Source organism: Ochotona curzoniae, unplaced genomic scaffold (genome assembly GCF_017591425.1).
Source record: "Ochotona curzoniae isolate NIBS_2020 unplaced genomic scaffold, NIBS_Ocur_1.0 contig_64, whole genome shotgun sequence".
Taxonomy (NCBI): domain Eukaryota; kingdom Metazoa; phylum Chordata; class Mammalia; order Lagomorpha; family Ochotonidae; genus Ochotona; species Ochotona curzoniae.
The window spans coordinates 50,122,935-50,411,292 of NW_024466502.1; the positions used below are offsets into that span (position 1 = coordinate 50,122,935).

The 288,358-nt window shown below is 37.3% G+C and overlaps 2 protein-coding genes and 1 non-coding gene across 18 annotated transcripts; 2 read left to right on the forward strand and 1 right to left on the reverse strand.

Moving 5' to 3' along the window:
- The first annotated feature begins 15,661 nt into the window (after nucleotides 1–15,661).
- Nucleotides 15,662–182,263, forward strand: TRPC4 (transient receptor potential cation channel subfamily C member 4). 7 transcript variants are annotated; one of them, XM_040991063.1, is made up of 11 exons: nucleotides 15,662–15,861; nucleotides 68,654–69,058; nucleotides 95,443–95,961; nucleotides 136,642–136,978; nucleotides 151,351–151,490; nucleotides 161,220–161,533; nucleotides 165,849–166,044; nucleotides 168,749–168,943; nucleotides 179,216–179,257; nucleotides 179,392–179,481; nucleotides 181,223–182,263. In XM_040991063.1, exons 2-11 carry the CDS (start codon nucleotides 68,681–68,683, stop codon nucleotides 181,928–181,930), a joined length of 2,919 nt encoding a protein of 972 aa, XP_040846997.1. In that variant the 5' UTR covers nucleotides 15,662–15,861; nucleotides 68,654–68,680; the 3' UTR covers nucleotides 181,931–182,263. The 7 variants fall into 7 exon arrangements, with proteins under 7 accessions (XP_040846997.1, XP_040846998.1, XP_040846999.1 ...); XM_040991064.1 differs by lacking the exon at nucleotides 15,662–15,861 and having other exon boundaries at nucleotides 68,681–69,058; nucleotides 168,749–168,958; nucleotides 181,223–181,364; nucleotides 181,602–182,263; XM_040991065.1 differs by lacking the exon at nucleotides 15,662–15,861 and having other exon boundaries at nucleotides 68,681–69,058; nucleotides 181,223–181,364; nucleotides 181,602–182,263.
- On the reverse strand, nucleotides 86,106–86,213 carry LOC121163793. Its single transcript, XR_005884954.1, has one exon. It is a non-coding gene; the product is annotated as a U6 spliceosomal RNA (small nuclear RNA).
- Nucleotides 182,264–204,836: 22,573 nt separating the features above from the next.
- On the forward strand, nucleotides 204,837–237,344 carry POSTN (periostin). Of its 10 annotated transcripts, XM_040991488.1 has the most exons (23): nucleotides 204,837–204,991; nucleotides 206,438–206,536; nucleotides 209,707–209,771; nucleotides 211,202–211,359; nucleotides 212,450–212,614; nucleotides 213,429–213,575; nucleotides 214,072–214,213; nucleotides 215,383–215,595; nucleotides 216,175–216,309; nucleotides 217,304–217,452; nucleotides 218,425–218,561; nucleotides 218,959–219,089; nucleotides 220,337–220,467; nucleotides 220,570–220,672; nucleotides 220,780–220,847; nucleotides 221,595–221,640; nucleotides 226,170–226,250; nucleotides 229,113–229,202; nucleotides 230,505–230,594; nucleotides 231,110–231,187; nucleotides 231,533–231,616; nucleotides 235,559–235,600; nucleotides 236,608–237,344. In XM_040991488.1, the coding sequence occupies exons 1-23, from the start codon at nucleotides 204,858–204,860 to the stop codon at nucleotides 236,643–236,645; spliced, it is 2,526 nt and encodes an 841-aa protein (XP_040847422.1). In that variant the 5' UTR covers nucleotides 204,837–204,857; the 3' UTR covers nucleotides 236,646–237,344. The 10 variants fall into 10 exon arrangements, with proteins under 10 accessions (XP_040847422.1, XP_040847425.1, XP_040847423.1 ...); XM_040991491.1 differs by lacking the exon at nucleotides 231,533–231,616; XM_040991489.1 differs by lacking the exon at nucleotides 226,170–226,250.
- The last annotated feature ends 51,014 nt before the right edge of the window (nucleotides 237,345–288,358 follow it).

Sequence of the window (288,358 nt, forward strand, 5' to 3'; positions counted from 1 at the left end):
CCAGATAATCAGGGCTGGCCAATGATTACATTAACAGTTTTGTTCTTTCTCATTACCCTGTTCATTACATCATTCCTACTGTAGTCTCATGTGTTTCTATCTCCTTTCATTTTTCCTCTGCTTATTATGTATATTTTCCTGATCCTCTTCCTCTCATGGCACCTGAATTTCTCAACAATCCAAGAAGTAGTCCATGGTATTATGGACAACATGATAGAGTTCTGTTGGAATGAAACTCCAAATTCCAAGAGAAAATTTTTAATCATCTGCATTTAATAGGAACAAAATTGTTTGTTGAATAACCTGGAAATGCAAATTACAACATTCATTGTTCCTTAAAAGAATGAAACTGGAAGGGAATGAATTTGGAGAAGAGTTGAAGTTTGAACAGCGCTAGAGTGAATGAAAACAGTGCTTTCTGAAAGTGATTAGAACAGATATTATTCATACAGTTTTGAGATACTTCTATGTGTTTTTTACGAATAAACGCACACTAAAACAAAAATCAACTCACATTTGGCTTAAATGAAAAACAACAGATTATGTCATTAAAACAAATGCAGCTTTATAAATAGAAAAATTAGTTCGCTGAATGGTTTGCAGTTCCTTGTATTACTCTAGAAAGCCATTACATTTTTCTTAAATTGTTCCTAAAAGTCACTTAATGGTGATGAGGAAGGCAGGGAGGGAGGAAACAATTTATGATTATTCATGTGAGATTACTAAGCTCCTATAATTTATCTTATTATTTTTATTTTAAAAGATTTAGTCATTTGAAGGAGAGAGAGAGAGATCTTGCATTTGTTATTCACTCCCCCAAATTAACGCAAAGGCCATGGCTGGGTCAGATGGAAAGTAGGAGTCCAGAACTCCTTCTGGTCTCTTATGTAGGTGTCAGGTGCATAATATCTGGGCCGCTTTCTACTGCCTTCCAGTTGCACTGCAGGGAGTTGGACTGGAAATGTAGAAGCCAGGATTTGAACTCGGTTTTCAATATGAGATGCTGTTATCACAGGTGGTAGCTAACTTCACCATGTCACCGTGCTGGCTGCTCTTTACTTTGTTCCTATTTAAATTCTCATCAATAAGATCGTCAAATCCATGAGAACTATGGAATGGCTCTGCAATTTCCAACTGCATTTTGCATTTTGTTACCTATATTTCTTTTTAAAATTTTTTAAAGATTGATTTATTTTTATTGGAAAGGTAGATTTACAGAGAGAATCTACCAGGTGCTTTTTTTCCCTCCACATTTGCAAGTACGATAAATGAGATACCACGTTGTACATGTTATTAGACAAGTTGTTCTTGATTTCTATCCTGTTGAAACCTGGAGATGGAGTCCAGCGGCTTAGTTTTTCATAGTTGGTTTATTATTTTAATTTCGAAATTTCCACCACTTTTTGTTTTGTACCATACAGGCATGTAATTCTGGAAATAAAGATGTGAATCCACATATTCTCTAAATGACATCCTTCATATTCTGCCATGCGCTGTTTCATTTCCGTGTTAGCTGTAAGTCACATTTATGTGTGTTTGCTATTAACGCGTAATTGAGCACAATCATGGTGACATGAATAGAGCTAAACACGTTGTTTTTTTATTTATTGTATTTATTTGAAAGGTAGAGTTGCAGAGATTTAGGGAAAGACAGAGAGAGATCTTCCATCTGCTGATTCACTTCCCAAATGGTACAAATTAGAAAACTAAGCTCTATTACTCAAGAACTACTCTGAAAATAGGCAGGCATAAAAGAATGTTTATAATCTGAATAGTGTCCACAGAACTTGACAAAAAAAAAAAAAAGACATTGAGTCATAGAATGAAAACCATCTCATAACCAGCTCATTATATATAATTTGCGGCAAATAGCTACTGATCTCTCTTTTCTGAACATTTTAACATTAGCATTTCTCTTGACTTGCTTCAACTTACACAAATGTATTAACCTGCATTATGATTTTTGTATCCACAGTCCATAATATGACTCAGTAACTATTTGTTAATTTTTTTGGCTAATGTAGGTATGCAGATAGTATTCGCAAAAATATATATTATTATATGTGACAATTTAACAGACTGAATATTAAATGTATTTTCATAATTTTAATTTCTCCAGTATTAGCTTCTTTTTAAAAAGTTCAAAGTTGAAAATGTTTAGGTCACACAGCAAGGAGGCACTGAACATTGTTAAACCAGAAAGAGGATGCTAGAATTGGTGCAGGGCACAAGTTACACACCCTGTGCACAGTCATTAATAACTGAGTGATTGCAGGCACAGCTGGTATGCCAGATACTAATGTCACATTTACATATGACTGTTCTAGTTGGAGCAGTTGAGGTATGCTGCTTTTAGTCCTCTAGGCGAGCAATTTACTCTAACCTTTTCTTAACAGCCTTATGAAAACTGATGAAGCACATATGCTTTGCACAGAAGAAATCAGAGGGCTACATGAAGTAGGTATATGCTATCTTACCTTCCTCTCAGAACATCACAGCTTTGATCTTTATATAAACCGTCATTATGGTTAATCACCCATTGTCTTTCTCCATATAAATCATTAGAGATTTTGCTAGAGCTTTGTCTACACTCCAGATCCTTGGGTAGAAAACACAACTCCTTCTTTTCAGTGAGAATAAAATAGTAACTCTATGGAAAGCATCCTATCCAAACAAGTATTTGACATAAACTTTAGCACAACAAAACGCTGACACACTCTAATATTACTTACAATTACTTCAGCTTAAGACAGATACCAAAATAAAGTATCTTAAGAGAGTTTATGGAAATATTTATTGTGAGAAAATAATACATTAAGCTTACCTTTCAACTGCATCTTCTATGAACTTTCTGAAGTTTATTAGGAATAGAAGAAAAGTCAGATAGTTACATAGATACATAGAATATATTTATATACACATATCTACTTGTAAAAGCAATTCACACACATAATCAGATTTTTACAAGATTATTTTATAAGATTTTATCACTTGCAAAATGTATGGATGAGAAAACATGGGTTTAATAAATTTGACAGGCTAAGACTGTCCAATCTCACCATATACGGTATAAGCCAAACATTGTGCCAACTGACTTTATGTAAATAAAGCTTGTTATCTTTATGAATGCATTTGGTAGTTACTTGACCAATAATAAATTTAAAAAAAACTGTTTTTCTGAAATTAAAAAAAAATTTAACAACTAATCATAACATTTTCTGACATGCTATTGGTGAATAGCATTAAATCTTTGTCCTTTGGGGGGGAAAAACAAACAGCTCTTCTGATTATTCACATAAAAGCAGCAAAATGTTTTGCTGTTGATTAGAAGAACAAAATTTATAATTTCTCATAAAAGGAAAAAGATGCTACAAAGGGAAGAAACAAAATACATCAGTGTAACATTTCTCTTGTCAGAGAAGTTAAGATACATTGTTGCTTTCTTCATCAAAAATGTATTGTGCAGCTAATTGGCAGAGTAGATAAGATCCACTTGGGAAATAGACATCCTATATCTGAACGCCTCAGCTCAAGTCATGGTGTAGCTCCCAAGACAGAGCCCTGACAAGGCTGGCAGGTAACGACTACAGTAACAGGGGCCCACTCACCCGCATGACAAACTCAGAAGTAGTTCCTGCCTCCTGCCTTCAGCCTGGCCCAGCCCCTTCTCGTGATCCTTTGGAGAATGAACTAACATATGGGTTCTCTCTGTCTCTCTCACACTCAAATTTAACATTTTAAAAATTTACATCTTGTTAGCAAGTATGTTGTTATTGCAGTTCAACTGTGATAAAACATGGCAGAGACCATCTTGAAAATAGCCTATATGAATTTAACTAAAGAGATCTCTTATCAAAGCCAGACATTATTGGTTTGGGCATCGTAGCATAGCATGGAAAACTACCACATGGGATACTAACATTCCATATCAGCGTTCCTGGGATCAAGTCTCATGTCTACATTAATAAAAAGAAAAACTCTATTTATTTATTTGAAAGCCAGAGTCATAAAGAGATGGCGTGAAACAGAGACAGAATGAGAGAGAAAGTGAGGGAGAATCTTCTATCTGATTTTTACTCTGCAGATGACAGAAGTGGTCAGACCAAAGTTGGGAGCCAGGAGTATCATCCAGATCCCCACATGGGTAGTATTGGCCCAAACACTTGCACCGTCTTCCACTTCGTTAGGAAGGGGGCTCATCTAGAAGTAGAGCAGTCAGAATGCAAGCTTGCAACTAAATGGAATGCTAGAATTTCAAGAAGTGACTTTGTTATGCCATAACACCACACCCCTCTCCATCTCCACTGTCAATCAAGTGTCCCGCTAATGCTCCGGTGAGGAAATAGATGATGGCCAATTATTTGGTTCTTTGCTACTCATACAAGAGACCTGTGTTGAGCTCCTGGCTTCATACTACATCAGTTGTAGACATTTTGAAAGTGAAGCAGCAGATTCTCATTCTCTGTGTGTGTGAGTGTGAGTGTGAGTGTGTGTGTGTGTGTGTGTGTGTGTGTGTGTGTGTGATTCTGTTCTGTTTTCCAAATAAGTAGGTCTTCATGACATCATTGATGTGGATCCACACAAAAGTATCAAAAATCACTAAAGTACATAATTCAATGAAAAATCAGTTTTCCCATGTTTATTTTGTACTGTGAAACCTCACTGAACTAGTTTTCGGTTTCTAACAGCTTTGGGTACAACATTTAGGTTTTCTCATGTATAAAATATTGTCATCTGCAAACACAATTATTTCAACTTCATTCTATTAAGTTTGGATATCCTTTATTTCTTTCTTACTAAGACTTTCAGTATCATATTGAGTAATTGTTTCAGATCTTAGGTGAAACAGTTTCAGTTTTTTTTTCCCATTCTACTTACTGACTGAGAAACTGGAAAATACATGGACTTTATTATCTTAATGTTTGTTCATTTCATAGTCCACATTTGAGAGACACTTCATGAAAAGATGTTGAATATCTGCAAGTGCTTCTACATCTATTTGAAATTATGTTGTGTTTTGTTTCATTTTTTATTATTTATGCTTTATGATACAGTTCATAGGCTCCACAATCACTTCATTTTTATTTTTTTAATTGTTTGGTTTTACTTTTGTTTTTGATGATTTTTACATAGTTGATTAGGGTACAAAGGGACAAGGGCTAGAGGTAAGCAGGTGAGACCATTGCTTCCACTTTGTTATTTTTCCTTCCTGTATCCAGTGGAAGGAGTGAGAAAAAGGAAGAGACCACATCCACCCTCCCAACCATCCTAGGGTCCCCGATGTGGGGCATGCTCTGAGGGTCTTGTTCAAGTGGTTTTGATAGTTCAAAAGTTCTAAATTGCTATCGATCTTGCCACACCAGTCACAATGAAATCTTTCCAGGATCTGACTGATATAGTCTACCTTAGACTCTCTGTTTACCCAGATATTCACCGCCAACACATGGCTGGGGTAGTTGATCAATTTGTTCCATCTTTCATCCTCTGCTATGGTATCAAGTGAACTCTGCAGGCTCCAAAGTGTTGCCATATTCTCCATGTGCATCTGGACATACTGACCACTGCTCCATCTAAGACACTGAGGAGGCCCAGTTCTGCCATATGCACTCCACAGTTAGACCATGGAACCTGCAATTATCTCCATGGTTGGGCTCTGAGTCCAGCAGTTCAGTTGAGGGCATCCTCAAAGAAAACTCATCTGAGGTGAACCCATACCTGATTCTTGTGTGTGTTTGCAATACAGTGTCTGGCACAGTTCATCGCCCAAATCAGCCTAGGCACACACTGGTTGTTGCAATTGCTGGGTCAGTTCTGTCTCCAGCCCTGCCTCCTATACAAATCAGTGGGTGTTGCAGTTCAGCCAGACCCTGTCCACCACATGCTCAGCCTTTCACACCTGTCCACCACACACTCAGCTTGAAACCAGTGGAAGCTGCAGCCTAGTCGGAGTGACCCTCAACAACCCACAACAGGCCTGCACCCGGCCCTGGTTCCCCATGCTTGCCAGTATTTACAGCAGACTGATCCAGTCTGTTCCATATCCCATTCAGCTCCAATACATGTCAATGGCCATTGAAGACTAGTTCAACCCAACAAGCCCCACTATCCAATCCACACTGGTGCTGGCAGTTGCTACCTTCTGTCTAGCCATGCCTGGCCCTAGTCCTGGTTCTTGTGCTGACAAGTCAGAGTGGACAGCAGACCTTATTTATTCTATAGATTTAGTTCCAAGAAAGTAGGCACACAGGAAACCTATTCACCCTACAAATCCAAACATCTCAGGGATAGTACCTTCCGAGAAGTAGATCCCAAGACAGAAAGAGCTCCCACTAAACCCACCTCCCACATATCATAATTGGATCAAGATTCCAGCTTCAGTCCACTAACTTCAATCTACTAACCATGAATAAAAGAACCTGCATGAGCTGGGGAACCAAATGCTGTTCAAATCATGACAAGTTTTTACTATTTTTTTAAATTTATTTTATTTTTATTGGAAAGTCAGATTTACAGAGAAGAGGAGAGATAGAGAGGATGATCTTTCTTCTGCTGATTCACTCCCCAAGTGGCTACAATGGCTAGAGCTGTGCCAATCCAAAGCCAGGAGCAAGGAGCTTCTTTTGGGACTCCCATGCAGATGTAGTGTCCCAACACTTTGGGCCATCCTCGACTGCTTTTCCACACCACAAACAAGGAGCTGGATGGGAAGTGAGGCCACCAGGACATGAACTGGTGCCCACGTGGGATCCCGGTGCAGGTCATTCCTATTTCCTCTTGGTCTCCATTTGCATAAAATATTTTCTCCAAGCCCTCACCTGGCCAATGTGTACTTTTATTGTGAAGTGAATTTCTTTCTTTTTTTAAAAAAAATATTTAATTTTATTGGAAAGTTAGATTTACAGAGAGGAGAGACGGAGAGATCTTTAGCTGCTGTTTCACTCGCTAAATGGCTACAATGTCCAGAACTGAGGTGATCCAAAACCAGCAGCCAGGAGCTTCATTCTGGTCTCCCACACAGAAAAAGGGTCCCAAGGCTCTACCAAGAATTCTTTGTACAGATACACTTGTAGTGACAAATTTCCTTAGATTTTGTTAACCTAGGGAATGGCCTCACTGGGTTGTGTGTGTTGTGGAATATTTTTTTTTCCTTTCAGGTTAAAAATATCATCGCATTCTTTTCTGGCCTACAGAGGATCTGTTGAGAAATCTGCTTTCAGCTTATTGAGATTTTCTTTATATGGAACTAGGGTACAGTTACACTGTATTTACAATTGTCTCCTTGTCTTTGAATTTTGAACTCAATTTGAGTATGAAATAAGAACTGTTTTTTGGGGGAGTGTTGAGTGTTGTTGGGCTTGTTGAGCTTCCTGAAAATAATGTCCAAATCTCTTCCAACACATGGAGAATTTCTACCTATTAATAAATAGATTCTCAGTGCAAGTTTCCTTCCTTCTCCCAGGCATTCCGATAATGCAAGTATTTATTTCCTTGATGATATTCCATATGTCTCATGGGCTTCCATTCTGCGATCTCTTTTTGTCTGACAGTGTAATTTCCAAAGACTTGTTCTCAGGATCAAACATTTTTTCTTCTACTTGGTCTATCCTATTGTTGAGTTTCTGACTCATATTCTTACATGATTTATTGCACTGTACAGCTTGAAGTTTTCTGATTCTTTCCCATTTTTATGTATGTATAATTTTTCATTCATATGATTGTCTTTCCTTATTAACTTGAACTGTTGACCTGTATTCTTTTACAACTCAATGAGCATGCATTGAATTTTGATGTTTTTCCTTAGGAAGTGTACAGATTGCCTTCAAATAAAGGATCTATTTCTGGAAATCTACTATGTTGCTTTGGAAATGGCATGCTTTCCTGTTTCTTCATGTTTTTTCATGGCCCTATATTGATGTCTATTCATCTGTTTCTTTGTGGAGTTACTTTCACTGGTAAGACTTTTTTACTTAAATGGGTAGTACGAATCAGCTGCATAGCTAGTTCAGTTTGAGTCTATGTGATCCTAAAACTATAAGCTCTAAGCATTTTTAACTGAAACCATTGTCAGCAATGTCTGTAAGTGGCACCATTGTCCAATCCTCACTAGTCAATGGAGGTAGTAGCATGGCTTTGTAAAGTACGTGGCATTGCACAAATGTGTGTGCTCAACATCACAAAGTTGAACTCTGGTCACACTGAGGCTTGTGACAGTACTAATTACCTCACTGGTTCTGGAGGACACACGGTCCTTGCTCTGTGATTTGTGGAACCAATGGAGGCAGGCAATCCTGCAAGTTTCTGAAGTGGGTGGACCCTCCCCTGGGCCCCATGGTTGAAACTGGTTGATATCAGGGCTTACAGCACCAACAGCCATAGTCCCCATACTGGAAAACGTGAAGGGAACCTTACCCAGACCCCATGAGGAAGCAACTTTGCTTAGCAAGAATGGGTCTGGAATTGATAATGTTTCTCCCAGGCCCCACAAAGTGGTATTAGACAGTTCCTTTCCTGGAATTGTGAAGTTCTTCCGACCAGGGAACTGGGGTTAAAGTGGCCATGTCCTTTGCTTTTCTCTCTGTTGTCTTCTGAGTCTCTGCTGGTTAGGACTCTTGCCACTTCTTACTGAAGCTATGTATTTGCCAATGTCCTTGAAGCACGGCATGAGCCTTCCTTAGTTGTGCCAGCTCGTCATTGACAAAATTCAATACAAGACACTTGATTGAAACAACTTACATCCTTTCCAGTGATGGAAGAGTTTACATTGATACTTGAGGTGAAGAGTCTGGGTTAAAATAGTTCATAAAATACTAGAGCAGAGCAGACACTTAGCTTAGTAGGGAGAACTCTGTCACATCACAGAACCCAGGTTTTATTCCTATGTGTATCTCCTGACCCTGAACTTCCCAGCAGTGTAGATTTCTGGGAAACAACAATGATGACATAGTAATAGGGATCCTCCCACCAGTGTGTGAGAATAGGATTGAGTTTCTGCATTCCAGTATTGGTCTGTTTCAATGTTCAACACTGTGGGCATTTTGAATGTGAACCAGGAGATGGAAGCTCTCTCTCGTTGCCTGGGAAATGTGAGGGTATAAAACCTCAATATCTGTAACTTTTATTTCAGATTATTTAGAAATGAATTGACAGATAAATTCATAAAATAAACTGTGTAAGTAACTGCTTTGAACTTTTATCTGTATTTTATGTTGTAAATGACAATATTATTCTAATTTATTATGAAAACAAATGAAATTTTCCAGTGTATTTATAGTACTCTACATGTAGTTTTTTATTCATGTAACAGTTTAAGGCACATTTTCTTGCTTAATAAAGCTAGTAAACTGGTAATAAATTCTGCTGTCATATATTGTCAGTTTTTTAAAACTAGAAGGCGTCATATTTAAAAGACTTCAGATTCTCTTGCTACTAGCAGCATTTGAATTCAGATTTACTGTACTCAAAGTCAACTTCACATATTTCATGTTGCCTCCTTGAGAAGATAAAACATACAGAATTGGCAAAGTTTTTTATATAGGGCAAATATAAATTCGTAAGTACATGAATTAATTCATGAATTAATGCAACAAGCTATGTCTAGTACATAGAAATTCAGACACAAAATAAACTATGCTATGTTATTTCATGCTCTCAACAGTAGTTCTTGCTGACTATACCCATTTCGACATTTAAACCTAGTGGGAGAGCAGATGACTAGTCTTCCAGCTGCAATGATTAGTAACTGGGCAACTGAAAGGATAGAAATGAAACACATAAGAAGTTGGTGCTAAATTGTAGTCTTCACAGACCAGAGTAGGTGGTTTAGAAAGAGGCGCTGGAAAAAGAATCTGGTTTAAAACAAAGCCTTGACATCATCAATCTATGTGAAAAGCAAGGATCAACTCATCTTTTCCAGTTATAATAGATATACTAGTTCCTTCTTTTGTTGAAAGAGAGTCACTAAAGGACACACGGTAAATCATTCTCAGTATGTGTTAGAATTATATGCAATAATGATGAGACAAAACCTTAAATATTGCTATATGCTACTCTCTACATATAAAATTGTTTGATCCTTAAATGAAATCTATCCTATTAGAGAAATTATTTTACTCTTCTACAGATAAGGAAACCAGGACCCATACAAGTTAAAGCGTGTTAACTAAGGTCACGCAGCTTAAGGGCTTCCTGATAGCCATTTCAGATTTAACACACACATGAGTCAATTCTCAATCTTCCTGCTAAAAACATTCTAACTTGGATCTTCTCCATCTTAGAAAACCATTTGCTGAGAATCATCTGTGTCATCAAGTCCATCACCAAATAATCACTCTTCTTCACACTCTGCAAAAACACACTGGAATATTTGGATGGATCCATCTTCAATCTTGAATCTGCCTTCACTTCCCTCCAACTCCCTTCCCTGATCACCACATGACCTGGTTTGCTTCAGTGACTTCTTACTTGAGCCCCTGCCTCCCACCTTAGCTTTCATCAGTATCCCCTCACTGCAACAAAATAAACCGTGAAGACTGAAATCAGCTTAGGTTATTCATCTGCCTGGAACACCACCACATGAAAGAAAATGTCAAGAGACAGGTTCAGTAAACCTTTATATCTCCAGGTTAAGTAGCACAACTCTGGCAACTTGTTTAAATTGAAAACCACCACCACTATCTTCCTTGGTCACAGAACTTTCAACTCCTAGCATCATCTGTTTAATCACCCTTTAATGTTGTGTGTCACTTACTCATTTAATATACCTACTGCTTTTGTTTCTCTCCCTATGAATTTAAATTATACCATGGCAATGTCTCAAATATTGACTCACAGATACATACTAAGAACTTAATACAAAGCTTGTTGTTCATTATTGACTACTTAGTATTGGTTGAATGAATGTTGAGCTGGGATTTCAAAAACAGGCAACATGATTCTGAGGTTCATTAAGTTAACAACTAAGCAATTCCATTTAAAATGAACAATAAATAGTAGAAGGAAAAGCTTTAACAACATTAGTGTATTGAAAACAATCATTCAGGAAAATATACTGACTTAACATTGATAAAAATTAGAACATGTTAAAATGAGTGACAGTAGTCATAAATTTAATAATCAATAAAAACTAAAATATCATCCACCAGTTTGAAAGGTACTAATGTTGACATAGCAAATGCCTTTGTATGTCAAATGAGGCAAAAGCGTTAAAAACTTTTAATACCATAAACAAAGTCCTAATATTTCACTGCTAAAGCTTTAAAAATGCATATTAACTCAGAGAAAAAAAAAACCAGAAAAAGAGAAAATGTGAAAGTCATCTTTTCCAATAATCACATTTGTGAAATTAGCATGCCTTTTCTTTATTTAAATAGAACATCAGAAGAATTAAAGAAAGAAAAAAACGGGAAATAATAAATATATTCTGCAAGCTTTAAAATATTCCTGCGCCTTGGCATATGATCCTGCGTGTAATGTTCTAACTAGACAATACAATCAAATGTACAGACAACATTTGCACCTACATTTTCAAGTCTTCCAAGAGGAAATAATAGCTTAGAACATTCCAGAATTTAAACACTTGAAATAAATGCAAATATTTCATAGAGAAATATTTCTTTCCAAGAGGAACTAATAGTTTAAAAAGATTCCAAAACTTCTTGAAATGTACACAAATGTTTTTGAAAAATTACAGTGATCTGTTAAGAAAACCTCTTCACTTCAAAATTACTAACATTTTTATAGAGGCAGGAAAAATTCTAAACCACACATGACTGTAGATTGTGTCAAAACCTAGTTGCAGGAGAGGCAAAAACCTAAAGTGAGGACTCACCAAGAACAGGAAAATACATTCCAAATGCTGCTCCTCAAGCATCTTGGATGAGCCCATGCTCAGAATGAAAGAAAATTGCAGTCACGCAGCAAGACAGGTCACGTGAGCGTCAAAGACAGTGTTTCCTTGATGTCCGTTAATTTCCAAGATCAAACAGGCAACTATATACTGACAACTGCTTTACCAAGTATATTGTCATCACTGAGATGGGTACATGCATAGAATTAAAATGTCCACACATTTGTGTCTGTGACTTTGCCTAGAGGCCTGCAAAGTAGTACTGGAAGAAAATGCTTTGTACGTGCTGCATTTCAGTTCTGAAACGGGAGAATAACTTTTAAAGGAAAATTGATCATTGAGGTTCTGAAACAATTGTGGTGCCAGTTTCAAGATATATTGTAGCTATGAATAGTCACAAAAGAGAATTATATTGCTGTTGCCATTTGTTAGATCACTTGATTTATGCTGATTACAAAATAAGATTGTTCTTTTATTTGCTTGAATAAGATACTAAAATAATCAAATTAGGATATAGTATTTTTTGTAAATGTATTTTACTACAATGAACTGCGTTTTAAATGGGATACAGGTCTATGGAATGATGCTAACTCTGTAATCACACATTTTTAAAGTAAAATAAAGCCCTTTGGGCTTTTCTGGTTTTGTAGTGTATGCAACTCATTGGATCATTTCATTTAATTACAAAAAGTTTTCCTGGAATGGCTAATTAATTTGCACTTGACATAAAATCAGCATTAAATAACCGACCACATGAAACAATTCAAAGGAAAACTGAGAGAGCAAAGACTGAGTTTCACCGGAACACAACCTGTTTAGATGACAGAACTGTACAATATTGTTCTCAATGTTCCTATTTTGTATTTATTGTAGATTAAATTGGTACTTGTCTTATTAGAAAAGTAAAAAAGAAGGGGGAAGCTCATAAAATACTTCTCACTGCCATCATGACAGAGATGGCAGCGGCTGTAAGGGGCATCCCTCAAGAGATGAGGGTATTTAATTTGATGCAGAATTTTAAGTTGTAAAGTTCATCTACTCCAAATGGTGGGCACAGGTTTCACTGATCCACTTTCAGATGTAGTTTAAGATTTTAGTTGATTATTTATTTGAAAAGGTGGGATAGAGGTAGAGAAAAAGACAGACAGGATGAAAAAGAAGGAATAAGGATGAGAAGGAATGTAACAGCCTCTGACTCTCTTCAAAGATCCTCAACAGTGGAGGCAGAACTGGAATCAGGCATGGGCTGAGGTCAAGCTGGGAGCCAGAAACAAAATTCTGGTTTCCTATGTGAGAGGAACCGTGTACCTGACCCATCACAGCTATTTCCCAGCTTCTGTGCTAGCAGCAGGCTGGATTCAGAAGCTAGCAGGACATGGAATCCAAGTGCTGTGAAACAGAAGGGGTCTCAACCTCTGAACTGAGCACTTACTTCCTGCAGGTACTTTGAAAAGATGTACCTTTAAGCAGCACTGCTACAGCATTGGTTGTAGACTGAGCCTCTGCCTGCAGTGCCGGCATCCAACATGGGCATGTACTCACGGCCCATCTGCTCCACTTTGCATTCAACTCCTTGCTCATGGCTGGGAAAGCATCAAAGCATGGCCTGGTGAGTTTGGATTGACTCAGCGCTGGCCATGCAGCCATTTGGGGAGTGAACCAACAGGTGGAGAATCCATCTCTCTTTTTCTGTTTGTGAATCTGCCTTTCAAATAAAAGTAATGTTTTCAGAGGAAAAAAGAGCCACATTCATCACAGTATGCAGAATTGTCTGTACCCAGAATTTCCTTGTAAAGGTGGGCAACATGTGGCATTTTTCTTTTCCCCACCTGGGATAAAATCTAACATTTTTGTTTCCTGGACATTTATTTATCATCAATAAAAAATACATTATTAAATGAAGAATATCCTAAAATACAGTTGACATTGCAAAGAAATGTTTCTATATATGCTTTTGTTGACTTGTTAAGTGCACTTGAATTTATTGCAAAGTTCATTACCACATCTAGACTGATCTTTCCCGTTTTTTAAAAAAGTCATCCTTTAATATAAAGAAAAGTAAAAACTGAAGATGTTAATGTGTTTGTAGGTAGAGATTCCAGGAAGGAAAGACAGCTTCTGGTAGCTCTCTCATTTGTGAGCTTTCCCAAAACAGGCACTGTAGGACCCCACCGGGTGAAAGCTCAATATTTCACAGGGGATAGTATTAGAGGGCGTGCTCCTGGAAATTTAGGAAGGCAATCCAGCTAAGCTGGGGACAAATCCAGGAAAGCAATTAGCAAGGGAGAAAGAGGCATTTTTCAAAAAATAAGAAAGAGTTATGTTAAAAGCAATAGCCTGCCAGCCGCCCCTGCGGGAGGTCTCCAGGGATCGCCTCCCTTCTCCTGTGAATACTCTAAAAACTCTAGGAAGCAGCGGGAGTGAGAAGACACTCTTAATGTTGTGCTTCGGAGCCGGTGGATGCCGCTTTTCCTGCTTACATCTCCGGGCAAGCGTCCACGGTCCGCCTCGCGGCCGGCGCAGCGGCTTCCCAGGAGGCGCAGCCGCGTGGAGCGGTACCCGGAGAGCCGGCAGCTGCTCAGCTGTTGCAGAAGCGCCAAACTGGAGCAGGCACCTGCTGGGATGCCGTGGCCCACCCGCCGCTCATCCCGGGGGTGCTTTCTGAAAATAGAGGAATGCAAGTGGAATGGGTGTCGAGGGAGGTCATCGCTGTCTAGGATTCTTCCGGGAAGTCACTCGCTGCTTTACAAACGGACTTCCCCAGCCTTTGGGTGGTGGGTCGAGTCGAACTAAGCCCATGTAAATGGCCACGCCTCAGGGACGGCAAGTAAGTTACTTTGCCCCACAACACTCTATCCCCCTCCTCCAAATTTGCTTTTATTTCTCCTTATTGTGACCACCTTAAAGGGAAAGGTGGAAGGATGTGGTTTGTCCTGAAATTTCCACCTCACCACCACGCACACAACGACCGTGCACACCGACTCTACAGTCACCCAACCTCGCGCTTGCAGGCTGCCTGCGCCCGGGGTGCTCCGTATTTGGAAACCTGCCGACTTCCTCTGCCTGTTGGAAAGAGCGAGCTGGCGGGGGTGGGCGGAAGGCTGGGGCCGTCATCTGTTCACTGCGACGGTCTCCAGTGCTGACACCGGCGGCGAGCCGCGTCTTCGGGTTCTGATGGGAGAAGTCTGACACCTTGAGGATGGGCGAGGGGGTGCCCGGAGCCGGGAGCGGCGGGATGCAGCCAGTCTAGAGAGTTGCAGGGGGTTACTTTCTTCCTGCTGGGCGATGTACAGCCAGGGTGCTTGTTTGCTAAGGTGGCCTCAGGGCTGTTGCAGGGCGGCTGTCTGCGTGCACCCAAGTTCGACAAGCCCCCAGAGCTAGACCAAGCCGAAGGTGCGTCTGGAGGGAGGCCAGGACCGCGGGGTGGCAGGATGATGGCTGGCTGGGGACAAGCTCCACTGCCCACTGGCTGAGCTCATCGGGCGCAGTCGATTCGGGGGACTGGGGTGTGTGTCTGCGTGGCGGGGTGAGCGCCAGCCCTGGCCGGCGGGCGAGTCTGCTCATCTGCAGCGCAGAGCCGTGCGTGGGTCGCGCATCTTCCCGGGTTATCTCTTGCAAACGCGATCTGTGAGGACCCCGAGGCGTGCAACCGCTGGGTCCCAAGGGCGGGGTGCCTTCCTCCGGGCTCAGCCGTGGGAACTCCAACTTTATCCAGAGGGCCCGGTGGGGGGCAGGGGTGGGCGAGGTTCTCCTTTCCAGGCGCTCACCTCCCCTTCCCGGCCCGCCCCTCCCCCGCCTCCTATGGCTCCACTCGCTGAGCATCCTCACTCCGCCCAGTTCGGTGCCAGCTGCGTGGGCTCCAGCTTCGTGCGTTTTCCGTGGAATGCTCCAAAACTCGGCAGCGGCTAAGGGAATCCCATCGCGCCATTGGCCGGGCGTGCTCTCACACAGCGCGGCATCCGAGCCGCGGTTCTTCTGGATTCTGTCACTTCAGCCATCAGGCTGCAACTTCGCAGGTAAAGGAAGTGTGTCTCCTTCCAGCTCCTTGGGACAGGAGCTGCCCCTAGCCTCCTGTTCTGGGATTTTGGCTAAGTTTCTTAGGCTGCCTGAGAAGCCGCCTCCCTCTCGGGAGGCGGACATCCCAGGGTTTGGGGTGAGGTGGTGATGAGTTCAGAAAAAGGCTGGGGTGGTTTGTTTTCTCTTCAAAGGCTCAGGGAAAAGATGGGTGAAGTAGCTGTCCGTGGTTGACCCGGGCAGAGAAGAGCGGAAAGCGGGAAGCTTCTGAGTGGCCCCGTCCGGCTTCAGAAGCCGGCGGAGCGCGGGGAGTGAGCCCTTGGTGTGACTTATATGGTAAACAAAGCAGTTGCAGCCACGCCGTGGGGCCGAGGGGCTGGAAATGTGGTTGTTTTTAGCATCTTATGCATTTGGGAAAAATGGAGACTGTGGTGGCCTGTGGGCGCGTCTAAGTGAGCCCTTGGCTCTCCGGCGTCTCAGCGGGAGGAACGGAAGGGGGTGATCGATATCCTATCGATGAATTAGACTCTGCGTCATTTTCATTGCCTGTCATGAAGTGGAAACAGTTTGATCCGTGTTGCTGGAGCCAGTCTAGTGATTCCGAGTTCGCCTGACAATCCAGACTGCAGTTGAGCCAATGACCCTTCTTGCTACTTGGTGACATCCCCGAGGTCTCCTTTGCACAACTTGTTGTTCCAGCCCCGAGGAACTGAGCTGTCTTTTGTGACTCTGGAGAGGAGGACAGTGGGGAGGACCCAAGGCTGGGGAGAGCTGAAAAGGGGCAGCAAGGAGCTGTTGCGCCTGCATTCACCCCGGAATACCAACTGTGGTGTGTCCCTGTTCACATGGCGTTTTGTGAGGCCCTTCGCAGCTGAATCTCACACCTATAAAACACAGCAAGTTGTTTCAGGGTTAAGCACCAAGCCACAGTAGTGGAAGGAGGTAGACACAAGCTTTGGTTTCATTAGAAAGAAATTTAGTACAGACTTGTGGAACTGAAAGAAAAAAAAAAAACAAAAACAAGCTCTCAGGCTCAGATAAGCCCCAGCTTGCCTACACAGTAATCAACCGCCCAGAGGGTATTACCAAGTCCTTCCGAAAAAAAGGTTGCTGATTTTGTTTCTCTAGACAGTAAAAGTGGGTAGCTATGTTAAAACCTTGAGCTGTTCATTACTGGGTTATGTTTGCTGCTTGAAATAAGACTTGGAGTATCTCCTACTCAGCTGGACAGTAGGCTGGCCACACCACCTTTTAATAAGTATTTAAAAGGGAAAAAGTTGGAAACAGTAGTTATTATATTAGATACTCGGAAGAATTAAAATCATAATTCAGAACAGCATTGTTATAGAAGTGCTTAAGACTCGGCATGTGAATTAACACAGTTGCTAATGCAAAGCAGTAGAAGCTACATTGATTTTCTCCCAGTAGTTTATGCAATGTATTTGATTAGCAAAGGTAGCTCAGATGGGAAGGAAGCACTGGCGTTTCGTGTCTGTATTAAACACAGTAGCAGAAGGGGCTGCCTTCACAGAGCTGATATTGCGATCCCAACACCCTGTAACACAGGAAGGTCTAAGCAATCGTTAAGTGAAGAAGTGCACACACTAATCGGTGTGCAAGAGTTGAATAAGAGTTCTAAGCGAAAATATACGGACAAATACAGACCAAAGTTTGCCATTGTAGATTTAGAGAAGCTCTTCTTTTCAATGGCAAGTTGAAGGAATATTCATGAGATCATGAAGTGTTTAAACTAGGCTGATACAAGGAGCATACTTCTTTATAAAGCCTGTCTAATGTTGACGATGTTTCTAAAACTCTTTTAAATACATGAGAGAAATTTCAGTCTACTTGCTTACGGATCTTTTTCATGGATGAGAGCTTTGCTATTTTGTAATTTTTATATTGTTCCATTTTTATCATGCTTATTTCCAGAAAGTCAGTATAAAAATAGCTTGAGGAGACTATAACAGAACTAAAATCCTAAATGAATTTTATTGTCATTTGAGTTATTAAAATGGAAACAAGACCAAATAACTTCGGAGACAATGTCATCAACTTGAAATTTACACAAATAGTAAAGAACAGAAGTAACACTGTGATTCTTTTTCCTTTAGGGAAATTTGAATGTCTTGTTCATTTACACATTTTAAACTTTTTCACTTACACTCCATGGAGAGGTACAGTCATGTGAAGGACTAAAAGGTTAACTGGTTAAATAGTCAGTCATGAATCCGAAGCTAAATGAATCTGTAAAGCAATAACAATTTGTGTTTTATAAACAATTACGTCATTTGAACCTAAAAAGAATCTGAAAGTTAGATGAGCAATCTAATGGTTGAATGTTTGAAATGACTGATACCAACTCCATCACTATTTGGAAAAAAAAATTAACTCTTAAAAGCTACTGTTCTTGAGCCATAGCTGAAAGATAGAGACAATGTACAGCATTACTTAAAAAAAGTATGATAGCCAACTGAAAGTAGCCAACACTGGTCATTTCAGCCCAGTGTTATCAATATACTATAATATGTATATGACTCAGTTTCTGTTGAAGAATAATAATTTGTCTTTTATGCACTAAACAAAACAAAAACCCTACTTTCAAGGATAGATAAATGAGAAATATAAACCAGGAGCTAGGAATGTAAAACTGCAGAGTCAATTTTTAAATGAAAATTCAATTTTTATATCTTTGAAATCCAGCTGGGTGAGGAGAAATATAGTAAACATTACTTTTCTTTATTTCAAAATCATTATTGCCAAACATTTTTAAAGGCCAGATTGCAATGCACATCTTGACTTTTCAAACTGTACTTTCTGTGCTTAATTGAAACAAGTGTTATTGACTTCAACACCTGTAGAAAACCCGTCATGAATATTTGCTTCTCTTTAAGAATAGACAACTTAAAATAAAATCTTCAGTGCGAAACTAATTTATTTGCACCCTGCCCCCAAAGAAACAATTCAATTCAAAACAACTTTAATGAATCCTTACTGCTTTGTTAGAGTTGCTGTACTGTACAACTGTTTTTTTTGTATATATATTTTTTAATCTCAAATCCTTTCAGATTCATTGAGACCTTAATATTTTAAGAGTTGAGAGTAGTTTGATCAGAAGCATAATATCACAACTGTGTCTATTTGAAGAGAATTTGAACAAATGTAGCTCTTATCTCAGATTATTAATACTACCAAAAATAACTGTGGTGGAAAAAAATACCATCAGGTAAATGACTCATTTGAAAGACTAAAATTAAAGATATATGCATTGAAAATACACCGCCAGTCTGAGCAACTCTTAAAAAATCCAGATCGATTTCTGAATGTTCAATTTAACTTAAACAGTATAGGATAATCTTGTCAGTACTCAATCTACTAGTATTGCTAAATTGTCACTGCTATCCCATTGATAGAAATTAAAGCTTTGACATTTTTAAAAGTTCAATATCACAGAAGAATGAATTCTTGAGAAAGAACAGATGACACATGGACACAATTTTGAACATGAGATTAGAAAGTTAACTCAAACATTTTTTAAATGCCTTGTAACACAATCGAGCACAATAGTATTTTGTTTTGAGATAAGCACAGTGAAATGAATCAGATATGCATTATGTGCTTCCTGAATTTTGCAATTAGATTTCTAGTTATGTTGATAAAGTTTTCATAAGTAATTTCTTTGGACAAACTCCATTAAAAATGATATTTATTCAAGACAGAAAGCAAGAACCATTGTGAAAAATAAAGGGAAAAAAAGTAAGGGGGCCAGTCAGGTACGGCAGCCTAGTGGCTAAATCTGTGCTTTGCATGCGCCAGGATTCCATATGGGCACTGGTTTGTATCCCAACTGTTCCACGTCCCTTACAGCTCCCTGCTTGTGGGCTGGGACAGCCAAAAGCTTTGGGACCCTGTACCTGCATGAGAGACCTGGAGGAAGCTTGTGGCTCCTACCTTCAGATCAGCTTATTTCTGGCCATTGAGGCCACTTGGGGAGTGAACCAGTGAATGGAAGATCTTTCTCTCTGTCTCTTCTTCTCTCTATATATATTCTTTTAAAAAGTAAGGGGACCAATATCTACAGGTGTGTAATATACAGCAGACCTTATGCTAGAAACATAAGAAATGGAAAAACTTTTATCTTTACTTCTACCTTGAGACAGAAATATTATAATATAGCAACCTGGGAAAGACTAACATTCCCCAAATAAGAAGCCTGCTTGGGATCAGCCAGAATTTGAACTCATGTCCATCTGATTTTAAAGACTACAATCATTTATTTAATTACTTTAGTTTCTAAAATAAGCCTAATTTGCAAGGATATTCATAAATTCAGTGTATTCTAAAGATTTTATTTGATATATATTGACACTTTGGAATTTAAACAACTATTCATCTCATGAATATAGAATATGAAATTTAAAACTTTGCAGTACAGTGGAAATAAACTATTCACTTTAAATAGATTCTTAAAATAATATATGCCCTCTTCTTAAGTAGAAATGCACTACATAGAGAACGGGTACATGTTTTTACCGATAAAATTATTCAAGGTCACAAGTTGTTCTTTAAGAAATAATAATTTCTAATCTGTAGACTATTGATAAAAATGTCTTTTTTTCTTTAAAAAGTAGCCATCTTAACATTAGATTTAAATTATGTCTTATCAAGGTTACATACAATTTCTAGCCAAGTGATTAACTTTTAGCTGAATAATTAATTGCTAATAATAGCAATACTCTTTGGTATTTATTGAGAGGAACTCTCATTCATATATGCCAGAAGACCTGCCTTAGTTGTGGGTAAAATTTCACAAATTTATCACGGTATTTTAAACACACAGACATGCACTTGAACTGATATAATTATGTTCAAAATTATTTATATTGAAGCTAACGTGACAATTTCTTTGAATATACATAATACCATTACAAAAATAGCACAAAAGTAGTATTAATCCAGTAGATACACATTGAATATCAGTAAATGAATAATTGAATAAATAGATGGATGACATGCTGGTCTGCACTTCATTTTTGTTAAATTTTCTGGCAAAGCTCTCTCTGTCTAAAATAGCTTCTTGCTTCCTGTCAAAATGTTCTCTAAGCACTAGAGCCGAGTTAGTGTCTAGCTGAAGCCAATGCGACTGTCTTTGGACGTTTTCTACAGATGTCCCATGTATAAATGCAAGCAAAGCCCTGAATTTATTCTGCCTCACAGTTGGGTAGAGGCCTGTCTCTGGATCTAGACAGTAAATACCTTTAAGAAACACACAGGATGTTCAAAAATTTCTAAAGGGTCTAACATGATTAGATTGCCATCAATATTAGGGTCCATCATTAAGCACAATTTCATAGCTATATCTCGCTTGTCTGATTTTTCATCAAATCTTTTTTTCTAACAAACCAGTTATAATAGTGCTGCACCTATGTGGCATATTGGCAAAATTGTTACTTTCTGTGTTACAAAAATCATGTATCTGACACTATCAAGTAGAAATAACTGTGAGTCAGCCAGCTAGTCAATACACTTATCTTCACAGGATGTATATAACTAAAACTTAAAAGGCTATAAAACTTAAATTACAATGTGTCTGTTTTTTTTAAGGAAGGAGGTCTTTCCTTTGGAGTATTAAACTATGAAAGGAATGGTTCAAGTTGAAAGAGGACAGATACAAATATTTCTCATGAATATCTACTTACCAGAGCTGGAGACATCTTTGATGTGATGGCATTTGGTAAATTAAATTAAGAGTTCATTTCAAAAAGTTAACATTATGTAGTGCCCCATTGTGGGAGTGATGTTTAGAAGTCATTTCATTCGTCTTAGGATAGAATTTTTACAAACCAGTCTTTATGAAAATTGCCTAGATGCTGCATTTCATCACTGAAAGATAACAAAAATAATGCAACTGTACAACTTGGTGCCTTTCCATATAATTTATAGCACACTTTACTGCAATTTTCATTTTCTCTGAATTATTCTAATTGGTGCTCAGAATATGCTTTCTGAATGGATGAGTGGAGTAACTGAATGGGTAGATGATTGAATGACCCATTGTCAAAATCATACTTACTCCCTTTATTTAAATACACTGATCGTTCAGGGGAGAAGTCAAGTAGAAATGCCCAAGGTCAACAGAGGGGCAGGAGCACATTAGGAAGAATGTGTGTTGCTTTGTGTACATCAGCTTCACCTTTTGTGACAGCATAAGCATTTTTGGATACAAGCTTGTCATACCCATAAAGACATTTTAGATGAATGAACTCTGGTAGGATAGTGTACTTTGGGAGCTTTCGATTTCATCCACAGTCCAGCATATATTAGGGAAATTCAAAATATTCACAGAAAATACCATTAAAATGCATTTGCTTTGGTGTGAAATTTATAGGAATTAATGTATGCATACTTTACATACACTTTACTCATAAATTTATGTTTTCATATACTTTTTGAAGACACCTTCATATGCAAAGATTTACAATTGTTTTTGCTTCAGAACAAGTTTAACTTTACATTCTATTTTTCCAAGAAGGCTTTATTAATCTGTATTCACTTATTTTTAGTAGAAAAGCAGAGGTAGCGGGAGGAGAGAGATAGAATAGACTCATCTACTAGTTCAGTCCTCAAATGGCTGCAACAGCTGGAGCTGAGCTGATCCCAAACCAGAAGCCAAGAGCTTCTTCTGGGTCTTCCCAGTGAGTGCAATGGCCTAAAATTTGAGCCATCCTCCACTGCTTTCCCAAGGTACAAGCAGTGGTCTGGATCAGAAGCAGAGCAACCAGGGCATGAACTGGAGCCCATATGAGACACCAATGCCTCTGTGGAAGTTTAGCCTACCAGGCCATGGCACCAGTTCCCCAAGAAATTTTTGAAGTACCTTCGTAAATACATCAACACATATTCATACTAACCTTTTCACACACTTTATTGAAGGTTTATTTAGTACAAAATAAGCACTGTGCTTGATGCTGTCCAGAGAGACAGAGGAATAAGAAATATTTTCCTGGGCTCAGTCCAATAGTGTAGCAGCTAAAGTCCTCACCTTGAACGTGCCAGGATCCCATATAGGTGCAAGTGTTAATTCTGACAGCCCTGCCTCCCATCCAGCTCCCTGCTTGTGGTCTGGGAAAGCAGTTGAGGACATCTCAAAGCCTTGGGATCTTGCACCGGTGTGGGAGACCCCGAAAAAGCCCCTAGCTCCTGGATTGGCTCAGCTCCAGCTTTTGTGGTCACTTTGGACGTGAACCAGTGAATGGAAGATCTTCCTCTCTGTCTCTCCTGCTCTCTGCATATCTGACTTTCCAAAATAAATAAATAACTCTTAAAAAAAAGAAATGTTTTCCTGTTGCAATATTTAAAAAAGGGGTCAAACAATATTATATCCCAGTACTTTAAATTAGGTTTACAAATATTTTATTGTTTCATTTTCTTCTGATCTTTTCTTATGAAAATGGAGAATTCATTAAATAAATAAAATAAAATATATTGAGTCAGTCTATACTTGGGATTCAAAACAAACAAAAGAAATCTAAACAATATTAACTCATGTTTGAAAACTACAGATGCATACTCCGTACATTACTAGTTCTCCTAAATTTCAGATTTAAGTTTTCCATGTGTAAATACATGTTAAATTTAAAGATCATTATTCATGCTATTAAAGACATTGCGTTTCTCAGAGAGGATGTTTAGCCTGGCAGTTAAGATACTAGCAGCATTCCCATCTGAGGAATAAGGCCAGTGAATAGGAGCTCATTTCCTCTGTGTAATTTGTCTCTTCTTCTCTTCCTATTTCTCTTCAATCAATTTAGTATAAATAGTGCTTCCTCAATACTCCATCCCTCTACCCAGAGACCTTAAAGGACAGGAGTCGTTAGCATCCACTTCACAGCCATCGAGAAATTCTCAATATTTTATTGTTCGTCTTTACCACTTCCTCCTCTGCCCGTAACTGGAAATGTAATAATCAAAAAATAGGCCATCTTTATCTTGGTTTTAAATCCTGGGAACACAAAAGAGAATGGGCCAGCTACCCTAGTTTTTTGAAAAATTATTTGTGATCTACATTCTGAGGGCTGCCCAATCTTGGTTAATTTCTTTGTTTGTTTTCTGAAAATCATCATGCAAGATACTCAGAGGGCTTATCAGGAGGCTCTGTTATCCTCTACTATGAGGAACAACATCTATGGATATGAGTGTGTGTGTGTATGTTTGTTCTACAGAAAGAAAATGTTGACAGAGACTAAAGACTTATTCACTTATCTGGTGCATTTTAACCTCACGGCTTAACATTTTGATTTATATGATTCTAGCAACTTGGAGAGATGAATGGCACATTTTCATCTAACACTGTAACATGTTCTTAGAATAAGGTAAACAGGAAATAATTTGGCCCTTTCATGGATAAAAGAGGCTTACTGAAAAAAACCAATCCATTGTAGTACCACTTAATGAGGAATATTTTTCCAGCATATGAAAAGATGAAGAATTTTAACTCAAATAAAAACTGTTTTAAAAGTCAGCATACTTAGCAAAGGAATATTTAGATGAACATTTAAATTCTAACTTGTAAATGTACTTAAGTATTTTCTTTTGTAAAACTGAACTGGTCCCAGTGCCGTATCCTAACAGCTAAGTCTTTGCCTTGCATGCACTGGGTTCCCATATGGGTGCTGGTTCACATCCTAGATGTTCCACTTCCTTTCCAGCTCCCTGGGAAAGTAGTCGAGGATGGCCCCAAACGTTGGGACCCTGAGCCTGTGTGGGAGACCTAGAAGAAGCTCCTGGCTCATGGCTTCAGACTAGATGGAAGATCTTTCTCTCTGTATCTCCTTATCTCGGTAAATCTGACTTTCCAATAAAAATAAAATAAATAATTTTAAAATACTAACTGATTTTTAATTTATGCAAAGTCAGAGAGAGTGACAGATTATCAAAAGAGAAATATTCCATTCACGAGCTCACTCCCCAAATATTCGAACCAGTGGGTACTGGGTCAGGTCGTCACCAGGACTGCAGATATGTTTATTTGCTTTTTGAAAGGTGAGCTACCATGTTGCTGGTCTTAACATCCAAATCAAAATCTTAAATCATCAATGCATAGTTACCAAATATTGAAGGAGAAGGATATATGCTCATAAGGTTTGTTGGAATTCAATTGATTTTAGAAGTGTCCAGAATCCACCAAATTTAATAATCTTAGTTACAATGAAATGGATACTTAAGTATTGAAGAAAGTGCCAGATCACAGAGCTTTCTGAATAATAACATCCATTGCTGATAAAACACTCAGTATCTACTGCTTATGGAGCATCAGTCTCCTGCCTGCAGAGGCAAGTTTAAGTTGTTTAGTTGGTCCTGGCCCAGAAGGACCCATTCTATCAGGAAATGAAGGCTTAGGACTTACAAGAATTCCTTCATAAAATTCACATTCTAAACCACCTCAGTCACCCCAGGATAATTTCAAATGCACCTGGTGAGTATGATGCACATTTAGACATTACGGCAAGATCATGTTCTCATGGTAAGATGTGAGGACAACTGCTATCGCTAATGACAGTGCCTTCTCAGGTGCTTCTGTCTCTTTGAGGCGAGAGATGAGAGTGTTTTTCTAAAACCTTAAAGAGAAAAGATTATATGAGAAAAGACTTAACAGGATTTGAAGGAAAGAGACTTCAGATTATTACATTGTTTTGGATATCCAGGGAAGGTGTCATGAATCTCGAGAACAGTATGTTGTTCCATTTTGACAGCAAAGTCATGATATTGTTGGCACTGGGCCTTCTAGACAACTCAGTGCTATGTGCTAAAATGAGTGTTCACTATAGGCCTAAGGAAAAACAAAATACAAATAATGTTACATGAATATTTTTCAAAGATTTTGTTGGAAATAGCAAATTACTTAACGTATATGATTTATGCTGTTATTCAAAGAGAATATTTCATTTAACATAATTTTAATTCATAAATAAATACCTTCATTTCATTGTTCTGATACACTTACTATTGAGTGGAAACTGTTGAAAATATAACTGTGACACCAATCAGAAAACAAAATTTATCTCCATTTATCATGAGATATTTTTGTGTTTATTTCTAACCATGAGGAAGTTTAAAATAAATTAGCAGGAAGATATATTTGTCTTAAAAAAAAAAGTATTATATACCAATAAACAAGTAGTTGGAAAGAAAAAAAAAAAACAGAAAACCTCATCAGAATAAATACCATTTTTTTTTTTTCTCAAAATTACTGGGGCCTTGTGGCAAAACAGATAAAGTCACTGCCTGTGGTGCTGGCATCCAATATGGGGCTGGTTCATGTTCTAAGTGTTTTACCTCTGATCCAGCGTTCTGCTCATGGTCTGGGACAAGCAGCAGAAACAGGCAAGTCCTTGAACTCTGCCACCTGGATGAAGTTCCATCCAGGCTTTGGCCTGACCTAGCTGAGCCACTGCAGCCATCCCGGGAAGTAAATCCGCTAAAGGAAGCTCTCACTCTCTCTTTGTGATTCCAACTTTCAAACAAATAAATCTTCCAAAAAACAGTATTGTTCTATTTTTTACTTCAGTAGGTTTTTTTTAAAATGATTTTTATAATTTTAGATATGCCATAAGCTGTCTCCAAATGCTCCTAGTGTCACCATGGCTCTGGGTGGGATTTAGAATTAGTGCATGTTTTAGTGAGTTTTCAGATTTAGCAAGGCTGTATGAACTTGTGGTTTTATCCTGATCCTATATTTGAGGAACCATGGACCCTGATTATTTATCCGCTACATAAAAGTGCAGATTCTTGCAGATTCTAGAATGATGAATTTTCATGACCCTCTTCTAATTTTAGTTGCTTTTTATCAGGTGTCTTACTTGTTTTCCCAAGAGTCTTATGATTTTAGCCTTACATGTCTTGGAAGTAGAGAAGAGTTGCGTGTGGTCCTCACTTCCATGTGTCTCATTTCTCATGGGAGCACATGGGCAACTTGCGTTCTGGCAAATAACCTTGGAAAAATTTGGAGAACAAATAGGCCTTGAGGAATCTGAACCCGATACTGCGGGTTTGTTTCTGTTTGCTTGTTTGTTTGTTTTTTTTAATCTGGAATTTGCCTCCTTCCATCTTAGTTCATTTTTGTAGCTACTCTTCAGACAGGAAGTTATTTTTACTCATTATTTTCTTTTTACCCAACTTTTCTAATCTTTCCTAAAGAAAGTTACCTCACATATGTTACTCCATCAGAGTCAGAAGCTTAACCCTTCTTCCTTTGTATTTGATTCTTTTGTATTTAATCTTGAAGCATTCACTATAGAATATTACACCTGTATGATACATATAAGTGAGTGATTATACCCACAGTAATTAATATAGCAACTACAAAAATTCAAAATCTTTAACATGCATCTGTGCTATCTTTACTTGAGAAATAACACTATTGTTGGAAAAATTACCTCATCTTTAACACCATGAACTATACAATATATTTTGGATTATTTTGTTTATATAATAGTAAATTCCAAATACATCAACTGCCATGGTAAAAATATTTGCTTGATTTTCATTTTATTTGAAACACAGAGAAGTGCATAAAGTCAGAGGAATAGAGACGGAGATCTTCCATTTGCTGATTCTCTCCTCAGGTGTTTACAGCAAGCAGAGCTGGGCCAGGTCTGGGCCAAGAGCCCAGAGCTCCGACCAGGTCTCCCATGTAGATGACAGGAACCGAAGCACTAGCCGGAAAACCCTTAGCGATATATGCAATTGCAGGGAGTTTGATCGGAAATGGAGTAGCCAGGTATTGATTTCAGGCACCATGATATTTGGTGTGGACATTCCAAGGTGCAAATTTCCACTGCTTAATTCCAATATTAATCTAGCACAAATCATGTCTTACAAAGTTCCAATTAGTATCTCTCTCTTATTGAGTAGTAAAAACAGCATTAACTAAATACAAAGCAGAGCCCATGGCAGTTTGACCTCTTTGGCAATGAGATAATATTATTCAGGCCTGTGGTTTTTCTGAGTAATTATCATTTCTTCCATTGGGAATCTTTTTAAAAGGATGCAGAAGTGCTACAGCTCACCATTGCTTGCGGTTCAGCTATGACTATTACCGCTCACATTGCCTAAAGCTTGATGGAATATATTTCTTTGAAAATGCTTTGAGATAGGGCCAATGCTATATTAAGCCTACATCATATAATTCAGGATATCATCCAACCTGCCTATGAGACATCCTCTCTGATTTTATTAACATCACCATTGCAGCATGTGGCTAATATACAGGCTGAATGTTTTTGTGTTGTCCAACTCATACCCTCTTGTTCTGTGAGGTGTGGCTTATTTTACAGCATGCACTGTGCTGAAAAGCTGTAGGGATGATCAGGGCACAGACTTCACCAATGGACTTGATGTGGTTACGATTCACTCTGCCTCAGGCCAGCTCCTGCCTCCGGCCAGAGTTAGTTTGTCAGTGCTGTACATCCTAAAATTGAGGAGTCAATATTTATTTTCGTTATCTCCATCCAGTTTACAATCTTTAGAAGCCAAGAGGAGTTCTGTTCTCACTGTGTTAATAAAACTTAAGAAAATAAAAATTAAAAATCTCTGATAAAATTTTCAACAAACACATGGATTGTGTGCCTTTGAAAAATAAATATCAGTTTCAAAGCATAATTCTGCTGCTATACAATTGCAAACATGCAAGGATGAAATCCCCTTTGAGCCATGAAGCAGCTAAGATTTTTAACCCTGTTGAGTTTGGTTTTCTTGAGTACTTTATGAACACCACATGCCCAGTGTAATCTCTTTTCTGTACACCTTTGCTAATCTCACTTTGTGGTGCCACATTGGCACTTAAAAGTCACGTTGCATTCATCCAAGCACACCATCAGCCTAGGAGACAAGTGACTGGAGTTTAATGATTCTGGGTGCCAGCCAACCCGGTGTATGAAAAGTTGAAGAAATTCTAATAGTGAATAGAAGCATACTTTCCAGCTTTCTTCTGCAAACAGTAGCAAAGTAAAAAGATTTACTATTTAATAAATAATAACCTTTGGTGGAACCAATGCTGAACTTGCACTATCATGCATTACTACTCTCCAGACACCTATCAGCATCTTTATTTAATTTACTTTCAAGAAACCTAAAAGTTTAGAATTGCTAAAAAATAGCTTTCCTAGGTCACATAATTAGTATGTACTACAGCCTTGAATAACTAAATCTGAAATTGGAAAACCAAACCTCTTAGTTTTCATGCCATATAATGCAAACCTGAAACAAAGAATTTCACCTGTGCTGCCCATCTGAGCAGCCCATGTTCCCCTTGTTTATTAATCGTACAGATTGAGCACCACACTTCCCTGTTTTTACAGCTTTAAAACTCTTGCTAAAGTTCTAACATTTGAGAGAATTAGCATTTGTCCAATTATGTCATTCCAGGAAAATGAAATATCATTATTTATTTCTTACATTTCTTATCTTTACTTATCAATGTTAGATTTCAGTAAATGTTATAATCTGAATGTACTTGGCACTTCAAAATTTGAGTGTTGACAACAATGCCAACTCCCAAGGTGAAAGTACTAGGAGACAGGGTTTTTGGGAGGTAGTTAGGTCTCAACCTTTATGAATGGGATTAGTGTTCTAAGAGACCCCAGAAAGCTGCCTTGCATTTTCCATACAGCAAAAGGGTCCCATATGTGAATCAGGAAACAGGCCCTCACTAGACACAAAATTTGACCTTCAACTTCCCAGCCTCCCTGTCTGCAAGTAACCCAAACTCAGTAAGGCAGGGAGAACCACCAAGTCTTTTTATTTTTTGGGTCTTTTTCAGATATGATTATTCCAAGGTATGCCTTCTGATTTGCATTTTTTCTCTCTGGGGTGGGCCATTACCTCCTAAAAACCACTCGACTGTTTTCCTGATTTGGCATTTTTTCTCATTTCAAGCATGAAAAATGTGTACCCTTTGGGGTTGATTTCTCTCACTCGACATAAAGCCCTTGAGCTTTATCTAAGTTATGTGTATCAATAATAAGTTATCTTGTTCTGGTGAGTAGGAATGCACGGTGTGGGAGAACTACATGGGTTTGAGCACTCAGTCACTGAATGACTTCTGGATAATCGCTGGGTTTTGTCAATATCAGTGAGGGCTATTGCTTTTTGTACATAGGTTTGTATAAGCACTCTTAGTCTTTATTTTACAGGCATATCTGCTCAGAAAGTAATTGCTGAGGCATGCAGTGGTTTCATTTTTATTTTTTCAAAAATTTCTTTTTAACAAAGTGGCTGTACCGCTTTACGTTTCTAGTAGAAATGCCTGAATGATCTAGTTTCTCCCCATATTTACTGAGCTGTTTACCGTTTTTCATTTTTGCTATTTTTCTAATAATAGTAACTCATTAGGCTGATTATGTGATACCTAATGATGTTAAATGTCTTTCAATTGGTTCATTGCTGCAGGCTTTGTTTCATCTTTAGCTAAATGACCTCTCTGTCCTTGCCATATTCTCTAAATCCTTGCCTTTAGTTTTTGGGGCTTAGTTAAAATTTAAGGTATTAGTCAGATATATGGTTTGCAAATAATACCCACAAGATGATAGTTTGTCATTTTATCTTCTGGATATGATGATTTCAGCAAGCATTTAAGTTTTTATGAAACCCAAGTTAATATTTTTTGGTGCCATCTTTATTTTTAAGAAGAAATAGCAGTCACAGGAAGAAAGATTTTTCTTACTGCTAATGCAAAGACAACCAGATTTTGTCCTGATTATCTTCTGCTATTTGTGGTGTTCTGTAGACAGGTATTTCAATCATCTGCTCTCTCTCAAGTCACCTGTACATTATTACTATTTCTGTTGACACTCAGGTTCAGCATATAATAGTATTTTTGGATATTCTTGATTAAAGTCACATTTATTATGTGATTCCTTATAAATTACCTATAATTATACACAATTAAGCCTGATTTCAAGTACTTTTTGTATTACCAAATATAATTTCAGAAATTTTTACATTGTATCCTCTTAAATCACTGTTTCAGAATATTTGCTTCCACAGTGATTATTATTAGATGAGACTGTCTTTTAAGTCAGGTTCAAAATGAATCAATTACTTAAAATCAAAAAGTGACTAGTACATTTGTCAGTGGACTTTGAAAACTGTTCCCCAAGCCAGTACTTGACTTTGCAGTGAAAAATATTTATTTAGTTATTTCAGTGCAAACGGATTTTAATGATTTCCAATTGTGTAATCAAACTTCCTATAGAAGGATAAAGGTTGAGAATCAAGATGGTGGAATAGGGTAAGGACATGTCTAAATAGACAGAGAAGTCTTAGCTAGTGTGAAGCAGAGAGGACACATTCCAGGAAATAGGAGAGGACAGAACAACAACAGAGGGGTACCTGGAGACTGACAGACACAGAAAAGTAGCACTCAAAATGGTGCGGTGTTGCAGTGACTGATACCCCAGTGGCTTTCAGCAAGCAGAGATCTGAATTGCACCAGCAGCCAGAACTCCACCAGCAACAAGGTGGGAAGGGTTTTTCACCAGGACCTCAAGTGGTGAACCCAGACAAAGGACTGTCTGTCCTGCTGGTCGGTTTGATTTGACCAGGAGCACAGACAGAGCAGCAAGTCTCAGATGGGCAGTGTGGGAACAGGGTGGATTTCATGGCCCAGTCCAGTCCTCTATAGTCAAATTGGGCACCATTTTGTGTAGGAAGGCAAAGGCTATGGGATAGGACTGTGCATGTACTGAGCTGGGAGTGAACTCATTTCTGGCTTAGGACTGCAACTGCATCCTACAGGTTCCACCCAAAGCAGTTCCAGGTAGTCCTCAAACCAGATCACCAGCAGATCAAGAACTCTAGTAGTGGCATATCAGTCACCATTTCTTACAGTGTGGCAAAGAATTTAAGACTGCAGGGACAACAGTGAGCTGTGCATGCACTGAGCTGGAAGCAAACTCACTGAGCTCATTGCATTGCACTGGTCCCACAGAGAAAAATAATACTGGCTTTGGCATCATATGGGTCAAAGTAGGTCTGTGTGGCCCTCAGACATAATGGCCAACAGGTTCCAGCAAGATCAGCACCACTAACAACCTAGTTATTTAGGACTCCTTGTTTTGTCCTAACCCTGTTACCTACTCCAACCGGAAATGGAAGAAAGGTGGTACAAACAATGGTGCAGCCTCAGCACGGTATCACAGAAGGTGGAGAGTGGTGAGCCAGAAGCTAGGGCTATAAAGACCATGGTGGAAATCTATCATAGGAACTCAGACCTGGAACTTGCTGGAGGGAATGGCACAAGTGGCTGAAAACAAAGAATTGTGTACCAACTACAGTAAGTAAAATCAAATTGTAGACCTGTGGGTGACACAGCTTAGAAACCTGTCCCATGGAGAAGAATCTGCTACCCAGAAGTACAATGACCAAAAACAAAAGAAGAGACAAAGACACAGTAAATATTATTGGAAACTCCCCTGCAAAGGAGCAAAAGCCTTTGTTATGAAGCTTCTTATCAATAATGAGAGCATGTAATACCAGAGTTCAAAAAATTCAAAGGAACACATCACACAGTAAATGAACCAAATGAAAGTTGATACATCAGGAATGAAGAATACAGTGAAGCAAGTTATAAGTACAGTGGCAAGTCTCCAAAGTAGAATGAAGGAGGCAGAAGAAAGAATCTCAGAATTGGAAGATACTTCCTATCACCAAGGGGAAACAAACAAAAATCTGGAAGCAGAACTGGGTCAAGCTAAAGAAAGTATTCAGTAATTGAAAAACATTATTATAAGGCCAAATATAAGAGTTATGGGAGTCATAGAAAGTGCAAAAAGAGAATCTGGTTTTAATAAAATATTTGATGAAATGATAATGGAACATTTCCCTAATCTAGAGAAAGACTTGGGAAACAATTTCCAGGAGGGACACAGAACTCCAAATAGGGTTGATCAAAAGTAATCTTCACCATGACATATGATAATCAAGCTCTGTTCAATCAAACATAAGGAAAAGATCCTTAAATGTGCATGTGAAAAAAAATCAACTGCCATAAAAAGGAATGCCAATTAAACTCACAGGAGACATCTCACAGAAAGCTCTACAGGCAAGAAGAGAATTGAGCAACATATTTCAGATTCTAAAAGCAAAAAAAAAATTGTTGGTCCAGGAACAAACCCACAATGCTTTTCTTTGTATTTGAAAATAAAATAAAATTCTTCCACAGTAAAGAAAATTTAAAAGAATATACCTTTTCCAAATCTGCCCTACAAATTATAGTTAAAGAGGTGGCCTTGCACGCCCGGGATCCCATATGGGCACCGGTTCTAATCCCGGCAGCCCCACTTCCCATCCAGCTCCCTGCCTGTGGCCCGGGAAAGCAGTTGAGGACGGTCCAAAGCTTTGGGACCCTGCACCCGCGTGGGAGACCTGGAAGAGGCTCCTGGCTTCGGGTTGGCATAGTATCGGCCGTTGCGCTCACTTGGGGAGAGAATCATCGGACGGAAGATCTTCCTCTCTGTCTCTCCTCTCTGTATATCCGCCTTTCCAATAAAAAATAATAAAAAATAAATCTTTAAATATATATATATATATTTTATCATATAAATATTTTACTGTTTATCATTGCAATGACTGAACTTGATATACCAATAAAATTTCTAATTCTGTTTATATATTTTAAAAATAACTTCTTTTTATAATATCTGCAATAAAGATTTCTTATTTTTTACTGCTCTCTTCATTTGCAACACTTCTAAGACTCATTGATTAAACCGTTTTCTCCTTTTCATACCAAACACCTGACAACAGTAGCAGTGAAGTTTGAGTTAAATTGATCTGCTTTCTTCTGAAATCAGCCACTCTTATATTAAATATGATTTTTTTTTCTCAAAGTTTTACTGACATAGCTTGTCATCACAGTTGCAGATGAAAGTACAGAAAACCAAAGAACATGCCAATGTTTTTCTGTTTCCAGAAGTGTGGTTTTAGGTGTTAATTATTGATGATCTCATTAATGAAAATATCGTATTGCAGGCTTAGATGGGACTGTTTTTTTACAGATCATGGCCCTACAAAGTTGGAATATTACAATTGATGGGATATTATGCTTAACATTTGAGGAATATGATAATATGATTGCACAGTTTCACGACATCTGTAATTTGTATTAAAACATCACTGTTGTTTGGGAGGAAGTGATGAAAAACCTCAGACTTGATGCTACATGAGCTCCAATTAATTTCTCTACCCTTATATAATTATTTTATAACTCTGGTGCTCAGGTTTATAAAGTTATAAACAGAGAACATATTCTCATAACAATGCAGTGGATAAGAGATATATAATCATTTATGTTTGTTAATCAGGTTGATACCTAATGATTTATTACTGAAATACTTACAAAACTGAATTACAGCTTAGAAGATGTAATTCTTCTTCAAGGATTCTAAGTTGAATGTAACTTTTCATTGAAATTATACTTTCTCTTATTATAGATTTAGGTTATACTTTGGATGTATCTTCATTCTAAATTAGAAAACAACAATATCCTTAACATTAAAATTAATATTTAGGTTAATTAAAAAAATACTTATTTTGCTTTTTTGAAAGAGTTCCAGAGAGAGTGAAAGAGGTATAGAGATCTTCCAACCTCAGGTTTACCCCGGCACATGTCCACAATATTTGGAAGTGGGCAAGGCCAAATCCAGGGCACAGGAATTTCTTCTGGGTCTCTCACAAAAGTTCTGGAGCCCAAGCACTGATATTATCTTGCACTGTTTTTTGAGGCGCATTAACAGGGAGGTAGATTGAGCTCAGCGTGATAGCATACCAGTTAAGGTCCTGGGCTTGAACGTGCTGGGATCCCATATTGGGACCGGTTCTAATTCCGGAGACCTCACTTCCCATCCAGCTCCCTGCTTGTGCCTGGGAAAGCAGTTGAGGACGGCCCAAGGCCTTGGGACCCTGTAACACCTCCCCCCCCCCCCCCCCCCCGTGAGAGACTGGGAAGAAGCTCCTGGCCTCAGATTGGCTCAGTTCCAGCCCTTGGGACCGTTTGGGGAATGAACCATGGAACGGAGATCTTCCTCTCTGTTCCTCCTCCCCTCCTCCTCTCTGTATATCTGCCTTTCCAATAAATAAATCTTAAAAAACAACAACAACAACAACAACAAAAACCCAAAAAAACACAAAAAACAAAAAGGCAAAAAAAGGGGAGGTAGATCTAAGTGGAAAAGCTCGTACTCAAACCAGCATTCATATGGGGTGCCCGCATTACTGGTGGTGATTTAATCTGCTATGCTGCAGTATCGGTACAATTATTTAAGTGTTTAAAAATGTAATTAGTTCATTCAACTAACATCTATGTTGATAATGACTAATTACAAGACAGTATTTATCTAAACTTTATAACACAAGATCACTTAATCAGGAAAAAAATCAGATCTTAGGTCTAACATTTTGTCTTGTGTATTTTTGTAATTATGTATTTTTGAATTCTTTTGTAGCACTTGTTATCTAAGACGAAAATAGTGACTTCTAGATGCTAGAAAGGGTGGCGGGTGTTTGGGTCGGGATAGAGATTAGAGAATAGATAATAAAACACAGTAGAGTAAACATGTTGCCTCCATGGTGGTTGAAGCCCTCTTGGCTCTTATTTTTTCAAAAAGGCTAAGGAGTGCAGCATTGCTGCCCAGTGAGGAGCTTGGACACAAGCTGAACACATACTGGAAACAATAACCATGACTGCTCCCAGCCCTTTATTGCCTGGCAGGCGGCCAACATGCACTTGTTTCTATTCTTTGTTCCATTTATTCCTGGCACCACCTTCCTTGTAGCCTCCTGAAAACCCCAGTGCACCCCCTCTTTTTGGAGACATGAGACCTTTAATTCCTCATGTATCCAGAGATTAACCTTTCTCTGTTCTTTATTCTGACACTTTCTTCATTACTTTGATTAGTTACCACTGATGTGACTGCATTTTTTTTTAAGATGTATTTATTTGGAAAGTCAGATATTCAGAGAGGAGAAATAGAGAGGAAGATATTCCATCCGATGATTCCCTCTCCAAATGACCACAATGGCCAGTGATGAGCCAATCCAAAGCCAGGAGCCCAGAGTTTCTTCTGGGTTCCCCATGCTGGTGCTGGGTCCCAAGGCTTTGGGCCGTCTTCAACTGCTTTCCAAGGCCACAAGCATGTAGCTGGAAGGGAAGCAGGGCTGCCAGAATTAGAACAGGAGCCCATATGGGGTCCTGATGTGTATGAGGCTAGGACTTTAACCTTTAGACTACTGCACTGAGCCTGATTTTTTTTTTTTTTTGTAGCAAATCTAAAATTTAATCACTTAATAATAAATTTAAGAAAAGACATTTTATAATTACGGTAAGTAACTATCAGTCTTTGGACTGCATAATAATGCCACAAAGTTTTGGCTCAGTGCATCTGAGGGACATGTCTGTTTGCATTACTAACAAGTTTCCAGTTCCTGGACCATATGGCCATTGAAATGGGTTACTGAATCCCCATCTCAATTTTTCAGCAATCCTGAAAATAATCCATTTATTGCAAATAATCCATTATTAAACTTAAGAAGAGGTTTTGAGGAAAAGATACATTTAGCATTCTGGTATAATTACATTTATCCTTGTAATATCACTCCCAATTCAAAATTCAACGGCATAGTAATTGAACATAGGATTATGCTGTATGGATGAAAGTCATTCATCTTGACTGTTGATTCTGAAAATAACTTTAAGGGAAACTAGGCTATCGAAGCTTTGTTATTTGTTTTTTGGCTCTCCACTTACAGCCTTTTTCTTTCCTTGCCTTTGTCACATCAAATTGAATTCTTCTGTAGTTACTATCTGTATAGATTTTTTCCTTGCTAGTGCTGGCATTATCTTTAATATTACCAAAAGGCAGCAGGAGGCTGCAGAAAGTCGTCACACACTGTATGCCAAGCTAAGGAACCTATGGTGTCTGCCCACTAGCACAAAATACAAGAACAAGAAATATACACATAATAAGATACTGGATCAGAGCACAAGTGAAGCATCTTGCTGTTAGCTCTCACTTCCACTGCAAGGAGGAGCAAGAGTTGTGAATGGAGAACACAGGATACTCTGTTCACATTTTACTCCAGATTAGATTGCATGATTATTTCTTGAGGAATGATCATTTGTTTAGACCTCACACAGTGACAATAATTAACAAGAGCTGCTTAAATGAAGGATCTACAAGGATGATACCAATAAAAAAAAAAAAAACAGAGTGGCATCTGTTCAGGACTCATCCAAATGTACAAGCAAACCAGTAACTTAGTTACTAAAAGTAGTGTCATGGGAAGTATGTGCGCGGAGGAACTCAAGAACGAAACTTCATACAAGAAATGTGACAAGAATATATCCTCATGTCTTAATATTTAATTGGATACTGATGGAGACATCAGTCTATATCCATGTGAAAAGTGTGGTTTAGCTTGGAAAATATAATTTAAATTGGAATCACTGATGTGGTTGTCCATTTTTATACATACAAAAATGTCCTTTGGATAGTTTGGGGGTATTAATATATATGGTCGCAACCTTTCTTGGAAAAAAAAGACACGTGAAATACTCTCCATCTGTTGAAAGTAAATCTGACTGGAAACAATGAAAAACAACAGATAAGCAGTTTTGGGAGGATGAGAGATGCAATCCTGCATGTAGTTTGAGACCCAGGAATGAGATGGCTAAGTAGAACTCAAGGAATAAAGATTTCTATCCTTTGTCACTTTTCCCTGCTTTTTATATAAGTTATTGCTTTCCAAAAAGTTTTCCTGTAACCGTTTTGATATTAGGATAACACTGCCATCATATGGTAAATACATCATTCTCTTTTTGAAAGTGTTTGTAAAATGTTGATGCTAATATGTCCCAAAACATTTGGTACATTTTACCAGTGAAGACATTTTTGGTGCAAATTAAAATTATTAAACATATAGAGTTTAAAGATTTGTTTATTTTGAAAGCCAGAATCCCAGAGAGAAATAAAGAGAGAGAGAGAGAGAGAGGAGAACACTTCCCCTCACTGTTTCACTTGCTAGATGGCTGGAATGGCCAGCATTGGCACCCTGCCCTGTGCCCTCGAGCTGTTTTGCCAGCCTACATTCTTACTTCTCTTCCTAACTCGGTGAGTCCACCAGGCTCTCCCTGGGTTTTGTCCTTTTTCATGAGTGGGTGCTTATGCTTGTTATCTCAGTCTTTGAGTGGAATTCTAGCCAAACAACTCATCAGTTCAGTATGGAACTTCTGTCTTGAGTATCAGTGTCTGTGCTACCATGAGACACGTGATTTGCCCTGAATCTTTGGCCAGCACCTTGGGGTAGGTAGAATTATTGGCAGTGGGACTTTTGGAACACATGAGTGAGTGATTCAATAGAAACTCATCGAATACAACATAATGTAAGACTTTTGGAAATTCTCAAAATAAGATATCTAAAATACTACTGGTAAAAAATTCTTTTTAATTTTTTATGTTTAAGATGGTGGGGAGTGCCGACACAGTGTTGTAGTGGATTAAGCCATCTGTCATGTTAGCATCCCATAGAGTTGCCATCTTGTGCTCCAGCCTCTCCACTTTCCATCATGCTCCCTGCTGATGGGTGGGAAGAGCAGCAGGTCATGACCAAGGTGTTTGGGTCGGTGCAACCCAAGGGGGGAGACCTGAACGCGGCACCCAGCTTTGTTCTGGCTTAGCCCTGACCAGTGCGCTCATTTGGAAAGTGAAGCTCTAAAAGGAATATCTCTCCCTTTCTCTCTAGCCATGACTTTCCAGTAAATAAGTAAATATTTAAAAAACAGAAGTTAAAAAGGAACTAATGTATAAGGATATAAACATTGAAAATACAATTTGGAGAACATTTTCCCCATTAGCTATGTATAAGAATCTAAATGTATTTTGATACTGATTTTGTTCAGTTGAAAGAAATACTTAAGAGAGAGAGAGAGAGATCTTCCATCCACTGATTAATTTCCCAAATGAACACAAAAGTCGGGGCCAGACTGAATCCAAGAACTGGACACACTATTGGGTCTTCTTTGACGTTTCTGGATAGTGGCCTAAGTCCTGGGGTTACCTTCTGCCACTTTCCCAGGTGAATTGAAGGGGATTTGCATTGGAAGCAGGGGATCTGGGAATTTAAACTGGCAGTCTAGTACGATGCCTGTGCTGCAAGTGACAGCTTAACTTGCAGTGCCACAATAACATCCCCTATTACATCCTTCTGATATACTGATATACCTCTCAATCCTCTAAAGATTGAAATATCATCACGTATTGATTTTTCTCTCCAGCCTATACACCGTTCATGTGATTATTTCCAGTCACCATTCAATGTTAAAAGAAAGTTAGGGGGCCGGCGCTGTGGCCTAACTGCTATAGTCCTCGCCTTGAACACGCCAGGATCCCATATGGGCGCCGCTTTTAATCCTGGCTGCTCCACTTCCCATCCAGCTCCCTGCCTGTGGCCTGGGAAAGCAGTCGAGGACGGCCCAGAGCATTGGGACCCTGAACTCGCATGGGAGACCCGGAAGAGGCTCCTGGCTTCGGATGGGCAACGCAGCGGCCGTTGCAGTCACTTGGGGAGTGATTCATTGGACGGAAGCTGTTCCTCTCTGTCTCTCCTTCTCTCTGTATATCTGACTTTGTAATAAAAATAAATAAATCTAAAAAGAAAAGAAAGTTAGGGTTAAAATGGTAAAAATTGTCCCAAAGCTTGTAGTACATATTTATTTAAATTTGGATAACATGACGTCTAGTAAACTCTTAGAAGCCAATCAGGCGCATTGTAAGACATAGGTCAGGATTCTTAGAACAAACAAACGAACAAACCTGAAGATCATTTTGAGAGTCTTATTACTATGATGTCTGGACACAACTCCCCTGGATAACCTCTACAGGCTGACATGGGACACACAATGGGCAGAGGTTAGCATGATGAGAATTAACTAAAAAGTGCCCTGGGAATCTACAGTTGTAGAAGGGAAAGAAAGCAGGCAGGATCGCTGTGCCCAGCAAGTTGAGTTATCATGCTAGTTCCAGAGTAACAGCGCCCTGAGCCCATACAACTCATCGAGTCGATCCTCACTCTTCCAATCTCCCTGCCTCTTGCCACAATGACTGGATGTTGTACTACTGCATCCATCTGCTAATGGAGGCGACACTAACCAACAGAGGCAGTCATGGGAATCGTGCTTTTCCGAAGCTGAAGCATTTCTGAAGGACTTGCAGCTAAACATGTCTCTTAGCCACTATTCCAAGAGTTTTAAAGCTTACCCTGAAGGGAATCTGGGCAACACATGTCGGTTCCCTCAATGTGCTTCCCAAAGCTTTTACCTGCAATTATAGTCAGTACTCCAAAATTTGCCATTATATGATTTTGTAAGTATGGGGATTTTTACCTCCATACCCTCCTCCACCTCTGCCCGTTCTCCCCACTAAAACTATTCTCCTCCGTATTATTACAACAGCATAGTCCTTCAAAAACAGTCACAAGTCCAACGTTCTGCTACTTAAGTGTATCATGGTATTATAGGTACAGGCAACTGCAGAAAATCTAGTAAAAGAAATTGTCAAGGTATATTTAACAGTTTCATTGGTAGTCTTATTTTGGAGTAGAGATGTATATTGCAACATATCTTCAATTCCTGGTACATTAGTCTCCACTCCGGAGTTCATTTATGAGACTATTTGTATCTACATATTTAGCTATACATCTATTCATCTTGTATTTTGCATGAATGTTGCCTTTTATCTGAGAGAACATGCTATTTGTCCTTTTGGGATTGGTTTGTTTCACTGAGCATAATGTTCTCTAGCTAGGACCATTCTGTTGCAGATGGTAGAATTGCATTCTCTTTAATGGTTGGGTAGTATTCCAGTAGATGTATCATGTTTTTTATCCATTCCTCTTTTGAATGGCATCTGGGTTGTTTCCAAGTCTTCACTGTTGTGGTTTCCGCTACTATCTAGATATCATTTCTCCCATTTCTATGTTTAAATAAAATATATAGTAAAGTACTTTTATGAGATATGCCTGCCAATGCTTTTGTTTTCTTTTACTTTAATTAAACACTTTTTTACATGCCCTGGCTTTTTTTGTTAAGCAATAGCACTGGGATTATAATTTGGATGTGTAGTTTAAAGGCACAGAGCATCAAAGTTGCATTCATGTCTTTCTTTGAATTCTGAAAGAAGAGAGCAAATCTAAAAGAAATTTCACTAAGTAAGTCACAGTGAAACAAGGTGGCAGATGTGAAAGGAACATTCCTTTGAGTGCCTGTCAGTCTGAAAGGGGTCTAAACAGTGAATTTCCGACTCTTTCCATGACCGAAAAGATGTCAAAAATCTTCTTTGGAAGAGAAGAGAAACCATACTTTCAAAATCTTTGATCTAAATTTATATCCTTTAATTGAAGATTTTATAACATGACTTTTGAGTCTGTTAAGTCCTTCATTTCTTGCCTTACACCAAGGGGTATTTCTTATACTAAAGTGGTTTGTCTTTTTTTTTTTTCTTAGAATTGACACAAATGAGGGCAATAAGTAGGCATGACTCATTCTGGAAGGATGGAGAGATTTTTAAACCCCCCTATGGCAATGCAATGGACATCCATCAGGCTGGCATAGTTTGACTTATTTCCTGTATATTTTAGATCAGTTCCAGAGTTCAGCCGTTTGTTTGGTGATATGGGGGAGACAATGCAATGTGGAACCCAGGTGTCTTGCTTCTGGGAAGTTTATAATATTTTGTATTTTGACTTCTTTCTTTGAGGAACACAATAAATTTGCAATTGTATTAGTGACTTTGGTGTAACAGATCAGGGCTCTTTATTGTCTGCTAATTAATCAGTGATGCTGTTATTATTATCATTATAAGCATTTTGTTGACAGACTTACAAGTGAGTTTGACACCTTTTAACATCCACATTTTACTTTTTTTAGGAATTTCGAATGTGGATTTTCAAATGAGAATGAGCAATTCTACATTGTCCATGGGCATTGATTGCCATCAAGAAAAGTTTTGAGGCACAGGAAGATTTGTTGTAGCAGAGAATGTATATGTACAAGAAACAGAGGGAGAGGCGGAGAGAGGAGCTAGAAGAGGAAGAGAGGGAGAGGCAGAGAAGGAGGTAGGGTGGGGAGAAAGAGAGGGTGGGGGAGAGAGAGATAGAGAATTGGTTCAATTGTAAGTTCTAATCAAATATTGTGAGGATATATACAGTAATTGTAATGTTTTCATATAGCATCTTTGCTTATAAAAATTCCTGGAAATATTTTTTTTTTAATGTGCTGGTCTAATCAGTTTGATACAGGCTTCATAACAAGTGTTATTGTGTTTGTAGTTATTACCCAGCTCGTAGGGAACAGAGCTTAAAATTGTAGCCCTCTTGGGAGGTAATCACAAGTTGGCAATCCAACTGTCCCAAGGTCTCCTGAGTCTTACAGCGAGTCTCAGATTACCGCGCTGCAGTGGGTGAAGGAAGACATGCAGGGTTTGTGTTTAGACCTGGTACTGTTAGCACATACTTCTTCCTTCCCTCTTCCAGTTATTTGGAAAACATTAATGATTATAACTATTCTGCTGATCTCCCAATTTGCTTTGAAGTCTGTCAGCCTAAATTATTTCTCATTTTACTCCCAAGCACAAAATAATTTATAGATTATGTGCCATGAATCCAGGGCTTTCTAGGTACAGGGAAAGGGAATTTCCAAATATAATAATGTTGATATAGTGCCTACAGAAATTATTACTTGATTTCCAAATGCTCAGCATATGTAACTGTATCTCAGCTTTTCTTGTCTCCATAAAGATTTGGTGAAATTCCACAGGATCTCTGGGGAACAATAGCAATAACGAAACACCCAGATTTCAGCTTACTTTTTCTCTTATCTTTAATTAGACACAGTAATTACCTTGTTCTGTGCAAGCACTACCTTTTGATCTGTGCTAAAACTGAAGTTAATACTTGGAAATCACACTGTGTGAAATTTTCTTTTTATTTCTTTAATTTTTTAAATGTATTTTTTATTTTGAATTTCGAATTATGTGGTACAATTTCGTTTAAGCTGGGATTCCCCCACAAACTGTCACCCCCCCATCAGATTTTTCCCATTTTGTTACAATAGTGTAGTCCATCATAAGAAATCATAATTCTATCAGTCTCTTATTTAAGTGTACCCCGACATTGTTGGTACAGACAGTCCAGCATCCCATCGTCTACGCATGTCCATCAATTTCATTGGGAATCCATCTTTTGTCTGGAAGCAGGGATGCATGTTCCATTATACCCCCACATCTATATATGATAGATCCCAGTACGCCATCATTAGACATATGAAATTTTCCTGTTGACAACAGTTCAATGTATCAAAGATGAAGACAGAGGAACAGATTGCACTGATTGACAATGAAGTATGATTTTTAATTGTTTGATACTTTATTTGCCTTAACATCTTAATCTACATTACATGGCTGACTTATCTGTTACCTTCTTCACAAGCTTTCTGTGTTTGGTATTAGGTCTTTGTCTATGTAAAGGTGTATCAGGTGAAAGTCATCAGACTAACAAAGGCATCCTTCTTTTTCTCTCCCTTTTTTATGAATTTACTCTTTGGCTTTACTTTCACGTATTCTGACCTTGCTTTAGTGACATCTCTGATTTTCCACAAATTCATGCAGTCATCCATTTATTCTTTATCTCAAGAAAAACATGGAGATGAATTCTTGGTAAGACAACGTTTAAACTGGAATTTCTTACAAGAATGGACATCAAGAAGAACCCTACATGTGGTGACTGAGGCATTCCAATCTTAGGACATTTGAATAACATTTAGCCTCTTTACTAATCTGTTGTAATGTTATTTGCTGATAATCTTAATTTGCTAATAATAATAATCTTACTTGTTAATAAGTGATTCTATTTACTAAAAGATAAGTACAGAGTTACTTAAACAAAACTAGATGGCATTATCAATTTTTTTTATCATAAACAAATGTTAAATGTTTTATAAGGTGGATGTGTTTCACCTGATTAGACATTTCTTGGTGTACAAGAATATCAAAACATTCTATGGCACTCATTGTACACAATTGTACAATTTTCATGTTTCTATTAAAAGTATGTTTAGATAAATTACTTCATATTAACAAGTTCACAGACCATGGAATTGAAAAAAAAAACATTTGGAGCAACTTTTTGAAACCCATGTTGGAAGCATTTCTATAATAAGTATCTCTCCATGGACATTCTGAAAACTCTATAAACAGGGATTTCATCAAACTTACTTGTTTTGGAAGTCATTATTCATGTTCATTTTGTTTGAAAAGCAGAGAGTAGACAGAAAACAAAACAACAAAAAAAAAAACAGAGGCAAATCTTCTATCTTCTAAGTTACCTCCTAAATTCCCACAACAGCTGTGAATATGCAAAGCCAAAGTCAGGAGGTCAGAACTTGGTCTTGATCTCCAAGTGAATAACAAGACCTAATTATTTCAACAGTGACCTGATGCCTCCTATGGAATGAATGCCTTGGCAGAAAAATGGACTCAGAAACGGAGGTTGAACTACAGTCCAGAGTTAGACCTGGGTGTCCATGACGTGAAAGACACAAGCACGTTGCTCACCGTTGCCCCCAACGGCCATTATCAAGAAATCCTGAACGTTTCATTCCTTTGCTCCTGAACTTTTTGAAGTTTCCCCATGTAAGGCTCTTGTCAACAAATATTAAATCGTGCTTTTCATGATTTTAATGCACTTATTCATATCCTCAGTACTTTGCTGTGGTTTTGTTATTCACATCACCTGCACAATCTTGCAAAATAATGAGTCTATATCCCATAAAAGAACACATCTCAGAGTCAGTTAATATGGAGAAAGATTCCTTTTCTCTAGGGCCGATACCTTATATCTGCTGGAGGCATTCTGTTCGTACCCATCTGTGTATGGAGTGAAAAAAAAAATCATGAACTTATATTTAAAGGAGTACAGGTTACCAATTGAAGACTTCTTCAGGGAAGGAAGGAAAGAGATGAGACATCCACACAGCAATAGATGCATACATTTCCTTTTAAATACACATATAACTTGTCGTGGTTGTCAGTAGATTGCTCATGGCATGTTGGCATTGTTAGAATTCATCACCATTAAGTTGTACACACATAAAATATTTCTTGCTATCGAGAGATCAAAAATATTGATAGTAGCATTTGTGACCTTAGCTGATAAAAGTAATCATATAAACAACATAAAATAAAAATAAACAAAATCTTTAGTAGGAATTATGTTAAGATGTGGATTCTTTCATGCTAAAAGTGATCTGAAGGGGCCCTGCGTGCTACTGTAGCGATTAAGGTCCCCGCCTTGAAAGTGCCATGATCCCGTATGGGCGCCCGTTCTAATCCCAACAGCTCCACTTCCCAATCAGCTCCCTGCTTGTGGCCTGGGAAAGCAGTTGAGGACGACCCAAAGCTTTGGGACCCTGCACCTGCATGGGAGATCTGGAAGAAGTTCCTGGTTCCTGGCTTTGGATTGGTTCAGCTCCAGCCATTGCAGCCGCTTTGGGAGTGAACCATCGGATGGAAGATCTTCCTCTCTGTCTCTCCTCCTCTCTGTATATCCGGCTTTCAAATAAAAATAAATAAGTGTTTTTTTAAAAAGTAATCTGAAGAAATTGAGGAAGGCATTAATGTGCTACCTCTAGATCTGAAATGTTACTATCTATTTAGGATAGAAGAATATTTGTGATAAAAAAATAAAATATCTCAGACTATCTTTTCCATAACTAAAGACTATGTAAAATTAATACCTCATGTACAGTTTGCCAATATAGTTCTTAGTTGTTACAACAAGCCCTTGTGGAAATATTTTAATTATCTTGAATGTGTCTTTATGTATGCCATCACTTGAATATGTTACTTCAAGGCCAGTAATCTTCCCTATAAAATGGATATACCTCCTTCTGGAATTACTAGAAGAATTCATAATGTGAAAAAGTTCTGAAACAAATGTTGTGGTTCTATTAGGATTATATATTTATTTATCTTCCATGCTGCTATGATAGCTGCTTATAAAATATAACCATATATGCTTTTAAGTACTCAGAGCACTCTGAAATTATTGTGGAATCATAAATTGAAATCTAAAGAAATATTAAAATGTTTTCTAAGTGTAGAATACAATGTGAACCTTGATAGTTAAAAATCTCTTTAAAAGCAGTTTCTTTTTCTAGGTCAGTCAAAATTTATTTATCCCCAAATAACTGAAAGTGGAATTCCATAGTTCTCAGTTCAGATGAAAAGTAAGAAATGTGGTTCAATGAATTGGAGTCTGGAGCTTACTGCCCTGGTTCAAACACCAGCTGCATAACTTTCCAATTGTATGACTTTAAGAAATAGCCTAATGTCTCAGTGTTTCTGCTTCTTTATATATAAAGTACTTAAAATAACACCACCTTCTCTTGGAGTAATGAGAAAATTGCAGATGCAACAAACGTGGCAGAGTGCCTAGAACACACTAAGTATGAGTGAATGTTAGACTTCATTACTGTGTAGTTTTCTAGTAGTTTCTGATCAACTCCCTGTTCCAGTTTAGTTTCTGTTAAAGTATTTCAGTGATCAAGAACCTTACTTTCCGGATTTAACCTTCCAGCGACTGTCACACTGCAGTGTTCAGAGCCTTCACCTCGGTTACCCAGAGGATCTTGAAGTCTCAGTTATAGAAAGAGAGGTAACTTTTTAATTTTATTTTGCTGAACAATAGAGTGAGAGACAGTAAAATTAAGAGATCTTCCATCTGATGTTTCACCCTCCAAACGCCTACAAAAGCCAGGCTGACCAGATATCCCACGTAGGTGGCAGAGACCCAAGTACCTGAGCCAGCCTCTGTTTCTTCCCAGGGGACATGCAGTAGCTGGGACAGGCCCCTGACAATCTCCTATGAACTGGGTTAGCCCAGCTGGGTTTTTGACCACTGTGACAAACGCCTGCACCAACAGGGGATTTATTTTGAAAAACCGTGGAATACCCTTTTGCAAACAGACTCAGATATTTCTCTGAGCTATCCTGTAGAAAGAATCTTCCTCCTGGACCCATCCGGAGGCTTTAAATTTCCACAGTGATCACTTAATATGCAATTCTGAACGAACTAGCATAATACAGATTTATGTTCATTGCTTTTGTATCCTACTTCCTTGCCAAACTCCTATGAGTTTCAATATTCTCTCTATCGAGTCTTTTAGTTTTCCTGTGTATGGAATCATGTTATTTGCAAACAGGGATAATTTGACTTTTTCATTTCCAATTTGAGTTTCTTTAATTTATTTTTCTTGAGTTCCAAAACTACTTTGAATAACTGTAGCAGAAGTGGCCATCCCTGCCTAGTTCCAGATTTTGGTAGGAAAGCTTCTTTTCTTTCTCCATTCAGTGTGATGCTGGCATGAGTTTTTCACGTATTACATTGATTGTGTTGTTGAATTCTCCTTATATGTCTATCTTTCTTAGGTTTTATTATATTTTAGCATAAAGTGGTGTTGTATTTTATCAAATGGCTTCTCTGCATCTGTTAATATGGTCATAAGGTTTTTATTTTTCATTTTCTTAATGTGCTGTACCACATTTATTGATTTGCATATGTTAAAGCATGCCTTAATGCCAGGAATAAAGCTTCCTGGTCAAGGTAAATGATCTTTCTGACATATTGTTGGATTCTATTGGCAAGTTTTTGTTGAGGATTTTGTATCTATGTATCTCAGGGATAATTGGTCCATGTTTCTCTTTCTTTGTTGTACTCTATCTGGTTTTAGTCTTTAGGTGATGTTGGCTCCATAGAAAAAAAATTTTTGGTAGGAGGCATTTAATTACTGGTCCAATCTCCATCCTGGTTGTAAGCCTATTTATATTGTTAATTGCTTCATGATTTAGTGTTGGGAAATTGCACATGTCCAGAAGTTTACCCATTTCTTGTAGGTCTTCTGATTTATTGATATATAAACACTTGTACTATTTGTTGATGTGCCCAACACATCCATTGTTGTATTACTTTTTCATCTCTAACTCTGTTACTTCATATTTTCCCCTCATTTTATTGTTAGTTGGATTAGCAACTTACCTATTTTGTGGATTTTCTCAAAGAACCAGCTCTTTGATTCATTGATCTTATATATTGTTCTTTTTGTTTCTATTTAACCTATTTCCTCACTTATTTTGATTTTTTTAGCCTAACTTGGTATTATTTTGTTATTGTTTTGTGGCTCCTTCAATTGTATAATTAGTTTATTTGTATGGTGTCTTTCTAGCTCCTTGACTTAGGTACTGATTGTAATTAATTTTTCTGTTATCCTAGCTTTGACTGCGTTGCAAAAGTTTTGATACTTATACTCCCACCGCTTTATCAAGTAAGGGTCTGTACTAGGAACTACTTGATTAATTGGTCTGTATTGAATTACAGAACTGATGAATAGTTTTTGATGGCATCAACCTCACATAGCTGTCAATGCAACTTTTTAATTTTTTGCAAGATGAGTTGATAATTTCCATGTTAACATTACAAAAAAAGAAATACATGAACTTATGATGCAATTAATGAGAATATTTCTAGAAATAAAAACCACAAAAACAAAACTGTACACTGATTTTAACATTCCATTGCCTTTATTAGAAGGTTGGGAGATTTGTTTAAAATATTACAAAATATGATATTTCTGGCAACATCCGAATTCAACCTTTTGCAATCTATTATTGTTTCTCCACTTTAGTTGTACATATAATTCTGTGTTGGAATGGTCTTTTCTTTAATAGAGGTATGTAGCATGAATTAGCATAATAGTTAATCTCTGTTTGCTCTTGAAGATAATTTAAGTGCGCAATTTTAATTCTTTCATTTACTTGATAAAATACAGCCCATTAGTACAGGCTAAGTAGTGAGGTTATAAGGATCGACAAAGCAATCTCTGCTTTAAGGGCGACTATATTAAGAACAAGGATATCTGTAATGCAATGAACATTTAAATGCTCATGGAGGTTATTTACTCAGAAAAACGTAAAACTATAGCAACTAGAAGCAGACCATGACCATGACTGAGGCTCAGAGGATTTGCAGATTTGAGTCTTGAGATTCAGATGGAGATGGCCAAATGGACAGGGTTAAATTGAAGATAACCAAGTCAAGAAAATATATTCCAAACAGGGAAATGAGAAAAAAAAATGTGTCTTTATATTCTTAGCTACTGCAGACACATAGACACACAGAGAGAGAGAGACAGAGAGAGAAAGAGAGAGAGAGAGAGAGAGAGAGAGAGAGAGAGAGAGAGAGAGAAGCAAATAGAGACACCAACCTCTTTATTTCTCAAATGGCCAGATGCTGGGAACTCTATTTGGATTCATTTTAAGTGGCAGAGACAAATGCACTTTGCAGGGTCACAGCCTTAGCCAGTGTGCCAAACTCCCATTCCCCAGTGATTTTGGTGAGTGAGAATATTATTTTATCGAATGACGTTTTAATGGCATTTTGTGATCTATCTTAATGGATTTTAGTCATCAGAACAATACATAATATTAACATATTGTGGTTTGGTCTGGGGAATCTTCATCATTATTAACACAATTAAGAGCTCTTAAGCCAGGATTCAGCACAAACTTTATGTCTCTTGCCTCACAGCGTAGTTCAGTAATGTGTAGTTTTGGCTGGATGTGAGCTTTAAAAATTATCCAAATTGGTGGAGGGAATAACACTGAAATTCCACTTCTACCTACATTTTGTAAGGTGGGAGACATGCAAGCATGTGCCATGCATAGAGTCCAAAATCTTATTGCAATGAAAGAAACAAGACTGGATTTGAACTGTAATACTGCAGTAAGGTGGAGCAATCCACCATGGGGGCAGGGAACAGGGAGGAGATGGGGGAATAGCAGAGCCTATGAAACTATGTTATAAAATGAAATGCAGTAAAAAAAAAAAAAGGTGGGAGACATGAAGAACTGTGTGTGCACGAAGTTGGTCAATTTATTTTATGATGATATTGTCTGACAATGCTGCAAACATTTGACATATACAGTGAATTTTACCAGATAAAATAATGTTTCACTTAATGAAAATTTAACTTCTTAGTAAAAGAAAACAAAATTGCACTTGCGAAAGGGGATGGTATAATGAGGCTGTGATGCTAGACTGGTATTTGAAACACCGTAAAAGATTGTGTCTGTGTGCTTGCATTTGTGACACATACAATTGCAGACAAGCTTATGTGTGTGGTTTAACATACTTGTATGTATTCCCAAGCTCTACTGAGGCAAGCTAGTTCAGTAGCACCTCAGTAGCAGTGAGCATACCTAGTGTCCAGATAATGATTTCTAAATACTATCTTAAAAAGACTAGGGTTTCTTTGCAGAATTGATGGTCTAGAACAAGGGCAGGGAAAATACAAGACAATCTTGGAGCATCTTGTAATGTCAGGAAGTAAACATGTGCTCAAACAAAAACAATAAATGCAAAGCATAAGGACATGTGTAATAGACGCAGGTGTCAGCCTGAAAAATCTAACAATGGCCAAAACTGAAATAAACAACATCCACATCACATTACAACTTACAAATCCATAATGATACAAATGCTGACTTGTTAAATAATTTAAGCACAAATGAAAGGGGAAAAGTTTTCCATAAGAATGCAAAGCAACCAATATGGAAGGCATGAGAATATAGAAAATTTCATTTGAATATTGCAATAATAGTTATTGCAAACAAGATCCACTGATGAATGTTGAAATTAGTGGGCAAAATGGAAAGAACAGAAAATGACATTTGAATTTCCTGAAATTATTTCACGAAATATATATTATGTTAAAGTTTATTTTTAAAAAGATTTATTTATCATTTTTATTGGAAAGGCAGATCTATAGAGAGAAGGAGAGACAAAGAAAATTATTTTCCATTCAATGATTCATTCCCCAAATGGCCGCAATGGCCAAAGCTGAGATGATCCAAAGCCAGGAGCCAGGAGCTTCTTCTGGGTCTTCCATGCGGGTGCTGGCTCCCAAGGATATGAGCCGTTCTCCACTGCTTTCCCAGACCACAGACAAGAAAGTGGAAGGAAACTGAGCATCCAGGATATGAACTGGCACTCATATGAGATCCCAGCTCATGCAAGTGAGTACTTTAGCCACTGCGCTACCATGCCAGACCCATATGTTAATATTTCGAATACCTTTCCAAAAACTCATGGATAATCCTTTCTTTTGTAGGTGAAATATAATTCTTTTCATTTTGAATGCGTACTGAAGTTATTGATTTACTTCTACTAAGTAAAACTGTACAGAAAGCTGATAGTTCTCATCTTAAGTGAGGGATCAAGGTTAACAGCACAATTAATAAGTAATATTTTAATTCACTAAGATTTATTTAATTTTATTTGAAAGGGAGATTTTACAAAAAAAATAAATAAAAAGAGAAACAAAGATTATCCATCCACTGAGTCACTCCCCAAATGGATGCAAAGATTCATGCCAGGAGCCAGGAGCTTCTTCCAGGTCTCTGATGCAGGTGCAGGATCCCAAGGTTGTGGGCCATCCGCTAGTACTTTCACAGGCCACAAGCAGGGAGCTTGATGGAAAGCAGAGTAGCCAGGACGTTAACCCACACCCATATGGGATGCCGGGACTTGCAGCTAGAGGATTACCTAGTTGAGACATTGTGAAACCGCAATGTGTCATATTTTCCATGCTACAATGAAATTGTCATGTTGTCTCTTTCCTCTCATCCATAATACCAGTTTTGTCAAAAGAAAGTTCAAATAAAACCTATACTGAGGGCAATTCTATAAAATATATGACTGGTAAGCTGCAAAATAAGTTAACAAAAGAAAAGGGAAATTTAGAAACAGCCATAGACTGGAGAACGTTGGATTCATCATGGTGACATGCAGTGTGGCATCCTCCGATGAATCCTGGAGGAAAAGAACATTAAACTAAGAAGTGAAATATTAATCGGATATGTTGCACTGCCTTTGCAGAAGTTTCAGAACTCTAAAATCACTTCAAAAGAAGCAAGCAGAAATGTGTAAACCTAGTTTCATATGTACTTAGATGCATTGTTTCAATATAATAGAATTTCTGGATTCAGCTGGATGGTTAAGTCTAGGTCAAGGAATGACGGTACCAACAGGGTAAAGTTGATCCAATCAGTGTTTAAGAAGTGGTCCCAGGAGGAGATCTTTAGTACATTGGACGCTCACCCTTGAATGCACATTCTTTCCAAAAACTTACTGATCAAAGTGGAGAGGATGGCGTCTGTGCTCTCTCTGCTAATCAGATCATCCTGAAATCCTTGTTTTGCACATATGGTTCCATGTGCCATCCTCGCTAGGCAGGCTAGTCAGTAGGGCTGCTCACCTTGGTTTGTGCCTCCAGAATCATCAGCGGGAATGGAGCTTATCCCTTCATAAGCAGGTTGTCTTAGATATTTTCTTATAGTCATATAAAGCTACTAACTGCATTAGACATTCAATAAAGGCTTTTAAATGAATTAATTCATTTGTAGAATGAGTTTCTTTGGTATATACGAAATGTCAGAATTTCCATTTGCCCAGAACATTTTCTCTAAGTTATGGATGCATCCGGCTTTCAACATTCCATTTTTAGTTGTTTTTACCTTCCAAAAATTGTTTTCTATTTTTTTCCTTACCTAACACATCCTTTCATCCTTCCAAATTCACCTTAAATACCACCGTCAGTGAGGCTTTCTAATACGTGTAAATCGTTCTAAGCATCTTAAGAATTTTTGATATTATGCTTGCCATTTTATTCACTGTCTGAAAGTTTCAGCTTCAAAAAAGCAAGGTTGCATTTTTATATTCTTGTGTTCATTTCAGTTCTCTAGAACTGTGGACATTCAACAATGTGCCCATAAATCAGAGCATGAGGAAACCAGTGAATAATTATTCTGCTTCACGATTTGACTTAGTTTTATATTTAATATTATATCTGTTAAATTGAAACTCATTCATATTTTGAAGTGAGTTGTTAGCTCAGCTGAACCAACAAAGAAAACTTCCTTTCCTAGATGGAAGGGATTTAAGTGGCTCACTTAATACTACACAATTATGTATCTGAGCTGTGGCTGCTCAAGTGACTTAGAGGTTTGGAGTGATGGATGATTTAGAGAAACATTGACCATGACCCTGAGACTCTGGAACTGCATCATAAAAATAAAAATTTAAAAAATAACAGGACATAAAACTTTCAAGCTTGAAGATAAATGAACATAACATGTACTATTTACTTCCTATATGTTCAGGTGTTGAGTCCTTAATAAGCCAGTTACCATGCCAAAAAAAAAAAAATTTATTTGCTTATTTAGAAGGTAGAGTGACAAAGAAAGACAAGAGGAAATAGAGGCACAGAGTGAGCAAGAGATTTCCACTCACTACTCCAAAAGGGAAAATAGTAAAAAATAAATTTTACAGTTTATATACCACTTAAAAACAATGAAAATTTTTCATATTTAAAATTTCTGTCTAAAATGGCAAGTGGACTTTCTGCATAGCTGGTGAAATACTGGTATTAGTTGAAACATTATGAGATCAATAGCTATTAATATATGGTCTGTTAGCATTTATTATTCTGTTTATAAACATTAAATGTAAAAATAGCTTATAAAAATCAAACCACTAAATTAAGGAAATATTTTTGTGGGAGTTTTCTTGTTTTGTGTGCTGCAATGCTATGCATATTAATTTATATTATAAAGGTTACAGAATCAGGGTTATCATTTTATGATATATGACTGATTCATATTATAGTCATTTTATGTCAGTTTATTGCTAGTTCTATTCATGTATAAGCTGATAGGTAAAAGTGCATATTCATATACATATGAATACATATTAGTGTCTGGGTGTGCAGTTTATATTATTTGCTGTTTTACTTTTCTATATACACAGATATGTGGTGACTAAGGTTCTTGAAAAATGCACATCTTTCCAGTCCATTTTCCCATGATGTTTTAAATTCCCCTGTTGATTACATCTGAAGATTATCCATTATACATTAATATTCCCATTAACTTTTAAAATTATTTATTATTTATATGAAAGGCAATATTTCATAGAGCGAGGTAAAGGCAATGGCTCAGCCCCGCAGTGCTTGCACTGCTCAGGGCTGGTCCACGATAAACCAGTGCTTTGGAACTCCATCTGGAGCTGCCACAGGGCACAGAGGCCTAAGTACTTGCACCATGTTCTGCTTTTCAGGAACGTTAGAGCAGAGCTAGATTCAAGATGGGGCTGCTGGAACAGGAATCAGCATCATTACTGGCTGTCAACCTTGTAGGCATTGTCTTCACAGGTAACACTATAATGTGGACACATTATTTACATTAGTTTTTTTAGTTATGACTTTTCATAAACAATCTACGGAACAAACAGAAGGAGCAATATACAAGAGTCCCTATAAATGCTCATGGAAATATGCATTGTAAAATATATGCATGAATTTCTGAATTTTTGTGCTAAATTTGTATTTTAATTCTATTTTTCACAAACATTTTCATGTATCCTCATATTAAGTGTACAAGGCAATTGTTGCTTATTACAGATTTTGCCCTTTTGAAGGATATGAACCAAGCCGATGGTAGCTCTTAAAAATTCTGAAATCAAGCTTAAAAAGTTGATTTTAGCATTTCTTTAATCAAATGCAGTGAGGAGTTCATCACATGATATATATATCAACTTTTGTTTGTGTTTATTGGAAGGCATATACATTTTTTTATTTGGAAAGTCAGATATACAGAGAAGAGCAGAGATCAAGAGGAAGATCTTCTGTGTGTTGATTCACTCCCCAAGCAGCTCTAGCAGCCAGAGCTGTGGCAACCCGGAGCCAGGAGCCAGGAGCCTCTTCCAGATCTCCCATGTGGGTGCAGGGTCCCCAAGGCTTTGGGCTGTCCTCTACTGCTTTCCCAGGCCACAAGCAGAGAGCTGGATGGGAAGCAGGGCCGCCGGGTTTAGACCTGGCACTCATATGTGATCCTGGCATGTGCAAGGCAAGGACTTTAGCCACTAGGCTACCACACTAGGCCCCGAAGGCATATACAATTTAAATAAAATATATATAGGTGATATTCAGGAGTTTACATCTTGAAATGCAGTAAAATATCCTAAAATGTACATAGTTACTATAGGCTGAATGCCTGCTTATTAGGTGCTTTGTACATTTCGTATCACATTTGCACAGAAGCAACCTGAACAATGATATCATTATCTACAGCGACAGAGGAACTAAGTTTCTGAGGAAATAACTAGCCTGAGCCATGTGGCACAAGGTAGTTTCAAAAACCAGTGGTTTTGATTGCAAAACTTTCACTGTCAATATTAAAATTCCAGAGTAGTAAAGCTGTCGAGTATTATGGCCTTAAAGGTTTATTTATTTTTATTGCAAAGTCAGTAATATAGAGAGGAGGAGAGAAAGAGAGGTAGATCTTCTGTCTGCTGGTTCACTCCCCAAGTGACTGAAACAGCTGGAGCTGAGCCAGTCTGAAGCCAGGAGCCAGGAGCTTCTTCCAGGTCTCCCATGCGGGTGCAGGGTCCCAAGGCTTTGAGCCATCCTCAACTGCTTTCCCAGGCCACAAGCAGGGAGCTGGATGGAAAGCAAAAAATCAGGATTAGAACTGGCACCCATAGGAGATCCTGGCGCGTTCAAGGTGAGGACTTTAGCCACTTGGCCACCGTACCGCATGTCTTCTGTAAATTAGGCTCCCTGGCCCACATAATATGTCTATCTAAATTCCTTCTCACAGGATTCTGAATAGCATAATTTCTGTTTTACATAGGAGGAAATAAAACTGTGAGTTAAGTGATCTTGTCCAGGCTATAGCGGTTTAGGTATCAAAGTTGACATTCAATCTGGTTTTTACTGATGCAAATCTAAAATGCAACATCAAAATGCAAAATGTAGGCATTCAACTGAATTTTCCAAATTTGACCAAAAAAGGGATATCAGAAACTACAGAAAATTAAAATTTTCAACTAAAAAAACTCAAATTGGCTTTGAGGAAATTTTCAAAGGGGGAAAGTTCTCCTTCCACGCACCTTGAGATGCTAACAGTGCAGTAACTAGATATTGATGCCAAAATTTACTTCTATTTGTTAAGATGTTCTTTCTCTACATAACACATAAAAAGGGAAATTAAATTAAAATAAAACTGTTAAATCTGTTGTTTCTTTGTTCTTTTCTGCATAATTGCATATACAAAATATATAATTTTCCTGTGAATGAGCATTTTTCTTCCAAAAACAGTGTTGATTTAGGCAGTAGAAAAATATGTTTACGATAGATCAGCCTTTTGGCTTAAAGAAGGAAAAAAGGGGGAGGGAAGCACTTTATACACTAGAGACAACCTTCGGTGACCAGCACGACATATTTCCATTTCACTCCTCTGTAAATATCTTATCAACGCATAGCAATGGGATCGGATACATTATTAAAATTTGTGGTTCTAATTTTCAATGGAAATTGGAAGACTCACAATTAAAGCTGCAGCTATCAGCCCTTATAAAGAAATAAATAATTTGTTGTCATTTTAATAAATTATCAGTTGTTTACAAATGTAATGACATATTTGGCCTCAGGTCATGTGGGTCTATATGTCTTAGAAACTGAGTAGATTTGAGACAGGGAAGCAGGGGATAAAAGCCTGAACCAGAGAGGGGCAAACTAGAAATAAGCAGCAACAGCATAACATTTGTAATTTCATGGAAATTATTTATGCTACTGGATGATCAATAGGCCATTGAAGAAATTAAGGTATAAATAAAAAATTTTTAAATAAATGAAAACGGAAATACTGCGCATCAAAACCTGTGCGGCACACAGCAAAAGCACTACTAGAGGGACGTTTATAGCATTATGTGCTTACATTAAAAAAGATGAAGGGGCCTGCACAGTGACATAGCAAGCTAATCCTCTCCCTGCAAGTCCTGGCATCCCATGTGGGCAAGCAGGTGCTCCACCTTCATCCAGCTCTCTGCTTATGGACTGGGAAAGCAACAGCTCCGCTGTGTCCATTGTGGCTATTTGCAGGAAGTGAACCAGCTTATGGAAGACCTCTTTCTCTGTATGTCATTCTGTATATGCAAAATCTGCCTTTCAAATAAAAATAAATGGAATGAATATTTTTAACAAGAGAAATATAGCAGATAAATGATTGATTGATGTTTCTAAAACACTTAGAAAAAGAAGATCCCATTTGGGCCCCGCTTCCTGTCCCAGCACCCCCACTTCTCACCCCACTCCCTGCTTGTGTCCCGAGAAGGCGGTAGAGGGTGTCTCAAAGGCTTAGGATCCTGCACTCATGTGGGAGACCTAGAAGAAGCACCACACTGGTAATCAAAATATGTCTGAGAGAAGCCAACAGGTTCCTTTAAACGAAATAAATAAATAAATAAATAAATAAATAAATAAATATCTCAATTTAATGAAAATGAAAAAAAAAAGGTCATATGTCGAGGGTACTGTGATGTGCAGCAAAACCAAAAGACAGTGCTGTAGAAGTGCAGGGCTTTGTACCATCTGCAAACTCCGGTAACCATCGGGGTCTTGAGATGTATCCCCTGTTGATAAGGGGTAAGGAACTACTGTAACTTCTTTTCTGTTGATTTCTCAACAAATGTTACCCAGATCTGCCCTGGAAGATTTCCCATTTTGTGTTTACTATTGGTTTGCAATAACACTTCTTCCTCCTACAGTCAGAGTTTGTAGGTGGTTGTTTCAGTGGTTTTATATAGGTTTAATTTACATGCCAGAAATTCATCACTTAGGATTGTGTTTTATGTGATGTTGTTTTCAAATCAGTTCTGACTCAATACAAAATAAGCCTCAGTAGATTATTTGAACAAAGAAAAGAAACCTATATAAATTTATAAAATAATACACCCTTATATGAAAATCCAGCCTAAATACAACCTAATTGATATGGCTATATTTGGTTCATTATCGAAACAAAAAAGTATTTTAGTGTTAATAACAAAACAAGTATTTTATTCAATGCAGTATGCATCTCTACTTTTAGTCAAAGATGCCCCTGGCTTCTGATTGGCCCAGCTCCAGCTGTTGCAGCCACTTGCGGAGTGAACCAGTGTATGGAAGAGCTCTTTCTTTCTATCTCTCTCTCTCTCTCTAGCTCTCTCCCAAATAATTTTTTAAAGATTTATTTATTTTTATAGCAAAGTCAGATATACAGAGAGGAGCAGAGACAGAGAGGAAGAACTTCTATCCGATGATTCAATCCCCAAGTAGCTGCAACAGTCAGAGCTGAGCCAATGCAAAGCCATAAGCCTGGAGGCTCTTCTGTGTCTCCCACTTGGGCACAGAGTCTCAAGGCTTTGGGCCATTCTCCATTGCTCTCCCAGGCCACAAGAGGGAGCTGGATGGGAAGTGTGGCAGCCAGGATTAGAACTAGCGCCCAAACAGAATCCTGGCAAGTGCAAAAGGAAGACTTTAGGAGCTAGGTTATCACACTGGGCCCAGTTTTGTAGAATAGTAGTGTTCACTTGGTTTATTGGCAGATGTGCTCTAGTGCATAATTCCACACTTGTGCAATGCCTAATCAATAAATAATGCAAGCGACCTTTCAAATTAGAAATCATATTATGTGATTCTCCTACTCAAAGTCCTTCGAGAGACTGATATGGTGAGAGTAAAAGCCAAAGCCCTCTGGAGATCCACCTGCTTCGTCCTTGCCCTTACTCCCCATTCTAGTCTAATGCGCCCCCTGCTGTCTGTTGGGATGCAGCCCGCTCCCTTGGCATCTCAGTTCATTCATTCTCTATTGCGTTATCATAATCTTTTCAATGCTTTTTCAGATGCTGGCATCTTATCATTTCTTGTGTCTCAGACAGGGCAGCAGCACACACTGAGTGTACTCCAGCCTTTCTTCCATGCATCACTGTTTCCAGCACAGTGCTTTCGGCATTTCAACAGCTTTGCCAAAAACCTGCCCATTGTATGTTTTGAGGTGTGTTTAAGGGCAGAGGTGGGGTGTCTCTTCTAGAGAGTCAGATGGTGGCTATCATTCGTGGTGATGTTTTCAATGTTTAATGCACAAATCCTGACATATATCTGTTTGGTAAATATTTCACACATTCATCAAATAGTTATTACATAGCATACTTTCCTGAGTGCCATAGACCTAGACTTGCAAAACACAGAAGTCTCTAGACTTAATTTTAACTGAAACATTTCATCTTTTTCCATACTTTCCTTAAATTGTATAACTTTTCAATGTTCTAATACAGTTTTAAATGAAAAAATTATCTAAGACCATATGCATGAGACTAATTTTGTTCCATCCTATATTTGAATAATTTTAATAAGATGCAAGTTTTATCTTCCAAGTACTAGTTTTTTTTTCCATCTTTATTTTCAAAATGGAACTCCATTATATTGTTTCCTGTAAATTTGACAAGAGGTCTTCCTTTTTTTTTAAGATTTATTTTATTTTTATTGCAAAGTCAGATATACATAGAGAGGAGAGACAGAGAGGAAGATTTTCCATTCGATGATTCACTCCCCAAGTGACTGCAATGGCTGGTACTGTGCTGATCTGAAGCCAGGAGCAAGGAGCTCTTCTGGGTCTCCCATGTGGGTGCAGGGTCCCAAGACTTTGGGCCGTCCTTGACTGCTTTCCCAGGCCACAAGCAGGGAGCTAGATGGGAAGTGGAGCTGCCGGGATTAGAACCAGCGCCCATATGGGATCCCAGCGCATTCAAGGTGAGGACTTTAGCTGCTAGGCCATTGCGCCAGGCTAAAGAAATCTTCTCTTAATCCAATTTTTTGTCCTTTTCTTGTATTAGATTCCGAAAATGTCACATAAATTCTACTAATACGTTAATTTGCATCAACTTGAATTGAGTTTCATGATGTCTCCAGAGGAAACAGTTAGTCTAAGAAATTTCAGGAATTGCTGGTGTGGCATTCATGATACTCAAGTTCTGTCTTTCAACATGGGGAAAATGGATAGGAATTGTCACTGTTTGTAATATGATTTCTTTAAGATTGGTGGATTGATAAGGTGAGGGTTTTGTTTTAGGTAAACAGTTATTTAGTGTTTGCCCAATTGAGAAAAGATCTTGTGTTAGATAAAAAAGCATGTGGAAATTTACCCATGTGACTCCTGAAATATTGAAATCATTGTTGAATTACAACTGGCTTTCTTGAACAAGTAGCCACTGTATATTGATTTAGCCATTCCTATTGAAGCATATGATTGAAATTCTCATAGGGTGTGGTTTATTCCAAACATTGGGATTTTTCTCTGAAAAAAATCACAATTAAGGTACTATGTAACAGTGTGAAATTTTTCAGAATAAGATCTAATATATTCCTCTAAAATGGTTTATTTAATTATGTAAAGGATAAGAGGGAAAGAGAGAGAGAGAAATTTTCCATCCATTAGATCACTCTCAATGACCACAACAGCCAGGCTGGACTAGACCGACCCCAGCAGCCTGGAACTCCATCTCAGCCTCCAACTTGGACGGTCAGGGTCCAAGCACTTGAGTCACTTTCTATTGTTCTCCCAGGTACATTAACAAGGATGTAGAAGAGAAGCAAAGCAGCTGAGATACAAACAAGTACTCATATGGGAGGCAAGGGTTGCAGGCAGCGCCTTGGCATTCCGCAGCACAATTCTGGCTCCTCGTCTTATAACTGTAAAAATGGTTGGCCATTATTACTAAAAAGATTTTGCTTACTATATTATTTGATTTTAGTGCCTGAGATTGTTGTTCTCCTACTCTGTACTCCTATTCTACATTTCTGTTAACTTTTTACATTTTATTTCAAACGAAGAGTTTCATGACTATTGCTCTACCTCCAATTATTTCTTAGAATTTCTTTATTTCTGAAATTAGTTCCCATTTTAGTCTCCAGATATTTATTACATTAACTCTATATCCTCTGATACGTAAATTACTTTTGGGAGAGTGTGTTGTATCTTTTCTCTGTTCTCACATTTACCTGAAGAACTTACAACTGACTAAAGATTTTTTGCCCCCTGAAGATTTTAGGCAAGCAGTGGTCGGTGATGTGTTCCAAAGCTTGAGCCACACAGGTCTTTATTCATACAATACACTTGTAGTTCCTCATGTAGTTGATAAGAGCTCAGTTGCAAAGATGTTCAGAGAAGAGAAATAGGTATAAAATAAAAACATTTTACACAGTTAAATAGTTAAACATTTTAACTATTTCATAGTTAAATGCCCTTTGGATAAAAGAGATAAGCAAATTCTAGACAAGTGGTTAAAGCAATTTGACCCTATTTATTTTGTTCTTGTATCTAAATTCACAGTGGAATAACTCCAAACTTACAGCCTTTCGGTCACTTGTTCATTCATAACACTGGAGCAGTTGTACAAAACTTCGTAAGTCATCATTCCTAAATATAGACACAGTAAGAAATGCTCTAAATCCCTGGGATCCACAAAGTTTATGAAAATTCATAAAAAAATGGCTATGTAATCCCGCTTGACAGAAAGTGAGAAAAATCCTCAAGGCTATGATACTTCAGATAAGCTTTAAAAACTTGAAAGTTCTTGTTAGGGATTCAAAGGAAGGAAAGGTATTCAACATGTAGAGAAAAGTATAGAGGAAGACTGTGATTTTTAGGAGCCAACTAGTTTAGTTGAGTAGATTAAGTGACTCAATCTCACGGAGAGATGATGCTACTCAGTATTTAAAATGTAGCCAATAACAAAGGAAACTGTCCTATCTATCATCTAATTTTGGTTAACTCACACTGTTTACAAATATATGTAAGTAATGGCTACAGTATTGGACACAAGTCCGGAGTTGAGAATTATGATTGGCACCGTTGATTTCTTTTTAAAGATTTGTTTATTTTTTTATTGGAAAGGCAGATATACAGAGAGGAGGAGAGGCAGAAAGGAAGATCTTCCCTTCAATGATTCACTCCCCATGTGACCACAACGGCTGGAGCTGAGCCAATCAGAAGCCAGGAGCTACGCACTCTTCTGGGTCTCCCACGCTGGTGCAGGGTCCCAAGGCTTTGTGTCGTTCTCTGCTTTCCCGGGCCACAAGCAGGGAGCTGGATGGGAAGCAGGGCCGCTGGGATTAGAACCGGCAACCATATGGGATCCTGCAAGGACTTTAACCACTACTCTATCGTGCCAGGCCCGACACCATTGATTTTTATCACATCATTTAAAAATTATCATTATTATTATTTTATATTTTCGATGATGATTACATGATTGATCAGGGTGGGGAGGATGAAAAGTTAGGTAAAAGTTGGTGAAATCTTTGTTTTTGACTTTGGGTTTTTTCTTCTTGTGTCTTGGGGAAGAGGAGAGATACAACAAAAAGCCACACCCAGACTCCCAAATGTCCCAGTACCCAGGGATGGGGAACCAGCACCCACTATCAACCCAGGGTCTCGATGTGGTGCGTCTTTTGAAGTGGTTTGGGAGGGTCTGAAAAGCTGTTGATCTTGCCCATCCAAGGCGGAGGTCCTCCTCCCAAGGTCCATTGGCTGACATAATTGACCTCAAGTCTCCATTCACCGAGATTTTTGCTGTCATCATTTGGCTGGGGTGGTTGTCCATGCTGTTCAGTTCTCCGTCCTCTGCTATGACACCCGTAGCTGCCATGTTCTCCATGTGTTTCAGGATCTACCTCCACGGCTCAGCCTTATTCACTTGTAGGGGAGCCCAAGAATCAGAACCAGACAAACCGAGCCCCACCACATCTCACACCCCCGGGGCTCATGAACCTGGCACCCATTTCATGGGTGGGCCCAAGGACCCGAGCCAGATGCTCCAAACCCCTATAGATGCTCCACCCTTGGAGCTCACAAACTCAGTACCCACCTCGCGGGCCACCCCAGGACCTGAGCCAGGTGATTTGAGCCCTGTTGGCTCCTCTGCCTCTGGGGTTCATGAACTGGGCACCTACCTCGCAGGCAGGCCCCAGGACCCAAGCCCTGTGACCAGAGTCCCGCCAGATCTGCCACCCCTGGGGCTCACGAACCCAGCACTCACTGACCCCTGGTTGACACGGTTTGCCTCACCGCAAGGACCACTACTACTTTGTGCAGCCTGGCTCAGTGCATCCAGCCCCGTTCCATCTCTTGCTAGCGGGTGCTACAGTCTACCCCAGTCCAGCCAGATCCCTGTCTTGGCCCGACCTGGCCTTGCTGCACCTTTTCCTGGTTCTCAGATCTGTCAGTAGATGGTATGAACTCTCTCGGCATGGTCTGTCCCCAGATCTGACCCACATCAAGGCTGGGGGAGGGGGCACTATGACCTGGTGTGGTTTAGGCTGCTCCTTAGGTTTTATCAAATATTTTCAGGAACAGGCAATTATTTAATAAGTAAAGTGAAATACGGAGGAAAGAGACACAAGAGAACTCTAATACCAGCATGTCAACTCCGTATAGCAGCACAAGAGGTCTTATGAACTACTGGGAGCAAGGTGTGTTAAATTGGGAGGGGCAGTGTTGGAGAAGACTACTGTTTCCTTCTTCTTTCGTTCCTTCTTTCTTTTTCTTTCTTTTGTTGAAACTTAGCTAGTTTTTGTTCCTGTGCAATAGCGTAGCAGCTACAATCCTCACCTTGCACCGGGATCTCATATGGACACCAGTTATAATCCTGGCAGCCCCACTTCCCATCCAGCTCCCTGCTTGTGGCCTGGGAAAGCAGTCGGCCCACAGCCTTGGGACCCTGCACTCATGTGGGAGAACCGGAAGAGGCTCCTGGCCTTGGATCGGCTCAGCTCCAGCCGATGTGGCCAATTGGGGAGTGACTCATCAGACGAAAGATCTTACTCTCTCTCCTCTGCTCTGTATATCTGACTTTCTAATTAAAAAATAAATCTTTTTTAAAAAGACTTACTTATTTTTACCTGAGCTATGGAGAAAGGAAGAAACAGATATTCCACCCAATGGTTCACTCCCCAAATGTCTCCAATGGCTAGAGCTGAGTTGCTCTGAAGCTGGGAGTCAGTAGCTTCTGCTGGGTCTCCCACGTGAGTACAAGGGCCTGGAGCCTTCGGCTATCCTCCACTGCTTTCCCAGGCATAAACAGCAGACTGATTCGAAGTAGAACAGCTGGGATTAGAACCGGTGCCCATCAGGGATGTCACACGTGGAGGATTAGCTTGCTCTATCACCAAACCAGCATGATAAGAGTGTTCAAACACAAGTTCAAGTTGGTCTTTAAAGGTTACTGGAAACAAGAATACTGTTAGCTCTGAACAGTGCCAAACTTAACCAGGTCATCACAGAATACAACCGAGAATATATATCCTTGTTCACAATAAGAATAAATATTACATTAGAGAATAAATGAAAAAAAAATTACCTAAAAGTTTACAAAATGTCCAAGGATGGGAGAGAGAAATCATCATAGATATTTAGAAATACAAACTCATGTGATGATTAAGTCCATTTGTGACTGGAAAGGAAGAAGTTGGTTTGCAGATGGAAATTTCAGGCTTTAAAGAAATCGGAGGTAAAGTGTTAGACAAGTGGGAATGAATGACAACTCAGACAGCAGGATTTGGTTGCTAGAGGAAGGGGAGAACATCTTTTCCTTTGAAACTGAAGGGAAAAAAAGAGATCAATGCATACTTTCTAACTTTCAGGCTGCAGATTCCAACTTTGCCAAGTGTACTTTCTGAACATATGTTTTCTAAATCATGTGACATAAATTCCAGCTAATTAAAAGTGTTTGGGGGATCTCAGACCCTATATAATTTTACCATAAAATTCAAAATAAAACATTACTGTCTTTGAAAAAAAAAGTGTTTGCTTTGCATATGTCATTCTCCTCAATGTGTGTTTTAAAATGAAGATTTTTGGGCTAAGTTTTAAATCTGTTGCTTGTTAAATGCTAGGGAGATTTACTTCATAAAAATAATTTGGAAAATAATTTCTTTCTTTAAAATTCTGATATGTCACAGTATTTTGCTAAGTTTTCTTAAATTGTTGCTCTTTTTGTTCAGTAAGATAACCTCATGTTTGAAATATCACTAAAACATTTTAAAGGAATTTAATATATCAGCATCTTCTATATATGAAAGTAAAAGAAAAATGCTTGTGGTTAATATTGATGAGAATAAATCACAAAACATTTCATTCAATATGTAGCATTTTTAGTGTAAGAATTGTGATTGCCAAAATGTAGACACAATTTCCTTCCTAGCAAAGTTAGAAAGGGGTCTGGGATTGAAAGTTAGCAAAAATCAGAACATTCCGCATTTAAATGACATATGTGTTATTTCAATGTGTATTACGGTAATATGCTAAAATGATAGCATGATAAATGAATTAAACTGAGACAAGGTTATTTTCTATCAGATTTCATAGTGAATACAAATTAAAGTTAAAAGTATATGGTAGTAATCTAACAATCACTAGGATTCTTAAGCCCTTTGTCTTATTACACTTGTGAATCCCTGTGTTTTGACACTGAATCAGGAAAGGAAAAGGAAAAAAAAGTATTTGAGAGATATTGAATTTAACATACTAGAGCATGGAGGCTTCTATGTCTTGTTGTTATTGTTGCTGTTGTTATTCTAAAGAACTCAAAATCATCATTCTTTCCATGGTACAGTTAAGCCTTTCATTTGGGGAATATGCCTTTGGAGACACATAAATGCTTAGAACTTTTTTTGCTTTCTTGTATATTTATATCTTGCTTAGGAAACTGCAGTTTTCATATGCAGTGAAAACTAAAAATTCTTCTAAGGATCAATATCAAATATCTCTCCTCGCATTTTTGTTTCTAAATTCTTCAACATGTTGCAGAGAACAGATTTTGGTTATTAAACACACACACACACACACACACACACACACACACACACACACACACTTCAGGATTTGAGATTTGCCCCATCACTCCATATCTCGTCTCCGAGTCTGTGAAGCTTGGCTGATGACACATACATTTCACTCCTGGTGTTATTAAAGGAGACATTGGAAAACAAGGACCTGCTCACTTCTGTCATCTCCATGACTGAACTCGGGCAGCACATTCTGAAAGTGCAAGGCCAGGAGCAGCCTTGGACTTCAACATTTTAGGTGGAAGATTGCTAGACTGACTCCTCCGCTCCTCCACTTCCCTCCAACAGCAATTCCACAGGACTGATAAGAGTGTCAGCTCGGGGCACTCCGAGGGCCTTATCAGCGCTTTCCACTTGCTCTTGCATTCGAGTGGCAGAGTTTTGCAATATTAAACTTGATTTCTTTTTGTCCTTTGTTACTATCCATGCAACTCAAGTATTTGAGAAGGACAAGAATGAAAAATTATAAAATCTTCTTTCCTATTTTCAGAATTTTAGCCAACAGTTACTTTGATTTTTCTTCTATGTGTGCATTATAACATCCCATTGTAAATATTTAAATGCAATTGGATGCATTTACATTTTAAGTATATTTAGAATTTGATAGCATCATTATCAAGTTAAGTGAATGAAATTTTTAAAAATGGCAAATCCTTAGGCTGATTCTTTTTTCAAAAAGAGAATATTTGAAAGGTGGAGTTGCAGGAAGAGAATGCAAGAGACAAACAGTCTATTTGCTGGTTCATTGCTTAAATAGCCCCAGTGGCCAAAGCTGGGCCAGACCAAAGCTAGGAGTCAGAAGATCTCTTGTGGGAGTGAAGGCTCCAGCACTTGGGCCATTTCAACTGTTTTCTCAAGGGGATCAGCAGGGAGTTCAATAAAAGTGAAGCAGCTAGAACTTAGATTAGTGCCCCATGTGATCCTGGAATTTTAGGTAGTGGTTAACCTACTACATCAGGCTGATTTTTTTTTCCCAGTTTTGTTGCTGTTCTTATTGTTTGGAAGTCAGAGTTACAGAGAGAGCAGGAGAGGCAGAATGAGAGCAATCGTCATCTGCTGGTTTACTCCCCAAATAGCTATAATCACTTAAGCTCTGCTAAGAGCCAGGTATCCTAGGTGTCCCGCGTGTGTGCTGGGGCCCAAGCACTTGGGTCGGCCTTTGTTGCTTTCCCAGGTGCGTTAGCTGGTTTGGAAGTAGAGCAGCTGGGTTTCAAGCCGGTGCTGACATGTGATGCCAGTGTAGTAAGTGGCTGATTAACCCACTGTGCTGCAGCATCAAGCCCTGGGCTGATACTTTGCCTTAATAAAACCATAACTCACTGAAGCCTGTGTTTCACATGTGTACATGACTGTCTTTGAATTTGTGAGTGATTGTGGGCAGAGTTTCATTACAGCCCATTTCCTTAAATTTTTGTCTCAGGCAAGAACAACATTGTTTTAAGTAACGTTGCATATGCATAAACATTGCATATGCATATCCAATAAAAATTATCTTTAAAAATGATTTATTTACTTGACAGAATTACAGAGAGAGAGGTCTTCACTCCACAGCTGGCTGCAGCTGCCAGCTTTGGGCCTTGCTGAAGCATGAGCTATATTATGGTCTTCCACATGGGTGGCTGGAGCCCAAACACCTGGGCCAGCCCTTCCTTGATTTTCCCAGACCATTAGCAGGAAACTAAATAGGAAGTGGAGCAGCTGGAACATGAACGGAAACCTTCACCTGTTAGACCACAACATGGGCCTATGACGAAAATGTCATGTTTTCCCATGAGTATTAAATAGGGCCACTGTGAGATCATAGTAGGTGCGGCTACATTATTGCCAGTAATGATCATTTTGCTCAATTTGGACTGTGGTCTTGTTAAAAGTCGAATGTGAAAGTCATATTGTTGACTCAATACTCTTATGTATTCTGGGATAGGACCGGGAGAAGTGGCCCAGAAGGAGTGGGTGGTAGCTCACCTTCCAAGGCAAATATTCGAGTGGTGTCACTGATGCGTCAGTCAGACATTCACAATCACATCACTAAATACAAACAGTAGTAGTTTTTGCTATACTAAAAGAAAGTCAAATTACTCTTGTTACCCTGTGATATAATTGTTACTCATAATATTAATGAATAAACATCTTAAAATACAAAAATTACAATAGCCCTTCAGAAAAATAATTTACATAGCTAAAATTAAGCCATTTTGAACACCTGCTCTTTGCTTATTCTACAAAGACATATTAAGAAAGTACTGACATTGCTCAAAAGTAACAAATTATGAAAGAATAGCATTGTACATTCGGTTCTCCATTTAGATATTTGAGAAATTGTGGATAATTTTATGTCAACAGGTAAATTTAGTTCAGGTGATATGCAAATGCTTTATGACTTTTCAAATTGAACATATCACATTGAACGTGATACACTTGTAACTTCATACATTTTAATCTACAAAATAGTATTCAAATCAAATTAACTTACCCATAGTTATTAAATCTAAAATAATTGGTTAAGGCAAGTATACACATTTAATATACTTGGGATGAAGAAATATGTTAATACTACATTGTAAACATATGTAAAAAATCTATTTTTTAATTAAAATAACAAAATAACTAATTGTAAATGTGAACTAGCTGCAATAAAGAATAGTCAAAATTAGCATTATTTTCTATAAATTTGAGACTACATTTATAGATTCTTGCCAAATACTATTACTGTTCCTCTTAGATTAGGATATTGCACATTTTTTCCAGATGAAGTGTATTTTTTTTTTGTATAAAGAAAGATAAAATTTCACTCTCACTGGTTAATGATAATGCTAGCACTGTTGTCATTGTGAGTTGGAACAGAAATTTGATACACACTAATTGAATATGCATGGCAACACTAATTTGTGTGCTTTTGTTTATAATTTCAGAGACAAAGAAAGAGCATGGCATGAAACATGGCTCAGTTCTACTACAAAAGAAATGTTAACGCCCCGTACAGAGACCGCATCCCTCTGAGGATAGTAAGAGCAGAATCAGAACTTTCCCCATCAGAAAAGGCCTATTTGAATGCAGTGGAAAAAGGAGATTATGCAAGTGTCAAGAAATCACTTGAAGAAGCTGAAATCTATTTCAAAATCAATATTAATTGCATTGATCCTCTTGGAAGAACTGCCCTCCTCATTGCCATTGAAAATGAGAATTTGGAGCTCATTGAGTTGCTCTTAAGCTTCAATGTCTATGTTGGAGATGCGCTGCTACACGCTATCAGAAAAGAAGTTGTCGGCGCTGTGGAGCTGTTACTGAACCACAAAAAGCCGAGTGGAGAGAAACAGGTACATGCGCACATGCAATTTTTAATTCATTCCTCCCATAGAAAGTTCCTTCAGATACTTTGATTCCCTCGTATTTTTTTAAAGAAAATTATTTTAATATTGTTTACATAGTTGAAAGGGAGTTATGCCCATGTGGGCCTTTGATTAAGGTGCAGAGGGTAATGTATGGAGGAAGGTAGGTGGAGCAAACATTTCAGTTCTTTTTGTTCTGGTAAGTTTGGGGTTGTGGCAAGGACCGCTCCTTGCTGTCACACTACGTCAGCACCTGGGAATGGGGGATAGTAATTTATTGATGCCTTGGAGACCCCAGTGTGGGGGAGAATGTTGGGAATGGTTTGGGTAGTCCTGAAACATCTTCAACTTTGTTGCACCAGGACTGAGAAAATCTTTCCAAACTCTATTGGCTGGCAAAGTCCACCTCAGTGTGTCTGCATAGACCAAGACACTTGCTGCAAAGTTTTGCCAGGAAAGTCATGTCTAAACTGTTCTGCTTTCCATCCTCTGACAAGGCACTCAATGCTCTTTGCTGGTCTAGTTGAGCTGGCTGTCATGTCCCCCATTTGCATCTGAGCTTCTCTCTACTGCACTTGCAATTCTAAGTGAGGAGACCCAGTCCTGATAGATGTGCTCCAAGATCAGACCATGCATATTGTGACTTTCCCTGTGCCTGAGACTTAGGCCCAGTGATTTATTTCTGGAGACCCCAAGAAACCTCGCTTGGGATGACTTCAGACTTGACTTTTGTGTATCCCAACTAGTGCAAGTTCAGGTTTGGCCAGTTACCAGCACTTGCCAATGCAAATGCTGGCAGATAGAGCTGCCTAGCTAGTCTGCTACCAGCCTCATCTCAACGCACATGGACAGGTGCTGTGCCCTAACTCAACTCAGCCCACCACGGTCCCCATCTTCACACACACCAGCCGATGTCACAGACTGTTCAGGGCAACTGCCAAGAACCCGCACCACGTCTGCCCCACAGCCCTGGTTTTTGCGTCTGCCAGCATGTACTGGAGCCTAGCCCAGTCCATACTGCATCCCATCTGGCTTTTGTGCATACCCATGGATGCTGCAGTTTAGCATCTTAGCAGCTTAGCCCAACCTGTTCCCAGAACCAGCGCACATGAATGCCAGTGGGTATTGCCACCTAGACTAGCCTGGCCAGTCTGCAGTTTTGTCTCTCATGCTTACCAGCAGGAGATGCAACCCAGCAGGTGGGTGCGCACATTTCCCTTACCAGGCTTGCTTCCTACCCCAGGTCTTGAACATGCCTGCAGGTGCTGCGGCTCAGTCTGAGACAGCTTGATGCTGATTCTCTCATAATTTTGAGACATGCATCCATGAAAATCAGGGCTATTATAAAAATAATACCCTTCATGTCCTGCATTTTACTTCTTGCAGTTTCTGACATGAAAGTCATAGATAATTGTGAGCACCAAAGAAGAACAGAATATGTACAGACTTCTTGAAATTACATACGCTCCTATGAATGGTTCAAATATTAGGTTGTTCGTTTGTCTTGTGACTATACAAAGAGTCTTTAAAAACTTCATGGAAAATATGTACTACTAAGAGACTACCCATGGACTTTAAAATAAACTCATCTTTTAATTCCATTTTGCTTGAACCTTTTAAAAGTACTCCATGTGGTCCTTAACACGTTCTAATGGGCAATTTTAAGTTGGAATTTGGAAAGGAAAACAGAAATGGTGATTACAAAATAATAGTATTCTATAGGTGTACAAATATCAAATTCTTTCATTGCGAGAGTGTAGGTATGCTTAATATCATCAACAGAAAAGATACTACAAATGACACAAATATTATAAGCCTTGTTTCGTCTGATTCCTAAGGATTTGGAGAAATCATAGGCTGAAAGGGCACAGAGCTTTGTTTCTTCAGCTTGTTGAGATCCTTTCCTGGGCTGCTGTCCTGTGCCTGCCGCGTATTGATTCTTTTTTCTTTCACACTGAATTCTTCACTTCTATGCATCCAGGTTAACTATCGATTCCAAAGCATTAGAAGTAAGACAGTGGCTCCAAGTCTGTCTTTTTAAGTAAAAGCTTCAGAAATGTATGTTATTACAGCTCTCGCATTTCTGCCCAATTTGATAATCCACAAATCCCAAACTCTGAAAATTATAGACTATTGTAGGTTATGACTTTTTTTTTTTATGAAGGATTTTTTTTAAAGAGAAAGAGAACTTTCTGATTCAATATCCCCCTGTTTTCTCAGACTGCTTTTTCCGGTATTTTCTTAATATTCTCACATCTATTTACCTATTTTGCTTACCTGCACCAAAATTTTGATAAAAGTATACTCCACAAAACCACACTTTCTGCTTGCCACTTCTTTTTTTTTGTTTGTTTATCTTACACACAGGTGTTTGTGGGTCACCTTATGATGGCAAAATTTTGCTAATAGAAATATCTATAGATTTCATTGTTCCTCATGTTGGTGAGCCTTGACTGGTCTAGAAGTTATTATTTTTACTTGTTTTGCTCTAATTTTTCACAACTGATGGAGTACTGAACACATGCATGGGGTTGAATAATAGTGTTTTTATCTGTGTTGTTTTTTTTTAAGATACTGTGGATATCATCATCTTTTGTGTGCAAATTCTGTCTACAATCATACTGCTAAAAAATTCACATTTCCTAATAGCAACAATATTGTATTACATACTAATTATTATGTGTTTTATATAAACATATATATGTGTATATGTAAATATATATGTAATTTAAAAACAGATAGTGCTGACCACTTTGAAGCATAACAAGCCTATTAAACAAGACTGTCATTAAGTGTGTAGTTAGTACATAACACTGAAATCCTTTTAGTTCCATTTTCTGGAAAACATCAGCCATCCATTTCAGTGTCTCCTTGGTCCATGACATCTGTACCGACTAGAGTAACTTGCTGTCTGCAGAAGATATCTGCTGTTGTGAGAGTGTTTGTTGGAAGATGTTCAACTTCTAAGCTAAACTCTGGTCTCCCAAGTAGGTCCTGGCTCCTTAGAGGCACTTGATCTGGCCCCTGATTATTAATGAAAGGCAGTACAGGTTTGCATCCTGCCAAGTGCCTGAAATATCCCAGGCCGGGTGTTTCTGCAATATTTCTCCTCCATCAGTCTGTCTGCCAAGAATTCCTCTTCTCTTTGTACTTTCTAGAATTCCTCTCTCTTGAAGGCATTGAGGATAAACACAAATCGTGTGTTTTTGTTTGGACTTCACATTTTGAAATCGTAATTCCAATCTACCTCCACCTTCCTGGCATGTTATACAAAGACTAGAATTTAGCAACATAAAATGTACACAATATTACACTCAAAAGTCCTCAGGGCCTGAGCTGTCTAACACCATTATGATGCAACTCTGTGTTTCAATACTGCATCTCCTGAGTAAGGCCAACATCTTCTCAAATGGCCTTTTGCACAAATCACTGTATTTTAGGGAGCGAGTACGCTTTTGACAGGATTTCTTTGACTCATGAGGTATTACTTTTTGGATAAATATTGTAATTATCAAAAGCCATTTTTTTGTATTTTTACAAAAAAATTCAGACTCATTGATATTACTAGACTGTGGAACACATTGTACTGATTTTGCTGAGGTCATAAAAATGAATGATAAGACCTAAAACTATGATACTAAATCACATAAAGTACAATTAACTGCTATTAAAATGAATAAGAAGGACAACCTAATACGAGAGTGCTTCCAAAAACTTAGAAAGTGAAATTATAAGATATTTATTTTGGTGCAAAAACCTGAAATCTCTCTCTCTCTATATATATATATATTTTTTCCTAAGATTTATTTGTTTTTCTGGAAAAGTGGACATACAGAGAGGAGAGACAAAGAGGAAGATCTTCCAAATGATGACTCACTCTCCAAGCAGCTGTAATGGCTGGAGCTGAGCCAGTTCGAAACCAGGAACCTCCTCCAGGTCTCCCATGCGGGTGCAGGGTCCCAAAGCTTTGGGCCATCCTCCACTGCTTTCCCAGGCCACAGGCTGCGAGCTGGATGGGAAGTGGGACCGCCGGGATTAGAACCGGCTCCCAGATGGGTTCCCAGTGTGTTCAAGGCGAGGATCTTAACCGCTACACTATCGAGCCGGGCCTCAAAATCTATATATATTTTTTTTCAAATTATGCATTTCCATTATAAATCCCCTGAGGTATAGTGTATAATGGAAGCATAGCACAAGTAAATATGCCCATAGGTAGAAACAGAGAGAATATATCCCTGTGCATGCTGTACCAAGGATAGACTCAGCAAAGCAGAGATAATCTCCTACACTGATAGGAGACACTTCAATGGCAGTGTGATGGGCTTCTGAGGGTACACGAAAAACACCTGTTGAGACACTGGAGGGGAGAACAATGAGAGGGGAGTGGAAGGGAAGGCGAAATCCAAGCGCTTTTTAAACTGTGTCATCAAATAAAAAATAAAAGAAAAAATATGCATATCTATGAGCATTTTGATAGCCCTTGTGTAGATTAATTTCAGTGACTTGGCAGCAAATGTATTGTATTTGATCCCATTTCCACAAATATTTTGAATATCATCTGCAAAAAATCACCCACAGTTCTTAAGTTACTAAGATTCCAAAAGTGATAGCGGTGCATGTACAATGCATTCTTTTAAATTTTTGACACACAGTAATTAATTTATCTGGGAAAAGGTGCGGTGTTCAATGTCATTCTTGAGTCGGGGTGGCTGCAAGGCTTCAGGAAAGCGTGTGTACTCTCCAGGTGTTTTCCTCACAAAATAATCTTGACAGCTTTGTTCTGCCAGATTCTATGCCTGGGCTGGGGATCGACCATAGTTCAATTCCTTAGGGTCTTACAATAAAGAGAGATAGGGAAAAAGTAATGAGAAAATGAACAAAGATAATCATAGTAAGAAAGATGAAAAATTAAGCCCTCAGGTGATTATAGAGCTAAGTTGACTGGATTTTGTAAATACAAAATAGCACTGGCTGAGCAATCTTGACATAAAAGAATCTGAAGGGAAAAGGTGGAGAGTACGTGATATTTAATATCATTCCTTAAGACTGAGACAATACCATGTCAATTAATGCCATAAGGTTGTAAATGGCTGTTGATGTTATGTCGGGGCCTTTAATTGATTGGGATGATACTTTGCTGGCTTTACCTTCAGACCAGAGTTGGTCTCACCAAGAAATCGTTGAACCACTAGGATAAAAAGACACTGGACTTTATGCTTGGTAAATACTTCCAATGAAAGAACCACAACTGAATTTGAACTGTGGTAATGCAGCAAGGTAGAGACCATGGAGAGAGGGTTCGGGGAGGGGTGGGGGGAATCCCAGTGCCCATAACACTGTGTCACATAATGCAATGCAATTAATAAAATTAATTAATAAAAAAAAAGACTGAGACTATGAAAAAAATCATGGGTCTAAATTAGCCATGATCAGTTTTTGATTTACTGATATTGGTATATAGGAATTAATTAAACATGTGGTTAGAGATCAACATAAATCATTAGATATTTTCTTCTGTATTTAATGTAAAACTTCACATAATAAGGTGCCGAGTTCCTAGTTGTTTTTTTTCCCCACTGTGAAATGTTAAAAGTTATACTTGCTTTGTTTCTTTCATAAAGGATACAGCCCAAAGTCAGTAGTTCTTTGCTCTCAGCATGATGAGAAAACATTATGCAGCCTTCCTGGCAATACCCTCCTGTTGGAATGACACGGATGCCCTGTGATAACTCTACTGCTGCTTGCTTTCACCTTCGTCCAGCTTTAACTGAGGCTGACTTCTTAGACTATTCTTTTTCAGTCAACTGGTTACTTTTAATTATTTCTAGCAGACCTTTCTCTTGGATGTCTTTTTTTTTTTGAGATTTATTTATTTTTCTTTTATTGCAAAGTCAGATATACAGAGAGGAGAAGAGATAGAGTGGAAGATCTTCCGTCCAATGATTCACTGTCCAAGTGAGCAAGACAGCTGGTGCTGCACCGATCTGAAGCCAGGAGCCAGGAACTTCCTCCATGTCTCCCATGCGGGTGCAGGATCCCAAGGCTTTGGGCTATTCTCCACTGCTTTCCCAGGTGACATGCAGGGAGCTGGATGGGAAGTGGAGCTGCCAGGATTAGAACAGGTGCCCATCTGAGATCCCAGCTCGTTCAAGGCAAGGACTTTAGCCACTAGACCACCACACCAGGGCCCTCTTGGATGTCTTTTAATGCTGGATTCAATTCCAGTTTGAGCTGGTTCAGTGAATGTAGGTCACAAGAGCTTGCTTTTCGATTTCTTTTGTAGAACACTCATTTCCTGTGGTTAGCACCATCCGAATCCCTGGAGAACTTCTCAAACTCAGGTTGCTAGACACCACCCACAGGGTTTCTAACAAACCTTGTCTACAAAGAGGCCCTAAAATTTGACCTAACAGTTAACTCAGTTGATGTCAATGCTGCCAGTCTGGGAAACCATTGCCTGAGAGGACATGGAAAGCTATGAAAGTGTTACAATTCGTTAATGTAACTATGTATTATGAACTACACTCTATGCTACTTTTGATTTTCAGGGGATGTCAATTTTCATAAATATTGGCTATGAATTGCCATTTAATGCATGAAAGTTTGCCTTGGCTTTTTCTCCTTTAAGAAGACTTTGTCAGACATTATTCTTCAGTTCAACAGTTCAGATCTGAGAGCTGAAGTCATTTGGGGTTTTAAGTTCTGCTAAACAGAATGTAAGAGTTTTTCATGGAGAAGAATCTTGAAGCTTATATAATCAAATCACTTCATTTTACAAAGAATGAAATCTAAACAGAATCCTCTGGTGTCTTCATTTTGGTTTGGCTTAAAGGAATGCTATATTAATAGCTTACAACCAAACTGCTGCTGATGCTGACAAAGATAATAAAAAGCACAATGAAAATGATTCTACCAGACAATATTTATTTGGGAAATTATTGTGACAATAACTAAAAGAACTTAAATTCTACTCATGTTTTTAGTTCTTAAATTGTCCTATGAGCAGAGGTGTTTCTACCTACACACAGTGAAATGAGTGCCCCGAAAGGCATAAGTGATGTTTCCCACATCATGAAGCCATGCGACAGTGCGACTAGGACTCAACAGTCTCTTATAATAGCATCTTATAATGTTGGTTCTGGATTCACCTATTGAATCAGTTTTAATGTGATTAAATTATTAACTGATTAGCTCAGCATCATCATCTAGGCTACAAGATAGATAAATTTAGAAGTCTTTGACTTAAATATTCAGATTATGTTCAACCCTCAATACAACATGCAATTTGTGATTTAGTTGATCAATAAATGCTAATTGTGGCCTTACACACCCCTTGTCCTAACATTGCATTAGGGGATGGAAAAGCGATTAGAAGCTATGAAATACTGGGAAGAACGAAGAGAAGTGATGGAAATTTTGGCTTCTGTTCCTACTTATCACTTGCAAGTTAGACAAGTCTATGATCATCCTTATGCCTTGGTTTTCTTGGATATTAGTCAGGATCAAAATTTTAATTTTTCTCCATCCATGCCCAGTGATGGTGACAGCTTGAAAGGGCAATGTCCAGCCCCTGTACGATAATACTGGCTTTATTATTGTACAATGCCTTTATCTCAATCTTTCTATCAACAAGCAAATATAGAAAATAACACAACATTCTGAGAACATCTAATATTTTGGCATTAATTCTTCCAATGTGCGAACATGGACTACTTTTCCTTTATTGTCTTGTGCTTTTCTATTTCATTTCTGAATATGTTGTAATTTTCATTTTATTAACCATTGAATTTATCCGAAGGTATTTACAGTTTTCATAGCTGTTGCGAATAGGATTCATTTTATGACTTTTTTCTCAACTCTCTTTGCTTTGTGTGTACAAATTATTCATTTGTATGGGTTAATTTTATATCCTGAAACTTTGCTAAGCTCTTTTGTGAGTTTCAATAACCTCTTTGTAGAGTCTTTTGATTCCCATATGTAGAAGATCATGTCATCTGCAACCAGGTACAAACTGCTTAGGGCTATACCAACTTCTTCTGGCCACAAAATCTATATAAGGATATATATATCTCCATAATTTATGTACCATCAAAATTGAAATATAGAGAGCAGGAAATCTTTATTTTTAATATTTTCTTAACCTGCCAATAACATGTACAATGAAAATCATCTCAACTTTTGATATTTATTATGTGAAGTAGGGAACATAAACAAATGCTTCCAAAGTATAAAATCCTAATTGAGTCTTATTATTCCACAGCAGGGAGTTTAAAAGCTGTGGTAACACAGAGCATAGATTGTGTTTAATCAGATGGAAAATGGCAATCATGAGAAATGTGCATAATTCTGGTCTAAATGGAGAGTTTTTAGAAGACAGATTGTCCTGCACTATTAATGCGATCAAGTGGTTTAACAGAGCTGATTATTCTGCCTCATAAAATAACATACTGTTTAACACATTGAAAATCGTTAGTCACGAAGACATTTCATCTTGTAAAGCAGCAAATCACGTAAGAACAATTCCTCTGAATCATGTTCTTTGCTCCTTCTTCTCAGTGTTTCACTCTTCACATGAAAGTAACAAAACACTAAAGATGGGAACTTAGGCTAGTTTGTAAAACAATGGAATAAAAAGGTAAATTTCCTTCCTTGCAAAATAATTTTGAAATCCATATGCTGTTTTTCCTGTAATATGGATTTTCCACAAACTTTTCAAAGACCACTTTTATGTTGTTAACCAAAAACAAAAGTCTTAGGACTAGTGACATGGAACTGTGGGTTAAGCTACTGCCTGTAACACCATCACCTCAGGCGAGCATTGATTCAAATCCTGATAGCTCCTCCTAAGAGGCAGCTGTCTGCTCATGTACCTGGGAAGGCACAGGAAGATGGCCTGGGATTTGGGGTCCTTGCCACCATGTGGGAAATCTGGATGGAAGGCTCTTGGCTTTGATCTGGCCCAATTGTTAAACAGACTCCTCGTGTTCATTTCCACTTCCTTGACTCATGTTTAAACATCCTTTGACTCTACTAGGCACTGTTTTCATTCTCACCTTCCTAGTCTGGTAGTGGTGTATTGCTGTGTTTCTTCTCAGTAGGCACATTGCCTTTCTTGTTTATACTTTTTAAAATCCTGTATTAGCTTCTACACAGCTGATGTGTTGACTCACCTATTGAAGACTAATTCCTGAATGTGAACATTGGTGTCAGTTTGGTAGGCTGCTGTGGCTTTTCCTCCAGCTGGACCCTGTACTGAAGTCTCTCCATGACCTCTTTTGCTCCAGTTGATGGTAGTAGTATAACAGATCTGATACTTCTGAGGCCTAATGGAGTTTCTGGAATCTTGTTATGCAGCTCCCCAGTGAGCTTCAGAGGAAATGATGGGCTTGAGAACATGCGCATGTTGGAAGCAGCCCTTGCTCTTGGTGTGGGTGCACCTGGCATGCAGTCATCACTAAAGACAGGAACTGAAGCTTGTATAACTCCACTGGTGTTGAGAGTAAACCAAGCTAGCCACAGGAGCAAGCTAGGCTCATATACTCCATACCACCATCCTATTCCAGAGCCACAAGGCCAACACAAGGATGGAGCTGGTGGGTCTTGCAATTGCTGGCTGAGACAGTGGTTACATCTAGAAGAAAGGTCTTGGTCTGTGATGGTAGAACACATACAGTCTGATGTGCTGAATGTGGGAGTAGGCTGGAGTCCTGAACCACATGCTGGGATAGGCAGAGCACAATGACACCCCTGCCCCCATTCCTGGCCAGAGCCCCAGTGGAGCAACACACAGGGCTAGGCAGGGAACAGAAACCCTGGCAATTGTCCAACAGATTAGTCGGACTTCTGCAGTGAGCTGTGTGGTGTGTGCAGAATCTCTGGCAATTTTCCATGGAAGACAGCTTAACATCCTAGCTGCACACTGGGTTCAATCAGAAGCAAAAGCCTTCACCAATTCCCCAGTAAGTATCATGCTGTACAGGACTGGAGGCAAGGAGGTACACAAATCCTAGCAGCTGTCTTTGAAAGGGCATGGGCCTGGAGTGATGCACCAGGAGTTTAGCAGTGCAGAAATTCTGACCACACTCAGTGAAAGTGGCTGGTGTCCCGAGCAGTCTGTAGGGCCTTTGCTGGGCTGATATCAGGATTGATGCTGAAACAGCTTTAAATGTTTGCACTGTTTGGAGCTGTCATATGCTCCTTACCAAACACAACTTTCACTGTGCAGCCAGGAACCCAAATTCGCCTGGAAACCTGAGGCTCCTATGTTTCATACGCAATGGATGATGCCCCAAGTGGTCTAGGCAGAGGAGAAAGCGGAGGGAGATACAACTCCAAGCAAAATCTTTAATTCCAGCAGCTGGATCGCCCCACAACACTACATCCGGTTTGCTGAGGTGTGAGCATTCTGTGGGCTTCAATGCTAAGGCTATCTTGCTTTTGGGGGCCCAGTTGGGCTGGTGAGAATACTCTCTTCCTTGCTGGAGTGCTGGGATATCTATGGGTAATCTCTCTGCATGGAGATATGCAATGACCTGTTTTTTTTCCCCCCTGAAAATAGGCAGCCATGAGTGGCCCAGGTCTCTTTCCTTACAGGGCTTTTGGTTTGTGGTCCCTGGATTGTCCTCTAGTCAAGAGTAACCCCAATGTAATGATCCTGTGGATAGACTTACTGAGGCTCCTCTGCTCTCCTCTCCATCCCCAAGAAGATTACCTAAGGCAAGGAGTACCACATTCTTTGCTGGTGAACCGTGATGCAAGATAGGGCTCGGTGTTTGAAAAGAGAATCTAAGTAAGATGGGTTGTTCAGGCGGGAGGAAGAGAAGAGATTTAGAGAGAAGAATTTGGCCGTATATCCCATCTTGTCATCTCAGGAAAATCACTTACCCTTTTGATCCCTTGATTTTTCTTTGAAATAAGGAGAATTGCAGTTCATGCTTGCAAAATTGATAGAAAGAATAAATAGATAACACACGAGCAAGATAACCCAAAAAAGACATAGTATCTCTCCACCTTGATGCTATTTGGAGACTATAGTACTCTAAAGCCCAAAGTGCTTTTTATTTATTATATTTAATTTAATTTAAATGCACATGCATTAAAAACGTTAATTATTTTATAAAACAAAGGCCCTGTGAAGTGTTACTGTCAATATGAAAATGGATTTACACTTCGGAAGAAAGAGAGGGCCCAGTGAGGTAGCCTAGCAGCTAAAGTCCTTGCCTTGAATGCTTCGGAATCCCATACGGGTGTTGGTTCTAATCCTGACAGCCCTGCTTCCCATCCAGCTCCCTGCTTATGGTCTGGGAAAGCAGTAGAGGGCGGCCCAAAGCCTTGGAACCCTGCACCCACATGGGAGACCCGGAAGAGGCTCCAGGCTCCTGGCTTCGGATTGACTCAGCTCCAGCCATGTGGCCACCTGGGGTATATAGCAATGGACAGAAGACCTTCCTGTCTCTCCTCCTCTCTGTATATCTGACTTTCCAATAAAAATAAAATAAACTTTTAAAAACAAACAAAAGTAAAACAAAAGAGAGAGAAACAAAACAATTTTCCAAAATGTGGGCTTTGGTGAAAAACCTTTATGGGTCCATTTTTATTAGTTCCCTCCAACCCATCATTAATGTAATCAAAAACAAGCATAATAATATTATGTTTCAGTAAATGATTCAAAATTGGAATTCTTCCATCAGAGATAGTAGCGAGTAATTATAATTAATTTAATACCTATAGCAGCATTATAATTGGGAAATGTAAAAAAGCGTCTGATGACTGAGATTCCCTGCTACAGTTTTCAATGTGTCCTTTTCTGCTAATCTGATGCACTTTCCTACTTTCTCTGGTTACGGGCAAAATGTCTAGATCACTGCTCTCACATCAGCATCACAATCAAATGGAGATTTGGGTCCCATGCAATTTTTAAGTAAATTATTTTTTAAAATAAGATTATTGTATTGAAAGAAAGAGAAAGTTAAAGAGGGAGGGAGGAAGAGAGAAAGTGAGAGACAGGGAGATACTAGTTCTTCATCCACTGGTTCACTCTTAAAATTTCCACAATGGTCAAGCCGAAGCCAAACCCTTCCATCTAGGCCCCTCACTTGGGAGACACGGGCTCCCTCAAGTGCTTTGATGAGTTTCTACTGCCTTTCCAGGCTTGTTGACAGAAAGCTGTTTTGCCAGTGAAGTATCCAGAAGTCAAAACTATAATGAGATATGTGAAAGTAACATCACAGGCACTGGCCTATCTGCTGAGCCACAAAGTGGTCTCCACGGGGGTATATAATTTGAAAGTGTAAATCTTTGTTACAATATCGCTTTCTAATTTATAATAAATTACACAATAAGGGGCCAGCTCAGTGGCTCAACAGGGTAAGCTCCTCTTTGCCAGAATCAGCATTCCTTGTGGGCACAGGTTCATGTCTAGACTGGTCCACTTGCAATCCCAGTCTCTGCTAGTGGCCTAGGAAAGCAGCACCACCCCCACATGGGATACCCTGAAGAAGCTCCTGGTTCCTGTCTTCAGCTCAGCTCAGTTTCAGTGGCTGTGGCCATTTGGGGGTGTGAATTACCTGATGGAAGATCTGTTCTTTGTTTCTCCTTCTCTCTGTAGCTCTGCCTTTAAAAATAAATATTTTTTTTAAAAAATTAGAAATTAGAAACAACTGTCCTTTATTTAACCTTTATTCTGATTATTTTCCATTCTCAAATGTAAGGACAACTTCAGTTAGCAACATATTGAATATTTTTTATAAGAAATACAAAATTTCAGAAAACAAGCAGATTGAAGTGATTTTAAGTATGTACAATATTTTATCGTGGTCCTTATAGACCATCAAAAGATGAAATCAAGATTGTTAAAAATCATTGAGCATTACATTGTGTCAAGCAGTTTTTTGTAAGACCATCTTTCATTCTTACCAAAAATTATTTATTGGAAAGTCAAAATGGAGATTAGCATAATGGGAAGTGAAAATACGTTGCAGTATGCCTGTCTACTGTTGAATAAAAGAAGGACTCCTAATGAAATTGTTAAATATACCTTGACAATACTAGATACTAGATTTTCTACCATTGCCTGTCCCTACAATGCCATGATACACTTGAACAGCAGAATGTTGAACTTGTGACTGTTGCTAAAAGACTATACTATTATAATAATGTTGGGGGAAATAGTTGGTGGCTGGGAGAATGGGGAGGGAGGAAGGGAAGTTGGAGGGGGAATTCCTTTACCTACAAAACTGTGTCATGGAAAATAATGAAAAGGAAGAGTTGGAGAGAGGGAGGGATAGACAGAGCTATTAGTCCTTTCCCCGACATAGCTACAACTGCTAGGGCAATTGCAGGCCAAACCCAGAAGATCCATCTGGATCTCCCGTGAGAGTGGCAGGGACCCAAGCACTTAACAACATCTGCGTCTGCTTTTCCCAAGCACGTTAGCAGGAAGCTGGAGCAGAAGTGGAGCAACTGAGGCACAAATTGGCCCCTTTTAGGGATGCTGACCTTGCAGGAGGGGCTTTTCCTACTTTACCTCAACTCCAACTCCAAATCAGTCTACTCAGTTATCTTATTCATTACCGAATGTTATGATAAGGTCATTCATTACTGATATTTAAAAAGCAAAGCAAGATTAACAATCGCCTACTCACTATTAACAGCTAAACACAATCATCCTGTCCGTTGGCATATTGGTCAGAAATTGATTCTTGAACACTGGCTCATAGCCCAATGGATTTCAAAATTAATAGATGCTCAAGTCCTTTATAAGTGATACAATATGCAAGTAACAGACATATTCCTTCCTGTATGCTTTAAATCATACTTAGATTAATTGCACTATTTAATATAGTGTAAGTGCAATTCATGGTTGCTGTATATAATTTAGAAAATTTTTTAAAATGAAAGTTTGTATGAACAGTACAGATTCTGATTTTTTTTTTCACATATTTTCAATCAAGGGTTAATTTAATTTACAGAGAGTGGAATGTATCTGAACTGCCAATTGTCCCAGCAGTATCCAAGAAGATACTATTAACAATTTGCAAAGTTAGTTCTTCTGTAACCTGACAGCAGCCCTGGATTGTTTGTCGAACATTTGTCTAAGTAATTGCTCAAAGCAATGCTGACTAAATCGGTAAGGAATAAACATATATATATATATATATATCAAGGAATACAAGCAATACTATTTATCAATTTTCTGGTATGTGTTTATATGTTTCATTCATTGCAGTCGCAGTAAACTATTATTGAGAAGGAAATTGAGGCTCAGAGAGATTGAACAGCTTCACAAGTGAGTTTTGGAAGCAGTTTGTTTTCATAGCAATTTTTCTTCCCTTCCCAAATTTTCTATGTTCACCGCCAGAGACCTAGCAACCATAGCCCTTCAGAACATATAACAATCTAGAAATAAAACTTTATCCTAGAGCCACACAGAAAGATCTCTTCTTTCCCTTGACTTTGCAAGAGTGTCCTGAAAATCCTTCTGCCATAGGCTCATGAACGATTCCTCACCATCTAAATTACTGATTTGCTCAAACGGATTATCCAATTTCCTCAATTTCTGCTAGATCATTGTAGGAAGAGATTGGCAGTAATAGGAGTGATGCTGCTGGCACATTGCTGGGAGGAGGGAGGTGAGGACAGCACATTAGCAAGAGTGTGGGAGACTAATGTCAAGCTCTGCACGTTTAATGTGATCCTGCAGCGGGGCCCGAGACAGCACAGTGAAGGACTCTGGCAGGAGTTTGATTCAGAAGTAAAACTGACTGTGGGAACTCAGCAGAAACAAATGCAGCCTCTTTGCGAAAGGAGGTTAGTTGTTCAAATACGTGCCCTTTTCTTCATTTATGGAGGGATAAATTATGCGACAATGTTTGAGTTCGTTATGCCTCTTTTTCACTGCACCGTTTCCTGTACACTTCTTTATCTCGTTTTGATGATGCTAAAAAACTTGTAGCCCCTTTCGCCGTTTTGTGAGCTTCACAAACATGTACGCACAGGCAAGTGTGTATGTGTTTTACTAATATATAATACATAATAATAAATATATATATATAGTTATATACATAACTATCCTGACATAGAATAGAAGAGCTGCATGAAATCACATATTTTCTCTCCTTATTTTCTCTTTAGAATTTCCTCTAATTCTTCAGTAATACTTTGTAGTCTGAACTCAAAGTGGTCTGTCTCTCAGTATATCCACACTGTGACGTGTATGTGTGTGTGTGAGCATTTGCACATTTGTGTGTATGTGAATATGTGTGTGTGTGTTACTTGGAAAGAAGAAATAAAGGGACAGGGACATTAGGGGAATTGGTATGAATGTTGAACATGTAGTTACCAACTGCCTCTGGAGCCTTTGGGAAGGTATTGCTTCATTAAATCCCATAGGCTTCCAAGAGAGCAGGGAAATGGTGATCACTTACTTCCCTTTGGGTACAGGGATAGTTCCTATCCAACTTCAGCTGTCTACAAAGAAACGTCCCTGCAGAGTAATGGGAACGCTGGCATCTTATTTATTGTATCTAATAACTGCAGAAATTTCTATTTCTACAGTCTGCTGCCAATCTATAAAAAGGTTGTCACAGCTGCCACAAATATTGTTTTCCTTTCCTTTTACTAAACACTCCCAATGGAATTCAGTGAGTGTTAACTAAGTGGGATAAAATGAGCTAGAGACAACCCCCCAACTTTGCTGCTGTCTAATACTATCTTTTCCATTCCTTCGGTTATAAAATCAACCTTGCCAACCAAAATAGACTCTGTCTTTGCATCTGATTTCTTTCCAAATATTCTCTCCCCCCCCCACACACCCTTTCATAAAAACAGTAGTGAAAATGAAATTGTTTAACTTCCTGAAATTATACCTAGTGTACTGGATTTAGAAGAAATGTTGAAGATCCAGTATACCCACACATGTAGTGTTTCTTTGGATGATAAGCTTTTTGTTTTTAATTAAGATTTCTTATTTACCTATCTATGTATGTACGTGTTTATATGAGAGAGAAGTCTCAACTGCTGGTTCACTTCTGAAATGCATGCGAAAGCAGGAGCTAGGAGTGGCAGAGCTCGAAAGCTACTCAGATATCCTTTAAGGGTGGCAGGGACCCACCCAGTCATGATTTAGGTTAGCAGGAAGGGTCGGGTACTGGATAACATATCTATGGCACTACAATGTGGGATGCAGACACCCTGACCAGCATCTTAGCCACTAGGCTAAACATGAACATTAAGCATTCTTGCAACAGAATTATTCTCTTCTGCCTCTTCGTTACCTCCTTTATAACAGAGCAGCAAAGAGAGCAAATAACAATGAAAAGAAAGGCAGGAAGTGAGGAGAATGGCTTAATCTCCAGAAAAGAAGAAAATCGTCTAAAAAAAAAAAAAGAAAGAAAAAGCAGCTATGTTGGCACACTGGTATAGTTAACACAGAGTTGACATTACCCAGGCCCAGAATGCCAGCCAGCTATGGCCTGCTTTTCTCTCTGCAGTGTAGCATTTGCCCAGGTACCAAACCTAAGCAGTTGCCTACTGCTGAACTACTTAACAATTTATAAAATACACTGTCATTTTTTCATATAAAAAGTCTGCATATGTATTCATACATGCTGAATATGTATCTCTCGTGACTTTTTGGTGAACAGTTTTCTCTTGTTTTTGAACGTTTTTAAAACGTGTTCAGGCAATAAGATAACTTTCATAATATGAAAAATTCATTTCTCTCTGAAGCGTCAATTGATTGTGCATACCATTATATAGAAGGCATGGATGAAAAAGACATTATTAAATGTTTGAGCAATTGAAAAATAAAGTATTTTAATTGGAAATCTATAATTGTAGCATTATAACCATCAATCAAAAGAACATAAAATTTAGGAACCTTAACAGGTGGGTTCTTTAATATTCAAAAGTTACAGCAGTAGTATACCATTTTTAACCATTGGTTTGACAAAGGTATAAAAATTTGACAAAACTATGCGTAGTACTAAAACACACAAGTATTTCTTTGTAGTTTTTTTTCTTTTTTCTTTTTGGCACTAACATGCAAGAGAGAGCATTCAATTCTTGTCTTTCTTGGGCGGGGACCATGCTAATTTTGTCTGTATGGTTCCAATTTTAGTATATATACTGCCAATGCAGGCACACAGTATTCATCTTTCTATGTCTGTTTAAAATGTTGTCCTCCAGTTGCATCCATTGGGATGCACATGGGAGAACTTCATTGTTTCCAAGTAGGTGAAGGATTACATTACACACACACACACACACACACACACACACACATACACACATAATGCATAATAAGTAATCTTTCAGAAAAGCAATTTAACACTCTTTAGTGAAAGAAAAACCAAAGAAAAATTTACTCATATTTACAGTCATGCTGCTATGCATGGAAATGGAGGAGATACTGACGTATAGTCTAGTGATGGACATTTGGCATGGGAGTTATAACACTACTTGTGATGTCCACCTCTTATATTGGAGTGCTTGGGTTGGGCTGTCGCAGATGATGGTTCCAGTAGTTGGGACCTTGCTTGTGATGGGAAACCTAGGCGTTGGCTTCAACCTGGTCCAGTTCCAGGTATTACAGGATTTTGGAAAGTAAATGATGTATGGAAAACCTCTCTCTAAAACTGGAAGTGGCGATTAAGTTAATCACTCTAGAGTTTTATTCAGAATATGACACACTCGTTACAACGACGTTTTAAAAACGTTAGAATGGGTATTTGGTGCAGTGGTTTTAGCCACCTGGGATGCCCACATCCCATGTTAGAGTCCTGTTTCTACATCCAAGGAGGCAGCAAGTGATTGCTCAAGTGGTACAGTTCTTGCCACTCATGTGATACCTGGACTTTAACTTCCCCTTATGTCAGCTACCTACTTCCGTGTCCATACCCAAAATTAACATTATTATTAACGAAACTATCTCTAAGACTATGAACTTCCCTTTTCTCATCTTTTCTACCAACTATTTTCAATTATTTTTAAGTCTCACACCTCATGATGCCACTTCCATGATTAAAGTTCAAGAGGCCATCATCATGAATGCTTATTTACAGATTAATTTTTCTTACATTTTAATTTTTTTACTTTGAATTTTATTGCACAATTCCATTGGGTATGAAATTCTCTCTCCCCCAAATTGCCACCCCCAACTGATTTTCCCCATATTATTACAATAATATAGTCCTTCATTAGCAGTCATGATTCCACCAGTCTGTTATTTAAGTGTGCCCCGATGTTGCTAGTACAGACAATGTCAGACAGTCCAGCGTCCCATTGCCTAGATATGTCCAACAGTTTCACTGGGAATCCATCTTTGATTTGGAAGTAGAGATGCATATTGAATTATATCTTCACATCTGAATATCATAGTCTCTATTATGGCATTACTGTACATTCCCTTAAATGAGAAGCCATGAAACAAAGTCAACAACAGGTACGAAGTTAAAACAATGACAACAAATCATAGCACTATGGAGTTGAAAAGGTGAACCACTGAATAATCAGTGCATGGTTGATTTAGGTCCTTGAATCATTTTGAGCTAATTTTTGTATAATGTGACAGGTGCGGGTCTTGCTTCTTAATTCAACAGCATTTGTTGAAGAGACCAGAGTTTTCCATGGATTGTTTTCATTTTTTTTTGTCAAAGATTAGTTGACTATAAATGTGTAGGCTCCCTTCTAGGGTTTCCATTCTGTTCCATTAGTCTTTTTCTCTGTGTCAGTATCAGTGCCAGACTGTTTTAATGACCACTGCTCTGTAATATGTCTTGAGATCTGGAACTGTGATTCCTCTGGCTTGATTTTTACTCTTCAGGATAGCTTTAGTATTTGTGGCCTCTTGTGTTTCCAGATGAATTTTTGTATCTTCTTTTCTGTTTCTGAGAAGAATGTTGTTGAGATTTTGGTTGGGATTGAGTTGAATCTGCATATTGCTTTTGGTAATATAGTCATTTTGATGATGTTGATCCTGCCGATCCAGGAACAGGGTAAGTTTCTCTATTTTTCAATGTCTTCCTCTGTTTTTTTTAATGTTGTATAGTTTTCATTATAGATGTTTTCCACAAATTTAATTAGTTTAATTCCTAGATATTTAAGATTCCTCTCTGTTATTTTAAATGGGACTATACTTAAAATTACTTTCTCAGCCATGGAATTAGTTATGTACACTAGTGCCATTGATTTGTGTTCATTAATTTTGTAACCTGATACCTGCCAAAGTCTCTTATGAGTTCCAATAGTCCTTTTACTGAATCTTTTGATTCTCCTATGTAGAGAATCGTGTCATCTGCAAATAGAGATAATTTCAGTTTCTTTTTTCCAATTTGAATTCCTTTAGTTTCTTTTTCTTGCCTAATAGCTCTGGCAAGGACTTTTTAAATTTTTTATTTCATATTATAGCTCTTTCTTTATTTAATAGACACAGAATTTATGGCAGAGAGAAGTAGAAAGACTTTACATTGATTTTTTTCACTCCCCAAATGCTCATAGCAACCAGGGTTGTGTTCAAAGCCAGCAGACCCAAATTCCCTTCAGGTGTCCCATGTGGGCAGCAAGTACCTAAGTCCTTGAGCCACCGCCTTCTGTCTGCAGGGTTCCCATTTACAGCTGGGACTCAAGCCATTACTCCTACGTGGATGGGATATATTCATCCATTAGTAGCAACTTAGCTGTGTCTGCCACATCCTCTCTTGTTTTGTAGTATCACCTGGTGAAATTCCGTTTCTGTTTTAGTCTAATCTCTGTGTGTTGTGTGCCTCTGCCCAGGAAACCATGAGAATTAAAGAAAAACATATAACCGCTTTAACTAGCTTGCCTGTAAATGCCTGACCGCTGACTTCAAATACAAAGTTAGGGGGTCCCACATCCTCCCACACTTCCTGTGTATGTATAATTTCCCACTTTTGCTGGCTCCTGCACTTGATTTTCATCATTCCTCAAACGTACAAGTCCACATGTCTTCTTGCTTTTTTCTCAGGTGATGTCCTTTTTTTTTTTTTTTTTTTCTATTTTACTCTAGGTTTTTCTCCCGTTTTTCTGTCTAGTTTCTGAACATCCTTACTGGTTGTTCCTCATTATTTCAACCTCCAAATTTTGAAATGTCAGAAGGTTCAAATTTCTAACTACTATTTCTATCTATACTCACTTCTCACTTGCTTAGTGACATTCAGGCATATGTCTTTAAATACTATTTGTATGTTGATGACTGTCAAGTATATCTCCAGATTTCAAATTTAACATGCAAAAACCATATCCTTATCTTCATTGCATCCTAAAACCTCTCTTCCCAGAGTTCTCAGCAAGTTGCAGCTCCATCTGTTCGGGTTGGGATGTTTAGTCATTTTTGAAGTATCTTTTTAATGTTATATTTCATAACCAATATTAAGACATTAGCACAATCCGTTGGATTTGCTGTTGTAATATACTTATTATTAGGCTCCTTATTAAACTCTCCGTTACGATGTGTCTTAGCCATTGAGAGCTTCTCTTCTTGGTAACTGCAATGCCCATCGGTGTGCTCTGCTTCTGATTTCTGTTTCCTTCAGGACATTGTCCACACAGCAGCCATAGTCATCCTGCTAAAGGTGGGCATTCATTGTCATCCTGATGCTGGAAATATTCCAATGCCATTTTATCACACTAAGAAAAAGAGAGAAATTCATAATGTATGTCAAACACATCTGCAACACTTCACTTGCTACTCCCCCCACCCCATTTCATGCACAAACTACTCCTGTGAAAGTGATCGAGACCCTAGCTACTCTAGTGACTCAGGTTCTCTGCTCTTGCTTTTCACATTCTAGAAACATGGGAACCTTCCACAGAAGCTTAATGTGGTATGTCACATTTCTCAGACTTCTACACAAACAGACCTACAGGAGTAAAAGTATCTTTCTAGTCTCTGAAGGGCAGCAATTACTTCTTGCTTCTAGAGCCCACTATTTGTCTCCCTGATTTCTAGACTTTGTATCCGCTCATTTATGGATTCACTCTTACACATGTTATTTCATATTGGGTGTGTTTCTCCTCTCCCTTCATGAATGAAAATGTAAGTTTTATCATGTGTACATCATTTTATCATCAAACCCTAGCAAATGGTTAACATACAAGTGATACTAAAATGCATTGCTGAATTACCAGAAGAATAAAAATTAGCATATATAGATTATAATTAACACAAGGAAATAAGGAAATAGCCAATATTGTGTGAGGAATGCATGTTTGTACAATGAGAATACTGGGCTTTATTTTGATCCCTTAGAAATATAAGTGTTCAAGAGATAAATGAGAGAGGAACCCTTTCGATTCTGATGTCTCTGTTGGAATTGAAACATTACTTTTCTAGCTCTTCATCCAAAATGAAAATAATATTTATTAGTTACTATTTAAGATATCTTTAGAGCAGTGCATTATAAAGACCCTCATGTCATTTTAGGAGACAAATGTTTTGGATTGTTAGTCACAAAACTACACATCTGACCTTTGACATCTATGGTAGCAACATTGGCCTACCAGTAATTACTTTTCTGCCTTTCAGAGAAGTCGAGCGCTATATTCTGGCCTGTGCTTATAGGAGAGGAGACAAATGATTCTGATGAAATTGAACAAGACGATTGTCTGCTCTGTCTCCTTGTAATCCTACCATTGCCACAGAACACACACATCTCCCTGATGTTTAGTGATTTATGTGCTTTCACATTTAGTCAACATCACAACCAGGGATTACTTTGAAAAGCCACCAAAATACATTTCTGCATCTCTTATTCCATAGTGAGAAATCTCTTGAATAAATGTCTACCTTTGAAAATGCACAAGTAAAATCATAGGGAAATTAACTGGATTTGTCATTTTCATATAACTAAAAGTGTTTGAGGCAGAACTTGCAGATTTTCTCACTCTAGACACCTATTTCCAGGATGCCAAAGCTGCTTTGCCAGAAGGCATTTACTCTACTGATCAGGAATCTAGACTGTGGAATCAGGCTGCATGGGTCTCTGTGTCACTATAAGCAAGAGAATGGTAATCCTCAACCTCCCCAAATGACTGAGAACTAACTCCGCTGAGGTCAAGAGGGCAAGGGTTAGCTGTTGATTCGTCATCACTGGATCCCAGTCCTATACACATTTTTTTTTTTTTTGGTATCAGTTTAGCAGATTTGTCTCAAATGCTTATCATATTTTTCTAAAAGATACGTATGAACCAAGTTCTCATGGAATGGTATTGATTGTGTGCCTCATACATCTTTTCAAATCAATACTGTGCCTCTCTGCTGGTGTTTTTAATTCACAGTGGACTTTGAACAGGCTGTTACACAAAGATGTAGCAAATGCAATATAAAATGAATGTTACCTTCACAAATGTAAAAATAATGATTGCTATTAAGTCTCACATACTTAGCACTGAATGCATGTTTAGTCAAAGGCTGGAAGGATTAAAACTATTTTATAACAGGCGCCCTTAATGCAACAGGAAACCAGATTTTATGCATGTACTCTTGCCCTCACTATTCTCGCTAACATTTTTTAGAAAATGAAGGCTTTCTCTCCATGTGGATCGCAAAGTGATACCTTACCACCCAGACTGCTCTCCATAAAGGCAGCTTAATGGAAATTCAGTTTTATGAAATAAATGGTAGGAAACTATGCTATTTGATCTGGCTTCTGAATTTGGAATTGACTTGGATAAGTGGGAGAGAGGACACAAAAAAATAAGAAAGATATGAATGGAAAGTTTGATGCAAATGATTAGAGCATATAGAACATATGCTGGATCTTAGTGCAAAATGTAATTTCATATGAAGGTATGTTCTGTAGAGGTCTTTTGTTATAGAGACCTTTTGTTAATTAAATAAATAGTTAAGACACAACAAAGTATCGAGCAATTTCTAACATAAAGTAGATTCTGATCCAGTGTTTAAATAATCCAAAGGAAAGAGATGTTCTATAAATAAGCATGTTATAAATCTCTAACATGACAAGATGAAACTTCAGAAGCATCCATTGAAAATGAAATATTCAGTGTTCTTTATTATTCAGATATTCCTTGGCATGATATTGCATCAGTTTAAGATGTGCCAAAATTAGTTCAAAACTTTTTTTTTTTTTTCTGCTGAAAAGCATTAAGGAAGTGGGTTTTTGGTAAAGCAGTGACACCTCCATCTGGGATGCCCATCATTCCATATTAGACTTGCTGTGTCCAAGCTCTGTTCCCAACTCCAGCTTCTTGCCAAGGCACGCTCTGGGGAGCCTCTGTACCTCCGTGGGAAACCAAGATTCAGTTCCCAGGTGCTCCTGTTTTCTTTCATTTTGGCCCAGCTCTAGCTATTTGTTGCAAGCATCTAGGAAGTGAACCAGCACATGAAAGACACATCTTTCCTATACAATTTTGTTTATAACTTACACTACCAATATGAGTTTTTGTGCACAGATTTTTAAAACATTTTAAAAATTATATTTTCCATAGACTTTTTTCTTTTATAAAAAATTATTATTTTATTTTCATTGGAAAGTCAGATATACTGAGAGGAGGAGAGACAGAGAGGAAGATCTTTTGTCCAATGATTCACTCCCCAAACAGCCGCAATGGATGAAACTGTACCAATCTGAAGCCAAGAGCCCAGAGTCTCTTCCAAGTCTCCCATGCAGGTGCAGGAACCCAAGATTTTGGGCCGTCCTCAACTGCTTTCCCAGGTCACAGGCAGGGAGCTGGATGGAAAATGGGGTTCCTGCGATTGGAATCGGTGCCCATATGAGATCCCAGTGTCTGCAAGGCAAGGACTTTAGCTGCTAGGCTACAGTACTGGGCCCATAGTCATTATATTAAGCTTTGTTAATGTTTTTAACTTAGAATTTCTTGGCACTACTAAACATATGACCATGCAAACTGCCAAGCAGAGACGAATTGCTTCATGTCGTCTTTTGTTTAACTCATTGCTATCTAGTTATGATCCTCAATATGTTGTCTGCTCTCCCTCCACCTCTCTCCTCTTAGCCAGTTTCCCCTCTGTACGAACCTGGTGCAGTTCCACAGTGTGTAAGCTTCCTGCTTCTTGGTCTGCTTTATTTCACTTAATGTAATATCTCCAGGTTCAACCATAAGGCTGCAAAGGGCAAATTTTGCTCCTTTATAAGGCTGATGTATCTTAAAATTTTTGCTGCTAATTTACTGTCTAATATGACCTTGGATAAAAATTCCAAAATAATGAAAAATATAAATTGTGAAAATTAGCAGTTCTGTTTTACTCAGTTTTGGTGGAGTTATGACTATATTGTTTGTTCTACTGGTGTTTCTTGATAATTGTTACCAAATTGAGAATAGTAGTGAATATTATGACTTTTTAAAATAAGATTTATTTATTTTTATTGCAAAGTCAGATATACAGAGAGGAGGAGAGACAGAGAGAATGATCTTCCGTCCAATGATTCAGTCCCCAAGTGAGCGCAACGGCCGGTGCTGCGCCAATCTGAAGCCAGGAGCCAGGAACTTCTTCCAGGTCTCCCATGTGGGTGCAGGAACCCAAGATTTTGGGCCATCCTCAACTGCTTTCCCAGGCCATAAGTAGGAAGGTGGATGGGAAGCGGGGCTGCTGGGATTGGAACTGGCGTCCATATGGGATCCTGGCGCACTCAAAGCAAGGACTTTAGCCACTAGGCTACCGCACCAGGCCCATCTTATGTCTTTTCATACATACAATCAACTTATTTCAACCACCGTGCATATGAGATGCTTCCATGTTGTCAGCAGCTTAACACACTGTGCCACAGTGCAGACAATAAATATATTATTACAACCAATATTGTTTGCTTTTCCTTAAATGTCTGGCCAAGTTTGTTTTCAGTTTTGACTAATGGAATTTTTACTTTGAAATGAATATATATAATCACTTTTAAATGAATGTGTTACCTTTAAACTGAAAGAGAATGGCTTAAGTAGTATACATTGACCCTGCTGAAGCTTATGGTATTATCTCAACAGCTAATCTACTCCTGTGCTTACCAACAACATTTTTAAAAACTATCCAATAGTATCTTCACTATAAATTGCTGGCATATATCTTCAAATATCCTCTTAAAGAGATCATTTTATTCTTTGCTATAATGTTTTCTGTAAAATGCATAAGTATATGTATTTTGGGGTGAATTAAAAAGCAAAGCTAAATAATCAGCATATATAAAATTATATTCTTACTTAAAAACTGTGTAATTGGTTGTAGTCTTTCTGTCTTCTTTTTCTGCATGATTCCTCTCCTAATGAGTCTTTTGTGTTGTCATTTACATTTTACCACCAGTATATTTTAACGTGCAAGGAGTCATTTTTCCTGCCACACCTGCCTAACTTGTCTTTATGTAGCATTTATTTTTCACAGATGCTTCTGTGACTTTGTGCAAACAGGGAGGAATATTAAACTACAACTCATAAAGCCAAGCAGAAATAGCACAACATACACATGTGTGGGGTCAGAAAGGCAGATCATGGTTCTAACTGTATGTACTGCTAACCCATGGAGAGACCACATCTGTACAATGTGGCTAGTGAAGGTTGAGGGCTAAGGTACCTAGCAAATGATTACTGAATGGTAGCCATTACTGTTTTCAGACTTGTCATCCCTGGAGTATAAACCAAAGGAAATCATGTCAGGACATACGGGCAAACTGATTCATTGGGAATTCACTCTGGCGACTGGATTCAATGTTTGTTTATTTCTAATAGCACAACAGTGTTAGCAGTAAAACTGTCTTTGTCATGTGGAAAAACTGCCAGAAAAGGACAGATGAAAAGAGAAATCATGAGAGAAGCCTTCTTATTTCCTTGGCCACTTTTAATCACTAGACTGCATGTCAAGAGTGGAGACAATGAAACACACCAACATCAAATAAACACCAAAAGAAGAAATGAGTTAAGGAACTCAAAGACTTTTGCTGCAGAGGAAGAGATTGGGTTTGAAACAGGCTCTTAATATTTTCCAGTGTATTCCTTGGTTATTTAGGGAGTCAACATCTCTGGGAAAGAAAATAAGTAGGGAGCAGGAAAAGTTTTTATCAAGAAAAATATGTTCCACAGCCATCTATTTTAAGATTCCATAAAATGTCACATCTCAGATTAAAGGAAGAAAAGTGTGTCATATATTGGAAAGTTGTGAGTGTGTGCATGTTGGGGGCAGGGGTATCTTCTGATTTTTTTTTCTTTTTTTTTTTTTTCCTCTGCTTTTAGAGGAGAAAAAGTCTCATCTCTCCTGATCAAAGAAAACCTAAAAAGAAGAGAAACCTCACAAAAGACTTATGAACTTTGTTCAACAGAGTCCATTGCATGAAATTTCTGTGCTTGAACAAATGAATGAATATTCATCAATTCTGCTTTCATTTTAGGTGCCTCCCATACTCCTTGATAAGCAATTCTCTGAATTCACACCGGACATTACACCAATTATCTTGGCAGCCCATACAAATAATTATGAGATAATAAAACTCTTGGTTCAGAAAGGAGTCTCGGTACCCCGACCCCATGAGGTTCGCTGTAACTGTGTGGAATGTGTGTCCAGCTCGGACGTGGACAGCCTCCGTCACTCACGCTCCAGGCTCAACATCTACAAGGCCTTGGCCAGTCCCTCTCTCATTGCGCTGTCAAGTGAAGATCCTTTTCTCACAGCCTTCCAGCTGAGTTGGGAGCTCCAAGAACTGAGTAAGGTAGAGAATGAATTCAAATCAGAGTATGAAGAACTGTCACGGCAGTGCAAACAATTTGCTAAGGACCTCCTGGATCAGACAAGAAGTTCCAGGGAACTGGAGATAATTCTTAATTACCGAGATGACAATAGTTTGCTAGAAGAACAAAGTGGAAATGATCTCGCAAGACTAAAATTGGCTATTAAGTACCGTCAGAAAGAGGTAAGTGTTGCCACACTCCATTCATCAAAGTGCCAGAGAATTTAATCACAGTGAAGCAAACTGCTGCTCACAAAATTAGTTTTGGGTTTTAGAGCATTTTCGATTTAACTGCAAGAGGATGATGTTCATTGTTTGCACGATTAGCAATTATGAAGCACACTGAAGAATGGAGAAAAAGAGGTTTGCTAGCTGGTAATGATTTTTGACATCTGCAGTAAAATGTACTCATTGACTTGTGGTACAATGGAAAACTAGGGCGTTTTGAAATTTCCAGGCTGAGAGTTTTGGCTCTTCAATTTGTAAGTCTTATGTTTAAAGGGTCATGTATAGAATTCCTTGAATTTCAATGATCTCATCTACTAATGGATTTAATAGTTGCATAATTTAAAATATGCACATATATGTTAGAAACTTTTCCCTTATACATTCATAGAAAATGTGTAATGTGTGAATCATAAGGTCTTGCAGTCAGTTAAAAGGTATTATAGTAATAAAATACACTGTTCCGAATTATTAGTAAGGAAAAATTCTTGTCCAACAGCAAATGAAAGTGTTCATCTTTAATCTCTAGTTTACTGTCTTGTTCCTAATGAGCAAAAATCTGAAGAAGTTGATGGCAGAGAAGTATTTTCTCAAGAACTTTTCACAGCTTTAAAAAATTTAGTAATAAAACCTCAGACCTTTACACGTATCATGCAGCATGATTGTTTTGTGTTTCCATGGCAATTACTATTTGAATGAGTTCTCTGCTTTCTACTCTTTCTAGAATATGCTGATTGTCTACTCAGTGTTGGGTGACAGTCACTATTTACTGCAGAACCATAGTGGGAGAAATGACGTAAGATTTTAAAGGAATGAGAACAAGAGACTTCTAGATTTGAAAATATCCTCAGTTTCTTTTCAACTTGGACTTAGTAATTTCGTGTTAGCTTTGACTGCTCCATCTACTGCTAGTTATTAAATAATTAAGGTTCAACAAGCTTGAGTTTATTTCCTGTATTCTCCTGGTTGAGCCTAATCAGTTGTCATGGTAGCCTGAAACTAGTTGGAAGGATTTTTTATATTAACAATGAAGGAAAAAGTTCCTGCATGAATTTCCTATGACTCCTAAATGATACGTATGCTGGTTCAGGTCTTTGTCAACAGTATCAACTCATTGTTTAAGTTTCCAATGTTTAGGGCTCAGAGACTTAGGATCACAGAGGAACTAGAATAACTTTAAAGTACAACTGTAAGGTAAATTTAGAACTCTGAGATAATGGAAAAAGCCTCCCATGGTTAAGTATCATTTTTGAAAATATGACATATAAAGATGATATCATTGATTGCATTGGAGTTGATAACATGCGATAAGACAATGATAAAGACTTCAGAATTTGCCCAGTCCTACAGAAAAGTCCACTAGCTTGTTGGGCTGAACTTCACTTAAGTTTCTTTGGCAACAGAAATGTTAGACATTAGCATGATCAGTATGAGTTTCTTGTATTATGTTCCTTTTAAGTTCATTGTTTTATTTTGTGTGTGTGAAATTCTGGTCTTTTTAAACACTTATCTATGTATGAATCTATTTGAAAAACAGAAAGAGTGATAGAGAATTGGAGAGTGAGAGAGAGAGACTCCATTCCCTTGAACACTCCCCATATGCCTGCAACAGCCCTGGCTGAATCAGGCCGGAGCCAGAAGCCAAAATCTCCATCAAACTCTCTTATGTTGGTAGCAGGAGTGTAATTACTAGGATCATTGTTTGATGCCTGCCAGGTGCACATACAGGAAGCTGAATCAGGAGCAGAGGCAGGACTCCATTCAACGTATTAAGGGTGCAGACATCTTAAGAAGCAGTTTAACCCCTTCCACCAAAGACCACCCTTTCTCCCTTTTGTGTATGTTCGGTGTTGATGCTATCATCTTACAAGTGATGAACAAAACAAAATTCCTGGGATGTCAGTCCACAAAATCAAAGATTACTGTGCCAGCCTGCTGTATTTAGCTGGTCAATTCCTCTCTTTGTAGCCATTGGATCAAATCAGATTTATTCTTTGAGAACACTGATTTTGGTCCTGACACCATGCCTCATTTGGTTTTGGTCACGAGAGCATCTGTAAGGGTCAGGAAGCAAAAAGCTCGTGAATTCCTTTAGCATCCGCTCTTGAACACCATCACTGCTATTTGATCATCTGCAACTGCAAAGTTCTTTGCAATTTCTGACAAATTCAGACTTGTCCAAAACACAGAAAAGTTAACATGTCACTTACATTATGTTTCATTTTCCCAGCAAATAATTGTAAAACACTTTATTTATTTATTCATTCTTTAACTCGGCATATCCAAGGGATGTTCACAAAGATTATGAAAACCTAACACCCTAACACCAAGATGAAAGATGACTTACAGACACGTTGTATAGAACAATAAGATACAATAATTAGATACTATATTTGCATTTGCCCCATCCAATAGTGGATATTTTTATGGAGAACAAAATTTTTAAAAATTCTTTAAAATTGTTCTGAGATATCATTCCTTCACTATTAAAGGGCATATTTAATTTATATTCATGATTTTCTTCCAGAAAAGTAAAATTGTAAAACTGGTTGCATTATAAAAGTAATGCATAGGGTGCTATACTGATACATTCTATGAAATCATAACTTGTGCTTGATCAAACCTGTTTCTATATTATAGGTTAGATATTCTTTTTCATACAATAATTCATTTTAGACATGCAAAAAACATTTTTCCTACTATAGTATTTTAAAGCACACAGGTGTATTCAGATAACAAAAGTAGCATTTTGTCACAGTTCAGCACACAGAATTCAAAGCAAGCATGAAACAATGAATATTTATTTGGTTTTTATGCTGTAGAATATTCAGAAATTAATCAGTCCAAAATATTTGATTTAAAAAGTTTCTAGTCGGGAAAGGCAAATGACATTGTGATTATGCCACTGCTCAGAAAACAAACATCCTCTGTCAGAATGCTCCGGTTTGAGTGCTTATAACCAGCTTATAACCCAACCTCATCCTGAGAGGCACCAGGTGAAGGCTCAAGGTACCCCTGCCAGCCAGTGGAAAGCCTGACTGAATTCTTGGCTCCTGAATAAGGCCTGGAGTAGCCATGGCTGTGATGGGCATTTGGGGTGCAAAGCAATTGATGAAAGATGTTCTTCCTCTCTGTCTCTCCTCCTCTAGTATCTGTTAATAAAATAACATACTCAATGTTTTTTGAATTAATAAGAAATAAAGAATATGAAATAATTAAAAATGTAAATAAATATTGTTTTCTAGTAATATTATTTATGCAAGAAATCTTCAATTTAACATGAATAACTTGCAATAACTTTCTAATACACAAGTTTTCCTGGGTTTGGTCCACACAACCCGAGTTTTGTCTCTGGTGCATCTTTAATGCTTTGGAAGGTTTTCAGTTTACTCTTAAGGTTCCCAAGTCCTGTCACATGTTAGAATTCATTGTAACATATTGACATATAGAAAGCTTTCAGTACAAAACAAAAATAAACACAGAGAAGCTACAGAATCTCTTATCCCTGCATATTTCTTTGCCTGATTGAATTGTACTTTTTTAAAAGAAATTATTTTATTTATTTGAAAAGCAGAATTACAGAGTAAGAAGGAGATACAGCGAGAGAGAGAGAGGGAGAGATTGAGGGAGAGAGAGAGGGAATCTTTCATCTGCCATTTTTTTTTCCCCAAAGGGCCACATTGGCCAGGACTAAGCCAATCTAAAGCCAGGACCCAGAAGCTTCTTCCAGGTCTACCACGTGGCTACAGGGGCCCAAGAATTGGGCTGTTTACCTCCATTTTCCAAAGCACATTATCAAGGAGCTGGATTGAAGCGGAAAGAATTATCATTCTAGGATGAGGGATTAGTCTCTTAATGCAAACTGGAAGCCAACACCTATGGAATAAAGTCACTCTTTTTTTTTGATAATATTTTATTATTTATTTTTATGGCAAAGTCACATATACAGCAAGAAGGAGAGACAGAGAGGAAGATCAACCATCCAATGATTCACTCCACAAGTGACCGCAATAGCTCTGATAGAGTTTGCTTTATTTATATAGCACACATTACATTATTGGTACCATTTTGATATAATTTACCTTAGTAGTCATCCTTTTGTCTCATTTTGAAACATTTTCAAATGTCTCCTAAAATAATAGTTTTGTCTTGAAACCATTCTCGTAATCCCTCCCCAAGATTAATTATCGCTCTCAGTTTCCTATGACAGCAACTTAGCTCTACTGACTTTTCGTGTTGACATCTGTTTAGACATTATTTGACTCCAATTGTAGATTCTGTCTCTAGACTCACCTTTTCCTTTGGTATTTTTTTTTTCCGTGTGCTTGTTTGCATACAAAAGAAAATCTGAGGACAACATTTAGGTAATTAGAGCACTGAAAAGTCTCAAGTCCTAGGCAATTTATTATAGTCAAAATCAATAGGACGCCGGGAGTTTTGCATCTAGTACCACAATACCCATCTTCTCTGCACCATTGAGATACCTCAGTGCACTTACATAGATGCCAATAAAATATTTAATTGTATCTTTCCTGTCATCCACCATCACTCTCATAGTTGAGTCTTCAAGAGAACAGAAACACTCATAAAACAACAGAAACAGCAGCAAGCATTTGTGCTCAGCAGTCACACAATGACACAACGACACACAACGACCTCTGTTCTGTCTGTTCAGTAGGAAAACAGGTTTTTCTCTAATAGATTCAGAGTCAGCGGGAAGGTTTATGAGCTACACATTACTGCCTCAGACTGACCCTCAGAATACTGACAACTTCTTTTTCTGCCTTAAATTGTTCAACTGATTATACTGTGCTGTCCTTAAAATTGTAAAGATTTGGTTTGTGAGTTGAAGTTGTAGATTTCCTTGATTTTTGCAAGCAGAGAAGGCGGACCTGCTAAATGTGGTTTATTATCAAAGTCACCTGGGGAGCTTTCAAAAGGAACACATACTCTGGCAGGAAGTTGGCCTAGCAGTTAATCCTGCGATTATCATGCATCTCAATCTCACACATTAAAAAAGAAACTGTCAGTTATTCTTTTCAGATTTATCTGAAAAGGGGAACACAGATTTTTTTTTTCACCCACTAGTTCACATCCCAAACCACAACATCTAGGATTGGGTCAGGACTAAGCCAGAAAACTGAATCTGGCCCTTCTGTACAGGTGGCAGGTTCCCAAACTCTTGGGCCATTATCCGCTGGCTCCTGAAGCGCAGAACTAGGGAACTGCATTGGAAGTGGAGCTGCCAAGCAAGGAACCCACGCTCTGATACAGGAATCTGGCTTCCCAAGTGGCAACTTAACTTGCTGCACTACCCCGGTTCAGTTATATCATTTCCCATTTTGTTATTTGTTATACATAGTCACAAGTGCTTTGTGGATTAAATTGCTGTTTTCCAAGTCAAAAGAAATTTATTATTCTTATAATAGATTAGCATATTAAGGTCTTTGAACCATTAAAGTACACATCCTGTATAATGTATACATTTTATCCCAGCCTTAAGGCTGTCCAAATTCTCTTGTAGTTATAGGTTTTCAAAAGCAAATCACATCCTACACTACACACTTGATTTTGATATGTCCTCACTCTACTGTGTTTGAAGATTTGTTTAATGATTTGTTTGAAAGAGTTAGGGAAAAGAGATTATCCATTCACTGGTTAAACAAATTTTAGATATTGATTTTATGTGTTGCTTGAACCTGACTGCTTCATTTACATCAGGACCTACTGTCACATTGCCACACCTTGAAATACTAAGCATATGATAGGTTTTTAATACATAATACTATAATGAGTGATGGAAATAAGAATAGTACTAGGAAAGGTGATATAAAGCAGCATTCTCTCACTTTTTCTCTCCTGTTTTGTAGTGCACACTCACCAACCAATTCGTTGTAGTTTTAGGTCTTTCTTTTCTCAGAAATGCACACACCTGCTGTTGCTAGGCAAAGGCAACATGGCTCACAGAGTCCTTGATGCTTCAACTCAGTCCCCTCCTAAGAACGAAGTAGTGCAGTGCCTGACACTATAGGATGGGAGAAGCAAATGCCTGTTCGGGATTGTCAGCTGCAGACAGAACTGTGACAGGTCATTAGGCATTTAACACCAGGTTTCTAGAGCTTGGAATTCAATCTGTAGGAGGGGTTTCTTTTTTTTCTAACAGCAAATAAAGTGGAATATCTTAATTCACATCTGAAAGTGTATTTTTTTTAATCTTTCATACTTAAATTTGAAATTGGACAATTGCATACATTTCTCTCTATAAATGGCACTAATTAAAAAGTGACATATGTATGGTTCAGAAAGTGTAATGTCACAGTGAAATATAAAACATAGCTTTCATTTTATGGAAAATTAAATATTAAGATGATTGAGCAACTTATTTTCATCTGATTTTCTATTCACCTGATAAAATGTATACACCATCATTCAGAATGAGTGACTCTGTAAAGATGCTTTCATTTGTCGTGGATATCAAATGAAAATGTTGGTCTGATGCTAATACCTGGAAAATTCCATTGTGTGTTAGATATCTTCCCTCTATCCTCAACTGAGTTGCTTTTCTGTAAGACTGTTCTATCTGCGTAAGATGATTGATTGGCCAGGGATTATTATCGGGTCAGCCAAGGTCTGTTGTTCAGAAATGACCATTTAGTTTCTCAGTGATGAACCATTTTTTTTTTTTTTGTTCCAGAAAAGCTCACAGTTAAACTTGAGAACTATTTTCTTTTAGGCTATTGTATACTGACCCAGATTTTCTCTGGCATCTATCTCTAAAGAAAATTTGAAATTACAGAATTTTGAATTTGTGGAACTATCACTCTATTCCAATCTTTTTTCCCCCCTCTGGAGAAACACAAAAGTTCAATAGATTGCCTCTAAAGAAATTCATGAAGCAAAAAAATTATAGTGCTCACGAAACTTTTGATGACTTTGAATCTTCTTATAAATTATATATGTCATGAACAATGTTTAAACTCTTCCCTCATTTTCATTTTCCTGTGACCATATTAGGTATACTCACAGTTTTTCTAAACAGAGGCTGATTATGTTTGAGTTCTTGGAATCAGAAAGATCCTGTCCAGAAAGATCCTGTCCTGAAGTTTGGCGATTCGTGACTCTAAAGCTGTGTGTTTACAGATGGCTTCTCTGTGGTACAGAACGGGAAAGCCATCACACAGGATTATGTGTTTATTCTTTGTACTGCACGCGGTCCATCTGCAGGTAGCAGGCAACTCGGCGGCCGCAGGAAGAGTGAAGCGAGGTTCTTGCTCCGTGGTTCCCTCTGGGCCTTCCCCCTTGCATGTCTGTGAAAGCCTGCTTTTCCTGTCCCATAGCACGTATTCCATCTTAAATCATATACACATTTCTTTTCCCCTCCATAGTAGTCTTTAAGAGGGGTGATTTTCCTAGGCAGCAATGGAACAAGTATCCCAAGTACCTCTCTCACTCTCCTTCCCCTATTTCATCGCTGGGGTCGAGACAGGAATCTCGTAGGCAGCTGTTAGCAAGTCCAGCAGGAAGCTGGTGGAGGGCATTCGGAGCTTTGGCTGAGAGCTGCCCTATAGACAAAGAGATGCCATCTTTCCCTGGAATTCCACAAATGCCTACAGGGCATCTGCTCTGTGCCAAATATTGAGGACAGCAAAAATGAGAAAATAGCAAGCCCTAAGTCAAGCTTGGCTTTCCTCCAAAAATTTCCTAAATCTGGGATTTTTGTTCCTACAAATGAAATTTCCAAGAACTACTCTCTCAAGGCCTATTAAAACAGATCATAACTTTGCCTGAAACTTTAATGGGAGCCTTCCTGACAAGGAGAGCCCCTTGATTGAGTTTCAGTGGAAATGAGACATCACCTGTGCAAAGAAGTTAGCGAAAGGCATCGTGGGCTAGAATGGCCACTGCCGACACAGAGGGACAGATATGCGCAGGGAGCAGGAGGGCTCCTTGTGTGTGCTTTCTCTCTTGCCACACAACGTTTGCTCTTTTTTTCTCTGCCCAGTGTTATATTAGGCCTCATATCATCTCAATGAAAATCTCCAAAAACTCATTTAATTAATGCTGTGTCCTCTCTTACACTGTTGTACCCAATTATTTCCCTTTAATATTTCAGTTTTATTCTCTCCATGGTCAGCACTCAAATCCTAAGCGGCTTAGTTTCTTATGTTTGGTCGCTTCTAAATGATGTTCGTCTGCTTGTATCAGAGTTATTTTTTATATGAGTATTAGTGTAGTTCCAATGCCTGGATCAGTGCTTGGAGTACATAGTAGATTCTAAACAAATGGTCAGAATTCAGGGTAGGCAGAAGCTAAGACCGGAAAACTGGTAACTAGCTTACTAAAACCTAGGATGGACACTCCTAGGAACTTTGAATTTACAAAGTGTTTTAATGTTTATGACATAAATGCATACACAAGTATATCAAATTTATTATTTTCTCAAACCCCCATGGTTTAAAGATGAACTCACTGTCTATCTCTATGAAGTACGGCAGTTTAAAAACGATCTGTATTAAAATAAAATTGACCCCAGTTATTCATGTTACAAATCTGATAGTTATCCTTTGCTAGTTTATATTAATAGTCTCCAAAAGCTTCATGGGGTAAATGAGAGATTCTAATAACCTGAACACTACTAACGTGTTACCCTTGAATTAGAGCCCGCCTTTGCTCTTTGCCAGACCAATAAGATGCAACAGAAGTGGCTTCTGTGGCTTTCATCAGTAGAAGTCTCTGAGCTCCCTCTCAGCTCTGCAGGAGTCCTGAATTGCCCTGGTAGAAAGCCAGATACAGTGAGGCCTCTATGCTAGAGAGTCGCAGCATAACACTCTTGTTTATACATTAACCCAACAGCGGACATTTGGGTTATGTCTGGTTTTTGTTCATTGTGAATCTAGATTTGCCGGGGACAGCATGGTAGGTTGGTACCGAATCTTCCACCTCCAGTATCAGCATCCCATACAGGTGCTGGTTCAATTCCCGCTTACTCCACTCCAATCCAACTCCTTGCTAATGGCCTGGGGAATCAGCAGAAGAGAGTGCAAGGCTTTGGGTTCCAGAACCATGTAGAAGACCTGGAGGAAGTTCTTAAATTCTGGCTTCAGACTGGCACAGGTTTGGCCATCACAATCATTTGTGGAATGATCCAGACGATGGAAGATCTGTCTCTGTCTCTCCCATCTTTTTAGTAACTTTGACATTCAAGTAAGATAAATAAATCTTTGAAAAAATAATTAAATTTTTAGCCTATCCCTTCCATTCTGTGTCCTATAAAATAATGAACAATTTCCTTAACAGGTTATGTCATATCTGCACATTAGCTTTCTGTCTGTGCGGACCTCTCACAGCTTCAGTGTTACATTCCATACTCAAGAAAAACTGATGTCTTCCCTTGTATGCTGTGCTCTATCTAAGTATGTTGTCACTCCGTATGTTACCACTGCATTGTTAACTTGATCCTAATCAGTCTTCAAGACAAGTTTCCTTCCTCAGCCTGGATTAACTGTTTTCTACCTTTGGAAAATTTGCATTTACCACTTTGTACTCAATTGTTTTGCCTTCTTCCTCTCCAGAAGATGTTAAACTCCTTCAAGGCAAGAAGTATGGCTTTTATTTTTCTATATTCATCAATTACAGCAGTAGTACTCTATGACATAAAAGCAATTACTTTATGTGATACTAATTTTTTATTATTATTGTTACTTGAGACATTTCTTGGTTAGAAAAAAAACTTGTTTATACAATGCCTCTGTGACATTCCCTAGGAATTTTATGGTGTGATCATTTGAGAAAATAACAAAGAATTCTATACAGTTTTTGTTGAGTGCTCTATGGATACATAAGGATGAGAAATCTGTGGTGATGGTATAAAGTGGATAGTTCCAAAGGGATTAGAAGTAAGGAGGTGCCAATCTAAATAATATTTGGGAAAACACATTAAAAGCACAATAACATTGTGTACATTGGCCTTTCAAATAAAGAGTTCAACAAGAGTAACTTGATATGAAGTTAAGCAAACTTTTAGAAATATTGATCTATTTTTTTATATTCTTTCTGAACAAAATCAATTTGACTTTTATTTGATCAAAGGTTGCTGAAACTATTGTTTACAATAGCCTTAATTGACTAATTAATGTCAAGGTGCTGTAAGTAGCAATAGCTATTAAAAGATGTAAATATGTCAAAATACTTTACTTTGATCTTTCCTATCTACTAACTTTCCTTGTGCATCCTGGTTTTATTTCTTTTTACCACATCTATTTTATCATGGACTATTCGTTGCTAATGCAGCCCTGGTGGACCCTCTAGAGACAAAGTTCTCATTTTGCAGTTTGTCTTGTTAAGGAAGAACAGTCAGTATCCCTGGACATACTCATAGAAACAGCATCGACTTTTGAGACTGAAGCCACTAACCTGTTTCTGTGTGCTGATGGTGTAGAGTAAGTATTTTAGGATCTGGGTGCACTACTTCAGGAAAACAATGAGTGAATATGCAAGAAAATCTGCCATCCAGGGATATTGGAAATGAGGAGATCTAAAATTGGTTATGATAATATTCAAAAAACTCAATTTTAAGTGCCAGCATTTTTTCATATATAATGTGATTAGTTGGGATAAAAACCATTTGGTTGAACTAACAAGTTGTTTGATATTTCCTTTTTAGCAAGGTATATAGAACACAATTAGTTCTTTCTTAGTAAATTAGAATTTCAGAATGAACTTCAATTACTCTTGATTCTCAGACCATGAGTTTAAAGTTTTAATCACTCATTAGCTAATTGGCCCCTATGAAATTATGACAGAAATTGTTCCTTTTAATAATTAATGTGAAGTCTCATCTTTCACAATTAGTAACTGTCTTTATTTGCTAGTGACTCATGCTGCTGCCTCTGTACGGTTGCATATAAGGACCAGTTATTGGCCCAGCAACCTGCTAAGCACATCAGATTCAAATGTGAGAAATTAGGGACCTGAGTTGTGGTATAGCCTGTGAAGCTGATTAGCATCCCGTAAAGGCATCTTGTATGGGCATCAGCTCATGTCAGAGTGGCTTTACTTCCAACGAACTGCAAAATAATGGCCTGGAAAGAACAGCAGGAAATGGCACAAGTATTCTGGGTCCTGTTCACCCATTGGGAAAACTGGTTGAAGCTCCTAACACTTGGCCTCAGCTTTGTCCGGTTGTAGCTGTCACAGTCATCTGGGAAATTAAACAATAGATTAAGATCTCTCACTGCCTCTTTCTTTCTGTAATGCTGACTTTCAAAATAAATAAATAAACCTTTAAAGGTGGGAAAATTAAAATAAAACTCTTGCAAAGACCTGAAGACTTATTCATGAATATTGAATGAAGTTTAACAATTGAATACAGTGACTTTTTGTAATATTTTGAAGAAGTTCTGACAAGTTTTAAAATATTTAGACATAAACATAAATGCAAGTTACTTGCATTTAAAACTGAATGTAGACATCAGCATTGTAACCCAGTGGGTTAAGACATCTTCCAGAACTCAGGCACCCACATAAATTCCAATTTGAGTATTGACTGTTCCACTTCCAATCAAACTCCTTACTAATGTGCTTGGGGAAGCAACATAAGATGGCTTAAGTCCTTGAGCTCTTCTAGCCAGCTGGGAAACCCAGTTGGTGTTCCTGGATCCTGGTTTGGCTTTACCTAGTCCTGGTGAACCAGCAACCAGCAAATTGATCTCTCTCTCTCTCATAAATAAATATGCTATAGCAAAACATTTAATAATAGTATGAAAAGCTACCACACATAGAGCTGCTTAAAAAAACATAAAAGCAATACATGTGAGAGTATGCAAATGTGTTAAGACTTTTGAAAATTAAATTATAACTCATCAGGGTGGGTGTTTAAAACAGTGGTTAAGTTGCTACATTCAATGCACACAATACTTGTTGGAGTGTTTTGATTCTGGCCCCATGTACTTTGAGTCTGATCCAGCTTTCTGTTAAAGCCTTGTGGGAAGCAGACGATAGCTCCAATGCTTGGGCTTTTACCACCAAAATGGGAAATCCATACTGAGTTCCACGTTCCTTATTTTAGCTCTACTGCTGTTGTTGGTATATTGGAGTTACCCAATGGACAGAAGAGTCTCTCTCTCTCTCACTCCCCTCTTTCCTTCCTCCTCCCCTCTTCCTTTCCAATAAAATGAAAATAAGTTCATTAAAAGCAAAAGTAAGGGCTCAGTGCAATGACTCAACTGATTAATCCTCCACCTCCAAGTGCTAAGATCCCATATTATGAGTAGCCATCCATGTCCCAGCTGCTCCACTTCCCACCCAGCTCCATGCTTATGACCTTGGAAAGCAGTAGAACCTGGCTCAAACCCTTTGGAAGATGCACCCACATGGAAGGCCTGGAAGAAGTTCCTGGCTCCTAAATTTGGATTGGTTCAGCTCTGACCACGGTGAACATCTGGAGAGTGAATCAGTGAATGGAAGATGTTTTTCTCTGTTAATTCTTTTAGAAAACAAACAATGTAGAATTATTTCTATAGGCCTTATGTAAAGACTAAAGAAATTAAATATGACAATATATAAACCTGTTGGAAATTAACTTGAGACAAAATGGAAGAAATGCCATTAATATTTAAAAAGAAAATTAAAAATCAAAGTATGGCAAGAAATCAATTAAAGCTTTAAGCCCATGTTATTATGAGACATTTTACACCAACAGAAGTAAATGTGTGATGTGTGTGTATAAATTTATATGTTGTATACTTCATAAAGCATGATAAAAGAATCTTTCTCTACTCCAAGCTACCTCCCAAAATAAAAACAGTATGGTGCATTTTAAAGCATGGACCTAAATTTTTGCATGTTTAGGGACCCATTGTGGTTTCTAAACACAAGACCTTTCTCATTTTAGTGCCTTATCTTGAAACCAAAAAGTCTCCATGGAATTCCCAGCTGTCTCCTCATGTTGCAAGCTCTCTAATTGGCCATTTGCTATGTTTTTTAAACATGTTTTAAGTACAGCAGCATAAAGCATTTATGACTATGGTGCCATCACTCTCATCCATCTCCAGAATTCATTTCATCTTGCAAAACTGATATTTGCTACCAATTCAAGAGACCATCCTCCTCCAGGTTGTATGATGTACAGCCTCCATTGTACTTTCAAACAATGTTAACTACTCTAAGTATCTCATCTAGTAAAAACCTAGAGTATGGTGTTATGTAGTTGTTGTTGTTGTTTTAATGGTCTCTGTTGTGTCTGTTGTAATTCCCTCAGGTTTTATCTATGTGGTTGCATTTGCCAATATTTCTTTCCTATTTAAGGCTGAATAATATTACATTGTATGGATATAATATATCTTGCTCATCTATTCTTCTGCTGAAGAAGGCTTGGGTTCAATTTTAGCTATTGTTAGTAACCATGTATGGGGGAGTACAAGTATGTCCTGAATATTCTGGTTTCAGTTACCTATTATGTATCATGTGGCAATCTTATTTGGTTTTAATTTTGGAGGGAGTCCCATATTATTTTCCACAATGATCATAATATTTTACATCATCACCCATAGTGTAGAAGAGTTTTAATTTATCCATATCCATGCCAACACCTGTTATTAATTATTTTTAATTGTAGCCATTTTAATGAATAAGAGATTGTATCTCATAATTTTGATTTGAATTTCCTTAATGATTAGTGACACTGAACATGTTTTATTGTACATTTCTATTGCTTTGGAGGAATCGTCCAAATCTTTTCTCTTTTTGAATCACATGTTTGGGAGTTTTATATTGCTGAAACTTAAGTATTCTCTATTTGAATATTATAGTTGTTAATCCATTGTCAGAAATATGAATTGTAAATGACTTATTCCATCTGTGAATTTTCCATTTATGGCATTGATATTTTTTTAAATATATACACCGATCTTTTATTTTTAATATTTTCAAATTTTGTGGTGTTTTTTGATTTGAAAGAAAAAAGAGAAAAATAAATATCATTACCCAATTATCTTCAGAATCCAGAGCCCTGCTAAATCTAACCCAGGAGACTGGAACTCAATTCAGATGTCCTACATGTGTGGCAGGCACCCAAATGCTTGGGTCATCACCTGCTGTGCTGCCCATGTTATATATTAGCAGGTAACTGGCTTGGAAGCAGAGCAGCCAAGACTCAAACCAGATACTCTCATATGGAATACAGGAGTCCCAGCCTTAACTGTTTTTCAAGTACTTACCCCAACAGTATTTATTAATGTATATTTTATTTTTCATCAAGGAAAATATGAGGGTTTTTTTCTTCTGACATATGTACTTTGGTCTTCTATACAAAAATCAATGTCAAAAACATAATCAGAAGTTTGCCCTATGTTTTCATTTAAAAGTTTTATTTAGGGCTTGTGCTTAAGGCTCAACTTAATTTGGGGAATGCTCTGAGTCCAATCTTAATCTTTTGCATGTGAATATTCAGTTTTCCCAGCATCATTTGTGAATAGTCTTTCCTTTTCTCATTTAATATTCATTATTAATTTGCTAGAAACAATTTGTGTATATACTCAGTGTTCATTTTGGGGCTCTATATTGCATTTTATTTATCAATGTATCTATTATGAGGTCAGTACAAATATGCTTCAAATTCCACAACTTTGTAGCAGATGATCAAGTGTAGAACTTTCATTATTGTTCTGTCATACAGGAAATTTTTTATGAATGTGTAAAATCTGTACACTTTTATAGGACACATTATACAATTTCAACATGTGCACAGAATAAACTGATCAAATACAGTAGTTAGCACTTTCATTTCCTTGCTTTTATGTTTGGAGCCTACCAGCTTCTTTCTTCCAGTTCTTTATATTACATTATTGGAAACTCTAGTCACCCTTCTGCGCTATGGATAACTTGAAATTATTACTGTTATGTAACTGTGTTTACTAATGAGTCTGTCATGAAGCCTTAAGATTTTATATGATTTCTTTTATGGTAAAGTTTCAATTTCTGTGAAAATTGCCATCGGGAAGTTTTATGGGAATTTTATTAAATCTGTAGATTGTTTTGTGTAGTGTTGGCATCTTGGTACTCATGAGCCTCACAACCTGTTTATGTATGTCTCTAATTTCACTTGACAATATTGTGTGGTTTTCATTCCACACATTCTAAAATCCTTGGATGAATTCATTTTTAAGTAAATTGTTACCTTTGATTCTGTGCAATTGAAAGTATTTCTCCTTTGACTTGATTAGCATTGGTGTATAGAAATAAAAGCATTTTTGTGAGTTGACTTTTGTTATTTTAAATGCATTTTGACTGTTGTTTATTATTTTCCATGATTCAGCTTTTTCGGTACAGGGATACGTTTCTCGGCCTCTCCTTCCTCCTTTCCCCCTTTACTCTTGCCAGAAATTCTCCCCATGTTATTACAATTGTAGTGTCCTTCAGCAAAAGTCACAAGCCTATTCTTTTAAGTGTATCACGGCATTTCAGGTATAGATAATGGTAGAAAATCCCGTATAGAATTGTCGAGTTATATTGAACAGGTTCTTTAGGAGTCCTCTTTGGATTTGGGAGGTGCATACTGCAATGTATCTTCACTTCCCAATGTACTAGTTTCCAATATAGAATTCGTCTATAAAAATATATGTATATACTTGGTTACATATATATCTATTTGTTTTGTATTTTATATGAAGGCTGCCCTATATCAGAGACAGCATAGGATATTTAGCCTTTAAGGGCTGGCTATTTTGTGAAGCAAAATGGTTTTTAGTTGGGACCATTTTGTTGCAAATAGTAAAGCTCTGTTCTTCTTAATAGCTGGGTAGTAATCCACGGAGTAGCTATACTGAAGTTTCTTTATCCATTCCTCTTTCGACAGGCATCTGGGTGGTTTTCGTGTCTTCAAAATGTGGATTGTGCTGCTATAAATACAGACTTCATTTCATTTGGATGAATTCTTGGAAATGGTACAGCTGGGTCATATTGTAGATCAATTTTCATTTGTCTGACCACTCTCCATACTGATTTCCATAGTGGCTGTACTAGCCTACATTCCTTCCAGCTGTGAAGAGGAGTACCTTTTTCCCCACATCCACAGTAGCATGCATTGTTTCCAAATATAGGCCAGTGTTATTGGAATTAGGTGGAACCTCAATGTGGTTTTTCTTTGCATTTCCCTAATAGACAGGGAGCCTGAGCATGTTTTATATGTCTATTAGTCATTTCAGTTTGTTCTTTTGAGAAAGGCCTGCTCATTCCCTTCATTCATTTTTACAGGGGTATTTGGCTAATGTTGCGTTTCTGAAACTCTTTGTAAATCTAGGTTATTTCTCCCCTATGTATTGTGTAGTATACAAAGATTTTCTCCAATTCTGTTGATTGCCTTTTTGCTTTGTTGATTATTTCCTTTGCTGTACAGAAGTTTCTTAGTTGCAATACCATTTGTTTATTTTGCTTTAACTGTGTCTTTGGTGACTTATTAAGATTTGGTCTATGCAATATTTTGTAGAGTGCTTCCTGACTTCCTCTAAAGGTTTGAGTCTTTCTTGGTGTAGATTTTGGTCCTTGATGCATTTAGAGCTGATTTTGTATATCAGCTGACAGGCTGGCATCTGATTTCTTACTTCACATATTCAATTGTCCCAATAGCATTTGTTTAAGAAACTAACCTTTTTCCTTGGGTTATTCATTTCTTTTATGGAAGATTAATTGGCTGTACATGCGTGGGCTCACTTCTGTGGTTTCTATTCTGTTCCATTTATCTTTTCTGCGTCTGTACCAGTACCAGACTCTTGATTTCCACTGCCCTGTAGTATGTGTTGAAAACTGAAACTGTGATTCCTCCATCTTTGTTTTAATTCTTCAAGGAAGCTTTGTCTATTCCTGGTCGCTTGTGTATTAAGATGAGTTGGCTTTTTTATCCTGCTGCTTTTTAAACTATTTCTTTGGTTTTAACATGTGTGTATGACATTTTCAGTAGTTCCTACGTATGAGATCCATGTTATCTAACCGTGCTTCCTTATTTACCGTTTTGATGGCTTTAATTTCTTTCTCCTTGCCTGGTTGCTGTGGTTACAAATTCCATTGTCAAATGGAATAAAAAAGGTTGAGGTGGTCTCTTTCCATGACGTTCCCATTTGCTTCAGGAATGTCTAAGTTAATATTTTCATTGAGCTGATATCAGTTTGTACTTGCAAGGGGCTTTTCAGTGGATGCTTGTATTTTTGTTTTTCAATATTTCTTAAAATTATATAAATTGAAATGCTTACTACATATCTGTATGCCATATGCTAATTGTGTTGGATGTATTTATCACATCGCTATCTATGATTTTCAAAATTATTTATTCACTGGAAAGGAAGAGTTCAGAAAGAGGGAAAAAAACAGAAGTTATGTACCTGCTCTTTCATACCCCAAATGGCTGTAAAGGCCAGAGATGGGCCAGGCCACAGCCTGGAGCACAGAACTTCATCTGTATCTCCTACAAGGGTGGTAGGTTTCCAATGATCTTCCCTCCCTTTCTTTGGGCTCATTAGGAGGAAGCTGGATCAGAAGTAGAGCAGCAGAGATTTAAACTGGTGTACATATGGGATGCCTGTCGCAAGGCAAATTCCATTTTCTGTGATAATCCTGGTTCCTTTATTTCTTCTTGTATACTATTATAATGTGAGTGCTGGCCCCCTTCATGTTATCTCACGAGACTTTTAATCACTATTCACTTCCATGAGTCCCATTTCTTCATTTGTATTGATGTTCTTTAACTTTTTGATGCCTATGAAAAGCTACTTTTGAGTCACACCAATGCATTTTTTTAATATTTGTTATTTTCAACTCCAAAACAAGTTTTTGGTTACTTTTTAGGTTTACTATTTATGGACATTATATTTTGCTCATGCACCATATCTTGGCTTTTGCTTTCCTTCTTTGAACCTGTTTTAAAATCATTGCTTAAAGTCTTTTCTGGTTAATTTGCCATCAGATATTTCTCAGGGACATTTTATGTTGCTTACTGCTAACATCTCCATGTATCCAACAGTTCAGCCTTTAGAACAAAAAAAAAAATTGGTTTGTTTTTGTTTTATTTTAAACACAGCAGCTAGATCACTGCCCAAATGCTTACAAAACTCAGGCTTTTAGCTTTTGTCATCCACTCGTCTGGTTAAAATCTAAGTTCTTAAGTCATCACCTGCTACCTCACAGGTTATGCAATAGCAAGAAGCTGGAATACAACAGGGAACTTTGATCTGAACCTGGACAAACTAATACAGGATCAGGGATTCCAAGCAGCATCATAACTGCTATGCTAAACCTCTACCCCATCAATTCAGCCTGCTGGATAGCAATGCAGGAAAAAATTGTTAAATGATTCATATATTCTCAAATTTCATGTGAAAATCTAGACCTTACCAGAAAACCTGTTAAAGGACCCCTGGGGAAAAACAAAATATTACAAAATATTATTTCATCTAACTGTGTTTTTTTACTTGTAATGCATCCAATAATCCTGATCATGAAGGTTCAAGTAAACAAAAAAAACCTCACTTCTATGAGTATGATTTCCAGTATGGCAAAAAATAATGAAATAAAATCTTTTTAAATTACAACCTTTCTACTGCTGTATTATCATTTCATATTATTTTATATATGTGGAAGATAGTCATACATGTTTAAGCATGACTAGTATGATCTTACTTAAAATAACATGCCTAAGGCATGCTATTGACTATATAGCTTGATTCTATCCTTGTTTTATCCACTCCATGTACTGCCATGTACTACCATGGAGTAACTGTCAGGATCTTAGGATATTTCTTGACACTCCATGAAATCTGCGGCTCAGTAACTTTCTGCCCCATAGGAGCTTTCATTTTGATATTGCATGCATATCTTTCTATAAACTTCTAATGTGCCGGGCCTGGCATGGTGACTTAGCAGCTAAAGTCCTCTCCTTGAACACGCTGGGATCCCATATGGGTGCTGGTTCTAATCCCGGAAGCCCTGCTTTCCATCCAGCTCCCTGCTTGTGGACTGGAAAAGCAGTTGAGGACGGCCCAAAGCCTTGGGTCCCTACACCTGCGTGGGAGACCTGGAAGAGCTCCTAACTCCTGGCTTCGGATCGGCACAGTACTAGCCGTTACAGTCCCTTGGGGAGTGAATCATGGGACAGAAGATCTTTCCCTCTCTGTCTCTCCTCCTCTCTGCATATCTGACTGTCCAATAAAAATAAAAAAAATCTTTAAAAACAATTCTAATGTGCAAAACCATTGAAAACATAGATTAAATTAGGAAATAAGTTAGTTTGGAAAATAAACAATGTGATTTTTTTAACCAGTTGAAATGGTAGTATTTGTCAATATATATTTAATTAGGTATACAATGAGGCATACAATTACGTATACAATAGTGTCCTTTTATATCCCTCTGTGACTATGTCACATGAAACCATAAAGTATAAATGCTGAGTCAGCTGATGTGCCTGGCAAAGCAGAGCAGCCGACTAACAGGAAGAACACTAAATAGAGAAAGGCAAACCTGGCTCTCAAACACTTTGCTAGTCATTCCTAAATAACTCTGACAAATTAAAGTTTCCCAACTTCAAGTTTCTCTTCTGTATAGAGAACGCTGTAATACACATCTTGTAAAGCCTTTTGAAGCACAATGTACAAGCAATGTATAAACCAAATGAATATGGCAAGGGCCCAGTAACACAACTTTATTTTAATTTAGAATTGAATTACCATTTTCCATATATGCAGTTAAAAAGGGGAAGATACGGATTATCAATGAGGGAGGTCCCTTTTTTTAAATTAAAGAACGCTATTCATAGTTTGGCCTTTGGAAAGCTTGCTGTTTAGTCTGTGAAGTTAAAAGAGGCAGTCTTTGTCTGGACTGTGTCTCTTAATAGCCTTTGTTCAAATTTTTCTGAGTACTCATAATAAATATTTTGCCAAACAACAGCAAACCTTTTGTAATAGCCCATGTGTCTGCTGCCTAAAGTACTGACTTGGCCATGTGTTTAAAATTTAGACTCCAATGATTATTTAGTTGAATAAATGTCCTGAGTTGTATAAGTTATTAAATATGTATCTGTAAAAATTTGAAAATGAATTAATTTTAGAGTATGCTCAAGTAAAACTCTCATTAACAATACGACAACTATTTTTTTTTCAAATGAAAAATATATAGTAAATCCACTCTCGAGTAAAGCTTACCTAACATTGTAAGTCCAGAACGTTAGTTCTGTCAATACTTAATGTTTGTTTGCTGTTATGTGAGGCACTGTGTAACTGCTATATTATTATTTATAATTACTGAATTTTTCCCTATTTTTAAGCTTATAAACAGTGTACCATAACTACCTTTATATAAAATATTTAATGGAAAAATGAAATACAGTTTAATTTTGAATCAGCTCTTATTAAAAATTCAACACACTAATTTCTGTATATAAAATCTAATCCTGACAGAAAGCAAAAAGCACAAAGCATCGATTCCTAAGCTTCTGATATCCAAAGCAAAAGGCAGGCTCAGGATTCTCACTGCTAGAAATGGCATTGGTCTGATACCTCTTCTGGGACCACAGCGTAAAGCTCTACTTTTTCTGCAATGTGTGTTAATGGTTGCTGCAATGTGTGTTAAGAATTGCAATGTATACCTTTAAATCTTTTCTTGGGATACTGCACAAATGTTCACCCAGTGGGTCAAAACAGCTTGCACCTTCAGTGTGCATGGCACAAGGCTCACTGAGCCAGTGCGAAGTTATGAGGGCTGCATGTCTTCTGCAAGCACAGCACAGAAACAATTCCCTTGCTTTTCCGCCTTCTATGCAAGGTTCCTTTCCCTTATCGGAACATGATCATCCTTCTCCATCTTTGACGCCGGGAACAGCACCTTCCGTCTTTCCAGCAAAGTGTCGCTGGCCTCCTCTTGCACTTCTCTTTTCCAACCTTTATGCTTCCTGTCAGAAACTCCAGATATAATTCCTTATATAATCCAGTATAATTCTCTGACTGTAATGTTAGCAGCTTAGCCGCCTTAATTCCACCTACTACCTTGACTCCCATTCACCATGTAGCATAACCTTCATGTTTTCTCCTTGCTCATGCCCCACATGTGCAGGAGTCGGGAGGATAAGGACGTGGATGAGCCATCACTTGCTGCCTCCCCATCATACGCATTAGCAGGAACCTAGAAGTGAAAGCAAACTGGGACTTAGGACCCAGTGTAGTAGCCCAGTGGCTAAGTTACTCATATTGCACGTGCTGGGCTCCCATATGGGCAACAGTTCATATCCTGGAGACCCCACTTCCCCTCCAGCTCCCTCTTGTGATTTGGGAAAGCATTTGAGGATGGCCCAAAGCCTGCACCTGCATGCAAGACCTTGGAAGAGGATATTGGCTTTGGATCAACTCAGCACTGCCACTGTGGCCACTTGGAGAGTGAATCAGTGGGAGAGTGAATCAGTGGACGGGAGAGCTTCCTCTCTGTCTCTCCTTTCTGTATATCTGTCTTTCAAAAAAAAATATGAATCTTAAAAAATAAAAAAACCTGGGGCTCAAACCAAGGCACTTTGCTAGCCACCTATAGATGTACAGGTGAGAAACTCACTGACCTGTTCCTTTCATCTATGCTTGTGTTGTTTTCCAAATTCTGCCTGTTGTTACTCGTTTTCAGAATTTTAAACTAGCTTTTGTACTATTTTAAGTTTAATTTCTGTGCTGGTCTTCTAGGGGTTCTGTAACAAATACAACAGAAAGGCTTAAACAAGAGGAATCTGCTGTACTTGCTTTAAGGATGCTGGAAGTCTAAGACACAATGTGGACAGGGCTGTTCCATTCTGAGAACTCAGTTTTGTAGCCGATTGTCATCATGCTGTGTTTTCAGTTTTCCTTCTGAACTGCAGTTAAACCTAATTCCTTCTTTAAAGACCATCTATTCATGTTAAATATGAGATTAGGATTTCAACATATGAATCTTGGTAGAAGACAGTTCAGCCCATTACAGTCCATTAGGCAATCTCTCAGCTTTCACACTGATAGGGAAATTGGACAGGGATACTTTTTGTCTTAATTTCAACTTGGTCTCAGGCTCTTAGTTAATGTATCCTAAATCAGTAAATATCAACATCCCAAATATGAGAATGTGCGTTGAGAACTTTATCTCTATTATACCAAATATCTAGTAATCAACTTTCTTTGAATTGGTCTTCATTTAATCTCTTCCATCTGTGACATGAAACATCAATCCAATACCCCCAATACCCACCTAAAAATTTCCAGCTGATCCCAAGTTCACTCTGAAAATAGCCTACATCCTTCTGGAACACTCCTGGTTCATCACACATAGTTGTCACTATTTCATTAACTACATAACAAACTGAAATGTTTTCTGTTTTCCTCAGTTTTGTTTTATTACTTACCTCTCTCCATGAGAATGTAAGCAGCAACATCAAGCCAATATTTTTTTTTTCCTTCTGTATCCATTGTTCAATCCGTAGCGTCTGGAAAATAACTTGGAACCTATTAGATAGCGGTTGGACTACTGAAAATTAGCAGACTTTAGCCTGCTCACTGTCATTCTTTGAAATGATGTTACCGGGAAACAATAAATACCTCAGATCTTATACTAGCAAAACACAGGATATTAACCATTTTTGTAGAATATTAATCCTATGTTTAGAAATTCTTTAAGCATTTATGATCATAAATAGATAACCTTTTTTTGTCAAGGAACATTTGAGTATTTATAACATTCATGGGTCATAAAAAATCATCAACTAAAAAATCAGCCAGTTAAAAATGTATTGAATTTTGAATCCTGCCTCTAGTTATTTTGGCAGGGCCAGACCACATGAAATCATGGGCCTTATATGGTCCTCAGGCAGGATGAGCCCCACCCTTGCTTGATATAATGACACCATATTTTTGAATAATATCTAGAATCTGAACTGTTTTAATTTGTTTTTACGTAAGCTTATAACTCTAACTTTCTTAAGATTGTTTTGAGTTTTTTTTTTTTTATTTTGAATTTTATGGTACCATTCCCTAGGGTCTGGGATTTCCCTACCCTCTCCCCAAATTTTCACCTCTGTCTGATTTTTCCCATTTTAGTACAAAAATATAGTCCTTTATAAGCAGTCATAAGTCCTATAGTCTGTTATTTTCCTGACATTGCTGGCACTAACAATGTCAGACAGTGCAGGTTCCCATTGTCTAGATATGTCCAACAGTTTCACTGGGAATCCATCTTTGATGTAGGAAGAGATGCAAGCTGCATTGTATAATCACATCTGAATATGATATTATAATATGATGTATCACACCATCATTATACATTCCCTTAAATGACAAGCCACAAAACAAAGTCAACAACAGGTATAAAATTAAAACAAAAAATTTACAGTACCATGGAGTCAAAACATGCACCACTGAATAATCAACGCATGGGTGAAGAAATGAGAAAAGAAAACACAAAAGCCTCTTGGTTAAAATGATGTCACTGTGTAATCCATGAACCAGCAGTGAATTCGACAAGAGAAAAGAAACTATTTGGAAGAAATGAAAATATTTTAAGATTTATTTCTTTTTCTTAGAAAGTTCAATCTACACAGAGAAGCAGATACAGAGAGAAAGATTTTACATCTGTTGGTTCACTCCCCAAGTGACTGGTGCTGAGCAGATACGAAGCCAGGAGGCAGGAGCTTCTTCCGTACCGGGTCTCCCATATATGGATACAGAGTTCCAAGGCTTTGGCCCAGCCTCTACTGCTTTCCCAGGCCACGAGGAGGGAAACAAGCCAGCACCCAATTGAAGAACCAGTTCCCCTCCTTTTTTTTTTCTTTCTAAGTTTAGAAAATATTATGACACATAGAGAGGGAGAGCAATGTGAGAAAGAGAATGGCAGAAAGAAAAAAAGAGAATCTAATACCCACTGGCTCACACACCAAATACACACAACAGCCAGGGCTGCTTCAGGACAATCCAGCAGCCACACCTCCCAAGAGGCAGGAATCATTTGGACCATGTCCAACACCCAGGTACACTAGCAGAAAGTTGTATCAAGAGTGTCTGGTAGCTAGAGACCAAATGTGGCACTCACCTGTGGGATGTAGACACCAACGTGGCAGCTATCCCACTGCACCATACATGCCTGTCTGAATGGCTACAGCTTTGTAAATCAGAAATAGTGCTTTACCTGAAGCATTTTTGTGAATGCTTTGTTAAGACTGCAGGTGCCAGTGCTATGACATGGAGCATTAAGCCATTAAGCCTCTTTCTGCAGCACAGGTCTTTCTCGTGGAGTGTGAGTTCTGTCTGTTTTCCTTTCAATTCATCTCCCTGCCAACGTACCTGGGAAAGCAGCAGAGGATAGTACTTGAAACCCCACACACTCGTAGGAGATCCAGAGGAAGCTTCTGGGTTCCTGATTTTGGCCTGGCCTAGAACCTGGCTATTGGGATCTTTTGGGGACTGGATCAATGGGTAGATGGTAGAAAACCTCTTTCTCCCAGGCCCCCTTCCTACCTCTGTAACTCTACTTTTAAATAAAAAGAAATCTTTGACTCAGGTCTGAAGTCATCTCAAGAAGCTCTTGAAAAATTTATCATAAACTCTAAATGAAACCAATTCACTGATGACAGTACTTTGTTCTGAGTTTTGTCATATACTCACCTAGTAAAACTCCTATATAAAGCATATTCTAAAACTTCCGTATAAATAATCCTACATTCCAAATCAAGATAAATCATTGGTGACAGTGAGCTCCAGTGTTAATTTTGCAAAATTATTCTTGAATCTATTTTTTTCCATCTATTTCTCTCTTAGACTCCTATGTAAAATACTGTGAATATAAAATATTTGATGGAAGTAAACTATTGAGTTCTGGGCACCCAAAGTTCTCAATTTTTTGTTGGTTTCCACTCACACATGATATTATACTGTAACTGTAAATCTCAAGATCAGAGTGTATTTGTGGATGTAAATGATGTATTCCGTGTACGATATTGGCCCGTTCTCCACACTAGACCTCTCTTCCGTCTTCTGTTCTCTATAAACTTCAGAAACACTTAGAAAACCTTGATGCTCCCAAAAGGAGCATCTAGGAGGAAAATAAATCCACAAAGGGCAATTTAAAAATAAAAATGTTTTTTTTCCAGCTTCCTAGTTTAAAAATACCATGCTTGTTGAGACTTGAAATGCATAAAAATAGCTCTTAAGTGGAAAGATTGTATTTATTTAAGATCTGTTTATCTGACATTTTCCGTCAAAAATATTTAAGAATGACTATTCATATTTCATCTGTAATGTCCTGTAAGTCTAAAAGTAACCACCCTCCCACAACCACTGCCACCAAATACACGTAATACTAACCACTTCCTGAAGATGCTATGTAGGTTCAGAGTTCAAATTTATTTAGAAAAAGGAAAACTCTACAAATTTTCCTATACAAGCATTTGTTAGGCTCTTTACTAAACTAGTACTGTTTTCATAAGCCATCCTTTGTTGGCAAAAGTATAGTCAAGTAACTTTACTCATAAGAAAATGGCACTAAATATTGTAACTTCCAATGAGTAGTGTTAAGGATAATTCATCTGTAGTCTTATGTTTAGAAACAATTTTAAATGTATTTAGAAATCCCTAAAATTAAAAATAAGGGGCTGCATTTGGAATTTTTAGTAATAAGATTTAAATATGACAATAAAATAGTTTGCTGACTCAAACTTTTTCTAGTTCTTATTCTCTTATATCTAATGCACTTGAACTTTAATTAACTTACCATTTCTGTACATTTTAAAGCATATAAATGAGTAAAGTCAGTTTTAGTTTTACCCAAACTAAGAAATTAGGCAGGAACTCAAAAAAATCACAAAAGCTACACACATATTTGGGGGAAGAAAACCACTATGGTGTATTTCTTTTCTGCCTTTAGCTTGTACTTGAAAGGGAAAAATATAGCTTCTTATTTTACTCAGTCTGTGCAAATACAGCCCCCCACATATACACCCACCACATTTGATTCTAGCAGGCATTTTTCAAATCAAGAGGCTGTTCAGAAAGACATCCAAAAGCATACATATAAAAGCTTACTACAAAACCTCAGGCATGCTTTGATTTCTAGGTACAGTGAAACACTGAGCCATATTCTCTTGCTTTTCTGCTCACTTGGCTGTACTTGCCATGGGTGGGTGTGGATAGTTACCAGCTAGCAAGTAAAACTTCCTTACACAGTGACAGGGAGAGATATGGACAGTTTTGTACATACACCAATTCTGGAAATGACCAACATCACATTTCAACTGGTATATTTCCCATGTGTCCCATCACACAAAATGACCTATGATGTCACGATCCAATTAAAAATAATTTCTGGTTTAAATTTTTGTTTATTAATTTGAAATGCAGAGCAATAGAGAAGAGAAACAGAGAAATCTGCCACTACTGGCTCATTCACCTAAATGGCCACAAGAACAGCGACTAAGACAGACCAAAGTCAGGAACCTGGAAACCTATCGCGATCTCCCCCACAGCTGGAAGAAGTCAAAGCATGCGGAGTGTCCCCAGCTGTTTGTCCAAGGTGTTGCAGGGAGCTGGATAGGAAGTGGAATACCAGGACTGAACCAAGTGCTCCGACATGGGGTACCAGCATTGCAGCCTTGTGGCTAATAATTTCCCGTGATGTTACATGTAGTGCTGGGAGAGAGAAACACAATGACAAAGTTAGTGAATCTATTTATCACATTAGAGTTGCCAGCAAATATGGAAACAATTACAAATTGTTATTAGGTGTGCAATGTCTTCAGTTTTGGTACACGCATTGGCTTGGAAAGGTGCAGATGGGAAGAATTACTGATTCTTTCATTTGCCCCACTACTAGAAAAAAAACACATCATATACCTTATTTCATTTTAATCTTCAAAAGGAAAAAGAAATGCTTTTTATAATCCTCATTTTAAGGACAATGCTTTCTAACCTCTCAGTCAAAACTCTTCTATGATAAATTATTTCCTGTAAAAATTAGATGCACTTATTCATTTGCTGCTATTCCACCTGAGCTAGAATGGACAAGATGCTCATTATTTGACAGCTTTATATATTGGTCTGGGAGATGGGCATGGCCAACCTGCAAGTGTCACACTTTCCCTGGCTTTGGCAGCATCAAGCGGCTCAAGTAGCACTTTCAGGCACATGTAGGTTGAGATGCCAGGTAGGAAGAAGGCAACATCTTTCAGTTATCTTTAAGCCACAAGATGCCTTCGAATTCTCTAAGGCACTAGAAACTATTTTAGGAGGGGAGAAATCCTAATATCATCCTTTCATTCATGTATTCATGTATGTATGTCTATTCACATACGCATTTACTTTTCTTCATTAAATTAAGATGAGGTGTGCACCTAACTGTACCAGACATTGTCAGGTATTTGAATGAGCCATCTCATCATGGGAAAGAACAAAATAAAGATAGTGTTCAAATAAGTGCATTCAGGCAATCATTGAAAAGCATTATGAAAAGGTTATGGAGAACCACATATATAACATGGGCAGAGGTAGTTTTTGGTAGCTTAGGGATTCCACACAGACTCACTGAAGAACGGGGAATAAATGAAGGAAAGAAGCAGTAGGATTATGCTACCACAGCAAACAGTGGGAGCATCATGTGCGGCATCGTGTTGTGTAAAAGCCAGGGCCCAGTGCCTAGAACAGAGCCTGGGGTATGAGCCCTCGCTGACTAGTGCTCGACAGAAGCAGATTGGCACCTGTCTACTTTAAAAAGTTGCAAGAAACTTGTGAAAGGCTTTAATTGGAAAGTGCCATATCTAAATTTGCTCCAAAAAGATCACTTTAGGTTTGGAATGGAGTAAGGAAGATAAATATATGACAAGAAACCATGATAACTTGTACTACAGTCATATGACAGAGTCAGGAATATAAAATGTGGGAAAAGCCATACTTTTGACTATTGCTTGGATATATGGAGTAAGTCAATGATATGCATCTGGGCACTAGCTGTATAGAAGAGACTGCATGAGGAATGTACACACTTCTGTTGAGTGTGGGCTTTCTTGGTCCCTGCATGCATGGCCTCTTTCTCTAGAAACATCTCTCTGTCAGCAGAGAAAACCATTGACCTGTGGGATCACTAAGTGATAACTATGCTGACAACTCGAGAATTTTCCATGCTTCTGGAAATATGAGACAAACTGCAATAGAATACAAAACATAGCACCAAGGGTTACCACTTTTTCTTGATGCAGGAAATGTGTGTTTTCACCAATGAGCACTTTTATGTCCAGACCACTACACCTGGCATTTTCTAAGAATATTCTTCATTCTTAAGCTTCAGAAAGTCTCCTAATTCCTTTCCAAACTGCTAATAATACTTAGAGTATAAAAAATACAAATACTCATTTGTTTTTGGAGAAACACATGCCTTTAATCTTAAGCTATTGAAGTCCCAATCGGAACTGTGTATGGCAGGAAGCTAACTTTGTCTCTGCTGCTGATTTCAAGTTCCTGAAACATTCACCTGACATCAGTGACCCTCAAGTTCCTGCTTATAAAGTGAAAAAAAAATGAGGAAATGAGGCTTTAGGTTTTGAAGTATCACCCACCTCTAAGATTTTTTGTAAGAATGATAAATCTTGGTGGTCTTATGCAAGCATTTCTCGATTTTCCTTATTCAACTGTTTTCAATCATGCACAATTTTCAGTATAGTGTATAAATATCTTATATTTCTTTTTCCTTTGAAGAATAAAAACAATAAGCAAGGAATTTGCAATTTTGAGAGCCTAGGCAACCTGAGTGTTTACTAATATTCAGGTCATATCTTCCTGCTCCTCCAGCGTTTGAGCTTTCATTACTCCTTGATGCACCTCTCCATTCCGAAATCCCCTTTGGCAGTCTCTCTCAGGCCAACCAACGAATGAAGAGTCTTTAAATCAAAGCTGAATAGATTTTCCATGCTATAAAATACAATCTTCGAAAGGAAGATAATAATCTGATTTCCTCTAAAAAAAAATATTACCTCCAGAGATGCCAGTGACTGCGGCTGAACTACTCTAGTGCTATTTGCATTTTAAAGGAGCTTCTGCTCACACTAATGATTGCTTATTAATAATTGGATGACAGTGAGCATTTGTGACTTGCTATCTCCCTCTCTTTGCTCCGAACTATATTGTAAAAACACAAGTCTATGATTGGATAACTCTTCTGTGAAGTGATACAGATGCCCCTTATGATCTGATTTAAATATGATTAAAGACACTGAAGAGAAAAAAACACAAATTCCCTGTTCTGCGCAGCATTGGGGTTAGGATGAAGGCATTTAGGATTACTTAGAGTGAATTGACAATTTGTTGATCCAGCTTTAAAGCCGGCCCACAGATAGCCCACAAAATCATTTGGTCTGGCCCTGCTAAGTTAACCATAGATAGGACTCAAAATTCAACACTTTCATTGCAGGCCAGTGTTGAGGCTAATTTGTATGGCGTGCAGATTCGGTCATAAATACCCAAATGGCCCTTGGAAGAAAAGAGTTAACTTACCTCTCTTTAAAGAGAAGATACCCAGGGAACTAGATATAAATATTCCTTTTGGGGATAAACCCTTGTAAACAAGCATGGAAACAATGAAATATTCCTCATCTGCCTCGTATTTTACTTTTGAGGACTGCACCACCTCAAATTATGTTTCTTTCTTAGATTTATTGTTTCCATCTCACAGCAAGGCCCTTAACTTGAGTGCTATACTAAGTTATGAATGCAGATTTCCAATTTACTGATCTTTGTATCACCCATTTATTCTGGAAGATTGCTCTTCAGTAAAGGGTGCAACTTAGAGAATACCAATGTTAGCAATCTTTCAACTATAGTCAGGGACCTGGGTATTCCATAACCAAGTAACTACTTCATGTTGAATAAAATGATATTATCATAACTGCTTCATTTGTATCACCATCATAGCTATCAATGCGCTCTTGTTACCTACATTATAAACTCTTATAATATGTTGCCAAGAGGAAGTGTTCAAAATAACTGTTGCTAAGATCACCCATTTTATATGATATTAAAATGGATTAGGTAATATATTATCCTTGTGAATTCACATCCTGCTAACAAAAGGACAGTTTCCAACCTGGCAGCAGTAATAGACTCCTAGAATAAAACACACATCCAGTTATTTTATGCAAACAGATCTAGTGTGACCATGAAGAACATTTTGACAATTCATGTTCATAACATAGTTTTGTCATAAAATTATTGTGTGGGTATTTTTAAAAATAAACTTTTGTGTAGAGACTCAAGGTTTGCCTCATATGTAATATATATTACATATCTTATAACATCATAAACCCTGGGCAATTTATTTCTTAATAAAGAATTATCTTGATATAAACTCACAGAGGAAGAAACAAGTGATATCAGATTGGCATGTAAATGCCAAAGGTAAATACGTAAGCAGTTAACTACCATATTGTTTATTGTGATGAATGGTGAGGGGGTTTCAGAATGGCGTTCACAGGCAGAATGTGGAGGAGAGTGTTTATAACAAGTGACTGCCGAGGTTTGGGAAGATAAAAATGATGGTCTCAGGTGTTTGGTTCAATAATTAAGACTTATGTGGATGCCCAAAGCCTGACCTGAGCCCCTAGATTGACTCCCAACTCCACTCTTGAATCCAGTACCCTAAATTGTGCAGTGCTATTGGTTCCCTCTCAGTATTATGGACAATGTGGATTAAAGTCCAGTCTCCCAACTCCAGACTTCCCCAGATCCAGTTGTTGTAGCCATTTGAGGAGTGAGCCAATAAATAGATGGTTTCTATCACCTGTCTACCCATCTATGATCCATTACCGTTCTTTCAAAAAAGAAAGAAAGAATTTTTATAAAGATAATGAATTCATACAACTTCTCAATTTTTAGATGCTGCAGTCTTTTTTTCCATGTTAATTACTACTTATGCTATTGTTAATAATATTATTGTTGTTAATTTAAGTGTTGATTTTATTCTCTTACCAGCACTTTACATTTACTTAGCAGCCTTCCTATACAATTGACCTATCTTAATGATGTTTTGAGTTCTCGTAAACTTGAACAGACATATGAATACTGGCAACAACTCAGCTCTTAGATAATGAAATGTTCCAAATCCTTGACTCAGTGTTTACTCTCCTGCTTTAAACATCTGGCTGCTTTCGAAGGTCAATGCTGTGACAACCCTGGGAGGCAGCGCCTCCACTGTGACTCCTCACACACATGCCCTGTGTTTCTCCACCTCCACACCATCTTGCAGCAAAACATTTTGTCTTTGGTTTAGCTGAAATTAGGGGTGGACATTTGCTTCCCTAGGAAGAATAACTTTTACTGACATGACAGAGGAGTATGGTGATAAAAATTAAATGCTAGAATATGCCAATCTCAATAAAATCTGTCGTAAAGGATCCTCTTCACTACATGAGAAATTGCTCAACCTGCTGAGAAGGTAATTACTCAGATGTTGTTTTCTTGTATATAGAAAGAAAAGTGAATTCTCTTTGTCAATCTTTGGAACTTTAACTTTTTCACTTTGAACAACATACTTTTTCAGAAATTGATATTTATAATTTAAATAAGGTATGTGTTGTAGACCATTATTTGTGGACTTAAAACCCTAGGAGTAGATATGAAAATACTCTTTTAAAAATAATTAGAAGGTAGAATCACAGAGAGAAAGAGATGAAAGGGGGAGGGAAGAATGCCACTCGTCAAATGGCATTCACAGCCTAAATATTGGAAAGAGTAAAATCCACCTGCGTCTCCTATTTGGGGAGCAGGAATCTAAGTATGCAAGCCATTTTCTGCTGTGTTCCCAGGAACATCAGCAAGGACATGGAGCAAAAGCAGATTAGCTGGAACTCAAACCACACGTTGACATGGGGTGACAGAGTAGCCATGCTGTGCCACAATATCTAGCCCAAAAAATAAACTTTATTGTGACTTTTTAACTGCTTTGGTGTAAGAAAATGAGGTACCTACAGAAGTAGTCAAAATAATAACTGAATGTAGTAAAAAGAAGTGAGAGAAAAGAAAAACTGTCTCTAACTTTTAACACTGTTTTGGATGAAGTAAAATTATCCTGAAAGAAATACAAGTAAATATTTTAATAACACCTTCTTTGTATGTGTTATGCACCAAAACTTGCATTATAAATGTTTGTAGGTGGCTAAATAGTTAGTCAGAGAAGGCAATAATATCTATGGATATGAACCAGATGAGTTCTGTTTGCTGTCAAATGGATTTTCCAGTACTAAAGAAGAATTTAACAAGAAATTCTTGAACCTTTGTCAGCCTCTTCATTGCTTTTATTTATTTCCTCTGAAAGTGTTAGTGCAAAAAGGGGGCATTCTGCATAATTGTGATTATATTCAATATAGCTAAGGTTGTAACTCTATTTACCTTCAATTATGGAAGAATTTTGCCTGTTTGGACTAAAAGAGAAAACCCCATTCCTCATTTTAGGACAGACAGTGCCGCTGCTGAAGGTTGAGGCCATGATGACTGGTTATTCTCCTTCCTCTCTCAGTCAGAAAGGTCAGGAAACATCTTTAATTGTCACTGTATTTGAAAGGCCAAGGGACAGATGGAGAGTACGAGAGAAAGAGAGACTGGAGACACACAGAGAGAGAGAAAGAGAGAGAGAAAGGAATGCATGTAATTGCACATTCCCCAAATGCCAACAACGGTCAGGATCAGGCCAGGCCAAATATAGGAGCCTGGAGCTCAATGTAAGGTTCAATGTGAGTTGTCTCCACGGAAGTGCCTGAGTGGTTTTGTGATCATCACAGAAACTAGGGAAGGGATGAGATGGGTAGTAGCACTGGGATAGGAAACTTCAGAGAAATGGAACTCTTTCTATATCCCAGCTTATTATAGGATTTTCCTGGCATGTTGCAATATGATTTGCTATGCATAATTGTCTCTTAACACTCTGTTCATGTCTTGTGATATTTAAAGATATCTACAAAAAATCTTTTAGAAGCAGTTCCAAATTAACAAACAGATTGCATCACAGAAGCTTAAAACCTGATGAAATGCGTTTTGTGGATATATATTCACCTTTCGGCACAATCATAACTATTATTGAGACACCCAAGTCAAAACACAGAGCTTATATTAAACCACTTTAAAGGGGGACTTCAGAAAGCTCATATGAAAATGGAATTAAAAATATTTAGAGACTAAGGGATATAAAAATTTTAGCTGTCCTGTATTCATTTATAATATCAGTGTTTCCTAGTGTAAGAATGCAGTGTTGATGACTTCCAAATATTGGCAAGTAAATACCAATAGTTTCATTTTCAACGAGACAAGTTTCTTAAACTATTTCACATTATGTTAAGAAAGAGCGACACAATTAGTTTTATAACTTCTGGAAAAAGCACAAGAATACCTAGTGCCATTGTTATTGTTGAGGTTAATACCTTCAGACTTTTCTGTGGAACTTCCATGGGTCATTGTTGCCTGAATAAATGGACCTGAAAGCTTTGTGCTTTGGGTCAGCATTTAACTCAACAATTGATTCAAATGAATGGCAAATTATTGACATCCTAAAACTATGTATGGGTGAGACTCTTCTAAATAGATCACTGTAATTCATGACCCAAGATGCAGGAGATATGGGCCATGGGTACAATTGTAAAGGTGTATTGAAGGCACAATTAAATCTGAGTGTAGCCAGGGAAATGTGAGTCTAAGCAGAAGATCAACAGGAATTCATGCTGAGAAAATGGGACACGGATAATTACAGGCAAATCTATCAGCACATTGCAAATTTGTTACAGTAAGAAAGCCCAGGATGGCATCATAACCCTGCAAAACCTTTATGATCTATGTACTAGTGTGTAAGGCTGAAAGAAAGCAGAAGGTTGAAAATGATGTAAGGACATGGTATGACTTATGTCAACCAGGGTTTCTTTCCTGAAGGCTAGGAAAAACCAGAAAGATTTTTAAATGCTAAATAGACACAGTTAAATAATAAGCATTATGTAATGCTCAGAGTCTCCACACTGTGAGAAGCAATTAGGAACTGACAGACATAAACAGAAAACAAAGTAGCATGTTTTGTTTAGGTCAGAAATAATCATCCCTCATGTGATGATATGTCAGGAACAAGACTGAAATGAAGCAATGAGATGAATGTAGCATAAACAGGCCGAGTTGATAAGGTAGCTAGTATACTGAAGATGAGTGGTGCCTGCAAAATACGGACACGCTTTCAAAGTTGTATGAAAGCAAAAATGACATCAAATCAAATAAACAGTACATTTTAAATTTGGATGATCTGCTGCAGTTTCGCACTTTACATGTGTCTGAAATTTTCATAATGAAAACAGAAATGTGAGCATCATGTTTGTACTGGTTTGTAAGCTCTCTCCCACTCTCCACCTCCCCACGTCTACCACTACTCCAGTGATTGTTGGCCTGTTTTCCTTCCCAGTACATTAGTTTGCATTTTCTAGTGTTTCTATAACTGAGATTTTATACTCTATGCTTTCCTTTCCCTCTGAATTGTTTGGTATCATTATTTTTTGAGTTTCTATTATGGTATTTGTATACAGAGTTTACAAAGAGTTCCTTTCTATGTTAGAATAAACAACAACGTTTAGAATGGCTGTTATCATCTATAGCTTGAATTTTTAAAAAAGTATTTCCATACCGTTTTCTACAGTAGATGACCATTTACACTTGAATGAGTGATGTATGTGGATTCCAGATTCTCCAAATTTCCATTGATACATGCTGTGATTCTTTTTTTCAGTTGCAACCATTCTGATACGTGTGCAGCAGGTGTTACAGTGATGTCAAGCTGCAGTTCTGTAACATCTAATGATTCTGATCTTATCTCCCCCATGTGCTCATTTACCATCTCTGTGCATTTTGATAATGACACTTCAAAACTCGGACCCAATTTTATTTTCTTTTTTTAACCATCTGATAATTTTTGTTACTTTGATATTCATACAAAGCTGAAAGGTTTAATATAATCCATATATGCAATTATAAGAATATAATAACATTCCAGTCATTTGCAGATTTGATTATTTTCTTGTAATTTTCATTCAGATCCTTGACTTACAAGGCTAATGCGAAGGTTGAGTCATATGATATAGTTTTTTATTTTATTATTATTATTTTTTTTTTGCAACAGAGACTTTCCAAGTAATAAGTTAGTCAGTAGCAAATGGAGAAGAGTTCATACCTTGTCCAGGTTGTTGTATCAAAATCAACATAATTTATATAGATGGGCAAACAATGTTCTTTATCATAAGGAATAATTTGTGAATTTCTTGAATTTTATTTATCTATATTACTTTCAATTTCCAGCATTGAAAACCTGATAATTCATCTTCAAAAATATTACCAAACCAATTAAAATTACAGAAGTCAGTTTTTCTCATGTTGGAGATTATTGCTTCATGCAACTACTGTGTTTAAGATATCTTTCTCAGATAATCTCTACCCATATATTTCCCCTGCATCCTTGGAGTTCTTCACTAAAGCTCCCCTACTAGACCAGATCAAGCTTACCTGACCTTCGTTTTGCAGGTTCCAAAGTTTTACTCCCTTTTATTCTGTTGTCTGAAAGCCCTGTTAGCACTAGTTGGCAAGGGATTAGTTGCTTAATCCCTTACTTGTCTTAGAAATGTGATATTTAATGCCAGTTAAAATATGCAAGTATCCAGAAAGCCCTGAGGAAGGAGATTTAATTACAGCATCCTACGGATGCAGAAGATGATTTAAACTGTATGACTTGTCCTTGATTTGTGGAAGGCCTATCAGAGAAGGAAGAGTTGTGAGCTACTGATTCTCTGTTGGCTCAAGTATGTGTTGTTTTGTTTAATCGTCCCCTCTAGGACAGTCCTACCTAGGGTGTCTGTTACTCTGTGAGCTCTACTGTTTGCAAATCTCCTAATTTTTCTTTCTTGTACATTAGTTAATTCAACCACAATCTCAATGACTGAACAATTAAAAACACTTTATTTTCTTATCCCAGAATATTTGTTGGCCAGGGTAAGCTACCCATTTGTTGTCAGGGAAACAGAAAGTTTGGATGGAAGGAAAAAAGACTAGATAGTGTAGATGCAAGTGCTTTAGTTTCATGTCTATGATTAGAGTTTAAGAAATTGCCTTGGAACAAAATAGTCCCAACTAGAGACCATTATACTCAATAAAATAAGTCAATCCCAAAAGGACGTAAGGTAACCTGCAAAATACAAAATCTACGTCTGAATAAAAGATGGACTGCCAATGTCTGTTAAATAAATATATCTTGACACTACAACATTGCTGGACTTTATGCCATTCTCTATACATATAATGTCAGGATGTATTTAAACAGAATAACAATGAATGGTGACTGTTGTTGAGAGACTAAACTATATAATACAGGGGGAAACAGTTGGGGGGAGGGCAGTGGGTGGTAGAGGATGGAAAAAGAAATCTCTGGGCCTAAGAACGTGTATCATGAAAAACAAATTTTAAAAATTACCTTGGGAAGAATTATCTTAGGTAAAGCTACCATCTAGGATACAGATACTCCATATGGAGGCACCTCAATCCAGTTCCTTATTGCGCCTGGAAAAGCAGCAGATGTCCCAAGTCTTGGGGGTCTATACTCACACGGGAGATCTAGATGAAGCCTCTGGCTCCTGGATTTATCCTGATCCAGTCCTGAAGGTTGTAGCCGTTTTGGAGTGTGAACCAGCTGATAAAAGATCTCTGTCTGCTCCTCTCTCTCCCTTCCTTTCTGTAATTCTTCCTTCAAAATAAAATAAAATAAAATCATAATTTCTTGATGTATAAATTCATGAATATCCAATATTGCTAACCAATATCTAATACTTATTAATGTGTAATATGACCTAGTAGCTGCCTCATTTTTCACATATTGATTCAGTTAATTTTGTAACTTTGAGATATGTATTATCTCCATTTTACATAACAGGAGAGACATTGATAATTCCATAACATTCACACACTCCTAAAACACCACATCTAGGATTGAAACCCAAAGGATCCATTCTGTGGATTAAGTGTTCTTAATTCTTATAATATTGAAATTCATTATATAAGGCATAGTTTGCCATAACTTTAGGATTATAATGATGGCAGATGGCAATGAATAGGATAATTTTCTGTGAATAATTAGAAATAAGCACTTTCTTATTTTCCTACAAGTTTATCTTTTGCTCTGTCTTCTCATTTTCACTCTGTCCAAATCTGACAATCATTCATGCCGGTTTAGTTCTCTTAGTAACATTCAAAGTTAATTTTAAGTTAATCACCTGTCCTCTTCTGATGCCATTACTTTGTGTTCTGTATTTGCATCTACAGTAAAATTATAATAACTTATTGCAACTTATTCTTTATATTAGTGTATTTATTTCTATGATTACATATTTTCCTAATTATTATCATAGAGTATATCTGTTTAATGTATAACTTCTATGTAATTCCCTTTATAGGCACTTTACTCAACTATATATACCTGTTCCAATCCTCAAGATGAGGAATCATCTTAAATGAGGAAAGCAAAAAAAAATAATAATATCAAAAAAAATTGAAAAACTAGACTAATATCCCACATTACTCACAGTTTTCTGTAAGGTGGTGATTCCTGAAGCTTGGACTCTAAATCAGGACACACCCACTTAGAAACATGGCAGAAATGAGGAGCTTAGGAGCTCAAATTGCATGAGAAACACTTTGTTTTGCTTTTTAAATTAATTAATTAATTTTTAAAAAATAATCTTAGTTGATTAGGGTACAAAGGGTCAGGGGCTACAGGAAAGTGGGTAATACCATTGTTTACACACTATTATTTTTTTTTCTTGTAGCTGGGGTCAGGGGAGAAACAAAGGGAGAAGCCCCACTCAGCCTCCCACCCATCCCCCATCCCTGATTGGAGGCAAGCTCCGAGGGTCCTGCTCAAGTAGTTTTGATAGTTCAACAGGTCTGAATTGCTGCCAGTGTTGCCGTTCTAATCACGATGAAACCTATTCAGAATCCACTGGATGTCATAGTCACTTCACAGTTTGGGTTCTGAGATCAGCACTTTGGATCAAGTCCAGCACTGTGATGTGATGAGTTAAGTAGCCATCTGAGTGACTCCATATGGGGTCCAGTTCAACATCCAACTGCTCCATTTCTAATCCAGCTCCTGGCTAATATGCCTGGAAGAGTGTTGGAGTTTGGCTCAAGTTTCCCAGGTCCCTGGTACCCATGCAGGAGACCTGAAAGAAGCTCAGGCTCTAAGCTGCAGCCTGGCCCAGTTCTGGTCATGTGATCATTTGGGAAACTAGCATACCATGGATTTTTTTCTCTCTTGTTTTCTCTTTCTATAACTATGCCTTTCAAATAATTAAATAAATATTTAAAAGAGGAAATACTGCATGGAGTCAGGCTAAATATATTTTAAGAACTCTTTAAGAGATCTCTTTTCTTGCTCAACCTTGAGAACAACCACTCTCTACTTCTTTTCTTTTACTCAAGCTGCCATACCTTCTAAAGCTGGCCTAACTCTAACACAAACCCCTGCACACCAATACACTTTAGGATACCATACTCATTCCCACAATTTCATACTGAGCAACTTCTTACTAGGTTTTAGTATTAGAATGTATGTTTACATAAGATTAAGCTTTTTTCTTTTAAGGAATATTCATCTGGTCCAATGGAAGTATAAATAGCATCATTAGCTATATTAAAAACTCAAAGCAGGACTCATCAGATTTTAATGCAAATTCTTATTCAGCAGGTTTATATTTGGGTGTTTTACACTGCCTCCCAAACAGTTTCCTTACTGGTGTGAGTGTTGCTGGATTCAGCACACTTTGAAGACCAAAAATCTTAGATCTGGGCATTGCCTCAATGATGAACATTTCCATATCTATCTCAAATATGACCACAACTTCACTTTGTGCTCTACTTACGGTACATCTATCATGAACTCTGGCTTTCTAGCAGAAGAGATGCTCTGCTGAAAATACTTAACTCCATCCCCATGTTTTCAGCAACAGGATTTTCTAAATCTAAACCAAATACAATCATCAATCTATCCATGCCTATTCAAATCCCACGTATTATTTTAGACCTAACTACCAAATACAACTTCCTTTCTTTGTTTGCCACACCATTCCATGTTTGGAATGATACATGATGTCCTTTTTTCTGTGTATCTTTGTAATAAGCCAGTGACACTCTATATTTAGTTGTCCAGTCACATTGCCAGTCCCAATGTGTTTCAAATTTGTTAAAGAAAGATTGTCCAGTTCTTAATGATCTTGACCTTCTCACCACTTACATATGGCTCCCAAGCAATACTAAAGACTGCTGGCTCAATTAAGTTAGGAAGGAACAGGTGAAAATGATGCTCTGAGGAGAGTCTAATTATTCACATGATAATGAGTATGATCAGGGAGAACAGTAGAATTGTTTTAACTATAAATGCAACCAGCCCTATCTTGGAGATGCAGACATCGGTAGCTATGAAGTAAGGGCTGAATTAGAAGAACAAAAAGATTTTTTTTAGCTATGGGTAAAATAATTCCTCGAAGCACCTCTTTCTATGGCTAATACCTAATGTTTGCTATCAACATTGTAAAATGATTTGTTGGAGAACATTTCTAGACTGAGAAATGAAGATTTAAAGGATATGAATTACTTTCGAATTTTCATGGAATAAGCTATAAAACATAGAGGAAACTTGCATGCAAATATTAGGTTCTTTCTGAGCAAAAAACACATTGTCCATATGTAAATCACTATAGCACAATAGCATAAAATGATCAAATGTATAATTAACCAGAAGCCGATTGAAACTCTCATGATTATCACTTATCGTACGTGGACAAAGTGCCAAAATAGTTGTTCAGAGAATATGAATTTTGCTTTTAGGTAGACAATGGCCAAGCTCTGAATTTGAACACACATTTTTAAGCCAGGAAAAAATATGTCTACTAAGAAATAAAAAGGGTGAAGAAAGGAACAAATAAATTGGATCCCTAGTCATTTTAATTGTTAATCTTATATTAAATTTTGGATTATTTAAGCTTATTTTGACGATATCCAACTAATATCTTAAATCCTGTCTAGGTGGTGGTAAGGCTTTTGTTTGGTTGGATTTTTTTTTCACTTATTTACATTTTAGATTTATCTCTTTCTCTTCATATTTTACTTTTTATTTGTTGCACTTATGATTTTGGACTTCAGTAGTTTGGGTAACTGTTTTCAAAGTATTGACACCAGTTTTCACTGCATATGTCATCATATAAATGTGTGTGTATGTGTGTATCTGTGCATGTTTACCTATTTCTGATACTTTTGCTCACATACCAAACCCTCACATATATAATTCTACTTACCAATTCTATTTTAGTGTCCTTGGGTACAGCCATTGTATTTTAAACATCAGTTGTATCTCACCAAGCACAAAACACTGTATCATGGGGATAATAAGTGTTCAATACTTGGCTTTCTTTCTAAAATAGCATCAAGCAGTTTGTTGAAATATGAGATTGTGTGAAATAGAACTTCAAGTTTTAAAAACTCCTCTGTGTTCTTGTTGCAAAACCAAAACAATTTCACATGATGCTAACTTATATTTCCTTTTCTTTTCCTTTCCTTTTAGTTTGTTGCCCAACCCAATTGTCAACAACTCCTGGCATCTCGCTGGTATGATGAATTCCCAGGTTGGAGGAGAAGACATTGGGCGGTGAAGATGGTGACGTGTTTCATAATAGGACTTCTTTTCCCTGTCTTCTCTGTGTGCTACCTGATAGCTCCTAAAAGCCCACTGGGACTGTTCATCAGAAAGCCATTTATCAAGTTTATCTGCCACACAGCCTCCTATTTGACTTTTTTGTTCCTTCTGCTGCTTGCCTCTCAGCACATCGACAGGTCAGACTTGAACAGGCAAGGTCCACCACCAACCATCGTCGAGTGGATGATATTACCATGGGTCCTGGGTAAATGTGTTACTATAGAAAATATAATAACAGCTTGTCACTGCCATGGAATGTTGTTGCTCAGAAACTAGCATTCAGAAGTGTTTGCGGCATAGGAATGGTCCCCAAAGGCTGGGATCACTGTAGCACTGCAGTACAGACCTAATTCAGAAATTCCAATAACTATTTTGCAAGCTGTGGTGGACCTGCTCCCAGATACACACTGGGAAATGCAGTCTTAAGTTTTGAAAATCTAGATTTTTTTTAATGGCTTCATTTTTGTGATTAATCATCTGGGTTCTTTTCTTGTATTGTAAGATGTTTTAGTGTGACTCATTAGCCGTATAATTCCTCTCAATTTCTTTAAATATATGCCTTCCTGAAGATAAATACAAATCACTCTGAAATTAAGTAATCAATATGTGAAATAACCACAATAGTTTTTAAAAATCAAAGCATTATGTTTATTTTTTTAAAATTCTACAGTAAGCCAAAAAAACAGGAAATTAAACTGAAGGGTATTTTCTATCCCTAGGGTTTTCGATAATTGTTTCAGATTTGCAAAAAAGTCATTGTTAGAAACTTTAAAGTATTTGGTAGAAACCTTATTTATTCTTTCATTTTTTTGTGTTTTGCTATAGTATTCAAGGTTAAATTTTCATTTTAATCATTCTTCCTTCTGTCCTAGTGTGGTGCACTGAAAATTCATCTTCTCTCAATTTAACTCATTTTTTTTAAACCTCTAGGTGAATATCACATCATTAGGAAACACATTGCAAAACTAACGCACAATCTCTGATGATCAGTTTGAATTAACTTCATTCAGAAAAACTGCAAAAGAAGTAAAAGAAGTAAAACAGCCTGTCTGATTCAGAAAGAATCCACTTTTCAATGTTAATAATTATAAATATGCTAAGCCATAACAACAAAAGATTCAAAGTGATGATTTTATAATTTTTATATGTGTTAAGTTTTTCAAGTGAACTTTTGGGTAAATTCTAATTAAAGTGGAGTGCCCAAAGTGTTAATGTGTGAAAGCTAGAATGGAAATTTAGATCATCTGTGAATTTCCTTTTGAGTAAAATAATTGTAAATACAGTTAATATCAAAGATAAAATTAATCTGCCAGTCTCCACTTAGTTATCTCGTGTTAGAAATGTAACATGAGAAATATGTGGGTTTTTTTTATGGAATGTTCTTTTCTTTGAAAAGAATTCTGCCTAACATTTAGGAAATTCAGTTTTCCATCATGAGCAACTTAACTGAATGACAAAAGACCTTATAGTCCCAACTGAAACACAGAATATTTCAATTTAAAAGATAATAAAGATGCAATGCAGCACAGATATATTTATACCCTTTCCTTATAGCAGCCACTAAAAATGTATTAAATATTTTCAATTCCTTGAGCACAACACAAAGGCAGAGTGATGTGGAAGTAAAAAATAAAATAAATCCCTTTTCTCCTTATGAAGCTCAAAGTTTACTAGAGGAAATAGATAATGAGCAAGAAAATAGATATACAATACGTCAGAAATTATTAAATAATGTGAAGAAAAACAAGCTCCAAACTTTAAATGACTCATACAATGCAAATGGTTGCTGTCGGCCTCCTATGCCTAAAGCTTCTAATAAAATATTCCTTGATTATTGCCTTAATAATACGAATCACAGCTACAATATTTCATTGCTATGTGATTCAACAATATATGGAATTATAATCCTGCACAAAGAAGTATCAGCTAAGATCAGTATCTTTTCAAGATATTCTGACATAAAGAGTTTATGTATCTGGGAATTTTAGGATGAAGATATTTCTTAGAATGAAAAGAGGTAAAAGTGAACATCTTAAATGAAAGCTGTGAGAAGTCTCCATGTAGTCAATGGATCTTCCTGAACAGTTACATTGTTCACGTGCAGTAAATTCCCGGTGCCTGACATCCAGGACTAAGTTGTCAGTGATGCTGGACTGCCAACAGATTGTGAAATTATGGGTGGTCACAGCCACTCAGCACCAAGTCCCACTATGCCCTAGTATTCTGTCTGCCAAGCAACCAGTATTAACGCAGAAATAATTAGTCTCTTTTAAAGGAATAGGTGAATAGCTAGAGGGCTAAAAATATGAGTTTCAGAATGCTTTCACATTGTGTCAAAAGGGTGACATGGTCTGGTTTCATGACTATATGAATGAATTTGCAATATTTTCTCACCAAGTTCTATTCTCTGATAAATCAGCGAGGCACAAGTTGCTTGATACAACAGCTTATGCACTTTAAAGAGCTAGATTTGAAATACCAATATTAAATTAATAACACAAGGAATGTGGTCTGTAGGTGTGTTCCTATCACACTAAAGTCACAATCATTAAATAACACTATCTTCAAATTTTGAATTGACTTAGATTTTCAACCCATGTCACCTAAGCCAACTTTTTTTCCTCTTTGAGAGATATGCTTTAGAAATTTCCATTACTTTATAGTATATGTTATGTGTCATCTAAACTAATGGTATTAAGTCTGGCAGATTCAAACACCCTGTTATTAAGTATGATGATAGAATATCATTTGTTTAACATGTTAATTGATCTTTGACATCCAAAAGGGTATATACCTTCACTGAATCACACCTAGTAATCCTACAGCTTATGGGTTACAGCGTGACATTTCAAGACATTTATACAGAATGTAATTAGCACATCTAATCACTCACATTTTCTTTAACTACTCTTTATCACCTTTTTTTTTTGGCCAAGATCAATATTTCATTAAGTCTTTACAATGAAACCCATTGAACTTGATATCTTTAGAAAACAGTGGACAAGGTCCCTACATCCCTTTGCAAGGATGTTATCAATAAATTATGTTATCACCCCACACACTTTAAACATTATTTTGTATCAGATATGTTTGTGTTGAAGGCGAAGACTCTTCTTTCTTCCATCAAACAGCAGGAGGATATTTTACAGATTTTTGCTGTCAGTTTAGTTTGCTGAACATTTTAGTTTCTAAATAAAGAACCACGAAGCTTCAAATAGGGAGCAAAATTACAACCTTAGCAATCTTGATATACAGTTCTAATCAATAGAGAAAGTACTCATGCATAATCCTGTTAGCCCTTTTGATAGAAAATATGGGTAATAATGTAATTCTCAGACAATCAAACTATCCGATTGAAGATAAGTAAAATATAAAGCAATTGCCCAGCAATTTTTTTTTTTTGGCCCAACAATTCATATGGGGCTGATAACAGAGCGTGGGGTAAAGAGATCTTCACCCCGATGACTGAAGGAAGAGGTTGCTAACTTATCCAGGGATTGATTTTCAATGTAAAATTCCAAGGATATGAAATGACTAGAGTATTCTTATGTTTATACAAAATGTGCACATGAACTAAATCACATTACGTGCATATTTTATACATCAGGAATTTGTTCATCGTTACAGTGTTATCGCAAATTGGTGTGACTAGTTGGTGCAAATATCAGGAGTCTTCAGAAATGCATGGGAAATGCGGGTGTCAAATATGGTAAGAGCTTTGTGCAGCGATTTCAAAATCTTGGCACCATACATATTTTATCTCTACAAAATTTTGAATCATCTTCATTACATCAACAAAAAGATTATTGAAAGAAAGAAACAATCTTAGAGGCTGGTTTTCAGCTTGGACTTTTCATCAAAATCTGTTATAACAAAAAAGCAGTAACAAAACGTATGTCAAAGTTTTATTTTCCCCTGTGCTAGTATAAAAATTTCCAGATATGGGTTTATGTAATCAGTTTAGTAAAATAAATAAGACTTTGATAACGTTTCTATTAAAGAAGAGCTTTTAATGAAGGCCAACATGAGAAAACCAAATGGCTGCTGGAAATGGCTGGACGTTTTGTGTAGGCCTCAGTGTTTCACAATTCAACAATATGTAAATCTTGTTGTACACTGTGCATGACAATGAGAAGGCTGCACTGGGGGAAGGGTGCAGCATAGGAAGAGATCTAACTAAGCTCTGCTAAGAATAGCTTTCATTGAATCGCTAGGCATAAAGTAAGAATTGCTCATAATATCCAGATTATCTTTGTTGCCTATAACACATACTTATTTAGAATTTTTTTTTCACAAAATTGACTTCCCCTTTGCTTGATTTATTGTATATTTTTATATTTTAAAAGGTTGATATGAACAAGTCTGAACATTTCAAGAAGTGATGCCAAATGGAAGATCTGAAGTGAAAAGCGATGATCACACTGTCATCCACTTATGCAGAGAGAAAAAACCATCTTATATATAGTCTTCCTTTCTTGTGACCATTTTGAATAGTCTTTAGCATCATAGGATTTCAGATACTAATCTTATTTTTTTTTCCCTCAACTCTAAATTGCTTAGCCTCTCAAATATCCCAGAAGATATATACTTACAAGTCTAAGAAACAACCCCAGGGCCCTTCCCCATTCCCTCCCTGTCATGGTGCTCAAATAACCTCCAAAAACAAGCTGCATACATCAACATTCAGATCAAACACACCGACCATTGCATTTAAAAGGGATACTTTAATGTTCAAGGAAACCAGATCGTCATTTCAACATGACATGTGATCTGTTTTTCCCATCTACCAGTGGGGAAATATTTTAAGGTCAGCTATATAAAGTTGTATGCAGTAGTACAATAACATCTCAAAAAATAAATATTAGAGAAATGCAAATTATTGTGCATATACTAATACATGGCAACACATAACATTTTATTTCAGTCAGTAAACACTTTGATCATGGCAATGAAATACAAATTTTTATACATCAGTAGTAAATTCTAGGAACCGTTAGTGATCATTTAAAACGACTCAGGGAAATAGGAAAATAAGCAAGTATCCAAAAGAGGAAGAATCAAAGCAAAAACAAAGAAACAAAACAAAAGGATGCTTGAGTTAGTTTTCAGTCATGCAGGCTGATGACAGTGGTAATAAAGGTTTAACACTGTAATAAGCAGGCACTCTGTTACTAAAATGTTTGCATGAACTTCGCAGAGATTCTACTTAATCATGAACAGTACACTTCTGTCTCACTTCATGCGAAGGAATTGGGCTTCACCAAGTTTGATCTTTTGTCCACGATCAGGGCATTGAGCAGTGGTAGCTCCACAGCCCACACTTTATCCTCTAGGAGACAGTCCCCAGCAGTGAGGCAGGTGAGGGAAAATGATGCAGAAACTGCCCTGGAATCCCGGTTTCTACTGAGATATCTCCCTTGGATTGCCTCCTTACATCTCCAAGTGGTTAGATTGAACACAATGAATGTGTCATTAACCAATAATATACAGCTCTTTTTTGTGATTTTTTTTAGGTTGATACCGTGTAGGTCAACATGCTAAATTTATGATACCACCAATGTCACAACACCTGTTCTGTCATCATTACTTGTCTCCAATCTGAAGCCCATAAAACATGATTCACTTTACTGAAAAAAAAAATTATTTCAAGACTGAAAGAACAAAGATGTTTTGATATGATTTTGGAATGATTTTAATGTGTACAGGTTGAGATCTAAAATTAATTCATTGGTTCTAGGACATAATGGAATATCAATTTATTTATCAGTATGTGTGGTTATGCAGGTATATGTAGGGAGGTGTTCAGAAAATTAAAGGTTCATACGCAGAGATGTACCTGCTTTTGCATGCAATTGTTTTTGACAGTATTAAAATTTTATAATAAATGGGAAATGACAACTTGCCTAGCAAAAATTTAATAACCATTCCATTCAAAACTGTGTATTGATCATGTACTGGTTTATGTTGAAAAGGTAGCTTTTACAAGAAAAGCTCTTTTACAAAGAGCTGGAAGAATATTTAACCATTGCTTTCCCTTCTAGACAGACATTTTATGCCTTAGTTTTCATGTGGATTTTGTAATTAAACTAAAATGCTATAAAAAGAACGCTACCACAATAATAGAAACTTCTCACTTTGATATTTAACTATTTATAATTATGCCATAATATCAGATGATCAGGAATTCTAAATTTCTACATCTTTAATCTAAAGCTAACAGAATTTTTTTCTGTGTCAACTTAGAAAGTATGCATTTCCTTAACTGTATATTACTTTTCCTTCTCCTAGATTTTAAAACAACAGCAGTAAATTATACTGATAAGGAATTTTGTTAAGATTTACTTTATTTTTGTAGGCAAGACAGATTTAGAGAGAAAAGGACAGAGAGAAAAATCTTCTGTCCCCAAGTTCATTCCACAAGTGGTCGCAATAGCCAGAACTAGCCTATCCGAAGCCAGGAGCTTCTTCCAGGTCTCCCAAATTGGTGCAGGGTCCTAAGGCTTTGGACCTTCCTGGACTGCTTTCCCAGGCCACAGCAGAGAACTGGATGAGAAGAGGAGTTGTTGGGGCAGCAACCCATCAGCCATATGGGATCCCAGAGTGTTCAGCATTATTTAACCACTGAACCATCATGCCAGGTCCCTGATAAAAGATTTCAGATGCCTGCAGATGAAGATCACTACACCTTCCAGTCAGCATTTTTTTGAAATAGTATCTGCTGCCTAAAATTACGATCACTGTGATTCTTACGAAAAAAAATCCAATTTTTATTTTATCTGGATCTGCTGTTTTAAAAATTCTCAGCACATTTAAGCATTTTAGATTAAGAAATAATTCTGAAGTCAAATTTCCTGCCAATACCCTCCTCATATATGATTGCATTTGTGAAGTACAACTGTTTACATCCAAACCCCGAATTGGCTTTGCTTCTCTGGGTCTTTCTCATCAGCCACCCTAGGCCAATGATAGTTTCCGGGTCACTTAAAGATATCACTGATAGAGATCAACAAAGATCCTCAACTGAGTTATCAAAACTAGATCCAGTTCAATTTAAACCTGTATGCTTCTAATCCTGTTAAATATCTTTATTACCCCCACAAAGATCTCACTTCGATTTGAGAGATGTGAGGAAATGTACATTTTATCTACTTCTTCAACTCCAGCACTGTAATAGAAAGAGGGGCACAGATTCTGCATCTTCCCTTCCTTTTGACTTGGGAAGAGAATTCACAGATGTCAGACATCTTCATTACTCACCCCAGGCTTTACCCATAGTTCTTTCTTGGTTGTCCCTCAACTCTGCCTGTCCTTGAACAGCCTGTGTGTCAGACACTGATGTTGATCTCCTGACGGTTTGTGATTGTCTTTTAGTGGATGCTGTTGTGTCTCCACTATGCATGGTTCCCTAAATCAGACACTCTGCTCTCCCTGCTATCTTGCTGTCTCAATTTCTGAAACGTGCAGTCAAGTCAGTCCTTAGTGGAGTCCTGGAACCCTGCAAGTGTTCCCCTGGAGTCGCAGCAACAATGACTCACACCCAACACTTTCTTGGATTTTAAACTCCCCGTCCATGAGAGCCACAAGGGACATTCCCGCACCAGGTGAAGTCAGGTTGCCCATGGCTGCGTACTACCAAGCCCCACTTATTTATTTTCCCTGAGAAACTGGATCCAGGAAGAGACAAACAAGCTAGTTAGCAAAGTAAATGTCCCAAAAGGGAATGAGGTAGTTTTTTGTTTTGTTTTCTTGGTGTAGAAATACCCAGACATTATGAAATATTTTCTTGCAGCCCTTCTAGCTTGACCTAGAGGTATGGTAATGTGGCTGAGTAATCAACTCACTCCTAGGGGTATTTGTCTCTTACCAGAGATATTGTGCTGTCTTTATTTTCTGGCTGTCCGGGCCCTGTCTTCCCAGTGTTGGCTCAGTATAGATTAGAGGGTGCAGGTGGTTGATGAGAGATGTGATTCTGATGTTTCTTAGTAAGCCCTAGAAAGAAAAGTTGGCTATGCTTTTCTGCATTCTGTGTTCAGAAAGTGGTCATTGGGGCCCTATTCCCACCATTGTGTGAGTTTTAAATATAATACTGAGACCACAGGAACTGTTCCTTAATTTCAGATGCTTCAGGGATCCAGCTTAAGTTAACCTCTGCTGGGAGAATTTTTCAAACAGAAGCAGCCTTTCACTTGAAACTGCTTTCTTATTCAGTGATTTGAGGAACAAAACATAACAAACCAAAACTCAGACAGAATAATGAGTTTCTCAGTATTCTTCCTGTCTCTGCTGATTGGATGATAGCCCATGGAATCCTGACTTCTGTGAGCAGAGTTCCAAGGTCAAGGTCAAGGTCTTCACCACTTGGGGACTTAAATCACAGGCCATAGGAAGTTGCTTTGGGTGAAAGGGTGACTTACTCTTTGGGGCTGTTTCCTGCTTGTGCAAGCACAGACATCAAGAGAGGGCAGGTGGAGAGCTTTGTTTGCAGAGAGATGGTTTCTCCAAGGCAACAGAGGCTAACTGCTGACCTCGTTCCATCCTCCTCCCAGGGATGGGTATAATCAGACACTTCAGAGTCCTGAGTGAAAACTCTTGTGGGAAAGGTAGGGGGGAAAAGATTGTAAAAATGTTCAAGCATCCATAAATATTTTTTAAACGGAAATTCTCTGACTCATTGGCTCCGCTCTTTCCTTCATCAGTCCCACAGTCTTGACATCAATGCTAGTAATTAGCCCCCCCTCCCAACTCTGAGAAATCATGTCATCTGTTTATAAACAGCAAAGAACAATTTGAAATGTTCCCGTTATGGAAACAGGACAAACATTTTTCTGACAGAAGTTCCCCAAAGCTTTGTTCTAGTCAGGTTTTTGAGTCGTCGTGAATAATTTATTATTTGGATGTCTTTTTTTTTTTTTTTTTTGGCTAGTTAACAGCACCCTCCAGTTTTGTAAAGGCTTGATACCTTCAGCTTGCTGTTAATATTGCCGGGGTAGATGAAACCTGGCATCACACTAACAGAATCAACAGGATCACAACAGATAGGAGTCAATATCTTTCAAAGCAACAGATGTGAGGAGGCTAGGGTTGGAGGAAGTGATGCTCCAATCTGGACCTTTCACATGAAAAACCCAAATCCAGTACCCAATGACTATTGATTGTAAATCTTATTCACAGCTCAAGTTACAAAACAAAAAAATGGCATGAGTTCTCAATTCCATTATGATCTCTGTTTTCCCCAGATAGCTATGTTCCAAGCATCAGAAGTAAGATTTGGACTAGTTTTTTTTTTTTTTTTAAGTTTTGTTTGCTTTAATCTAAGAGGAGAGACACAGAGAAAAACAGAACTCTCATCCACTGATTCATTTTGTTAAATATCAGGAATGATCACAACTGGCCAGTCTGGAACCAGGAGCCAGAAATAGTACATGATGCTTTGTGGGTGGCAGAGACCAGCGGCTTGAGTCATTTGTCCCCACTCTTCTGCGTTACTGTGAAACTGGAGTCAGGTGCTGAGGTCAGGTGTGGAATACACCACTGTGAAATCGGGTGTGTGTTTCCCATTTCCTAGGGAAGTACCCACCGTTAGAGCTTTATGTTTTATCTATTATCTTCTCTTTGAACACCAAATACATACATATGTTTATACACACATACACACACACACGTATATTTAAAAACCTACAGTATATCAGAACTGTGAGTTTTGTTGCTCATCCTGAGAAATCTAAGTCATGCAGACTGTATTTTCAATCAAAATGTCATCCCCTTGAACACAGTAAGAACACAATCCGATTGTTCAAGAAAGCTTCTAAATTAAAATGTTACTTTGTACAGAATTCATGACTGCTTTTTTTAATAACATTTTCAACAACTCTTCTCCTGCCCTTTAAAGCAATTAGCTGAAATACCTTTCTTCCTCTACATAATTCCCCCATGCCATAGTGAAAGCTACATGTTCTGATGGCTTAATCTGATCAGAATTCCCAGCATCAAAGAAGCAGGTGAAGAGATATTCCAAGCTATCAGTAATGAAACATAATGGTCTGATGGGCAGGCTCTTTATATTTTACTTTATAATACAAATAAATTGGAAAGCAATGGAGTCACACATACATCAAGTCAATATTAACTTTGGGCATCACAAAGGTTTCTATGCCTTGTGAAAACTTTGTTTGAGCATAACTGGAAGGCCTTCCAGGCTCTGGACTGGAACCTCTGCCTCAATGGAGTAATCTCTCCTGATTATAGGGCCGTGATGACCACCACAGAATTCTTAGACCAGAGTTGTACTCCTGTATTTTTTTTTAAGTCAAAATCCGATTACTAGCTTTTGGAGCAAATCAGAGCAAGCCTGTATCTTCATTCAGGGCTATTTGAATGCTATATCTTTTTTGTGATACTGCTCTTAGTAACATTTGAATAATCTAAGAACTCATGTCTGACAACTTACACAATGTAGTAAATTAATACTTTAATCATAGAATTCAAATGACTTTCTTTAAATAAAGTACGATAACCGAGACCCAGAGAAATGGACTGCTAGGCAAAGCTACGGAGCTGCTTGGTTCCCTGAGCCTGGCACCTCCAACACCTGACATAGCTGGTCATGTTCACTGTGCCTCGTGTTAAACTTTCAATGCATACACACGTTTTAATGCCTGAGAGTGGGCAATTTTAACCAAGACAAGGCAAATAAATGACATTTAAGTATCAAAAATAAGAGAGTGTGTTTCATCACTTCTTGGGTAAAATGAAATATAGATAATGCGGTTCAAGCACAATGCCTTTAGAAGATTTGTATCCAATCTTGGTTTCTCCAGTAACTGGTATCATATTAGTTACACTGCCTCTTTGGCCTTTAGTTTTCTTGTGCAAGTTATCATTGTCCATGCATTCATTTTTTTTTGAAAGATTTATTTATTTTTGCAAAGTCAGATATACAGAGAGGAGGAGAGACAGAGAGGAAGATCTTCTGTCCAATGATTCACTCCCCAAGTGACTGCAATGGCCAGTGTTGCACCGATCCAAAGCCAGGAGTCAGAAGCTCTTCAGGGTCTCACACACAGGGACAGGGTCCCAAGGCTTTGGACTGTCTTTGACTGCTTTCCCAAGCCACAAGCAGGGAGCTAGATGGGAAGCAGAGCTGCCGTGATTAAAACTGGCACCCATATGGGATCATGGCACATTCAAGGCAAGGACTTCAGCTGCTAGGCCACCATACCAGGCCCAGTCCATGCATTCTAAAAAGCACCCAGGTTAGTAGGAAAAGTTAAAATTTTTAAAGTTTAAAAACTCTCACTGTAGGAAAAGAGGGTTTCCATGTATGCTAAAATCATACATGACCCAACAATTATTAGAAGTATCCTAAAATATTTGAAGATTTTTTTCACATATGTTATTGATGTATTATTTATGCTGCATTCATTAGGTTCGCCTTGCCTGACTTCAATTTGTATCATTGTGTGGAATCTTGTTCTGGAGTCTACAATGTGATGTGTCTGGGTAAATCTTTCATGTACACTTGATGTGTTTTGTCATAGTCAGGTTTTACATAGTGTTGTTAGGTTCTTTTATATCATCATTAAATTGTATAAACCTGTTCTGTTAGGATATCATTTTAGGAGTTAAGTTAGGTTTGGGTTTTGCTGCTGCTATAAGAAATTTCTGTACACTATACATTTCTGCCTGGGTGGAAAAGATGATAATCAGTGTTGTTGCTCTGCCCACAGCTTTGGACCTTCCCAGGTCGCTTATATTTCTGAAAGGGTTTCCACCTGCATTTTGCTTCTTTCTTCAGCAGTTTTCATTGTCTGGTTATTGCTTTGTGTCTCCCTAGTATTGACAGGGCTGGAAGAGTATTTAATACCCTGACCAGAGTCACAACAGCCTTGATTTGGCTGTCAAATCTTGCAAGTTGTTTATAAAAACTGCCTTATCCTTTCCTCGGAGGTATCAGATCTCTACAGATATTGACACATATTTAAGACCAGAAGGAGGAAGATGTGTAGGACTTTATGCCTGATATACAGAAACAAACTATTATCTTCTTCAGGTTTGCACCATAATCTTTGTCTTAAGGTTGCCAGGGTCCATGCAGCAGATCAGACAATTGATGGAAATTCCACTGAAGCTTGTGGCTTCCATGGCCTTTTGTCCCGAGTTTTCTCACATTAGGTCTTTAGAAGCCTATCATAAATATTTTCTTTTTTCTTTTTTTTTTAATTATTTTTTCATTGGAAAGGTGGATATACAGAGAGGAGAGACAGAGAGGAAGATCTTCCGTCCGATGATTCACTCCCCAAGTGAGCGCAACGGCCTATACTATGCCAATCCGAAGCCAGGAGCCTCTTCCGGGTCTCCCACACGGGTGCAGCAGGGTCCCAAAGCCTTGGGCCGTCCTCTGCTGCTTTCCCGGGCCACAGGCAGGGAGCTGGAAGGGAAGCGGGGCTGCCGGGATTAGAACCGGCGCCCATATGGGATCCCGGGCGTGCAAGGCGAGGACCTACACCACTTGCGCCACCGTGCCGGTCCTTATCATAAATATTTTCTGAGCTCTCCTTTCTCTACAGTTTATGACTGGGTCTGTTCCTCTCCACAATGTTACTGTCTGGAAGAAGATTATTTTATCCATAATTGATCTCTTTGATTTCTTACATATGATAAACAAATGCCAAGTTATGATTTTTATAGTTTGACTTTCTTACTTTTACTGTAAAAATAATTCCACAATGTTGTTTATCTATCCTCAGCAGACACTTTTTATGCCTTTTTATATTCTTGATTACCATTATCATACTTACAATTTTTATAATGTTCAGTTCTAGATATTTTCTCTCATCATTAAGCTATAAAAATACTGTCATAAATTTGTAAGCTTATGGAATTGAAGTATTCATCTACACTAATATTTTCTTCTTCTTTTTTTTTAATGTTTAAATAATCTTTCTTAGTTGATTAGGGTACAAAGGGTCAAGGGCTACAGGAATGTGGGTAATACCATTGTTTGCACACTAATTTCATTTTTTTCCCTGTAGTCGAGGTCAATGGAGAAACAAAGGGAAAAGCCCCACCCAGCCTCCCACCCATCCCAGGTCCAGGATGTGTCTTGCTCAAAAAGTTTTGATAGTTCAATAGTTCTGAATTGCTACCAATTTCGCTGTTCCAATCGCGATGAAATCTATTCAGAATACACTGGCTGACACAGTCTCTTCATGGTTGAGGTTCTGAGATCAGCAGTTCAGTTGGCAGGAATCTCCAAAGAAACTTCATCTGAACTGATCCCATACCTGATTGTTGTGTGAGCTTGTCAGTACAGGCTCTGGAACAGTCTGTCGCCCCAAGCAGCTTATAGAAATGCTGGTCGTTACAATTGCTGGATCAGTGTTTCCAGCCCTGTCTTGCACACGAACTGATGGGTGTTGTAGTAGAGCTTGAGCCTACCCGCTTCATACTCTGCCCTCAGGCAAACCAGTGGGAGCTGCAGCCTAGTTGGGGTGACTCTCCATAACCCCCATCAGGCCTGTCCCCTGTCCTGGTTCCCATGCATGTCAGTATATACCGCAGACTTGTTCAGTCTGTCCCACATCCCATTTAGCTCTCTTACATGTCAATGGGCATTGAAGGCTAGTTCAACCCAACCAACCTACTATCCAGTCCACACACATACTGGCAGGTGCCTTTCTGTCTAACCATCCATGCCCCTGTTCTGGTTTTTGTGTTCTCCAGTGGGAGTGGTAACCTAGAGGGAGGTGCCCACTATCTCCCTACTACGCCACTCCAACTTCCAGATTATGCACTCTCCAGGTGGTTCAGGCATTTAACTTAACAGAATTAGCCCCCCAGTGCCAGCCTCTGTCATATGATGATGTGGCAAAGCCCAACCAACCCTTATCCACTCTAATTTTTGCTTGCACCAGTCGGAACAGTCAGCTTAATCTGACATCTACTAAATGCCCTTAGATGTTGAAAATGAAGAACATCATATAAAACCTGTGACCATGATAAAGGAAAAGGAATTGGGACTTCTTGAGATATTGCTTCAAATATATGGCTATATATAAGGTCCTTCAGTAAATTATCATGAATATTGGAGTCATTTTTTCATTAATGAAATGCGGTATTTGAAGGGATTTCTTGCTTCAAGAAGTGTGACAAGGCACCCTGATTAATCATCTAAAATCAGTTGTCTGATTCATATACATCTTTTTTCTTTCATGCGTGTTTGAGTCATTTTGACTTGGGAGAACAACATATCTTACAGACTATTCTTACAAAAGAATGTTGTAACTGTATCTATGAGAATAAATAATGAATTATTTAAAATACACAATGCTGTGAACTTATGCAATGGATCAAAGAGAATGAGGCTTCCATAATGGCATTTACAAAATTAGCTTTAGTATCCTGAAAATCTTAAAAGATGGCCAGGACTCAATTACAACTATCTATTAAAAATAGATGTTGCTTCTAGTGTAATTACAACGTCTCCTGCTGTAAGATCTATGATTATGAAAGTTTATTTTCTGTTTGAGTGATTTTATTGCAGATCACACTTACCATGACTACTTTTTGTAATTGCAGGCTTTATATGGGGAGAAATTAAACAGATGTGGGATGGTGGACTTCAAGATTACATCCATGATTGGTGGAATCTGATGGATTTTGTGATGAATTCTTTATACTTAGCGACCATCTCCTTGAAAATTGTTGCATTTGTAAAGGTAATTATTCTTTAAGTCATTGATAAAACATAAGATCTGAAAATTAGCTATTCCCATGATTGTGATTTTTCTTTAAATGAAATTGTCTAGCGCTTCAACTTATTATATTATAAATCTGTACTGCATATAGATGGACCATGCTCTGTAGCCTCCAAAGATGCTTTCACTAATGTGTAGAAGTAATTACCCAGTTGACTTCCGTCAAGATAGAATGATACCTCAAAAATGTTCACAATTGCTGTTTGTCTAATCCTTTCTATTTCTAATGAAAATCTGTCTCAGACACCATTTCAATTCTGGCAAGGAAAAACCTATTTTTATATTGTAACTATTAGATATAATTTCATAGATCAAAATATTACTTATTCAAAGCACTGAAATGATCATTTCAGTTTACCTAATATAGTTTGATATAATTAGAGCAGAATATAATTTCTTTCTCTTCATCTCATTCAGCGTGACAGTGCTTGAAGTCTCACACACCCATTACTCCCCCAGATTTTGTACAACATCAATCTTATCTAGTGTCACAGAATCGACATAAAACATTTTCTTCCTGCAACAAAAATTAAGATTATTTTGCGCTCTGGAGAATTTTCAAGGATAAACCTACTTCCTCCTTGTGTATTTCAGTTTTTCTTTTTTCTTTTTTCTCTTCTTTTGAAAATTTATTCAAATGATTGCTAAATTGATTAATATCAGAGTATAGAACGGACTGTCCTATGAATACTTGATGCAGTTAAACAATCTAGAAAGATCCAACATAAAAGAGAAAAGTTATTCACCTAGTCAGTGTCTTAAAATGGCAACCTATGTTTGTTTGTGTAAATTCACATGATAGAATCAAAATTGCCCAAAATTAGAAATACTATGCTTTTCAGAATTAGTTAACCTAAGATTTCATTCTCAAGGAAAAAAAAATGGGGAAAATCAATTTCAGTCAATTCCATTAAAACTGAAAGCAAAATTTAGGAATTTGTCTCATATGAATTGATATTGGCAATCATGAAGAATTTATTAAGAGCAGAAGTTAGTAACTTTATCAAATGAGATTATATCTCTATGTAGAAAGTGGAAGTCTATTTTGACTTGCATAGTTGGCCAACACCCTTCTCTGTAATTATCTTCTCTGTACTAGCAAGCTACACACAGACCAATACTCACACACACACTTATGTATATATACATAATTATATATGTATATATATGAAAAGTAGAAAAATACATACATTTGCATTTTAATTAACTCACTGGTAATACAGATACAACTGATCTAAGGAAAAGCATTTTGAAAAACATTGACTTGAATAATCCTGTTGAACTGAATTGCTCAGAGAACTATGGAAGTGAATCTAAAAGGAATGTCTTGCATTTAGTTCTCATAAGCAGTATTGAAACTAGGATTCATAACTACATTTGCTGTACCTAAGTAATGTATATAAGGGATGTATTTACTTTTTTCTGATATGTTGTGGCTACTGGTTCAAACTAATGCAGATTTTTGGATTGTTGTCTGAAAGCTGCCTGACAAAAACATCCTATATGTATGATTTTGCACCAAAATCTCATAACTATTCTTTATAAACTGAGAGGCTTCATGTTAGAATTAAACCCACTCATCCTTAGTCATGAAGGAATAGGAGAGGAATAAATAAATATGGAGTTCTGTACCGTACCACAAATTTCACAAATGATGGTGACGTAAGGAACAGGAAACCTTTAGGAAATATGCATTTTGTTAACTCCCACTGATCATATGAATTCAGCTGTGAATTTATAAATACAAATTCTGCCCTGTTCTTTCTAAATATCTCTGATATAGTCAATTGCATTTAGTCAGTAGCAAAGTTATGCTTCATGGCGTGCACACTACAGTACTGTTTACTAGGCTCAGCTCTTTATTCTATCACTAGCTCAATGACCTTGAATTTGTTTCTTTAACTTTTTGTCTAATTTATAAGATTAGAAAAATAAGTATTTCTCATTTACACTGCTGGCACAAAAAATGAGACTGTTGTAGAGAAAGCACTCATTATTAGAGCTCTTTCTTTTCAAATAGTTGATTATTTGATAGTCAAAGTTCCAGAAATAGATGAAGGGACAGAAAGAAGGAGAGGGAAAGAGAAAGAGATATCTTGTACCCAGTAATTCACTTCCCGGGTGATGGAAACTGTGAGCCCTGGGCCAGGCATAAACCAAGCACCAGAAGCTCCATGTGGTTCTGTCATGTGGGTCACAGGTGCCCAAACCATAGGACCTTAGCTGGGAGCTGGTTCTCATGTCAAGTAGCCAAGGCACAAATTGGTGATCATAGAGGACCCTGGCATGGCCGTTGGTGGTTTCACCTGTATGCCACAATACAAGCCTGTCACCTATTTTACCCTGGTCTTCTCCTTTTTCATATACTGAGTTTATTGTTCTTGCATTTTCTTTTGCCTACACTATAGTTTGTCATTCACTTCATTTTAGTTTAAAAGTAATTTGAGATCTTGCCATTTTTTATGTTGCCATTTTTTATGTTTAATCTGTGTCATTCAAGACAAATTATTTAATAGAAGTTTCACTTGTATTGTCTGAAGAGCCAATACGGGTGTATCATTATTTTTGTTCTAACAAGTTTTTCAGACTAAATTGTAGTAGCCTATGATTCATTTTATTGTCTGGTTCTTGCAAAAATGTTTTATTCAATAAATGAAAGTTATGTGCATCAAGCAGCCTACTTGATCAATCATATTTGTTAGAACATGCCAGGGAAGGGTTAGTACATGTGTTACTGAAGTGAGCACAGAAAATAACTGGTGATCAGGTGACTGTGAATGCAAAAATTGTTGAGATGGAGGCCATCCCATCAAGTAACTGGCAGAGACAGAGAGATACATGTGTATTTATAATATGGCGGATGACAGTTTTATCTATCATATTTGGGCACAATTGAAAAGGGTGATACTGAGCCTCTGCTGGCATTTTGCCAAGACATTCCTTATAGATGAGGATGCACAACTAGAACCAAATCCATTCACATGGTACGCTGAGAGAGAGCATGTGAGTTCATCGCTGCTCCTTTCCTAGGTGCCACCATTATGAGCTAATCTAAACCTAACTACTTCCTGAAAGTACTTTATCTAAATATATTCACATGGGAGTAGGAGAGGTCCAATATATGGACCCTTAAATTCATATAATAATTAAACATCACAATGTATCGGGGTATTAAATCAGTAAGTAGTGCCTATATACAGACACGCAGGCACACACAAATATCCACATGCTATAGTTGTCTTTGATAGTTGTGTATAAATGCAACAACATTATAAAGTGCAAAGAAAAAACAAAACAATGATTTATATGATATCAATGTCTTTCCCTTTGAGTTTTTGTGAGTCTTTTAGAAATACTTTTGATTTATTGACATTTTAAAGATCATGGACTATAGATTTTTTTAAATTGGCTTCTAATACTTCAGAGAGAATTTTTCTAATCATTCCCTCTTTTCACTATGCATGAAGTATTGTTTAATCAGAACTTGATGCCTATAGGCACAATAATAATATTTTAGTCATTAATGCAGCCTCATTCCTAAATATTACCCAGCCCCTTTTGTAGCTGGAGAAGTTGTGTTTTAAATCCTTTGGCAGAAATTACTATATTTTCCTATTCTTATTCAAGAATAGGAAATTGAAATTGTTTTAAATAATCAAAATTATGATAACACAAGATTTATTTCAAAGTCATGACTTTTTAACATGAAATTATCCTTGTAAAAGGTTTTAGCCTTATAGATTTATTGATGACTTCATTTGTCAGATATAAAAGGGATAAATAATTTTTCCATTTTACAAACGATGAAGGATGGAATGTTCTGATATATCCTGTAGTTCTTAAAGCAGAGAGTTGTACTTCTGAAAACACCCATTTAATCAGAACTATCTAATAGAGAAGAAACTCATAAGCTTGCCTAAAAATATTCATTACTCCATTATTGATCAAATTTATAAAAATGAAACAGGAAGGAATTTCAAGTAGTTAGTGGAAAATTGAATTAAATGTTAAGTTTATTTTGGTGTAAAGTCTTGTAATTCATGTACATGTTTTCAATAATACACATTTCCATAAACTTTCTGAAGACTTTATGTTAAAACCCGTGTTGGTCTCTATTAAATCTCACAAGCATTTTCATTTTACATATTTTCTACTCATTTCAATTGCTTATTTTTTATAACCATGCATGACTATACAATACATACAAATGGCTAACATATTTTCATAAATTCAAGAAAATATGATACAACATTATTACTCATTTAATTTCTCTTTACCTATGCTAAAAATGGCATGCTTGGTTCCTACTTCTCTTTAGATCCTTGCATTCTTCCTAAACCCTATGTATTCCAGTTCTTTCAAGCCACATTTTTCGACTATCTTTTAAACACAGCACCTTTGACCCTGTCAAGGATCTTTCTAACTAGAGTGTTTTGTGAGCATTTAAGTAGAAAATACTCTACTGAAAACCCATCACTGAAAAAGTGCATTAGACATAGTTCCCTGCATGAAATATTGACAAGTGATCCAAAGGTACATGTTCTATGTGCCTATGAACCTTTATGTGTTCACAGAAGCAGCAGTTCCTTTAAAAAGGAATTTGAATAGAATGGTAGATGTGGGGCAAAACCTCATAAACATAGGTATAAACAAAAAGCAAATACTTAAGAAAAAGGGGACTTGATGACTACTACATGAAAACTCCAAATATGTGACTAGAACAGCTCTTTATTTCTCATCTAAGGATTTTTCTACAACCTGAAACTACCAGCTTTGGTAAGCACCATGTAATGTTTATTCAAGTTTGGTCAGAGAGAACATCTCAGGGGAAGGACTGGCCCTTTTTTTATATTGTAGTCCCAAGAACTGTAACTTCATGCAACATTTATTTGTAAAGTACAAACAGCTGAAGATTCAAGATAATCAGAACTTAAATTCATTCTAGAGAAAGGAATATTTATTGAAAAGCATTTTGGTAAAAATAAGTGGTTCATTTGGAGAACTACCAAAACTAAAATGTTGAGTGTTAGGAACCAAGCTAAGAGCAAATAGTAGATGAGTCTTTTTTTTTTAAGATTTATTTATTTATTATTTGAAAGTCAGATATACGGAGAGGAGAAAAGGGAGAGGAAGATTTCCATCCACTGATTCACTTGCCAAGAGGCCATAACAGCAGGTGCTGAGCTGATTCAAAGCCAGGAACCAGGAATCAGGAGCTTCTTCCAGGTCTGCCATATGGGTGCAGGGTCCACAGGGTTTGAGCCATCCTCAACTGCTTTTCCAGGCCATAGGCAGGAAGCTGGATGGAAAGCAGAGTGCCAAGATTAGAATCGGTACCCATATGGGATCCTGGGGGTGCAAGGCTAGGACTTTGGCCAATAGGCTACAGCACTGGGCCCCGCAGATGAATCTTAAAAGGAAGTGAAAACACAGATTCTTGAGGCTTAATGCCGCATGTTGGGAAATTGGAATGTTGTCTCACAGACAATGCAATTATTGTAGAATATTAAAAGCCTGTGACATGATGTGACTAGTTCCTGTTTAAAAAATCATTCTAAAGGAAATAGAAAATTGGAATAGTAAAGTTTAAGGTCAACAGAGAAATCAGTAAGCGCTTATAGTAATATCTAAGGAATAGGGGAACTGTTCTGATTCAGTGAGTGCCCTAATCAAGAACAATAAACAATAAAGGGAAGACTCTAGGATAAACTTCAAACATGGATTGAAGTGACTGGTTCCTATTCTCTGAAATCAGAAGGCATCAATGGAGCAGACTGAGGATGAAAAGGTGAAGAGTTCCATTTTCAGGTCATGAGTTTGTGATGCTTCTGATCTATATTACAGTGGAAAAGTCCATAACCCAATATAATATAAAAGAACGACAAGGTGAGAATTTGGGGGTTGAGTGTGTGTATTTGGGATTCATCTTTTAGGTTTAGAGTTACAGGAAATAACCAACGAAAGTGGGTAGCATGAGAAAAGAGACTTGAAAAGGGGATTGGACATTTACGGGGCACAATTGGGTACTTTTAATCTTTACTCAACAAGTATTTTATAATAATTAGATAAGAATGTTTGAAAAGTTCTTAAGACATAGAAGCAAAATATGTGAGGATGTGAAAATGCAAGTTATCCATATTTAATCTCTTCTCATGTGTATAAGTTATTGAATATAAATTGTATTCTTTAAATGTGAAAAACCAAAATATCGCTTACTAGATAGGTAAGATAAAGAGGCCTATAAAGAATGCTAGAAATGGGCAAAAAAAAAAAGTGGGGAGGTCAACATTCAAGGATGGAAATTAATGTGGATGTTGTGAACATTTTTACACAGGAGAGAAAAGAAAACTATCCAAGTTAGTGTTTTGACTTCTGATAATGGATGCAGAAAAAAATGTTTAATGAAGGAAGATTTAGTTATTTTCTTAAATTCTGAAGGATATCATGGATCTTTAAGACTATTCAAAACTACCTGATAAAGTGACTTTAGATAAAAATGCAAATAAATTCTATATGAGTGACTGGAAAATTTCAAAAGGAAAATTTCACAGAATGAACCAAGAGATAATTATTCACTGTTTATGTCTCCGTTTTTCCTTGATAGAAAATAAGGTTGCTGGATCAGCGAACAAATTATTTACTTGTATTGCAGTGTTAGCACCAAATCCCCACGCTCCAATCCGCAGAAGGAGACAAGCCGATAGCCAGACGTGTCCCACACACACCCCGGTTCCACAGGAGAGGCACTCAGAAATTGAGAATCTCCGAATTTATATGGTGCAGCTGAGCCAGCTATCCGTTTTTACCTTGGAAAAAAAAGACCTTCACATCCCAAAGTAAATAAATTCTCTCCTGAGGTTTATTATCCTGAGAATGTAAGCAGATGGCTCCAGGGGAGCTGTTTCTAGGTCTCTTGGGAGGTCTCTGTCTTTGACTTTCAAAGATTGTTTGCTATCCAAACATCCATTAACCCAGATGCCAGCGATGTTGTGCCCAGTAAGCCTTCACTGTGTGGGCTATGAACATGTTCATGTGGCACTGCTTCCAGCAATTAACAAAAGTGCCAGACTCTGATTCCAACTTACTCAATTATACAGGGGCAGAATCTAGCATATTATGATTTGTGAAATGGAAAATCTTCCTCTCATAACTTCTGGAGACCTAGCTGGCAACATTGACTAAGAAAAGCTCTCTGCATGGGAGGTCCAAAGTACATCCGCATTTGGTCACAAAGTGAAGACAGATTCTGCACCCAGCTTCTCTGACCGGGCTGTGACATCTGGAATAAGCCACAGATTCAGATGACTCAGAAAGCTTTGAAAACATGTCATCTCTACCCATTCCTAGCTCCCTAAATCCCAGGAAGTATTTAGTAGCCACTTTGTTTCCTCCATTCCCACCCCAATTGGTGTTAGTGTTTTCGAATTGTTTTTATAATTATTACTATTGCTTGTTCGTTTCTCGGTCAGCTACGACTAGTTGGCAGGAAAAAAAATATATTGCCGAGCACTCATTGTGGACTTGGCATCCTTTCAAACATCATGGCAAGTTCAAGATAATGATCGACAGCAATGCTTACTGTCCTGTAGGTTGTACACTGTGAGATGTAGACTAAGCTATGTTAGATAAGAAAAACGAAATAGAATTATCTATCAACAAAGACAGGGTTGTCCTCTAGTTGAATGCATGTGTCTATCAAAAGAGAAGTGAAGAAAGGAATTAAGTTAACAGATTAAATGTGACCTAAACCTTCGAGAAGCTGGCATCATTAAGAAGGGAAGTGAATGAAGTAGACAGTATCTGGCACTTCAAACACTCCAAAACTCACTACAATCAATAAGGGGAAAAGCCTTGCTTTTGTTTTCTTCTTGCATCTCCAATTGTTAGCTACTTTATGCTGAAACTGTGCGTGGGAATGTTCAAGAACATTTATCAAAATTTAAAAATAGAAATTAATTTTCTTCTTGTTCAAACTTGATTGTTTTAAATTGTCGGTCAAGCATGAGTTTGAATGTTGGATAAGAACATTGTGATTTGTTTTCTGCCAAGGGAAGTATAAGAGAGAAATAAGAAAGCAGAGAGAAATAATTGACAATATTCTTTGTTTTCCCTATGATCATCAGGGAAAAGATTGCGTTGTCTAGACATGTCATTAATAGTATGTATGAATAAAAGTACTCCATAAATTATTGAATTCTAACACAGATTTAATTAGAAGTTTACATGCTACAATACTTCAGCATATATTTGAGTCCTCTTATAACAGAATATAGACCTACCTTGGTAGTTCCAAGGATTCATTTCATTGAGCCCTTCATATGGCTCAATATCCATAACTCTTTCTTATCAAGTGATTTATTTGAAAGCAGAGGCAGAAAGAAAGACACATACACGAGAGAGAGAGAGAGAGAAATAGCTTTTGTTGGCTCCCATCTCGAATGGTTACAACAAAAGCTTGAGCCAAGTTGAACCCGGAGCCAGGAACACGACCCAGGTCTCCCGCATGGTTGACAGCATCTTGAATGCTTCAGCTACCTTCCACTTCCACATTCCCAGCACATCAGCAGGTAGTTGGACAGAAAGTAGAACATCGCTGATTTTTACGGATGCCCTGATATGAGATGTTGGCTTCACAATCAGTGCCTTCACCACGGTACAAAACTCCAGTCCTCGCCTTGCACGCCCGGGATCCCATGTGGGCGTCGGTTCTAGTCCCGGCAGCCCCGCTTCCCTTCCAGCTCCCTGCCTGTGGCCCGGGAAAGCAGTCGAGGACGGCCCAAAGCTTTGGGACCCTGCACCCGCGTGGGAGACCCGGAAGAGGCTCCTGGCTTCGGATCGGCATAGTATCGGCCCGTTGTGCTCACTTGGGGAGTGAATCATCGGACGGAAGATCTTCCTCTCTGTCTCTCCTCTCTGTATATCCGCCTTTCCAATGAAAAAATAATAAAAATAAATCTTTAAAAAAAAACTTCCAGTCAAACATCAGTAATTAAAAGCTATTATTTTAAGTTAGCCTACTTTGTAAATAATAACCAATCAAACTTAAATGCAACAAATAGTTTTGAGCCACATATTTATATGATAATATACTGTTCGGATAATTGCATTTTCTTAAATATTAATGACAAACATTTGCTAATTTGGTGTCCACTACGATGATATCTAAGTCAGGTTGTACAGAGAACTAGAAAAAAACAGAAGGCTGATAAGAGTGATCATTTTTTCTGTTCTACAGCAGCAAATTTCTGCTTCATTAATTTTAAAGTTGTCTATTTTGCATGTATTCCTTTAGAAATGACATGTGAAATTGCATAAGTTTATTAATTTGTTCAAACCATAATGATTTTCCTTTATAACAGTTGTTTTGTTGTCATGATATTGTTCTTCCATCAAAATAAGATTGAACATTACTTCCTCCATGATATTTTCAATTTTTATATGCCATTAAAAATTCTTTAAAATCTGTTAATACTATATTCACAGAATCATAAGTGACAGGGCAAGCCCGAATAAAGCTCATGAATGATAAATTAGTAAGTTTCTGTAGATTTAAGTTCCTGTCACATGCATGAAGGACATCAGCTTTCTGAAAGGAGGCTGTTGTGTTGTCTCTATTTAAAAAGCATTGTGGGTTTGAACTTGATATTTTCATACCTATGTGTAGATGTTACTTTCTGTTTTTCTCTCCAGTACAGTGCGCTAAATCCACGAGAATCTTGGGACATGTGGCATCCCACGCTTGTGGCAGAGGCTTTATTTGCTATTGCAAACATCTTCAGTTCCTTACGTCTGATCTCACTCTTTACTGCAAATTCTCACCTGGGACCTCTGCAAATATCTCTGGGAAGAATGCTCCTGGACATTTTGAAGTTCCTGTTCATATACTGCCTGGTGTTGCTAGCATTTGCAAATGGCCTAAATCAATTGTACTTCTATTATGAAGAAACAAAAGGGTTAAGCTGCAAAGGCATACGATGTGAAAAGCAGAATAATGCATTTTCAACGTAAGTACAGCAGACGTTTCTATAGGCAACACTGAGGAGAATTTGGTATGCCCCACATCATGAATTTGGAGAACTCATGACAAATGGTTGCAAAGGAACTGGAAATTAAAATTATACCTAATGCAGAAAACAGAATTAACATATCTTTTAATAGAAATAAATCCTTTGACATTAAAGAAATACCTGGTACATTTATTTTAAGTTTTAGTAACGTCGTTTTTTTAAATGACCTCATACCATTTAAAAATGTGGGGGAAAATGTACTATTGATAGCTTAGGAGTGCATACATTAAAATCTATAAAATATGTAAAATCAATCATGTTAGAAAACTAAGTTCATTTCAACATGTTCTCATGGTTTCCTGAAGGCTGCAGTCCCATCATATGTCTTTTCTATTCTCTAGTTCCCAGCAAAGGAAATGTAAGTTTCTAAAATTACCCAAAATGGAACCTAAAATTCACGTTCTCATGTTATTCTGTCTAAAAGGCTTTCCTTGCCCCTGTATAAGTAGTAGGAAGATTCATTGTGAAGCATGGTAATTTTCATGATCATGTGTGTTAGTCACACTTACCTATGAGCACCGTGTTCAACACTTGGGCAGTTTCATGGAACACCTCTGTCTTTATCTGTGCTTATTTTCTTCCCATTGTGATAAACTGATGGTCAGTTACCAGATAATCCAAAAAGCTAGGTGATTTTGCTCTACACAGTGAATAAATGTGAGCATGGTGCCATTTGGGGTAATATTTAACCTTATCTATGAAGTGTCAGAGATCTGTGCAATACAAAAGAGCAGAATAATTTTAAGAAGAACAACCATTTCACATAAACTAACCATTTATTGTTAAAATTCTCCTGACTAATTCCACATCCATTTTTTTCCAGATTATTTCTCTGGGTGCTTGACTCAGAGCTTTTTCTCAGCTCCATCTAACACAATTCCCTGATCATTCTGCATTGTCTGTTTGGAACCTACTTGCCAACACTGCCTCATTTGTTTCTCTTGCCATTTCATCTGCTCCCATGCTTTGCTTCGTTTTCCAGAAAGCATTGTGGCATTGCACCTAAAACTGTTTCCTCTAACACCCTCTTTTCTTCAGAGAAAAATCCTGGTTCTAAGACTCTTGTTCAAAGACGCACCAATTCTATCTTTTCACTTGGCAAGATTTTATTGCTTTTTTCCAAATCCTGTTTCCAATATTCACTTTGAAAGTTCCCCTGTCTGCTTGATCTGCAAGTGTGTATGGAGTGTCATCCATGACTTCTGAGTTTCGCTGTGTTCCACCATCTCATAGATGGAAACTTCTCTTTTCACACTTCAGCTTGTTCCTTCATAACATGTGAAGAATTACATGCAACTAAACAATATCAAACATTAATCATTGAAATTTCGCTGCATATAAAGCTAAGTTAACAATGCCCGATAAACGAATCTCCTGTGGAAAGAAGGGCTCTGCTCTGCTGTGTGACCAGTATTGTCTCATTCTTGGAGCTGTATTCCTAATTATTGGAACTGACCAATAACACCATAGTTTACTTGCTCTAATATTGTCTTCTATCTTGTAAACTAAATGTAAAATGTTAAGACAGGCATTGTATTTGTGTTCCTTCCTTATTTTACTCCCATGCGATAGAGGATAAATGCAACTGGGATATACATTACCTTCTTAACTTGCTCAGTTTCTCCAGCTGTGACTATTTAACCACAGGATTAACTCATTCCAAAGCATAGCAGTGGGAATATATTTCCAAACGGCAGCTCGCAAAAATGGTATCCTCAAGATGGCAAAACTTATACCTACTGAAATTATTAGTCTTCAACCCAGGTTTTATGTCATCAAAGTATTGCCTAAGAAGGTGTGGTACATTTTTTTTTTAGGAATACCATCCATAGAACAAAAACAACTTTACCTCATAAAGATATTTTGACATCTAAAATAGTCCAAGATTGCTAACTGTATAGACAATGTTACTCTCCATAGATTTGAGAGTGCGGATGAAATGTTAATAAACTATGTTGCCTGTGTAAGAAACAGCTAAGGAAAGAATGATTCTTGCAATAAACACCTTGACATCAAGATCTGAGTATACCTGAGATATAACTATATTTTAGCTACTCGAAATTACTCTTCAAATATTATAATGAGTCATTCCACAAAAGAAAGTCAAAGAAAGAATAAAATCTACAGATAATCACAGAATATCGTTCACTGAAACCCCTTTTAAAATTTCATGTTAGTCAACAAATGTTTCGCTAAAAGATTTGCAAACATTTTCTTACAATTGTCTCTAATTTATTTAGAAGCATATAAGTCTTGCTCAACTATAGCAAATTATTTAGTCTGCGTCATTACTGTATTTGGGCATTTCAAATAGCAACCGCTATGGGATTTACGTTGATAACATTTTATATAATCTATTTTATAACATATTATTTAACTTGTCATATTTTCTAAACCACTTAATTCCTGCAGAAAAAAAATTGAATCATATTTGTGTATTTACAGTGAAAATACATATTATTCAGAAAGACAGAACATAATTATTTTAAATTTCAAAGGGCAGTATCATTAATTTCAGAAGTTTAAAGTTTTAAGTTTAAAAGTGAAGAACACATGACCATGTCCAAATTTACTTTTCCTGAGAATTCTTCAAAGAATTTTCAGTGACCTTTGTATCAGGCTGGTGTACTAGACTGAACTCTCCAGACTGGGATTTGTTATGTGGCTTGTTCATCAGAAATAATTCATTGCCTTCTTACACAATACACAAGACCCTGAATCTGACAAAATGTGACCACGTCAGTAATAACTGATCTTATTATTTTATGATAATAGTTTCTACCATGTTTCAGGACCTCTAGAAAATTGATGGAAGCTGCATATTATGAAAAAAAAACTATGCATTTAAAAAAATTCTGCTGTAAAATACATTTATCCTTTAATTTTTTCTTACAGCTTTAACTAGCTGTTAAATGCAAACATGAAATTATTTGCTTTTTTTAAAGACAGTAATAAATTGGATAAAATGAAATACTTAGAGTCAATGTAGGCATATTTGATTAGATTCTTCTTGCCAAAAAGATCCAGAAAGACAGCTAGTTTCAATTAAATAGTGTTTTTAACAAAAATCATGCAAAGTCCTTGAAGACTGGGCAAGAGATGTCACTAGCAAGCAGAGATCGCAGGGACTATCACAGCTGCAGAAGAACAGGAGTGAACCGCGTGCTCAGTATCAGCAAGATGTGATTCCACCACCGTCACTGCATTCTCGCTGCTTACTTGTGGCTTGCCTTTCCATCCTCAGTTAGGCACTGCTTGAATTGTAGGTTTCAAATCATTGACTTTTATAGTTTTAACCACCAGAGCTCTATCATAGCACTGTAATCCCAGCCCCTTTGGAAACTACTCACATGAAGTGTCCCTCTTTGAATTGTGTCACCATGATGACCTAAATCATTGAGGTAGTGGGTGAAGAGTTCCAGAGACTTCCAAAAGGAACACTTCTCTACAAATTCCTCCCATGGATCAATATCACTGGCCTGGGAGCTGGCAGAAAATATAAATCAACATGATACCAATTTAAAACTAATCTCCCTAAAGAAAGAAATCCTACTTTCCTAAGTTATCATGATAGATACGAAAAAGTTTTTTTTTTTTTAATTTAACCTTTACCCATGGATGAAGGAATGTTAAAGTTCTACTATCTCTGTATTATGTAATATTAGGGTAACATAATAATCCCACCAAAATAAAAAGATTCTAATTATCGTTCAGATGCCTCATCTTTTTAGAACAAGTTAGGAGAATTTCAGCTTTAATAAAATCAAAAGATTTTCATTCATTGGCTAAAACAAATAAAATGTTTTTTGAAGCAAAAAAAAAAAAAAACCCATAAAATTTGATTATTTAATCATGCTGGGATTCTTTACAATCTTAGAGGATGTGATATATGCAATGTTAATGTATGTGTGGAGTACTACAGGAATTTTTTTAAGTCCTCATATGTCAAAAGAAAAATCAGGTAAAAGAATTCACTTTCTTTAGCTTAATTTTATCATATTAAAGCTTAAATTTACATAATTTTCACACGTCACAAAATATCACCATTCTTTTTTTTTTCCTCAACCATTTGAGAAAGCAAAATTCATTGTTAATTCCAAGCCTTGTAGAAATTGGCTTTGAGCTTTTATTTTTTGCAGTTAAATATGTATTTTTAAATAATTAATATACATAACAGTTTCAAGTTCTAATGCTTTTACTTTGTAACGTTTCTTTTCATATAACTATGAGTGTCATTTTATCTCTATTATAGGTTATTTGAGACACTTCAATCCCTCTTTTGGTCAATATTTGGGCTCATCAATTTGTATGTGACCAATGTCAAAGCACAGCATGAATTCACTGAGTTTGTTGGTGCCACCATGTTCGGGACATATAATGTCATCTCTTTGGTTGTCCTACTCAACATGTTGATAGCTATGATGAATAATTCTTACCAACTTATTGCTGTAAGTTGACTAACTTCATTTTAATTCAGTATTTCACTTAGAATATTTTATTTCTAGTCTATTCCACCTTGTTATTGTGGAAAAGATGGATAGATAGATAGATAGATATAACCATATATATATATATATACATAGTACTTGTTGATGACATCATCAGAATATTGTATACACTATTAATTTAATATTTCAGGGCAATAGTATAGCATAAATAACTATGCACAGTATTAATCTAGTTTTACCATTTCACAGGATTATAGGATAAGCTAAATCTGTCTTTACAGGCTGTCAGTGACTATAACAAGCCATAAGGATGTATGACCCACAGAGGCAGCCCTCAATGCAGTCTTCATCCATTTTGGCATCATCTCTGTCCCTTTAACCTATAATCTCAGTATGAGCAAACTTGTGTCAACTCGACAACATGCAAAAACAAATAGCCAACAGTAGAATTAGATGAGGGGGGAAACACAGAAATTATGGTTTCTCGCCTCTTAAAAAATTCATAGGATAGAAACCTCAAATTCTGTAAAAAGTATAAAGTACACTATATATTGACTTAAAATTTGGAATCTAAAACCCTTAGCTAAATGTATTATTCTTGCACCCAACATTTATTGAGTAAAAATACAGCCACTGACAAAGAAGACAAAGCCTTTAAGCCCTTGAGTTTGTCTATAAACTGACAGATATATATGACCAATAAATATGGCCATAAAGCAAAATTCATGAAATGATGAAATATACTTCTTGACACATCCATAAGTATCTTTTACACAAGTAATATCTGGTATGCCTAGACTCCATTTTTCTGTAAACAACTGCAAATATATTTTATAGTTGAGACTTTACTGGTAATCATTTCATTCGAAGCCCTTTAAAGTTTACTTGAACTGTCTTCATGGAGGCAAATTTTCTTTTAAGGCATCGGTCATTGCTTAAAAAAACTACATAAATATGACGGATTACTTTTACTTAAACTATTTACAAGTTATGGGACTTCCAATCCATAGCAGCTCCTCTGGATATACCTTTCTCAAAAGATTTGAAGGTGACTATCTAGATTTGTGATAAACGGTACTTCATTTGAGCATTTACAAATTGAGTATTTTAGACATTGTTGATGTATATTTATAAGAAAAGTTGAGTTCCTTTAGCCAGTGTATTTCAAAAATGCAATCCACTTTCCAGGACAACAGTAATTAGAAAAAAGTACAAAGCCCATAATTATCAAGCTAGATATAAAAAAGCTGCCAATAATTGGGATTTTATAAAGCAATAAATATCCAAATTTCCTTAAGAAAATTACACTGCAACTGGAAGCTGGGCAATTAAAGATGAGTTTAGTTATCATCAGTTTATGAATTTTCTTCTCCAAATTTTATAATTTTTAGTGATGCTGTCAGAATCCCAACCTGTGAACAAAGGCAGCATCTGTTCAGTAAAAGAATACAATTATCAAGATAGCCCTTAATTTATGAGTCTTGGAGTATCAGACATAGTTCATAGTTCAACATTTTATGAAAGTGACTGTTTCTTCTATTGACTAAAGCTATTTAGAAATATTATCCATGATTGCAACAAACAATATACACTTTTCGCCCCCAATGCAACACAGTTGCAGAAGCTATAAGCCTATCTATAAAGAAAAGGACAGTAGAAAAAGCATAATCAAAGGAAGGAGAGAAGGGGAGAGAAAAAAGGAGAAATAAATGGCTTTCATGTTTCTATAGGACAATCCATAAAATCAAACATTTGTTCTGCATCAATGAAGGCCATGATTTTCCAGCTGTGATGTTTCTTGTTGTAAGTTGCTGTCTAGTATCTAACCCCAACTCAGCATTGTGCAGTGGAGAAGCATCTACAAAACAAATGTATTCATCAGCACACAGCACTTGAGGCACATTAAGATGAAGCAAAGTCTTCTGATTACGCTTACTCCAAGATCCGGGATCCCTTTTGTAAAACTACTCATTGACAAATATAGTTTCTACAACCTCTTACCTTACAGATTTTCTGCTTTAAATCAGATGTACAAGCAATTTAGGATGTTACTGGTTGTACTATATATAATGAAAAGAAATGTTTCTCAGTTTAATAAAATGGATGAGTACAAATGATAGAGAAATATCCTCAGATTGTGGTAAAAAAAAAAAAGTAATTACACTCTATCTGATGACAATTGGTCAAGGTTTTTTCAAGGTTCAGAAGCTGTGTCAGGAAGATCCTGTTCTACATTTGTTGTAGTGATTTATCTCTGAGCTTCTGCCTGTGATCTGAAAGTGGAAAAAAAAATTCTGCACATGAACACAAATTCCAAATAAGGGTTTTCATGTGTCTACATAAGATAAAACCTAAACTCGGGTTTCCGACCAGAATTGTGTGAGCTAACATGAGCACACAGCCCTGGAGATGCAGATTCATGGTAAATTCATAATCGATCTCTGTGATTTCGTTAATGTGTAATTACCGTGAATATCTGTTTCACTGAAGAGAGAATGATGGAAAGTGGCCTAAAGCTTGGTGACAAGGTGGGACACTTCCTGAAGTGTGTGGATAGCCGTCTCCAGGAGTTAAGAGTGCTTTGATAAGCAATTTAATTAATCTTGCAATAGCCACTCGGAGTCAGGCTACAGGCTTTTCGTGAGGTTTATCTCTCCTTGTTAATTAGGAAACCCATCAGTAGCTGTCATGTTCTCCTGTTCAGGACCATGCAGATATAGAGTGGAAATTTGCTCGAACAAAGCTTTGGATGAGCTACTTTGAAGAAGGAGGGACGCTCCCTACTCCCTTCAATGTCATCCCAAGCCCCAAGTCCCTCTGGTACCTGGTCAAGTGGATATGGACTCATCTGTGCAAGAAAAAGATGAGAAGAAAGCCAGAAAGTTTTGGAACCATAGGGGTAAGAATGCGGCATGCTCATATTGTGCTTATTTTTTACAGTGCATTTGGATACTTTTGCATTTTCATTGGACATTTTCAGAGACTAAGGTTTGTTTTTGTTTGTTTTTATGGACTTTGATGAATATTTATTCACACACTAACCATGGCGAAAGAATGGTCTGAGTAAGGAGAGCTCTTTTTTCATGAACCCATTTGCGGATATCCTTCCCTGACTCACAAATAACCAGATCTCTGTCTCTCTATACCTTGACTTCTGGTGCTCTCAGAATTTTAACAGCAGGCAATTTGTGTCATTTCAGACTCACTGTTTCTCTCTCTGGATTATAAGCTTTATGAGCAGAAGACTTCTGTTTTAATCACCTCATATTTCTAGATCCCTGCACAGAGCTTGCTATGCTTGTTAAAAATTGTCAGTTCAATGATCAAATGGATTTTAAATCTTAAATGTTCCCTGTCAACAGGCTACCACAATTTCCAAATATGACCAATACTCAAAATTTTGCTTCTTAACATATTAGATTCCATGATGTCGTATTTTTAAGTTATTGGAAAAGCTTGAAAGCATGCTTATGGCATCCTGGAAGATTAGAATTCTTTGCACTTTTTTTTCTATTGGAAATTAAGAGTTCAAGAACTTGCAGCAGAATGGAAAGTCAAACCATTGACCTGGGACAAGTTGCTCCCTTTGCTGATTTTCAAAGCACCCATGACAATGGTTTAGCAGTTAACACATTTTCATCGGTCATTTTGACATCTCAGAAAAATTGCTTTGGGAATAATTTAAATGCCTTTATATTATGGAAAATTGTCCTAGATACATTTATCAAATTTTAAATGTTAACTTGTTTTTAGCCTTATTTACCATAGCTTCGACTGCTGGATATGCCCTGAGTTATCCTTCACACTCAATTACTTCATCACCAACCAGGCATTGTTAAGAGCACAGAAAAAGGCTTCCTCCTACTGAGAATGCATTGACTTTCCTGTCATCGCAGTAACAATTCTAGCTCTCAAGAGAAAATGACTGGTGAGCCCACGTTGCACACAGGGTATTAGGAGTGTAGTTGCATCTTTTTCTATAAACCTTTACCCATGAACTATGGAGATCACATTTTGGAACATATTTGATTTTATCTACTAGAGGCTTTTCATACTAACTTGTGGACTGGGTCCCAGGTCTTGGAAAACAATGAAAGTTCTTTACTTCAAGTGTTTTATTTGTTTGCCAATGGATATTAAATTCAGATTTTTTTAATGGTTATACATTGAGTGCAATGAATAGAATAAATGTTATTATATTCAATAAGTATTATACGTGTCTCATGTGCCAGGAATTGAGCCAGGAATGTGAGAGTGAGGGGAAAAGTGTGGCCATAGTTTCATTTTGAGGATACTTTCAATGGGGAAACACAGATTGAAACCATGTTGCTATCATGAGTGTTGTACAGTTAATATTGTGATGTAATTATATGAAAACGCTATGAGAAACAATTTATATTCTCTTTTAGGTAAATAGAGATAAGTTCCATGGAAGTAAATTTCCAACTTATCCTTAAATCTATAAGGAATTGTATTATCCACCCTGCAGAAGATACTAATGATTAATACATCCTTAGTATGGTGCCTCTGAGAAGGAATCTTGAATTTCAAAACACACTAAAACTTACAGTCAGATACTTGTATTTTATTTGAGGTTTCTATCTCTACTGCCAATGAAATGAATAAAGAACCCCTCCATGACTTGGGTTCCAAGTCCTCTCATTTTTGTCTGTAGTTAGAAGCATGTGACCATCATTCCTTTTTTTTTTTTTTTTTTTGGCACCAAAGGGCTGTGAATTCAATTATGCTTTCTATTAAAGTAATGAGCATGCTTTCAGAGGGAGATAGTCAATGGCAGAAATTGCAGATCTTTCTGTTTATGTACATTACCTATTACACATATTACTAGCCTTGATAAAATAAATTTTGTCTTATGTTTCAATCTCCAAATTAGAAGTTTTGGTACCAAGTTGATACTTATGATCTTTAAAAATTAATTGTGACAATTCAAGCAATTTTTTTGACATTGTATCTAAATTTTGTTTTAAAAAGGTTTGTATATAAACCTTTGAAAATGGGTATTTTGATGCTGCAATAACGTATGCCATTACATCAGTATCCTAAGTTATGCCTCTCTTCTCCAACTTCTTTCCTTTGTCTGCCTGTGTATTCTTCCCATCCCAACTGGAGCTTTTTAGAAGTAACAGCTTACTCAAGTACATTACCACCTGAGCCTACTCTTTCTCTGTGCTGAATTTCCAGATTGCGAATGACGTATTATTTTGATTTTCATACTCTTAGTTGAATTTTATGCATTTTTATTCGCAGTGCTAAATAATCCATACTGCTTAAAAGTTCTGCTTATGATAAGTCTGTGACAAATGGAGAGTAAGCTAGATCAGTATAACACTAATAACAGAGTTAAATGAGAAAATAATGTCAAAAAATAATTGACTTGCTGTTAAAGTATTTCCATTCAGTTCCTTTTCTTGAAAGTGCATTGAACAGAAAGAGGAAGACAAAGGGACACATTGGATATTCACTAACTCTAAGGTGGTGCTCAAGTTCCAGTGGCAGTCATTTTGCAAAAGCAGAGCCTGGCTTAGAACATAACAGGTTAAGCAATCACAGATCGGCAGGCATCACATATTGGAGTGCCCGCTAGAGTCCTGGCTGCTCCATTTCTACCCCAGCTCCCTGCTTATGTTCTTTAAAAAGTGGCACAAGACGAACCAGGGTCTTGGATCTCACAACTTATGTGTGAGACCTAGTTGGAGCTCCTGGCATCTGGTTTCATCTTGTTGCAGCCAGATTCTTAGGGCAGTGATACCACAAATGAAAGATTCTCTCTGTCTTTCTCATTCTCCTAATGTGCTAGCAAACCGTGGATGGTGGCTCAAGTTCTCAAGTTTCTGCCCCCTATATAACATAGTCAAATGATGTTTCTGGCTCCAGGCTTTCTCACAGCCTAGCCCCCAAGTGCTTTAGCCATTTTAGCGGTGAATGAGTAAATGAAATATCTCTCCATGTCATCTTATCTGTCACATAAATGATCTCTTTTCTAAGGTACCAATATCAATTTCAATTTTTAAAAAGAAAAAGCATTGGTTTGAAAAGCAGAGAGACAGAGAAAGAGCAAGACATGGAGAGAGATCCTCCACCTACTGAATTACTCCTGAAATACCCACATAGCTGGGCCTCTGCCACAACAACCATGAAATCCCTGAGTTCCTTCCAGGGTTTTCACGAGGTGGCAGGGATCCAAGTACTTGGACCATCCTTTACTGTCTTCCCAGGTGTGTTGGTAGAAGCCTGGTTTACAAGCAGAACAACCAGGGCAGGAAGAGGCAGTTTGCTGTAGAATGTTCAGGTCCCAAGGGGTGGCTTAATCCCCTATGCCTCAATATCTACCTTATCTTTGATTTTTGAACCAAAGATCCACTTGCATTTAATTACAAAAAACAATGCAAGCACAATAGTCCTCCAAAGTTTTAGATTGATATGAAACATATAATGCCACAGGGACAGGTTTTTCAAAAGGAAGGTGTAACTCCATATGCCAATCAATATATTTAACCATTAAAAAAACTTTTCATAAAATCACAGAAATACTTTTTCAACTTTATTAGTTTTATTTTTCCACTTTCTAGTTTTCTCACAAGTTCACAATACAGAGCAAACATAGAAACCTACCTTTGTCATTATCCATAAGTATCCCTCAGCTCTGGGATGCACAAGGCATATTCATTACACACCAACTGCCAAGGGTGGTGCCTGGCTAAGTCACTGCAGAGGAAGCAGTAACTGCTACCCATCAGCCAAGAAGGATGAATCCAAGTAGTGTATATCTATGGGAACTCATTTTTAGGGGATTTGTCAAAATGTATAGCGCTTTGATCTTAATGACTGAATGATAAACCTTAATGTTGTAGACTTAACTACAATTCTTGCACACATGACACCCCTGAGAGTCTCTGGTTTCCTAATGGACTGCTGGCAATGCCTTTGGTTATACCTTCTTTCCCCACAAGGTAGGCATGGCTGATAATTAGCTGATATTTGTGGCGCCTCAAAAACTAAGTCCTGAAACTTTGGTTTGCAATCTGAGACTCAGGCATTTTACATGGCTCATAATTCTATGCTCAGAAGCTTTGTGTAATAAAGAACAATACAGAGATGCATGCTGTTATATTGCTAAAATTTTGTTTATAGAGAATAAGATGTAGTTCCATCTGTACTGGAGCCACACCTCAATTTTTGGAGAAAAAAAAATAGATTCCATTCTGCATAAGTCTCTTGACTTTTTACTTTTTAAAAAAGAAGAAGAGAGCAAGCAACACTTCTTAAGGGATGTGCTGAGCTGAGTAAAGACTAAAAGGCATTATTCACGGGCTGAAAATCAGTGATAGACCGAAACCAAAGCTCAAAGGAAAGAAGACAGTGCAGAAAATTGACTGCAGGGAACTTGCTATGAGCAGTAAGCCTGGCATTCCACACAGTGGATCTGGAAAGGACCTGTAGCTGAACACCAGAAAATAACAGGGCCAATTTCCCCAACCTCTTTCCAGCTGCAGATGGTTCCCTGCTCTAAAGTGATGTGACACTCTGCTGAAATTTGAAGTGCCCTTGCTGCAGCAGAAATCGCCTACTGCTTGGTTTTTCCTTTATTATTAGTTCTATGATCCACATTCCATCTCTTGCCCAGACATGCCAGGAAGCAGCTGCAAAATGATTTACACGAATGACATGCACAGGTTTGCCCTCAGTCACATCAATGCAATTTACAAAGAGAACTGCAAAGGGCACTTTTAAAAAAAAGTTTATTTATATGTTTGAATGTCAGAGTGCGCTTGCACAATGGCTGAAATTGCTTGAGCTGGACTGGTCTGAATCCAGTAGCTTCTTCTGCCTCCCACGTCGATGCAGAGGCCCCCAAACCTTGGACTTTTCTGTCCTGCTTTTTCAAGCCATTAAGTGGTAACTGAATTAGAGCTCAAACTGGCACCCATAAAGGATGCCAGGGCTCTAGAGTGTGGCTCTATCCTCTGTGCCTCAATGCTGGCCCCAGGACACTTTTTCCAAGTGTCTTTCCTAGACACCCAGCTAAAGCAGAAAGATATTGGGTAATTGTGGGCCACTTGGCCTGTCTTAAATACAGCTATCAATCAATATAATTCATTTTTAAAAGTGAAAATGCTGATTGAAAGTTGCAAAACTCTACTGATTTCTCAGCAATGTCATGAACATGACCTAAATTTATTCCATATCAGCTCTACCAGGCTATGGTTCTATTGAAGATATTATTTTGTAGTACAATTAAAGATCTGGTCATTGCACATTGCTTTATCAAAGTTTTTAGTGTGAACTGTTTTGAAAATATTCCTTACTCAATTTTATATACTTCAGTGAAATGTCCCCATTTATGGTATTTATTAAAAGTTTGTTTATTTTTTATTGGAAAGGTAGATTTACATAAAGAAGGTGAGACAGAGAGAAAGATCTTCCATCTGCTGGTTCCCTCCCCAGATGACCTCAATGGCCAGAATTGAGCCTATTTGAAGCCAAAAGACAGCAGCTTCTTTCTGGTGTACTACATGGGTTCAGGGCCCCAAGGTTTGGGGCCATCTTCCACTGCTTTTCAAGACCATAACTAGGAGAATGGATGGGATATGGAGCAACCAGTTCAGGACCCAGCACTTATATGGGATCCCAGGGCTTGTAAGATGAGGATTAGCCAACTGGGTCATTGCACCAACTCCTTTCCTTTATGTTGCTTTTATAAACACAAATTAGGCCCTTTTCTTGCACTTATGTTTGTCCTAATAATTAAAGATGCAAAACTTTCTCTTATAGTAATAAAATCCCTTTCACACCCTAGTTATCTTTACCCAACAAAAGATGACAAACATCTCAAACATTTATTGGTAGTAGTTCCTTTATATAAAATTTAACGATGTCAGTGATTTTCAGAAATTACTCTTATATTTATTACAAAAAATACATATGATATTAGGTCGAGTTATGGTTCTCCTAATTTCCAGAAATAAAGAAAGATGGTAAAAATCCTTACCCCTCATGCCATGATAGTAAACTCACAAGAGAAAATGTGCAGAGGGCACAGCAAAATTTTATTGCAAACAGAGATATGCAAAATATTTTAAGCTCCCCTGAAAGGTGACTAGCTACAGAATGCACTCTATGTCTGTCTATACTTGACAGAACTCGCCCTTATGGTATTATTTGTATGAGAATTCCCTATTTCTAAAGTTCTCTAATGCCCAGGAGTAAGATATCCAACACTTTATCGGGAAGATATGCCTTCCACCAACATGAAATGTCATGAAAATTACACAGAAGAGACAATTACAGCTCATTGTGTTCATTTACTTTTTCAAAGGTAATTCTAATATGATTCGGATTCTGCAAGTTTATAATCCAAGAATATTTTAATAGGTATTTTCCACTTTATTTCAAAGACAGAAAGACAAGGAGGGAAAGACAGACACGAGATGTTCTATCAGCTGGTTCACTGCTAAATATCTGAGACAACCAGATAGAAGCTGGGGGCATTTTTTTTAGATCTCCCTCACGAGTAGCAGAGACCCAAATATTTGAACCATCATCTGTTGTCTCCCAGGCTGTGCATTAGCATGAAGCTAGAATCTGGAATGAACAGAGATTCTAACTCAAGAACTCTCAAGTGGTGTCAACATCTATGTCAAATGCCCATCTGTTAGTATAGTTTTCAAAATATGTAATAAGAGACCATCAGTGCGATGTGGTGGGTGAAGCTACCGTTTGCTACAGCAATGTATGAATCCTAGAGTCCCAGATGCCCCAGTTCTGATCTAGCTCCTTGCTAGTGCTCTGAAAAAAAAAAAAAAAACCTGCAGAACATGGTACAAGTTCTTGGTCCCCTACAACCATGTTGTAGTCCCTGATGAAGTCCCTGATTCCAGGCACAAGGATTCCACTTTGTTCACACCAGGCCTTTGCAGTCATCTGGGAAATGAATGAGTAAATGAAATCTCTCTCTCACACACTCTCTTGCTTGCTCACTCTCTCACTCTCTTGCTCTTTTTCTCTGCTTGTCTTTCTTTCTCTGAGATTTTCAAATACACAAATAAAACTGAAAATAACTACGTTATGAGATTGGCATTGGCCTTGCAGTTAAGCCTGCAGTTAGTATGCTGAGCTCCATGTAACTGTCCCTGTCTTCATTATCTGGGCATGGCTCCTTATTCCAGCTTCCTGCTGCTGAAGAGTGAATGAGGAGCAGTGACAGCCCAAGTACCTAGGTTCTTGTCCACGTGATGCCAAATTGTCTTTCTAGTTTCTGGCTTGTACTGGCCCCAGCATAGTAGTCGGGGAATTTGGGTAATATTCTAGTTTCTCCCCGCCTTTCTCAAATATACAATTATTGCTCATCATAATAAAACATGCGCTTTTATTATTAATAGAAAAGGGAAAAAAGTATGAGGAGTAGGGACTAACATTAGCGATAGATGCTTAACTGTTATGTCTTTTATGTCATTTATCCTTAAAAATTACCCAACTACCCATCTTGGAAATTAAAAGGATATGGGAACATGGAAGGCCTCAGAGATAAGTTCCGTATCTTGGCACAGGAGTACGGTCCAAGTCCATGATTTTGACATTTCGTTACAATACCTTCCCAAACAGAAAACTTGGATTAGAATACATAATAATAATTGTCATTAAAACTTGAATGTACTTTGTGATGATAACAGGAGAAGCAGAGAATGAATCAATGAGGGTTACATGCGCTCCATAGCTGAGTGGTCATTGTTTGGCCATAACGCATTTCAAGTATTTTGAGTATGGATATTCAGAAGATGGCTAATTTTATCCACTCTTGCTTGCATAGCCAGCAAGTTGAAATTCAACTTCATAATGTAATCTCCTAAGATTAAACACAGTCTGTAATATTAATGCTGTCAAAGGACAAAATTATAACAAGATCTTAATTAGCTTTAGTTTCAGTTCTAAATTAGACAACATTTCATTTCACAAAAGAAATTTGGTTTGGTACTTGAAACGGGCTGAAGAAATTATCAATAAGAAACAAGCATCAGGTTGGTCATTACAAAGTAATTTGCCTTGCAAACCGAGGATAGGGAGGTAGAACAAAACAAAACAAAACAAAAACAAAAACAAAAAAAATAGCTAATTTGTTAACAAGTTACTTCAAAATACCCTTTTGGTGTTAGGATTAAGGCAGAAGTGACTTAATTCCCCTGTAAACTAAGGTTGTGCTGTTATGGAATTTGGCTCTTTCTTCTCAAAACCGGACTTCTCAGGTCAGAGAAACAGCCCAATTGCACCAAGATGTATTGAAATTTATCATGATACCGAGTTTTGAATTTTAGTCTATTCTGCCTGTGTCTACAGCAGGAGTTTATGCCCTCTTGTAGTTTTTATTTAACAGTGTGATGCAATGGGCAATAAACCCTTGAAAGAAAAAATTTACTGTATCATTAGGGAATGGGAATTGACTAATTTTTGAAAATTATAGTAGCTGTGTTCTCATTGTGTAACAAATTGTTTTGATGTTTTAAATTTTTTGTAAGAAAAGCAGATCTGGAAGTATTATTTGAGTTCTAATCTTTGATCTCTTTATATTTGTAAAATTTTTAACTTTAACGGTAATGAGGACTTACTAAAGGAAGGGCAGTTATTATCCATTTCAATACATAAGTGACTCAAGTACATTTTACTTGTTACTCATCATTCTCTTATTCTGTCATCTTTGGTTCTAACTAGGTCAGGAAAATGTAATGGCTTTCCACTGCTCTTTGTGAAAAATGTCTGATTAGAGGTATGAAAGATTCTGAAAGAAAAATAAAGTACTACAGCACTCTGAAAAAATAAATATTGAATAGAATAAAACCATTTCTAAATTAAGGAAAACTCACAATTAAACCAGGGAAAACAAATCTAAATGACGTTTAACTTGAGAGTGTTAAATACACTGTTTCGCAATTTGCTTTCGTGCTTTTTGTTCACTTCAAGCTTCTGGTTTTTGGTTTTTTGGTGCTTTTTTTTTTTTTTGGAAGGGTTTTTATGTTGAGTTTCAGCAGAGCAGTGTCTCATAGGAGTCAGACACCTCCACCTGGTGGCACAACCATAGAATTTCCACAGCATACTCCTAACAGTATTCTAAATGCTCATTTCAAATCTAGTTTTTACTGTAACGTGCCAATCATACTGAAAATTTATTTCTCAGAAGTGACTAATGCTGAGTGACTTTTCTGAAGCTAAATATTATCTCATCCATCCTTACAAGTCGTTACCAATCATAAACCAGAGATCTGTTCTTGTGCCAGAGGATAAAGCATTTTACATGTGCAAGAAAAGCTTCTTTTAAACTGTTTGATATTTTTTTAAAAAATTATCTTGCAGTTATAGATGCACATTTTCTAAAGTTCTTAAATGATAAAAGCCTTATGTAAATCCAACTTCTGCGAATTCTTTCTCCTGTTTCCAGTTCCTAAACCTTCATTACTGAGCTACTTTTTCATGTTAGGATAGCCAGTTTTCTTTCTTAAGCATCATTACTGTTGTTTACTCAATAGGCATACAATTTGGCACAATTTTCTAACATTTTTAGAAGTTCTGCAAAAGCCTTTATCATGTCAATGTTATCATACTTTATTAAATTTATGCTGAACCTTTCTTCAATCATTAAACGTGCTCTCCATCCTATACTCTATCTATTCATTGCTTGGTGCTATTCTTATCTCTGCTTTTAAAACCCATCCTCTCACATTTGCTTCAAGAAACTATGAGCTAGTGAATGTGATGTTTGAACACTATCTTTATTTATTTATTAGGTTAAACTCAACCTTCGGATTAAACAGCATGTCATTGTAATATTTAGTATTCTCTTTATTTGATATGCCCCATCTCTGTCTCTTGCTATTAAGTGATTTTTGAACATGAATAAGTTATGAGCATATAATTCTCTATCATGCTATATCTAATGATTACATTATTAAGTGTTTTAAATGTCCTGCAGAATATGTTTGTAGTTGATTCATTGACTCATTCACTTTTATTCTTGTGAAACACTCAGTAGCTTTCACTCACTGTCAGGTAGAATTCTCATTTTGCAGAAATGAAAATAGATTCTTGATTCATATATATTATATGTATTTAAAAATCAAAGTATGTCAACCTAACCATAATGGAAACGTCCCTTTTGTTTCAGAGGAGAGCTGCTGACAATTTGAGGAGACATCACCAATATCAAGTAAGTGATTCTTGTGTTCTATCTGGAAATAGGCATTACAATAAAACAATTTGCTCCCACACACTTCAAAACTGATTCAGGAGCAACATCATATTTACTCACTGAATATCAATGTTCTTCTAAAATGCCCCCAGGAAGTTATGAGGAACCTGGTGAAGCGATACGTTGCTGCAATGATTAGAGATGCTAAAACTGAAGAAGGCCTGACTGAAGAGAACTTTAAGGTAACTGTTCTCACCTTCACCCCAGGAGGCAGAGGCTATGTAACATGCAGCCACACACAGCACATTTAGAATCAGAGCTGCAAACACAGCCGTATTTCAGCAAGCCTGTGTGCTTTCTAATTTTTAAATTAGAAAAAGAAAAAAAAGGAGAGGAAAAACACAATTGAATTGTGAAAAACAGCAGGTGGTAAAAGCTCTCCTCAAAATAAATTGTTCTGAAACATACTTAATCCAAAATGTCAAGGAGACTTACCTAGAGGCAGAGAAAATCCCAGTACCTCGTGGCACTAGTTCATTTTCATTCACTGATTGCAGACACCACTCCTGTGCTTGAGTCTGCACTTGTGAAATTTCAGCTGTTTCTAAATTTGAACCATTTAATAACCAAGACACTATCAATAGAAAAATCCTTCAGTGTTCTTTGTCTCACCTTGGTAGCTAGAAATGTTAAGATTTGAGTTTAATTATAACTTACAAACTTAGCTTTCCTTTTCAACATTTAAAAAATAGTTCTACTAGAGTTAATAAGTATACAGTATAACATACATTTGAAAAAGTATGTATGATAATTTTGTCTTTCTCATTGTTAGAGATTTTGCCTGAATGATTCAAGTCAATAAAAGCAGGTAAAACAGAAACCAAAGGATACACTCACACAGACACACACAGACACACACACACAGACACACACAGAGAGACACACACACCCACACACACACAGACACTCAGACACACACACACACACACACAGACACACACACACACAGAGACACACACACCCACACACACACACTCAGACACACACACACATACACACACAGACACACACACGCACAGACACACACAGACACACATACACACACACAGACACACACAGACACACACACACACACACACACACACACACACACACACACACACACACCACCTAAACCGAGAAAGTCAGTTTCACAAACAGAATTAAGATAAGCAGCCATTAATAGCTAAGTGATAATATTGAAAGGACAGTTTGAAGAATTGACAAGGATCCCAAATGCTATTGGCAACCTCAAAAATCAGATTTAAATCAGATTTGTGTTGCACTACGGAATAGCTTGGAGTCAGGAGGCGGCAGGAAGGCCACCATCAGGGTAGGACTGACAGTTTAGCTGTCCGAAAAGATAAGCAACAAAGACAAATCTAAGGAGTGATGTGTGACCCGAGATACTTCCTGAGGGTTAGAAGACAGCTCAGCAGACGGGGTCCAATCACCTCCAGGATAGCAAATAATTGAAAAAACAAAAAAAAACTTCCAATTCTCCCAAGAGTATACGCTATTTTGTTTGGGTTTAGCTATCCCTTTAGAAAGGAAAATGCACCAGACCTAAAACTCTTAGAAAATACATCCTTGTGAGAGCGTGAGATGATTTACAGTAGATGAATCCTTTGGAGGAGAATTATTCAACACTGTGGTCCCAAAGAAACCAATATATGCAACTATACAGCCACGGAAGAGACAATCCTATTCCCTTTCACATCAACCCTAGGAAGTTATTCCTTACAAAAGAAACTCAAGAAGAAGGTCAGTAAACATCAAGAGGATCCCTACGGTCAGTGAGTAACCAGAGATTCAGGAACAGAATCAGAGTACAGTAAATTCTCAGGAGTGAGAATATTTTGGACACATGTATGAAATGAGAATACGATGGTCTCCACATTAGTTTTGTTGTTCCAAGCTAACTGGTCTTTCAATTTCATTTAGGAACTCAAGCAGGACATTTCTAGCTTTCGCTTTGAAGTTCTTGGTTTGCTCAGAGGAAGCAAGCTTTCCACCATCCAATCTGCAAATGCTGCAAAGGAGTCATCCAACCCGGCTGACTCGGAGGAAAAGAGTGATAACGAAGGTAATAGCAAAGACAAGAAAAAGAATCTCAGCCTTTTTGATTTAACCACCCTGATTCATCCAAGATCAGCAGCAATTGCCTCTGAAAGACATAACATAAGCAATGGCTCTGCCCTGGTGGTGCAAGAGCCACCAAGGGAGAAGCAGAGGAGAGTGAATTTTGTGACCGATATCAAAAACTTCGGGTTGTTTCACAGACGGTCAAAGCAAAACACAAACCAAATCTTCTCTGTTTCAGAAGAAGTTGCTCGGCAACAGGCGGCAGGACCACTTGAGGGAACTATCCAACTGGAATCCCGAGGATTAGTTTCACGGGGTGATCTGAACATTCCTGGTCTCAGTGAACAGTGTGTCTTAGTAGACCATAGAGAAAGGAACACGGACACGCTGGGTCTACAGGTAGGCAAGAGAGCGTGTTCATTCGAGTCAGACAAGGTGGTGGTGGAGGACACCGTGCCCATTATACCAAAGGAGAAGCACTCCAAGGAGGAGGACTCTAGCATAGACTATGATTTAAGCCTCACCGACACAGTCACCCATGAAGATTATGTGACAACCAGACTCTGATACCTGAAAGAGACGCGTTTACCATTCCTGCTATACATATTTCCCATAGTGCTCTCGGTGTGTGTGGAGGGGAGGGGGAAATGTTTCAAATTATCCTAGCAAATGCTAACTTAGACTTTACATCGTTTGTCAACCGTGTCATACTAACCTGTACCATGTTTAAATAAGGCAAAGGCAATCAAGGACCCTTCTGTTTTGTAGCCTGCTTTTGCTTTCACAGTTTGTTTTACAATTGTTTTTGTTAATAAAAAAAAATGCACCTTGTATTCTTGTACTGTTGCAATAACCACAGAAAATTTTTAGCTATCTTTTACAATTAAAACAAGTGCAATTTAATCCATGTGGTAGTAGACTCCTATAATAGATATTTTTATATGCCAAAAATCAGAGCACCAACAGTATTAAAGCTTTTCATATCTGAAGGTGTCCTTAGGGGTGAATACACTTTACCCCATGCTAGTTTTATTTTAAAATAAAAATATTGCTGAAGTATTTCTTTAAAATGTGTAAATAATTATAGAACAGCTAAAGCAATCAAGACTTAAGTCTCTCTTAAAAGTCAGGTATGCTTTGTAGAATTTTTTGATTGTCTCGATGTTCATTATCAGTAAGTAAAAGTTTTGTTTTAATAAATTGCGATGACTATTTTGAAGGGGATTTTGTCAGAAAATAAAAGTTGCTTCTCCATTTTAAAAAAAAGTACCTGCTTTATATTCAACTGCTCGTGGATGAAGTGTGGATCTTTATGAATTACTGAATTTTAACAAAGTGGCAAAGTTTCTCAGTGATTGAAAAGAACAAAAATGAAGCATTTCAGCAAATCAAGATGATTTCATATAATAGTACAATGAAAAGTTCACTCTCATGAACTCATCATAAGTGAAGTTGAATTTTGACACTTCTAATCATGTAATGTTGATTTCAACTGAAAGTAGGACGAAGATCCATTTGCTTCCTCTACGTATCCTCAGCAACTGACACATCTTTTTGAAAATTAAACCACACAAAAATCATTAGAATTTTGTCACTAGATATAGATAGGATATATAATTTTCCCTACAATGACAATATCCTTACCCTTGTATTTTATATTATTTGCAAGGTGGTTTATCTTGTCTTACAATCATTCACTAAAATGTAACAAGGAAAGTATGACAAATGTAAAAATGTTGCTGGCAACTGCATTATATTATTAGTTCAGCAACTATTGCATACTTCTCTACCACATATGATCATTATTTCTTAAAAAAAAAAAGTAGGAAAACGTTGGATTATTTTTACTACAAAAATTACCTTCATGAAAAAAAAATAAAGTTGCATCTATGAACTTCAATGAACGGTATATGATTTAGCATTGACCCAAATTTGAAATCTTAGGAAGTCTGATTTCAAAGTACTACACACTCAAAATGCAGCTTAAATAATAATGCAGTTATTACCACGCATGTGTGTATTAGCATCTGTGCATTGCTCATAACGACCTCTGGAACACTGCTGGTTGTTGACCTCATTTTACAGATAGCAGATCTGGAAAAAGCACTCACTTGACTAGGAGGACACAGTGGTGGCATTGTGCTGTGCTGTGTCTCTCAGCGCTGAACCACCAAGCAGTACATTCCACACTCACTGAGAATGAAACCAGAACAAGACGAAGGTTGCTATTGGCACGTCGGAAATCCTGTGCTGTGGGCATGGAATGGGTTTGGTAAGTTCCATTAAGCAGGACAAATGTACAAAATGAAAGATGTGCTGTGTTTAATTTTCTTAAGACTCAGTTGCATCTTAGAAATAAGTAGATCAATACATATTCAGTATGCGATATCAGAATTCAGCATGGAACATCAGATTTAATTTTTAAGAAAGCCAGAGGTACTGTTTATTCGCAAATCAGATTTCTCTTAATGCTTTCACGATCCGACTGGATAAGTTTGGAGACCAAAAACACATACTACACCACTTGCTGCTTGAGATACATCTGCAGCTCAAGCACACCAGGACTCAAAAAACAGGGACTAATCAAATATTCATTTTTTTTTCCAAATTAGACACACAATTGAAGTAGCAGAAGGGTAGATTTAATGTGTGAGATATTTTCCATTGGTTCCTTTTTGCCGTGTGTGTGTGTGTCTGGTTGCAAAGAAAGACACAAAACTAATTTCAAATTGTCTCTGCTACACCACACAGTACTATTGATGGAAGCAACAACAACAAACAACCTGTTCTCAGTAATTTATTTAGGTCCAGGGTTACAGACCATGGTGGAAACAGAGAGATTCAGTTGGAGTGGCAAAACCTCAGCTTGAAGTTTCCTGGAAGGGATTCTGTAAGTCCTCAGTTCAGCTCTCCATAGCACATACATCTATAAGTACAGGAAAGACTATTGGTATTGTTAGTACCAGATGTCCTAAAGTTGAACTTATTTTTTTGAGATTTGTTGTGATGTTATATGTGTAAAGAACAGAATTGCAAGCACATGGAAGATATTTCTTTGAAATGTTTAAATGTTTGATATGCAGTTTCTTTATAACCCTGTTCAAATTTCTATGCACAGAAATTCCAGCACACCAATGAGAACTTTGAAATTACTTTATGTTTGTACAAATAATCTTTCTTGTGTTCACATGAGCTTTTAAACTTAAAACAGTCGTCTTTTTTTTCTGCTTTTTTCTTTAACTTGATTTGGTACAGAAAGCAAGCTCCTGGACTGAACATCTGGTGTATAAGTTAAGACATTGCGTAGAGTGCACATATGGGAGTGCCTTGGTTAGAGTATTAATTTCATTCCTAGTTCCAGATTCCTACTAACGCACATCCTAGGAGGCAACAGGTGACGCTCTGAACAACTGGGTCCCTGTTACTCACATGAGCCTGATTTAGTCACGGCTCTCGTATTTGGAGAGTTGAAATAAGGGTGGAATTTCTTTTTCTTTCTCTTTTTGGTCTTTTCCTTTCAAATACATAAAATAAATACATACATTGAAACCAAAATAAGGAGAAAGAGAAGGAAGCTCCAGAACTTGTTTAACTTGAGTCTACTCTGAAAGAGGAGATCACATTACAGATGCTGACAGAGTTAGATTCCAGAACCTACAGTAGACACTAAATTAAGGAAATATATCCAACTAGGAAGCTCTCCTAGGAAACAGCCAACTGACATACATGTGTGAATTCATAGGTACAGCTACTGTTCAGACACTCACAGATGTTAGTAGTTTTGTAAAACTCATTTACATGTTACACTGCAGACCTGCCTACTTTGCTAAATACACAATAATTAATGATATTACAAATACTGCCTTCACAAGCTCATATCAAATTTTTACATTTATAGGACTAAAATCAATAATTATGCTAATAAAAGTTATGCATACTGTAGTGCTTGATTTTTAATGTGAATTTGTTTATTTGAAAACCATGATTTCACAGCAAAAGGGAGACACACAAGAAAATACACACTCACATGGGGAGAGATGACCATCACCTGATAGTTCATTCCCCATGTGGTTGCAACTGCTGGGACAAGGCCAGAAGCTTCATCTCAGTCTCCCACTAGATGGCAGGGACCCAAACACTCGGGCCACTTTAACTGCTTTCCCAGGATATTAGCATAAAGCTGGATTGAAAGAGGAATAGCCAGGATTAAACCAGCCCTCACATGGGATGCCAGCATCAAAATATCAATCCTTCTGCTTAACTTCAAATATATATATATGTGTGTGTGTGTATATGTATATATATATATGATATATGAAAGGCAGAGAGACAGAATTAGAGAGACCCTCCATCCTCTAATTCACTTGACAAATAGAGAAAAAAGCTGGGCTGAGATACATCATAAACAAGCATCTGGAACTCCATCCTCATCTCTTACATGGTTGACATGAAATCAGGCTATCTTATTCTGCTTCCTGGGCAGAAACTATTAGGGATCTGGATTTAAAGTAATATGGCTATAGCTTCAATTGGCATCCCAATATAGCAGGACATGTGACATCTTATCTCACCATGCCGCAACACCAATCCTCTTGGTTCTTGATTTTAAAGAGTGATTGGGGCCCGGCACGATAGTGTAGCAGTTAAAGTCCTCACCTTGAATGTGCCAGGATTCCGTGTGGGCACTGGTTCTTATCCCGGCAGCTCTACTTCCCATCCAGTTCCCTGCTTGTGGCCTGAGAAAGCAGTCGAGGATGGTCCAAGACCTTGGGACCCTGCACCCAGGTGGGAGACCCAGAACAAGCTCCAGGCTCCTGGCTTCGGATTGGCTCAGCTCCCGCCATTGCGGCCACTTGGGGAGTGAACCATCGGATGGAAGATCTTTTTCTCTGTCTTTCCTGCTCTCTGTGTATCTGCCTTTCTAATAAAATAAATAAATCTTAAAAAAAAAAAAAAAGACTGACTGAAGCATGTGATGGAGGAAGGTGGAGAATGGAAAGTGGGTATGGAATTCTCTGGCTTGAGCAGATAAAAAATTCAAAGCATGAACAAAATGAGAGGAAAAAAAAAAAAAAACAAGTAAACCTCCTGAGCATCCATATCCAGAGAAACCCTGGAAAACCAGGAGATCTAAGAAGAAAAGTATTTTTGTGAGAGAATGGTTTATATTGACAATAGCTTCCTTGTGTCAAAATACACAAAGCTACAACTCCTCTGAATGAAGACCAGAGCATTTAAGAACAAGTTGACATGTGTTAATTGAAACATTCAGCTTCAACAACCCAGCCTTAAGCCCACCAACAGGGCTGTGTTAGGGAATTGGTTTCTTTCAGAGAGCACGGAAACATCAAGTGTGGAAAATTATTGGAAAGTAATTTAAAGTAAGGTATATGAATTCAAAATTAATTTCCTTGCCATGAAAAAAGTACAAAGAAAAAAGATTGTTCCAGATAACAAAAGGAAGGGCTTTAGAAAGCAGTCGTGACAGACTTTGGATAAGTTGGAAAGTGACAGTAATTGATCATTGCAGGACAGGGAAATAAAAGGATGTATCGTGTGTGCTCTGCTTGATTTCCTAAAATGATTGGTTCCCGAAGTTCTTCATGTATTTGTGGTGTGGGTTGAAGCATTGTTTATAGAATTTCCTGTCTGGAAAAAATCAACATCATTCTTGATAGTATTTTTTAAGGTATCCTAGAAGATGCACAGACATAGAAACGGCTAAATCAGAGACAGTGATTGTAACCAGCAGTTCTAATAAAAACAGCTTTATTCAGTTGTTCAGTTCAGAAAGAAAAGGTATAAAAGTTGAATGATTTCCTGAAAGTACAATTTTATTAAGAATTTCACATGGACTAGAGGGGGGGAAAGTCTTTTTCTGAACTCTCACTTTTACTTGATTTTCATGAATATTTTATTCAACAGAATTTATGATTGTTAATAAATCACAGTGTTGTTAGTAAAGGAAAGATCTACTGAGAAAAGCTTAGTATTTTGCTCCATGTCAAATGACATTTCTGTGAAGCAAAACGACTCTTAACATCCACGCCTCAAGTTTAACATGTGGAGGTGGAGGACAGGTGGGGAGATGATAAAGACAGAAGAGCAGGAGAGGGAGAAGCAGAGAAGGAAGACGTAAGAAAGCTGAATTCACCTTGAGATGAATAATTATCACAAGAATCAGACTGCACCACCACTTTCCTCTAAAATGAGGAATGTGATTTTTTTCTTTTTTTTGTGACTTCTACAAGTGACTGATAGCTAACAGGTAGTGGTGCTAGATTTAAACTTGAGCATATTCCATTCCAAAGCTCATGTTCTCTCAGGACCATTGACATCTTCTGGAAATTACTAGACCAAAAAAAAAAAAAAAAAAGACAAGATACCATCACTTTCCTTTAGAAGTCAATCTGACTTTCTCAACAAGGTGGCTGAATTCATAATATATCAAGAAACATAATATTCCTCCTGTTTTAAAAGTACCCTTTCACAGTTATTTGAAGTTACATTTTTGCATTTACATAAGATTTCTGTGCTAAAATTAAATGAGAAAATTATGCACGTTAAACAAGTGTCCCTTAACTGTATATAAATGCAATCGTGGATAATTTTTCACTTGAAAACCTACCAAAGAACCATTTGATAAACACATTTGAAAAGAAATTTTTAATTCGCCTGAAATTAGCCCTAGCAGTGATTTTATCAAAGGTAGTACGTGATATGACATGAAGTGCATTTTTCCTTGAAGATACATTTAAATTATTCCTTTATCATTTTGTAAAGGCAAAACAATGTTAAGATGCTGTGTCTACTTAGCTTTCCAAATCTGCACTCTTGTAAGCCACCATGCTGTGTACCACTGACTCATGTCACCACCAACAAAAACCATGGCAGAGACTGAGAGATTTCTTATTATTTTCTGTAATGCACATAACAACAACAAGTGAAAAAGCAAACACTACAAAAGCCAAAATGAGCTTTGTGTTCAGAACAAATGGAATAAGTCCAGCACCACAGGGCAGATTCCTCTGTCATGACACAATGTTGCACAAATGCTGATTACATAAATATGAAAAGTCATTGAAATTATGGTTTTGTTTTTCTTCTGAGAGTAGCATTTTTTATGATTTTATTATGATATTTTTGAGGCATAGTACTTTGCCTGAATCTAAAAAAAGATGAATACTGTATTCTTACCGCATCATGCATAGGGTGAATTGTAATTGGCTGGTGGAAAGAGAACAAACGGATACATATTTGCCGCTTGTTTCTTTTCGCTGTTGTCCTTCAGGTGTCTACCTACTGGGCTCGCTATGTTTTGGGAGCTGGGATGACTTTTTCAGATCAGAATGCTCCTTGACACATTGATTCCTGTGAAACACAAGTGGTGATTTTCACAATTTTATCTCTTTCCAACTACTTATCCCCTCTTCAAGGGAAAGTGAGATTTATGATGGAATTGTTCTATTGGTGTGAACAGAGTCATTAAATCTGTGATGAGATCACACTGGCATAAGAATACTTGTAAAGTAATGCTGCTCTTTGAAAATATATCTATGCGGACCAGGTATGATAGTGCGGCGGTTAAAGTCCTCACCTTGCACACACCAGGATCCCATTTGGGCACAGGTTCTAATCCCAGAAGCCCCACTTCCCATTCAGCTCCCTGCTTGCAACCTGGGAAAGCAGTGGAGAACAGCTCAAAGCTTTGGGACCCTGCACCCGAATGGGAGATCTGGAAGAAACTCTAGGTTCTGACTGTATTGGCTCAGCTCCAGTTGTTGCAGCCTCTTGGGGAGCAAACCATCTAACAGAAGATCTTCCTCTCTGTCCCTCCTCCTCTCTGTATATCTGCCTTCCAGTAAAAATAATTAAATCTTAAAAAAGAAAATATATTTATGCATGAATTTGCATGCTACTATACATGTGCCTATGTCATTGACAGTAACTAAACTTGATTCCAAATTTAAAGGAAAGTACCAAAGATTGTTTTTCAGTAGGTAATATTTTAGTCAAGGCAACTTTATGGTATAATATATTTTACTCTGTCCCATAGGTTTGTGCTCTCGAAGCATGGTCCTCAATATGCTAGGAGAGAGCAGAATCTTTAAAAATGCCAGGTAATGAGAAGATTTAGGATGTCGTCCTTAATGGGTTCTCGTACTTCTTTTAGGACCCTGTTTAGCTCTAATTTAGGGTGAGTTGGTTTAAAAGAGCAAGTCTGACGCCTCATCGCTGTTACTTCTTCATCCGTCAGCAGTTATTCCAGACTCGCACATCCTGATTCTATCTGCTATGTTGAAGCGGAGCCAAGGTGAGGAGCCCTCACCAAAGGCTCAACAGAAGGAACTACCCAATCTTACATTTCCAGTTTCCAAACGTGTGAGCTAAGCAATTATTTTTAGCTAAATAAATTTCTTCTTCATTAACTATTCAGCTTCAGATTTATTGATACAGGAACAGAAAATGTACTAAGACAAAAACAAACACAACTGTATCAGGACTCAAATTCTTGCACAGGTGGATAGAGCAAGAACACAAGTCAGCCATCTGGTTCTGCAGCCCTAGGTCTCTAACACAGTAAGAAGACACGCACTGCACCCCCAAAGGCCAGTTAGCCCTTGCCTTGTGTTGTTCCCTACCCTACCCTCTGCATTCCTGTCCAATCACCTAGCCCCCAGGGAGCAGAGCCTGCCTACCACGCTTGAAATGTATTCAATCTATTGTCCATAGCTACAATGTCATGATTCACTTAAATAGCAGAATGTTGGACTTGTGACTGTTGCTGAAGGACTATACTCCTGGGATAATATGGGAGAAAACAGTGGTGTCAGGGATGGGAGTTGGAAAGGGAAATCCCTATGCCTATGAAGCTGTATCATGAAAAAATTAAAATTAAAAAAGGAAATAATTCAGAAAGCTACTTCAGTTATTCTGGTTTCCTCTTATCTCCAAACTCCCTGCCACTGTGAAAATCCCAATACCCTTATGCTATGCAATGCCTAGCCTGCTCAAGGGTTGGACCCCTGCCACACATTTGTTCCATCTACACACAGGCCATGGTCTGCCCTCTGTGAGTTTAAAAGTCTTTCATAAATTTGATTTGTCTGTGAATTCCTACCCGACCTCTATCTCTCTCTGTTCTGCATCTGTTTCCTAACACAAGTCATTTCAAGTGAGATTTTATCTCATTTATATCAGCAGTAAACTATAATTACAGAATTTAAAGTGGTTTCGAATACTAGTGTCTCAATTATTATAGCGCAGTTTTTACTATTATTCTGCCATTTTTCGTTTCGATAAGGTGTCTCAGTCTCTTCTATCCATGCCTGCCAGTAGAAATGCAGCATGGGCTGAAGTTGTGGTATAGCATATTAAGCCGTTGCTGGTCACAGACATCTCACTTTAGAGTGCCAGTTTGAGTTCCAGCCATCTACTTCTGATTGGCTTCCTGGTAGCAGGCTTAGGAAGGCAGAAGATTAACCAAGTGGTAGTACTCCTGTTGTCTATATGGGTGACCCAGACAATGTTTCTGGCCCCTGCTGCTACCTGGTCTGACTTGTTTTTGCAGCCTTTGGGAAGATGGAAGATTCACTCTCTCTCTTTCTCGCTCTCGCCTTCTCTCCTTATCACTCATTCTCTTTCTTTTTCTCTATGTCTATCTGCCTTTTCAAATTAATCAACTCTTCTTGAGAAATGAGCAAATGATCCTTCTCCTACAGCTTTGATGCAGGCATCCTTCTGACTCACATGAATGGTTCTAAGATTTTCACTTGATAGCTGCTTTCCTCTTCAATATGAAGATTTAAAAAAAAAAACCTGCGTGACCATTAAATTTATGTTTGTTTTTCCATTATTCTAAAACTATCTGAAGATATACTACCTTCTAAATACCATATAGAGTTAACCTATCATCTGTAGAAATTTTGTCATCTTCTCTGCTTATTTTATTTGTGAATGAGTGATAATTTAACTGGATTTAAAGAACATACATGTTTGCAAACTTTTTAAACAACCTATCATCATTGTTCCTCCATTTTTTGTAAACATGCACAAATCCAGACTAATATTTGAGAATTGTTATCATTTAAATCAATAGTAAAGTATAACTGTACAATTTACAATGGGGATGTATATTAAAACTCATACACTCTAGCATTACAATTTGAAGTGAAGTTTAGTGAAGTGAAATTGTGTTTACAAACTTACATGGCAAGTTAGCAATAAAAACCACCACCAGAATCCAGGCTTCCAACTTCTTAAGTCAACATCAATGAGTCATATCTGCATGACTAGTCATGAGGAATGATCACACTACATGATGTCAAATGTTGAGTAAGTGCCAGATTTCAGAGTTTTCAAAACAGACATATTGTGTGCTATGATGTTTGATTGGAGTTGCCCAGGACATGATGTGATCCAGTGTAGGCAGATATGTCTCAGCTGTGGGTATGCTTAAATGATATGCAATGACTGTGCTGTAGTTTGATAGGCTTGGCATTTATACCGAGTCTAATTTATGACTGCATGATGATAGTTGATACTTTTCCACTTCCCTGTAGAATTTCCATGGGTACTTTTATGAATCAGTAGCCACACCAAAATATCTATCGCATCAGTGTCTACTTGGTTGTTAAAATATTTTCACTAATCTAAGGCAATGCTAAATTTCAAACACTTTTAGTATGACTCCAGAATCCATTTCCTAAGACTTACACTATATTATGTACTAAAATTTCAGTTGCCTTAGCAATGAAATGAAGCTAGGTATTATTTTTTAGTTAACAAATAATGAGAACCAACTGAAATCAAATAATTGAAAGATTTTGAGATACAAAAGCATGTGGTAAGCAAACTTAAGATTTTGACTCTTTGGTTTCAGTTTAATTTATAGATGTCATGGGAGATTATATATAGAACATGGAGTATCATTACCTCCTATGCCCATATTCTATGCAGAAAAAGGAAAGAGAAGCATAAAATATAGAGGAGTAGGAAAACAGGAAGTGCTGCTGGCAGTTAGATTTTGTCTTATCTATCTTCTTCCTGGTTACAGAATACAGAATATCACCCAGTCATACATGAAATCTTCAGCAAATGTGATGAATTCCCAGTAGCCAGCCCAATTATGAATGCAATCTTCAGCAAGAATGGGCTGCTATCTTCATTTATTGATATGTGTATGGGCACACACACACACACACACACACACACACACACACACACTTCCTCTCAGTTCTTTCACCATCTCTTGGATGGTAAAGACATAATTAGAACACTGCACATAGCATTGTTCTTTCTTCTTTTTTGCTTCTTAAAAATTTATAATTGATAGGAAATTTTGCTCGATATTTAGGTGGTACTGTGTGATGATTCAATATACGGATACACTGACTCTATTTTAGATGTTAGCCTGCTAACAGATTCCATGCTCCTCTTACCTCACTCTGAACAGGCCAATAAGAAAGTCCACTAGTCCCCACTCCCTTGTTTCCGGTGAAAAAACGAAGCAAACAAATTCAGACCCTTGTATGAGACAATGCACCTTTGCCCAAAATTCTAATTCCAATAAAAGCTGGTGTGGACCAATAGAGAGTTCCTGTTTCTTACGCCACCTTTGAATATTCCTGGGAGCCTACTTTTATCTCTAGCCAAAACATTATTATTATTGTAAGTGATAACTATATGGTCATTTTCATGCATGTTTGACATCACCAGTTTTGACTGTCAGATTATTTTTTGAGCAGCTGAGTTGATCTTTCCATGTTGAAGTATAACTAAAAATCAAAGACCAAAGTCAGAAACATGCAAGAAATCATTTTTAATTTCATGATCGTTTTGATATTAGTGTAAGGAACCAGTAAACAGCAATAAAGAGTTATTAGAGAAGAGTTATGTAGGAGGCCTATTTGAGGCATCCACATCCCTTATCACAATATCAGGACTCAAGTCCAGATTCTTGCTAACGTCCAGGCCTGAGAGAGCTCTTCCTGCAGGGTAATTACACCATGAGGGAAACTGGGGAACTGGATTAAAGTCCTAACTCTGCACTGCCGCTAATATCTTGCTGCAGGACGAGGGTGGGATGGGTTCAGGCCTTGGGGTTGGAGCAAATGCAGCTCCCTGCAGGGTAGTGGCTGTGGGGGTGCCGCAGCCAGGCTGGACCCAGTGCTGGGGACTCAGGCAAAAGCCACTGCTGAAAGGCAGAGACTGAGTCCTTGGCTTTGGGTGGCCAGTGCACCAAGTGGTGCCAGGATCTGCCTGCTGGCCGCTCAGCAGTGAACACTGGGGTTTACAGGATATGTAATTGCTGCCAAGGGACACTCATGAATAAGGCCAATTTAGTATAGGTGAGAGATGAATTCTGGGTGACTGACATTAACGGGGTCATGAAACTTTCGGGCAAGCATGGGGACTGAGACTTGATGGTTTGGAGGGGAGTATCCATAAGATCTACTTGGGCCAGACTGATTCACCAACCCAATTAGGAATCCTGTGATGGGATGTTAGCATAGACCATCAATGACGGTGACATGCCAGTCCACACCAAAACTGTGGATGGGGGCCTGTCTGGCAGGGCTAGGTACCAGTACCTAACTGGGCGGTGGAATAGTGGACTGGTCACATTTGGCAGGGTCAAGACACTAACCAGCTTGCGAGAGTACTAGGTCCATGGGTTTGCTCTGGGGGGAGTGTGGGTCCAACTCTGTGGAAATACAAGTCATGCAGGTTAGCTCGTGAGCTGGGGTGGCGCTGGGCTGAGCTAGGTGTGATGATGGTACCTGCTATCACTTATGGGTAAAGGAACCAATAGCAGTCTGGGCAGGTCAAGACAGCAGCACTTGATGGTGCATCCTAAAATAGGATGTGGGGTGGGCCCAGCTGCAACTGGAAAGGGGTGGACCTGGCAGGGCCAAGCAAACCTTAGCTCACAAGGAAGAACAAAAATCAGGATAGAGCACATGTCATGCTGAACTAGGCTCTTACACCAACTGGTCTGCATGAGACAGGGATACTAGGCCATAGCACTGAAGGCAAAGACTGAGACAGGTGAGGCGCTAAACCAACTGGGTCAGAGCAACCACTGGCATGCTCGTAATCTAGGGTTGGGAATAGACTCAGTTGGAAAGCTGTGAGAGTACACCCTTGCTGGGTTGGGGATTCCACAGGAGAATGCAGGAGCCAGAGTGGGGTCTGTGTTCTGGCCTGGATATGGCTGCAATCTCCCTTGGCACAATTGTGGACTGGGGCTGGGCACACACTAGATGCCAGCACCATCTGGTGCTCTGGAGAACCTGAGTAGATGTAGGACTAGGCTAGGGCTCTGCCCCTACTGAACCATGTGTGAGCAGTGTCTGGGTATGGACAAGACTTGGCTGGGCTGAAGCATCCAACAGTAAGAACTGGAATGGATTGAAGGCTAGCAAAGAGGACTGGCCCATGGAACCACCAGTATGCACAAGACCTGGCATAGGGAGAGGTTCTGATGGAGGAGCTTGTGAAACTCCTCTGTCAGAACACAGTCCCTACAGTTGAGCACAAAAATCATGATAGGCAGCAACCCAGACCAGGCCAGAGAAAGATATCCACTGGCATACATATGGCATACGGCAGGGACAGACCAGGCTGAACTCATTCACATCACCTGTTGGTGAATCTGAGCACCAGAATAAAGTGTGGGTCGGATCAAGTTCGGTTGCGACACAAATCAGTGCACATTATGGAATGCCAAGTGGGAGTGAGCCGTACCAGATGTGGTGGCAGCACCCAACAAGCACACATGAGGACCGGGGGAAGGGGGCAAAGCTGGCAGGGAGAATGTGGGCTACCCTGCTAGACAACCACCACCACTGAAGAGCATGGGTTGGGATATGGGCAGACCAGAACAGGCAGGACTACAACACCTGTGGGCTTCATGTGAGCTACATCAGGGAAGGGCCAGGTTGGGCTGACTTTTACAACTGGCACAAGCAGTAATTAGAGTGGATAAGGGTTGGTTGTGCTTAGACGCAGCATCAGCTGGCAGAGGCTGGCACTGGGAACTTAATCTGTCAAGCTAAACTTCAAAACCACCTGGAGAGTGCACAATCCAAAAGTGGGAGTGACCTACTAGGGAGATAGCGGGCATCTCCCTCTAGGTTACCACTCCCACTGGACAGCACAAAAACCAGAACAGGGGCATGGATGGCTAGACAGAAAGGCACCTGCCAGGATGTGTGTGGGCTGGATAGTAGGTTGGTTGGGTTGAACTAGCCTTCAATGCCCATTGACATGTAGGAGAGCTAATAGGATGTGGGACAGACTGAACAAGTCTGCGGTATATACTGGGATGCATGGGAAACAGGGCAGGGGACAGGCCTGATGGGGGTTATGGGGAGTCGCCCAACTAGGCTGTAGCTCCCACAGGTTTGCCTGAGGGCAGAGTACAAAGTGGGTAGGGTCAACCTCCTCTATAATACCCATCAGTTCGTGTGCAAGACAGGGCTGGAAACAGAACTGATCCAGCAATTGTAACGACCAGCATGTGCATAAGCTGCTTGGGGCTACGGACTGTTCCAGAGCCTGTACTGACAAGCTCACACAACAATCAGGTATGGGATCAGCTCAGATGAAGTTTCTTTGGAGATTCCTGCCAACTGAACTGCTGATCTCAGAACCCCAACCATGAAGGGACTATGTCAGCCAGTGGATTCTGAATAGATTTCATCACACTTGGAACAGTGAAATTGGCAGCAATTCAGAACTGTTAAACTATCAAAATTTTTTGAGCAAGACCCTTAGAGCGTGCCTCATATTAGGGACCTGGGATGGGTGGGAGGCTGGGTGGGGCTTTTCCCTTTGTTTCTCCATTGACTTCAACTACAGTGAAAAAAGAGTGATGAAATTAGTGTGGAAACAATAGTATTACCCACATTCCTGTAGCCCTTGACCCTTTGTACCTAATCAACGAAGTAAGATTATGAAAGAAAGAAAGGGGGAAAGAAAGAAAAGAAAAAATTATTAAACAATTGCTAACACCTTAAATTGCCAGTCTTGATTCTCTGAGAGTTGTATAGTAATAACTGAAAATTTAAAAGTGACTTATGCACAATTGAACTTTGGACATATGCTAGAAAGCTGAAGAATTTGAAAGGGTAAAAAAATGTTCCTGTGATCTCTGAGAGACTATCCAGTGGAAATTCTATTTCTCTACCGTGTGTTTAAGTCTTTCTTATGCTGTAGAATTGATGGACTACTGTGTCTTAGGCTAAACCCAAACACAATCCCCTTCATTTCCTATCTTTCCACTGTCTGGATTGATGCAGCACCGCATGAATGCAGAATCTAAGAAAAATCTAACTTTGGAAAAAAAAAGGAAAGAAACCAATATCTTGCCTTATAAATATTTTATCTGAGTTATTTCTAAAATTTGTACTTACCATACTTAAAATCTACTGACAATGTTTCTGCCTATCAAGAAAAGCAGTGTGATATTTGTATCCATGTGTGCCGTATGTGATATGAATAGAGGTAATTACCCTCTCCCTCTCTTTGTCATAACTGTACGACTAGAGCCGTGGAGTACCTTTCTTGTGTTTTCTTGGAAAATGTATAGCACTCTGTTGTGAATGACAGTGAGCTCATGGTGCTAGATAACATTGGGGTCCCGTTCATCCACGTATCTAACTGGGATTTGATGTTAATCTTCCACTGTTCCTCCATCCCTAGCCCAAGTCTTCCAAGCCTCCAGATAACCACTGTTTTATGTTCAGAGAGAGTAGTGGGGTTTTGTTTGTTTTTAAGTTTTTACAAATGAGGAAGAATAAGGGAACATGTTATATTGGTCTTTCTGTGTCTCATTTATATCATTCAACATGCTAAGTTAACTGATAGCTGAAAGCCTTTGTACAAGCAAAGAAGAACAATAAAACTCAACAAACACACTTTTTCTCAGAATTAATTATTCTTAACCCTGGCTGCCTGTTACTATTTCCTGCGGGAATGTTTTATGTTTTTGCGTTTCTTATTTTCCCCCTCTTGGATGGTAGCCTGGAAATTTGTATTTAGAAAAGCTCTTCAAATGAAAGAAAGAAAGAAAGAAAGAAAGAAAGAAAGAAAGAAAGAAAGAAAGAAAGAAAGAAAGAAAGAAAGAAAGAAAGAAAGAAAGAAAGAAAGAAAGAAAGGAGAAGGAAGGAAGGAGAGAGGGAGGGAGGGAGGGAGGGAGGGAGAGAGAGAGAGAGAGAGAGAGAGAGAGAAGTTATTTAACAATGTATTCCAGCAGAAAAGGCTGAGTTCAAGTCAGACGCACTTCAAGTTGTGGTTTGCTTCTATAGAACATGCTCACAGGCAGCAGGTTTTATGAGAAGTTGGGTGATTACCACCCATATGGGAATAACTGGACTGAATTTCTGAACCTTGGACTCAAAACTGGGAGTATCCTCATCAGATAAATGTTTACAATAATGTCTAAAATCGTATAGAGAAAAATTAAAAACGATAGTGAGTTTAGAGTTTTGGAATTTTGTAACGATAAAGTTTGTGTCACTTATTTTCATAGTAAAAGGAAAATAATAGGAAAAAAAAAACTATTTGTAGTGACTGATGGTTGACAGATAAAAATTCTCCTGAGCATTTTTGTTTCCGTTTTCAATTTAAATTATCCCCCAAATTATACAGAAGAAAAACATTTATTGTGAACAGATAGGTATGTGTCAAGAACAGAAGAGAATAGCAGTTGCTTTAAATAACCTTAAATCCATGAGCCAGAATAAATTATATCTCATGCTGTTGAAAGGGGCTCAGATGAGATCACTGATTGAATATAATTGATCTATAATGAGCCATGATGAATAAGAGACAGGCTAGGAATAGTAGACGATGCACACAAACACTAAATACAGACTTTTGGGAGAAAATTCAGAAATTCCTCTATGGAGATAGAACCCTAGACCTCGTAATTAAAGTTCATAGTTTGTGACCGCTCAGAAAAGAAAGATGATCATGAAGGTTTAACCTTTCCACTGTGTCATTATCTCAAGATTCAAGTACATTCTCTTTTAAAAGATTTATTTCATTTTTATTGGAAAGGCAGATTTACAGAGGGAAGGAGACACAGAGAAAGCTTCTCCAGTCTCTGGCTCACTCCCCAAGTGGCCGCTACAGCTGAGCCAGCCTGAAGCCAGGTGCCAGGAGCTTCTTTCAGATCTCCCACATGGCTTCAGGGTCCCCAAGTTTTGAGCCATCCCACACTGTCCAAAAGGACAAATGCCACATATTCTGTCTGGTACAAGGCATCCTTCACAAGACCAATAGCCCTTTCAATAATGCTTGTGCTACATCTCATGGGGGTTGATAGTTTTGTTTTTATTTTCATTTATTCAAAAATCTTGAATCATTTTTATTAAATTCTTTACTGACTCATAGATCATGTAGTAGCATTGTTTGCTTAAAGAAGGTTTTTTATTTTCTTTTTCATTTCTTAAGCAATGCATTGATCATTTAATAACATGTTATTTAAATTCATACAAATGGAGAATGGGAAATCCCTGAGCCTATGGAACTATATCATCATGTAATAAATTAAACGAAAAAGAAAATGAAGTTGTAAAAATTGGTTGCAACCACTAGAGGGCAGACATGTATATCTGACCTACGGTTTTCCAATTCTAAAGCCATTTAGCTTAGAATTCAGAAGCCTTATTTTAAAATATTTTCTAATTGTTCTTTTGCTGTAAAAATATGTTTTCCTTTTAATGAGCCTGTCCGCAGTGCGCAGGTGTTTCACAGTTCAAATAACTTAAGGTTCCACATTTCAGTGGGGAAGCCAGTCCAGAAGCAATGGAATGCCACCGGCATGAGAATTTTCCGAAAGAAAATGAAAATCAAGTAACAATCAAATTCACAGTGCTTATCATATTTCAAAGCACTTCCACATACTAGTTGACCTTTCTTATTTATTAACTTTTATAGCGCGTTTTGTTTTGAGGGGGATGATAGAGATATTAGCGATTGAAAGGGAGTGACACAGTGGGTGAGCCGATAGTGATGGAGGACAGAGATAGAGAAGCAGATAAGAGAGAGCGCCAGAGAACTCCCCAACGCTGGTTCATTTCCTAAAGTGTCAGCAACAGCCAGGGTTGCACCGGGTTCAAGCCAGGACTTAGGAACTTCATCCCGATGTCCCACAATAATGGCAGGGATGCCAGTATGCGAAACAACTCCTGCTTCCTCCCAGGTATAGGACAATAGGACGCTGGAGCTGTCAGAATGGAGCCATGGTTCCTTCATATTGTGCGCATCCCAAGGCGCCTACACCAAAGACCTGCCCCACCACCTGGTTATTAATTTGTAAGAATAGGAAGGAAAAATAAGCTGTAGCTAGATCAGCTGTGTCATGAACACACTCGCTTCTAAGTTGGATAATCCCTTTTAAAATTGAGATTCCCGAATAATTTATCATGCTGAGGAATTTTTAAGTGACCGCGTCTCTGGTTTTATGATGTTCGGCTGTTAAAGTAAGGCTTTTACCTTAACATCACTGTCAATAACAAGCAATAATGGTTTTCCTCTCACATTACTGTGCATACGAATGTCAAAGACTGCTAATGTGTATTAAGTCATTATGATTAATATGTTTTGATTATAATAAATGTTCTTTTATTTGAGTTCATTTTTCTTCAAGTGACAAGTGTTTACTTGAGGCAAACGTTGACGACTGTGTGCCTACGTTTCTATGAAGTCAACACAGGCCCAGAGAATCAAAGATTCTTTTGTCACTCAAGGTCAAATCTACTACAGCCGCCATAAGTCTCTCTTTCTCTCTGAAAAAGAACCACAGCATCACTCTGTGTGTCTGCCTGAATGGTTTTTTCCCTTAGCCTCCTCTACGCTGAACTTTCTATAACAGGGTCAACTGATTTTTTGTTTGTTTTATTGTTCATTGTGTGCTAGGAAATCGTGATGCCCAAACAGCAGTGACTGTAACTTTGCCTTTCTCATCATTAAGCGGGCCGTCAGGAATAATATTTAACATATAAAGAATGATGTAAACTTCTTAGCATTGAAACAGTGGATCTTTTCCCCACTCTTTCCCTACCGATTCAGTACTCCAACACTGATGTGCATACAATTATAGCAAATAAAACCTCCTTCGGATGCACACACTTACAGAACTTTTTGGTGGAATGCACACATTTACAGAATTTTTTTTTGTATGTGTGTGTGGAAGCTTGAATGAGAAATCCGGTAACTCTCATGCAATACGTGAAAGAAAAGAAGGCAGAATCCTGAAGTTAGCACTACTGCAGAATTGAAAAATTATCACCTATATCTGGAGAGCCTGAGGAACAGTTTATTTCAGAAGATAGTCAATGTGTTTAAGGACAGAAGTATTATGACTGAGAAATGAAGAATAACTCAAATGTATTTGGCAGTTTTCCTGCGAGTAAGTATAAACAGCTTCTATCTGGAGAGCATCAAGAACAGGCATTAGCAGTCCCAGTAATAGATGAAGCGAAATGCAGCAGGAGTTGATGTGGATAATGAAAGACTAGGAAAGAGTTGGGGCGGAGGCCTAAGCTGGAGTCCTGAGAAAGTATCCATCTCTGAGAGAAATGCTCCAAGAAGAATGATGAAGGGATGATAAGGAAATATAGCGATATTGTAATTCAGACTGTACCAGATGGGATGCTGAAATTTGAGTACTGTCTGAGATGGATGGCTACAGAGCTCTTGTAATTGCAGCGATTATCCACCACTTCGTCTGCACCGAGGAAATAATACAAGTTATTTGTGGGCAGGAAACATGATAACAAATCTTAATTGTCTCTGAAACAGTTATCTGGATCAAAATGAGAGAGAAGCTAAAAGGCTTAATGTCAATGCTATCAAAAGTGCCAACGGTGAAAGATGAAGTATATGGTATGAGAAGGGAGCAATGGATGAAATCTGAGCAAGGAAGTGACTATTTCCAATCGCACATTTGACATAACAAAATTGATAATCATTTCTCATTCACTTGTTGTTGTCCTATGTCAGTGTAGGGGAAAAAAACCCCAGATTTTTTAAAAAAATGATGCAGCTCATTGGTGAGGCACATGATGCAAAAACAAGACTGGACTTTTCTCTAATTCAGACCTGTTCTTGCAGCCATCCTGAATCAGCTCTAGAAGGACTTATGTGATTGTTATTCATCTTCAGATATTATATTGAAATACATATAACCTGTTTACTGTTCTGGATGAATTTCACACTGATTACTATTTTAATCAAAATATTAAAAGGCACCATCTAGATTTCTGGAAATCTTGTGTACTATACTTTCTCCACTAGATGTCTCCAGAGAAATACAAGTAAATAACGCTACCAGAAAATCATGCTTAATAAAAATTCAGGTTTAAAGTTGTAAAGAGTATCCCGCTCAATAGAGTGAAATATTCACACCAATTGGCCATTTAATATGAGAATGCGATCTATCACTGGATAGGCTTTTATAGTCAGAATATAAATTTATACAGGAAAATTGATATACTGCTACATTTGTCTCAGAAAACCTCTTGTTCTTTTAAAGAAGCATCACTTATGTCTACTTTGGGGTGCAGCTGATAATTTCTTTTTCTAACAGTTTGAAATAATGAAATTGTATTACTAAAAGTGAGGCTTATACAAAATCTGGTGTGTCTATTCTGAATCATTGAAAAATAAAGATGTTTTAATGTGAAGTATTTGAGTTAACCAAAATCTGTTGAATTCATGGGTCTTTGTCAATCCTGGACAGCCCAGGGCAAGTATAAGTTTAGTAACAGTGTCATTGGCAGGAGAGAGTGGCCATGGCATTATACTGGTTTCATACTTTCCAACAGACACAGGCTTACTACAAAGATCCACTGTGTAGCATTCTGCTAGTGAATTGGCATCCTGAGAATCACAAACAAATGCCCCTGTCTTATAGACATGTTCTTTTCATTCAACAGCGTAGTAAGCCACTTCTTTCCATCAATGACTTGATTTCTAGGTCAGGTTTTGTGACCTTGGATGTCAGATTTAATTTCTGTGATTTCACTTTTCCTTCCAACTGGTCGACTCAAGGTCAGGATCCTTTCAGGGACTAAAAGAACACAAGATCTGTGTAGAGACAAGCAGAGAGAGAAAGGGAAGGAATGAATGTTTTCCTTGATGGATACTCTGAAAGAGAAGAATTGTGTCACTGCCAATATTTTTCAATGTCTTCTCCATAATTTGGATTACTTTTTCATCCCCTTGTTTAAAAAGACTCTTCTTTTCCCAAAAAGTCAGTTATAGATTTGGGTTCAACTATTCAGAGCTAATAAAGTCACTTGTGTTTTTCTCCCAATATTTAGAATATAATATCACATTTCCAGGTTGGTCTTGAGTTTGCAAGAAATGGTACTATAGTTTTTTTTTTTTTTTTTTCAGATTCAAACTTCTCTTAGGATATTTTCTAATCTCTAAATTTTCAAGTAGTTTATATATACAATCCGGCCACTATTTTCAAGATTCTCCTTGAAATCAGTCCTAATCCTAATAGCAAATATTTGTTAAGTGCTAACATTTGTTGACTTCCATGGGATTTATGCATGTTGTAAACATCATGCTCACAATGGATTAAGACTCATGTTATTTGAAACCCATAAGAGAAATACTTACAAATCCTTTTTTTTAAAAAATTGTCTGAGTGGGGATCATGTATTTTACCAAAAAGGTAAATTTATATCCCCCACAGGAAGGAGAAAATATTATTTTGACATATTAGTATATTTCCATCTTTCTACTCATTTTATGCACAGTCTTTATAGAAACTTTAATTGTAATGGATGAAGCTTTTGATAAGGGAAAATAGTTCCAAACTTGTCCCTTAAAGTATTTTCAACTGATTGCAGGCTTCATAACAAAGCAGGTAAAATGGCATGAGATTTTATTTATATCTTCACGCCTGTACTCATAGTCAGGTCTGTCATCATGTGAATTGTATTTAAAGACTCGCCTTTTTAAACTCTTGATAAATATTCTCTATGTCTGAATCCTATTCTTTTCATATCTTCTTACTTTTCCCTCTAATAAAATCCCATGGGATTGAAGGAAATTTCAACTTCAGGAATTCCTGGAAATAGTTGCTGCTGCATGAAAATCAGATGGTGGCATCAGTAGCAGTGAGCCCTCCAGTGACAACCAAAATGACTATAGTGAGATGCTGTTGGTGGAGGTGCATATTATGTTTCATTTTATCTTCTGTAATTCTAAAATTACATTGTTATGTTTTACAAGCTATCCAGCACATATATAGCATATGGTAAATCTAGTACTGACAACTTTTATACAAGTATGTGGTAAAGTAGTTCACAATATGCCTGTTTATTGGCATTTAGCTAAATCCTTTCATTAACAAAACTTGTACTGTGCTAAACAGGCACCTACCAACTGTCATTTGTGCAGTATAGCAGCGATGGGAAATTATAATATGCAACCAAGCCAGACACATACGAATTGTATTGGAATAATTTCCTTTAGAGAAATGTAAAGCATCAGTGTTCTTTGTCCCAAGAAAGAATATGCAAGGAATGTAGTTTACATTTTATGGTATCTCGCTATCTTCTATTTAGCTCTTTTTTTGAATCATCTGTTTATTTTCTATATTTCAGTATTAAGATTTTCAAACCAAAAAGCAGCCTTTGCATCATGTCTGATTGTTTGTTATTTCATTGGATGCTTTCTTAACTAACAGCAAATTACAAAAGCTATTTTGACACCAGAAACATGTCATGAAAGCTTACACATATCTCTTCTCCTATTCGGAATTCTCTTTGGTGTAACCCAGCCCTCTCCTAAAAGCCCTTCCAATCTGACAACATGCAGAGCCCAAGCAAGACTTTTTAAGCTGTCAGTGAGAAACAAACACTGCTGTTTCATTGCAAGGGAGCACTTTACACAAAACATACCACGATTGTACTTTCCAAGTAGGATGCTATGTAATGATCATCCTACTTAATTACCCTAGTTAGTAATATTTGCCTTCAATACAGACTACTTTGTTCTGTGCCTATGAGTTGCTGTGCTTTCTAGAGCTGCCCAATACTCTATGAAGAAGGTGATTCCAAAACAGGGAACTGCAAAGTGTTATTACCTTCTGTAGACCTGCCTGAAAGTGACTGTTGCTGCTTTTACTTACTCTCTGATATTTTTATAGAAAAATAAATGGGAGCTATCGCCCTGTTTTGAGAGAACTCTGAAGTGTCAAAGAATAAGATTGAAATAGAAATATTCAATTGGATCAGTTTTCCTATGATTAAAAACACAAGAGGAGAGGAGGAATTTCAGAGCACTGAGCAAGCGGAACTAACACATAGAGATTTTTAGCTGGCGACCTAAACTTGCTGATGTTTTTTGGAAGAGAGTTCTGTTCCCAGGTTGATGCGATATTCCCGCCCACAACTCTGACATGCATATAAGCTCTGGCTCTCCAAACTCCACTGCCAGTTCTCTTCGGGAACTAACTGCTATGGAGAGACTAAAGATGATTCCTTTCTTGCCCATATTTGCTGTCCTCCTGCTGTTTGTTGTTAACCCTGCAAACGCCAACGGTTATTATGACAAAGTCTTGGCTCACAGCCGTATCAGGGGTCGGGATCAGGGGTAAGTCAGTGGTTTTATTTTATAAACCTCTTTTCCCCTTTAGCTTACTATATACATATATAAGTGTACAAAAAGTTCCTTAAATGCAACTTGAGTTTTTATTCCCTTCTACTTGTTGCAAGATATTAAGAGCAGGCTAAAATGAATAGAACATTATGTATGTGTGCTTTTAAAAAAACGCTGTCATGCTTTCTATGAAGGGATTTGTTTTTGAAAATTTTAATTTGCAACAAGATTTAACAAGGTATGTATTTCTGATTTATTTCATTTCTGTCTTTATTTACTTCCAATGACCTAGGAATGTGGTTTTCCAAAGTAAAGAATCTATTCTTAGAAGCTATTGTAAACACAGTGAATGGCTGTGAAGGATCTCACATGATGTTAGTACAAATTTTACTTAAATAGTGTATTAAAGTTAATTAATGGTAAGATAACTTGTTCTTAGCTTTTTTTTTGTAGAGTAAGTAACTTTTAAATTATGGATTGTTTAAGATTTGCAAATAAAAATGAATTTCACAGGAAAACTGCCTCTACATCTTAGCATTTTAAATAATTATCAGATTCAATCAATAGTTTAACCAACCATTCTTATTTGTTTCTGGAGTGAATTCTAAAGCCAGAGGGGTTTTCATGACTTCGTAAAGCACCCCTCCCCCATGCCACACATGCTTCTCTTTGGGAGAAAACCATCCAGTATTGTGACAGCGTGTGTTGCAACTTATCCCTCCCATTCAGAGAACTGCGTTTTCTTTAGTGTGATCATTAATTAAAAGTGAATCGCAGCTCTCATTTACTTCCATAATCACTTACAAAATTAAAGTATCTTTGTACATAACATAACTCATCTTCTGCCTTCTGATCTCTCATATCAGAGGAAGTTAAAAACCAATCCATTCCCTCAGATGAGCACATGATTGGTTTGGTAAGAGTCCAAATATTATCCACTGGATGAGCTACCTTTGCATACATCTACAATACAGGAAACAAATTGCAGAAAGTTTAACTTGTAACTGTTATTAAAGGACTAGACTTCTGTGATAATATGAGGAAAATGATGTTCTGAGAAAATGGGGAGGGAGGAAATGCCCATACCTACAAAACTGTATCATGGAAAATATTAATCATGATGATAATAATCACAATATGATGTAATTAAACATGAAAAGGCAGTTACTATACATTTGATTCTGCTTGAAAAAAATGACTAGATAGGCTAGGTTTTTTAAAACACTGACATTCAACTTTTAGAAATGTAATTTCCTCTGTTTTGCCAATGTTTAACTTTACAAGGCAATCTGATTGGATCAAAAGTCAGGCTTGTGCAAGGCTGTGAAAATCAAATGTCTGCTTTTCAAATCCTTTTATTTTAAAAATCGTCTGACCTTTCATCGTAAAATGGTGACTTCAGTAGGACACTAACACTTTTTCCTTCCCTCCATCTTCCAGGCCAAATGTTTGTGCCCTTCAGCAGATTCTAGGCACCAAGAAGAAATATTTCAGCTCTTGTAAGAACTGGTACCAAGGAGCCATTTGTGGGAAGAAAACGTGAGTTCATCTTTTTCATAATGTGCCAGTTTTTGTGATATACATCTTCAGTTGAGTAATCACTATTGTGCTTGAAAATAACTTTGTAAGATTGTGATTGATTTTAAAGGAAGGGTCAGTAACCTTGATAAAGGGATTCTTCTAGCATCTGCACTTGTGCAAATGAGACTGAGAGGAGGCAGATCACATGACTACTTCGTCAAATGATGTGAAATCAGTATGATACCGGATGTCATTTCTATTTCTGGCTTACACTATTATAGGTGATCAGTTAAATTCTGTACCTGTGTCTTCATCTTTAATAATAAGAAGAATAAAAATGAGCCAGAAGAACAAACTGACATGAAAGATGCTGGCTTTCAAGTAAAAATTAATGGTTCCTCAAATAACCTAGAAATTCCTTAGGTACTCCAATTTAACTCAAATTTCTCACCTAAGTTTAAAGTTTGAAAAAACATGAGTTTCAGCGCACTGATTCCTAGGTCAAACTTTAGGTCCCATGTGGTCCATGAACATGATCATGGCAGCTCATTACCATTTCTGAGATTTCAACAGCCCAAAAGGATGGCTCCTTGGCTTGGTTATATATTTCACTACTTGGGTTTTCCTATCAATCTCACTCAAGTTGCAATTAAAGAAATCTTGAGAATCAGTATCTATGAAAAAGAATCTGCTTGTACATCAGAGTTTCTATTCCCCAAATAGAGTGGAAAATTGCTTTAAAACTTATTTCTAACCTAATAATGCTGATACAAATAGTCAATATGAAATTATAATCTTTCATAATCTTGCTTTGATAAATGAGTTAAATACATGTTATAGGATTCCTGACAAGATAAAATGAAATAATGAATCTGAAATTGCTAAAGTAATTATAATTCATAATATTAACTGTTTCTAAAATTAAAACTGTTTTGAATTTAAATACTACTGCATTGGTGGGAAAAGGAATGAGTGTGGGTCTATATTTAAGGCATAAGATTGCCTATATTTCCAAACATAGTTTCTACCAGGACTAAACCTGTACTAAACTGTGTCCCCCACAGAATTAATCACAGAAATTCACTATTTTTTTTTGTCCCTAGACATCTTTCCTACTGGTTTTCAGATATTTTTTATGTCTGAGTCATTCACATAATTGTAAGGCAAGTCAGTGTGGGCACTGTGCCCACTGTACTGCAAGCCAGGATCCAGCTGGAAACACTAACACTCTGGGTTCTTCTATCTTTACTCTTTATTTTCTTGGATATCACAAGGAATATTTGAGCTAAATGCCAAGTAGATATGAAAGGACATGCTCTCTAAAATTATGACATCTCCTTATTGCATCCTTTTGCAAATGTGGAGAACCAGCACTACATTGCTATCTAAATATTACATTAGAATCTAAACGTGATAGTCAAAATCGTGTTTACAAGATGTTTACTTTCTTTTCTCTAAAAGAAAGCTCAGCTATGAAGTTTGGATTTTTACCAGAAATGTATCTTCTTTGTTCAGTTATATTAGCTTATTTTCCCAGAATTAGCTCCATTTCGTCTACATCTGCACACTAAGTTCAAATGATATTTAGAAATAAGTTATAACCAATAATACTAATACAAAGACGTATGGCTTGACAGCTCTTTGTTTCTGCCACATTTAGGACTTCCTCTGTTAGTTGACAAAAGTATTTGTCTCCTGGACAACCAGTTGCTTTAGGAATTTGGGGGCAATAAATTGGGAAGCTCCAGTGAAAAAGCATGAAGCTTCCTAAATTTTATACATTACTAGCAATAAAAGTGTCTTGGTCCAGTGAAAGGATATTTTATATACTCCCCTCAAAGAATATCAGTAACATTTTCCATTGATATTTCATTAAATTTTAGGTACCATTTTTAAATTTTAGATACTAACTTTTCTGTTTTTGATAAATAAATTTTTACTTACTATTTTCTCTCAAAATATGGTGCATCAGAAAAGGCAGTTTGGGAAATATTTTTTTTTTCAATTTATTATTTGCTGCCTTCAGCAATACTATCTATCAATAAGAGTAACACATTGTTAACTATAAATAAGGTTATGTTCTCTTGACTAATTGTTTAAATTATGTTTTGAACTTTACAATTAAAATATTAGATGGTTTAATGTTAAATTTTGCTAATTAATATAATTTGTTGTTATTCATGTTGTTGATGTTGTACTCAACATATTAGTTAACAAAAGAATAAAGAAAACAGTATGATACTTGTCCTTTGGAGTCTGGTTTAGTTAAATAACCATTATGATCTTAGGTTGCACATTCGTCTTGCTGCAAATGATGGAATCTCATTCTGGTTTATGGATGAATAGTATTCTATTCTGTTTATGTCTCATATTTCCTTCATCCAATCATCAACTGACAGACAGATGACAGTCGGACATGTCTGATTTGCTTCTGTTGGAAAGTCCTCATCTACATTCATACAGGACACAGGTCTTTCTACTTTTGCTCGCAGAACTCTCTCTTTAGAGGAGCATTAAGCCAGTGATTAAGGAGAAAATCAAATTAAATTACCAAAAAATTTAAAAACTGGAAAAAATACAACTATATGCTTAGGCACATAGCTAGAAGTACATAAAAGCAGTTCTACAACATTAATAAATAAAAGGGAAAAGTAAAGCATTAGGTTTAGTATAATAAAAGTAATAACTCTAAGCAACATTTAACTGTAAAATTGTATTACTTCTTTTAGTTAGTAATGAGATATCAATTGTTGATTAAATGTATTAACATATTTTCTTCTGGTAGCCTGCATTTAACCAACATTTTAAGCTTCTGGTAATTAACAGAAAGATTTTAATATTTATTTCAGAATCTCAATTATCCATCGAGTAAGTTGTATCCATATTAAACAAATGCAGAGATGAGGACTCAAATTCACTAAATCTATTGTTCAAAATCACGTGGCTCCCTTGTACTGAAACTAAGATCCAGAGTTTTCATCCCTGTGGGTCAGGATCCTGAACCTTTTCTAAGGTACCAGAAGGCTGTAGAAGGAAACCAAACACCCAGATATTGGTGCCAGAGCAGAGAATCCTCCTTCTAGACTGTCACCACATCATGTAAACAAGTGATGTGTATTTGAAAGAGTGTGTTGGAACTTGTGTTTAGACTGTGCTATGCTGATATTTGTTTTCTTCCAATTGTTCAGGACTGTTTTATATGAATGTTGCCCTGGTTATATGAGAATGGAAGGAATGAAAGGCTGCCCAGCAGGTAAAAATGCCCATATTCTAAATTAGATGAGGAAATTGTTTTGTGTGAGGAAAAAGAGTTGGGAAAGCTTATAAAGAAGTGGTGTGTGTGTGTGTGTGTGTGTGTGTGTGAAGTGAGAGCCCTCAGCACCATCATACATTAAAATCTGGCTTCCTATAACTCTGACAATACCCAAGAAAAGTAGTCTATCTAATTCTTCTTTGAAATGAGAGGCATTCGGATATTCAGTGTCAATGAACACTCCTTTCCTTCAGCTACTCCTTCTTTCCAATACAAAGTTCTCTTGTCCAAGGTAATCTCACCAGCTCTTCAATGTGACATATACTGTTTAGCTGCTGTTAACATAGAGTCTGAATTTTGACATTTTCTCTGTAAGTAATCACAGCAACACTGCAAGCACAATCCATGAGACTGAGCATTTAGGGAGACTGAATAATGTCATTGATGACCATGTCAAATGATTACCTCATACAGGATCTGATAGCATGTAATTTAGCTGATTGCAACTTGTAGCTATTTTAGCATGAATGCATGAACACTCTCATGCAATTCTCTCTGCAAGACATTTTTGTTTCCAGTTTGGAATTAGGACTTAAGTGGAATCTTGTTCAATTCAACATTTTTGATTTGACTCTATCACCACATGTAAGTTCTTTTAAAAACCTAGACATGTAATTTAATCTACTAATCATGTCACCTTGTCTTGAGAGATTCTCAAAGGTAGCAATAATATCTCGTTTGATATTATCCAAGTTATACTGTTTTTATGTCAAAAGATATTAGGAAAATTAGTTTACTGCATAATAATGGATGAATCCTTGGCCATTCACAGGAATCTTTCTTCCAACATTAAGGAGGAATATCTTGGCGCGTTCAACCATATGAAGTATATCCTACTGCAACTGTGATTAACAAAAGCATCTGTGTATTCATTTTAGCAATCCAAATCTACAAATAATATAGTATAATATAAATAATATAGTATAGTATAATAATAGTATACTATTTATAATAATAGTATACTACTTAAGGAGTTTCAAACTTATATGATAGAAATGACTACCTTTCTCCATTGCAATGTTAATTGAAAAACACCTTTTCTTTCTTCTTGAATGAACTAGAGATATCTTTTGATCATGGTAATTGAACTCCTGCTGATACAGCAAAATGGGAACTAAATTTTAAAATATTTACAGTATGGTAGTTCAAAATTTGTTCTCTCTCAATACAAAAGATGTATGAAATAACATTTCTGATGGTATTTTATTATTTTGTACTGAACAGATAACTTTCTCCTAAAAGTGATGAGTCACGAGTTTCGATTACTAATATCACCAATTAAATATACTGCAGAATGTAGTGCAAACTTAACGGTTACATTTTTCACAGAAGTATTATCTTAAACACTTATTCTTTTTTTATGATTTCAGTTATGCCTATTGACCACGTTTATGGAACACTGGGCATTGTGGGAGCCACTGAAACACAGCGTTATTCTAATCTCTCAAAACTGAGGGAAGAAATTGAAGGAAAAGGATCATTCACTTACTTTGCACCCAGTAATGAGGCTTGGGCAAACTTGGATACTGTAATTCATGACTTTTATTTAATATACCTATTTTTATGCTATTGTAATTTCCTATCAATTGAATTGTAAACATTGGTATTCATATATACTTTATGTTGTTCTATGGTACATATAAAAGGAGATATAAGAAGATGAATTGTTGAAGGAAGGTTAGTTATATATATTCATAACTGTAATAATGCCCAGGTGTTTTTTTGAAGAAACAAACCATTATGAAGCAAATTGAAAATATGTTACTTCAAAAAACTAATGAGGAGGTAGAAGACAAAGAGCAAAGAGTGGAGGAAAATATTCTATCCTTGTATGTATGAAATTAATTAAATGGTTATCTATGCATTAATAATTCTTAAAATGTAATTTACAGAGGAAAAATAAATTGAATAATGATGAGCAGAGGTTATCCCACCCTTACCAATCTAAACTTTATCTATCCTTACAGTTCTATCTCTAACCTATTTTAACAGTAAATTTAATCTTCCTGATTTGACCTCTGAGGATATTTTTGTTTTTCCTTCTCTTGTAGGTCCTACAACATTTAATTTTGCTATGGCTCTGAGAAAACAAATTTTAAGAGTTAAATCTTTGTTTTGCTTATTATTGTATTTCTTACACCATGGAGTGCAACATAATATAATGTATGGTACTAGATAGATTAAATGATACAAGATGGTTTGGATTCTAAAGTTTGTGAATGAATAACAAAACACTCATGTTAAACTTTGTGTTACAAACAAACCACTTTTTTTTGTTTGTTTGCTATTTACATCATTTAACATATCATATAAAGTCATAATCCCTTGTGTTTAATTCACATCAAGAGTGTCCCCTTGTCAATATTTTCATTTAGAAAATTATTTTGCCTCTGAAAATATTAAAACAAGCTATTGGATTCAGAATCCTAAACTGAGCAACTAAACATATAAGATGCCTTAACCATTTGGAATAATACCTTTTCAAGGTATTTGAGTCAATTTTATGACCACCTGATAATACAATAAGAAAAAAAATGAAAGTTAGAAATGTGATTATCATAGAAATTTCAATAGTGAACCATAACAGAATAAACTTAGCACCATTTCATTTTCCCTAGGATATCCGTAGAGGCCTGGAGAGCAATGTAAATGTGGAGCTGCTGAATGCTTTACACAGCCACATGGTGAATAAGAGAATGTTGACCAAGGACTTAAAGAGCGGCATGGTTATTCCTTCAATGTATAACAATTTGGGGCTTTTCATTAACCATTATCCCAATGGGGTAAGCTTCATTAATTTAAAAAAATGCATGTTTCTTACTAGTATTTTTCTTTGTACCTGTAATAATATTCTCAGGGAATAATAAAATATTGATGAGAATAACTTAAATGCAATTATTCCTCAAATGATGTAAATCTGCATTCCAGCTACTGTTTTCAACCAGAATTATTGCAAAAGATAAATCACATTGGCAATTTGGCTTGGGTGCTCTCAAAAAGGAAATTTCAGTAATTGGTGTGTATTAGGTAATTTTTATACATAGCAAAAAATAATAGGAGAATGAGTGGTTTTATCATTATTCTGCCTATACTGATTGGGGCTCCTGTGCATTTGAGTAAGATTATTTGGAGGAAGATATCAAATGAACATAGGAGTCTATCAGTAGGATACCTAGAGACAAAAGGTCTGGTGACCCAATATTAGTAAGTCACTGTAATAGGCAGATTATATAACTATGTTTTTCTCACTCAGAAATTATTTTAACACCTATTTAACCCCCACCCCTGTGTAATTCATTCACTAACATTAGAAATGGTGTATGACTATATAAAAAAAGACTAGGAATAATAATTCAAGTGAAGGAAAAAACTTTGTTTTGTATTCCCTGGCATGTTACATGTAACTGGACTTACATTCTGTAGTATTTTCTTTTTTCATATATATAGAAATAAATAGGTCTTCATTCACAGCATTTATATTCACCATGTATGGTCTCGTACATAATAGGAAAAATCAAAGACTGGAAATGGATTGGAGTTTTTGGTGGCCTATGGACAGTCCTGATTGCAACACTTGATTTTCCTAAATGCTTACAGGTTGTTACGGTTAACTGTGCTCGAGTCATCCATGGAAATCAGATTGCAACAAATGGTGTTGTACATGTCATTGACCGCGTCCTTACACAAATTGGAACCTCAATTCAAGACTTCATTGAAGCAGAGGATGACCTTTCATCTTTTAGAGTAAGTACAAGAGCAGATTGTCTTGGATCATTGAAATATCTCCTCTTCCCCTGTAAAAATCTAAAAGCAATAAAAATGCCATTAAACAAATCTGGCAGAAATGTAGCAAATGTACTTCCTGACATGAAATTATTCTATTATATGCGTGAGCTATCATCTTCCGCTGTGAACTAATAGACATGATAGATTAAGAATGCTTATTATGTGACTGTGATATATTCCAATCATTTGGAATACATCTTTCTCCTTTACTATATGTATAGCTGGCTGTTGCCAAAGTGATAAAAACATTAACCAATTTAGCCAAGTCTTATCAATTTCAAAGCTGGTGTAAGGAAAGCTGCAATTTGGCTGTGCCAAAAATAATGTTTTAAAGACCTAATTTGAATCACTGTCAAAGTGAATAAATCAACTCCCTCATGCAAACCCAGGCTAAGTTGTCATTTTGCTTCTGATTTGCAAATACAAGACAATGAGAAATTCACTTGGTTTTCAGGCAGCTGCCATCACATCTGATATTCTGGAGACCCTCGGAAGAGATGGCCACTTCACGCTCTTTGCTCCCACCAATGAGGCTTTTGAGAAACTCCCACGAGGTGTACTGGAAAGAATCATGGGGGACAAAGTGGCTTCTGAAGGTAGGAAAATATTTCCTGTCTCAAAAATCTCCCAGAAGTTCAAGATGAAACCAAAAAGAAGAAGAGACCCTCACCAGGAGTAATGGCTTTGATAAGTAAAAGCAAGGAAAGCTTGCATTTGAAGCTATGCTAGAGAAAGTTGTTTAGAAAGTAGGAAGAGCATGATCTTCAAATGATGAAATGATGAAATACAAAGACTGATGTAGGGACATTTGTGTCAAGTGTCACGACGCTCCTAAATTTGGTTTGTGAAATATGTGGAATTTGTTCACTTTGCATATTTTAGATGAGAACGAAATTGAAAAACAATAAAATACATTAAAGATCAAATACTTTGGTGCTATTGTCAATGAAATAAGCGGAAGCATTTAGCAGGATTTGAGGGTATTTAAAAAAATACTGCATTGCAAATTCTAATATTGCAAATATATATTGCAGTACTTATCATTCTAAAGTTATGCTCAAATATACAATGGAGAAAGTCTGCACTTTCCTGAGCCATGACTTATTGATATATACAATGTTGTTTCTTTCAAGACTCATTCTGTTGTCAGATAGACTTTGCCTTTCATGTGCTCAGCCTGTCCTAAAATACATTTAACTCATTTAAAATTAGACATTTTGACAATGTAGGTGTTTACATTTAACATATTTAAGTCACAATTCCTCCCACATCTTCTTCAAGCAATCATTTGTATTTTGTCTGTTTTCATTTATATTTTGTCTTATTGTCTGCCAGCCTCACAGTTTATGTAGAGACATGTCAGGATGAACAGCTAACATGGGACACCTCTGTGCTGTTCTGGAACTCACAAAGAACTCCACAGGATGTCTGAAAAACGGATTCTTGTTTTTACATTGGAAATTACTTTCATAGAATAGCTGAAGCTTAATCTTTCCACATCATCTATTACTACAAAAATCATTTCCTGAGGCTCATCTTTTCGTTTTTTACTTCCTACCAGGCCAACCTCTTTCTATTGTGTACTTGAAAAAAGAACCTTCAATTGGCTACAATTTTATAAATTTTTGGCCAATTCTAATGATTTACAATTATATATTCTGTTTCTTAAGAAGAAATAAGAAAACACCCACACACACACAAATCCACATCTCTGAATGATCACATTATTTCTGTAGTTCTGAAAGCCCAATCCTTTTGATTCCAGCTCTCATGAAGTACCACATTCTAAATACGCTCCAGTGTTCCGAGGCCATTACCGGAGGAGCTGTCTTTGAGACCGCAGAAGGAAACACAATCGAGATAGGCTGTGAGGGAGACAGCATCACAATAAATGGCATCAAAATGGTGAACAAGAAAGATATTGTGACAAATAATGGTGTGATCCACTTGATTGATGAGGTCTTAATTCCTGATTCTGGTGAGTAGTAGCTTCACTTTATTTGTTTTACGTGATGTGTTTGACTCTTGATGGTATCTGCAATGCAAAAAATGTGAAAAAATGCTTATGTAGTCAGTCTAAGAGGGGCATGAGACGCACAGATACGAAATGAAAAGTGAGATTGCTAAGAACGAAATCATGGATGCCCAGGAATGCCCCATGCAGGGAAGTTTGGATTCCCAAGGTTTCTAACATTTAATATTTGTAATAATCTCTCCAAGCCCCAGAGATTTAAGGAAAATAGAACCAGCTGGTCAGCTTTGAATATCTGAGAATACTGTGACACCACAAGATGACAGGGAGATGAAAAGCGAGTAGTAGAGTATTAAAGAAAAGTATAGTAGGAAAATGGAAAGATATTTTCACTCCAAAATTCATTGCGATTACCAGACCCACAAATTGTAAGCTTGAATACACTCACTGAATATTGCTAGGTGTCTTATTACATTGGCATTGCAGCATTTCACGTGTTTAAAACCAGACGAGAACTGATTCGGTAATTTTGTGATGATTGGTGCAGCGGTGACAGTGTTGTGATGGGAATGGTTTCTTTTACAGCCAAACAAGTTTTGGAGCTGGGTGGAAAGCAGCAAACCACTTTTACAGACCTCGTGGCTCAACTAGGCTTGGCATCTTCTTTAAAGCCAGATGGAGAATACACTTTGCTGGCACCTATGAATAATGCATTTTCTGGTAGGTACTGGACACTGTCCTTCCCGTTCTCCCCCAAACACCTTTTGCCTTCATCATTGTCATCCGCAATCTTAAAAAGTGATGTTTTATAAGGTATTCATTAAACCTTACACTGGGTATACATAGAATATCACAGTATATTGTCTTCAACAAAATGTTTTTCATATTAAAGTATTTTTAAAAGGGTTATATTTTACACAGATAGAGAGACTTTATGATAAAGAGTGATAGCACTTCCAGTGCACATTAGGATACATTAAAATACATCTGAATATTTATTTGGCAACCCTTCAATCAAATTTAGGAATAGATATGTGCATTTTTATCTCCAAAATTCAACACTATATATCTAAAATTATAAAGAGAAAAAAGGCTATTTATGCTTTCCCACATTATGATATTATGATATGAAATTTTATATAGTATTTCATCTAGAAGTTATTACAGAGTTGTTTAAGTTAGCCCACTTTTTCCAGAAAAATAATTTCATAAGCAAATATTTACATTAGTAGGTAAAAATTTAAAATTTTAAAAAGTGTCACACAGTTTATAGTTTTCTGAGTATTAAACTGTGATGTAGGGAATCAGTAATCAGAAAAATGTTAATTTCTATAAATATATTTTCCTTTTTATTACAAAAACATCCATATATTTTGACAGTAGCTAATCTTTTAGAGGATATGTGCTTAGATTCTAACAAAGATGAATGTATGAATCAAAAACTGATTCACTGTATGACACTGTATCATGTCACAGTAATCACCACAGGCCCCAAATCCCACGGAATAATTATAATTATTTGGCGCAATATGTAACAGCTTCTAACTGGCGCATTGAATTGTTAGAATTCAGCATTTCTTTGACTCATGCTTTACGAATACAGGGTTCATGGTATTCATAGTACCAGAGATCATCCCTTTACATGATTTTCATCTAGTAAAAGATATTTTGATGTTTTCTACATAAAGATCTTTCTTGATGAATTTATTTACAGATGATACTCTGAGCATGGATCAGCGCCTTCTTAAATTAATTCTGCAGAATCACATATTGAAAGTAAAAGTTGGCCTAAATGAGCTTTACAATGGACAAATACTGGAGACCATAGGAGGCAAAAAGCTCAGAGTCTTCGTATACCGTACTGTAAGTGATTAGAGTCTGATCAGATACACACTGGCCTTAATGTCCGATGGATAGGAATGTCAAAGAATGATGTAACAGCACACTTTTCAGGATTCATAAATGTATTTTTAATAGATAATACTCACAGGAAGTTCAGAGAACTTGGTAGCTTGAGTGAACATAATGTGAAGAAAACAAAACTTCTGTGTAATTGTAATCCAGATGGTTTGCATATCTTACATTATAAATGTGTTCTATTATGTCCTAAAACATTAGTTATTCATTAATTCGAATTGTAAAAAATATGAAAACTTCTCTGGATTAGGATAGTTTTTTAACACAGTTTGAGAATTTTTTCCGCTGTACAAAATGGTTGTAAAGTAATTTTAGAAATTCCGCTTATCAAAAATACTGTACAGCTAGTACTAGTATTGCACTTTTGTGCAAGGGACAAGCATGGTACAGCTGAAAGGGACACAGAAGCTGCTCATCACAATACAGTCTCAAATCATGCACTGAAATTATAAAATAGATTGGCTTTATACATGTACATACATTTGTTACAAAAACTAGAAATTTTACTATACCAATTAGTTGCAATAAAGAAGATATATTGAGTACTTATCGAGACCACAAGAGGGAATGAAGTGAAGGAATATTACAGTTAATATAGCCTAAGGAAGGTGTAAGAAAATAGATCTTAGCATGGATGGAAAAGACAGCAGTGGAATTCCATTTCTTTCTTATTAAGTTTTGGCAAAACTGCCTAATTTATGGATTGACTAGCTTGACTAGTAATAGCAAACTTAGATGCATAAGAAAACTGGCCAGAATGCGCAAGCTATTGACAACAGAAGACAGAAACTCTTTACTGTGGCCCCAGAGGTTGGGAGTCCCTTTTGAAAAGCCAATCCAGAAACAATTCCCCCGGTTAATCTACCCAAGAAGTTCAGCAAAGAAGGCAACATCACGCATCCTTCTTTGCTTTCCTAGGGCGTCTGCATTGAAAATTCATGCATGGTGAGAGGAAGCAAGCAAGGACGAAATGGTGCTATTCACATATTCCGGGAGATCATCAAACCAGCAGAGAAATCTCTCCATGAAAAACTGAGACAGGACAAGCGCTTTAGGTAAGCTCATCATTTGCACCTTCACAAAACAATGGATGAAAATGATTAAATGATTAAATGCAATTAGACTGATCCTATTTTGCTTTAAGAATGTCTAAATTTCTTTGTATTAAGAAATTGAAGGAATGCATTGTGTATTTAAATTACTTTCCTATGATCAAATTTTGTTACAGGGAAACTGCATATGAAATGAAAAAAACATATGAAACATGTTTCCACAATACATGGATTCTCTTCTCTTCTCTCCTGTCCTCCTCTCCCCTACCATTACTCCTTTCTGCCCTCCCCTCCTCCCCCTTCCCTTCCCTTCCCTCCCATCCCCTCTTCTCTCCTCTCCATTGATGGTGAAATATCTAAAGCTGAATCTGACATAATAAATGTATTCCTTTCTGTACAGCATATTCCTCAGCCTACTTGAGGCTGCAGACTTGAAAGATCTTCTGACACAACCTGGAGATTGGACTTTATTTGCCCCAACCAATGATGCCTTTAAGGAACTTACTAATGAAGAAAAAGAAATTCTGATCCGTGAGTAGAACTGTATATTAGACAGTTGGCCCTTCCCTTCAGAAATTGCTCCTCAAGCCTTCCTGCCCAGATGTCTACGAAGTGTCCTCATGGGTGTTTGGCATTGCAAGGGATTCCATGATCTCCTTTCACAGCGCCTGCTTTTTCCTTTGCAACCAGGCTTCCTACTAATGTACATTTTGCAAGGTTGTGGGAAATGACTTGAGCATTGGGTTCTCTGACACTCACATGGTTTCCACATAGCCCAGCCCTACTTATTGCAGTCATGTAAAGAGCCAATCAATGGATTGAAATTTTCTCTTCTTTTCATTTTTCTGCATCCTTCTGTCTCTGTATCTTGCAGAGAAAATTTAAATAAATAAATAATTTTTAAAAGTACCTTTTCAGAGCCAACATCATGGTATAGTACTTCAAACTGGCTGCCTGTAACACTGGAATCCCATATGGAACTACTCTTTGCACAGCTGGCTACTCCACTTAAGATCCAGCTTCCTGTTAACATACCTGAGAAGCAGAAAATGATAACCGATATACTTGAGTCCTCTGTCACTGCTGGAGACCCAAAAAGGTTTTCAGGCTCCTCACATTGACCTGGCCCAGCACTGGCCATTAGAGACATTTGGGGAGTGAACTTCTTTCTCTGTCTCTCCCTCTCTCTGTCACTTATCCATGAAATTAAATAAATCTTTAAAAAATGTCTTTCATATTTATGGATAGCTGGGGCTTCTTTTAATTCTATTTCAAGCATTCAGAGCATCACTCTTTAATATCTTTTTACAGCTTACAGCCAGGTAGTTGAGTATAATGTTTACTTATGCTGCTTGTGTTAGAGATCAAAAATTGTTAATAATGAATGTATCAAAAATTCTCTGATCATTTGAAGCAAAAAATCTCCTGAAACAACCTGGACATTAGATTTCATTTGCTTCAATAATATTATGAGAAAATAAACTATGGGAATATTTATTTGGTGTCAATTCTACTTGATAACAGTAGTGTATTCAGTGGCATAGGAAACATCAGGCTCAATTTCAAAAATAATTGGTTTGCTCCAAGAAAGTTGAGTAATAACTTGGTTGACATGACTTACTGGTATGTTTTGACTGATATCACCTTTAGAGAATAATGAAATAAGAAACTATGGTATGGAAAAATAATGGTGAAAATAGTCGATCCCTTAGTCCTTTACTATGAAAATGTCAGACAATAAAATGTATAATTGAGTGAATATGTATTTTTTCCTGTAGGGGACAAAAATGCTCTGCAGAACATCATCCTGTATCACCTGACTCCAGGAGTTTTCATCGGAAAGGGCTTTGAGCCTGGTGTTACTAATATTCTAAAGACCACACAAGGGAGCAAAATATATCTGAAAGGAGTAAGTGTCTAGAATGAATTCATGGAAATGTTCATCTATTAGTAAGCTATCTTGAAGTCCACTCTTCAATAAAAATCTCGTTGACATCTCCTACTTTGTCAGGTTAATGATACACTTCTGGTGAATGAATTAAAATCCAAAGAATCTGACATCATGACAACAAATGGGGTCATTCATGTTGTGGATAAACTCCTGTACCCAGCAGGTCAGTATTGACTAGAATCATTAATAGGTTATTTTTTTTTCAATGAAACTGACATATATTTATTTCACATTTTCTTACTGATCATCATTTAATGATTCTTTTCACAGACATACCCATTGGAAATGATCGGCTGCTGGAGATACTTAACAAACTGATCAAATACATCCAAATTAAGGTATAAATTGTGATTAGATATTTATAATATGTTGAATAAACATTGCAGGTACAAGAAAAAAGGCAAGAAATAGATATGCATCCATAAATATAAATAAAGTTGGGTTTATTCTATCTTGCTTTTGTACCATTGGCCCACCTGCAAAAAAAAAAATGATAAATGTCTTCATGTTTTTGATCAACAAACACGTCATCAAAACTACTCAAGATCTAATAGTGTTTTGAGTGTTATAGAAAACATTAAGTTAAATTAAAAATGGCTTTTATTCAGTAAGTTTCTGGTCTAGTTGGAAAGATAAGAGCAACATTTAAATAACTAAAACTGTTATATCATCAAATATCTTTTGCTATTAACTGTAATGAAAAAATAAATAATTCAATCATAATTAGTCACTAATTACATCAGAATCAAAGGAATACTTTAATTATTTGTTCTTTTAGAATCAAAGATACAAAAAGCCAGGAATAAATTTAATAGTGTAGGTTAAACTTTGGATTATTTATTGAGCAATTTTTAAATTTCCCCACAGCAAACCCAATGATTTTTACACCGTCTAATCTGATAACAAATAGTTGAAAGATGATGCATGTGAAGACTTCATTTATATAAAGCTTAGTAAGAGCTACACTATTTCAAAAACAAAAAAGAATTACACTATTTCTTCTTTAATAAGTATTGTACTAGTGCTAAGCTTTTGCTAATAAAACAACTACATGTCATGTTACTAATAAAAATATTTACTTTCAGTTTGTTCGTGGTAGCACCTTCAAAGAAATCCCCATGACTGTCTATAGTAAGTACATGTCAAATACTTATCCCATGTAAATGGCAAGATGCAAAAAGTAGAACTAAAGTGATAGCTTTCTTTGTATTTGCAAATTTGATAATCTGGTATTTAGAGTAACAAACCTCATTGTACTCGCAGATGGACTTGATACCTCTGAGACGTGGCCAGATTTCAATGAATGCCTTCCTTATTTATTGGTGGGGAAAAAAAGGGATAATAGTATCAGGATGTAGGGAAGAGTGCCACAGTAGCATGGTGCACAAAGGGAGTCCAAAGGGAAGGAAATGCAAAGAGAAGAGGTACTAAAAGGGTACTTTGGAGTCATTGCAGTTCCAACAGACTTGACACCCTGCTCACAAGGCTTGAGCTATCTCAGGAAAGGGTCTGATGCAAGTGCTCTGGAATTCCAATGTTTGCAAGACAGCAACTCGGAAACTGTTTCCAAAATTGAGCAAAGGATTCAAAATTTTGTCAGCTGGTCAGCCTAAAGTTTCTATGTTACAAGGTTATTTATCCCTAACATTACCAGATTATCAAAATTAAGTTCCTTAAGAATGGTGCAATGTATTTTACTTTCATCAATGTAACACACAGACTACTTTTCTCAAGAATGTTTATACTCTATCTTCCTTCTTTCATTTCTTTCTTTCAAAGCAGAAATTCTTTTCATTTTGTTTTGGCTCTATAACTGAATACCCCCAAATGTATAAGTAGGTGAAATACGACTTCAATCCTCGCATTGATATTGGCTAGAAAATTATTCTATTTTGTATCATGGACATCCAGTTATTTAATTTAAAAAAAAAATTCCTTCTTTTTATAATAGATATGGAAAACCAGTAGAGTCGACATAAGGAGCAAAACAAAATGACTGCTACTTTCATTGATTCAAATTATGTAATAATAAGATACAATTCCAGTATCAGGTCAATTCAACACTCTTTTGAGGAATTAGTTGGTATGTTTATGATTCAATATGGTATCAATGCCAGCCTGAAAGAATAGCATTATATTAAGAATATATGTTATAACAAATTAAAAAAATGCACATGGGCTCTATTCATCAGACATGTTATGTCATTTTTTTCTTTCCAAAACACATATCTGCACAGGATTTCTTTCCCTTTGCTACTTTATCCATGAAATTTCCACCATTTAAAATACAGGGTAGAACAATAGTTTGTTTGCAATGAGACAAGATATTATGGAATTCCCTAGTTTCCTTTACTTGCATTGTACTCTCATTCACAGAACACAAACCATATTTTCTAAAATTATAAAAAATGACTCATCCTTGAAAGACCTGTGATTTTCATGTCTGTGTTTAATTTTTCTTTTATTCCTGCCAGGATGCACATACTGTTATTGAAAAGCATTATCAAAATATAGGTAGAGACCTAATACAACAAATATTTTTGTTTTCATGTCCTTTTGTTCATTTGCCTTTAAAATTACTTAATTGCACAAATAGTGTTGCCCCCAAAATACAATATATTCTAAATTGCATGGGAAGCTATACACTTCAGTTTAAGTTGTCAAATAATACATTTGCAGTAAAAAATATATAGGTATATATATATTTGTGTGTATATAGATAGATAGACCAGTAAAACTTTAGAGCATGACCTGTTGAAACTATATATCCTCAGAAAAGCTAAGCTGAAACAGTACCACAAATCAACCAAACAACCTGGACTCCAAGCTCCCTAAACCTTTTAAGCAAAAATATTAACCCATTAAGATAGATTGGAATTCTCTTGTGTATTTGATGGTCACAGGATGGTTCCTTTGTAGGCAGGATGCCTGTGGAATCAATAAAGCAGAGCTTCATAGTTTGAGATCTCAAGACATAAAATTAAATGTGACTGTAAAACAGACTCCACTCAGGCCCTAACCACAATGACCCACAAAGTTCATTCAGCTCACCTTGGAAATATGAGGTTAGACTGTGACAGGAAACAATGCTGTGCTTATATCTCGCCTGTGATGTATGACAACACCTGTTATGACTGCAGAGTAAGCTTTAATGAAGCCAATTATCTAATGGCATATATTATTTAAAACTTGCAATTACAAACAGCAAAAAATCAGTATTTCTGGCTGTGTAAATCCAGAGGCACATTTTCAACCAAAGCCAACTAGCTATCCTCTGCGAGCATTTAAAGTAAACTCAGCATTATTATCTTACTGGGATAAATGATATACACTTAAAATGCATGCCTTTGGGGTCCACTGTCGTGTGATATCAAGTAAAGCTGCCACCTGTGGCACTGGCATCCCTTATGGGTGCTTTATCAATCCCAGCTGCTCCACTTTCATTCTTGCTCTCTGTTAATGTGCCTGGAAGAGCAGTGGAAATCTGTGCTTAGTCTCCTCCACTCAAATGTCAGACCTAGAGGAAGCTCCTGGTCCCTGTCTTCAAAGGGGCTCAACCTCAGCCTTTGTGGCCATTTGGGAAGGTGACCCAGCTGATGGAAGATTTTTCTCTATATATTTCCCACTCTCTCTCTCTCTGTTACTCTGCCTTTCAAGCAAATAAATCCTTTTCTTTTCTTTGGTTATTAATTTATTTCTTTTAAAATTGGATATATATATATATATATTTTTTTATTAATTACATTGCATTATGTGACACAGTGTTATAGGCACTGGGATTCCCCAAACCCTCCCCTTATGGTGGATTCCTCCACCTTGTTTCATTACCACAGTTCAAATTCAGTTGAGATTCTTTCATTGGAAGTATTTACCAAGCATATAAGCCAGTTCAAACTGCCTGAAAAACAACCAGGTTCAGCAAAATCATGCTTCAACACTATAAACAGCTAAATACTAAAATGAAAATAGACACGAGACAGCTGAATAGGAATCTATAGCCATTTTAAGGTATATAGATCCCGGTTGTATATAAACCAAAATTGAGATGTGTATGAAAAAGTCACAGGATGTGGTTAAGAACCTGCATTTTCCTTTAAACATATTGGTTAATCAATACCATGTCAATTAATACCATAAAGTTGCAAATTGTTGCTGATGTTATGTTGGGGCTTTTAATTGATTGGGATGATACTTTGCCGGCTCCACCTTCAGACAAGAGATGGTCTCTCCAAGAAACCGTAGAATTTACCAGGATTATATAATTTTTAATGGTATTTAAACAGTTGATCAGAATGGGAATAAATAGCAGTTAGGAAAAAATGAATGTAATCATTGTATCCTAATTTTCTGTTTCTTCTTCCTGTATCTGGAAGAGAGAACATAAGGACAGAAGCCATACCCAGCCTCCCAACCAGCCCAGCACCCAGTGATGGGAAATGTTCACCTGATATCAACCCAGAGTCCCCAGTATGGCACATACTTTGAGGGTTCTGCCTAAGTGGTTTTGCTAGTCTTGAAATGCTGTCAGTCTCACCGATCCAAGGGTGAGGAACCCCTTCCGATGTCCATTGTTTGACATAGTTGAACTTAGAGTGTTCACCCAGACACTTGCTGTCATTGTTTGGCTGGGGTAGTTGTCCAGTCTGTTCTTTCCTCCTTCCTCTGCTGTTACCAGATGTCCTCTGCAAGCTCCAATGGGCTGCCACATCATCTGGGTCAGCCATCCACTGCTCCATCATTTCCACTGACGAGGCCTAGCTCTGACACATTAACTTCAGGGTCAGACTTCCAATTCTGAACCTGACACCCCAGATCCTTGCACGCCCCACCTATGCCATCATCAGACTCTGCAAATCCACATACCAGATCTCCACTATAGTGCCCCTGGGAGGCCAGTGAAGTTGCCCCGTTGCCCCAATGCCATTTGCATCCTGAGCCACCCACCCAAAATTCTACAGGGCCCTTCATCCCCAGGACTCATGGACCCAGAACCCACCATGCAGGTGGGCCCAGGGACCTCGGCCAGGTGAAGCAAGCGTCACTGGAAATGCATACCTTGAAATTTTTAAATGATTGTGAATTTTAAAATTAAAAAAAATCTTAATCTATAATTTAAATGCCAAAGCATACCATATTTGTTGCATAGAGCTCATGGCTGGTTGGTTCAAATCTGTTACTTTTAAGAATTCTGAACTATTTTTTCATACTTTCCTTTCTACATTACCATTTTCGGATGCATGGACAACATTTGAGGGGTATTTCTTTTGTTTTCATTGAGAGAATTCAACAATGCAATTTATGATACTATGAATTGCATGAATTTAATATTTGTCTTCTGTTGCTATGCAGCCAATATTTTCAAGAAGTACAAAAGAAGATAAACAGTTTTAGCAGTGCAGTTCAAAATGACAGATTTCTAGGTAGAATGTCTCAGTGACTACATATCTCACAGGAACAAATCCAAGTCATTGGACTTCAGAATTCAACAGCCAACACAAGAAGATGCTAATTATGTACCATGAATAGTTCCTGGATCTGACTGCTTGAACATTTATCATGTTTGATACTTTGCAGCCTTAGAAAGACAAAATAAAAAGGACAACCTTGTATAGGTTATTTTTATGCAAACATCATTCATGTTCCACTTTCTATACTTACAGCAACTAAAATTATAACCAAAGTTGTGGAACCAAAAATTAAAGTGATTCAAGGCAGTCTTCAGCCTATTATCAAAACTGAAGGTAAAACTCAATGTCATGCAAGGCTTCTTTCATTTTGAAAGAAATCCATATAATATACTGGTTTCTATTAGTATATCTACATTCTTTTAAAAAACTAACATGCTAAATATTTCTATCCAATGGCATGCTCATGTAATTGCAGAATGTGGAGTACAAATTACATCGCAAAGTTGATGGTGCATTCCTAATACTTTCAGTACATTTGCTTGTACCTGATTTAATTTTAATCTAATTCATTTTGTGTTAGCACTAATACCCAGATATTGACTAAGCAAGAAAATACTGGGCTCCCCCCGCTCCTTTTTAAAAACAATATCCTGCAGAAAATAGACAACAGTTTCGACTTTATTTCCAAATCCCTGTTATTTGTTTTTCTACCATTACAGAAATTCACGCTAATACGTGTAGGCATTTTTCATTTACCAATGCAAGAGAAGATAGCAGCTGTTCACCTGACAAGATATGTTTTATAACGAGAAAACATGAAATAGAAAAGGAAATATATCACAATGAGAATACCATGAATATTCTGAATATATCCTCCTTTGATAAACACACATTACATGTACATATATATGTGCATGGATTTCATGTGTATCAATATGCATCTATTCTTCTTAGACAGTACAATGTTAAATAAGAAACAAGCTTTCTTTCTAACTTTAATTTATGTGACAGACAAGTTCAAACTTTTTGGAGGAATCTTTATTTCATGTATTGTAAGAGTCTCTGTGGTTAAGCATCTAATGTAAAGTTTCCCATAGAAAAAGACCTAGCAATTTTCTTTAGACGGAAGAAACAATCCTCATAGTAGAAGTAGATCGTCTTTCTTTGAATCTCAAGAACACTATTACTATTATCTTCTATTCAATATTTCTTTTCATTCTGTTGATTGAGTTGTCAATTCATTGAATAGTTAAGTCTGTTCCTCTTAGTCCTAAGTTCAAACTTAAACATTGAAGCAGCGTGGGTCCAGGCTGCTTTCCTCCCTCATTCTTGAGAACAAAATTGAGTTACTATGTAAATTGGTGCTAGCTTTTCTTGTAAAATCTATACTTATAATCATTTGATCATTTTTATGTTTATGAAGACTTTCAGAAGAAATGGAATTTTAGAAAGTATTTTATATAAATGTTTAATGATCATCTGGATGAAAATCAACCAAATAATCCCTGGCAATACAATGAATTTTTAAATCATAGATTTTAGAAATTCACTCCCTAAAGTTCTGCATCATAACCTCTGTAGCTTTTATATCTGAAATCTTTTACTTGTGCTATTTTTCTTATTTTCAAAGGTTTCTTTCTCTTCCAATTTTCTTCATCTTCCCAATCTTTTACAGCAAGGCTCTAGTACTTAAATCTTTCTTCGCTTAGAACCATAGTGAATCCTCATTTCTTAGTTTTTCTTATGAAAAGGACATAGATTAAAGTTGAGAGTGACAATATAACTCTTCAGTTCTAAAATTCCGACTCTGTTCCATGGACCCTAACAAAGACGTCAAATATTTGCTTTGGCAGCCCATCACAGTTTTTTAGTTTCTAAGAGGGCTGCAAACAATGTCTGATTGTTTGAACTTGTATGGATTTATTACATTTAAATGACTTGAAGACACAAATTAAGATGTTTCTTTAAGAAATTCTGAACAAATTTCCATTTAAGGATGAATCAACTGGAAATTAACAGGTAATTATTGAGCACCTCTTGTGTTTTATACCTCCTGGATGTCCTAGAAATTGGAATGAGATGCTTCAAAAATTACTTGTCTTCACACTCTAATTTGTTGAGGATGCTCCTCCATCTTCAATTTGGCTTATGTAATGAGATATTGATTTGCTTTATTATCTTGTTCTTAAATTCCTTAAGCACACTTTCTTTTAAAATCACGTTATATTAAAAACCAGACCCTCTGCTTCACACTGAATATCTCTGGCCATGATAGACCAAACATTATAATGTGAAACATTTGTGATTTGAAAGCATTGCACTCGTGTTTTTATTATTTTACATTGTTTTGTTTAATTCTGGGTAATGGTGAATATTAAAAATTTAACAGACAAATGTTTCTCCTAAAATAAACAAATGTAGTATTACTCAACTATAGAAGCATAACACAGTATGAGTTAAATGTACTGAATCTTATTTTATTTACTCTCATTTTAAATGGTCTTGATTAACTCATATAGCAATCAGCTTTCTAACATTCAAAATGATTTTCTCTATGAGCAAAATCATTTTGCAAGTCAAATGCAACTTATTTAACTTTTGCATTTGAAGGACTAATCATTAATTAGTTAATTTTTGCATCATTCACATATGAAAGGTAAGTACTAATATGCAATTTTCCATGGAGCCATCTTAAAGAGCATCTTAAAGGTAGGTACAAAGTTGAAATTTTTTTAACTTTCCATCCTATGTTTTATTAGATTAATGAATTAAAAGTATCTAGTGATTCAAAACTGAAATGTACCAGTATCATATTAGGAAAGAATAATAGATAATCAGTGCAACAAATAAAAGTATGTACTGATTAACATTAGAGCAACTAAAATTGTAGATAGTATTATTCACAAGACATTGCTGACATAGTATTTGGTCTGATCACACTTAACAACGACTAGTGAGATGAGTTGATATATCACTAAGCCCTAATGTAGATGAAAAATATTGCACTGACACACCAGCAAGCCGAGTCATTTGCTTTTATCCATAAGTACTATGTGAAATGCTTAAAACTGATTTCCTAAAGGCTAAAGCCAGTTGGACATTTAAATAACAGCAATTGTTAAAATATTTTTCTCTTCTGGTATATCTAAAGTACAGGTATAACGCAATAACTTGTCTCCTAACATAATGTCTCAGGACCCAAGATAACCAAAATCAATATTGAGGAGGATCCTGAGTTCAGCCTGACGAAAGAAGGTGAAACTGTAACTGAGGTGATCCATGGAGGTGAGTTCATGTGAAGGCCCTGGTGCCTGGTGAGCATCACCGACTACTTCAAGAGAACCATGGTTTATACATATTGGACATCGGATGCATATTCTCTCTTGGGTTTTATTTTTCATAAGTTGCAGGAATCTTTTTCTCAGCTCTCAGTTCTTACTGGTAGAGATAAAAGGTTGCTTGCCTCTTAGTGGATCCATCTGGAATTAATTTGACCATTTACTCATCAGATATAATGAAAGCTACCATTTCTTCTGCAAATGCACTTGAGGATTGTGAAATATAAGAATAACAGAAATATCAGTGCACAAGGGCACACTAAGTCCAGACACAGAAAAAAAATAGAAGTGGGGTCTGGCATGTTAGCCTAGTACCTAAAGTCCTCATCTTACATGAATTGATATCCCATATGGGTGCCGGATCACATCCTAGCTACTTCACGTCCCATCAAGCCTGAGAAAAGCACTAGATGACAACCCAAAGTCTTGGGATCCTGCACCCATGTGGGAGACCTGGAAGAAACTTTTGACTCCTGGCTTTGGATGGGATCAGTCCTGGCCATTGCAGTCACTTGGGGAATGAACCAATGGATGGAAGATCTTTCCCCTTCTCTCTGTAAATCTGCCTTTCCAATAAATAAATGACTAAATAAATAAATAAATCTTTAAAAAGTCATGCAAGGCTCTGTTAAACAATTGCTAGGATTTGTTACAGGGTTTCCACTCCAATAATGGGGAATTGGTATACCAGCCAACACTCTCCGTAACCTGAGAAAATTGCCTGTTAGTATTCCATTGATATGATTTTATTTAAAGTCTGTTCCATAGTGATGATGATTGAGCTAACTGGCATGTTTTGAGCAATATACTTAATCGTTAATATATGTAGCTAAAGAAAGTTTAGACACCATTTAAGCCATTCCCTAAAAAGACAATTATGTTTTCTCTATTTTGCAGTAATTAATGTACAGTACATAAAGATGATATATCTGCGCAAAATTAGTGTATTGGGATTTAATCAGGGTTGATAACCCTTGCACATACTCTTGTACAAACTCCTGAGAAAATAATTGTTGAATTTGTTGTTTAGTAGAGTATTAAAATTATTGTTATAAAGCAAATTGAAAGTATGTCACCACAAAAATAAAGAAAATAAAAAAGGAAAGAGGAGGGAGAGTGGGAAGCACTATTATGTTCTGAAAACTTTAAAAGAAATATGTTCCCTTTGATGTAAGTAAATAATAATAAAAAATTTAAAAACAACATGAATGAAAAAAATAGATGGATGAAGTGTTTTCTTTCCTTTCAGAACCAATTATTAAAAAATACACCAAGATCATTGATGGAGTGCCTGTGGAGATCACTGAAAAAGAGACCCGGGAGGAACGGATCATTACAGGTAAATAATTCCACTCTAATTCATAGCCAAGCTATGTGTTTGCCCTGTATATAGAAATAGATCTTGCATAATATAGTATGTTTGCTTTACTCTTTATTATTGAGTTATTAAGCTGTAAAGGAGAAATTATTTCTTCCTTTGAGTTTCCATTAGCCATATTCTCTACATCTATACAACAAAACAAATTCAAGTTTGTATAGAACGTTTGATAATTTTGGTAAACCTGTGTTATCAATCCTCCATGTAAGAATTATCTTAATTAGCATTCTAAATTCAGCTATTCTATAAGTATACATTTAAATCGATAGCAAGTATATTTTATGCCGCCTACTCACATGAATAAAGGTTGATTTGGACACATTCATGTCCATTCATTTATGTAACAATTATGATTGCTTTCACTACAACACAGTGTTGAACTGTGACAAGCCAGGCCATAATAATTATTCCCTGGCCTTTCACAGGAGAAACTTGCCACTCCTCCTTTAGATCTCATAAAATTTTCTTTCCTTTAGGGCCTGAGATAAAGTACACTAGGATTTCTACTGGTGGTGGAGAAACAGAGGAGACTCTCAAGAAGTTATTGCAAGAAGGTCAGCCTGCCTAGTGAAATAAAAATATGGCCTTACCTAAGCTGCCTTGTATCAAAATCTGAAACAATCTTCCTGTTTTTTACTCTGTAATTCCTATGTTGAAGTTCCACATCAACAGCAGAAATTTTCCAAAAATATGGAGTTAAGCATCAATGGCAGTCATGTTGGTTGCTTCCTAAGAGGTTATGCGATTCTTTTGTAAAAAAGGAAATCAGCACATTTAAAACATTAAGCTTTAAAAAAAAACAATGTTGGTCTGGAACTCACAACTGGGCAGAAACATATCAAGTCTCCTATCTTTTCATTATGTAAACAAATTTTTGCTATAAACATGTATCCTCTCAGAGGTCACCAAGGTCACCAAATTCATTGAAGGTGGTGATGGTCATTTATTTGAAGATGAAGACATTAAAAGACTGCTTCAGGGAGGTTAGTAAAAGGACTACACTAACCCCCTTAACAGGTTCTGGTAACGGAGTTCAACTTTTTAAAGACTGAGCAGGCAGGTTTTTATTTTGATTGGGTTAAAATAAGACCATAGCAGGCATTGTCTAGATAAATCAATTGGTTTTATAATTTAAGTGATATCTATGAAGAAGTGATTTCTAGTTTTAAAAGTCTTTAAAAAGTTCTATAATCTAAAGCTTGGGGCAATGAATAATTTTTTTTTCATTTTTTAATGGAGATAATTATAAGGGTATTTTAAGTGTTTTAGTAACAGGACATACACTTACTTCAATTGCTACCCAAAATTGATGAGATTTTTATATTTCTTAAAAATTTATTCACTGCCCCCATTACAGCAATGCAGGCATGTTTATGGATTTTGTGAGTGCATAGATACAGCAAAAAAGCAGTGCATTTAGTAACTTTTTCTTCCAAAACTTTATTCTTGGGAATGAAAATATATTTCTTCTAACAATTTGAAGTGACAAAGTATTCTTGCATTTGTAAATTTAAAATTAATCATAAACTTTAAAGTATGGAATGTTTTCGGTTTATGGCATCAAATGAACCTAATTTAAAACAAAAGGATAAAAAAAAAGAATTCAAAATCTTATACAACGCAAGTTATAATTACCCCAATAATTTGAAAGTGGCAATGAAATAGAATAAAATTTCGACATTTGTGACAAAAAAAATTGTTAAGCTAATTTTTTAAAGAAATAAATATTTAAATTATTTATTAATAAAATACATTCTTCAGGAAACACTACAATTTGTGAAGGGCAACTATATCATAGAATTATAAAACAAATGATTTGCTAGTTATAATTTTTAAAATTGTATCTCTATTCCCAAAATGAAATAGTTTCTCTTGAAGCTTTGTGTAACTTCAATTATTGTTTCCTTATTGTAAAATAGAAAACATCCTTAAGTTTACAGACTTGCCAGTGTAATGAAACTTATTTTATTCGACTATTGATTGTATTTGCCATCCATGGAAATAAACATGTCTGTGAAAACACAAAAGAACATTTTTCAGAACATAGAAACCATATAACATATCCAAAGCCACAATGTGACTGTAGATGCTTGTAATACAACATACATAATTCATCTTCTGTCCCCGAGAGCTTAGCTCTCTGCTGGAAAACCATCTAAACATTTGAGAGAAGAGGCAAGTGCATATGAAGATTAACTTGAATTCTTTTTTTTTAGTCCTTGCCATAGTAAGCAGCTTTGTAGAATGACAGTGCTTTTTAGAAAATAATCAATTAGTAGCTGCTTCTCTTTATATTGCTTTATTTCATTTAGGTTTAAACTTCAGGTAAGTATGCTTTCTTCCTCTTTAATAAAACCATGCCAATAAGTCCAGTGATTCCAGTGTAAATATTGCAGTTGAATACCAAGGAATGTTTTCAAACAAGAGACTAACACACTTGCCACAAGTCAAGAAAAAAAATGATATTTTACTTTTAGTTGATGTGATCTTTTCTTAACTCCCATTTCTGCTGATCCTTGTGCTTGAAACCTATAGTTTTGTGAATCTGATCTTTCTATTTAGTATAAGACATCAGTTAACATAATGAATTTCATACTATTTTAATCAAAACATTATTCTATTTCAATCAAAACATTTATATGCTTTCTTCTCTTAGGAAAGATAATGGTTACTTGTATGTGGACATTAATTAGACAAGATAGTTATTTAATCTAGCCATTTAAAGCCATCAGATTACCAGTGAATCGCATGTATGCATTTGCCTAGATTTAAATAGATACAAAATTACACAGAAGCTGATGTAAATAAAGATTAAATCGTGCAAGATCTATTTCTTAACTATGGTTTTCATCTCAAGAATGAGCTCTCTATATGACCTGTTCACATTGTAAACCTGTGGGTTGTTAAACGGAGTGCAGTGCCAAGTAACTTAAGATATGACTAGGAACATGGCTAAGTTGTGCATTAATACTCTGATCTGTCACTGAAATACTTCAGAACCTTAACTGAAAACTTCTTAAAAATGTGTAAAACGGCCACAAGGGTTAGGGCTGGTCCAGGCTGAAATCTTGAGACAGGAATTTCTTTAGGGTCACCCTTGTACATGCATAGGCCCAAGCAGTGAGCCATCTTCGGTTGCTTTCCTGGGCCATTAGCAGGGCAGTTTCAGGTGTGGTTGCTTTACCAGCTATACCACAATATAGCCCCACCACTTTGAATAATTACATTTTGATACTACCATAGCAAAATAGCAATAATGTAGCAAAAACATCACTAATGAAGTGTCATGTATTGTAAAAGAAATGAGTTCACATGGTTAAGTTTGAAGAGTAAGTTTTCAAACTCTCCTAGGATTATTTTTCATTCATGAAATAAACTATTTCAAATTTAATAAATTCATTATAAACATTATATAGACCAGTGGATATTATTCACTAAACAAAGGTTGAATCTAGGTTTTCTTAGTAATATTTTGTAATCACATTATATTTTTACCAAATATATTTGAAGTTTAGGAAAACATTTCAACTTCAGAAAATTTCATAGTTAAAAAGTATCCTATCCTTCACAGAGCTTTCCACATTTTCCAATCTAATAAGAGTTCCTATAGGTCTACTTTTTGCTGTACAATTAGTCCGGTGTGACAAATGACATATCCTTATATTTAAAAGAACAAAAACACATGCTGAAAATGTATTACATAACCATAAGCAGAATTCATGTCTCTGCATATTTATACTTTAAAAATTTTAATGAATACAGGAAAATTGATGATATTGATGATATCCACAAATATTGAAACATGGTGTTTTGTGTTTTGCATAATGCTCACTTCAATACTGACACCACTGAATTTATCTGCTCCTCAATATTGATCAGCTCTCTATGGTGAAAAATTCAAAATGCTTTTAAAAAAAATACAATGGTTGTTTTCTATCATCCTAATATGCAATAATAGAATACCAAATTTATTCCACCTACACAATTATAACTTAGTACACATTAATCAACATTTGCCATCCCTTCCACCCCCTGCTCTGCCAAGCCTGTATTAATCACATGTAGCTACTTACAGTAACTTACAGTAACTACAGGAACTATATTACTTCTTGATGAGTGTAGAAGAAATACTTTTTTAAGTAAAAATTTGGGGGAAAAATCAGGAAAGGCAAGCAGAAACATGAAATCACACTGGGAACCGTATTTACTCTTTGATCCTAAATGTCCAACTCTAAAAATGAGAATTGAAGCTCACCATGCAGTCTTGTAGTGGAGTAAAAGAAAATAAAGAGCATAAATATTTTGCAACCATAGCAACACAGAACTGCACAGTTATAAAACACTCTCAACCCTTAATATGGAATCTAATTAGCAAGTGGTTTTTCTTAGAAAGGCACCAGAGTTGAACGTAGGCAGGGTACAATACCTTTCTCCTGATTTCTTACCCCCTTTCTAGAGCCATCGGGTCAATGCTACTTTGTCATGCTCATGTATAATTCAACACCATAAGCTGATCTACAATGACAGTTTTAGAGACATGCATTTACGCATAAGTATGACTGCAAACAGAGGTGATGTTTGTAGGGAGATACTTGTGTTTAATGCTTTATAAAATATTAAAACATGGAAGGTGAAGATAGGCTTTTTACAGACAGGGTGATAAAAATCATGCAAGTCATTCAGGCTATGTGAAATGGCCCATTGCGTGAGCTCCAAAAGTCATAATCAAATAATGTTACTGAAAATTCACTATGATATATGGGAAATAATTCCTTTTTATTTCTCACAAAACTTATTACTCCAAAAATACTTTCACATTCAAGTGATGCTTATTTAAAATTCTGGATTTTCTCTTTGCCTGCTTTCTCTTACATGAATTCAGCCATTATTTAAAGTTATTTCTAACTTCAACTATTTAATTGTAGACACACCTGTGAGGAAGATACAGGCCAACAAAAGGGTTCAAGGTAAATATATTCACTCTAGTCATGTGGATGAGAGGCAAATTTGGTTATACTATGTAAAATCTTAAAAAGAGCATTTGGATGTATTTGTGGAATTTTCTTATCCATGGAGAAAAAAAAATATGTATTTTAGGTGTAAAGTATTTTGATAACCAGAAACAAAAGATTCTTTTATGTTTTACATTCTACAAAATATAAGAAAAATATTTAATAGCAGGGAATTACAGTCATGTAAACTAATAGAGTGTTGAGCCATTAATATAGACTCAGGTTCATCTAAAACAGAAAAGTCCTGTGGACCAGAACCAATCATACTTGTAGGTTGCAAAGGGACTTTTACCCTTGAAAATATCACTATATGCAATGAGTGACAGTCTGATGCATAAATAAAGCATTACTGCCAGCATTCAGGTAGCTTTGGGTATAACTGCAAATATTTTACATTACTTTGTAGATTATATATGTGTATATTTCGTACACAGAATAATTTTTCTGTGTAACTCTGCTTTTTCCTTTTCTATTCCCTCCATTTGTTTACATAACATTCTGATACAATAAAAGACCAGAGGTTTCCCTCATGGAATCCAGAGTAAATCATATCTTGGAATTATAAGTTTGGAATTTCTGAAAGAGTCAAAATAATTTCCTGAATTTATAAATCTATTGTAACATGACTGAATAGAATGCCTTCCAATATGCAAACTTTTGAAATTAAATGTTCAATTACACATATACTACTTTGTATCTGAAGAATGCACTAGAGAATATCTTGTCAACATCCGAATCTGTCCAAATTGTCTTTTATAATCATTATATTGCAAATTGTTATCTTCAGTTTGATAACAGTATTCTGTTTCTTTGCTATAAACTTCTCATAAGAAAACATAACGTAAATGTTGTTACAATCAGAAATAATGCGCCTTGATAAACTCACAAAGAACCTTATAATAGTAAAGCCTGAGATTTTTATCTCCTTTATAATCTACGCATTCTCTCTTCTTTCTAATCAGGTTCTAGAAGACGATCAAGAGAAGGTCGTTCTCAGTGAAAACCTGAAGACCAGATAACCAAGTTTATACAACCTTGAGTCATTTTAACCTGGTCTTGAAAGAGTATTAACCAAGTTCAGGAACCAGAAAATCAGCACCAAAAAAAATTATCATGCAATTTTTGAACACAATATTTTTCTGAATGAAAAGCACAAGGGAAACTGTGGGACTAGACTTCTGTGGGGTAGGAACTGAAATATGCAGCAATATGTGGTGTTTTAACCTGATATTAAACACTGACACTAATTTTTGAATCCATCAAGGAAAATCATTCTCACCAGATTCATTACAGCTCAGAGCGGAGCTGATATCTCATCAAGAATACTCAGTCTTCAATGTAGAAATTGAAAAATAAAATGCTTGCATGCAGTTACCTCTCCAAAGGAAGCTAGGCTTAAAAAATGGGTGCTCAGAATAAAACAATCTTTTACAAAAAAGGCTTTGCACATTCTAATGCAATGTGGGTTTACTGGTAAATTATGTTATTTTGTACAATTAGTTTTATACTCTTAAAAATTTTGTCATATGCTTCATGCAATACATATTTTTATCTCAAACATTTTTAGGTATAAAGAGAATTACTTCCGATTGGGTAATTCAGAAAACTCAATGTTTAAAAAAAGAGTGGAGTGGACTTGAGAACAGACTTTATACCTCCTTTATTGTAACAAGTACTCATTAAAGGAAATTAAATGAAATGAGTAGTTTTTGTTTTTTCCATTATTTTGTATAAAGAAACACTGAAATAATCATTAAATATTAGCAGAGCACCAAACATAACCTTAAGATTCTGTTAAGCTGTAAAGCTTCAAAAGATGAATCTGACAGTTATGGACCTCAAAAGGGGGCGGGAGAAGTAACCTATTATGCACAAGAGTCCAGGAGCTATTATACAAGAATAACCAGAATTATACCAGCATTCAGGAATCTGGGCATTAAATAAAGGAAGTCACAGTGGTGCCATATAATCAAGATTTAAGGCAGCAGAGGAGTCTTTGCATGACAAAATAGGAACATAAAATACTTATTTTTATTTTGAAAATTTTATTTATGTAAGGTGAGCCCATTTCACAATGCAAATTTAGGAGCGCAGTAATGCTTCCGACCCTGCCCTCATTGGCTGCGAATGGCTGGCATTGACTTCATCTATTCAGCTTTCAACAATTTCCATCTTTAGATTCTCCAAATAAAAGCACTCAAGATACAGAATCCATACTGAAGAAAACTGGGCTGTGATAAAATAACAGAGTTCTGTCTTGGAAGGCACTTACTAGAAAAGTGCACAACTGAGGAAGGCCAAACTGAAGACACCAGACACAGCAAACAAGTGCAGCCTCAACCACATCAAATTAGACTCAGAAATTGAAGAATTTAAGCTTCATGGATAGCTGAAAGATTCTTCATTTGAAGACTGATTGGCTGGGATAAGGAAATGATATACAAATCTGATAGTGCAATTTATTAAAAAAGCATTTGATAGCTTTGATTTTCCAGAACATTTCCTAGACTATGTGAATGACAAGATTTATGTCTTCTATTTAAAGGTACAGCCAGCAAAGAAAATACCTTATCATCTACTTCAGTACCTAGAGGGAATCTTGGCTAGAAAGATGTGTTTTGTGGTCCTTCAAGACAGTTCAAAAGAGGTGGCTATAGATGGTTGTGCTGGTAGAATACACAAAAGGATCAATAGAGAAGGCTTTCTCAAATAGTAACCATATCGCTCAAAGTTCCCCAGAATGTTACTAATTAATTATATCAACTGGACAAAAGATGAAACTATTCATTTAGCACCCTTAAAGGTGCATTTAATGAGTCGCATGTTCCAAAGCTGGGTTTGACCATGACAGTCTGGAACAATAAAATTGATCTTTAAGTTTTTTTAAAAAGACTATTGACTTTCCCCCAGCAGTAGGCAACTGCCTAGGTTGCATTTTATGCAGGCAAGTGTTACACAGCTGGGAGAAAAGCAGCCAATAGCTGGCAGGTGATATGGGTCTCGTTAATGCCAAATTTGTATTAACCATACCAATGCGTCAACATAATTGTCTATTCTTATTTTGTTTTTATGAAGATATGTAGGGGGCAGATGCCAGTAGAAGGGTCTAGGGACCTATGCCCAGGCATTTGTGCAACCTGGACAGGCATGCAAGGCTTCAGGGTAGCACAACATACCACCAGAGGACCAGGCTCGGGGATCTGCATGCCTGGAAGTATTGGGGGCTGTGGATTGCTCAGAAAAAGTGGTCTGGGATGTATGTGAGGGAGGATTGCTCAGAGAGAATGTGACAGGAAATGAGGGGGCTGAAACCGGATGGTTTGGAGGAGGGAAACTAGAGGAACTTTCAGGGCCAGACCAATACACTCCCCCACATTGAAGTCCTAAACTGGACTTGTTGGCATCAATCACCATCTAGTGGCACACGTGAAAGCCATGGTTGGGGTTCTGCCTGTCAGGGCTCAACCACAGTACCCACCAGTTTCACAGCAGGGGTCAGGCTGGGCCATGACACTAACCAGCATGTGAGAGAACTGGGTCTGGGAGCAAATTTTGTGAGAGATTTGTGAGCTCACACCTGTGGGACTGTCACATCAGCTGGTTTTCCTAAGGGCTGGAAGTAGTGACCATGGAACTTATCAACACTCATGATTATTGGAGTTGGCAACAAGGCAGTCAGGTCCAGGCTACAGCACCTGCAGGTGCACCCAAGAATTGAGTGTGGGAAGGGCAAGGCTGAAACATCAACCACTACACACAAAGGCCTATTATGACTAGCAGACTGTGAAAGGTAAAGACCTAATACCAGCTGAAATACAAAGGACCTGGGTCTGGGAGTTGTCTGGGTGGGTGGTGGGGGAGTAGCTGGTGAATTCTCATGGCAGCCAGCTGCTTCCACTGGTGAACATGTGAGTTAGGAATGGGTGTTGGTCAGGCTGGACAGGGCTGTTTCACTTGTCAGCAGGTGTGTGGGTTGGCTTGGGGGAAAGAATGGGCAGTTCAGACTGGGCAGGGCCAGAACAAACCATAGTACACTGGGAAGCAAAGAATCCTGGATGAGATGTGGATGATGCTGAGTTGGGCTGGGCTATCTGGTTTGCTGACCTACTGTTTTGTATGAAAGCCAGGGATGGGGGCAGGCTGGCAGTGTTAGGCTGTAGTCCCCAGCAGTGAAAGTTGGGACAAGGACCTGTTCCAACCAGGTCAGGTTGGAACACTGAAAACAAGTGCCAAGATGGGTGATGGGTTACACTGGGTCTGAGCAAACATCAGCACATGTAAGATCTGTGGCTGGGAGCGGGTCTGGTCAGGGAGATAAAGATTAACCCAGATGGGCTTTGGTTCACACTAGTGAGTGCAACAAGTGGAGTAGAGACAGCAAACTGGACTGGACATGACATGGATGTGGACTGGGTTTGGGGTGTACCGGACTAGACTAGGCTTTAGCACCCTTAATGCTCACAATAGCCAAAGTGGGTGTAGGATGAACTGAAGTAGGTCTCTGTACCCACTGAACCACATTAGAGCTGGGTCTGAGGATGGAGCAAACAGGGCTGAGCTGTAACATGCATCAGCAACAACCAGAATGGGTATGCAGTTGTAGAGCAAGGCCACTGTACCTGCTAGAACAAAAGGTGAGCCAAGTAAGGCTAGGCCAACAATCTAATAGTGCACAAGGTCTATCACTGTGAGGTGACATGATAGAAGAGCTTGGGGAACTCCTCTGTCAAGATGCAATCCTTGAAGGTGAGTGCAAGAACTAAGGCTTGGAGTAGCCCAGACCAAGCCAGATTACAGTGCTGCTGGCATACATGTGAGTGAGGTCTAAGTGTAGGCCAGACTGGGCCAAGTCACAATACCCACTGCAACTCTGAGAACAAGGACATGGTACAGGACAGGTAGATTGGGCCACCACACCAGTCAGTTCACATTAGAGCTGGAACTTGGGGCTGGCTCGACTGCGCTAGGCTGCAGCACCAACCTGCCTGAACTGGAACTGGGAGCACCCTGGGCAAAGCCAGAGTACAGTTCCTGCTGGTGAATGCTGAAGTCAGGTGAGACATGCCACACTGGGCCTCAGCATCCATTAGCATACATAAGACCAATGGGAGTAGTGAGACGTAGGAGTTTTTGCAATGACTTCATTGCTGGGCCACTCAGCCACTGGTGAGCATGAGAGTTGAGACTGGGAGCATACCAGGATGGACAGGGTCAAAAAACCCATTGGACTGCATGTGAGCTGGGTTTGGGAGAGAGCCAGGTTAAGCTAAATGATCACACCCACTGGTGCATATATCAACCAGAGTAAGTGCAGGCTGGTCAGGGTTTGCTGCAGGATCTGCTAGCAGGTGCTGGGATTGTAGGAAAGCCCTGTCAGTCTACAATCTAGAACTACCTGGAAAGTACAAGATCCAGGGCTGGGTGTGGGCTTAGAAGGGAAACTGTGGGCAACCTTCTGATGGTTCGCAGCTCCCACTGTTGAGCATGAGAACCAGGACTGAGGGTATATCTGGCTGGACAGCAGGGGTACCCACTGGCATGAGTGTGAGTTGGATTAAGGTGGGGTTGGTTAGGCTGAACTAGGCTCCAAAGCCCATTAATGTATACAAGAGCCGCCCCATGTGCTGCACATATCATCACCTGAAGGAAACAGGGCTGGGTGTGGGCCTGGTGGGACTTATTGGAGGGTACTCTGACTAGTCTGTGGTTCCACTGCTATGCATGAGGGTCAATGTCCAGTGGGCATAGATGGGCTGAAGTGCAACATCTATTGGCTTGTATATGAGATGGGGCTAGGGACAGAACTAGCCAGGCAAATGCAACCACCAGTGCGTGTGTAGTCTGATGAGGGTGACTAACTTAGCCAGATTCTGCACTGGCTGGCACACACAGGAATCAGTTCTGGGGTCACCTCTTGTGAGGTTTCTTTGGAGAAACCGCCAACTTGATCACTGGACTCAGAACTCCAACCATGGGGAAAATCACAGGATCTGTGGCCTGTGGTATGCATGTCTCAAAACTGGGTCTACTTGGTTATTGAAAATTGTGTAGACCCCAGATGTATATGCACGTCATGACAATCAGTTCATTGAAGCCTGCAGAGGACATCTAGTACCATTGGACAGCTCTCCTGGTCAAGTTTTGACAATGAATACCTGGGCAAACGAAGACTCTAAGGTGGACTATGTCAACCAATGGACCTTGGAAAGATTTCCTCAACTTTGAAGCAATGAAATCAACAGCATCTTTGAACCATCAAAGCCACTTGAGCAGTGTCCTTGAAACATGCTCCACCTCAGGGACCTTGAGATGACATCAAGTGGTTCTCACATTCCCAGATACTGATGCAGTTGAGCTACTGGGAGCGGCCCTCTCCCCTTTTCTCCCCACTTTACCCAGATATAGGAAGCATAAAGAGGACTGGAAACAGTTGTCTCATCTACTTAATCCCATTCCCTGCCCCTCTGCACCCTAATCTGTGGTGTGCATGGGCATGCAGCCTCTTTAACTGTGTAAACATCACCAAAACTGCAGAGTCCAGTGATAATGACTTACACAAGACTCTGAGTATGTTTTCCAAGGTCCAGTGGCCTTTTCAGTGTGGCTGGCACAATCAGGTGCTTTCTAGGCTTTCTCTGAGAGTGAGGGACTGCTCCCTCTCAGATTTTTGTGATTCTTTCTCTGAACTTGACCCTTTCCTCACATACAAAGAAATCAAGTCTGGTAGGCAATCTGCTGAGTACTTACAGAGACCTTCTTTAGAGGTTCCCTGTGCTGGAAATTCTATCTTGTTCTCACTGAGAACCCAGTTCCATTTCATTTTCCAAGCTGTACCTGGATCCTGTCTTCCCACAGTGCAGACTGGAAAGTCCCCAGGACATAAATGAAGACAACTTCACTAGTCCTCCTTCCTCAGGCACTACTGTCCATGTTTTGCTTGATGCTTAATATCTCAAAAACACATCTTTTAATGTTTTTTGGATTATTAAAAGTTGTTTCAGTCGTGAAAGAAAGTCCGGTCCCTGTTATTGCATTTTCCCACAAGCACAAAGTAATCTGCCATATAATTTGATTATGCTAATTTCATTTCATGATCATGAACTACATCTTTAAATAGGAGCAGCTAACTTGAAAATGCTAATCCTCAGAAAAACCAGATGGGGGAATGCTGATGGAATAAACACAGATCTATCCTTAACAACAGCAATAACAACAACAACACCAAACTCAAGATGTGCTCTCCTCAGGAAGCCACCAAAAGACTATTACACAGAATATTGGATTTAAAATTTGTTTTTTTTTTTGAGTTATCATTCCTTTTTCATTGTTTTGTGTTTCCTTCAGACAGTGTTACTTTTTCAACTGTGTAGAGGACAGATTTTATATGTATAATTCTAAGAACATAATCATTTTTTAGTTCTTTTTAAATTTTTTAAATTTTAATTTTTTTTTAATTTTTAAAAATTTTTTCCAAAACCATAATGTCAAACTCTTCATGCACCTTTAACAGCAATACTGAACAATTTAAAATTTGAAAAACCAGAGTTCCACAGGAAAACTAAAGCTAAAAACAATCATCAAATTAGAAAATGTCCAGTTCATTCCTATATATTTTGTTTTCCATATTATTTACCACATATCAGAGAAACCATGTGGTTGCTTTCTTTTTTTTTTTTTAATTATTTTTTATTGGAAAGGCAGATATACAGAGAGGAGAGACAGAGAGGAAGATCTTCTGTCCGATGACTCACTCCCCAAGTGAGCACAACGGCCAGTGCTATGCTGATCCGAAGCCAGGAGCCTCTTCCGGGTCTCCCATGCAGATGCAGGGTCCCAAAGCCTTGGGCCGTCCTCGACCGCTTTCCCAGGCCACAGGCAGGGAGCTGGAAGGGAAGTGGGGCTGCCGGGATAGAACTGGCGCCCATATGGGATCCTGGGCGTGCAAGGCGAGGACCTTAACCACCACGCTGGGCGCTGGGCCCCAGGTTGCTTTCTTTTTGGGGATTGGCTTTCACTAAGTAAAATCCTTTCCAGTTGCATTCATTTTCTTGCTAAAAGCAGGGCCTACCCATTTTTTATTGTTGAGTAGTATTCCACACTGTATACATACTACATTTTCTTTAATCAATCATCAGATGATGAACATATGGGTTGATTGCATATCTTGGTTATTGTGAATTGAGCTGCAATAGCAATGGAATACATATAACTATGTGTATGCTGATTTCATTTATAGGAATATAAGCTAGTCCAGCCATGGTGGGGAACAGTATTGAGATTCCTCAGAAATCTGAAAAACACTTACACCATATGATTTGACCATCCTATTCCTGAAACTATTTCCTTTACATTTTAGCTTCTGAGATGAGACGAGATCGGACACATTCAGAGTGGTATGGCCGTAGATTTCCTTTACATTTTAAACAGAGACATAAGTGTTGCATCTGAATGAGGGATGCCACAAGATGATCAGTTACTTGCATACATTATATAGTGTCCATTCAGGGCAAATAGATACGTATGTTAATAGGATGCTTTACAAATCTCTGTGGTGAACACTACTTCTAGTCTTTACTTGGAGAAATATGCATCACATCATTGTCATGAGTGGTTACTTTTTAAATTCAGAAATATTGGAAATTTTCTTACATTGATAGTGTCATTCACTTTTCTTGAAAATAGAAAACCTGCTTTAACTTCCATGTGGTCTTTCGTAAGACATTCCTTAATGAGATTTCTACAAGATGACGAGAAAATACTGAATTTTCTGGGGAGCCTAGCTTCCAAAAAAGACAAGTGGAAAACCACAGGTGACCATTTGTGAATAAGACTGCTAGACAACTAATTTTTAGCAAAACAGAAATAAACCAATACATTTCATAACTTTGGCAAATTTTTATAAAAATTATGGAACCAGAAAAATATTAAAGAAACTCTATAAAAAATAAATTAAGCAATTCCATTACATATTTTAAGTGGCTGGTGGTAGACTATAAAACCTGAATTATTTAGGTAATTTCCTCAAGCCTGTACAAGGCTCAGGGTTTATAGCTAGGTATTTTCAAAAACTAAAAAAATAACTTAGTTAACCCACTGAATTCCCTTGAATAAAAATTGTGTGGTCCTGGCTGTAATCGTGAGTTGTATTTTTAGTTGTGTGGGTAATTTCTGAAATAATGTTTTTGAAAGTCCCAACCAAAAATAATTCAATTCAATTTCAATGCAGAATAAATTATAGACAAATTGTCCTTACAACCCAAATCAGAACCACTGCCTGTTTTTCTAAGAAGTGATTTATAGGAATATAGAACACATTGATTTTCATGCTTTCCATGACTATATTCATGCTATGAGAGCTGGGCTGAAGGATTATGGCAGAGATTATATGGCCTATGCAGAGGAAAACCCTGAAAATCTAGCTCCAGATGCAAAATCTGTAACAATCCATGGTGGATGGCAAATTGTAGAACATTTCCGTACTTAACAAAGTTTTCACATTAAATTCGTAATTTCACACTTTATCATAAATGTATATACCTAAATATTGTGGAATAATAACATCTTTTTATAAAAGCCTGCCATATTTTAGGGAGATTTACATACAAACTAAAGAGTATATTTTCATTTGTATTAACTATGCATCCCATTATTTGCTGTATGTAAACATTGTCCTTTATTCTGTTATTGAGATAGGAATGAGCATTTAATTCACACATGTGCTCCTAGTGCTTACCAGAAACAATTACAGAGAAGCATAAGTTAGAGGTGCAGAAAGAGAATTCCCCCATCCGCTAGTTCGTTCCCTAAATAGCCGCAATGAGCCAAGAATTTGGTTCCATTTTCCCATGTGGAGAAAGGACCCAATGACATGAGCCATTTTCTGTTGTTCTCCCAAGAGCGTTATCAGGGAGGTAAATAAGATAGAACTAGGACTCAAATGAGTGCTCCAACATGCGACAATCAAGAGTGATGGCTCAACGAAACCCTTTGAGTTTCATTTTTTACTTAATATATACGTTTTCAGAGATCAGAAACTTTATAACAATGTTGATTGTTTCCTGTATACCAATATATATTCATTTCTAGCCTGACTTAATCATTTATATGTATGTACTAATAAATGCATGCTTTATAATAAGCAAATCTTGAAGCATTTAGAAAAGAAAAAGCAATACATTCATAAATTTAACTTAATATCATTTTTAGAAGATTTATTTATGTTTTATTTAAAAGGCAGATTTACAGAAAGAAGAAGAGACAGAAGTCTTTCATCTACTGTTTCACTTCTCAAATGGACAGAATGGCCAGAACTAAGCTGACCCAAGGCTGGGAGGCAGGAGGAAGCACTTGGGCCATCCTCTGCTGCTTTCCCAGGCCAAAAGCAGAGAGCTAGATGGGAAGTGGAGCAGCAGAGACATGAACTATGACACAGGGTGGAGGTTTAGCCTGTTGAAACTTTGCACCAACCTCTAATCTCAGTTTTTGAGTTTTGAGTTTTGAGTTTTGAGTTTTCTCAACTTCTGTGTATAGGAAAACTAAATGTGAATTGCCTCTACAATCGTGAGGAAGTTTATCACAGCAAGTATGTCTGTTTCTTTTTAAATCGTATGAATAGTATTTTAAATGCTCCGATTGCTGATCCTATGTTGTATAGATTTCTCATTAAAAATTTCTAGTTTTATCTTCAGGGTCTTTTTAGAGCATTTACACATACAAAAAGAAATGTTCTAAATCCCATAGACAACCATATTTTAATTTGCTTTATTTTGATTATTAACATTATTTTTGCTATTTTAAAACTACTGCAATCCTAATGTTATCTGTAGCTTTTGGGTGGTTCTATCATCAACCTTGTGTACCTATAAAGGTTTTTATACTGTGCTAAACTGAAACCAGTTTCTCATCTTGTTCTCTTTGCCGAAAATCTGTCTTTGATTTTCGTTGAATCTGGGTGTTGCTTCTGTTACTGTTGCCTTGATATTTATGATGATGCGTTTGAACTATAAGTAACTGTTGTCCAAACTGGTTTTCACACTCCTAGAACTATTTTTTTTACTTCATTTGTAAAAATTCAACTTACAGTTAGCCTTTTTTTATAATAATTTATTTTTTAAATTGTATTATGAGATACAGTTCCATAGGTCCTGGGATTTCCTCCACCCCCTCCTCCCCATGGTGGACTCCTGCACCTTGTTGTGAGACCTCAGTTCAAGATCAGTTGAGACACCTTCATTGTAAGCATATACCAAGCATAGAGTCCAGCCTCTTATTATCCAGATAAGTTCATCTGCTTCTTGGGGAGACCTTCTCTGGTCTGAGGTTATGGCCCAGAGAGCAAGATCCCGATCAATTAAAAGCCCCAGCAGCAACAATATATATCGTTATGGAATCAATTGACATAGTATTGAGTAAACAATATGTTGAAATTGCATGTAAGTTCTTAACAACCTCCTGCGACTATTTCAATGACATCTTAACAATTGAGGTGCATAACAGCTTTGGGGGGGTGGTATGCAGAGAAATCTCTCATACCTTGGTGAGGGGTACCTTTGGCCATGCCACTTCACTGCTTAGATAATGCTGAGCACACTTTCCCTTAGCTGTGAAAGAAAGCCTATAGCTGTGTTCAGGCACAGTAAATGCTCTGCAGACTGATGTTCACCTAGCTCGCTTTACGTCCTCACAGATATCAAAATGCAACAATCTAGGCCATTACGCTTGATTCTCTGGGTTGGCGTGGTGTATGTTGAAGAATTTATTCCTTTTTCATGTTGGAAGTGCAGTTAGAATCTGCCAAGTCACCACTTTGTTGTGCCCAGTCAGCCATTCCTCCGTATTCGGTCAGACCTCACAGTACACTTCCGTGACACTGCTTTTGTCACATAATGTGGCAGATCTTATCTCCTCTGACGTAGTGCGCTCAGAAAACACAGCTCTATGTGTGTGGATGCCATCCCTCCGACATCTTTTTTCTTTTCATCAGTGCATTCCATGGCTCCCAATGAAATGTGTTTCATACACATGATATTTCGTAACTAACCACTGAAAAGCGTTCAAAAGTGTTATCAGATGACTTGTAACTATTTCTATTGAATCAGAATTGTGTGTGTTTTTTTCAGTTTTGACTCAGTCAAGTTTCTCTCCATGTTGAATAGCTGTTTCTAAACAATACAACAGTAAACAACACATTTTCAGGGGAAAGGGCCGCAAAATCTTCTCAAGCTGTGATTCAATTGTACACATGTGTTGCTGGTTATTAGTCACAGGGAAATGTCTAAGAGTTTACACGCTTTATTTAACTTTTTTTCAAAGTTTCTGCATCTTGGCTAAGAATCTTTATGCACTAACTTCCATGAGCCCGTTCCATGTCAAAAATGTTGCCTCCTGTACTGAGTCTTCCTGCTCAACTTTGGTTGATAAAGCAACAAAGAGCGAAATTAATATCATGTTGAACACGGTTCTGGGAACTCTGTACATCTTTTTTTCTTTCCTTCATAAAGACATATTGCATAAAAATATTGCAGTTTTTATGATTTGTTCTTTTGAGAAGTTATTTGGCTCAAAGCAAATTGTTACTTATGAGCCAATTGCATTTCGCAAAAATGTTGGCTCCATTCTGAACCTGATCTTGGTAGCTCAACTACACACACATGCTACTGGTAATTCACAAACATTTTAGTTCTACTTTTCAAATACTGTATTTTTTTTTCACTCTTCAACATAATAAATAATTGCAATTTTGACATTTGAAGTACACAAAATTTGTGGACAAAGAATTCAGAGTACTGCTAAAAATATATTTCATCTCTTTCTTTGTAAGTCATTAAAAAAAAAAAAGAAAAGAAAAAAACCTGTCCTATCAGATTATCTATTTGATTATGGCACTTAATTTTGACTTTTTTTTAAAGATTGAATTTATTTTTTTTTAAAGATTTATTTATTTTTATTGGAAAGGCGGATATACAGAGAGGAGAGACAGAGAGGAAGATCTTCCGTCCGATGATTCACTCCCCAAGTGAGCACAACGGGCCGATACTATGCCGATCCGAAGCCAGGAGCCTCTTCTGGGTCTCCCACGCGGGTGCAGGTTCCCAAAGCCTTGGGCCGTCCTCGACTGCTTTCCCGAATTTATTTGCGCCGAATTTATTTTTATTGATAAGTCAGATATACAAAGAGGAGGTGAGACAGAAAGATCTTCTGTTTGTTGATTCATTCACCAAGCAGCCACAATGGCAGAAGCTGCACCAATCCGAAGCCAGGAGCCAGAAGCTTCTTTCATGTCTCCCACGCGGGTGCAGGGTCCCAAGGCTTTGGATCATCCCAGACTGCTTTCCCAGGCCACAAGCTGGGAACTGGATGGAAAGTGGGGCATGCCTGGATTAGAACCGGTGTCCATATGGGATCCTGGTGCATGAAGATGAAGACTTCAGCTGGAAAGCTATGGTGTCAGGTTGTTGACATTTTTTTTTTTAATTTTATATGTATGAGTTTGCTAGTCCAATTTTATCAGCTTGTAAATAACACAAAAGCAAATCATAGTATGTTTAGCAGTACTATAAAATTGTAAGTTTATATGCCATTAAATATATTGAAATACCTCATCGTTTTAAAGTACTGGAGACTAGGGCCCAGCGCAGTAGTCTAGTAGCTAAAGTCCTTGCCTTGCATGCACCAGGATCTGATACTGGCACTGGTTATAACTCCCTGTTTGCGGTCTGGGACAGGAGCCAAGCACAGCCCGTGGCCTTGGGACCATCACTGTGCGGGATATCCAAAGGAGGGTCCTGTTTTGATCGGCTCAGCTGCGGCCTTTGTAGCCACTTGGGGAGTGAACCAGCAGATGGAAGATCTTTTTCTGCCTTCCCTTCTCTCTGTAAACCTCACTTTCCAATAAAAATAAATAAATATTTTTAAAAAGAGAAGAAAAAAAAAGGCAGGTAATCTCTGTAAAGAACCATAGTTTTTCAATAAAACAGCTAGATTGATTTACAACAAATTGCTACCTGTTGGAAACTTGTGAGGAGGGAAAGAAGATTGTAGTGGTGGGGAGAATAGTCAAGAGACTTTCCACTGTTGAGATAACAGGTTTTAGATGGGTAACATGACAATTTAATGTTGAGATGTTATTTCAATATATAGAATCAGAAGAAACTGAGTTTATAAATACTGAACAGGTTAATAACAGCTCAAAATTCTCATTTAGAAAAGATGAAATATGTCGCAGATTTCTACAGATGACGCCCAAGTTGTTTTGCTAGTATGTGCCCAATTTTTCAAGATAGTAGCAGCCTTTTCACCATAACACCGCTGTGTTTGTCTTCATTGCTTTAAGAAACAACAAACAGGGCCCAGCACGATAGCCTAGCAGCTAAAGTCCTCACCTTGCGTGCTCCCGGATCCCATATGGGCGCCAGTTCATATTCTGTCAGTCCCACTTCTCATCCAGCCTCTGCTTGTGGCCTGGGAAAGCAGTCACGGACAGTTCAAAGTCTTAGGACACTGCACCCGCATGGGGGACCCCAAAGAAGTTCCTGGCTTCTGGCTTCAGATCAGCACAGTTTTGGCTGTCATGCCCACTTGGTGAGTAAACAATCGGAAGGAAGATCTCCTTCTTTGTCACGCCTCCTCGTTGTATATCAGACTTTCTAATAACAATAAAATAAATCTTTACAAAAGGAACTAACAAACAAAAACTACTCTTGTCCATTCAAGTGAATACGAGTCATGAGCACATTTATTCTAATTTCTTACCTTTAAAATCAAAAAATTTATAGCTTACATAACAAAATATTTCTAAAAAAACAAAAGATATATGATGATGTGCATACATTAACTATTAAAACCATTAAGGCAAATAATTTTTCCTTCTGGATATCCTTTTTTTATGCTTGAATGATCTCGAAAACCTCATTATTATCATTATTTTTATCCTTTCAGGTATAAACTAAGTTTAATGAAGTACATCAAGGAGGAAATTTACGATTTGTAATGTAGAAACTACTTGGAATTCATTTTCACTCTCCCCACCAAAGACATGAAATTTAACTTGCCATCCAAAGGCAAATTTCCAAAAAATTACCAAATTATATTAAAATGTAATATGACATACTCCAAAGTTGCTGCCTGCCTAGTATACAATAGCAATAATATTAGCTTTTATGGTTTGAGTGTAATCCTACTCCTCCAAAATCCTGTACTGAGATGTAACTCCCCGATGTGATAATACTAAGAGAAACTAATTTTTTAGGGTGGTGACCTCATATTCAGATCAATGCCCTTATAAACTCCTGGTATCTTTCTGGTCATTCAAGTAGGTACAGAAAAAGAAATTTTTTTGAATGTAGAAATTTTTGAGCTCCACCAGGAGGATTTAAAAGGATGAAAAAAACATACTTTATTCCCATATTATGACGAGAGTGCTTTTTGAACTTGAAAGTGAATATTAGGAGACAAATTCAAGAGAGAAAAGAAAGCATGTGCTTCCTAAAGAATGTTGGAATTGGAGAATAGTAAGTGGGAGAACTAAGAGTGATTGAGACGAAGTAGTAAGAGAGATGGAAAAGAAAGCAAATGCATCGTTTCAAAGAAAGGCAGGTGTTTCAAGAACAGCGTGATCACTTGTGTTATTCAAGAATGAACAGAGAGCGAATATGTTACTCATTTGCTAGAGGACAATGTGAGCATTTGTAAGGATGGTAGTGAGCATAGGAGAGAAAAGCATATAGAGAAAAGTAGAGTTAAAAAGCATAAAATAGTTTTTTTTATAAGTTTGTCTTTAGAAAGAAGACAATGGGCAGTATTTGGAGAGGGATGAGCGGCTGAGGAAGACAATCTCTTTAGGAATATGCATCAGTATGTATATTGGAAGTACTCTGTAAGAAAGAACAAAGTAAATTATAAATATTATCTAAAACAATGTAGTTTACAGTACATTTGTCCTTAAAATTTTTTCATGAAGGCAGACAGCTTGAAAACACCTCTGAAAGTTCATTTTTATATTGATTTCACCTGGTTGAATTGACATATTCTATATTTTAAAAATTATCTCTTATTCATTAACATGCTCATTAAGTTTTCTAACATAATTTCACGCCTGCCTTTTACTCAACTATCAGTAATTTTTCATAATTACCAGTATGATGGTGTTCCCACTGTCAAAAGCATCTCATAATTTGCTAAACGTCATTTTGTTCTTTAGAGTCAGTTCCTACACCCTGAATATTTTCTCCCACTTTATTAATGGCGTGTCATAATGATGCACTCAGTGTAATCTGATTGTTGCCTTCATACTTTTTAGAATTTACATTTTCTCAGAAAGTACTTTGCAATAATTCCAAACTCAAACCAGACTGCTAAGTACATACACCATCACACATAAAATACTCTTTTACTTTACAGTCAGTCCTCAAATAAATGTCATATTCTGTAATATATTTTACTTAGCTTTTCAGTTTGTTCAAATATGGCTTCGTAAAATACATTGTGCTCACATTGGTGTTGATTCATTATCTCATAACATTGATGTTCTTATTAAAAGTATAAGAAATTGGAAGATCCGATTTGTCCAGGCTGATGGTCCATAAACCTTGCAGCCCAGAACATAGCACAATGCCTGACAATTGTTCTTAACATCTGTTATTGTGGGGAGCTGTAGAGAGCCTACAGCCCACACCCTAGACAGACGGGTGCCGAACTGCTGCTTCCTGCTGTGCTAGAAAAAACAAGTCACAGGAAGTCTGCTGTGATTGGCCCAGGGGTGCGTGGATGGCGCGTGGACAGCGCGTGCGTGATCTGTGTGAGGATTGGCCTGCCCGCTGCGTGCACAGGTGACCTTTACGTTGATTGGCCGGGTTACCCAAGATATAAGGGAGCCAGAGAACCGGGGAGTGGGGAGAGAGAGTGCGCCTCGGAGGGAGAGAGAGGGAGAGAACACGTCTTGCCAAGATGTAGCTGCTGCGCACCTCGTGATGCGTGGCGGCTGCGCTGCGGCTGCATGGCGGCCGCCGTGCAGCTGCTGCGCACCGGTTTTGCTGTGTCATCTCTACAATAAAGGTTCCACAAAGACAACGAGTGTCTGGGTTTGACTTGCTGGCCAAGGGACCCCGACATGTTATCAAACAATATTTGAAAGGAAGTTGGAGAAATTAATATTGAAAAATGCAAGGATTTACAATTTGTAGAAGTTTCCCCAAATGAATGTCAATTCTAATATAACAATCTGTTCCAGAACTATTGATTTTAGTGAACACCCATTCCTGGGAAGCAAAAAGAAAAAAAAAAAGATTACTTCATTGTTTTGTTTATGGATCTGAAATCGTATCTAATTAAAAGAACACTTTGTTTTGATTAACACAGCACACACAAAGGACTGCAGATGTCAACTTTTGGCAGACTAGCAACACATGTAGAAACAGTAATTCCAAATTCACTCCTTCAACCTGATAGAAGACTGAAGAACAATATAAAGTAACATTAATGATAACCATATTTTCCCAAAATGAGCTGCATATTTTTTGAAGGAAATTATTATTACATAGTCTTCAGCTAATCCAAGTGAAATGATCCCTGTAGGTTTTCCTATGCTGTGCTTTTTGGTCTTATTGGGGGAAAAAAAAAAACTATAAAGGTTTAATCAAGCCCAGAATACTCAGCAATATAACATCTGCCTAGGTACAAGGCAACGTGGCAGCTGCCTATTCGTATCAATTGTGGTAACCCTGCCCTGTTATAGAACATTGAATGCTATTTCTCCTCTCAAACTGTGCCACTGTAACCCACTCCCATCGTCCTTGTTGCATCTCTCCTCTTCATACATACATCTTCAATAAAGATTTTTTTTAAAGATTTGTTTATTTTACTTGAAATAAAGAGAGGAAGGGAGATACATAGAGGAAAAAACAGACAGAGGCAGAAAGACACCATCCTCTGGTTCACTCTACAAATAGCTGCAACAACCTGTGCTGGGCCTGACCAATGTACAAGCTCCAGAGCTAGGATTCTCTCTGGGTCTCTTACATGGGTGCAGGGGTCTAAAGACTTGGTCTGTCCTCTGCTGCTTGTCCAGGCCATAAGCAAAAACATGGATTTGAAGTGGAGCAGCTTGGACATGAACCAATGCCCATATAGGATACTGATACTGCAGTTAGAGGACTAGCCGGATAAGCTAATACAACAGCACCAGATCTATTTTTTTTTTCAATGAAGCAAATTGATTTTCATTCTTCCTGCCCTTCCACTTAGGACATGTCTTATCCTTGAAGCCACCCCACTTGCATGCCTTGCCTTTGATCATCCTATCTAAGCCTCCTTGCATCTCACCGTCTACTCATATCACATATCTACTTCTTGTTCTGAGCTAGATGAAGAATGAATTGAAGGACATGATGTCTGTCCTTTCCCAAAGAGGTCGTGTCGTATTGGTCACGTTCAAGACAAAGAACTCTCAGTCACTACCAGTTAAATTACATCATTTCATAATTAATAAGTGAAGTTCCCCTGCAGGAATGTAATTTGCATATATGTGGAAAGAATACATATGAGGGAAACATTTTTCCATTGTTCAAAAGGAAAGATAAATTAAAAATTATCAAAATAAATCCATAAAATAATTTTCTTTTAATCACATATACATTTTAAATACTTGTTTCATATATGTGGTATTCCCTTCTTTCTTTTTATAAGCTTAGTATTTCATAATATTATTTTATTCAGGGCCACGGTCATATGAGGATGACAAGATCTTCATTTGGACAAGTTAAATGAACTCCCAAATTTTGAAATTAAGTTTCTAAACAGCCTGATTTTTTTCTGCTAAAAATCATGGAAAATACTTAGCATGATAAAATAAAATGGGCTGTTGGAGTAATTAAACACTCAAAACTGAATTTGCTTTTCTGTGTCTTTAGTATTTAAAGTATAAGAAACAAGAGTAAGCAAAAGTAGAAGAAATGTGACTCACTGCAATGGCAAAATGTAAAATGTTTTCAAATTTTAATTTTTCAATATGCAAGAGCAACGTCTTGACTCTGTTTGATCTCTTTCCCAGTTCTCCGGGGGAAAAAAATTATCAGCCACATTGTTTTGGAATATCCCCAAAGTTTCATGAGCCATCATAAAAAAATACATTTTGAGGTCTTGCCCTAGGCTTAAGATAATCTAAGCATCACTCATTGCCACTTGTACAGGGTTCAACATTAACGCCTCCAACCACAGAGGTCTTAGAGTAACCTGCTCAAGCCAGACCTGAGAACATACGACACAGACGAGAAAAACAAACGATGAAGAATGTGGTAAGCACATCACAAGGGCCAACTGCAGTTAGGGAAATGTCTGACTTGGAAATGAGGTAAATCTGCTAAGAGTTTACAGAATACAGGCACGCCATAAGTTATTTCAGTTTAAAAAAAAAAAAACTGCATCTTTTCCATGTCCAATGTTTGAAGAAAACCAGATATTTTTGTAATCTGCTGAAATGACAAAGCCAACACCATCTTTATGAATAGAAAACAAGTTGATCTATTTTCATAGGATTAAGTGAGGTCGGCGTGGGACAGAATGTCAGAAAATAATAACAAAGGTTTAACGTTATCCCAGGGATAATGGAAAAGGCAGTTGCCAACTTCTCAGTCTTGAAAAGGTCTTCCAACTTGTAAGCTGCATTTTCCCTTTTGCATTATAGTTGTCAAGCAGTTAAATTGTATGTGTAATTTTCATGTAACAGTAATTCTTTTGTACAGCCAATGTCCATTTGTGTTTACAGGGTGTTCATTCTCTGTTGTTCTTTATCCCCAAAAACTCTTCCTGGTTTTTAACTTACTTTTTTTCCATGTGAAAAAAATTCCCCTTTACTATTTTTTCTGACCAGGCTGAATAATTTTATATTCTCTCAGCTTTTGTTTGTCCTGAAACATTTTAATTTTACCCTTATTTTCAAAAGATATCCTGATAGCTTGGAATTCTATTTTGGCAGTTATTCCCTTTCAGCAACTAAATATGTCATTGCATTATTTTCTTATGTACAGTATTTCAGTTCACAACTTAGCATTTTTGTATCTTTGAGGATAAAAATTATCTTTTCTTAGTGTTGCTTTTAAAATGTATGTACAGTGGGGCTCCAGCACTTTGGTAAAGTACACTGAATCTGCACCTACAGCGCTATCATTCCACATCAACACAGGTTCATGTCCTGACTGTTCCACTTCTGATACAGCTCCCTGCTTATGGCCTGGGAAAGCAGCAGGGGGACGGCCAAAGTTTTTAGGCCCTGCACTATGTTAGAGACCTAGAAGAAACGCCATGCTCTGGTTTCAGATCAGCTCAGCTCAGCTCTAATCATTGCAGCCATTTGGGGAATGAACCAACACACGGAAGACCTCCCTCTCTTTTTCTCCTTCTTACTGAAAATCTGTAGTTCCAATTGTACACAGAGACCCACACAATGGGATACTACTGAATGGGATACTTCACAATAGGATATTAATCAAATCCTGGCTTTTACAACAAAGTGGATACAACTGGAGATCTTAATGCTTGCAAAATAAGCCAGTTCCACAAAGACAAAAATCCTGTTATCTCTGACATATGATAGTTAATGTGCAATACAAAAATGTGTGAGAATCTTTTGATTTATTGTTTTCAGCTCTTTTTTACATTCCTGTGCAACAATGCATTTATATTTACTTTATGAACATATTTACTTTACGAACATAATAGCTAGTATTGCATTACACTGCTGATTATAAAGTAAAATGAAGGTATGTTATTATAAAAATCAAATGAAAAAGAAGGGAAGGAGAATTAATGAAAGTAGAGAGGGAAGGGAGTATGGTTATCTTGTTAGAATTGTGTCTATAAAATTAATGAAATCTATTATCCTCATATTGATAAAGTATAAAAATATATACTGTAATAATAAACTGAAATAATGTAATCTAACAAAAAGATTTCTTCTGGTTTTCAGCAAGTCTCTTGTCCCATGTCAAAGGTGATTTTATTTTTATTTAGCCTCCTTTGCATTTTCTGAGCTTTTGAATATGTAGACAGATATCTCTCAGTGGTTTGGAAAATTCTTGAGCATTAACCCGTCAATATTATTCACATTTTGGTGTATTCTTCTTTTTCTGAATTTCAATTAAAGGCCCATCGTAAGATTGACATGTTTAATACTTGTGTTCTGTTGATTTGTCTCTATCTTTTTGTTTGTTTGTTTTGTGCTTCAGTTCAGATGGAATTAGCCCATCTTCTGAGCATTCTATTTTCTGGTGTACTTATCCATGTAAGTTATCATCTTGAACATATTTTCCATTGTAGCATATGTTTGACTTGTTACACAATTCCATCATGCTCTTTTAATACTCTTACTTTGTGAAACTGCTTCCTTAAATGTATTAATCATGTATTTCAAACTCTTCAAATGCTAACTACCACATTGTGATTGTCTGTTCCAGTGAGTTGCTGGGTTTTTCTTTTTTTCTCCATTGGTAGTCGTGTCTTTCCAGTGATCAGCGTGTTTATATGCTTAGCCTAACACCAACAACTGCCTACAGAAGAATCTCGGAGACTCCCGACAATATGGTACCCTTTTCCTCCATGTGGCAGTGATTAGATACTGATTTTATCAACTAGGCCTGGCAATAAACTGGATGCAATGAAAGACTATTTAGATCCAACTCTGAGCCATATTCTTCTAATCACTACCTCATTTGCTTTAGAGAACCTGACGAGTATTTCTCTCAGAATCTTGAAACTGCAGAAGACTGAGTTCTGAGTATCAAAGATTTTCAATCCAGTCTCTCAATTTGTTATCAATCTGGCTTCAGTAAGTGGCAAAAGACTTAAAGTGGAGCTGGACACTAATGTTCAATCTGTCCTCCATTCTGCCCATTGGTACAATTGGTTTTACAATTTATATAAAATTGCTAGATATTTTACTCGACCTTTTTGGAAGGCTACTTCTAATTCCCCTTGACGTCCATGGAGACCAGTAGTCAGCAAATGTCCCGTGGATAAGAGTTTCCATATTGCCATTCTAGCTGCACACAACCAACTATAATTGCTAGTTTTAGCTTCCTCTCTTTCTAATAGAAACTTTTTGTCAAGGCGAAGCCCAGTCATTAGCTTGCCCACAGAATCAGCAAATGATCTGGAGAGCAGGGTTGAGGTGTTGGGGTTGGAAAAACTTGAGTACAGAAAGTTCTCTACTCTCTGGAACATCATTTTCTCTCATGCTAACTTCCCAAACTGTCTGTGGAATATGGTGGATGTAATTGATACAGATTTATTTGTTTTAATGAAAACAGGTCTGCCATTAACCACTACATCTCATTTAGAAATAGAAAATCTTCCCTCCATATTATGTGAATATTGAAACTTTTAATCAAATTATGTTATTTCCAAGAGAGGTCCACCAAATTTGTGATTTTCTAATGGTCTCAATATTTAATTATATTTTATGAAATACATAACATCACAATTTAATATTCTTACATGCCTCTCATGGAAGGACGCCTCCAAATGTGACTGCCTTTAGAGTTCACTTTCCAATTTGGAAATCTTTGTGAGCTATTCAAAATGTTCATGGAAAATTCAAATTATAAAACGTTATGCACACTTTTAGTTCTTTGTATAAAATGAATTTATCTTTTTTAAACAATATATTTATTTTTATTTGGAAAGGAGATTTTACAGAGTGAGAAGGAGAGATAGAAAAAGACCTTCCAACCGCTAGTTCACTCTCCAATGGCCACATCTGCCAAAGCTGATCTGATCTGAAGCTAGGAGCAAAAACTTCTTCTAAGGCTCTCACCTGGGGGCAGGGTCTCAAGGACATGGACCATCCTCTGCTGCTTTTCCATGCCATGAACAGGGAGCTAGACCAGAAGTGGAGCACCTGGGTCAGGAAGTGGAAGCCTTACAGAGTGCCGGCACCACAGGGTGGAGGATTAGCCTACAAGCCACTACACCAGACCTATGACTTTTTAAAATTACACTTACCATGAATCTTTGAAGTTCTTTCATATTAATACTAGAAACTATCCAAAGTTTGGTGATTTTCTCCAACTGCTCATAACAACCAGGAGGAGGGTCAAGAATTTATTGCATAAATCAGATTAACTAAGATAGAAGAAGAAAGAAAATGTGTTGAGCCTGAGAGTTAGTAGCACTATATGAAAAATAAAATTCAAAAAGGTGCTGTGAATTGAAAAAAAGAGAGCTAAGAATGGAATGTGAAATCAGATAAATGTCGAAAAATACTCAAGCAAATGAGAAACAGCTCTTTTATTGCGTGCTCCCATTAGGCAATTTATCTTTTATTGAATCTTTTCAGATTATATATAAATAATTCAGACATAATAAACCAAGCACCATTTGATTTATTACAACTGAGCTTGATCATCCTTTACAAAGCATAACAACCATCAACAGACAAGAAAATTGGAGTTTTCACCATTGAATGATATAGATCATAGTCCATGGGAACTGATAATTTTTGTTCCTGTAATACACTATGCATGGAATTGTATTAGAAACCAGCTAGGAGATTGACCCTGACATCACTTGGGAATAAAACAGAAAACTTTGTGAATCCAATTGCCTGCATTAATGTAGCGCATTGCCTTCGCACAGCCTTGATTTTATCACGTCTATACCATGAAGCATTGATCACAGGCACTAATTAGCATGTATTAGGAAAACACTAGAGAATACATCAACAAAATTAGTCTACAAAAGGCCTGTAACTTTGAGTGGAAATGTAGCAAAATGAAAATAAATTTAATTGGGAAATAATCTGTACATTTACAGATTCAGTTTGATTCTTGTAGTCTTAAGTACAAAGTATTCTGTTTCCCTTTTTTCCAACTATTTTTTACTATATTGATTTATTTTAAAATATTTGATCATTTTAACCTTTCCTTCAAACATTACATACATACACACATGTGCCATTTTTCTTTAAAACAGGGATAATACTGTCATGTAACATGAAACTTAAGATAAGAATCATGAAGTGAAGAAAAAAAGGGCATGTTAATAAATAAAAGGTTAAAATCAGTGAGAACAGTAGTTATAGCTATAAACCAAACAGTATTACATCTATATATTTTATACTTTCTTTGTATATGTAAATTTCCACACATGAAAGAGATAAAAACATGGTATTGCAAAGTTAATGAACACTGTGTAAAATATAAAGATGACCATATAGCTCAAAATGTTTTCTTTCTATCCCTGGTAATTCTTCTCAGGTTTTTGTACTTTCTTAAAAAATAACTATGTATTTATGAAGGTGTAAGGGAAATCCCAGAGTCTATGAAACTGTATCCTAATATTAAAAATAAAATAAGGAAAAATGTATATATATATTGAAATAATATGGAGACATTGCTATTTTCTACTAAGATGACAGAAAATATCGGTGAAAGTTTTAAATGAGCACACTGGAAAAACTTAATTATGAAGTTGATGTCAGCACTGTATGGGTAACAAACTTTGATTATAATTATACTGCACTTATATTACCCTGAACTGGTTATTGTGTCTATTTGGGAAAATGAGCCAGCAGATGGAAGGTATCTATCTTTTTCAGTCTCTCTCTCTGTTTCTCTCTCTCTCTGCATGTGTGTGACCTTATATCTTTTTGTAATTCTTTCTTTCAAACAAATATATGCTTTTATAAAGAAATTCCTATGACCCACTATACATGCTCAGAGAAATGGAAAATTCCTGAACACATACAATTTACCAAGATTATATCACAAATGAATAGTAAACATGATAGGCTAATGAGAACGAAGTTGAAATTGAAGTTCTCCCTTCAAAGAAAAGTCCATATGCTGATGGATTTTCAAATAAATATACAAAACATTCATAAAGTAATTAATTATTCAAAATACAGAAAAAGTAAAATTCCTTCAAATTATTTTTATGAAATCAAATTACCATATCAAAACCAAAGATAATACAAAAGATAAACTTCAGAACAATATTCTTGATAAGCATAGGTGCAAATATTCTTAACAAACCTAGTACAAAACTACATTGAAAAAAATCAGACATGATCAAATTATGTTTATCCCAATAATGCAAGAGTGGTTCAACACTACCAAGTCAATACAAATCACAAATTACATCGAAAAAATAAAGAACAAAAACCATGAGATTTCTGCATGTACTGAAATCATCCCAGCACAGGCAGAGAAAAGAGTTGATAACATTAAATATCTCTTCATGTTGCAATGCAAAACAAGATAAACCATCTCCCAAGAAATGAAGTGCAGGAAAAATGCACCACAAAATGGTAAAGGCCACTTATAACAAACCCGCAACAAATATCATACTGAGTGGAAAAAAATCTAAAAGCATTTACCCTCAGATTTGGAACAAGAAAAAGATGTCCACTTTCTCTACTCTAATTCAATGTAGTATTGGAAGTATTCACAACAGCTATTAGGAAAAAGATACAGTTGCCATGTGACTCAGAAAGCCCACCATTGGATATATATCCAAAAGAACCCAAGCAATTCTTTTAAGGAGATATTGCCCTATCATGTTACTGCTCATTAACTGCTCACAAATCCAAGCTCTAGGATCAGTCAAGGTGTTCAACATCAGATTAATAGACTAAAACCAACGTGGTATCCATTCACATAGTCTTGTCATAAAAAGGACAAAACCCAGTAATTTACAATAAAATGGATATAACTGTACAGTGCCATATTAAGTGAAATACACCAGACACAGAAAGCCAAGTACTGTGTATTCTCTCCTACATATGGAAACCAAGAATAGGGAGAGAGTGATGGAGACATGGAAAGTTGCATTTTTCTCTTTACAGCAAACACACACACACACATATATATATATATATATGAAATACAGTAATTTTTCCCTTCTTATAAATATCTTGAAGATTTTTGTGTATGTCAGAAATAAGAATGCAAAAAATAGTTGATAAACGATTGTAGCCATAATTGTCCTAATTTTTCCAAAACCACTGAAGCTACAGTTCAAATAAACTCGATGAGCCATAATGCGAAATAAACACAAAATATCCATGCTAGAATACAATTCAGTTGTTGGAAACCAAGGTTATTGAAAAAACTTTAAATTAGTTAAAACCATACAAACAAAATTAGCTTAAAGAAATAATGATAAGAATTGCTAAAGAATTCTCCTGAGAAATTATGTGAGCTAGAAGATAGAAAACAAAACTGAATTTGCATAGACAAAAAGAATATCATTCAAAAATGAAGATAGAAAAAAGTAATTTCATATTTTTGTTCAAAAGACAAAGTCTTCAACTAACTTTTGCATGTTTTTTGTTTGTTTGTTTTCAGTTTTTGTTTATTTCCTACATAGATTTTATTACTTATTTCCTCCTAATAATTTGGGACTTAATTTGGTCTGCTTTTCCAGATTTTAGAGATGCATTTTTAGATCATTAATTTGCTGCTATTGCAATTTCTTGATGAATTCATTAATTACTGTCAATTCTCCTCTTAATATTGATTTTGGTGTATCTTATAAATTCAGATGTGTCGTATTGTTTTCTTCATTAGTTTCTATATTTTTTAAAAATTCCTTTTAATTTCCTCTATGACACACTTATTAATTAACACATTATTCAGTCTCCATGTATTGACATATGTTCTATAGCCCCTTTAATTTCTTAATTTCCAATTTTATTCCATTGCTGGTCAAAAAACATAGATGACTTGATTTCAATTTTGCTGGATTTGTGGAGATTCTGTTTTATGGCCTATCATATGGTCTGTTCTGAAAACCAGTAAAGTGCTAATGAAAAGAATGAGTATTCAGCATTTGTGGAATAAAACCTTCTTTTACATAAATTTGGTCCATTGGTCAAATGCATACATAAGTTCTCCTGTTTCTTTGTTGACCTTTTTGTGTAACTTATTTGTCCATTGATGAAAATAGGTGTTAGAACTTCCTGTTTCTATTGTTTTAAAGTATATGTTTCACTTTATAGCCATTAATATTTGTTTTAAATATCTAGTGTGTCCAGATGCACACAGGAGATATGGCAGCAGAATTATTCAGGCTAGGAGAGGAGGTTGAGTGCCTTGTCAGATAATGGAAAGCAGAGTAAGTTGGACAATTCTGTCCAAGCGACACAAGTATCTCTACAGAATAGCCTAAGGTGGTCTTGGTCAATCAACAGACCTTGGAAAGATTTTATTCATACTTGGGCTCAGTAAAGCCAATAACAGCTCAGGTACTCTGGGTAACATCCTTCAAACGTTCTTTCTCCAATCAGGGCATCTAAGCCATCATTAAATGACCGTACCAAATCATCATTTGGTGATATAGCTTGACGGCAAAGAGCAGTCCCTTCCCCTTTACTCTCTGTGTACACGGGGGAAAAAAGAAAAAGAAAAAGGACTGAAATATTTGATCCACCTACCTTGCTCCATGCCTTGCCTTTCCCAGGTTAATCAGAGACCCATATAACTATATAAACAATATAACTACATTATTACAACTATATAAACAATGCTAAAAATAAAATTTTTAATTTTAAAAAACGGAATATAGTAGCCATTGGAAACAGTGAAGTTACTGGGAGAGAATGCTTACAGAAAGTTTATTCAAAGTCATTTGAGTTTTGGCTTTTGTTTTTTTGTTGTTGTTGTTGTTTTAAAGATTTATTTTTATTATTTTTTCATTGGGAAGGCGGATATACAGAGAGCAGAGACAGAGAGGAAGATCTTCCGTCCGATGATTCACTCCCCAAGTGAGCGCAACAGCCGATACTATGCCGATCCGAAGCCAGGAGCCTCTTCCGGGTCTCCCACGTGGGTGCAGGGTCCCAAAGCCTTGGGCCGTCCTCGACTGCTTTCCCGGGCCACAGGCAGGGAGCTGGAAGGGAAGCGGGGCTGCCGGGATTAGAACCTGCGCTCATATGGGATCCTGGGCATGCAAAGCGAGGACCTTAACCACTGTGGCACCTCGCCGGGCCCCTCGGCTTTTGTTTACTGATAAACGAATTATCATATCTTTGGTACTTGACCCTACTCACCTAGAAAACAAAAAAATTCAAAACCAAAATTACAAAGCATTCTAAAGCCCATCTCTAGGTCAAGGTTGACTTGGACCTCTGAAAGATACAAGAGAATGTCAAGTATGAAATGCTGTGTATCCAGTAATTTTCACAGCTAGGAACTGAGAAGCAATTTACACAAGTTAAAGAGTAACATGGAAACTTTTTTCTTAGATGTATTTATTTTTATTGGAAAGGCAGATTTTATGTAGAGAAGGAGATATAGAAAGATCTTCCGTCTACTGCTTCATTACCCCAATGACATCAACCGCTAGATGTCTAAAGCCTGGAATCAGGAGTTTCTTCTGGATCTCCTGCACAAGTGCAGGGTCCCAAGGTTCTGGCCCATCCTCTATTGCTTTACCAGGCCATTAGCATGGAGCTGGTCAGGACGTGGGGCGGTCGGAACATAAACTGTCATCCATATGGGACCCCAGCACTTGCAAGGTGGAAGAGTAGCCAATCAGTCTATTGCACTGGGCCCTGTAACATGCTAACTTGGTCAGGATTATGTTAACAGCTCATTTTTGGCAGGGTAGTGTAGCTATAGAGGATTGTTTTAGATATATTCCAAATATGAAAGATTTCAAAGTCTCACGTACTAGTGAAATAAATTGGACACCAAAACGTGATATCTCTTAAGTATCTATTTTTCAGTTTCTCAAACCTACAAGTACTTTTTCTTTAGGAAATTTAGACTCATTTTTCAGGAGAAATGGGTAAAACAGTAAGCCACCTTGAAATCACATGGCAATTTGGAGAAAGTACCGTCACTTACTCACCTCCAGGCTTGTAAGTAACTCAGTAACTTGCACATTTTTTTCTTCTTATTCGGCTTGATCATTTCATTAGTACTACTTTTTCCAAATGTTCAAATACTCATATTACATAAGCTAGTTCTCAGTAAAACTTCCGAACCCTGTATTCTTGCTCTTTGATGTGTACTACTGATACACTTTTTCAAAATGGAATTATAGTGGCTGAATAATAAAGGCTCCGTAATAAGTTTTCCTTGATTTTTGTGTTTCAACAATCTGAAAAATCAAATTCTAGACCTTAAGACCAAAGGCATGGTTCTTTAAGCATATCAAAGACATCATAGTTCTACCACATTTCACAGACCATCAGACAGGTGCCTGTAGCTCTAAGAGTTTTATGGAAGCTTCTATTCTTCCATTTTTGGGTACAATGGTCTTTTAATTGCTTGCTTCAAGGTACAGATACAGGCACCACTCTGTACACATATGTACACACAACATGAGAGACAACACCTGTGATGATAATAAACAGAATTCAAAAGCAATTACATATACTTTAAAATTAGCCAAACCCAAAAGTCAAATGGAAATTTACAATGACAAATGGAGCTGCAGCTAAAGACACTGAGCTCAATTCCAGGTCTGAAAACAGAAACTGGCACATTTAGATTCTCTGAAAAAGCAGAATTAAACTCAAAGCTTGACACTAGGGTCTGAACTGAAGTGTCCTTCTTCATCAGAAAGAGTTAAGCCACATTTTCAGCTTATCCCTCAAATAAATACATTATACACATAAATTAGAGCAAGCAGAGGTGACCTCACAACCAGGAACAGAGCCAACCCAACCAACTGCGTCTGCAACATTGTTATCACTTCCAGCTGGGAGAGTAAACTGGAAAATTCTATGGAAGTTTTAAAACCAACAGAGAGGCGATGATTGGGTTCAAAGAGAAAGGCAAAAGGGAAGAACAGACTGTGGCACATCATAGTCCTACAGGCACCCAAAACCAAAACATGTGATGAATGCCAATGCTAAGGAAGACAGAGAATAAACAATGAGAAAACACAAAGCTTGCAATTTGAAACAGCATCTGGACAGTTTAGATCCTCAAATAGCTAAAGATACTTAAAAAAAAATAATGAAAGAAGGAACATACCATAAAACAATCAGAGGTAAAAATGAAATAACTATAAATTTAAATTAAATTAAGACATTTAAGTAAAAACCATTGTTGCAGTTTTAATGTACTTGAGGGAGAGTTTGAGGAATGTAGAGCAACTGCTAATGAGGATAAGGGTTTCTTTCTCGGTGGGCAACAAAAGTGATGGGCAACAAAAGTGGTTCAAAATTAGATTATGCTATGGCTTCACCAGTCTGTAAATGTGCCCAGAAAGCATTAAATCAAAACCCTACATGAGTGAGGTCTATGTGATGTAAGTTACAATTTAATAAATCTAAAAAAAAAAAAATTATTAAAATGTCAGATGCCCAGGGCCAGTGTTTGATGAGAGGTTAAGAAACTGGAGCACCAACATTCCATATCAGAGTTCCAGTCTGAACTCTGTCCCAATTCTAATTTCCTGATAATGCTCACTGGAAAAAGAGACAGATGATGGCTCAAGTATTCGAGTCCCTTCCACATGTGGCTGATCTAGACCGCCTTCTGGGCTGCTACATTACGCTCTGACAAAATCTTGCCTGTTGTGGGCATTTTTAGAGTGAACCAGTTCAAGATAAGTGCCTGTTTCTTTTTTTCAGTCTCTCCCTCTGTCTTTAAATAAAATAAATTTTTAAATCCAAGAAGCCTCAAATTTTAAGAAAATTTAAAATGTTCAATAGAAAAATCAAACTTTAAATGCAACACAAAGAGAATTATCATATTCCATAAATTCTCAGATACCTGTAACTGCAGATTTTAACATCTCTGGAATCAGGAAATATGCTATAATCACCATCACACAGGCAGCCCTTATGCTAAAATTGGCCTTAATTCATATACTCCATTTGTGAACCTGTTTTCACCTGTTATTTTGAGTTGTGTGTTATTCTCACGTGTTCTAAACAGTTTCATTTAAAATACATTCAAATGTTACATTGTTTTTTCTTTTGCTCCTGGAGTAATAGAAATAGTGACAGAAAATACATTGTGTATTAATGAAGCAAATAGCATTGTATAAAGAATAGCCACATTTCCCTATTTTCTTGAAAGTCAAACAAATTATTCAAAACTTCAAAATGAAACAAATGCCTGTGCATTAAAATATTCATTCCAATTTGATTGTAGATGAAAAACCAAGAGAAAGTGCCAAATCCCAGAATGAGGCATATTTACTGCAAAGTGGGTGAAATTTAAGCTCCAGGCTGCTCATTTGTTCAGATCCTTGAAGGCCCTGTTCCTAATTTTCTTTCATTAAGAAAGCTCAAGTATTATAGCTCTGTGATCTTTGCAAAATCGAGCCTTAGCTTTAGAACGGTGGAAAACAATTTTCACAGTATAGCTAGCTGATGTGACAGGGTCACAAACCAAGCAGGACTGTTACAAAGGTCATTGGAAGTACAAGTATCTAGACACATACATTTAGTTCCTATGTTATTTAACCTGATTGAATGAAACATACAATTATATATTGTTTAAAATTAGAAAACCATTGAAATTCCATTCTTCTTCAACATGGCTCAAATGTTTTTAAATGTTTTACTTCATTTTTTATTTATTTTTTTCTTGGAACCACTGAGTTTATTATTATTATTGTCATCATTTTATGATACAGTTCCATGACTCCTGGGATTTCCCTGTCCTTCCCCATCCGCCATGAAGTTCTCCCATATCATACAACAACATAGTTCCTCATAAACAGTCGTAAGTCCATCACCAAGGACTATCACTATGGGTACCAAGGACTACATCCCAAAGGCCAAGGAGACCACAGGGAATTGGAATGCTTTCATAGGACTAAAACTCTGAGGTCATCCATTCCTTATCGGAGCTCCAACATGGGATGGAAGAAGCTCAGGTCCTTCCTCTCAGGATCTAATGAAATCAGAACAACAGCCAGAAGTCCTGAGCAGTCCGCAGAAACAGAAGAACAGTAAACCTCTTTGAGATACAGGAGAGGAGCTTTCTCTGGTCCTTACTTAGTCCCAACTTTGGCTCCCCACCCTCTCTTGCAATGACCATCAGGGTCACTCCAGAGCACTCCCCAAAAATTAGATCAGATAGACAGAGACCAATAAGGAAAGGTTAGAACAGACAGGAAACAGTCAGCTTGGACTCCCATATACCTTACGAGGTAGGACACAAAGATTAGTTACTCCTCATTAAGATATTAAGATTTCTCTGCACACCCCTCCTAAAACTGTTCTGCTCCTTAATTGTTAATATTTGGCATGTTTGTGAGTTTTAAGCAATTTTTAGACTAGCCTAAAATTTGTGAAGTTCAATAGAAATCACACTTGGATACTATAAGCCGCTAAATATAAAAATGAAAATAGACACGAGGCAGCTATACAGTACACTATAACTATTTTAAGGTGTAGAGTAGTCAGTTGTGTATAAACTAAAACTGAAATGTCAATGAAGTAGTCACAGGATGTGGTTGAGAACTTGCATTTTTTAAAATATCGGTCACCCAATACCATGTCAATTAACTTGATGATGTGGTAAATTGTTGAAGTTGTGCAATGGCTTTTTCATTGAAGGGGATGATATTCTGCCAGCTCTACTTGCAGACCAGGGATGGTCTCCCAATGAAACTGTTGAATTTATCTGGACAATAAGATGCTGTACTGTATGCATGGTTCATGCCCACAATAAAGGAATTATGACTGAATATGAACTATACTACTGCAACAATATGGAGGAATTCAATATGGGGGGATGGCTTTTCAGATGAGTTGTGGGAATCCCAGAGCCTATGCAACATGGTTCAATATTGTAACACACATTGTCAAGGGTCTTAGGAAATCAAACTTGTAAGTGTGATTCACAGCCAGGTCTGGCTTAAAGTCATTTGGAGTAGGCATTAGGAATCTCAATATTACATTTCAAGCATGAAATCTCCATGAATTTCATAAATCTGTACCTCAATATTTAAAAGAATTAATTCATCAAACTTAGAGTTAGTTTTTACCTTGGTAGTACAATTCAACACTTACAACTAAACCCCATGGTTGTAGCATCAAGACTTCTGCCGAGGAAGCTCTTGCCCTATCACATGGTACCTGTTGACCTTCATTATCCTGGTTCTACCCACATGGATCACATGTATTCAGGATCATATACTAGAGTCATGCACATAAGTCAGTAGAGGAAACATCTGCTTCTCAAGGATTCTGAACTAACGATTCTCGGAGGATTTCTGGCCCTGTGACAAATTGTGATGCAGTTATTCCTACTGCCTTGCAATGTTTGTATTGAGATTTCTCCTTGGTTACCAGGGCTTTCCATCTGCTTATTCTTTCTTCTTGGCTCAGTCCTTTTATCAAGCATTTACATGCAGCAATCAAACCTAATTGCAGAGTAAATTAAAGTTTGGAGAATCTCCAACTTTTCCAAGGCATCCACAGTCACCGCCTTTATGGCTTTAGATGAAAGTACAGAAGTTTCACTAAATTATTAAGTAACCCAAAGAAAATTATTAAATATTCAGCTTCTTTGTACCTGAACTGTATAATATTGTTTTTAATAAAGTTAATGTTGCAATACAGCTTTATGCCTTTAAGAATATCCTTGTTTAACATAATTTGTAGTTTCCATATTTTCTGATTCAGACACTGTGTGGGGTATAATTTTTAAGATGGCAAGATTGTCTCATGTGATTTGGGTAAATAATTTTTCCTTAAATTTCACCTTGCAGACTGCAATGATTCATATGTCAGGGCGTACTGGTATTTCCAGTGTTTTTTTTTTCTGAAGAACAATACAACAAATTAGAGTACACACACAAATTTACAGACACAGAAACAAACCAGCAGCATCAAGATTAAGTGGTAAGAAACTTAATTCTACTGTTGAGTTATAAAACTTAGTTTTTTAATCTTCACATCCACTAAATTATATTTTATGTTCCACACTAATATCATTATGAAAAAATGTCAAAGTAAAAGAAGGGAAAATCAGAATATGTTTAAATGAATTCTCAACATATTAAAAGTCTAAAATAACTTATCCCTCCAAGTCTTAGGGATGTTAAATTTCATCGGCTTTCCTTCTCTTTAATGAAGGTTTCTCTTTAGTGAAGATTTCTCAACATGAATCTTCTTACTTGAATGCTGTTTTTTGCTTCTAGTTTGTGAAGGTACTTGGTTTAGTGATTTGCTTATATCTATAAGAGGAAAGAAAACTACAATGAGAATTAGAGTAGTTTTAGTACTCAGAATTAGTATTCAAATACGTTCAGTAAGAGTTACTTATGTTGTTTAATTTCTATACTTTAAAAGTCAATGCATCATTTGAAATTTTAAATGACTAGATTTATTCAACCAATATTAAGTATCTGATTTGAGCTAAGTTTGTATTCTAATGTGAAAATTTGACAGAGCAAAGGTAAATTGGAAAACACTCCAAATGAGTGGGCCAGTTGCATAGAATCAATAATGGACAAAATGAAGTAAGGATTTCAGTAAACCTGTAAGCTTTTTTTTTTTTTTTAAACCAGTAAGGATTTCAGTCTAGCACCTGCTAGACTGGAAGCAGAAGCAGATTTTTGAGACTAGGCACTTTAACATGGGATTGAGGTGTCCCCATATGTGGTTTGGCCTGCTGTACCACAACATGATCGCAACTACCCATAATAAAGAAAATAGTAGTGTTGTTAACAAATAGGGCTCACTATGTGCCGAGCAAGATTTTAGGAATTTCACACAAAACAACTACTTTAATTTTTATAAAGGTATATGTATTTTTATTTGAAAGTTAATTTTCAGAGAGAGTAGGAGAGACCAAGAGAGATATTCCATCTGCTGGTTCACTCCCCAAACTGACTACATTGGCTGAAACTGAGATATTCCAAAGCTGAAAGCTAGGAACTTTTTCCAGGTCTTTACATGAGGATAGACAGGGGTCCAAGACTTGGCTGCTTTCCTAGGAGTACTAGCAGGGAACTTGATCAGAATTGGAGTAGCTGTACCACAAACCAGAAGCCATATGGAATCGGCACCTCAGGCAGAGGCTGAGCCTACTACGCCACAGAGCAGGTCCTTATTTAATATTTATAGCAACCTGATGGAGTGTATGATATTACCATTTCCATTGGTAAGTGAGCAAACTGTGTATCCAAGGCCAGCATATCAAGATCTCAACCACTCTACAAAACATTTGTCCTAATTTACAATTCATTCTTGGCACAAATAGAATACAACCTATTTCAGTTATTTTTCTCCCAATGATTTGAGGAACATACATACTATAGGAAGAATGAAGACAAACAGTAGAACTGATAGGAAACACAAATAGGGTGTAATCATTACAAATCGCAGAATTTTTTTAAAATAGAAACTAGATGGGTATATTTAAATCTAAAACAATAGATACAATCATATGGAGTCAAGATTCTGTTCCATCTTTGAGTTTCCCGAATGTTTAGGAAAGATTTAGCAATTTCATGGCCGTGAAAGGGCAAATTCCAGGCTGACACTACAGCCTGGACCCAGCAGCCTATTTAAGGAGGTGAAGTTGTCTGCTTAGGATTTCCCAGGGAGATAAGCAACCCTGACCAAAGAAGGAGTACAAACTCAGGCTGACTGCTGCCGAACCTGGGATGGCATTTCAGCAGCGAGCCAGAACCACAGGAATGTGGTGCTTCCCCTGCAGGAAAAAAGAAAGGATTATTCCTCTGGCGCAAAAAGTCAAAAGCCCTATACTAGGATGTAACATGAAAGTTATTTCCTCTCTCTGTAAAATATCTCATTGAATATGCATGAAATTGGCAAACAAGTGAGAGAGACTATGAGAAAAAACAAGAAACACAAACTGTGAATTGCAACTGCTGTTTAACAAGATATTTGGAAGATGTTTTTAGTAAAAATACAAATATTCCTAAGTAGTAGTTCCAAACCTATTTTATTTATGTAGGTCATTGTTCTGTCCATCTGTCATCATTGCATAGGATATTATATGGAGAAGATGCTCGGTTATAGATGTAGATATAGATATAGATGTAGATATAGATATAGATATAGATATAGATATAGATATAGATATAGATATAGATATAGATATAGATATAGATATAGATATAGATATAGATATAGATAGATATAGACACATATACACATGTAGATATAATTTAACACAGGATTAGATTACTTACATTAATGTTATTTTTCAGGTTCTGCCTCAAGTAAGGCGGGCTAATCGTCCACTTGGGTTGCCTGTATCCCAAAATGGTGCCACTTCAAGTCCTGGCTGTCCTATTTTCAATCCAGTTTCTTGTTAATGCTTTTGGGGTTTTGGGCCCCTGCACCCATGTGGGAGACCTGGAAGAAGCTCCTGACTTCCAGCTTTGGACTAGTCCAGTTCTGGCCATGGCAGCCAATTGAGAAGTGAACCAACAGATGGAAAATGTCTCTCTTGCTCTCTGTTTCTCCCTTCCTCTCTATAACTCTTTCAAGTAGAATAAATAAATATTGAAAAAATATTTTAAGTTGACAAATCGTAGTAGTATAGATTTATGGGATACAACTTGTTGTTTCTGCCAAAGCAAATAATGAGTAATGGTTCATAAAGATATATCAATTACCTCTCTTATCTTCATAGTGAAGACTAACATTTTTCATCATCTCAATCATTTGAAATAACATTCGTTTTTATTATAATGAAAAGATTAGTGCGCCATTAATTAAGAGTTCAACAAGCTAAAAAGTGAAAATATTGTGGATCAGCAGGAAGAGGTAATCACTACAAATAATTAAAGATACATATGTCCTTCTTGCTACTATATATTGAATTTTAAAATATTTGCTGCTGGCATGATGGCATACTAGGTTAATCCTCCAACCTGTGACACCAACAACTCATATGTGGAGTGGTTCATGTCCCTGCTTCCCACTCAGCTCTCTGCCTATGGCCTGGGAAAGCACTAGAGGATGGCCCATGTCCCTGAGATACTGCTTCCATGAAAGAGATCCTAGCTCCCAGTTTCAGATCAGCTCAATTCTGACCATTGTGGTCTTTTGGAGAATAATCCAGAAAATGGAAGACCATTTCTCTCCATTTCTGCTTCTCTCTCACTCAATGAAATCGGTTTTTCAAATAAAAGTAAATATTTATTTTGTGTCTTCAAGACTATAGTAGTACGTCATTCTTCACAATTTTGCAGATATGAAACAAAACAGACAAAAGTTTATTTGCAGCAATGCTGATACTTATAGGCATTTATTGCTTTCATTGCATAAGATTATTTTTTTCTTTTAAAAAAATTTTAAAAGATTTATCAATTTTGAGCACGGCACAGTAGTCTAGTGGCTAAATTCCTGGCCTTCCATGTGCTTGGATTCTATGGGCATTGGGTCGGATCGAATCAAATCTTAGCAGTCCCGCTTCCCATCCAGCTCCCTGCTTTCAGCCTGGGAAAGCAGTCGAGGACGGCCCAAAGCCTTGGGACCCTGCACCCTCATGGGAGACCTGGAGGAAGCTCCTGGATCCTGGCTTTGGATCTGCACAGCGCAGGCCATTGCAGCTGCTTGGGGAGCAAATCATCAGATTGAAGATCTTCCTCTCTGTCTCTCCTCCACTCTATATATCTGATTTTACAAATAAAAAAAATAAATAAATTTTTAAAGAAAAAATATTATCTATTTTGTTGGAAAGGCAGATCCACAGAGAGAAGGAAAGACAGAGAGAAAGATCTTCCTTCTGCTGATTGATCCAAATAGCCACAATGATAGGAGCTGAACTGATCCGAAGCCAGGAACCAGGAGCATCTTCTGGGGTCTTCCAAATGGGTGCAGGATCCCAAGGCATGGGCCATCCTCTACTGCTTTCCCAAGTTCCAAGCAGACAGCTGACTGGGAAGTAGAATAGCTGGGACATGAGCCAGGGCTCGTATTGGAGGCCAGTGCTTGAAGGTGGAAGATGAGCCAATTGAACCATTGTAGTCTCTCCTCCTCCTCCTCCCTCTTTCCATATTTCCCCTTCTTCTCCTTCTCTCCCTTCTTCCTCTTTTTCTTCTTCGTCTTCTTAATTTAAATTTTACTTTCCATCTGTAAAGGAGAATACACAATATTAGCCATTCTGTGTCTGACTTATTTCACTCAAGATAATGTTCTGAACCTGCAACAATATTCATGTAAATGGAAAAATTTTACTCTGTTTTAAAGCCAAATAAAATCCCATTGCATTTATGTATATACACACTCACACGCACATAACCATGCTTTCTTTATCCATTCATGTGATAATGAACATGTTGGTTAATTCCATATTTAAGCTATTGTGAGCAGTGAGGTTATAAACACGGCATTTCAGGTTTCCTTTTGATACAGTGCGATTCTGTCTTTTGTGAATATAAGCCGTGGTCGAATTGCTGGATCATTTGGCAAGTCTACTTCTAGCCTTTTGGTTGTTTCTTTGTTTTCCACAATGGCTATACCAAACTACACTCCCAATAGTAATACACATGTTATTGTGTTAATTTTTAAATAAGCAATGTTGAAAGAGGAAATGGAAAAGAATATTTTTATTCTTTTATTATCCATTGCACCTATTTGGCTAAAATCATTGGGATCGTGTGGATGCAGCTGGTGTTTCGAATCTAGTTTTTGTCCTGATATCAGTTGGTTAAAGTATTTTTAAAATGACCAAGCTTCTTTTTCTTTTATAACAGTTGTTGTTACTCGTAGCACAACGTACTAACCTTCTTGCATCCTCACCGTTAAACCTCTTCTAGTTTAACTCTGGGAACTTTACCAACAACAATAACAATACTCCATTCTCATAGGCATGTGTCTACGTTCCAATGTCTGGTTTCTTCGTGTTAGGGCATGAAACTTCACTCTGTCAAGTTTTTCTTTCCACTAACCCCTACTCAGTCAGAGCCCCCATTTATTCAAGTGTCATTTATCTGTGCAAAAGAAGAAAAGCTTGGGACATTTGTTGAAAACCTGCAAAAACCAGAACAGGGCTACATTTGAAATTGTCTGTTCCAAACCCTAAAGCCACTGAGTAAAAGCATATAAATCAAAGCTGCATGCTAAACTTCTCTGTCTTCTTAAATATATTATGGTTTAGTGTCTGTGCTGTTCCCAGAGGCTTCCCAGGACCTGCCAGTACTAACCTGGCAAAGCTGAAGAGTCATTCTTCTCTGTTAATGCTGATTTTGAATGACCTAATGTGAGCACCATATCAGGTACAGTATCCGGTACAGAGAAGCACTTTGAGAATTCTTTCTCTTCCCAACTCTACATTCCATTTAAAAGCAGCTCAAGTGCAAACAAACAAACAAACAAGCTATAAATTTTAAGTTAATGGCAGGTGTCAAGAGATGAAAGATAGTGGTTTGGGTCCTTTGGACTTTGCTTTCAGCAATTTGTGACAATACTTGATTATATAATCAAGCTAATATAAGCTGGTTAGATGTTACCTAAATAGTAAAATGAATGTATTACTTAAATACAATTTAAATGGAAGAAAGATAGCAATTTTTTTCTTCCTATGATCTGAAAAGAAATAATGAAAATTAGCACTATCGCATATATTAGCATAGCATCCCTCTTACTCAATTGTGCCTGATCACTTTAAGAAAAAAAAAGTTCTCATGACCTTCATTGGGACTGTGTTGAATGATTTTAAACGTAATGGTCATCTCTATCTTCCAAGGAAAATTCATGGAAATCTGCACCATGACTCTCTTTGTTGTTGTGTTATTGATAGCTCTCTTCTAAAACCTATACACTAAATACTCCAAGTTCCTGATGTTTAGATATTTAAACACTCCATTATCTGCAAAATTAGCCTTGCAAAGAACTATATAGCAAATTCTTGCCCCATTGATATTTTAATTTATTATCTAGTATTTTAACACTAGCCCTCCTAAAACCATGTTTGAACAAGTTTTAATTGCTGGGTCTCTTTCCATAATGTGAGCATTAGATCAAAGGTTACACAGAATTTTGTAGGCCTATTTGGACATTGTAGAAACTAAATAAAAGCAATTTGTTAAGTAAATCCAATACTTTTCAATAAGGTACCATGAGAGAACTTTGTAGAACTGAGCTGGTGCCTCTGTTTTTTGATCTCGATATCTGTATACAAGATGTCTAAACCATCATATTCGAAGCTCTGCTTCCCTGAGGGCGAGGAAAGATGGAAAAGAGAAAAAGAACATGAATCAACATCTGGAGAAAAACTTGGAAACACATGATTCAAAACTAAAGCCTCACCAGGGAACATGTTGAAAAAACATGAAGAGTTGTCTACATCAAAGTCTCTTCCTGTTTCTTAACAGTTGACCTTGGGGCTGCCTGAAAATTAACTCTTAGGCCCAGGGTTTAAGTCCATTTTTTTCGTTAAAACAATCAGTCTCAATGAAACAAAAAGCCTCACCAGTTCCTACTTTCATTCTCCACTTACAAGAGAATGATGGTGGTGAAAATTGCTAAAGATCAAGTAGAAATTAGAAAATACTAAAATGTGTACAATTGTATTAATATAGGGAAAATCTGGGGGGGGTTGACTTTGGGTGGGGTAGGGGCAGGGAAAATCCCAGAACCTACGTGATTACAACATAAAATAATAAAATACAAAAAAAGAAAATACTGAAATAATCTCTAAAGAAGTCTATATTTCCAATTCAGCAAACTTATCAAATGCCATTGCTCATTTAAAACTCTTCATGAATTTCACATTTTTGATTGACAAATACGTACTATGGAAACTGTATAATTTCAAAATTGATTATTTTTCATTAAGAAACAAAAAATTTCATCAATTTTCTTTGCTTAGTACACATGTTTTTGAACTCTCATTCTCATGCAATTAAGTTGTAATTAGTTACAGTAACAATAAAAATTGCAAGATAATCATGGTCTTCATTGTTGGCATACATGTACTAATGATACAGCTGTTGTGGGTTTGTGGTACAGAAAGTTAAGCTCACATAAAGGAGCCTGTGATCATCCCACCTTCATCCCCTGCCTAGCTCCCTGCTACTGTCACAGACTCAGGAGGAGACTCTGGATCAAAGAGTTCTTTGCCTAAGCCTGTGTCTGGCAGATCCACTAAGAGTTTCAGAACAATTTGCCCATCACCGAGTATTGCACAGAGCTGGAATGGTCAACCACCAAACATCTAACAGCCACCAACTCTTCCAGCAAGCCAACTTCATAAGGTAATGAATCGGAGCATTTGGAAGCAATCTCATTTTAGAAATAGGTGCCAAAGAATTGAGAATACTATCGCTCCACCCACAATCAAGTGCTGATGGAACGCAGCACTGAGATGCAGTTTTGACAGACACAGGGAATCCGTTTGCACCAATGCCCCCACAGAGCCATGGAGGAGCATTTAAAGCACAAGCAAAAGAAAACCGAAACACCAACAAACTAATGAAAAACTGTGCGGCTGACAATGGAAGCAACAAGCAAGATAATTGAATGCTGATGGCTTAGCAGGTTTGCCAGTGTCTCTGCCAGTCTCACTGTAATGACTTCGTCTTCTTTTATTTCTTTTTTCTAAAAGCTTGCATCAGTAAGACTGTTTCACATGTTTATATTTATTTATAGTAACTCCTATGTGCATCGGGGTATGTCATATCCCAATATTGTGAGATGATCAGGTAAGAGTTACTGACATATCTGTCATCTCACACATTGGTCATTTCTTTCTGTTGCAAACATCCCAAATCGCCTCCACCCAGTATTTCTTCTATTCAATTGTTGTAAATTCTGGTTGCCTTGCTGTGCCGCAGACCCTTCTGTGTAACTGCAGCACGTCACGTGTCTCCCACTTTCCTCGGTACCTTCTCAGGTTCTGGTTAACCACCACTCTATTTCTGTGACAGCAAATATTGAGCTTAGGAATATGAATGAAAATGTGTGATATTTGTGTCTTGTGGCAAAGGCTTCTCTTATGATTTCATTTCAGGACATTACACAAGTGTCTGGCATATTCTTATTAGCATCTGATAATTGTAATTTAATGTAAAGGGTTTTTTAAGATTGATTTTATTTTTATTAGAAAGTCAGATATACAGAGAGGAGGAGAGACAGAAAGGAAGATCTGTCTGATGATTCACTCCCCAAGCAGCGGCAACGGCTGGAGCTGATCCAAAGCCAGGAGCCTGCAGCCTCTTCCAGGTCTCCCATATGAGTGCAGGGTCCCAAGGCTTTGGGCCATTCTCAACTGCTTTCCCAGGCCACAGGCAGGGAGCTGGATGGGAAATGCAGCAGCTGGTACACCAGTGAATATATAGGATCCCAACGTGTAAAAGGAGAGGACTTTAGCCACTAGGCTACTGCGCCGGGCCCCTAATGATTATAATTTATGGAACACAGCCTGATTACTAATAAGTCTAGCTGGTTTTTTTTTTTTTAACTGTTCCTGAAGACCAAACTGAAGCATACATGCTTTAATTAACTTTATTAAACTGACACAGCTTACAAGAAAGTTAAACTCTTTTTTGAGACATAATGTAAGGTACTACTATGAAACTAAGACATACAAATAAACCTTTTTCTCTGTGTTATAAATACATCTTTTTTTCTCAAAGTTTATTTACTTGAGATACAGTGAAATATGGAGAGGAAGAAAGCTCTTACATCTGCTGGTACATTCCCTATAGCCAGGACAGGGCCAGAACAAAGCTAGGAGCCAAGAACTGTACCAGGGTGTGGCAAGGACAGACAAGCCAGGTCTTGAACAGTGTAATTTACAATGCAGATATCCAAACAGTAAATTTACCCATGGTGTCATAACACTTACCACAACCTAACATTTCTTGATGCATATGAACACACACGAAACTCAGAATGTCTTAAATTATAATAATTTTTCATTAGTCTTTTAAATTTAATTATTATTGAGAATTATTAAATTCAATAACATTAATAGGGGTAACCATGTGACTCTAGTATGTATTTTTGGTTATAGCTAAATCAAGGCACTAATTAAGAAATCATGACTCTATTATCTGCTCTCTCAAGTTTTATTTCATCCCATAAAAAGAGGAAAGGAAACAGACAGAAGCCATGCAGATGTTTGTTGACTCTCTGGGATACTGATCTCACCCCGTTTTTATTTCCCGAGGAAATGCTGCCCTTGGACACAGTTCTCTTTTCAGCATGAAGTGCCTATTTATAATGTGCCAATGAGTCTCTGCTTACACTTAGTATGGGAAAAGATACAGAATAAGCACTACGCAGGAGACTTGGCAAATGAAGCAAAGGAGCAATTGTGTGGCAGTAGTTGTTTCTAGGGTCCCAGACAGGAGCTGAAAGAAAATCACATTCTTCAAACTAATAGTCATCGCAGCATTACGGATAAAGATTCAGGAAAGCAAAGCGTTCATAAATAAATATACTTTGAATTCTAAGAAAACCATTCAGTACTGTCCTGAACTCGCCAACTTAACTCCCTTGATACTATCACAAATATATATAGATTTTCAATCTCAGGGGCTATTGAATCTCATTATTTCTCTTTTTACTAAATTTACATTTATTTCAAGTTAACTTTTAGGTAGTTAGAAATGCCCCATCATTCCAACTCATTGATGTTTGAGTCTATCAGAAAATGGATATGATATTTCTTTGGCTTTGTACTTTCTGTAAGCTATATTTAAAGATTGTGGTTCCTTAAAATGTTTTGGTAATTTATTTTTTGTGTGTGTGTGTGTGTGTTAGCATCAAGAAAACTGAAAACTTCTAAGGAAGAATATTGCATGTGAGATCTACACGTTTGCTCTCATTGGTAATTACACAATGTATTTACATATCAAGATATCACATAGTGCCTATAAGTATGTTTAAATGCTCTATGTTCATTAAAAACTTAAATTCTACAGACTTATTTAGTTACTTGAAAGAATTACAGAGAGAGGAAGAGGATGAGGAAGAAGAAGAGAGAGAGTGCTCTCATCTGCTGATTCACTCCTTAAATAACCACAATGGCCACCTAGGGCTGGACCAGGACACTGTCAGGAGTCCAGGGATCCATCCTGGACTCCCACATTAGCGCAGGGTCCCAGTTTCCCTGGTTCATTATCAGGAAAGCAGGTGAAACTTGAATCAGCACCCTGGTGGGACGTTTATGCTACAGGCAGTAGCTTAACTGGCTGTGTCACAATACTAGTTCCCATTGAAGTATTTTAAGGGAGAAACTACTGAAGAGCATTGCAGACACATTTCAAACATGCCAGGCTTTGGCATATCAATTGATAATACTTACATGACAAGACAATTGTGTTTTACGACACTTTGGGAAAAAATAGTACATTTAGGAAAAGAAAGGACAATACTTATCATGAAATAAAAATTCCCATTCTGGACCCGGCGCGGTGGCACAGTGGTTAAGGTCCTCGCCCTGCACGCCCGGGGTTCTAATCCCGGCAACCCTGCTTCCCATCCAGCTCCCCGCTTGTGGCCTGGGAAAGCAGTCGAGGACAGCCCAAAGCTTTGGGAACCTGCACCCGCGTGGGAGACCCGGAAGAGGCTCCTGGCTTCGGATCGGCATAGTATCGGCCCGTTGCGCTCACTTGGGGAGTGAATTGTCGGACGGAAGATCTTCCTCTCTGTCTCTCCTCTCTGTATATCCGCCTTTCCAATAAAAATAATAAAATAAATCTTTTAAAAAAATTCCCATTCTATATTATTTTGTATTGACCAGCTTGTTTGAAAAACAACAACCAACCAAAAAAAAAAAAAAAAAAAAAAAAAAAACCAAAATGACGGAGAGGGAGACATGGAGATCCTCCACTCTCGGTTCATTTCCTAAATGACTGCAATGCCCAGGGCGGGCCAGGCTGAGGTCAAGAGCCAAAACTCTACCTGTCTCCCTCACAGGTGGCACGAACCCAAATGTCTGGAACATAATCCACTGCCTTTCAGAGCTGCATAAGGAGAAAGCTGGATTGGAAACACAGATGATAGTGAATCTACAACATGTTGATACAGCATGTGGGCATCCCCAGCAGCAGCAGCTTAACATGCTGTGACATACACACATCCCTAACCAGTAGGCTTAATTCTCCTTTGTTGAGTACAAATGAAGACACATTGAAATTGTACCAAATAAAAATGAGATAGTTGTCATATCATTCTACCATAGAATAAACATTGGGACCAACATTGTGCTACAGTGGGTTAAACCACCGCCTTTGTCATTGGCATCCGATATGAGCACTGTTAAGAGTCCTGGCTGCTTCACTTCTGATCCAGCTGCTTATTAATGTGCCTGGGAGGGCAGAGGATGATAGTCCAAGGACTGGGGTCCTGCCATCCACAGGGAAGACCTGGATGCACTTTTAGGCTGTTGGCTTCCTTCTGCACTGTTATTAGCCATTAGGGAAGTGAAGATACAGGCAGGAGATTCTCTCTTTCTCTCTCTCAGTTTTTCTCTCTCTTATTTGCTTTCTCTCTTTCTCCCTTGCTTTCTCTTGCTCCCTCCTTTTCTGTTCTCTCCCTCTTCCTATCTCACCCTCACTGTCTCCAGCTCTGCCTTTCAAATAAATAAGTAAAAGAATAGACAAAAGCAAAAACCCAGAGAGAGGAAAGCTTCCTCCAAAGCAAAATATTTGCAAAAGGAAATAAGAGCCACACTTGCACTGCCTGTCCCCAGAAAGGAGATCTGGGCCCCATATAAGGACAAAAAAAGGTCTTAAGAATCAAAGCTACAACATTGTGGACTTTGTGGTCATATTCGTCAGACCTTTTTTGCTTACAAGTAGAAAAACAAGAAAGAGAAGGGAAATTTAACTATCCCACACTCTTGTGAAACCCAAGGGTGAAACTAGGCTGGTAAACGGATTTAGAAGTCTAAACAGTTGTCATTAACGTCTTCATAGTTGAGCTCTGCTTTCTTACTCAAATAATCTCTTTATATAAAAAAGCCAAGCAGGCAGATGGAAGTATCAGGCTGACCAAAGCTTCAAATCACTTAGAAAAGAAAGTAACCTGCTATCTTCCAATTCTGAATGGCAAAGGGGAAATATGCTTCGTTTCAAAAGTAGTTGTATCAAGGCACAATGACGATGGGCAGGGAAGACATGCTGTAAGAGACCTTCCTTGGGCCGTATGTCAATTCTTAAATCCTAATGGGGGATGGCACCTTGGATCATCAGCCTGGTGCCCTGACCTGTAGCACCAACATTCCATATGTGCACAGGTTTGGGTCCTGGCTGCTCTATTTTCAGTCCAGACCCCTGTTTGTGGTCTGGAGAGGCAGTGGAGAATGGCCCATGTCCTTGGGATTCTGAACCTGCATGGCAGACCCAGAAGAAACTCCTGGCTACAAACTTCAGCTGAGCTCAGCTCTGACCATTGTGCCCATTTGGGGCGTGAACAAGCAATTGGAAGACCTTCTTTCTGTATCTCATGTTCTCTCTGAAATTTTGCCTTTCAAATAAAAAATGCATAAATATTTTTTAAAATATGCTGTTATACTTTCATTTTTGCCTTGTCATTGGCAATTATCCTACTATATTCTATCTGCTCAATGAAGACATTGTGAGATGTAAATATTTATAGTTCATCCGTGGAGCACAAATACCTTGGTTTCCTTTTGAAGGATTTTTAAGTGGTCAGTTAATTTTCGGAGGTGGGGGTAAGCACAACATTGAGCAAGAATTGAAAGTTGCTCACCACCCTCAAATTTACTACAATTATATCACTTATAGTCTTTCTCAGAAACCTCAAAAAAGCAATCTTGTCCCCTGATATATGAGAGGAAGTGACAAGATCACAACAAACCTCTAAATCAAACAGCGTTTCCCCCTAGTCTAGTTTCCAAACCATCTGATGGTAAATTTGGTTTGGGCAAAGATTAAATTTGTCCTACACATGATCCTTTACATGTTTCAGTCATCAACCATGGAGGGGATTTCCATATCTTCAGAATATTGATGTCATATCTTCAAAACAAATAAACTGAAAATGCTCTGAAGAAAGTTCATCCCATCTAAGGACTAAGGGAGGCAAATAGGATGTAGAAATTGTGTTCAATAGACAAACTGTCTAGGAACAGTTGCCAAAATAATTTCCTCATGGGAGGATTCTCATGCAATTTAAATGTCTATTTTGAAAAAAAAAATACTTTGGCAACTATTTCTAAAACAACCAATCCAGTTGAGAAATGGGGAATTGCAAGGCCATGTCGTTGGGGCAGATGGCACAAGGGTGTAGGGAGGACAGCTCCCATGTTGTTAAGGCTATGAACGTTTCTGGTTGCATGGCACGGCCCAGCAGAATGTCTTTCTAATCACCTCATTGTGGCCTCACCCCATGGGAAGGAAACCCCATCACATCTCTGATACTGTATGGAATTCTCTTGAAAGTGTTTTGCTGTTTTTCTGCAAATGTGAAATGATTTCTATAACTGCTGCAATACCTGAAGCTGATTTTATCAATCATGTTATGGTAAAGGGGCTTTAGCAACTTAAGACAATGGCATGTAATTGAAAGCATACAATATTGAGCCTATATTGTTCCCAGATGTCTTATTATGTGCCCACCTTTGTCCTGGAGCTTTTCCTAAGTTGTGTAATGTTCCATTAAGAAATGGCTGGATAATATCTTAGAAACAGATGGCAATTATGGAAATACAGAGTTTATTTACCGTACAGCCTCGAACTGCTGCAACACATGGAATGATGCAGTCATTTTGACCTCCCACCATGTAAAGCAGAAAGTATATGCGGCATCTTCTAAAAGGGAAAAAAGTGTTGTGGGCTCCATTAGAAGAAAATGTTTTGAAACATATACCTTATATTGGCTCTTATATTTTGGGAAAGAAAATAGTTTGAAAAGATAAAAAGAAGTTTCTTGTGAAGGTCTTCCATTCATAGAAAGGCCAAGCCACCCTGATCCATCTCACTGCCTTAACAACAGAACAACAACAACTGCAGGTTTGAGTGAGTGGTGGCTTGCTGAAAATGTTTTCTTTAATATAAAATGATCATCATGTTCTTTAGAATTGTTTTTATAATCATTCTTTTAACCATGAAGTAAAAATGAAACAACCGATGTTGTGCAAAAGCTTCTGATGATTTCTGTATAAATAAAGAGGGCAGTTTTTCTGAGCTGTCCGTTATGAGCATCATGCAGTTACTGAACAAATAGGAAGTGTTACCCCTGGCATGGCATCTACACATATGTATGCGCTACGTCCATATGGATGCATGATGCGAAACAAAAGCCATTTTGTGTATTTATAAATGTCCTCTTTAGTGAATCCAAGTTTAATAAAATGTCATATTGAGTAGGATATTTTGAAATAAACACTAAAGAATATTATTTTCTCAGGTGCTTTCCCTGGCAAGGGAAAGAACTCTTTCCAAATGTGTAATGATGTTTGAGATAGAGTCCACAAGGAATGAAAATACTTCTCAAGTTCTGATATTATCACAATGAAACATGTTGCTCTCTAAAATGCCTCTGTATAATCACTGCCAAAATCTGACTACACAGAATATGAACTGTTGTTCAGAATACAGATATTCTTATCCTCATAAGGTTGAAAGGAGAGAACATAAAAATACCATGAAATGCATGAGATGGAATCTCACTTCATCAGCAGGCCTCGGGGGCTGACGTCTCTGGGAAACCCTTTGTTGTTCTTGCCAACCTCAGATCTCCAGTGAACACTTGTCTTTCCTCATTTTTAGTATCATCATGGTTTCCAGTGTAGTTTCTCAGCTAAGTGGAATGTTTCTTCTCAATATTTTTATACCTTCCCTTCTGTGTGTTCTAATAATTCTCCATTCAGTCTAATCATTACCAGTTACTGTTAATAGTCTGTTTAGTTCCTGTTTGTATCATTAAAAAAATCTTTTATCTTTGTTTACTTGGGACCACTGCTTAAAACTCAGATATCATCACCTCCCTGTTTAGAAATCAGAGTTCTATCTGCAGAGTCTCTCACTTCACCTCCCAAATCACCTTTTGTAATGGTATTTATGAAGTTGAATATTCAGCTTCTGAGTCCATCCTTGCTCTATGGGCAATGTCCTTCCAATGTGCAGATATTTGTTTTTGTGAAAATAACTGATCCATCATAACTAAACATACCTATATGGCATACCTAACACTGTCTTAAACAAAGGGACACGACGAAACATAGAAAATGTCTGTACAACACATTGGAACTCCAATACAAACATTTCAACAAATAATCAGACTGCGGTTTTATTGTAAAGTACAGTGATTAAAAAACAGAAATTCAGAAGGAGTGGTCAGGTTTCCATGGTAACACTCAACTTTTTCATTAATCCATTCATTCCTTGCATAATGACACTAGATTTCCACTTCCTTTTGTAGGTGGCTGTGACACATGCCAAAGTTCTGGCTAGTTGATTGGCTAGAACTTAAAGTGGGAAGGCATATTGTTGCCTTCCCCACTCCTCTGTCCAGCTTCCATGAAAGCCTTGTGGTGGGCATGGAGATCCACCACAAGCATGAGGACAATACCAAGGAGGATAATGTAATCACGCATGATGAAATTGCCTCAGTCTCCAACATCTGAGCAGAATTACCTTCCTCCAACTTTTCCATGAGAAAAAGGGAACTCTGTTTAAGTTTTTGCTATTTTGAGTCCTAAGTAGCTGTAGCCATGTCCTAATTCTTTCCATGACACTCAGGACAGCATACTAGGTTTCAGATGTCTGAGAGTCACAATACACACAGTTCTGGCAATCTAAAACATCTGGAATTTATTGTAAGCATTAGTATTTATTTGAAAGTCAAAGTTACATACAGAGAAGGAGAGAAAGATCTTTCATTTTCTGGTTCACTCGACAAATGACATCAAGATCAGGTAAGAGCCAAGTCAAAACCCGGAGCCCATAGTATCTTCCGGGTATCTCATGTAATGCAGGGGCTCAAGTGCTTGGACCACTCTCTACTACCTTCCCAAGTGCATTAGTAAGGAACTGGATCAGAAGTGGAGTAGCTGGGACCAGAACCAGCAGCCACGTGGGACATCAACATTACAGGTGGTGGGTTAAAGCACTAAGCCACATCACTTGCCCCAAACATCTGGATCTTTAAGCTGAACTAGTTTAAACCACTTCTTCAGTGCTAACCACTTAATTGTGTGATTGACACACACAAGAAACAAGTGTATGGAAAACGGGCCCAAGGCAAGGTCTATGCATAGATCAGGGATAGTTTATACTAATAATTACATTAGAAGTATTAAATACTTCAACAAGTTTGTAGACAAAAAATAAGGTTCTCCCAAAGCACAGCCCCATGGGGGAATCATGCTGCTGCCGGATGGCCCTTCTTAAGTAGATATGTAAAGGAAAAAATCAGGGTCCTGGTGCAATGGCTCAATGGCTAAACCATCAGCAAGCACCAAGATCCCATATGAGTGGCGGTTCAAGTCTTTACTGCTCCACTTCCCATCCAGCTCTCTGCTTGTTGCCTGAGAAAGCAGTAGAGGATGATCTAAAGCCTTGGGACCTTGCACCCACATGGGAGACCTGGAAGAAATTCCTAGCTTCTGGCTTTGCAATCTGCTCAGCTTCAACTGTTGTGGTCATCTGGGGAGTGAACCAGGAGATAGAAGACCTTTGTTATTTGTAAATATGCCTTTCCAATAAAAAATAAATAAATCACTTGAGAAAAAAAGAGAGATGCAAATCAGGCATAAGATTTAGTTATTTGGGATACCTTTGTGTAGTCTTTCCCAACTTTTGCTTTGTGTCCACTTCATTTTTCATACACCATATTTTATTTGTATAAGGTAAATGAATTCAATGTATTTCACAATACAGATTTAAGAGATTTTATAGATTTCTCTCACGTTGGTGGCAAAGACACAATTACTTAAACTGTTATCCTCTGACGCCAAGTAGGAAATTGGGTCAGAAGAGAAGGCAGAACTTAAGTCTCAGCACTCTGAAATGGAATATATGGCATGCCAATCAGGAGCTTACCGTATTGTGCCATAGTGCCTGCCCCAGGAATTTGTTCTGGTAATGAAAACAACTTAACATAATTAATTGTATGAGCAGCACAACTCAACATATCTCCTGACCTCTTTTCTCTCTGTCTCTCCTTCTCTCTGTAAATCTGCTTTTCCAGTAAAAATAAATGAATATATTTAAAACAAATCAGGTCTTATCTAAAGTTTCTGTCTCATTGCTCCACAGACCAAAACACAAATCAAGCAGCTCAAATGTCTTTCCTCATCTTACTTTTCAGGTACCCAGTCAAAGGGTATCTCATAGCTTTGACATGCATATAATGAGTATCTGGAACCCTACAAGTTGCAAAATTAGTATTTCCCAAGTGCAAATATGAATCAAAGAAGTCTTACATCTATTATCATGAAACTATTTTTCAGAATATCCTCATGTATACAAATGGTTAGTAGGGAATACATGCAATTCTGAATGCTATTAAAAGAAACAGTATTGCTGGCCTGGTGTGGTAGCCTAGTGGCTAAAGTCCTCCCGTTGAATGCACCAGCATCCCATATGGGCACTGGTTCTAATCCCAGCAGCCCCGCTTCCCATCCAGCTCCCTGCTTCTGGTCTGGGAAAGCAGCTGAAGATGGCCCAAACCTTTGGGAACCTACACCCACATGGGAGACCTGGAAGAAGTGCCTGGCTCCTGGTACCGGCCATGTGGAGAGTGAATCACTGGATGGAAGATCTTCCTCTGTCTCTTTTCCTCTCTGTATATCTGACTTTCTACTAAAAATAAATGAATCTTTAAAAAAATGCCCAATTGAGTGGCCTAGCGGCTAAAGTCCTCACCTTGAAGGAGTCAGGATCCCATATGGGCAACGGTTCTAATCTCTACAACTCCACTTCCCATCCAGCTCCCTGCTTGTGGCCTGGGTAAGCAGTTGAGGACAGCCAAAAGCCTTGGGACCCTGCACCCACATGGGAGTCCTGGAAGAAGTTCCTGGCTCCTGGCTTCAGATCAGCATAGCATCAGCTGTTGCAGTTACTTAGGGAGTGAATCATCAAATAGAAGATCTTTCTCTCTGTCTCTCCTCCTGTATATATACCTGATTTTGCACTAAAAATAAAGTAAATCTTTTAAAAATTATATAAAAAAAGAAACTACTAAAAAGGAGCAGAGTGTTGAAAGAGAGTATGTATTTTCAAGGACTTTGTGATCTGAGCCACACTACAGCTATGATTTGGGCAAAAAAGACATGGTAAGGTGGATATTTTCTAAAGACAGAAAAAGATTTGAGCAAAAAAGGTAGAGATACAAACCTACAGAATATGTTCTAATGTAACAATTGGTATCATTAAGAAAATTCCTTAATTTTGATCAAATATGAAACAGGATAATGAGATTAATAAGTGAAAATATACACCTGAGTATCTAATGTTTGAGTAAACTCCCCATGTTTTGTAGAGAGCCACTGGTGGTTTTCAAGATCTAAGGTGTTCAGGCATATCAGTCTGACAGCCATATACTGGGACAATGAAGAACAAGTCAGAGGTAGCTTCAGTATTCACTGTACCGTCCAAAAAAACTGACACGGAGAGCCTAAAATACTCTGTAGGAACAGAATAGAAGAGGCAAATTTATACAAGAGAAATGTAGAAGACAATATACTTAGCAACTTCCATGGATTTGGGGATATCCGGTGAAAAAGAGAGAGACAGATAGAGACACACACACAGACAGCTAGATAGATACGGAGAAACAGCTTCCCATCTTAAAACTAACATTATTCGAAATGTATTGAATGTATGATATTGATGTTGATGAGCCTC

Coding starts and splice junctions, on each gene's coding strand:
- TRPC4 (XM_040991062.1), top strand. CDS start 68,681: ATGGCTCAGTTCTACTACAAAAGAAATGTTAACGCCCCGTACAGAGAC. Junction 95,962..136,641: donor TTAAGTACCGTCAGAAAGAG/GTAAGTGTTGCC, acceptor CTTTCCTTTTAG/TTTGTTGCCCAACCCAATTG. Junction 151,491..161,219: donor AAATTGTTGCATTTGTAAAG/GTAATTATTCTT, acceptor TTTTCTCTCCAG/TACAGTGCGCTAAATCCACG.
- POSTN (XM_040991488.1), top strand. CDS start 204,858: ATGGAGAGACTAAAGATGATTCCTTTCTTGCCCATATTTGCTGTCCTC. Junction 220,848..221,594: donor TCAAATACATCCAAATTAAG/GTATAAATTGTG, acceptor ATTTACTTTCAG/TTTGTTCGTGGTAGCACCTT. Junction 231,188..231,532: donor CAAGAAGTTATTGCAAGAAG/GTCAGCCTGCCT, acceptor GTATCCTCTCAG/AGGTCACCAAGGTCACCAAA.